Source organism: Mesoplodon mirus (assembly GCF_964341445.2).
Source record: "Mesoplodon mirus genome assembly, chromosome: 11".
Taxonomy (NCBI): Eukaryota; Metazoa; Chordata; class Mammalia; order Artiodactyla; family Ziphiidae; genus Mesoplodon; species Mesoplodon mirus.
This window is the reverse complement of record NC_138987.1, coordinates 85,577,117-85,865,474: the sequence shown is the minus strand read 5'-3', so window position 1 is coordinate 85,865,474 and position 288,358 is coordinate 85,577,117. Positions and strand designations below refer to the sequence as shown.

The 288,358-nt window shown below is 37.7% G+C and overlaps 2 protein-coding genes across 2 annotated transcripts; both read right to left on the bottom strand.

Annotated features, from left to right (window-relative positions):
- Positions 1 to 78,990: 78,990 nt before the first annotated feature.
- Positions 78,991 to 87,254, bottom strand: KCNJ8 (potassium inwardly rectifying channel subfamily J member 8). Its single transcript, XM_082635834.1, has 3 exons — positions 86,315 to 87,254; positions 85,047 to 85,487; positions 78,991 to 80,061 (listed from the first exon to the last, which is right to left on the bottom strand). The coding sequence occupies exons 2-3, from the start codon at positions 85,418 to 85,420 to the stop codon at positions 79,161 to 79,163; spliced, it is 1,275 nt and encodes a 424-aa protein (XP_082491960.1). The 5' UTR covers positions 85,421 to 85,487; positions 86,315 to 87,254; the 3' UTR covers positions 78,991 to 79,160.
- A 17,194-nt stretch (positions 87,255 to 104,448) lies between these two features.
- Positions 104,449 to 249,860, bottom strand: ABCC9 (ATP binding cassette subfamily C member 9). Its single transcript, XM_082635944.1, has 40 exons — positions 249,772 to 249,860; positions 246,939 to 246,999; positions 245,446 to 245,607; positions 242,510 to 242,651; positions 237,562 to 237,683; positions 229,608 to 229,774; positions 228,312 to 228,554; positions 226,022 to 226,216; positions 223,876 to 224,028; positions 223,203 to 223,358; positions 221,901 to 222,035; positions 219,494 to 219,656; positions 215,198 to 215,238; positions 214,119 to 214,261; positions 205,754 to 205,862; positions 201,372 to 201,479; positions 187,006 to 187,078; positions 186,017 to 186,122; positions 176,281 to 176,319; positions 174,720 to 174,821; positions 172,468 to 172,552; positions 171,048 to 171,128; positions 162,819 to 162,956; positions 162,565 to 162,690; positions 158,044 to 158,140; positions 150,624 to 150,853; positions 149,628 to 149,776; positions 149,342 to 149,411; positions 146,744 to 146,901; positions 142,762 to 142,854; positions 131,799 to 131,901; positions 121,157 to 121,258; positions 120,451 to 120,571; positions 119,132 to 119,262; positions 118,308 to 118,386; positions 116,330 to 116,438; positions 114,874 to 114,977; positions 112,622 to 112,755; positions 110,540 to 110,602; positions 104,449 to 105,907 (listed from the first exon to the last, which is right to left on the bottom strand). Exons 3-40 carry the CDS (start codon positions 245,585 to 245,587, stop codon positions 105,770 to 105,772), a joined length of 4,650 nt encoding a protein of 1,549 aa, XP_082492070.1. The 5' UTR covers positions 245,588 to 245,607; positions 246,939 to 246,999; positions 249,772 to 249,860; the 3' UTR covers positions 104,449 to 105,769.
- Between the last annotated feature and the right edge of the window lie 38,498 nt (positions 249,861 to 288,358).

Genomic DNA, 288,358 nt, shown 5'->3' with positions numbered 1-288,358 from the left:
GCGGAGCACAGGCTCCAGACACGCAGGCTCAACGGCCATGGCTCACGGGCCCAGCCACTCTGCGGCATGTGGGATCTTCCCAGACCAGGGCACGAACCCTCATCCCCTGCATCGGCAGGCGGACTCTCAACCACTGCGCCACCAGGGAAACCCCCACAAAGTGTTTTTTTAAAGGTATTTTTTTTTTGTCCTTAGACTATATGCCATTAAGCATGTGCAGAAAGATGACTGTTTGAGAGTTACTTGTACATAACTAATATGGAAACTTTTTTGTGTGTGTGGTATGCGGGCCTCTCACTGTTGTGGCCTCTCCCGTTGTGGAGCACAGGCTCCGGACGCGCAGGCTCCGGACGCACAGGCTCAGCGGCCATGGCTCACGGGCCCAGCCGCTCCGCGGCATGTGGGATCTTCCCGGACAGGGGCACGAACCCGTGTTCCCTCCATCGGCAGGCGGACTCTCAACCACTGTGCCACCAGGGAAGCCCTGGAAACTTCTTACGTATGATAACATATTCAAATTTAAAAATTCACATGGTTTCCAACTCAAATTTATAAAACAAGCTATATTTAAAGAAGACTAGCTTCTATCTCTTTTCTTCCACTCTATATTCCCTCTTAGGCTTATTGGTAAGTATTTAAAATTTTCTGTGATTTGTCCTATTGATATTTTATATGTGTATATATAGATGTGTGTAATATATATGCACTACTATATATAAAATAGCTAACCAACAAGGGCCTACTGTACAGCACAGGGAACTATACTCAATATTTTGTACTAACCTATAAGGAAAAGAATCTGAAGAAGAATACATACATATATATGTATAACTGAATCACTTTACTGTACACCTGAAACTAACACAACATTGTAAATCAACTATACGTCAATAAAAAAATTTAAAAGTACGTATGTGTGTAAATAAACACAATAGCTCCTGTTTTTTGATAAATAACAGCATACTATAAAAGTTTTTCTCTACTTTGATTGTTCTTACTTAATAAAATATCCCTCATAACCCACAGAAAGGCATGGAGCATGGAGGTAGTTCTCATCCCTTTTTAAACTCTGAAGAGTACTTGACTGCATAAAGATGTATTATTTAAGTAGTCCCATTTTGATGGGCATCTGAGTTGTTTTTAGTCTTTTGATATGGTAAATAATGCTGCAATGAATAATCTTTTTTCTTTCTTTCTTTCTATTTATTTATTTATTTTTGTATTTATATTTTTGGCTGTGTTGGGTCGGGTCTTAGTTGCAGCACGAGGGCTCTTCCTTGTGGCGCACCAGCTTCTCTCTCTAGTTGTGGCTGACGAGCTCAGTAGTTGCAGCTTGAGGGCTTAGTTGCCCCATGGCGCGTGGGATCTTAGTTCCCTCACCAGGGATCGAACCCGAGTCCCCTGCGTTGGAAGGCAGGTTCTTCACCACTGGGCCACCAAGGAAGTCCCCTTCTTTCTTTTTTTGTTTGTTCTCTTTGTTTTTTGTTTTTGCAATGAATAATCTTGAGCAAATGTATTTTTTGATCTTGCTAGTGTATGGTTGGGACTGATTCTTAGAAGTAGGTTTGCTGGTTAAAGGCTAAAGGATTTTGTACTTTTTTTCTAATCTTAATGGATAGTCCCTGAGGTGTGTAACACTTGCCATGATCATGGCAGAAATGGAGATTCTTAAGGCATTAGTGCCCATGGCAGTGGGACAGTGGTTTAAGAAATCATATCAACTTAGAATATAAATACATGATATATACATGTTCACACACACACACACGCCACTACATACAACTTTTATAAAACTCCACCCTTTAAACAGTAATTTGAAAAAATTCTTCTCATTTTCTAGGATGAGAGATGATTGCTCTTTTCCTTAAAAATAACACTTTAAATTATTTTCCCAGGAATATAAAAATTCTTTCCCAGTGATTGCTATTTCACTTCCCTTACAAAACTAGAAAGCAGAAAGTATAAAGTTTATTTCAAATATAATTTCTGGGATTTATGTAGTTTAACAGTTTTTGTGAAGCAATTCCTTTTTGTGTTTGTATGTTAGGGAAAAGTCCTAGAAAAAGGCAAAATTTAGAGGAGTTGTATTAGTTACTATGTTTTACTGGAGATGAACAGGGAGGATGACAGTCTTTGGAATGCCTCTAGGAGAAAACTCACAAAGCTACTATTTTCACATTTAGAACTTTCAGGAGTCTGGTACCCTTGCTTTTTCCAATATCTAAAGATGCTCTATCCAGACCTTACAGTATTTCCAGCCCATACAAGGAGCCTTGTCTTGTTATTCTAGCATTACCATTTGAGTCATCCAATATTGTATAAGAGCTCTTTTCTTTTTCTGTTGTGAAAGCCTGGCTGTATCACTAAAAACAGTTAATCAACCATATGAATGGAATAGCCAGTGTGTAGAAGGGGCAAAAATAAAAACTCACCCTTCATACATGAGAGTTATGTAACAAGCATGATGTTAGTTAAACTCTTTTCCTGGATTATCTCATCTAATTTTCAAAAAGTCTTATGAATATTTCAAAGTTACCAAACCAAGTGTTTGATGTCAAGCAACTTTTTCTTTTTTTAAAATAAATTTTATTGGAGTATAGTTGATTTACAATGTTGTGTTAGTTTCTGCTGTACAGTGAAGTGAATCTGTTACACATATACATATATCCACTCTTTTTCAGATTCTTTCCCCATATAGGCCATTACAGAGTATTGAGTAGAGTTCCCTGAAAGCACGTTTTTCAATCCCATCCAGATGGTACAGATGGTGGTAGAATGTAGTCTGACTTCAGAATCCACGCTCTGAATCAAAAGACCATATGACTTGCTAATGTGGTCTCTCTGGAGCTGCTAAAAGGAAATGCCAGGTATTATTTCTAATTTCAAATCATTCAGACTCTGTTGAGGTAAATGGATGCAATTGCACAGGCAAGTGATAAAGAGAATATATATGTACTGTTAGTATTATATGCAAATGTATATTGTAGCAGTGTATACCAAACTCTGTGTGCGTATTTACATTTGTGTGTGTGTGTGTGTGCATGTGTATGCATGCTGAAGAGCTGATAGTGTGATTATGAGGGAAGGAATGAGTTTAGTCTCTAAACTAGACTGAGCTTTGCTTCCAAACCTGGTTTCTCTACTCTTTCTCCAACCCACTCCCTATGTAGGCGTGGGTCAGTTCTTGACTGCTCTGAGCCAAGATTTGTCAACTCTTAAATAGGGATAATAATTCCTCAAGTTTTTCTGACAATTTGTAAATAATATATTTGTAACGTGTTTAAAAGAGTGCCTAACACATAGCAAGCAACCTCCCCGGTGATAATTGTAGTGATCAGAACTATGTGCACATAATCCTTGAAGAATTTTTTTTTTTTTTTTTTGCGGTACGCGGGCCTCTCACTGTTGTGGCCTCTCCCGTTGCGGCGGAGCACAGGCTCCGGATGCGCAGGCTCAGCGGCCATGGCTCATGGGCCCAGCCGCTCCGCGGCATGTTGGATCTTCCCGCACCAGGGCACGAACCCGTGTCCTCCGCATCAGCAGGCGGACTCTCAACCACTGCACCACCAGGGAAGCCCCTCCTTGAAGCATTTTTGATCTTTGGTCCATTTTGAAGTTTGGCCAAGACCCAGGTAGTTGTCTAGGAGAGTGTGGAAGGAAATAGAGGTGGAAAGAAAAGAAAGTGTGAAGACTTGAAGGCAAAACAAACAAGTTGTGCAAGTGTGCAGTGAAAGAAGGCTTGGTTTCCTGTACAGAAATTATATGATGTGTAGTTGTGGATGATATTGCTTAGTGTATGATAGAGGCTTTGGCATAAAAGGACGTCTAGATATCATAGGAGTGGAATTCCCCTGCACAGTCATAATCAGACACTTTACAAGTCTGCCCTGTTGAAGCAATGGTATCCTGAATTTTACCTGATTTTATCATGTTGACAACTGCCTAGGAAACATACCATAAGATCCTGATAGATGCAAACAAATGATGAGGTGTCCCCCTTTGAAAGCTTCACCCCCTTAATAGAATGTCTATCAACTTTCGGTTTTAGATTAAAAGCTTTGGAGGCTGAGTTCCACAGGTAGGTGAAATGGATGCAACGATCACTAAATCTTTTCTGTGGTCTTTAGGCCCGAAAACTCACAACACCTTTATGTTCCTGGATATTGAGAAAAAAAGTGAGTTAGAACAGTTGAAATTCCAACTGATCTGGATCAAGTAAGTGAAACAAAACATCTGGTAATCATCTTGGAATTAAACATTTTCTTAACACTTTGTAAAACAATGCATTTCCCAAATGAAGGAGTCATTCTGAACTCGCCAATGTATTGCCTGTAGTTTTGCATCCTTGCCACCAGATGGCAGTAATAACCCATCCATCCATTTCGACCCACCTCCTCCCCCCCAACCCCGGCCCCCCGGGGAACTTTGTTACTGTTCTCCTGCTTGATATTATTCTACAAAGGAATCAATAGCTCTCAGTTAAAACTGATGGCGAAAAATTCCCACTGGGTTTCCTATGACAAGTCAGCATGCTAGAGTCAGTTTCCCGGTGCAAAAAAAAAAAGTGTGGAAAAACTGTGCATTGAGGCAAGCGCAGGAAATAAAGTGACCTTATATGGGAGTTGGAATGCCCTTAAGTAAGCAATGCCTTTAATAAACAATAAAAGATTATCTTGGATTCTATGCATAAAAGTGTATGTAAAACCACGTATTGGACGTGGGGGAAGTCTCTTTTGGGTTTGTGGTTGCATATATGTGACTTCAAGAATCACCTGTCGAGTGAAGTAAGTCAGAAAGAGAAAAACAAATACCGCATGCTAAGTCACATATATGGAATCTAAAAAAAAAACGGTACTGATGAACCTAGTGGCAGGGTAGAAATAAAGACGCAGACGTAAAGAACGGACTTGAGGATACAGCAGGGGAAGGGTAAGCTGGGATGTAGTAAGAGAGTAACATTGACATATATACACTACCAAATGTAAAACAGATAGCTAGTGGGAAGCAGCTGCATAGCACAGGGAGATCAGCTTGGTGCTTTGTGACCACCTAGAGGGGTGGGATAGGGAGGGTGGGAGGGAGACGCGGGATGGAGGAGATATGGGGATATATGTATGTGTATAGCTGATTCACTTTGTTATACAGCAGAAACTAACACAATATTGTAAAGCAATTATACTCCAATAAAGATGTGAAGGAAAAAAGAAAAGAATTACCTTTCATAAACAATCCTTGTCACATCCTAGGCGCGACTCCCTTAAGAATGAAGGAGTGAAGTTATCCAAAGGTGAAGTGGGACCTGACATGACCCTGGTCTCTATTGCAGTTAATCACCACCTTCCTACTCAGTTTGCCTTAATACGGCATATTTTCTTTCCCAGATATTTTCTCCAAGAATAATTTTCTTGTTCAACTATCCTGGATTCACAAGTCAATGTTTCAGCTTGGGAAGCAAACTTTTTGTGTGTAACTTGTTTTTTTTTCCTATTTCTTAAAAATATCTGTGAAAACCTTCTAAAGATTGAACAAAAACACCCTATAATTGTGCTGAACCAAAAGGCTGCTTGGACATTCTTCTTTAAACTTGGCTTGATGAGGTATTTTTAAACCAAACATTCACACTCAAAATTCAAGAGACATGGAAAAAGAGCTAGAAATCGGTGGGGTTTTTTGTCCGTTGTATTTTTATTTTTTTTATTTTTTATTTTTTTTCAATGCCAGAATTGTTTTATCTTCAAGTCAAAAGAACAACTATTTGGAGTAACACCAAAACAAGCATTTAACAATTACAAGCAGCAAGCTATTCATAAGCATCACATTGTTAATGCTACTCTAATTATAAATAACCTTATTTTATCAAATAAAATATCTGTCAGCAAATTTTTAAGTCCCAGACACCCCTTTATTTGACTGCTTTATTCCTTAACTTTAAGAAAAAAAAATCTTTATTGTTTCAATTTAAAGAACCTCACTTTATTTTAAAGACTTCCTACAGAAAAGTGAGACAGAGAATCCTTAAATTTTTAATTCATGGGTAGGTAATCTCAAAGAAAACTTACACATCATAAACAAAGGGCTTAAACAGAATATGGTGCTTACAATAATCTTCAGTGATAGTGAACTGGGAATATCTGAAGAAAGACTGCTCCCATTTTACTAATGTCCTATCTAAACTTTTTCCAAGAAAGTAGTGTTTCCTTCCTGATTTAAGAAACACTCTACTGACTCAATGAAATGTCCCCTTTGCCTTTTTTTCTCCATTTCTGTTTTGTTCTAAAAGCCAAGTACGACTTCCTAGGTTCCTTTTAGTGTCATTATCCATATGGTCCTTGCTCTTATTTAAAGCCTTTCCTTATACTTTACTCATTGACCCATGAAGGACCTACAAAATAAATTACTGGGCCAAATAAAGCAAATCTACAGTGTCCCTAGATTAACTGTGCTTTTTGAACTTCACATAAATGGAATTATACAGTTATATTCTCTTTTGTGTCTGCTTATTTTGCCCAACAGAATGTGAAATTCATATTTGCTGTCACATACGGTTATCATTTTTTACTGCTATGTAGTACTACATTGTACAACTACACCACAATGTACCCATTTTCCTGTTGACAGACATGTGGGTCATCTTTTAGTTTTAGGATATTATGATTACAGCTGTTATGAGGTTTCTTGCACATGTCTTTTGGTGACATAAGCCTCACTCCTCTTGGGTATATACCCAGAAGTAATCATATAGTAGACACGTTCCCAGCTAGATACTGCCGCCAAAGTTTTTTTAAATGGTACAGGCAGTATTTATGATTTAGTCCTGCTGGTGAGTGAATGGTACCTCACTGTGGTTTCACTTTACATTACTCTAGTGAATAATGATGCTGAGCACCGTTTAGTGAATATTCACAGTCATCTGAATATTCACATTTTTAAGGCCCCTATTCACCTTTTTTGGTCCTTTGTTTTTTATAATAAATTTATTTATTTTGGGCTGCACTGGGTCTTCATTGCTGCACGTGGGCTTTCTCTAGTTGTGGCGAGTGGGAGCTACTCTTTGTTGTAGTGCATGGGCTTCTCACTGCGGTGGCTTCTCTTGTTGCAGAGCACGGGCTCTAGGCACATGGGCTTCAGTAGTTGTTGATCCGATTTTCCTTTAGCAGTTAATGCTTTTTTGTGTCATTAAAAAAAAAAATCTTGGGCTTCCCTGGTGGCGCAGTGGTTGAGATATGGCCTACCGATGCAGGGGATGCGGGTTCGTGCCCCAGTCCAGGAAGATCCCACATGCCACGGAGCGGCTGGGCCCGTGAGCCATGGCCGCCGAGCCTGCGCGTCCGGAGCCTGTGCTCTGAAACGGGAGAGGCCACAACAGTGAGAGGCCCGCGTACCGCAAAAAAAAAAAAAAAAAAAAATCTTTCCTACCACAAGGTCACGAAGATACTCTCGTATGTTTTCTTCTAGAGGCTTGTTCCAGCGTTCACTTCACCCTTTTTTCTCCCATTATCTCTGATCCTCTCTCCCAACCCTGCCAAATCTGTCACATGCAAGGCTGTGCTTGCATGTGGCAACATAAACTGAATTCATGAAATCTTTTTTATTATATGTGCTATTATTTTGAAAATCAAATAAATCCCTGATAGTAAATAATAAATGATGAGGATGGGAACGTACCCCCTTTCAGAATATACTATAATGACTCCTCATGGAAATGTGTTATCACTTTAGTTTATAATAACACGCCTCCAGCTTTAACTGATACACGCAGGCACCTTCTCTTACTAATATCAAGACGTTTCAACAACCACAGGTCGACATTTCTGTAGTAATGGCTCTGTGGAACTGATGCATGTCTTCTCCTGAGAGCTCTTGGGCTACCTGCAATATCTTTTGTCTGACACCATCCAATTTAATTTCTGATTCAGTCAGTATTTCTTCCATATCAGGAGCACTTGTAATCCTGTGGAGGAGAAAAATTGTCCTTTTACTTTCAACAGTTATATCCCGACTAAGTTTCACAAGTCTCTCGTATTTGTCATGTCTTGCATCAAGTTCCTGTTGAAATGATTTGAAGGCCAACATCACAGGTGAAGAGGAATTAACATCCTTCCCTTCTCTTCTCTGGTTATGTGGGAAATTGTCATGCTTCCTTTTCCTGAACCCTCCTGATCCTTCTTTGCTGCTCATGTCGTCACGGCCTACGGCGAGAAGAAACGACAATCAGCGCCTCGGGGCGTGCACGATGCGTACAGCGGCGGCCGAAGAGCCCGAAGCGGTACCCTGCGCAGCCGGCCGACGTCGACGCCCCGGCCGGAAGCGCACGCCCGCAGCCACTCAAGCTTCTCCCTTTTTGTCCGTTGTATTTTTAGATTATGAAGTTTACCTGGACCATTTTCAGTAGCTTGGAGTGATGAGTTGATCTGATTTTAGCTGCAGCAGAGAAGGGTAATTTTCAGGGCTTCTTCTGCTACCGAGGATGTGGCTACAGACCAGGGAACACAAGTTTTATCAGTCAGATACAATTATCTCTACAATTACAATCCATAGGTCTGGGTGTGCTTTGTGTGTTTTTGCATGCCAGATACACAGATGTGAGCATGTTTCTATCCTCGTATATAAAATTGGGATAATGATGCCCACATGGGGATTCACTGAGACACAGCCTAGGAAGTGCAGCCATGCAGGCGATATTCAAACAAAGGGGAGTTCACTTTCTTTCTCAACCTGCGCCCAGGAGAAAAGTAGGCTGATTCTAACTCAATTTACAAAGGAGCAAAGCTCTATCATCCACACTGGTTGCACCCTATAAACATTCACTTCCCTGTCTCCCTTTGGGTTGGAATTTTCCTAATGGCATCTACTGGGGAAAATAATTTTTAGTTATTTTTTTAATATACATCTTCATTGGAGTATAATTGCTTTACAGTGTTGTGTTAGTTTCTGCTGTATAACAAAGTGAATCAGCTATACATATACATGTATCCCCATATCCCCTCCCTCTTGTGTGTCCCTCCCACCCTCCCTATCCCACCCCTCTAGGTGGTCACAAAGCACCGGTCTGATCTCCCTGTGCTATGCAGCTGCTTCCCACTAGCTATCTGTTTCACGTTTGGTGGTGTATATATGTCAGTGCTACTCTCTCACTTCGTCCCAGCTTCCCCTCTCCCCTTCCCAACCTCCCGTGTCCTCAAGTCCGTTCTGTACATCTGCCTCTTTTTTCCTGCCCCACCACTAGGTTCAACAGTATCAGTTTCCTAGATTCCATATATATGTGTTAGCATACGGTATTTGTTTCTCTCTTTTTGACTTACTTCACTCTGTATGACAGACTCTAGGTCCATCCACCTCACTACAAAAAACTCAAGTTTGTTTCTTTTTATGGCTGAGTAATATTCCATTGTATATATGTGCCACGTCTTCTTTATCCATTCATCTGTCGATGGACACTTAGGTTGCTTCCATGTCCTGGCTATTGTAAATAGAGCTGCAGTGAACACTGTGGTACATGCCTCTTTTTGAATTATGGTTTTCTCAGGGTATATGCCCAGTAGTGGGATTGCTGGGTCGTATGGTACATCTATTTTTAATCTTTTAAGGAACCTCCATTCTGTTCTCCATAGTGGCTGTACCAATTTACATTTCCACCAGCAGTGCAAGAGGGTTCCCTTTTCTCCACACCCTCTGCAGCATTTATTGTTCGTAGATTTTTTGATGATGGTCATTCTCACCCATGTGAGGTGATACCTCATTGTAGTTTTGATTTGCATTTCTCTAATGATTAGTGATGTTGAGCATCCTTTCATGTGTTTGTTGGCAATCTGTATATCTTCTTTGGATAAATGTCTATTTAGGTCTTCTGCCCATTTTTGGATTCGGTTTTTTGTTTTTTGATATTGAGCTGCATGAGCTGCTTGTAAATTTTGGAGAATAATTCTTTGTCAGTTGCTTCACTTGCAAATATTTTCTCCCATCCTGAGGGCTGTCTTTTCATGTTTTTTATGGTTTCCTTTGCTGTGCAAAAGGTTTTAAGTTTCATTAGGTCCCATTTGTTTATTTTTGTTTTTATTTCCATTTCTCTAGGTGGTGGGTCAAAAAGGATCTTGCTGTGATTTATGTCATAGAGTGTTCTGCCTATGTTTTCCTCTAAGAGTTTGATAGTTTCTGGCCTTACATTTAGGTCTTTAATCCATTTTGAGCTTATTTTTGTGTATGGTGTTAAGGAGTGATCTAATCTCATACTTTTATATGTCCCTGTCCAGTTTTCCCAGCACCACTTATTGAAGAGGCTGTCTTTTCTCTGTTGTATATTCTTGCCTCCTTTATCAAAAATAACGTGGCCATATGTGTGTGGATTTATCTCTGGGCTTTCTATCCTGTTCCATTGATCTATATTTCTGTTTTTGTGCCAATGCCATAGTGTCTTGATTACTGTAGCTTCGTATTATAGTCTGAAGTCTGGGAACCTGATTCCTCCAGCTCCACTTTTCTTTCTTAAGACTGCTTTGGCTATTTGGGACCTTTTGTGTTTCCATACAAATTGTGAATTTTTTTGTTCTAGTTCTGTGAAAAATGCCATTGGTAGTTTGATAGGGATTGCATTAAATCTGTAGATTGTTTTGGGTAGTATAGTCATTTTCAGTGTTGATTCTTCCAATCCAAGGACATGGTATATCTCTCCATCTGTTTGTATCATCTTTAATTTCTTTCATCAGTGTCTTATAGTTTTCTGCATACAGGTCTTTTGTCTCCCTAGGTAGGTTTATTCCTTGGTATTTTATTCTTTTTGTTGCAATGGTAAATGGGAGTGTTTCCTTAATTTCTCTTTCAGATTTTTCATCATTAGTGTATAGGAATGCAAGAGATTTCTGTGCATTAGTTTTGTATCTAGCTACTTTACCTAATTCATTGATTAGCTCTAGTAGTTTTCTGGTAGCATCTTTAGGATTCTCTATGTATAGTATAATGTCATTTGCAAACAGTGACAGCTTTACTTCTTCTTTTCCAATTTGGATTCCTTTTATTTCTTTTTCTTCTTTGATTGCTGTGGCTAAAACTTCCAAAACTATGTTGAATAATAGTGGTGAGAGTGGACAACCTTGTGTTGTTCCTGATCTTATGGAAATGGTTTCAGTTTTTCACCATTGAGCATGATGTTTGCTGTGGGTCTGTCATATATGGCCTTTATTATATTGAGGTAAGTTCCCTCTATGCCTCCTTTCTGGAGAGTTTTTATCATAAATGGGTGTTGAATTTTGTCGAAAGCTTTTTCTGCATGTATTGAGATTATAATATGGTTTTTATCCCTCAGTTTGTTAATATGGTGTATCCCATTGGTTGATTTACGTCTATTGAAGAATCCTTGCATTCCTGGGATAAACCCCACTTGATCATGGTGTATGATCCTTTTAATGTGCTGTTGGATTCTGTTTGCTGGTATTTTGTTGAGGATTTTTGCATCTATATTCATCAGTGATATTGGCCTGTAGTTTTCTTTCATTGTGACATCTTTGCCTGGTTTTGGTATCAGGGTGATGGTGGCCTCGTAGAATGAGTTTGGGAGTGCTCCTCCCTCTGCTATGTTTTTTTTTTTTTTTTTTGCCGTATGCGGGCCTCTCACTGTTGTGGCCTCTCCCGTTGCGGAGCACAGGCTCCGGACACGCAGGCTCAGCGGCCACGGCTCACGGGCCCAGCCGCTCCGCGGCACGTGGGATCTTCCCAGACTGGGGCACGAACCCGTGTCCCCTGCATCAGCAGGCGGACTCTCAACCACTGCGCCACCAGGGAAGCCCCCTCTGCTATGTTTTGGAAGAGTTTGAGAAGGATAGGTGTTAGCTCTTCTCTAAATGTTTGATAGAATTCGCCTGTGAAGCCATCTGCTCCTGGGCTTTTGTTTGTTGGAAGATTTTTAATCATAGTCTCAATTTCAGTGCTTGTGATTTTTCTGTTTATATTTTCTATTTCTTCCTGGTTCAGTCTCTGAAGGTTATACTTTTCTAAGCATTTGTCCATTTCTTCCAGGTTGTCCATTTTATTGGCATAGAGTTGCTTGTAGTAATGTCTCATGATCCTTTGTATTTCTGCAGTGTCAGTTGTTACCTCTCCTTTTTCAATTCTAATTCTATTAATTTGAGTCTTTTCTCTTTTTTTCTTGATGAGTCTGGCTAATGTTTTATCAATTTTGTTTATCTTCTCAAAGAACCAGCTTTTAGTTTTATTAATCTTTGCTACTGTTTCCTTCATTTCTTTTTAATTTATTTCTGATCTTATGTTTATGATTTCTTTCCTTCTGCTAACTTTGGGGTTTTTTTGTTCTTCTTTCTCGAATTGCTTTAGGTGTAAGGTTAGGTTGTTTACTTGAGATATTTCTTGTTTCTTGAGGTAGGATTATATGCTATAAAGTTCCCTCTTAGAACTGCTTTTGCTGCATCCCATAGGGTTTGGGTCATCGTGTTTTCATTGTCATTTATTTCTAGGTAATATTTGGTTTCCTCTTTGATTTCTTCAGTGATCACTTGGTTATTAAGTAGTGTATTGTTTAGCCTCTATGTGTTTTTATTTTTTACAGATTTTTTCCTGTAATTGATATCTAGTCTCATAGCATTGTGGTTGGAAAAGATACTTGATATGATTTCAATTTTCTTAAATTTACTAAGGCTTGTTTTGTGACACAAGATATGATCTATCCTGGAGAATGGTCCATGAGCACTTGAGAAGAATGTGTATTCTGTTGTTTTTGGATGGAATGTCCTATAAATATCAATTAAGTCCATCTTGTATAATGTATCATTTAAAGCTTGTGTTTATTTATTTTCATTTTGGATGATCCATCCATTGGTGAAAGTGGGGTGTTAACGTCCCCTACTATGATTGTGTTACTGTCGATTTCCCCTTTTATGGCTGTTAGCATTTGCCTTATGTATTGAGGTGCTCCTATGTTGGGTGCATAAATAATTACAATTGTTATATCTTCTTCTTGGATCGATCCCTTGATCATTATGTAGTGTCCTTCTTTGTCTCTTGTAATAGTCTTTATTTAAAGTCTATTTTGTCTGATATGAGAATTGCTACTCCAGCTTTCTTTTGATTTCCATTTGCATGGAATATCATTTTCCATCCTCTTACTTTCAGTCTGTATGTGTCCCTAGGTCTGAAGTGGGTCTCTCATAGACAGCATATATGCAGGTCTTGTTTTTGCATCCATTCAGCCAATCTATGTCTTTTGGTGGGAGGTAAGGTAATTATCTATATGTATGTTCCTATTACCATTTTCTTAATTGTTTTGGGTTTGTTATTGTAGGCCTTTTCCTCCTCTTCTTTTTCCTGCCTAGAGAAGTTCCTTTAGCATTTGTTGTAAAGCTGGTTTGGTGGAGCTGAATTCTCTTAGATTTTGCTTGTCTGTAAAGTTTTAAATTTCTCCATCTAATCTGAATGAGACCCTTGCTGGGTAGAGTAATTTTGGTTGTAGGTTTTTCCCTTTCATCACTTTAAATATGTCCTGCCACTCCTTTCTGCCTTGCAGAGTTTCTGCTGAAAGATCAGCTGTTAAACTTATGGGGATTCCCTTGTATGTTATTTGTTGTTTTTCCCTTGCTGCTTTGAATATTTATTCTTTGTATTTAATTATTTTTTTAATTAATTAATTAATTTTTGGCTTGTTGGGTCTTTGTTGCTGCGCATGAGCTTTCTCTAGTTGCTATGAGTGGGGGCTACTCTTTGTTTTGGTGCATGGGCTTCTCATTTTTGTGTCTTCTCTTGTTGTAGAGCATGGGCTCTAGGTGCAAAGGCTCCAGTTGTTGTGGCACACAGGCTCTAGAGCACAGGCTCAGTAGTTGTGGCACATGGGCTTAGTTGCTCCTCGGCATGTGAGATCTTCCAGGGCCAGGGCACGAACCCGTGTCCCCTGCATTGGCAGGTGGATTCTCAACCACTGCGCCACCAGGGAAGCCCCCATGACTCTTTCTGAATTATGTTTTTTTCTGGGTATATGCCCAGTAGTGAGATTGCTGGGTCATATGGTAGTTTTATTTTTAGTTTTTAAGGACTCTCCATACTGTTCTCCATAGTGGCTCTATCAATTTACATTCCCACCAACAGCACAGGAAGGTTCCCTTTTCTCCACACCCTCTCCAGCATTTATGTTTTCTAGATTTTTTAATGATGGCCATTCTGACCAGTGTGAGGTGATACCTTATTGTGGTTTTGATTTGCAGTTCTCTAATGATTAGCAAAGTTGAGCATCTTTTCATGTGTTTGTTGGCCATCTGTATGTTTTCTTTGGAGAAATGTCTATTTAAGTCTTCTGCCCATTTTTGGATTGGGTTTTTTTCTTTTTGATATTAAGCTCATGATCTGCTTGTATATTTTGCAGATTAATCCTTGTCAGTTGCTTCATTTGCAAATATTTTCTCTCATTCTGAGGGTTGTCTTTTCGTCTTGTTTATGGTTTCCTCTGCTGTGCAAAAGATTTTAAGTTTCATTAGGTCTCATTTGTTCATTTTTGGTTTTCTCCATTACTCTAGGAGGTGGGTCAAAAAGGATCTTGCTGTGATTTATGTCATAGAGTGTTCTGCCTATGTTTTCCTCTAAGAGTTTTACAGTGTCTGGCCTTACATTTGGGTCTTTAATCCATTTTGAGTTTATTTTTGTGTATCATGCTAGGAAGTGTTTTAATTTCATTCTTTTACATGTAGCTGGAGGAATCAGACTCCCTGTCTTCAGACTATACTACAAAGCTACAGTAATCAAGACAGTATGGTACTGGCACAAAAACAGAAATATAGTTCAATGGAACAGGATAGAAAGCTCAGAAATAAACCCATGCACATATGGTCTCCTTATCTTTGACAAGGGAGGCAAGAATATACAATGGAGAAAAGACAGCCTCTTCAATAAGTGGTGCTGGGAAAACTGGACAGCTGCATGTAGTTCTTATGTCTATCATAGCATTTTGAAATACCTCCATGAGTGCCAGAAATGGCCTGAATTTGTGAAGCAGGAGGAGGGAAAAGGAGAAGCAGACAGGACTAAAGAAATTATATTTTTTTCCTTTGAACAAAAAACAATGCTACTCAATGGAATAATTTAGTCATTACCCAAGCAAACTTGGGTCCACAGGCTGGAAGCAGTAAAGCCAATCTACTGACATCAGTTTGTGGTGAAAGAAAGGTGCCATACAAGGAGTAAGGGGCAGCTAATGCTCATAAAGCCTGAAGTCTCTCTGATAGGTTTCAAGGTAGCCTTTTTAAAGGCAAGGTGAGGGAGGGGAGTTGCAGGGTATGTGATCAGCTCATGCACAATTCTTTGACTGATTGATGGTGAGGTAACTGGACAGAGTCACAAGGGTTAACATTATTAATTCTCAGACTCCAGTAGGTCTGGGGGCTACATGTCCATGGTCATCATGTAGTCAACTTCTTCCATTTGGTGGAGGCTTTAGTATCTGGAAAACAACTCAGGAATGTGCACTAGATACTGTTATCTATGTATTTCAGGGAGGAACTAAAGATTCTGTGACTGCCATATGGCTGATTTACTGTTTAAATTCTTACTAGTTCTCCTGGCCCAACTCCTTTTTTTGTCATTACATGTTCACCTCCTTTTAATCATTAATTCTTGAGACAGGCTTTTGTGACTCAGGGGAAGGCTGAGAGACTACAGCTTTTCTACAAACAAGAGGCAGGCAGAGGATATGGGGGGAGGGGTCTGCCCATGAATGCCCCATAGTATCCTGCTTGGTTACAATTGGAACAATTTAGTGATGATTAAGTAAGGTAATTCAGTGCTTTGAAATGTTCTGTTCTGTTAAAAGGACAAAGAGACTTAAGAGCATGCTTTAATATAGAAGGTTTTCTAAAAGCCTATGTCTTCAAGGGGTCTCTAATATCTGTCTCCACTGAAGAGCTTCAAACCATATCACATATTTCTGTGTGCTGTGAATCTGGCTACTCAGCATTGACTGATTAATACTTTATTTTCAAATAGCCTTAAACTTTATTTTTAAAACAGAGTATAATGTTCCCATGGAATCTTGGCATTTTGAAGGAATAACTTGTTTTAAAACTTTTTAAACTTGTGTTTAAAAATTTGCTTGGGGACATTTGAGGTATTAGGAAATAAAAAACCACATGGCATTTTGTCAAACCTATGTGACCAAACTGTATTTGTTCGATAGAAGACTTTGTTGCCTTATTCTAAAATGTTGAGTGCTCGATAGCTTCTGGACCTCAACGTGGTGGTGGGAAAACTTTCCATTTGGGGAGCAGTGATTCTTGTTCATCTCCCAGTGGTGATGCAGGAATTTGCCTTTGTGGTAGCTCTTCTCCATGCAGATAAAGGATGATCGATCACCTACCTTTACTCTTAGAGAAGCTCTGAAATCCAGTGAGGGAGCCAAAATGCAGTACCTTTCAGATGGAGGCGTTAAGCATTTTCTTTAGTAATAAAAATTGTATGTATTGGCTGAATTCTGTCTTTGCAAAGTTAGAATTCTATTGTGTCTAAATTTAGATTTAGACTGCCTCAAGCTTAAAAAATACTGTTTTAAGGAGGTGTATAGATGCTTTTGTCCCCAAGAATTTCCTTACAGGAGATGTGAAGCCAAGACTGTGTGATCACTGAGGGATGTAGAGCCTAATTGTCACTTCATATGAGGCGATAACTGAGCTTAGCGGAAAGGGACCTGAATATCTGTCCTTCACAAGGAATTATGTACAATTGACTCTTGTGATTGTCTTGACAGGACCATGTAGCCAGAAGACCCCTTGTGGAAAGGAGTGGAAAAGGGACCAAATCTTTGTATATGAGTGTATATACACATATGCATATACACAGATATATGCATATACACATGTGTGCATGCACACACACATATAATAGTTTGTAAGATCATATCAATATATTTCCAATTAAAATTCTAGTGTTGGGGGGTGTGAGGGTGTGCTGTTTCTGTTTTTGTTTCGTTTTTGTTCCTGGAGGCTCAAAGAGAAGCCAGGCCAGCTTTGCTGGAGTTGGATTTTTTACAAATTCTTGTACGAAAGTGATCTAATTCTTCACTCCAAGGGTTGGGCTATTGGTGGGAAACTGGGATTTTCCCCTCTTCCTAGATTCCCTCAGATCTGTAACCAGCTTTCTCTTTTTTCTTTCCTCTGTTTTAAACCATACATTATATATATTCTTTGAGTTCTTGTCAAGGACCCTAGAAGTTCCTCCTGTTGACCACCTTTGTTCCCTCCCCTCCACAGCCAGCCTCATTGTGTATTCTGGGCAGGTATCTCAGACTTGAGGTGGAACTTCAGAAATTTGGCAGTCCACATGCCTGAAATGGATGCAAAGACTACTAGTCATCCCCAAACATTCATTTTCTCTCTCTCCCTCTTTTTTAAATAATAGAACTCCCAAGTTTTAAATGGGTATGGCTGCTCAGCTCGTTATGACCATATAGCTAAGTTCTAGGCAATAGAAAAACATCAGAAGTAATGTGTGCTTTTTCTAGATCAGTGACTCTTCAATGGGAGTGATTTTTGCCTCTCCCCTCCCTTTAGAAATTTCTGGTTGTCAGAACTTGGGGGTACTACTGGCATCTAGTGGGTAGAGGCCAGGGATGCTGCTAAATATACTACAATGCATGCAACAGCCCCTTGCCCCCAACAAAGAATTATCTGGTCCCAAATGTCAACAGTGTCAAGGTTGAGAAATTCTATTCCAGACCATGCCTTTAAAAAATGTACATGCCTTCCTCTGGTCCTTTCCTTTCCTCCAGGCTATAAGTTTAGGAAAATTGGAGCAATGTCCTTAGACCTAGAAAGAGAAACCAGATGCTTGGGGATGGCAGAACCACTGCAACAGCCCTTGACTCCCTACCTCCACTATTACATGAAAAAAAAATAACCTTCTCTCTTGTTTAGGACTTTGCATTTGGAGGTCTTCTTGTTATAGCAGCTTAGCCCATACACTAATGGACACAATGGATTTATTTATATTTACCTTTTAAATGTATTTTTATTGAGATATAATTGACATAATATTATATGAGTTTCAGGTATAAAATGTAATGATTCAATATTTGTATGTACTGTGAAATGATCACTGTAATAAGTCTAGGGAGCATCTTTTTTAGTAAATAGTCACCAAAATTCTTTTTCTTGTGATGAAGATTTTTAAGATTTACTATCTTATCAACTTTCAAATATACACTACAGTATTATTAACTATAGTCACCATGCTGTATATTACATTCCCAGGACTTATTTATTTTATAACTGGAAGTTTGTACCTTTTGACCATCTTCACCCATTTCACACACCCACCACACCCCTTCTCTGGCAACCATCAATCTGTTTTCAGTATCTGAGTTGAGTTTTTTTTTTCTTTGTTTATTTGGTTTTGTTTTTTAAATTCCAATGTAACTGACATCATACAGTGTTTGTCTTTCTCTGATTTATTTCACTTAGCATAATGTCCTCAAGTTCAAATCATGTTGTTGCAAATGGCAGGATTTCCTTCTTTTTATAGGGCTGAGTAACATTCCATTGTATGTATACACCATACTTTAAAAAAAAATCCATTCATTCAAAGATAGACACTTAGGTTGTCTCCATGTCTTGGCTATTGTAAATTATGCTGCAGTGAACATGGGAATGCAGATATCTTTTCAAGTTAGTGTTTCCATTTCCTTCCAATACATACCCAAAAGTGTAATTGCTGGATCATATGTAGTTTTTATTTTTAATTTTTTGAGGAAACTCCATACTGTTTTCCATAGTGGCTGTACCTTACATTCCCACCAACAGTGTGCAAGGATTTTCTCCCTTTTCTCTACATCTTTGCCAACACTGGTTATTTCTTGTCTTTTTTAATAACAGGTGTGAGGTGATTTATCATTGCTTTTTGCATTTCCCTGACAAGTAGTGATTTTGAGCATACTTTCATGTACTTTTGTCCACCTGTATGTCTTCTTTGGGAAAATGTCTATTCAGATCCTCTGCTCATTTTTGAATTAGTTTTTAAATTTTTCTATAGAGTTGTATGAGTTCTTTTGATGTTTTAGATATTAACCCCTTGTCAGATATGGGATTTGCAAATATTTTCTCTCGTTCTGTAGGTTCACTTTCATGTTGATGGTATTTTTTTTTTTTTTGCTGTGCAGAAGCTTTTTAGCTTGATGTAGTCCCATTTGTCTATTTGTTCTTTTGTTACCTTTGTTTTTGGTATCAAAATCAGATTGAAAAAATTATTGCCAAGACCCATGTCAAAGAGCTTACCCACTACATTTTCTTCTAGGAGTCTTATGATTACAGGTCTTATGTTCAAGTCTTTAATCCATTTTGAGTTGATTTTTGTGTATGGTGTAAAATAGTGATCTACTTTCATTGTTTTTCATGTGGATGTCCAGTTTTCCCAACACCATTTAATGAAGAGAGTATTTTTCCCCATTACATATTCTTGGCCCCTTTATCATAAATTGATTGACCATATAAGTGCGGGTTATGTTTGTTTTTACTTAACTGTAACCACTTTCTTCCACATCAAGAATCCCAGTTCTCATGAATACAGGAGAGAGTATAATTAGAATATCCCATAATCGCTCTATTACTTTATCCCACGTTAGAAACAGGATAGTCTTAAAATAATCGTGCTAAAACCACCACAATTAAAAATTTCTGAGGACTTTAAAACTATTTTTTGAATATGTTCTGTACATTAAACCCAACTTTTATAACTTCACTACTTTGCTTAAAAATAAGGACATTATATATTTTACTGTCTTCCTTTATTCCTCATTTAGTGTCAGTTCTACAAGTAACTATATGTTTAATATTCATCCTCTGTTCTCATGCTGATAATTCTCTATTCATTTTGGTTGTCTAAAGTACATTCTGTAGTAGATTCCTAATGAAGAAAATAGAAACATTTCCTGAATTTTCCTGTGCCCTTTATATTTAAAAATGAGTTTTATTGGATATAAAATCAATGGCTCACATAATCTTTCTTTCAGTATCTAAAATATTACTCTATTTTTTTAACATAAAAAATTACTTCAAAAAGTCTGACAATAATCTAATTTCTTTCCCTTTTATCATTTCTTCTTTTTTTTATGTTGATGTTTTGTGTTAACATAAAATAAACTGCACGTGTTTAAAGTATAAGTGGTAGGCAGCCCTCTCTGATGGCATTCAAGATTTCCACCTCTTGTTGTACACACCCTATATAATCGCCTCCATTATGGCCTGAACACGTCCCCACAAAATTCATATGTTGAAGTTCTAATGCCTGAATTGGAGATAGGGCCTTTGGGAGTAATTAAGATTCAATTAGGTCATAAGGATGGAGCACTCATGATGGGATTAGTGGCCTTATAAGAAAAGGAAGAGAGACAGAGAGAGATGAAGGCTAAGTGAGGACATAGTGAAAAAGCTATCAGCAAGCCAGGAAGAAAGCTCACCAGGAATCAAATCAGCCTTGATCTTGGACTTCCCAGCCTCTGGAGCTATGAGAAGCTAAATTTCTGTGGTTTAAGCCATCCCATCCATGGCATTTAGTTATGGCAGCCCAGCTGACTAGGATACCCTCCCTTGAGTTTGGGTGGGACCTGTGAAAACCATGAGATCATAACTCTGTGATTAGGTTATGTTATGGAAGAAAACATCAGGACAGACTGGAGGGAGATTCTCCTGATTTCTGTGAAGAAGTAAGCTTCTATGTTGTGAAAGGGCCATATGACTAGAACCCTCAGCTTCTAGGAGCTAAGAGAATCCCTGGTTGACATCTAGTAAGAAAACAGGGATCTTAATCCTGCAACCACAAGGCACTGAATTCTGAGACCTCGATTTTCCAATGAGATAACAGCTATGGCTGACAACTTGATTTCAGCCTGGTGAGGTCCTGACCCAGGTAACCCATAATTTGACTAGGACTCCTGACCCATGGAAATAGTGGTATAATAAATTTATGTTGTTTTAAGCCACTAAGTTTGTGATAATTTGTTATGCAACAATAGAAAACTAACACAAAGTACAATTTGATAAGTTTTAACATATGCACAAGTGGGAAATCATAAACAAAATCAAGATAATAAACATACTTAGAACCCCCTTAAATTCCCTTATGCCCTTTTTTTTTGTTTTTTTTGTTTTGTTTTGTTTTGTTTTTGCGGTATGTGGGCCTCGCGCTGTTGTGGCCTCTCCCGTTGCGGAGCACAGGCTCTGGACACGCAGGCTCAATGGCCATGGCTCACGGGCCCAGCCGCTCCGCGGCATGTGGGATCTTCCCGGACCGGGGCACGAACCCATGTCCCCTGCATCGGCAGGCGGGCTCTCAACCACTGCGCCACCAGGGAAGCCCTGCCCTTTTTTATTCTACCCCTCCCATCCCATCCCAACCTCCCCTATTCCTAGGAAGCACCGAACTGCTTTCTGTCAGTGTAGATTAATTTGTATTTTCTAGGCTTTTATAAAGATGGAACCATACACCATATACTCTTTCATGTTTAGCTTGTTTCATTTAGCATAATTATTTTGAGATTTATCTATGTTATGGTGTATAACAAGTTCATTCCTTTCTTTGGCAGAGTAATATTCAATTGTATGTATTTACTACAATTTATTCATTCATTCAACGGTTGATGCACTTTTGAGTTGTTTCTAGTTTTTAGCTATTACATATAAAGATGCTATGAACATTTGTGTATACATTTTTGTTTGGATATATGCTTTTATTTCTCTTGGATAAATACCTAGGAGTGGAATGCCTTGATCATATGATAGATATGTGTTTAATTTTTTCTAAAAAAAAATGCTAAACTCTTTCCTAAGTGGTTATGTCACTTTACATTCACAGCAGTAGTATATGAGAGTTCCAGTTGCCCCACAACTTTGCCAACACTTGACATAGTCAGTTTTAAGATTTTTTAAATATTTTAATAGATGTGTATTGGTATTGCTGCATGTCTCTAATCTCCACATCCCTAATGGACAGTAATGTTGAGCATCCTTTAATGTGTCATTTGTATATATTATTTCATAAAGTGTCTGTTCAAATTTCTGTTCACATTTTTAATTGGGATATTTATATTCTTATTATCGAGTTTTGAGAATTGTAAATGTCTGTATACAAGTATTTTATGTGATTTGCAAATATTTTCTCTTAGTTCATGGCTTGTCTTTTCATTCTGTTAAGAGACTCTTTCAAAGAATAGGCATTTTTAATTTTGATGAAGTCCAATGTGTCATTTTGTCCTATGTACTGTGCATTTGGTGTCATAGCTAATAAATTATAGCCTAATCCTAGGTCACAAATGTTCTCTGCTACCATTTTTTTTCTAGAAGATTTATAGTTTTAAGTAGGTTTTAAATTTAGGTCTATTATCCATTTTGAGTTAATTTTTGTTTCTGATGCAAAATTATGGATGGAAGTTCATCCTTTTTTTACATATGGAAATCTTATTGTTCCTGCACCCTTTGTTGAAAAGACCCTTTGTCCTTTCTCCATTAAATGCCTTTGCAGCTTTGTTATAAATCAATTGACCATAGATGTGTGTGTATCTATTTCTGAACTCCATTTTGTTCCATTGATTTATTTGTCTATCTCGACACCAATACAACACTCTCTTGATTATTGTAGCTTTAAGTAAGTCTTGAAGTCAGGTGGTTTAGTCCTCTAACTTTGTTCTTCTTTTTTTTTTTTTTAAAGCTATTTATTCTTTTTTTTTTTAAGACCATACTTCATTCAGATTTCTTTTTGCTTTTTTTTTTTTAATTTTATTTATTTATTTATGGCTGTGTTGGGTCTTCGTTTCTGTGCGAGGGCTTTCTCTACTTGCGGCAAGTGGGGGCCACTCCTCATCGCAGTGCGCGGGCCTCTCATTATCGCGGCCTCTCTTGTTGCGGAGCACAGGCTCCAGACGCGCAGGCTCAGTAATTGTGGCTCACGGGGCCGGCTGCTCCGCGGCATGTGGGATCTTCCCAGACCAGGGCTCGAACCCATGTCCCCTGCATTGGTAGGCAGATTCTCAACCACTGCGCCACCAGGGAAGCCCTGTTCTTCTTTTACAAAGTAATTTTGTCTATCCTTTGGTTATCTGACTAGTAATGATACAAATTTATTGTTCTTACATCATTTATTGAAAGTCTACACTTTCTCCTCTGATATGCAATCACATTCTCTCATAATTCGTTTGTATATGTGAGATCTTACTGTACCGTTCTACTGACCTATTTATTTAGGACTGCACCAATATTCAGTATGAGTTACCATGTCTTTATATTAAGTTTTATTCCCAAATAGAATGAGTTTATTAACATTGTAAGTTCAACATATATTTTTGACTTAGTCTTAATTAGACCTTATGAACCTGCCTTAGTAAGTACATACAAGTTTGCCAACATACATATATACCTAAAATCTTACTTATCTATTTTTCCTTTAGGACTTGCTAATAATAGGCTGTAACTTTAGCTGACTTCTGCTATCTTTAGTAATTCATATTTATGAACATGCCCATGTACACAATCATACAACACTTACAGGCATACCCAAGTTACTGTTTGCACAGTTTTTCTCCTTCATCTATTCCATATTTTATAATGGCCTTGGCCAGAACAAATAGCAATTACATTTTGAGAAACCTAATACTCATATTTTCAAATGCATCTCCTAAAGGTGTCTTTATAGTATTGAGGTAGTTATGTGACGCTCATTTCTACACGTCTTGACACAACAAATTATTGTTATCTCAGCATTACTTTTCAATCCCAGCAATCAGACTATGTAATTTAAAAACTAGAGAAAAAATATTTAAAAGGTAGGAGGGGCTAGAGATATGTACATAACTCTCTGGGGGAAAAATCAACCTTAACCTTCAAACTACTTTTCTCTACCGAGAACAACGTTTCTCAGAAGACATGATATTCTGCATTAATGGAATCCTTACCAACTGCTGGGATGGCCAGGTGTGGGGTCTTTCCCCCCCGGATCAGGATGAGTGTTTTGAAATTTGCTCTAGCAGAATTGCAGAGTGCTTCAACACATGGGGTCTGAGCCTGATGGCCTGGGTTTGAATCCCAGCTACATTGCCTGACCACTAGCATTGTGATCACTATGCTTTTCTTTTTTCGTTTATAAAATTGGGATAATAACAGTGCTTATCTCATGGGGATGCTGGAAGGATTAAAAGTGTTTATACACATGAAGTGTTAGAAAAGTGCTTGGCTCAATACATATTGACCGTCATTATTGAATAAACAAATTAAAACATTGAATGAGTATTTATAACACAGTTCATCTTCTAGATCTCATTTTTGTCATTAGCCTGAAAACTCAGTGTTTTAGAACTAAAAAGGCCTTTAGGAATTTTCTATTCCAACTGCCTTAGTTAAATATGAAGAAAGTAAGGTTGAGACAGGTCAAATTATTTGTGCTAAATTGTTCAGCTTGTTAGTAATAAAGTGAGGATAGAAGCAAAGTCTCTTAGTCTTATTGTCTAAGGGGAATTGATGAGTCTAATTACAGTTGGAATTACAATAAAAAGAAAATGCAAACTTAAATAAGCAGTCAAAAGACTTAAGGGTAATGTATGTTCCACTAGAAAGTTCCAAATAGAACTTTCCACTTTGTTCTCCATTTCCTGTCTTCCATACCACTAGGGCATTATATTAGTTATTGATTTTGGTGGTTATGGATGCTTTGAAATATTTAGTTTCTTTGTATTATTTAAAAATTTTTATTGATTGCTGCAAGTTCTCAGAGGAGAAATATCAGAGCTTGGCTAAGGGACTGTGAGTTTCTTAGGTAGTCTGAGATGTCATCCAAGTAGTCCCTCAACTTCTTTTGCTTTTTTTCAGAAGAATAAATGTTAGTTAAAGACCTTTTAATCAGACAGGAGTGAAATATGTGTTTCATTTAATGTGATCAAAGTAGACAAAGCAGCTACTTTAGACTTCAGAATATGAATTTCTCATTTGTGCCCATTGAATCTATGGTTAAAATATTCACAACATAGTTTTAATGCTGTTCTACAAATACCACTGTTCCAGGAGAAGCGGTTACTCTCAAAAATGACCAAGAAAGAGAAAGAAAAGAACAGAAATGGTATGCTGCACTATACTTAAAAGAAAGTCTTGATTGTGTGTGTGTGTGTGAGAGAGAGAGAGAGAGACCAAGTTCCCATTTTCTGTAAAAAATGAATTAAATGCTAAAAATTCAATAAATCTTTATTACCAGTTTATTAGGTGTCAGCCCCTTTTCTAGGCATTCAGGATACAGTAATGACTAAGATAACTTGTAATAGACAGTAAGTCTTGGGACCAAGATTCAACTCAGCCCAGCTCCCTGCAGAGTATGCTCTCAATCACCACCTCTTAAAATCTTCCTGTATGCAAAACATTTTTTAAATTGTTTTTTCATTAACAGGGAGTGAAGAAAATTGTGGCATTGTTTCCACACCAACATTTAGCATAAAAGGTACAAACATTGATATCTTGAGGTTGTATCTTCAATTACACAAAACATCTCCATGGAATTCTAAAGTAATTTCAAAATGTGGATTTTTCTAATAAGTTGTTACTTGGTTATGTCTCACTTCCCATACTTTCTGAGGGGCCATTCAGTGTACTTATTCTTTATTTTTATGACATTGGATAGATCTTTCCAGCACTTATTTGGAAGGTGCTTACCTGTTCTTTGCCCCAACTGGGTCCCAGCTCTTTCTGATAGGAGGAGGCAGGGCACAGCCTCCTAAGAGCAAGGCTCCGGCTCGGGACAAGGCTTCCAGCTCTGACACATAGATGTCTCATCTCTGACAAGCGACTTTTAGTTTCTCTTATGTCTCAAGTTTTTTCATCTGTAAAATATTATATATCTCATAGAGATATCATTTACCTCAAATTATTATTTACCTTATAAATAAACTACTCTTTACCTCAAGCCTAACCTTAGATTGCATTCGATCCAAGGCTGGTATTGTTATTATAAAATAAAGGGGGCAGGCCAGGAGGTTTCTATGACCCCAGAGACCATTAGGCTTTTCCTGGTGGTCTTTAGGGAATTTCCCACTATCCAGATTTTTATGAATTCAACTGGAATCTCCTACTTTTGAACATTCTGACTTATACTACTGAACAAGATCTTCACAGCCTGCTTAGGACTGGTTGTGTTATTCTAGTTTCAAACACTGTCTTCAAACTGCAGGTTCTGAAAGTGAAAACCCTGTGAGGTCAAGTATTCGACGGCATTTCCCTATGATAAATATCAGGACAGCTAGAGTTCTGGTCACCCACCATTTACTCAGCACTCTTCCTGGCATAATGCATCTCTTCTTTATAAAAAGGTCTAGTGAGAACGAGTCATTTCTTTACCACAGTCAAAACATTTATGGAAGAGGCTCCCATAAATCTCCCTAGTGTGTAACAATGGGATAATAAAACTCAGGGATTTGGAACTCACTTTGGTTCTCATCTCTCCAGACCTTTGTGATTTAGAAAGTCCATATGTTAAAATCTCAGAGAGGCGGATTCAGAGGGACCTCCTTTAATTTGGAGGTTGCTGGTGACCTCTTATTTATTTGTTCCCTCTTATTTTTTTCCAAGCTAAGATTTTTCACAGGACTTCATATAATTTTTCCAACTTTTCTGGTATAAACCATCTGTGGTCACTTTGCAGAGTCTCTTTAGGTCATGGGAAAGTTCTCTCTTTCCTACACAGCACATATACGAGTCTTGCTCACCACAGCCACTTGTTAGTAATGGATAGTTCCATGTGTCTCTAAGGAATTTAGATGGAGTCACAATGCCTGACTTGTTGCCTATCTGTAATTGTGAAAAAATGTTTAGAATGCTCGTACATTTAAATATTTCATTTGTTTTTTTTAATTCTTTTTTATATTCTTTTCCATTATGGTTTATCACAGGATATTGAATATAGTTCCCTGTGCTATACAGTAAGACCTTGCTGTTTATCCATTCTATATACACCAGTTTGCATCTGCTAACCCCAAACTCCTAATCTATCCCTTCCCACTCCCCACTTGGTAACCACAAGTCTATTCTCTATGTCTGTGAGTCTGTCTTCTGTCTCTGTAGATAAGTTCATTTGTGCCATATTTTAGATTCCACATATAGGTGATATCATACGGTATTTGTCTTCCTCTTTCTGTTATTGTCAATTTTTAACGTGAGTTTTTCCTCTTTCTCAAAGAAGACAGGCTGTTCTAGAATCTCTGTTAAAAAATGAAAGTTTTCAAATGCTGTATTTGATATGTTAGTAGTATATTTACATTAGTTTTCCAGATACCTTACAACTTTTAAATGACTGTGGAAAAGATAGAGAATATGAAATACAGTATATTGTCAGGCATGTCCTGACATCGTCCCTTAGGAAAGTCACATCCTGTCCTGACTGTCCCTTCTCAAGTCTTTATCACCAATCTTTTCTCATTTGACAAATTATTATCTTCCTTCAAGACCCAACCCTGACACCCTTCCATGCCCACTGAAATCCACAAAGCCTCTGAATTTCTCCTATTTTGATATTTGAACATACCCTATCATATATACTTGAATTTTCTTTTATGAATGAGCTTGTGTGGAGTGAAACTGTAAGCACCTTAAGGACAGGGGCCATCTCATATAATTCAACTAAATTTCAGACAGATACCCGGTGGCTGCAAACACATGTTACTTTACATAATAATTTCTAAAAATAACAATACATACCCCTTTGGGGTATTCTGGGAAATATCAAGATAATAAGGCAAATCTGAAATGATCAAAAAATTGTAAGTAATATATTTATCTATTTTTCTGCTTTTTTTTCTGTGAAAATGTGTGTTAACAAATTGGGATCATATTATATATGATTTTGATACTTGTTTTTTAATAACCCATCATGAATATTCTGTTATGAAAAATTATTCAAATGCACAATCTTGCTAGCCATTGTTTATTTAACCATTTACCTTTTGCTGGACATTTATTTCAGTTTTGATTCTATTTTAAAAAATATTTTATCTGTGTATCCCTCTTTCAGAAAATATTTACCAACTTATAATTCCAACAACTTACCAGTGCTCTTTCACTCCATTTTTGCAGCTCTGAGTATTGTCACTGAGTATACATACATATTTAAAAATTTTTATAGGAAAAGGTTTTCTTATTATTTTTAATTACATTCTTTGCTTATTAGAGAGAATATCGATTTCCTATGTTTAATAGACATTTAAATTCTTTCTTTTGTAAACTGCCCATTTGTGATTCTTCTCCAATTTAATTTGGTGTATGATGTGTTGCTGTCAGGTTCATAAGAACTCATTATATATTAAGGTCATTGCCTGAATCCATACTTGTAAACTTTTGATAGTATTGATACTTGTAAATAACTGAATTTAATAATTTTTTCTTTGTGAGCTTTTCCATATAAAACATTAAAAACATTTATTTACATTTTCTCCTAACTTTGATTTTCATGCTTTGGATTTTTATTATTTAACTTTATAATGCACTTAGAATTATTTGTTTTGTTCTCTCAAATCATTGATCAATTTTCCAGAATCATTTATTGAATAATGTTTTTCCTACTTGTCCTACATTTTCTTATTTATTGTATTTTTGTTTTACTGATCACATATTTTCTTACTCATCACACATATATCATACACCAATTTTTTATATAATTATGTGTATTCTTGGGCCCTCTATTGTATTTCAGTGATCTGTCCATCCTTGTTCTAGCTCCACAGTTTTGATTGTATAGCTTTATAGTAAATTTTAACACTTGTTAAGATAAATTCCTCATGTTACTCTTTTGTTCTTTACAAAAAGTCATTGGTTTTTTGTTTGTTTGTTTGTTTGTTTTTTGCCCATTTCAGCTTTACAGAAGTTTAGAATTATTTGCCAAGTTAAAAATATTTGTTTAGAATTTTGCATAGAATTGTACCAAGCTTTAGGTTTATTTGAGATGCACCAACAAAATGTTTATAGCATTCGGCATGTTCTTTCTTTCAAGCTAGACTAACACTCCTCGCCTGCTGGACTGCCAGGCTGTACCCTAGTCCAAGGTTGCAAGAAGTTGGTTGTCCAACTGGTGGTAACTTACTTACATTTACAAAGAACACTTTAACAAGAGACTTTACAAAGTAGCTCTCCCAGCCCCTATTTTATTCATCTGCTATCTTTCCTTAGAATACTTACATGAGTTTTTTCTCATCAATAAATCTCAAGCAAAAAAACCCCACAAAAAACAAACAAAAAAAAACCTCAAGCAAATATTTTAATCCTGAGACTTTCTAACACATTGGTGGCCCCCATTAAGCCAACATTTACTAAAATATTAAAGTAAATATCTTAAACAACTTTCATATTTGAATAAGGTTTAAAAATTTATCACTGTAAAATTACCCCAGGATCTAGTTGTAACACTGTAATATAAACAACAAAAAATAGTTTTCATTCATCTAAACCTCCTTATCTGTCTATTGTTTTTGGGTTCCATTCAGCTTTTCGTTGTCTCAAATACATGTGTACTTGTTTCTGGTGGGAATTTTTGCTAAGTGATATGTGTCTTTCTCTTCCTTTGGGATTTGAATGATCCCAGGACCATCTTTTCTCTTTTTTTTTCCCATAAATTCTGCTCTTTGGATGACAGTGTCTGTGTTTGGTTTCACAAACATCTGAGTGAAATGTGTTTATTTTCCTTTAGAAATATGAATTATAAACTGAGTGAGTGGACTTCTGTTTTTAGAAAAGTATAAGGTGATAATTCAAGGCCTAGATAGACAGAAAATTTTAATGCTCAGAGTCAGTGCAAGAGGATTTGCCTTATCTTCCAAAACTGACTGTAGGGGACAGCATCTTGAGATGAGAAAGCAATTCAATTAGTTTGGATACTTCTATGTATTTATTTATTTCACTTTTGAGCAACAATTTTGAAGCAAAGACAGCTTATTATCAAAAAGGCTACTTTTCTTAATTCTTATTTTATGTTCTTATCAGAATAATGATCTAGTAACAAATCAAAAATATCTAACTGATAGCTGCGGATACTTGGAAAGTATTAAGTGCAGAAGCATTTTGTGTTTTGGGAACTCATAGCCTGAAAATTTCTTGCATTTTCTATGACAATTAGGAAAATAAGAAATCTTGACATTTTCTCATAACAGCTTCTGTCAGGAACACCAGGAGGATGCTTTTAAGACATAATTTAGGAACACATAGGAGATAAGATTAAATAACTTGAGGAAGAAAACATTTTGCTTTAGTTTCAGGACAAGGTGCAAAATTGAAAATGTTTATGTTAGTGAAAAATTCAACTTGAGTAAATTATAGACACTGATACTTTAGTCTGAACATATCTTTGGAAGCAATCCTGACCATCAAACCATTATCACAGAAATAAACCAGTAGGATAGATTGCTGAGAATCATAAGCTTTTACTGTTTTTGAATTAACAGCTTGGCATTTCATGGCAGTGGGATTCTGATGGTATTTGGAGAAATCTTCCATTGGAAACATCTATATAAGGATTGATGTGGATTTCCAGGCACAATGTATATTTGACAGTCTGAGCTTGTATGTCTTCTGTGGTTTGTGAAACTGAAAATAATGACCATTTTCCTTAGAGGGAAAACTTTTCTCAGAAAAAAAAGATTCTATTGCAAATATTTAATTATAATTTTACATTATTTTAAAACATTAAACATAGATTAGGCCTTTATCCAATTTGATTCAGATTCAATTCAATTTTTGTTTTTTAAGAAAATGCAGTTCAAAGATGTCAAACAATAATAGTGTGCCTAACCACAGAACATGCAAAGAATTGATTTTATATTTTCATTAAAAAATCTACCAATTGCTTTGCAACCACCTAGAGGGGTGGGATAGGGAGGGTGGGAGGGAGGCACAAGAGGGAGGGGATATGGGGATATATGTATACATATAGCTGATTCACCTTGTTACACAGCAGACACTAACACAACATTGTAAAGCAATTTTACTCCAATGAAGATGTTAAAAAAAAAATCTACCAATGAACACTAACTGGATTTTTCTTTTTTTAACAGTACATTTCCATGGTAGAAACTGTCAAAATTTCTGCCCAAACATACACAGTTACTTCTTGAATGATGAAAATATTGTCCTTTGGTACTGATCAACCCATGGCAGAATATCACAGAAAGAGATGCAACAATTACACAAAAAAAGTAGATTTATGCAACATTCAATATTTATTTAAAAATGTTAATTGACCATCTACTATTAAATGGAGAAGTCTTTGCCAACAAAGAGTTTACATTCTAAAAGGTGAGTGTAGGTAAGAAACAGGTACTATATAAGGCAGGTGTTGACAAATTATGGCTCATAGACCAAATTTGGCCCACCACCTATTTGTGTAATTATCGTTTCATTAGAATACAGCAATACCCATTCCTTTGCATATTATCTATGGCTGCTTTTGCACTACAATAGCAAAGTTAAGTAGTTATGGAAGATGTGAGAACTTTGGTTCCCAAAGCCTAAAATATTTACAAGCTGTCTCTTACAGAAAAATTGGTTGACTTCTGGTGTAATGTGCTGGTGGCCATAAGTGATTTTAAAAAGTCAGGGTAAATTTTCATGTAGAATAATCAGGGAAGTGTTTTCCAAGGAGGTAACATCTGAGTAGACCTGAAAACAGTGAGGAAGAAAGCCCTGCAGGTTTGAGAGAAAAGAATCCAGACAAAGAGAAGAGGAAGTGAAACGAAGTGGGAGAGTACTTGTCACATCTAAGGAACAGCAAGGAGGCCAGGGAGGCTGGAGTGTATTGGGAGAGGGGGAGAGTGATAAGAGGGGTGTCAGATATCACAAAGGGGCAGATAATAGAGGACCTGTCCATCCCTATAGTGACCTTGCTTTTTTATTTTTTCATTTTGAAAAATTTTATTGAAGTATAGTTGATTCACAATGTTGTATCAATTTCTGCTGTACAGCAAAGTGAATCAGCCATACACACACACATATATATATTCTTCTTCATATTCTTTTCCAACATGGCCCATCACAGGAAAATGAATATAGTTCCCTGTGCTATACAGCAGGACATTGTTGTCCATCCATCCTATATATCACGTTTGCATCTGCTAATCCCAAACTCCCAATCCATCCATCCTCCAACCCTTACTCCCCCCTGGTAACCACAAGTCCTCTCTCCATATCTGCAAGTCTGCCTCTGTTTCATAGATAAGTTCATTTGTGCCATATCTTAGCTCACCCAGCATGATTCTAAGTGAGATTGAATCACTAGGTGATGCAGCGCTGAGGAGTGACATGATGTGTCTTTTATTTTTAAAGGAGACCTCCATACACAGGAGGAGACTCAACTGGAAGGGAAAAGTGGTGGGAGGAGTAAGCTCAGTTAGGAGGCTAAGGCAGCACTCCATGGCAGCTTAGACCAGGCTGGGGGTGATAGAGGAAGGAATAAGTATTTGGATTTAAAATACATATTAAAAGAGTAGCCAACAGAACTTGCTGATGGACTGTATGTGATGCGTGGGAGGAAAAGATAGCCAAGAATGACTCTAAGGTTTTGGTTCCAAGCAACCAAAAGAAATAAGATGCAAGTTACTGAGATGGGACTAGAGGAAGAGTAGGTGGTGTTGGAAGGAATCAAGATTGATTGATTGATTGATTATCTTTTCATAGCTTTTATTTTTAGTTTAATAAATCAAGAATAGAGATTTACCAGAAAAAAAAAAAGAGGGGAAAAAACACTTTGAATAGGTGAAGACATCAGAAGCAATTCCTAGAGCAGAGGCTGACAATTAACTCATATCTCACTCCATGGTTTCTAGTCAGTTTTGAGACACTTTACTTGCATCTCTAGCTCATCCCTTTTCTCTTTCATTTTAGCCCAGTGCATCCACTTCTTCTGTCCCTTTCCCTCCTGAGTCCAGGTGCAGCAAGGTGGGCCTCATGGACATACACCCACAGCTGCCAAGAGTTTGCTTTTGAACACACAAATTCTGAGATGACTATTAGCATCCAACGGTGAGCATCCAAGTGATTGTGTTGAATCAGCAGTAAGATATCTGAGATGAGTTCAGGGAAGTAGCCCAAGCTGGAGATAAAAAATTTGCAAATCATTTTGCCACAGAGATTATAAACCATGAGACTGATTGAGATGACCTGGGAATAAGTGTATGAAGAGAAAGAAAAATAGTGTCGAAATCCAAATATTCCAAAATTTCATATGTAAGATGGTGATGAGGAAGCAATAATGATACTGAGAAGGTGCAACTGGAAAGGTAAGAAGGGAACCAAAAGAATGGGGAGTTCTGGAAGCCAAGTGGAGAAGATGGTTGAAGATGGAAGGACTGATGTATTGTCTCAAACGCTGAAAGGTAGAGTGTGGTGCTTTGAAATTGAGCTTGGGGAATGATGCAATCATCGGTAAAGCATAGGAGGGTATGATTGTGCCAGAGGTGACTTAGGCAGTGTTAAGGACAACCCCAATTCAAGGAAGGAGGCAAGAATCTGAAAGGACAAGATAGTGGAAGGATGGCTTACCTGCGTATGGGAAACCACTAAAAATTATGGCAGTAATTGTTTTGGAATGACCACGGCTAATATCTTCAAGGAATAAAGGGAGGGTCCTGGAGATCCACAGATGACTGGAATACACAGGGAGAGCAAGTAATATAGCTCAATGGCATTAGCTGGGAGTTTTGGCGATTCAGCCTGAGAAGACTAAAATAACTCAAAGAACAAGGTTCTCAAATTTTGCTGCACATTATAATCGCCTGGAGAGCTTTATTTTTTATGATTAAGCTGAACATTTTTAATATATTATTTTGTAAACTTTGTTTGCTTTACAATATATGGTGAAAATTCCCTATGCCATTTTTTTTTCTTTTCCGTTACGGTTTACTACAGGATATTGAATGTAATTCCCTGTGCTATACAGTAAGACCTTGTTGTTTACCCATTCTAAATATAATAGTTTGCATCTGCTAGTCCCAAACTCCCAATCCATCCCTCCTCCACCTTCCTCCCTCGTGGCAACCACGAATCTGTTCTCTATGTCTTGAGTCTGCTCCTGTTTCATAGATATGTTCATTTTTGTCGTAGTTTAGATTCCACATATAAGTGATATCTTATGATATTTGTCTTTCTCTTTTTGACTTACTTCACTTAGTATGGTAAACGCTAGGTCCATTCATGTTGCTGCAAATGGCATTATTTCATTTCATTCTTTTTTATGGCCGAGGAATATCCCATTGTATATATGTAATACATCTTCTTTATCCATTCATCTTTTGATAGAGATTTAAGTTGCTTCCATGTCTTAAACTATCGTAAACAGTGCTGCTATGAGCATTGGGGTGCATGTATCTTTTTGAATTATAGTTTTGTCTGAATATATGCCCAAGAGTGGGGTTGCTGGATCATATGGCAACTCTATTTTTAGTTATTTGAGGAAACTCCATACAGTTTTCCATAGTGGTTGCACCAATTACACTGGGGAGCTTTAAAACAGGGGTGCCCAACCCCCGGGCCATGGACTGGTACCAGTCTACAGCCTGTTAGGAACCGGGCCGCAAAGCAGGAAGTGAGAGGCAGGAAAGCAAATGAAGCTTCATCTGCCGTTCCCCACCGCTCCCCATCACTCCCCATCACTTGCATTACTGCCTGAACCATCTCCCCACCCCCACCCCTGTCCGTGGAAAAATTATCTTCCACGAAACCAGTCCCTGGTGACAAAAATGTTGGGGACCACTGATTTAAAACACCCAGATCCCCCAATGACAAACCATACTAGTTAAATCAGAATGTCTGCAGATAGGCATACAATATGAGTGTGACTTTCCAGATTCCTAGATGATTTCAATGTCAGCAAAATTTGGCAACTACTACAATAGAGTCAACCTTATATTACATCATTTGGTGAGAATTAAAGTAGGACAAATTGATCTTGGCTGAAAGGTGGATTTATTCTGAAAATATCTCTATGAAAATGGGGAGCAGGAAATGAAAACAACATCGAGAACAATAACAAAAACAGATGTTGGAAATCAGCCAGAAATGGTGAGGTTATTACAATAAGAAAGTTGACAATTTGAGAATTTGAGAGGGTGCTTTAGTTTAGATGATTAGCTTTAATATCCATGTGACCTTGTGCCACAAACTTTATCCTCAGGCGGCTCATTTATAAAATGGAATCAAAATATATACCTTTCAACTATTGATAGAACATGAACGTCCTTGGCAGTGTTCCCTTAATAAATATAATTTCCTCCATTGAAAACATTTCTGTATCTTCTCTATAAATGTTTATGTAATGTTCATTATAGAATTTTTTGGTATATTTTTTCATATATACTTTATATGTTATACATAATTTGTAATATATGTGTGTATTTATCTATCCATCTAACTATCTATCAAATAAGATAAAAAGACAACAAGCAACATGCTTGGTATGAGCAAGAATTTTGCCAGCGGCTGAAGTAAGATTCATTACTCTTCACTCAAAGTCACTGTATGATAAAATATGACTGTATCAAGCTCCTATCTTCTCTTGCCTTGTGAGAGGATTGTAAATAGTATTTCTGGAGAAGGGAAGGAGGAAAGAGGTCACCCTTTGTTTTCTAGCTTCACTTTGGAGACGCTGCACAGTTCAGTGGTTTAGAATCACAATCTGGAGTGAGTCATATATGGGACTGAGTTTTATTGTATTGCTTTTTATCTAACCTCTTTAACTCTTCTTTGAGGTCTGTTGAGATTATGCATGTGCCAATTGCATAATTAGTACCTGGCCCATAGTGAGGATTATTATGTGTTTAGTAAATCGTCACTATCAATATTCATCATTTATAGCCAGTTTAACCAGGACCCTTTACTGTTTTAGAAGTCAATATTACTATTAGAAGAATTAAAAGTAATGTGTGACATAGAGAATAGACTTGTGGTTGCCAAGGGGGAGAGAGGGTGGGAGAGGGATGGAGTGGGAGTTTGGGGTTAACAGAGGCAAACTGTTACATATAGACTGGATAAACAACAAGGTCCTATTGTATAGCACAGGGAACTATATTCAATATCCTGTGACAAACCATAATGGAAAAGAATATGAAAAAGAGTATAGGGCTTCCCTGGTGGTGCAGTGGTTAAGAATCTGCCTGACAATGAAGGAGACAAGGGTTCAAGCCCTGGTCCGGGAAGATCCCACATTCTGCAGAACAACAAAGCCTGTGCACCACAACTACTGAGTCTGCTCTCTAGAGCCCATGAGCCACAACTACTGAGCCCACGTGTTGCAACTACTGAAGCCCACGTGCCTAAAGCCCGTGCTCCACAACAAGAGAAGCCACCACAATGAGAAGCCCGAGCACCGCAATGAAGAGTAACCCTCGCTCGCTGCAACTGGAGAAAGCCTGAGCACAACAATGAAGACCCAACACAGCCAAAAATAAATAAATAAATAAATAAATAAATAAATAAGCATATATATATATATATATATATATATATATATCTGAGTCACTTTGCTGTATAGCAGAAATTAACACAACGTTGTAAAACAAAAATACTTCAATTAAAAAAACCCTGAAATGCAAAAATAGTCATGTGTGAAAAAGTATAAAAATTCCTAATATTAGAAAAATTGGTATTTCAGACAATTTTCTTGACACTGTTTACTCAGGACATAAAGATTGCAAGGACAGGTATTTAATTTCTTCTGATAAAGAGCCTGGCAGGGAGTTGAAGAAAACTGACAAGATGGATTTTTCCTTAAGGGCTCAAAGTTATCTAAGACATGAACACCACTAGGTTAGAGACCTATCTAGGGAAATGGTAGTGTTTTTTTTTTTTTCAAGAGCCAGTGACCTATTGTCCCTTCTTACGATTTGCTGAATGTGATCTTTGCTCAAGAAGAATCACAGAGAGCCAGTTTTGGAGTATTCCAAGAGCAGCCTTCCAGCAGTGAGGAGCCAATGGCAACATTCTGCAATGCTCACAGGAAATCCACTGCTTTATGGGTGAGACTGGCCCTCCCAAAGTATCTTTAACAGCATGCTGTTATTTCACACGCAGCTATTAACTGTCTACATAAGAAAGAGACCTACACTCCAGATGTCTCTTTGGTCCCTTTCACTTTGATTTTTCTGGCTATTCTAAACATGCATAAATTCAGTTTGAAATTTTCAAGTCTTGTAAAAGGCCCAGAAAATTTCAGGTCAGTTAACAAAAACCCCCCTTAAGCACTCTCTCAGCATAATTCTCTAATACTTAACACGTTTTTCTGGGCTGTAAAATAAACAGGCCCTCCCAGGAGTTTAAATGGCTCATTTGGGGGATGGTCTTTGACAAAAAAAACCAGAGAAGGGAGATGTTGATCTGGGGGAAAGTATAATTTAATGCCTTTGATTTTCTTCTTAAATTCCCCAAACCTTGTATTTCACAAAAGTACTTAATATGTACCAATGCTAGCATATTCTTGGTAGATTAATGTATTGCCATAATCAGAAAGTGATAATGCTTGATTGTAAAGCTCTTGTTCCGTATAGTATATAGATGACAAAGAACAAGAAGGGTTCCTTTTCCTCTACATCTAACCAAGAGTTGGCGGAAGTTTCCAACGTGGCTTTGAAAGGCAAACTCAGCAACGTGGTCTCCGCTTTAATCAAAGTATAAATCTTTTTAAAACCATGTATTAAAGAGCCAGGCAGAAATGAGACATCTAAGTTAGTGCCTCTTTTTTTAAGAGCTGAAAACTTACGTCCATTTATCTTTTGCAGTGTTCAAAGTTCTATTGTTTTTAACTAACTTATTAATGGTGTGATATCTGGCAAATTACCTTAACTCTTTGAGCATGTTAGCCTTTTTGGAGTAACCATAAAGACTGAATGAACTAATGTAGATAAAATGCCTAGAACTTAATAGTTTCTTACTGAAATGCAAATCACAACTACAGTGAGGTACACTACACATTGGTCAGAATGGCCATCATTAAAACGTCTACAAATAACAAATGCTGGAGAGGGCGTGGAGAAAAGGGAACCTTCTTACACTGTTTGTGGGAATATAAGTTGGTGCAGCCACTGTGGAAAACAGTGTGGAGGTTCCTCAGAAAACTAAAAATAGAATTACCGTATGATCCAGCAATCATATATCATGGGCATATATCCAGACGAAACTATAATTCAAAAAGATACATGCACCCCTGTGTTCATAGTAGCACTATTTACAATAGCCAAGACATGGAAACAACCTAAATGTCCATCGACAGATGAATGAATAAAGAAGATGTGGTGTATATACACAATGCAATACTACTCAGCCATAATAAAGAATGAAATAATGCCACTTGCAGCAACATGGATGCAACTAGAGATTATCATACTAAGTGAAGTAAGTCAGAAAGAGAAAGACAAATACAATATGATATCACTTATATGAGGAATCTAAAATATGACATAAATGAACCTATGTATGAAACAGAAACAGGATCACGGACATAGAGAACAGACTTGTGGTTGCCAAGGGGGAGGGTGTTAGGGGAGGGATGGAGTAGCAGATGTAGCTTTTATATAGGGAATGGATAAACAACAAGGTCCTACTGTATAGCACACAGAACTATATTCAATATCCTATGATAAACCATAATGGAATAGAATATAAAATATTATATGTATAGGTATAGCTGAATCACTTTGTTGTACAGCAGAAATTAACACAACATTGTAAATCAACTAAACTTCAATTAAAAATATTGATTAAAAACATCACAGAAAAACAATCATACAATTCTAGAATATGGGTACAATTCTATAAAGGATTAATAATCTGATTTCTCCAGCAAATTCAATAGCATGAGAAGGGAGCAGAACACATAGACTAAAGTAGTTAAGAGATCTTCTGCCCATTTTTGGATTGGGTTGTTTGTTTTCTTGACACTGAGCTACATGAGCTGCTTGTAAATTTTGTAGATTAATCCTTTGTCAGTTGCTTCATTTGCAAATATTTTCTCCCATTCTGAGGGCTGTCTTTTCATCTCGTTTATGGTTTCCTTTGCTGTGCAAAAGCTTTTAAGTTTCATTAGGTCCCATTTGTTTATTCTTGTTTTTATTACCATTTCTCTGGGAGGTGGGTCAAAAAGGATTTTGCTGTGATTTATGTCATAGAGTGTTCTGCCTATATTTTCCTCTAAGACTTTTATAGTGTCCAGTCTTACATTTAGGTCTCTAATCCATTTTGAGTTTATTTTTGTGTATAGTGTAAGGGAGTGCTCTAATTTCATTCTTTTACATGTAGCTGTCCAGTTTTCCCAGCACCACTTATTGAAGAGACTGTCTTTTCTCCACTGCATATTCTTGCCTCCTTTATCAAACATAAGGTGACCATATGTGCATGGGTTTATCCCTGGGCTTTCTATCTTGCTCCATTGACCTATATTTCTGTTTTTGTGCCAGTACCATACTGTCTTGATTACTGTTGCTTTGTAGTATAGTCTGAAGTCCGGGAGCATGACTCCTCCAGCTCCACTTTTCTTTCTCAAGATTGCTTTGGCTATTCAGGGTCTTTTGTGTTTCCATACAAATTGTGAAATTTTTTGTTCTAGTTCTGTGAAAAATGCCATTGGTAGTTTGATAGGGATTGCATTGAATCTGTAGATTGCTTTGGGTAGTATAGTCATTTTTACACTGTTGATTCTTCCAATCCAGTAACATGGTATATCTCTCCATCTATTTGTATCATCTTTAATTTCTTTCATCAGTGTCTTATAATTTTCTTCATACAAGTCTTTTGTCTCCTTAGGTAGGTTTATTCCTAGATATTTTATTCTTTTTGTTGCAATGGTAAATGGGAGTGTTTTCTTAATTTCACTTCCAGATTTTTCATCATTAGTGTATAGGAATGCAAGAGATTTCTGTGCATTAATTTTGTATCCTGCTACTTTACCAAATTCATTGATTAGCTCTAGTAGACATTTCTCCAAAGAAGATATACAGATTGCCAACAAACACATGAAAGAATGCTCAACATCATTAATCATTAGAGAAATGCAAATCAAAATGAGATATCATCTCACACTGGTCAGAATGGTCATCATCAAAAAATCTACAAAAAATAAATGCTGGAGAGGGTGTGGAGAAAAGGGAACCCTTTCGCACTGTTGGTGGGAATGTAAATTGATACAGCCACTGTGGAGAACAGTATGGAGGTTCCTTAAAAAACTAAAAATAGAAGTACCATATGACTCAGCAATCCCACTACTGGGCATATACCCTGAGAAAACCATAGTTCAAAAAGAGTCAGGTACCAAAATGTTCATTGCAGCTCTATTTACAATAGTCAGGACATGGAAGCAACCTAAGTGTCCATCAACAGATGAATGGATAAAGAAGATGTGGCACATACATACAACAGAATATTACTCAGCCATAAAATGAAATGAAATTGAGTTATCTGTAGTGAGGTGAATGGACCTAGAGTCTGTCATACAGAGTGAAGTAAGTCAGAAAGAGAAAAAGAAATACCATATGCTAACACACATATATGGAATAAACAAAAAAAAAGTTCTGAAGAACCTAGGGGCAAGAAGGGAATAAAGATGCAGACCTACTAGAGAATGGACTTGAGGACACGGGGAGGTGGAAGGGTAAGCTGGGACGAAGTGAGAGAGCGTCATGGACATATATACACTACCAAATGTAAAACAGATTGCTAGTGGGAAGCAGCCGCATAGCACAGGGAGATCAGCTCGGTGCTTTGTGACCACATAGAGCGGTGGGATAGGGAGGGTGGGAGGGAGGGAGACGCAAGAGGGAGGAGATATGGGTATATATGTATATGTATAGCTGATTTACTTTGTTATACAGCAGAAACTAACACACCATTGTAAAGCAATTATACTCAAATAAAGATTTTTTTTAAAGCAATAAATAAATAAATAAATAAATAAATAAAGTAGTTAAGAGATATTGCAGCCATGCAGTTAATGAACTTTATTGGTTCTTATTATCTGAACAGATCAACTGCAAAAGAAAAATTTGAGACAAGTGGGGACATTTGAATATAGATTGGGTATTAGATTATTTAAGATATTGTTATTTTGGGGGTAGAACAATGTTCAGGTGGTTATATATTTTTAAGTCTTATTACTACTTAAATGCATATAAAATACTTTATGAGGAAAAAAATAGTTTCTCACTAAATGTTTATTTGTACTCACTAAACGTTAATTTCTACTCAGTAAATTTAGGACTTATGATTTGAAAAGTACAGGCATTTTGCTGAATCAGTTTATTTAACATATGGTCTCCACATCTCATTCTTTTTTAAAAAAGCTAAAATGAAGGTGGGAAACTGAGTCCTTATCTGCTGTAGGTGGGCTCTCCCTCTAAATTCCTATTCCTCTAGGGGTGGGAAATTTTTCTCATCTATTATGTGTGTTGCAGGTTGAGGTCCCTGAGAAATAAACTCTAAGATGGAGATCAGGATGCAGGAGGGACTTTACAGAGGACCTTAGGATCAATGCTTGTGAAAGAGAAGGTAAGGTAGCAGAACGGGGTGGAGGAAAAAGTCAAACTTCAAGGCAGTTTCAGCAGAAGCCTCAGCCAGCCCTATGGGAAGTTCTAAAGGACACTTCACAGCCACCCTGAGTTGAGAGGAGAGAGATGGACTTTTTTGTCCCAGGCCAAACAGTTTTTAGATATAGGCCATCTTCAATGAAAAACTGACTTGGACAAAAATTGGACAGTTGAGGCAATATTGGAAGGGGGCTGACCCTAGGGGCTGTCTGCAGGCAGCATTCCTGGGGTAGTAAGTTCTTCATTGCAGCTAGAGGATCTGAGCAGCATACCTGGGTGTCCACTAGTTCCTGGGCCCGGATGGTTCCCAAAGCCTGGAATGCTTTCAGCAGTGTGACCCTGACCACTGGTGCCATGACTGTACTGCAGTGAGCAGATGTGGTTCCTTATTCACACAGCTTTATGCTGATGCAAGCTAGCACAAGCAGATACTTATCCATTTGAGCAATGAATGGCAGTGAAATAGACAAGATTTCATATTCATGTGTGAAAGGACATCAAGCATTTGTGGGTGATGTACGGAGTACTCCCACTGAATAGGTGCTCGACACGATTGTTGGATGAGGAAGAGGGCGGAGTTGCTGAGGTCCTGCTGTCATTGAAGGTGACACTGATGAGTGAATTGGTCTTCCAGCCCAGGGAGGCTTCATGGAGGAAGCAACAATCACAGGAACATGTGCTAACCTTGGGTATGTTTTCGGATACAGAAGTTCAGAATAAGAAACATAAAGGTTTTCAGGAGGAGGACTAGATTGAATAGATCAAGGAAGGTCTTCTGTAAATTTAAATCACAAAAGAAGGGGAGACGTGGGGAGAGACCTGGTGGAGTGATCACAAGATTTTAAGGAACATATCTTGGTATCATAGACCAACTAAGGCACACAGAGTTGGTATGGGCCGTTGTGTTCATTCTCCAAAAAGACGGTATGAGGTCGGGAGTGCTGGAGTGTGAGATTTGGGGAAGGTGTTGTTTCAATAGTTATATGAAACGATTAAATTAGCTGTGGTAGGAACAGTGAATGAAGCAGAAGTTATGGGCAGGAAGAATTTCAAGAATTTGTTGAGCAGCATAGTTGAATTTTTCTTAATTGGAAAATAATGGATATAGGGCTTCAAGTCATTTGGGGTTCTATCCAGCTAGGACACAGCTATGAAGACTGAGTTTTGAAAAGAAACATATTCTCTTTTTTTCTGAAGACATCAGGATAAAAATCTACAGATTTGGAAATGACGCTAGAGATCATTTACTGCAACTCTTCTATTTTATAAGTGAGAGCAGCAAAGTGCAGAGAAATTAATGCCGTGCTCATAGCAGCCATGTAGTAGTACAAGTGAGGACCTCTGATTCCCCAGATATTTCCTCCGTCATTTCTCTTGGATGCAAACACAAGAATGTGGGTCATCTACAATCCCATACTGTGGCACTACATTTACAAAAGGATATTAAAAAATCAGAGGAAGGGCTTCTCTGGTGGCGCAGTGGTTGAGAGTCCGCCTGCCGATGCAGGGGACGCGGGTTCGTGCCCCGGTCCAGGAAGATCCCACATGCCGTGGAGTGGCTGGGCCTGTGAGCCATGGCCGCTGAGCCTGCGCGTCTGGAGCCTGTGCTCCGCAACGGGAGAGGCCACAACAGTGAGAGGCCCGCGTACCGCAAAAAAAAAAAAAAAAAAAACAAATCAGAGGTAAAAACATTTAATACCAACCCTGTACCACTATAATATATACTGGGGTTCCACGTTGGGTTCCAATCAGAGCCAGCTGATGGGCTTTTAGAAGTTTTAAAAATTTTGAAATATAGATTTCAAAGTACATTCTTTCAAGTTTCGTAAGTGATTTTGTTGCTGCAAAGGTTTAAGATGTAAATATCCTAACAAATCAAAAAGTAAAAGTAATAAATCAAAGATATTATACTCACAGGAAAACTTGTATTCTGCACGTGAAAACCAAATGGAATATCTTTTGCATGTATATTTATGCATTCTCTGAAATCCTTTGCTTGCGTGAAGTTATTTGCAGGAATCCTGGCTCTGCTAGAGTATTTTACAGACAGACCCAGCTTGGCTCAGGGCCCCTCTCCCTGCCTCTACAGGAGACTAGAGGGGGCATAAGTTTTCTAACTCCCCCAGTATAAAATACTATACTTATGAAATATCTAAAATAGCATATTTATGCAGAAACAACATGTATTGAGAACAACCCAGTTGTTGGTGAATATTTAAAGATATGGAAGGTTTTCCAATAATTTTATATTTGACAGTTATATGAGTCAGTGTTCCAACAGTAAACAGATGGCTCATTCAGAACAGGATAATTTGAGGATGGTTTAATAATGGGTCTATTTACAGGGATGTGGGCAGTGTATAGAGGAACCACAAAAGCTAGTCAACCTGGTTAGGGTCAGGAGAGCTATTACCATTCTTTACCCCAAAGGAGTGACAGGAAGAAGTTACTAGAATGGGAAGAAGAGCATGGAGAAGGCTACCTTGAAAGGAGCAGTGACCTTAGGTCAAGGGACAGAACCCGTTCAAGGTGGCTCCACAGGGAAGAAGACAGCAGGGGAATATATACCATAACCTCACTCTCCTCTCTCCCTCCAATCTCCTGTCATGGCTCTCCACTGGCCAAAACCATCAAGGCATCAGAGTACAAGAGAGTGGAGCGGGTAGAGGGCAGGTATCCAGCACAGGAGTCCAGTGGGAAAAGCTGAGGCCTTGGAAAGTTTAGCATCTATTGATAACATCATTCATTTATTCAACAAACATTTACTGAGTATTCACTCTGTGTCAGGCACTGTTACTAGTCTTTGGGAACACAAAGATGAATAACACCAAGTCCCAGAAATAAAGGAGTTCACAGGCTAGATGCAGGGGATCACAAATCAATGGAAGAGTGAAAACTACGTGTAAGTGGAAGGTTAAAATTCCAAATAAATGACAAAACTTTCAAAGAAAGATTTCTGCAACTGTTTTTAAGAGGATACTTTCCTCCAAAGATTCCCTAAAGATAACAGGAAATCCACTTCCAGGAAGAACCTTGAATCCAATGAGGGAGCAGGGAGGAAAAACAATAACAGGATGTTACATCAAGACCTGATAGCAAGGAGTTGATAAAAGTTGATAAAAGTATCCAATTAAAAAATGCTGAAGCAATATGGATATTTTCCTAGATCTAGGAAGGTCTGTGTGTTTATGTGTGTAGGGTGGTGGAGCACGTATGCAGGGGTGCCAGGATGGAAGAAGGACAGGAAGGGAAGGCTTTGCAACAAATGTAGATTCTGTGTCAAATGTCATCAGGAGAACTTCTTTAGGGGAATTCCATGTGTAATTCAGATGCCAGTGGGGCCTTCCCTGTCCCTTCTGTTTGACTGTGCAATTTCTCTTTCCCCCCACCATGTCAACCTATACCCGGAACTCAGGCTCCACCCTAACCAGTTTCTACATGTATGAACAGATTCAATCACATCAGTTTCCCAAGAAAGCCACTGTCATATGTTTTATAGATTTTACCAAAAAATTTTGTTAAGGTAGTATGGAGGATAATTATGAAAACATGTCCCACAGCAATCAGCTATCATGTTAACCTTTTTCTCTCTTCTTCCTCACTTCTTTTTCTCCTTCCAAATTCTTCCCAGGCACTTCAATTATTTCCTTCTCTTATTATTAATCTAGAAAAAAAAAGTAGTGGTTTTCAAACTTTAGCATTACCACAATCACCTAGAGGGCTTATTAAAACACAGATTTCTGGAGTTTGAGAATTTTAACTTCTAACAAGTTCCTAGATCATGCTGATGTTGCTGGTCTGGGGACCCCACTTTGAGTACCACGGTTTTAAGTTATAACACAACTCACCTCTGAAGACCATTTTCATTTTCAGGAGATTTTATTTCTCTATTGATGTCACAGAGCAGATGTAGATGAGTTTCAGAAAGACAGTTCTAGTAACTTTGGGAAAGAATGTCTCTTTCACTAGATTGGATTTGTCCTCTACCCTGGCCATCCTGAAAATACTGCATCAGGGCATGGTCCTTCTTTGAGTTAAACCAAATAAATTCAAATAAAGCGAAATCACAACATATTCCTCAGTTCAGTTCATTACACAAAAATCAAAGGAAGACAGAGACTAGAGATCATTACATGCTTTTTAATGTTAGTCTGCCACTTGATAACACTGACTAGCATTTTACATAACTCTTATGTGTACTTATTTTTTCACAGAGAACAGAAGAGAGTGAACAAAAAAAGATGATAGAAAGGAAAAACATTACATCTATGTGGAATAAGGAAATAGCTGACCTCAAAGTACATAGCTCAACTTGATTCTATAGCTTGTGCAACATTTAAATCTTTGGTTGGGAGCTTCCCTGGTGGCGCAGTGGTTGAGAGTCTGCCTGCCAATGCAGGGGACATGGGTTTGTGCCCCGGTCCGGGAAGATCCCACATGCCGCGAAGCGGCTGGGCCCGTAAGCCATGGCCGCTGAGCCTGCGCGTCCGGAGTCTGTGCTCCACAATGGGAGAGGCCACAACAGTGAGAGGCCTGCGTACCACAAAAAAAAAAAAAAAAAAAAAAAAAAATCTTTGGTTGGTGGTATGTGTTTGGGATGGAAGAGTAACACAGAGAAGCACTGACCCAGGGTTACTCTGGTCTCTAACGGCCTGTGTCGGCTACCAGTGTCTACCTACAAGTAACAGAACACCCAGCCAATGATAGAGGAAATGAAGAATACCTTTTCCTTTTATAACAAGTTGTCTGGGAGGAGGTAGTCTGATGTAGGTTCCAAACTTGCAATTTCATTGCTAAGATCTCCATGAGTTTTTTGTCTTTGTTTTGTTTTGTTTTGTTTTAGATTTTCCCTTATAGTTTTGAGATGGCAACTGCCGGAAGAAAGGAGGAGGGAAGATTCTGGTAAAGCTTGTTCTTTGTTTCCTTCTGGGAAAGGTTGGAAACACAATCTTTCCCAGAACTGCCTAGCAGAATTTAATTTACATATTATTGGCCGTGTGTCATGCCGCCAGCTCTAGTTGCAAGGAAAGATGAAAAATTATTTAGCTACTTTTTTGCTTACTATTTCCCACCCCAGACAAAATCAGGCTTCCATGACCAAGGGGAAAAAGAGACAAGTAACAATGTCGGCCTCAGGGAGGTATTTTGGGAAGCCGTTTATTACTGTCAGGAAGATACCATCTTCTTTCTGCCTGATCCTGCTCTCCTATCAGGATGAACACTTGGGAGTGTAGAGAATATAGTTAAAATCTCAAGCTCTAGCATCCTCCAGCTCTCTGATTTAATCCAGGTTTAGGCTCTCATAAACTGTGTGACCTTGATCAAGTTACTTGCCTGATCTGAGCTTAAATTTTTTATACCTTCTTCCCCAGGGTACTGGTGATTTTAAAAGAGGCACTGTATGTGGCCCCCTTTTGTCAGGGCCTGGCCCAGAGTGAGCACTCAATAAATCAGATACTTGGAGTTTTAGTTGCTGAGATCTGTCCCAGGGAAGCAAACGAATGAATCTCTCCAGAATGGCTGCAGGAAAGGGTTATGGTGGGATGCAGGAACAAATGAGAGGCTAAGACATAGCTCACTACGGTTTCTCAAATTATTATAGTTGGGTATATAAGCAAATTCTTTCCACTCTACTTTTAGCCTGGCACTGGTCACACTGCTAACTTTTACAGACTTGAGTGTTTATATGAGCTAATGAAAATGAACTGTATAAGTCGGGAAATGTAAGTAGAAGAGATTTAGTGCATTATTGTAATGTGCATTGGATTTTTCCCTGAATTCTGTTCTATTCCTTGTGAGATGCAGAAGGTGATTTTTAGATGATTATAAACAACTTTCTCCTCCTGATTCAATTCACGTAACTGACGGTAGAGTCTACATTATGATTTTGCTTGGCATTATGAAAAAATAAATGCTGTGTTTGTCCTGGTAGTAGACTGGTAATGTAGATTGATCTGTGCCAATAGCCACAATAAGATAGCAGTGCCATTACTGTGGACTCTCCAACTAGTCATGTGAAGTGATGTAAGTTGAGGTACCTGCAACAGATCGAAACAAAGTGGCTGGCAGGAGAGATGCTAAGAGTCAGGGAAGTAATGGAGTGCATTGCTGAGGACAAAATCAAAGCCATGCTAAGTGGGCAGGACAGGACTAAGGGGAGCCGTCCCAAGTAAATGCTACAGTGGTCTTGAGTGGCCATGGTGACACCAGGTGCCACGGAACCACGTAACCTCCACAGCAGAGGCATCTGCTCTTCTGTCCTTTGTTGAGGGTCCCTGTTGCCAAAAGGAAAAAAAAATGGCTCTCCTTCCTGCATCACCGCCCCAAACTCATCTTGATGAGCCTAACCCACTTTTCCTTTTTATGGAATACATGTTGTTGAACCCCTGCTGTGTGCCAGGCACTGTTCTAGGCAATGTGGACTTGCTGTTCCCTTGTCCTGGAAGGCCTGTTCCTCAGATAACCACACGGCTTGCTGCTTTTAGACTTTCCTCCTTCAAGTCTTTTACTCAAATATCACTTTCACAGGGAGCCTTTCCTGGCTTAGATCTTTTCAATCGTACCTCTTCCCTCCCCAGCCCTCCTCCCCCTTCTCTACTTCATATTCCACAGCACACACCGCCTTCAAAGACCCTATGAGATTTACTTTTTTTGTGTTGTTTATCTTCTGTACTCTCTGAATAGAAGGTAGGCATGGAAATGGATTTTTTTGTCCTATTTAAAAAAAATCGGTTTTCTTACTGTTGCATCCCTGCTGCCCAGGAGAGTGCCTGGCACATAGTAAATCCCCCAAAAGGATTTGCTGAATGAAAGAATATACTCCAAACAAATCCCTTGGTCATCCACACAAACTTCAATGTTTAACAGCCTGCGTAGGGATTATTCTGTGTATCTGGACTAAGTACCTCCTACTTTGACCGTAGTTCTGACACTGGGTCCTTTGGTGGGTGGAACCAGGTGAATAGCACTTTTGACAGAATATGAGCTTAGCAAGACCTTATTCTAACCATGTGAGTATCCACATTACACTCTCTGGATAAAAAGATGGACCTTCTTGGTTCCTGCACTGACCTAGGTAAATAAGATTTCATGTTCATTGGTTTCTACAAATTTTAAAGCACTAACCTTAATCCTATTTCTCATTTCTACCCTCTGGTATTGGAAGGATCTGAAGTTCACCTTATCTCACCCTGAGGGGCAGATCCACCAGGAAGCTAATAAAATTTAAGTTTCTGTGATCCTTATGTACATGGATCCCATCAAAACCACAATACTTAATTTTGTATTAAATATGTATATGACCTTAAAAAGGATCTCAATTGTATAAACTTCAAGACTCACAAAACCTGCATCCACCCCTACACAACATCTAGGCCCTTCTTTTTGAATGGCTCCTAAATGGAATAATTACCTGCCATGGAGTTCCCCCAATTCTCATGCTTTATCTCTCCAAAAATATACAAAAAGCAAATACGTTCCTTTCCTTGGGGTTTCAGTGTAGATAATTCTAAAACATGTCATCTGTTAGCTCTTTTTTAAATTATATTTTTCTACCATGATAAACTTGGACGATGTAGAAACTATAATTATTTAAATAAATATGGTGTTAAATAATAATAATACTCACTGTTACTGAGTGTTACTAAGGGCTTCTGGTTTTTGCATGTTACCCCCATTTTACAGGTGAGGAAACAGAGGTCCATAGATGTTCTGTGTTAGTCAAAACCTAAATACCACCTAATTTCTACAGCAGGGTAAAGACAGAAAATTTGTGAATTGTACCGAGTATAGGTTTCTAACCTCAAAGCTGACTATTTATCAAGACCTTTGGCACTCTTTGGAAAGGTGACAACAGGAAAACTATTTGAGATTCTTGCTTTTCTGATGTCCTGAGCCAGAGTGACATTTATATACATATGACTGCATATAAAAATATACCCTAAGAGGAAAAAAAGCAGGGAAAAATTACTCTTATTGGCTTACTATTCCTATTCATCATTAAATAAGACCAGGGATCACAAAGGCAAGAAAGATTGCAAAGTGGAAATTAGCAAATGTACACACAAGAAGTTAAGGACGTGAAGTATAACTTGCTTTTCATAACATCATACAATAAAATGTTTTATAAGTGCTGCTGCTAAAAATGTGCATTCCGGGCTTCCCTGGTGGCGCAGTGGTTGAGAGTCCGCCTGCCGATGCAGGGGACACGGGTTCATGCCCCAGTCTGGGAAGATCCCACATGCCGCAGAGTGGCTGGGCCCATGAGCCATGGCCGCTGAGCCTGCGCGTCCGGAGCCTGTGCTCTGCAACGGGAGAGGCCACAGCAGTGAGAGGCTCGCGTACCATGAAAAAAATAAAAATATGCATTCCCATGTTTGCTAAATGTCAAAAATCTGCTTTTAAAATTCAGTCAGATAGCTAATTAGGGGACTGGATTAATAACATTCATTGACAATCTTTATGACAATTATTTCTGGTATCTCTTAATTTATTATTGCCAAGAAAGTAAATCAACACCAAAATTCATGCCTGTGAAATTTACACCATATTTTTTTTAGCTATTGTGATTTATGATTTGGTTGTTTGTGTGTCTGGCTTAAACTGTGAGTCCAAAGGCTGGGGTCCTGCTCTCTGGCTGTCTTGCTTAATGCCAAGCATACTGTTGGCTCTCAGCAAATAATAATTTATTTCAGTTATAACCCCCAACGTTCTTGTCTAGACAGTCTGCCATGTGGTGTAGCTGTTCTTGTTTCCATATTTTCATCAATAATAGCAGAATGAATTTTGAGATTTATATACAGATTTTTAAACAAATCACAGCTTCTCAAAATAACCAAGTGAGAACCATTCTGGGAACCATACTTTATAACAGAGAACATTTTGGAAATACTCTATTAGGTTTGAAGGGTTTCAAGAGTCAATTTCATACCAGCTACATTTTACCAACTACTGCTTATCTGGGGATAAGCATTTGCTATCTCTCCCTATTGATTCTGTTTAATGATTGATTAATGCCTGGGATACCCCCAAGTAATGGAGCTTCTGTTGTTTAAATGAGAATCCAGTGTCGTTAAAGGTCATGCCGATCAGTTTTACACGATCTTTGGAATTCAGAATTATTGTATCCTATTCCCAAAGGTAGGACGCTCTGCTGTTAATAACTTCTTTATTCTTCCTATATGTTGAAGGATATTGAAGAACTGTGAGATGTAAAGATATCATCATTAAACAGAACTATCATTTGTATCTGTGATTGTCAAACAAGACATGGCAACTTTCAATGGAACAGATGATGCACGCCATATCAAGTATGCTGACAATCACTTAAAAATGATCTAGGGCTTCCCTGGTGGCGCAGTGGTTGAGAGTCCACCTGTCGATGCCTGCGTCAACATGGGTTCGTGCCCCGGTCCGGGAAGATCCCGCATGCCGCAGAGCGGCTGGGCCTGCGAGCCATGGCCACTGAGCCTGCACGTCCGGAGCCTGTGCTCTGCAACGGGAGAGGCCAGAGCAGTGAGAGGCCCGTATACCACAAAAAAAAAAAAAAAAAAAAAAAAAAAAAAATCTAACACAGCAAAATACAGTTATTAGACTTCAGCTGCTGCCCTCAGTCATCTTCTGGGTCCCTGTCTCTGTTTCTTGTCATTTTTTCTTGTCTTTTTAAAATGGATGATGTGGCTTTCAAAATAGGAATATATTTAAACTAATTTTGTGAAATATATTCTGATTAATTCAGCTCTCGAGAAAACCTGAATAACATTCCTTTGTAGAGCCCATTACTTTCAGCAGTGACTTTCAATCAAAATGTTGCTTGAATCCACTGTATATCAAATGGCACCATTTTACTCCAAGAGGCCTGGCCTGCAGCCCCATCTACTCGGTCTCCCCTTGGACCCCATCAGGGGAGTTTGGGGATCCACTGGCTTCTTTTAAAAACAACTGGCCTGTTGGTGGAAGTCTCAACTCCTTATTACCTAGTCCCTGTCTAAATAATCTCATTCCCTACTTCTCTCTTGTTGTTTTATGCTTCAGCATTTAATGTAATTCACTTGCACAGACTATTCGTACAGACTAGAATGCTGACCCCTTTTCCTCTCTCTCAACTTTTTGGCAGACCTCTCTGAAACCTCTTTGGATTTCCCCAAGAATACTTAGAAATATCTGTATCTATGGTTCCATAATATCTCACACAAACATTTTTTGCATCTAAGTTATTGAACAGTTCTGCAATTGTGGATCGCATGGGTGCCCACCTTTAGAGTACAACCTCCTTCAAGTTAGCTCTATATCTTCTCATCTTTTTGCCTATGGTCCTTGTCTCTCTATCGCTGATCACTGAATATATATTTAGTAAACAAATTAATTCAAAATTTATTTGACTCCAGTTAAAGTTCATTAATTTTCTCTAGTTATAGTTGTATGCTTTCCTGGTTGTTGTACTTCTTCTTTGAAAATCTGGCCCCAACTGAAAACATTGTCATGAAATCTGATGTGGAAAGAAAAGTGTATCTTACTGTATTGAATGGAAGCTGTTATGACGGTGAAACTCTGGGCAGACTATTTTCTACTGGTTAAATAATTCCTTATTAAAGTACATACATTTATGATTTTGAAAGTAAACATCCCAGAAAAAAACAAATGTTTGTGAAGCTTCCTTGTTCATTTGGCTCTGGAAGTCAGTTCCTTTAATTCACTCAGTAAATTATCCTTCTGTTATAACATGAAAGTCTTGATTTGAACCTCAAGAGAGGACAAAAAAGATAAACAGCCAAGATAGGTCATATGAGGAGAGTAAACTTGGCTAAATGATTTCTCTTCTTCTGGAGTTTGATCAATATCAGTAGGTGAAAATAACTCTTATTAGGTCATTGAAATGTTTATGAGCTAGTCTCAAGTTTTCTGCTTTCCCAACTTCCTGGCATTATCAATGTTCAGTAATTATCTAATAGTGGCTTTTAAGAATTGGATAAGGATTTTTTTAAAAAAACGTACTTGGGCATCACATAAACCCTGGAATTTTCATGATCTTTATCTTCACAAGCATATAAATAAATATTGATCCCATACCACAGTCATTGGAGGACTATTTAATTTCAGTTGTTGGTTTACTTTGCTGGTTTTCTTCCACATTCCTTCCTTAATGCCAGAAAAACCCCACTTGGCTCTAGTACTTCCAAATCATTCCAGCAGCTTTTTAAGACTGATAAATATTACACTTAAAAATTATAAAGGCTAAGAGGGAGAATACAGTAAGTCCCCTACATATGAACCAGTTCCTTTCTGAGAGTGCTTTCGTAAGTCCAATTTGTTCATAAGTCCAACAAAGTTAGCCTAGGTACCCAACTAACACAATCAGCTATATAATACTGTACTGTAACAGGTTCATAATACTTTTCACCCAAATAATACATAAAAAAATAAACAAATACCAAAAGTAAAGAAAACTTTTTTTTTTTTTTTTTTTTTTTTTTTTTTTGCAGTACGCGGGTCTCTCACTGTTGTGGCCTCTCCCATTGCGGAGCAAGGCTCCGGACACGCAGGCTCAGCGACCATGGCTCACAGGCCCAGCTGCTCTGTGGCATGTGGGATCCTCCCGGACCGGGGCATGAACCCGTGTCCTCTGCATCGGCAGGCGGACTCTCAACCACTGCGCCACCAGGGAAGCCCAAGAAAACATTTTTAATCTTACAGTACGGTACCTTGAAAAGTACAGCAGTACAGTACAACAGCTGGCATACAGGGGTTGGCATCGAGTGAACAGGCAAGAAGAGTTACTGACTGGAGGAGGGAGAGGAGGTGGGAGATGGTAGAGCTGAAGGATCGTCAGCAACAGGAGACGGAGGGCAAGCTGCAATTTCACTCACACCTGAAGTTGATGGAACACACGTTTGCACCTTTGAAAGTTCGCAGCTTGAAGTTTCGTATGTAGGGGACTTACTGTAGTTAACATTATAACTCACATATTGTAACAAGTGTTGTTACATGAGTCAAATCTATAAATTATGTGCATTTTTAACCTAATGTTTTCATGACTTGTATAAAATAAAAGTTTTTAGAGGATTTTAGCTCAGTAAATGAAAGAATTTAGAATTATCATTAAGATAAAATCGTTGAAATAACTATATATGTTACCACATTTGATCCTACAATAATCCTATGAAGTGATATTACTTTAGTTCTACAGATAATATTTCCAAAAATATGTTTACATTTCACAAATTTATCCTTGGAAAGTTGATATATTACTTCTCTTGTTGAATAGGTAAGGGATTCTAGAATCTGTGGTTTTATTAATTTTGAGATGCTCTCAGCCATTATCTCTTCAAACATCGCTTTTGACCATTTTCTTTTCTCTCTCCCTCTCTCTCTGGGACTCCAAACACAAGTGTTGTTAATTGTTTTACTTTCTCTTTTAGGTTTTCCACCCATTTGTCTCTTCATGCTTCATTATGGATTTATGGATTTTTATCTTTCAGTTTAGTAATTATCTCCTCACTCTTTTTCACCTGCTGCTATACTCTTTGAGTTCTAATCTATTATATATATATATTTATTTATTTATTTATTTCCAATTCCCTGCTAAAATTTTTAATCTTGTCATTTCCTTGAACCTAATGAGTATTGTTGGTTTAAAACACCTCTGAGATAACTCCAATATCTGGAGTTTTTGTGGGTCTATTTCCACTGTATGTTGTTTCTGCTGGTTTATTCATGTTATCTTATCTCCTGGTGTGTCATCACTTTATCTTCACCTGAATAGAATTTGCAAATTCCTGCAGGGGAAAAGTGGTCCTAAATTCTAGATCACCTTCTTAAGCCTTTATCTTTCCATGGATTTTTCTCATCATTCTTTACTACCTTATTAACTCTATGTTGCTTTCAAACAAAATTTTAAAAATAGTTTCCAAATTTTCTTTTCTTCTCAGCAAGAAGGTAGTTCTGAACTATTTACTCTGTGATTACCCAGAAGCAGAAGGTAGTTATTTCTCTACATATCTGTTTACCTGGTTTTGTTTATAAAACAATCTGAAAAAAAATACCTGTATTTTAATATATATTTAGGCTTAGGTGCATAATGGGCTTATTTCAAAAAATATGCATGAGTGACTTTATTTGAATTTGAAATGCATTTTCTATAAAAACCTATGTTCTAATTAGGTTCTCAGGTCTATTTATAAAAAATCTATTTTCCCTATGTCTTGGGTTTTGTTCCCTAGAAACAGAGCCATATCCTGAAATTCTTTTGAAGGTTGTATATTAAGGGTGTGTTCTCAGAAGAAAAACCTGTGAAAAACTGAGGGAAGCAGGAGAGGACAAGAGAAAAAGCCAAGCGAAAATGGGTTTCAGCTAAAGTCTGGATTCACCTATCCCTTGGAGAACTCTAGAGTTAAGAATGTGCCACACTATTGTCCCAAACTTAGGTAAGGGGGCTGGGCTTTTCTACCCATGAATTAGTCAACCAGTGGCCACAAGCTACCCCTAAAGAGGGAGGTTATAACTTTCCAGGCATTTCCATACAAGGTAGCTCCTGTTTGGCAATTCTGAGAGAAAGGTGTAGTTGTGAGCTCTTACCAGTCAGTTCACAGTACTTGCGGGATGGGTGCCCTCTCACATGGACCTGGGCAGGGCATCAGCAACAACTTTATACATCCCATAAGCTCCCTGAAGTGCAAGGGGTATTTTCAATATTATGAAATTTAATTGCTAAGAATAATAGTGTTTATTCAAGAATATGCATTTAGACTTCATACTTTGAATACCTGCCACAGTTATCTCTCTCCTGAGGCTGGAGCAACTTTCTCCACACTTCCCAAACTGCTAGAGAGAGAAATAGGGACTGTTTAAGCTACAAGTCATGATGGTAGCTCCAGTATCTTGGCACAGAATGTCCGAGAAGGAAGATAACAGTAAGGTGGAAATCTTTGGGGAGCCAGATAATGGTGACTTTTGGGTGCTAGTGAGGAGCTAGAGAATGACTTTCTGATTCCCTGGTTGCCTTCTGTTATTTTTCCCCTCCTTGCTTGTCTTTCCTGCTTTTCTAACCATGTGTTGCTTCCTCACAGGACTTCTCCCTGGCTTTCTATGGAACAGAAGAGTGACATACTTTCTTCCTTTTCCTTCTCCTTAAATAAAAATACAAACCTTTTCAGGATTCTCTCAGACTTACATTCTCTGAACCAAGCACCTTTTTTTCATTTGGACTGTGTATTAAGAAATCAAAACAAACTAAAAGCAAAGAAAAAATTATTTTCACATAGTAAAGTGTACAAATATGTGAAGTTATGCAAATCTAGTTTCTACTCTATCTTGGCTGTATTAATTGTTAATTGTATCACAAATAATGATTAGAACTATTATTATTACAGTATGTAGATACAGGGATAAAGTTCTGGGAGGGGCTACAAAGAGAAATATACAAATCAAATATTTTTTTAATCCCACTTAGTTAATTTTATGGTTTTGTGTTTTACTATGGTAAAAAACACATAACATAAAATTTACCATCTTAACCATTTTAAATTGTACAGCTCAATAGAGTTATGTATATAGACATTTTTGTGAAACAGATCCCCAGAACTTTTTCTTGCAAAACTGAAAGTCTGTACCCATTGAAGAACAACTCTTTTTTCCCCTCCCCCTACTGCTGGTAACCACCATTGTACTTTCTGTTTCTTATGAATTTGACTACTTTAGCTACCTCGTATAAAAGGAATCATATGGTATTTGTCTTTTTGTGATTGGTTTATTTCATTTAGCATAATGTCCTCAGTGTTCATCCATGTTGTAGCATGTGACAGGATTTCTTTTTTTTTAAGGCTGAACAATATTCCATTGTATGTATATACCACATTTTCTTTATCCATCTATCTGTCGATGGACATTTGTATTACTTCCACCTCTTGGCTATTGTGAATCGTGCTGCTATAAACATGCATGTGGAAATATCTCTTCAGCTTTTTCAGTTCTTTTAGATATATAGCCAGAGTGGGATTGCTGGATCATATGGTAGTTTTATTTTTAATTTTCTTAGGAACTTCCATACTGTTTTCCATAACAGTTGCACAATTTTACAATTGCAGCAACAGTGCACAATGGTTCCAATTCCTCCATAGTCTTACCAACACTTTTTACTTTGTTAATTTATTTTTTTATATAGTAGCCATCCTAATGGGTGTGAGGTGGCATCTAATTATGGTTTGGATTTGCATTTCTTTAGTGATTAGAGACATTGAGCAACTTTTAATGTATTTATTGGCCATTTGTATATCATCTTTGGATAAATTTCTATTCAAGTCCTTTGTCCATTTTTTAATCAGGTTATTTTATTTTATTGTTGATGACTTGTAACAGTTCCTTATATATTCTGGATAGTCACCCCATATCCAGACATGATTTGCAAATATTTTCTACCGTTCCTTAGGTTGCCTTTTCACTCTGATTGTGTCCTTTGATGTACAAATGTTTCATGTTTGATGTAATCTCATTAATCTGTTTTTGCTTTTGTTGCTGTGCTTTTGGTATCATACCTAAGAAAACATTACAAAATCCAAGATTATAAAGATTTTCCCCCATGTTTTCTTCTAGGAGCTCTATAGTCTTGGGTCTTCCACCTAGATTTTTCAACCATTTTGAGTTAATTTGTGTATATGGTGCAAGATAAGTTTCTAGCTTCATTTTTTTTTTTTTTTTTTTTGCATGTGGATATCCAGTTTCCCAGCACAATTTGTTGAAAAGACTCTCTTTTCCTCCATTGAGTGGACTTGGCACCCTTGTTGAAGATCATTTGACTATATACATGAAGGTTTATTTCTGGGCTTGCTATTCTATTATATTGGTCTATATGTTTGTCTTTATGCCAGTACCATACTATTTTGGTTATGGAAGCTTTGTAATATAGTTTGACATCAGGAAGTGTAATGCCTCCAGCTTTGTTCTCCTTGCTCAAGATTGCTTTGGCTACTCAGGGTCTTTTGTAGTTTCATATGAATTTTAGGATTATTTTTTTCTATTTCTGTAAAAAAATACACCATTGGGATTTTAATAGGGGTTGCATTGAATCATTGCTGTGGATAGTATGCACATTTTAACAATATTAATTCTTCCAGCCCACGAATACAAGATGAATGTCTATTTTTGTCTTCTTTAATTTCTTTCAGCAATGTTTTATAGTTTTCAGTGTACAAGTTTTTCAACTCCTTGGTTAGTTAAGTTTATTACTAAGTATTTTATTCTTTTGATGTTATTGTAAATGAAATTATTTTATTAATTTCCTTTTTGAATTGTTCATGTATGGAAATGCAACTGAGTTTTGTGTTGTCGATTTTGTATTCTGCAACTTTGCTGAATTTATTAGTTCCAACAGTCTTTTTTTGTAGAATCTTTAGGATTTTCTACATACAAGAATATGTCATCTGAGAACAGAAGTAATTTTGCTTCTTCCTTCCAGTTTGAATGCTTTTTTTTTTCTTTTTATTGCCTAATTCCTCTGTCTGGGACTTTCAATACTCTATTTAATAGAAGTAGTGAGAGCCAGCATCCTTACCTTGCTCCTGATCTTAGAGGAAAAGATTTCAGTCTTTCACTATTGAGTATAATGTTAACTGTGGGATTTTCATACACAGCCTTTATGTTGGGGTAGTTTCTTTTTCCATTCCTAGTTGTTGAGTGTTTTTATCCTGACAGGGTGTTGAATCTTGTCAAATGTATTTTCAGCTTCAATTGAGATGATCACTTGGTTTCGTCTTCCATTCTGTTAATATTGTGTATTCCACTGACTGATTTTCGTTAGTTGAAACATCCTTGAATTCCAAAAATAAATTCCACTTAAACATGGTTTATAATACTTTTAATGTGCTGTCAAATTCAGTTTTCTAGTATTTTGTTGAGGATTTTTACATCAGTATTCATCAGGGATATTGGTCTGTAGTTTTCTCTTTTCTGTCTTTGTTATCAAGGTAATGCTGGCCTCATAGATGAATTTGAAAGTGTTCCCTCTTCTTCAGTTTTTGGAAAGAGTTTGAAAAGGATTGGTGCTAATTCTTTAAATATTTGGTAGAATTTTCCAGTGACGCCATCTTGCCCAGAGATTTTTCTCTGTTGGAAGGTTTTTGATTATTGATTCAATCTTACCAGTTGTTGGTCTGTTTAGATTTTCTATTGCTTCATGATTCAGTCTTGGTAAGGTGTGTGCTTCTAGGGACCTATCCATTTCTTCTAGGCAATCTAATTAATTGGCATAGAATTGTTCATAGTATTCTCTTATAATCCTTTTTATTTCTATGGCATTGGTTGTAATGTCCCCTCTTTTGTTCCTGATTTTAATTGTTTAGTCTTTTTTTTTAATTGTTTAGTCTTTTCTCTCTCTCTCTCTCTCATTAATCTGAGGGTTTGTCATTTTAATAGACAGAAATTTTAATTAACTTCATTGATTTTTTTCTATTGTTTTTCTATTCTCTACTTCATTTATCTCTGCTCTAATCTTTATTATTTCTATCCATCTTCTAGTTTGGGGTTTAGTATGTTTTTATTTCTCTTGCTTCTTGAGGTTTAGAGTTAGGTTTTGATTTTAGATCTTTCTTGTTTTTTAATGTACCCATTTATAGCTATAGACTTCCCTCTTAGTACTTCTTTTCCTGCATATCATAAGTTTTGGTGTACTTTTTTTATTTTTATTTGTCTCAAGGTATTTCTAATTTCTCTTCTTTTTTGACCTATTTGTTGTTTAAGATTGTGTTGTTCAATTTCCACCTATCTATGAGTTTTCCAGATTTCCTTCTGCTGTTGGGTTTCATTCCATGTGACCAGAAAAAAATAAAATCATACTTTGTATGATTTCAATCTTGAATTTGTTAAGACTTATTATTTGGTCTCGCACATCTATCCTGGAGAAAGTTCCATGTTCACTTGAGAAAAATATATATTCTGCTGTTGTTGGAGGGAGTCTTTTGTATATATCTGTTAGGTCCAATTGATCTATAGTATTGTTCAAGTCCTTCATTTTCTTATTGATCTTCTGCCTGGTTTTTCTGTCCATTATTGAAAGTGGGACATTTACATCTCCTGCAATTCTTTTTTTTTTTCCTTTTTTTTTCCCACCACTCACACACACACACTGTATTTTATTTTTACAAGATATATATAAACTGACACCAAGCATTGTAAATGGATGACCACAGCAAAAGCAACAATGATTGCAATTACCAAACATGAAACACACTCATACTATGTCATAATATTGACATTCAGTCCAGTAATCCTCCTTTACTTTGCAGTGAAAATTGATTTGTATATTTTTTCCCTCTGAGTCCTTGTGGGATTTTTTTTTTATTCAAACAGAAAGTCACAAAAATTATAATCATCCTCATCAGTTCACTCAGTTCCATGTAATTAATTTTTTTATCTTGATTTTTGTTAGCACTTTTATGAATTCATCAGTTTTCCATTAGAGTTCTGAAAATGCTTATTCATTCAGGTCAGCAGTATAGTCAGTTACCAGAAAGCTGTACTTGTCAGAGTCTTTTCCATGAATTCCTTGAAGATTCCTGCAATTCTTATGTTGTTGTCTATTTCTCCCTTTAGTTCTGTCAGAGTTTGCTTCACATACTTAGGAGCTCTGAGGTTTGGGCATAAATATTTATAATTATTATATCTTTTTGGTGAATTGACTCTTTGTTATTATATAATGTCCTTCTTTATCTCTGGTAACAGTTGTACATGAAGTCTATTTTGTCTGATATTAATATGGCCACCCTTTTTCTTTCTTGTTTATCATTTGTATGCAATATCTTTTTTCATCTTTTTACTTTCAGTCTATGTGTGTCCTTAGATCTAAAGTGGGTCTCTTGTAGACAGCATGTAATTGGATCATGTTTTTTTATCCATTCAGCCAATTTATGTCTTCTGATTTATATTTAAATATATTACCTTATAACATTAAAATATATTTACTTTATATTTAAAATAATTTATATTTAAATTAATTATGGATAGCAAAGAACTTACTATTGCCATTTTGTTGTCTGTATGCCTTGTAGCTTTTTTGTCCTTCCTTTCTTCTCTTACTGTCTTCCTTTGTGTTTTATTATTCTTTTGTAGTGACATGCCTTGGTTTCCTCTCATATTCTGTTTTGTATATTCTATAGATATTTTCTTTGTTACCACTGCAATTACATAAAATGTCTTAAAGTTTTAGAATTCTATTTTAACTTAATGAAAAATTAACTTCCATTGCATACAAAAACTCTTCTCCTTTACAGCTCCACACCCTGACTTGATGTTATTGGTGTCACAAATAACATCTTTATATATTGTATACCAATTAACAGTTAATTTTTTGTAGTTATAGTTACTTTTTGTGCTTTTGTCATTTAAATTCTATACACCAAAATTGCTGAAATACAGATTCATGCATTTGCTTTTACTAGAGAACTTTATATTTTCATGTGGCTTTAAGTTGCTGTCTACCAATCTTTTGTTTCAACTTGAAGGACTCCCTTTAGCTTTTATTGTAGAGCAGGTCTAGTAGTAAGGAACTCCTTCAGCTTTTGTTTACCTGGAAAACTCTTAGCTTCTCCTTTATTTTTGAAGTATAGTTTTTTCTGGTTACACTATTCTTGGTTGACAGATTCTTGTTGTTATTATTCAACACTTTGAATATATTATCTTACTACCTCTGGCCTGCAAAGTTTCTTCTAACAAATCCCCTGATAAATATATGGACATTCCCTTTTCTGTGACAAGTTGCTTATGTCTGCTGCTTTCAAGATCCTTTCTTTGTTTTTGATGTTAGGCAGTTTGATTATGTGCCTCGTTGTAGTTCTCTTTGGGTTTATCCTCATTGGAGATTTTTTGTTTGTTTTTTTTTAATATTTCCATTGGATACTTTTTAATAGTTTCTGTCTCTTTATTGATATTCTAATTTTGTTCATACATAATTTTCCTGATTTCTTTTTGTTGTCTATCTATATTCTCTTTTAGCTCATTGAACATCATTTTGACAATTATTTTAAATTCACTGTCATCTCAAAGATCTGCATTTTTTTAGAGTTGGTTTCTGGAGTTTTATTTTGTTCCTTTGATGGAGCCATGTTTCCCTGTTTCCTTTGTGCTCCTCAATCTTTTGCTGAGATTTGGGCATTTGAAGAAAACAACTACCTCTCCTAGTTTTTGCATACTGGCTTCCTACAGGAGAAGACTTTCAGCAATCAGCCTGGCTAGAGGTTCCAGGACCTTTCAAACATTTTCTGATCTTACTCTCCTTGGCGTTTGCATGTGGAACTGTAGCCCTAATGTGCCTGGTTGCTAGCCTATTTTCAGCAGCTTCCAAATTATGCCATAAGTCCAGTCAGTACTTGTAGTCAGGAGAGACAGAAACCAGTCTCTCAGGCAGCCCCCAGACAAGCTAGAACCTTGACTGCATGGTCCACTCTTTTGTTTCTGTCCAGAGAGAGAAGTACCATTATGGGAGACTTCCTCTCTGTTGCACCACACCAGCATTATGCTACATTGGGGGAGGGGCATGGACTGACATGCAAAATTCACAAGATTTCCTACCTACCCATTTTCCTGAATCCCCTCTTGGCTTTACATTGGCCTGGATGATGTAGCTTCTCAGCTGGTCTCTAGAGTTCTCACTGAAGTATTCTGGTCTGTATATCACTGTTAACTCAATGTCTCTGTGAAGGAAGGAGGGCCTGGAGCTTCTTTGTTTCCCATCTTGCTTATGTCATTGTATGGGATTGTCTTTTGTATAGTGAATGAAGACCCCAAATTGATTTGTTTTTTTAAATCCCTGTTGTTATAAGTTTATTTTTCTTAACACTGAATACGTTTTCATGGAAGTTCCATTGCCTCCTGCTCTTTGTGTCTCTCTGAGGAGCCTAAGCCTGTATTAATATTAGTGTCTTAGCATAGTGCCTTCCCAGCACATTTATCTGTTCGCTTTACATATTGGAAGCTACAAGTGAAGTAGCTAGCCAGTAACTTCTATGTCAAGCTATACTTTCCACCCATTTGGGAAAACCTCTCTTGCATTCAATTTACAACTACAAAATATGTTTTTAAACAATTGCTTAAATGCAAAAGTTTTTATTGAGCTATTTTTCAAGCATTATTACAGTCTGTCTCATTACTTTATAAATAGATACAGTTATGGGTGAGGTGATAGATTCCTGGTTAAGTCCTTGCCAAAACTTATCTGGTATCTCAGCTACCAGTTGGTAAATCATTAAGTGGTTTGCCCAGACCCTGAAAAAATGTGGGTAGCTTACAGAAGAAGCTATTTTTACAACATACTGTTTTTTCTTAATGCCTTGAAATTAATAAATCCTGAATTCTGTGAATATAGATCATAAAGTAAGACAAACCTTGCTTTTGAAAATCTTTTCTGTTAAGAAAACACCACCTCCCTTTCAGCCCATCCCAGTGTAGTTGAAGCGGTGCTGCAATTTTTACATGGGAACTACTTTATTTTTCTTTTTGCTCATGAGAAGAACGGACTTATACTTGTTTTTCCCTTTGATTATTATTCCAACCAAGATGCCTTGAGTAAATTTTCCAAGAGAATGGAGCACTAGAGGATTTTTTCCTATATAGATCTGGGGGTCTGTTTATTTGTTTAGAGTTTGTGTCTAGGGTGTCTGGAGAGTGATTAGGAAGGTTAGACTATGACTCTGGACACAGAGCTTTATGGGGTCCCCTCTCATTCTCCATTCTCCTCTTCTGCTTCCGCCCTGTAACTGACACCAGCAGAAGCAGCAGGGCTGGCCTGGCGTTCCCGACAGATTCCGTCTTGCACAGGTTGTCATTCTCCAGCCTAGGCTGCTTCACCTGACACATTGAGTCACCTTGAAATTGTCACTGGGGAGCCTGTTCTCACCATGTTTCCAGACAAGGTGTCCAATCTCAATGTAAATATCTTTGGTAAGCATCCTGGTCAAAATGATTTTTTCATGACCTCAGATGGAGAACAAGACTGTATTTGTAGAGACTAGTGGAAGTCTGGCTCCAGAAATGGAGTGATTATTTACGAGGTGTAAACTCAATGGTCTGGTGAGTGTGTCCTAAGTGAGATAGTGACCTAGTCTAATTTTCTCCACTATTTTCTTATTTACTCTGTTCCTTTTTTCTTTTCACACCTTGTCTTTCCCCTCCCCTCCCCCACTCTCCAGATGCAGGGATTTCTGAGGATGGTGAGATTATGGCTTACATCCATGTTTTTATAACCTTCCTCTTCGGCTTTTTAAGAAGGTGAAGCCAGATGCTTCAAAGTTGTGCTTATGGTGTTTTCCTTCCAGTTACAAAGCTCCTTTTCTGCAGTTTTATTTCCTTAGCTGGGTGTCTAAGAAAAGTAAAAAAACTAACTAATGCAGAGAATTGTGTTAGTGACTGAGATAACATAAGGTGTTATCACTCAAAGGGTATTTACAACTTAGTTGTGTGTGCAAGAGAGACCTGGTTCCTAACCAAAGGCAAGCACTGCAAATTCCTGCTGAGCTGCTAGTGTTTTGAAGAAGGAGATGAAGAAGAAGAAGAAAGAGAAGGAGAAGAAGAGGGGGAGGGGAAGGGGGAGGGAGAGGGAAAGGAGGATGAGGAGTTCTAGAGTGACAACAGGTCCCACATTTACATAACTCCAAACTCGTTTTCTGCCCATTCCAGTTGTTTGCAGTAAGTTTACCTATCACACTGCTTCACACCCACCCACAGTCCATAGAGCCACCTGAGTTTCTTTTCACTTTACAGGTGTTGTTACCTCTGTCACCGGTGGGGTACTGAAAGTAAAGGTTTCCTTTAACTTTACCCATAAGAGGACTCTTAGAGCTGATCCAAGTCCCTCTGGGGCACTGAAAGTAAAGAGAATGCAGTAGTGTAGGTGGCATTGAGCAGTTCTCAACTCTGATTTCAACTAGTGGGGGGGCAGGAGGTAAGAAGGGTTACAATGTATCAGTCTTCCTACTTTTATTTTTAAAAATAAAAAAAATCTTTGTTAATTATGTGAATCATTTGATGCTAGCTGAGTGTAAGCTGTAACTTTCATCTTTCCAGACACGTTCTAGAATAAGATTCCACAGTGTAAGAAGCTTCCCTTGAGCCTGAGATGAAAATAAGGTCATTTTCCCAGGGGAGTAACCCATGGAGCAAGCGTTTTAAATAAACAAACTGCCTGATTCTGACTTGAAATGAGCAGTAGTTATTGAGATTTACTGCAACTGACTTTGGACCTCATACAAATGTTGAATTAAAACAGACTTCTTATTAACTAAAATGGAGTCTCCCTTTTGGCAGATGCAATAGAAAAACTCCTTTTCCCAGATTCTGGGAGATTCAATTGACCTCTCACCCCCCAAGATGGGTCACTAAGCATTGTAACAGGAGAAGCAAGTACTTTCTGTAAGCATTGTATAAGTGGTCTGATTTCAAAACTCATAAAACAAAGTAGCACAATTCATTTATAATGTGCAAAATTGGGACAGCCTTTCAAGCCAGTTTAAAAATATAACAACTCACAGTTAAAATCACTCCATATATATGACATGATTTAAATCATGTAATATATATGATGTATGTAATTGTGATAAATATAGTGTGATTTTAATATTTCTGCCCATTTTTCCCCCCAACAATTATATTGTACAGTGGAAGGATATTGGGAGCCAGGTGAGTTAATATGACCCTCTTTTAAACAACTTCACCTTTAGGATGTTCACCCACAAAATAAAGAGAGTTGCTTTACATAACCTCAGAGTTTCCTTTTAATGTTAACATTCTAAGGATCTATAACTCTTCATTCTTCTATGGCAGATGAGAAATAGCTTAACATTTTTAAGGAGGCTCAGCTCTCTTATGCCTGCCCTGCTAGAAATATTTAAATATAAGGATGTGAAAATGATGTGATCCAGGCTCAAATTCCAGTCATAAAATAATTGAGGATTTGGAAGTGGGTGAAGATTGTCTTGCTTTAGAGAAATGAACAGACACAGAATAGAGAGGGAATGACCAAGAGTGTGAGCCTATATCTCACTAGAACCATAGCAAAGTGACCACTTTTTTAAAAAATGTGAGCTAAAGATGGAATATGGTAGGATGCAAATGAAGTGGAACCAGTACTTGGATCAACTACAGGAGTCCTGAATTATCAACCTAAGTTGATGGTGAGGGGAAGGCTTTAGAAAAACACCCATCTCACACTCTTCTCAGTCTTAGATGTGTAAGAGGATGCATAGAGGGACTTTCTCCTCACCCAGAATTGGCAACTGGGGCTAACACTGGGGTCAAAGAGTGCTACTTACCCCATGTATCCTGTTGATTGATGGGAAACCTATAGCCTCTTCACCCACCCTATCCCTAGCATTTATAAGGGATGACAGAACTTGCCTCCCGCGGTTAGCTACAGCCTCAAATCTTCCTGCATTTTCTGTGCCTGTATAAGAAGACTCTGGGAAGAAGGGTAATGGTTAAAGTCAGGTGTCATCATTTGAATGGGGAGTTCTGTGGCTTTTCCTCTCATTCCCTATGAGACAAGGCTCCAAGAGATTCACTTATAAAGTTGATGCCTGAAAGATATAAGGACGGATGCCTGAAAAATATAAGGACGGCTCTTTCACTCTCTGGATGGATGTTTACTAAATTGTAGTTCTTACAGGTCCTCTCAGTATAGAGAGGGTAGCCAACTTTTTGATAAAGCTTTACTTGTGTTCCCTGGAGTTTGCAAGCCCTATATGAATATGAAGGCTAGTGTCTGTTTGTCATTTGGACAATTCTGTAAGTATGAGCCTTGCTAGAATTGATGGTGATGACAGAGTGAAGAAATTGTGGTATAATATCCCTGGGAAAATGAGGGAAACACCTCACCCCAGACAAGATGCTGAAGAGGATCTCAGTTCTTTCTGAACCTCCAAGTGAAGGATCAGGGATAAAAGGTAGGGCAGGAAGAAGGGGGTGTTCCAGTCTTACCCAAGGGGAACTAGGGCATGTCAACCTTAAGATGCCATCCAATGATCTCAGCATCCTAGTATTCACAACCTTGACTCTCTTTTAACCAATAGAATAAGGCAAAGGTGATGGAATGTCACTTCCAGGATTTTGTTACTAAGATTGTAATTTACATCTTGCTAGCTGACTCTCTTTATTGCCTTCTTGGCCTGCATGCTTTGATGAAGCATGCACCCATGTTGGGAGGCCCATGTGGCAAGGAACTGAGGGTGGCCATGGGCCGACCATCAGCTAGGAACTGAGGCCCTCAATCCAACAGGTCACAAGGATCTGAATGCTGCCCACAGCCATGTGAGCTCGGAAGCAGATTCTTTCCCAGTTAAGTGTTTAGATGAGATTTCTTTGAGCCTCATGAGAGACCTTGAAGTGGAGGACCTAGCTTAGACACTGTGAGATAATAAATGTATGTTGTGTTTTAAGCCATTAAGTTTGTGGTAATTGTTACACAGCAATAGATATCCAATACAGAGACAGTGAAGGCATGGCCACTGGCAAAGGATGAATGGAGGGTGGGAAGACCCTCACTGAGGGAAGCTAAAATCACCCCAAGAAAAATACATACACATAGTCATGGAGACGATAACATTGGGAGAGGCTACTAGCAATGCATGGAAACATACTGGGTACCAGTTACATAAGGTATTTTCTACCATCTCTCTTACTCCCACTTGTCTCCCTGATACTCATGATGTCAAAAAGGAAGAGGGAAGAGAAGTCCCAAAGATAGGCCATTCCTTGAAGGTGAGGGAGGGGGAGGAGAATGAAAAGAAGGGGCCACATCCCCCCATTCACTTCAAATCCCCTGGTTCACAGCCTTGCCAGTGGTAGGAGAGTAGAAGTTTTCCCTCTGATACGTGATTAAAATTTTAAATGAACAAAGTTTTTGGAAGTTGCTAAAAAATTCACTAAGAGATTTTCTACCCAACCAGAAAGGGAAATCGGACAGAATCTACATAGGACAGTGCTTGGAAGATAATTAATCTGTTTCATGTATATACTATATACCTTCACCAAGTTTAGACTCTTCATTAAATGGGTAATGCATGACCACAGCCAAGGAGTCTGAGGCTGTGGAAATTGGAGGATGCCTTGGGAAAGGAGTTTTAGTCTCTGAACTGTAACAAGATGCATCAATACCTGAGAAGCACCAAGAACTATCTTTGTCCACTGATATGCAACCAATTGATATAACATGGAAAATCCTAAATGTTTCACAGCAGTTTGTCAATACCTGTATGTAACCTCTGATGAAAACTGGGATATTTCTTGAGTCATATATACCTGAATCAAGTCAGGATGTTAAATCGTCCTAAAATATGATTTGAAAAGGACCATAATGACTCAAAGAGACTTGTTTTTCTTTCTCTGTCACTTCAATACTATTGATCATTCTTATCCTTTGGAGAGTTCTCTTATTTTAGGGTTTCTGTGATAAATTTTCCAGGTTTTTCCCTTGCCTTTCTTACACTTCTTTTCTTTTTTTTTTTTTTAACAGACTTTTCCCTCTTCCTGTCTCTCTAAAGTTTAGCAAATTTTCTTCCTGGCTCTACTTAGTATTCTCTCTTCTCTCCTCTGGCAGGACTGGTCAAATTTGAGTTGTCTATGCAGATGTCACCCACACATACACACACACATTTATTCCTCATCTTCCATTTTTGAATGACGAAAAAACCCAACACAAATGATAGTTATTTTTCTTTGATCCCCTACTGCCCCTGGCTTTCTTCTCAGTAAATTTCAAAATATCAGAGATTTTCTATCTCACAATGTCCTGTGCGTCTCTCTCTCTCTTTTTTTTTTTTGCGGTACATGGGCCTCTCACTGTTGTGGCCTCTCCCGTTGCAGGGCACAGGCTCCGGCCGCGCAGGTTCAGTGGCCATGGCTCACGGGCCCAGCCGCTCCGCGGCATGTGGGATCTTCGTGGACTGGGGCACGAACCCATGTCCCCTGCTTCGGCAGGCAGACTCTCAACCACTGCGTCACCAGGGAAGCCCACGTCTGTCTTTTTTTACACTCTTCTTACTCTAATCCTAGTAGAAGCCCTCATTACCTGTTGCCTAGGCTGGTACAATTACCTCCAATCTGACCTTCATGCCTCTCTGTCCTCAGAACAGTCCAACATATTGTTAATAAAATAGTTTTCATAAAGTGAAACCATGATCACATCCCTTGTTTAAACTTTCTCTTTCCTTCTAAATTAAATCCATACTCCTCACCCCAAAACTCAAAGCCTAATATGACCCAATAGGGTCATATTAATTGGGTCATATTAGGGTCATAATATGACCCTAATCTACTTTCTGAATTCATCTCTGTCCTCTTACTCATTTATTTCCTCCATAGACTTCAACTTATCCCTTCTTGCTGTTTTCTAGCAAGACACTTTCTTTTTTTTCTTCCTTTTTTTTTTAAATTTTATTTTTGGCTGCATTGGGTCTTTTGCTGCACGTGGGGTTTCTCTAGTTGCGGCAAGTGGGGGCTACTCTTCGTTGCAATGCACGGGCTTCTCACTGCGGTGGCTTCTCTTGTTGCAGAGCACGGGCTCTAGGAGTGCGGGCTTCAGTGGTTGTGGCACGTGGACTCAGTAGTTGCGGCGCTTGGGCTCTAGAGCGCAGGCTCAGTAGTTGTGGCACACGGGCTTAGTTGCTCCACGGCATGTGGAATCTTCCCAGACCAGGGCTGGAACCCGTGTCCCCTGCTTTGGCAGGCAGATTCTTAACCATTGTGATGCTAGGGAAGTCCGCAAGCCCCATTCTTTTCCACTTTGCTCACAGCTACCAGAATAAGCTCTAAATATATATAAATTAGATGGTGACAATCCCTGCCCAAGTCCTTTCAGTGTCTCCCCATTCCTTCTAGAGTAAAAGTGGAGGCCTTTTGTGCTCTGACTCTTCAATCCCTCTTCCCCCCAGGCATATGGCCTTTGTCTTATTACTCGGAACATGCCCTGTCTCAAGCTTTTGTCCTTCTCATTGCCTTTCCTCTGGCAACTTCTTGTCCTGCAGGTCTCAATTGAAATTGGAGCTTGGGATTGACATATACACACTACTATATATAAAATAGATAACCAACAAGGACCTACTATATAGCACAGGGAACTATACTCAATGTCCTGTAAGACTGAGTAATAACCTATATGGGTAAAGAATCTCCTAACACAACACTGTAAATCAACTATACTCCAATAATTTTTTTTTTCTTTTGCGGTACGCAGGTTTCTCACTGTTGTGGCCTCTCCCGTTGTGGAGCATGGGCTCCGGACGCACAGGCTCAGCGGCCATGGCTCACAGGCCCAGCCGCTCCGCGGTATGTGGGATCTTCCCGGACTGGGGCATGAACCCGCGTCCCCTGCATCGGCAGGCGTACTCTCAACCACTGCGCCACCAGCGAAGCCCTCCAATAAAATTTTTAAAAATAAAATAAATAAATAAAAATAAAGATTTCACCTTTTCAGAGAGGGTTTCCTACCTCATCCCACCTAAAGAATTGCCCATGGCCTACCCAGTCATTCACATCACTTTGTTTATTTTCTTCATTACTTTTCACCTCTAGCTGAAATTATCTTGTGGTTAAAAAAACCTTTTTTGGTTACTTTTTTGTTGCTTGTTCTCCTTCACAACATTATAAAAGCCACGAAGCCAGGGACCTTGTCTATCTTGCTCACAGCTGTGTTCCCAGCATGTAACAGTGTCATACCGCCTTGCTTAATAAATATATGTTGAATGAGTTAATGCCACTTATTCTGCATTGATTGTACTCCCTGCCATCTCTGCCTGTTGAAATAGTGCCCATCATTTAAGCCCATCTCGAAGTCTTCCCTCTCTTTTGCCTTGATATCTGAATGTTATTCCCACCCTCAAGTTTTTACATAGTCTTTTGTTTGCACACCTCTATGGCCCTGCCAGGTTCTGCCTTGTTATTTTAAACCTTCTACCATCTCTTCATTGGACTACAATTTTCTTTAGCAATGAGGTTTTGTTATGTTCATGCTTACATCTAATTACTATGCCAAAACAATGGTAGTTATATACATAGTTGACATGTTGAATTAAAAGGCAAGAAATACTGCAAGAAATAATGCTAAAGTTTCACAAATGATTTCCTAATTCTGTTGGTTTTAGGGCTTAGAGGATGTCAGTGTCTCTGGAGCTAATTATTCATAGAGGATTTTTTTTTTATACTCATCAGTGGTACCAATTAATAGCTGTAAAGGCAGATAATGTAAGCCACGTCATTTTAAGGAAAAATCAACTCTAACATTTTTTCTCTTTTTGTTTTTGTAGTAAAATAATTGGTTCCATGGATATGGACATCTAATAGGTCTAAAGGAACCATAATGGGAAGTTGACTTGAATTTAAAAAGTAGGAGTGAGTAAATAGCATTTGCCTACCCTACCAAAAATTAAAATATCAAAACTATATTCAAGTATAATTTGTTAGAATTCCATTAGTGCCTGTTTCTAGCAGTGCCTCTCTTAGGCTGATATAATTCATTCTATTTCTGCCATTTTTCACTCTCTGTTTTATTTTTTGTACTCTTGACTTTAACTGGATTCACTTTCTAGTCTTTACCTCTTGGTGGTCTGGACATTCTTCACACTGTTTTTATTCTAATCTCCTTGTTATTACATTATAGTTTTAGCAAATATATATAAAATTTTCTATTCTATAAGTATTTCTAATTACCACTAAGGATGAGCATTACCATGGCTGTGGTAATAATAATTTTTGGAGCATACTTATGACATTAAGAGGTTGGTGGTGGTTTTGTTCTAGGTGTGATAATTTATTTTAAAGGTTCCTTATCTTTTAGATATGTAATAAAATATTTATAGATAAAAGCATATTATGCTGGGAGTAATTCAAAACAATCAGAGAAAGAGAAAGGGAATTATAGGAGGGCAAAAGAGGAAAAATGATTGGTCATGAGTTGGTCATTGTTGAGGTGGGTGATAAATATATGGAGTTTATTATATTATTCTCTCCACTTCTGAATGTTTGAAATTTTCTCTAATAAAAGATTAAAAAGAAAAAAGAGTCACATTTCCCCCCAATAAAATACAATTTGTTTTGATGGTGGTTTGCAGAAGGAAGTGAGGGACAGAACCATTTTATTTGGAATAAACCAGAAAATCTTTTATTCAAAGGCCAGAAATGTTATTTAAATTTGATAAATTCTGCATGTTTGCTGAACACTTGTTTTTTGTTATATTTGCCATAGTTGCCACTCCAAGCATTCCAGATTAAGCTCTCTGTATGTCTTCTTCTGTACGTGGCCTCCACGATGATGCACATTTCCACAGCCACTGCACATCCTGGACAACCAGATTGCTCTTCCTCCCAAATCCAGGATAATACCATTCAAGTTCAAAGACTAAAGTTGTGCCAGGAATCCTTTCTGCCTAATGGTAGTTCCACCTAAAATGGGAATATCATAAGTTGAATTATGTTCCTGGGTGACTTTTTTTTTTTGAAGATTTAATGTCAATGTCAAATTTAGGCCCTTTAGAGAATGCCAAAATTGTGATCTGTTAAAAAGTGTATCAACATGCATAATCTTTAAACATAAATTGTGACCCAATGTTAGGAAACTTCAAAGGCATTGAATAAAACTTTAATTCAAATGCTACCCTCAACTGAGATCCTCTTCTTTTTCTCTCTATCACTTTGGTGGCCAAAGTCAACTACAGGCCCAGAGCCCCCTTGGTCTTGTGAGAGACCTGAGGTAGTAGATCCCCACGTCCTCACAGTGCCAGGCATTGTCTGCAGAGCAGGCCCACGTCTCTATAGTCCTGCACTATCCCCATATCACTGTCTGCTCCTGCTTCTGTTTCCAGATCGTACTGTCTCTGAACTTTGGGTATTTTCTGACCTCTGCTGCAGAGCCTCTTGTCCAGCCACTCTGTTCCTTCTTTAGAGTGAATCTGGGTCATATGTCTCAGCTCTGGTAAGTTTTCCCAGAAAATCCATTCCATCTTCTTTATATTTTCCAGAAATTCCTCAGGGTTTCTTTCCCATTGATGAAAAGTTATCTTATTAATGGGACTGCACTAGATTAATTCTGATTTACAGTTTTTGTGTTTTGTTATTTTAGTGATAAGGGGATGAGCTAAAGGAAAAGCTTATCATTTTGAGTTAAAAATCCTACTCACACTCATTCAGTTTTCTAATGATTCTAATAATTTGATTTACAGTGTTATATTAGTTTCATGTGTACAGCATAGTGATTCGGTATTTTTATAAATTATACTCCATTAAAAGTTATTACAAGATAATAGCTATAATTCTCTGTGCTATACAATATATCCTTGTTGCTTATCTATGTTATACTTAGTAGTTTGTATTTCTTTTCTTTTTGGCCAAGATGCATGGCATGTGGCATCTTAGTTCCCTGACCACGGATTGAACCCAGGCCCTGGCAGTGAAAGCACCAAATTCTAACCACTGGACCACCAGGGAATTCCAGTGTAGTTTGTATTTCTTAATCCCATACCCCTAACTTACCCTCCCCTCTTCCTCTCCACACTGGTAATCACTAGTTTATTTTCTATATCTGCGAGCCTGTTTCTGTTTTGCATATACATTTATTTGTATTGTTTTTTTAGATCCACATATAAGTGATATCATACAGTATTTGTCTTTCTCTATCTAATTTATTTCACTAAGCAGCATAATATTCTCTAGGTCCATCCACTTTGCTCATTCTTTTCATTCTTTTTTTGGCTGAGTAATATTCCATTTTATACACACACACAAACACACACACACACACACATGTACCACATCTTCTTATGTCATCAGCCTGGTCAAAGCTGGTCTCCACCACATATGTGTCTGGTGCATGGGAAGGGAAAGAAGGTACAGAAACATAAGCTCAGAGTTTTTTTGTTTGTTCTTTTTTGCGGTACGTGGGCCTCTCACTGCTGTGGTCTTTCCCATTGCAGAGCACAGGCTCAGGACACGCAGGCTCAGTGGCCATGGCTCACGGGCCCAGCCGCTCCATGGCATGTGGGATCTTCCCGGACCGGGGCATGAACCCGTGTCCCCTGCATCAGCAGGCGGACTCTCAACCACTGCGTCACCAGGGAAGCCCAGCTCAGAGTTTTTAAAATCAAGAATGGGAAGTGGTCCATTGACTTCTGTTCATGGGCCATTGGCCCCAAATCAGGCACATGGCCACAGCTAACAGAGACAGGGGAATGTGTTAGCACTAGCTGAACAACTCGGTTGCTATGAAAGAAAGGACGAATGGATTTGGGGCAGATAACTGTCCGGCTGCTTCACCATCTATTTTAGGCAAACACTGCGATAAGCCGTCTGGGGGAAAGACTTACAGTCTGAGGAGACATGCATATGATATCCGAAAGTTATATAGTGCCAGATATTATGAAATAATATCCACACTGTGGTCCACACTGTGGAGATAAAGAAGTAATTTAGATGGAGGATTTGAGAAGGCTTTGTAAAAGCAGTAATTTTGTTAGGTAGAGAAAGCACAGAGTTTCAAGCTCAGAGACTTGCAGACTTGTATGGGAGACTGAATATGAGTGAAGCAGTCAGTGAACTTGAAGCACTATGTTATACATTGTAGTATTTTACACATTGCCCTATTCGAAGGGGTTAGGAAGCAAAGCTGTAAAAGGTGCGTTGGAATCAAACCGCAAAGAGCCTTGACTAGCATGCTTAAAGAGTGTAGACTTTTTTCACCGGTCAATGGCGAGTAAGTGAAGACTCCTGAAAAGTCTGTTAATATATCTGTTAATAAGTGAAAAGTATATTTTAACTTCAGTTTTACAGGTAACTATTTTATCCTCCAATTTTCACTATTTATTCAATACAAGCTGAAGTAGTCCAATAGCATGTGGAAATCCAGCCTTAATATTTTTGTTTTCTCAAGTGATTAAAATAAACACTGTGAAAAATAAGAGTTTCATTTAAATTATGCCAGAGAGTGTTGGAGTTGGGGGAGGGGTGTCATATAGTACTGCCAAGAAAATCTCCATGAGAACCGGAACAATGATTGAAAATGAGTGCTAATGAAGATATAAATACTCTAAAATGAAATTGGGCTCTGATGTGGTATTTTGATCTGAAGTTAAAAGCTGATTAAGATTTTCATGAACTTAAACTTGAATCTGTGCAGTGAATTATCAAGGGGGGTGTAATTAGGGTCACTTCCTTCCTAGATCTCTGGGGAATTCCCATCACCATTGATGAGAATTGTGCATAAAGATCATGGGAAGAGCATGGCCCTTGGGTTTCCTCTTAAACAGCCTGTAGGGTTTGTTATGGTTATTTTAATGCACTGGTCCTTGGAGACACTAATTTCATTCTGCCTCTACTTTGGACATGGTGAAAATGACAAAAGTTGTGGGTGGGAACCCCAAGAGATGCAGATAGCTTTTCATTCTTTTCCAAAAATGCCAAATCTGTAAACAACAGTAAAAAATAAATGATTCCAACCAATGGAGGGGGAAAAAGTGCTGCCCCATGTTTACTAAGCAGCTAATAAATTCTCTGGGAGTTAGACTTTCTTTGGGAACTGAGGTCATCTCTTTAAGACTCTGCTCGTTCTGAGACACCTGAGAGTTAAAACACTTGACCAGATAGTTAGAAATATCTGAGTCCAGGGGACCAGGATTTTTACTCAGAGAAAGTCTTGAGCCAAGTGGCAAATGATAAGGAATTGTAGAATAAAACCGTGGGACTGGGATAATGTAAAGCAGGAAACAAATGATAGTTCTAAAGATGATCAGTGTTCTATTTTCTCACCCAGTTCTCCGCAAAACTATCTTGTGTCACAGCTCTGGATCTTCCTTTGCCTTCCCACGCCTGCCCAGTAACCAAGGGTAGGTCTCGATTTTGATCATGCAATTCTGACACCTAAGCCAGTTTTCCTCTCCTGATAGTTTCCATCTCAAAGTATTTGGGTGCAGAATCAGCACCTAACCTGCTTATAAATTTCCGCTCCTCCATAAAGAGAAGAAACACACCTAGTTTTTTTTTGCCAGATGGTGAATGTCAGACATGGCAGAAGTTCAATATATATTACTGGATAAATAAATTAATGACAGATACATGAAACCAGAAATATCCTCTGTAGGTAAAATGTTTCCCTTTACACTTTGCAGTATTCTACACATTATACTATTTGACAACAGGCAGGTGGCATGTATCAAATAATCAGGAAAAGCAACTGGGTATGGGTATAAGGTCTCTGCTGCAGAATTTTTAAGAGATCAGATTCATGTTGCAAAGATCTTTTTTTCTCTCTTCTAGAGAACAAATATAATGCACTGAATGTCATTTACTAAGAATCCAATTAATTTCAAGGCAGTCCCTCATTTCTAGCTTTTGTCCTTTGTGAATGAATCAAACTATTTTAAGCCCTTTATATACATTAGTTACCTTAGTTCTTACAGCAACTTATGAGGTAGATACTATAATCATTTTGATTTTATGTATGAGGAAAATGAGGCACAAATATTAATTTTGTCAAGACCTCACAGATGCTAAGTGTTAAAACTGAAATTTAAACCAAGAGAGTCTGACTGCAGAGTCTGTTTTCTTAACCACTATACTACACTGTCTCATGAGATGGCATTGGAGCAGAAATCCTAAATAATCACAGGAGGAGAACCAGGAGGCCTTCTGGGGAAATGTTCCTGGTAGAAGCAAATTCATGATATGAAAGTATGTATGGCTCTGTTTCAGAGAACAGCAAGGCCAGAGTTGTAGAGTGGAAATGATTCAGGGGAAAAGGTAGTAATAAGATGTAGTGGCTTGTGGGCCCTGGAAAAGGTTTTGATTTTCATTTTTAGAAAAATGGAAGGCCATAGGAGGGTGTTAAGTAGAGGCGTGTTGTAATGTGATCTAAAAGAATATTGTGGTTGCTGTATGATGACTAGGACGGAAGTGAAGAATCTAAGTATTTAATGTAAAATAATATTTAAATTCAATACATAGGTCAAAATTATATACACACACACATATAAAGAATCTTATTTTCTAAAACTAAACCAAATATTTCCAAAACTGCTTAGCCAGTTAAATATATTTTGGCAAAAATAGGTTCTGAAATCATTGTAATGTTCTAAAACACTTGTAGATTTTTAGAAATTGATGTGACCTTTTGTTTGGTGTGGCCATCACTAGCTAAATGATGGCCTTATCTGAGTCATGACTTGACATAGGGGTCCCATCAAACTCTTCCACTGACTTCCCCATGAAATCAATGGCCATCAGGTCCTTAGCACCCAGCCTTTGGTTGCAGCTGGAAGGTGGCTGGTGGAACTGCTCTGACTCCATTGCTAGATTTTCTCCTGGCTGCCACGGATCTCTGTATCACCTGGACTCAGAAATCCTGCATCTCAGCCCCACTATGCCCAGACATTACCTGCCCCACAGCCTGTGTCACCTTCACAGATGTTGAGCTGCCACTGCACAGAACAACAGGTAAGTACTGTGCATGTTCTTCTTGCTGGTGTGGCAGTTGCCTTCTGCATCTGTCTGGTTTCCCTGGGATGGGAGAGGGGGACCCACATCTATGCCAGAACTGCTAGGAGGTCTGAAATCCAACTCTGTAATCACTGGTGGGCTAAATCTGATTAAGGTAGATTTTTCTTTAGCAAACTGAAAACTGTACAGAAATGTTTCAATATACCAATGTCCATAGATGAAGTAAAATAAATAGAGACCCCAAAAATCTGTGTAAAAGGCTACAAAAGAGCTCAGCTTTCTGATGTTTAGCTATGTGAAATATGAGAATAAGCCTATAGCTTACTAGCTTTGTGCTTATAGCTTCCTAGCTTTGTGCTTCTCTCCCTGTGCCCTCATCCCTTCCTTGAAGAGGCAAGAGCTAAGGATGATTAAATCAAGGGTTGACAGAAAATCTCACTTTAGCAATTGAGATAATGCTAAATCTTTATATGCCAGGCGTGCATTCAGATATTACTGAGAAGGAGATGTAGTTTTAAGATGGGAGGTGGGAGACGCAAAGAAAAATGTTTACAGGATTTCCATGATACATCAAGCTCAAATAGAAAAACCAAGAGAACATTCTAAAACTTTGAATGAAATGAAATCAACATGGAATTTAAAATTTTTTTTAATTTAAAAAATTTAAAAAATGTAGTTCCCTTGGAACAACAGATCTCAAACAGAGGAACCCTCAGAGAGAGAGATCTCAGAGGTGAATATCATCACTGTGTGATCGCTGTTTCACATGCGATAATTTTGTGAAAGAGAAATTGCAAAACTACAGTGAATACAAAGAAAATATTTTAATAAAATATTCACTATAGTGGAGGCTCTCAACAAGAACTGAGAAGGCAAAAGAAGTAGCTGTCCCTTTTGGGAATCCAGTCCTAAATGACACAGGAATGTTCTTAGCTTTTCTCCAAAAGCTCCTTGCTTGGTTCTGCCAACAGGTGGCCATGAGGGGGACAAAGAAACCTCTGGGGGTCACTGTGAAGGACCAAGTGAATTAAGAGAATCCACTTAGAAGTAGATGAGAACTAGCAGCTTTTTTTTTTGTTTCTTTTTAATAAAACTATTTTTCCAACTCACAGGGAAATGGGTAAAACTTTTCAGGTTAAATGTTTCTTCTGTGAGTTGTTCTTAGTCAGTTGGTACCTCCTATGGCTTGTCTTTAAGCATCTGGGAGCCCCAGCAGGACTGCAGACACCTGGCTGAACATCGGGGAAAATGCAGAACTAAGCAGTTTTTCTGTGGGAAATCCAAAAATAGATTTGCAAGTGTCTATTCATGGTTTCAAGGCTCTGAATGAGAAGTTAACAGGAATTTTGCTTCATCAATCATATTGTGGGGTGATTTATAGCTTTGAAACTTTGAGCCTTATACTACAATAGTTGACTTAATGGAATAGGAGTTTTGATTTCTAGTTAGATTCAATTATGTTCATGTGGAAACATGCTAGAATTGAACTCAGTTGTTGTTGTTTTCCAATTTCACAGATGTCCCTGCTTAAAATTTTAGCGTAATTTTCCTAATACTAGTTATGCTTACACTATACAATTTGAGAAAAATAAAATTCAATATTTAAAAATAAACAACAGAACGAAACAAAACTAAGCAGTTTTTGTCTCAGGCTTCTTACCTGGTGCAGTTAAAAAAAAAATCAAAGAGAGAGAGAGAGAGAGAGAGAGAAAGAGAGAGAGAGAGAGAAAGAGAGAAAGGAAAAACACAATTTTGGGGCCCCCTGCCCATTCTATCACATTTCAAGAGTGAACAATAGAAACAGAGACAACTGTGGTGTCACCCGCTAAGTATTTCATAAAGCATCGTTCCTTGGTCCACTTTCATATTCAAGGTCTATTACTATTAACGTAATTCTTGGGTTCCAAATTGAGAGAAATGAGAGCATTTCCCCTACATAACTTAAGCCTATCTCTGCGAATACTGCATGGATGAAACAAGTGAGCCAAGAACCCTCCACCTTGTGTGTTACTGTTTATTGACACAGAAAGTGCTGCTGTTGGAATAGGCATATCATTTAGTGCATTAAGATAAAGAAGGACAAATTATTGTGTTCCAGCTCTGTTTCAGTCTGTGCCCTGTAGAAACTCTTCAACATCTTATCAAAGACTTTCTGGGGGTTGTGTTGTTGTCAGGATTCCGACGTGTTCTGATTTCCTTCTGGAGTCATAAATTGCACCTTGGGCACCATGAGGGATGAATTGTTCCGGCGGATGGAATTATTCCTCCTCATGGAATTGTTTCTTCTCATGGAATTGCGCTTCCTCAGAGAATTCTGGTGGGACAGTTCACTCTTCTGGAGGGTCTGGATAAGAATGGAAGGCTTTTCGTCCAGCTCTCGGGCGCTGCACCTCGGAGCCGCTACTTTCACGGTGTTGCCAAATTTGGAGTAATCCACGGAATACACGCCTTCCTCCTCGGTTACGATGGACACGAAGCGATGGCCCCATTGGATCTCCTCAGCGATGTAGGAGGTTCTCGCTTGGGTGGTAATGCCAGTAGTTTCGACCACTCCTTCCAGAATCACGATGACCTCCAGGTCTTGGTTGGCAAGGTCGGTGGCGGAGATATCATACAAGGGGCTGCGCTTGTCAATCACGTGGCAGATGATCAAAGGGGCCACCAGAAAAATGTTATTACTCTCAAGGGGGTTATCAACGGGAATGTCTAGTTGGTGAATAGGCACCACCTCCCCTTCGGGTGTCGTGGTTTTCTTGACCACCTGGATGCGCACTGATGCACTAATGATCATGCTTTTCCTTAGGTCGCCCACGCGGAACATGAAACACAGTTTGCCATTTCGGACTGCGATCACCGCATGGCGGCTGAAAATCAAGGTTTCTGCCCTTCTGTGAGCCTGGGCTGTTTTCATGAATATGCAGCCCAACATGACTGCATTGATGATCAAACCCACAATGTTCTGGAGAATCAGGACTGTGATGGCCAGAGGGCATTCCTCTGTCATCATTCTCCCGCCAAACCCAATTGTCACTTGAACTTCAATGGAGAAGAGGAAAGCAGAGGTGAAAGACCTGTAAGAAATGAGACCAGAAAACAATGCCATTGGATCAGATTTTGAATCACGAAATAACAGGCTAAGTTGAATTTTGCGTTTTCTTCCTCCAAAGGCTATTTAAAAAAAAAATTTATTAAAGTATAGTTGCTTTACAATGTCGTGTTAGTTGTTTCAGGTGTACAGCAAAGTGAAGTATATATATATGTGTATACACACACACACACACACACACATATTCTTTTTCAGATTCTTTCCATTACAGGTTATTATAAGATATTGAGTAGATTTCCCTGGGCTATACAGTAGGTCCTTTTTGGTTATCCATTTTATATATAGTAGTGTGTATACGTTAATCCCAAACTCCTTATTTATCCCTCCCTCACCCTTTCCCCTTTGGTAACCATAAGTTTGTTTCCTATGTCTGTGACTCTATTTCTGTTTTGTAAATAAGTTCATTTCTATCATTTTTTAAGATTCCACATATAAGGGATATCACATGATATTTGTCTTTCTCTGTCTGATTTACTTCATTTAGTATGATAATCTGTAGGTCCATCCATGTTGCTGCAAATGCCATTATTTCATTCTTTTTATGGCCGAGTAATATTCCATTGTGTGTATATATCTATCTAGATATAGATAAAGATATAGATATATATACACACCACATCTTCTTTATCCATTCACTTGTTGATGTCCAAAGGCTATTTTTTAAAAAATATTTATTTATTATCTTTGGCTGCGTTGGGTCTTCATTGCTGCACGCGGGCTTTCTCTAGCTGCGGCGAGCGGGGGCTACTCTTTGTTGCAGTGTGTGGGTTTCTCATCATGGTGGCTTCTCGTTGCAGAGCATGGGCTTTAGAGCGCAGGCTCAGTAGTTGTGGTGCATGGGCTCAGTTGCTCCATGGCATGTGGCATCTTTTCGGACCAGGGGTCAAACCCATGTCCCCTGCATTGGCAGGCAGATTCTTAACCACTGCGCCACCAGGGAAGTCCCAGGTCCAAAGGTTGTTAAAGGCTTTTAGAAAGGCTCTCCAACTTAATGTATCAAATGTCCAGTTCTAAACACAAGCACTTGTTCATTCTCTCCCTCTCTCTCTCTCTCTGCATGCATCTACCTCCAGGTTTCTGGGATACACTTCTATTAATGTTTTCAAATCATGTAATGATCGGCCTGTTTATGTGAAAACATTAAAATAATACCTAGACATATTTATATTTATAGGCTTATTTTACTTTGAGAAATTTTCTTCCAGGTTGATGTCTATTATTTATTGCCTGTCTGTGTTTAAGTGACTTGAGTCATATGGGAAGTACTGAGTAATAAGTGAACTTTTTATTATTTACAACCTTTAAAGTTGTACTCCCTAACAAACACTGATTGTGTACCTTATATAGAGAAAGCACAGTGCTAAAGAGTGGTACAAAGCACATCATTCAAGAATACTAGTATTTTTAATTGAAAAAAACCACGTTGTGCCATTTGGAATGAAACATGTTTTCTTACTGATTGTCTCATTTTGTCCTCTAAGAGATCTAGATAATACTGAAGTTATTAAAGGAAGGATTTGAGGTAGAGATAGATAAGTGACTGTGTCAAGATTACATAATTAATAAGAACATGAATTCTCTTAATTCTGGCCTAGTCTCTGAAAGAAGCACAGGGAAGGGGCCAACAAGTGTCAGGGTTTTCTTGGGGAGCTTTTTCAAACTGCACTCTCTTCCTTATCTCAGTGTAAACCCTGATTTGGTAGTTTAGGGTGGACCTGGATAAAACTTTTGAAAAGTTTGTAGATAATTCTGTTTTATCTCCCCTGATTGAGAAGCACCACATTTGGTTATTCTTATCACTAAAATTATTCATTTAACTACATATCCTACACTGCTGTGGTTTCTTAATAGAAACAGTCATAGTCTTGTGTTTGCCCTATACCCCAACTTCAAACTTTTCTAATTTTATAGACAAGAGACCATCTGTCAAAGTATTAGCTGTGTATTAATGCCACACACAATGAGAGACCAAATATTAAATATTTGAATACTAAGTTAAGTACTGCTCTTTGTCAGGACACCGTGAATGGTAGGCAAGCACAAGCAGGTGATTTTTTTCTATTCAGGTTCATAATCAGGGATTTTTATTTTTTATTTTTTTAATTGAAACATAGTTGATTCTTTTAATTAACTTTTAAATGGAGTGTGAAAATTGCCTTTCTTACCCCTTTTGTTGCTAAAACGATTCATGAAAAGCAATGATTGCTTTTTGCACTAGCTACACATGAGCTAATACTGAATGATCCAAAAACATGGCAAAGAATAAGAAAAGACTGCAGTGAAGGGGCACAGATACAGCACTGATTTCTAATTATACATGCTTCAGGGAGCAGCGTAATGATGAATATGCTCAGATGTTTCATTTTAACGGCTTAAGATATCATTCATGTGCCATATTGTGTATGTTGTTTATTTTATGAAAGATCTTACTTCCAAACATTATATTGTGCAGGACCCAGGCTTTTATGAACACCTGTCATGCTAAACAACCTCAAGAGATGAAAGTGTTTAACTGCTCATTTGTTCTTCTACAGAGGGAGTGAGGCTGAATTAGAAGAGGAAATATGTTGGTTTATTTTCTGACTCATGTTAGAAAGTCATCCACGTGAAAGGGAAAGTGAGCCAGCCTGGAAGGAGAATGTTAAATGTTATTTGGATACACTGGAGAATATTCATTATAATCAGTTGTTTTCGGTTCTGATGACAAGGTGAGACACTGAACTTAGGAAAGGAAAGGAAAGGAAATGCAAAGAATTAGACATATTATTAATCATCTTTTAAATCCCCTTTGGGAGAGAATAGAGATTTTTCTGTTTCTATTTTTTTTTTTTTTTTTTTTTTTGGTGAAAAAGTATTATGTACGGTTGGTTAAGATTAAATTGTATGTTGCATTGAAGTATAAATAGTACCACAATGTTAACATAAAACCAGTAAGATTTTAACCTTACAAGATGTCCAATAATATTTTTTTAGGTAAGAGGTGCAATTTAAAATGCTAAGATTAAATCAACTATATTTTAATAAAAAAATTTTAAAAAAGAAATATGCTTTAGAGAATCACCTAATGAAAAATAAATAAATAAAATGCTAAAACTGTCATACTGATAAATTCAAGTGTGTCTCCTTGTATCTGCGATGCCATTTCTCATAGTGAATTGAATGTTCAAACCAGCAGGAATCCATCAGGGGGATAAACATGCCTCAGAACACCTCTTGTTGAACAATAACAGCTAGCAGTAAAACAGCTTTTAATAACCAATGCACTCTGTCAAGTTCTGTTACAAAATCATTGAAAATATCTCACTTTTGATGACATATCTTTAATAAATTGCTTAATGACTTTTTTCCCACAGGAAAAGCCAATATATTTGTCTTGTGAATAAAATCTGTCCTTTATTTTTCTGAGGTTTATCATTTCTGTTTCTTTTATCTCTTTTTATGTGTATCTACTTCATGTTTATTAAAAATGTACCTTGATAGGAAAATGATTCACCAACATCAGTGCCAATAAATTTCTTAAAGAGAAATATTATAGATAATGATATCTGACCTACATATACCTGTTAAACACAGTATTTTGTTCCTTTATATTTGGTGTACTGATGATCACCTACATTCTTCACCTATATTTTCCTTGAGACAAAAGTTTGTGGCAAGTTTAAGACAAGAAAACAATATTTAACTCTATGGTAAAGGCAATGGATCTATTCAATTTGTTTTTCTCCTCAGAATCTGAGCTGAAATCTGTGGCATGTGATCTCTACAACAAATACCGCAACCTCCCTTGATAATCTGGCATTGCAACTATTCAGGGAATGGAAGGATGGACAAGTTTACAGTCTGAGTTTCTGCTTCTTTTCAGGGTTATCAAAGGTCTTATTCTTTACAGTTTCCTGGAAGAATCGTGCTTGCTCAGTTGCTTTGCTTTATGAATTATGTGAATTTGGAATATTATTGAGAAAAGGTCCTGGAAAAGTTGCTAGTGTGACTACTAATGTTTCGCTGCAGAGTGCGTATTTTTGCAATTGATATTACCTATTTCCATCTTCCAACAAAACAAGAGACAAATCACTCCAAGTAAATGTTCTTAGGCCATGTGAAACTATGAGAGGAGAATCACTGAAATCAAATTCACTTTACTTATCTTTGAAATATTTACGATATAAGAGAAAAAAGCAAAATTAGGGCAATCTAAGAACTGTCTTCCTATCCTACTAAAACTTTTAGAGAAAACAACACTAAGTCACTTCTACATAATCTCTTCCATTAAAAATTTGGACCAATCTCCATTAAAAATATTTTTTTTCTAGTTCTGAATCTTAGCATAACTTCTAATTTTGGAATTCAATGCAAGCAATCAGTTATTTAAGATAATCTTGATAAAGAAGGGCTTATGTTTACTTCATTTCTGGTGGATTAAAAAATTTTTTTTTTATCTAGAACACCTCTTACCAGTGTTTGCCCATTTTTCTAATTATTTCTGAAAATGTCACTGGTAAGAGAAGTTGTGGAAAAACATTACTAGCATTTGCACAATATTTTTTTTGATCAGAGATATTGCCTTGTGGATACTGGAACTATGGACAGCAGCTTTTTCAGACTGAAAACTCAGTATGTGGTTTTTTTTGAGGAAGGCGCTCTGTGGAATCCTTTGAACCACAACCATTTTTAAATAACTGGTATAATATTTTCAAGGCCAGCTCAAAGGATTGAAGTGCTACATTTTCAAAGACTCGTCATCCGTAAAGCTGCCTCTGAAAAGATTTTTAATACATTGGATTGGTTTTGTTGTTGTTGCTTTTGTTATGTTTTTACTGTTTTTGCTTCTGAAGGTACTGAAACAAACTCCTTAGTTCACTTGCAACAAAATAACAGTGAAGAGAGAAAGGACAGTTGCATCTTTTTTTCTGTACTGTTTTCCACCCCTGCCTCATCCCGCTGCATTCTTACCTGACATTAGTCACACACACGGTGGACTCCAAGCCACTTTTCTCCATCCCACTTTTCTCCATGTAAGCATAGATGTCCCCGTGGGCAAAGGCCACCAGCCACCACATGATGGCGAAGAGCAGCCAGCTGCAGAGGAACGACATGGTAAAGATGACCAGGGTGTGGCGCCATTTCAGGTCCACCAAGGTAGTGAAGATGTCCTGGAGGAAGCGTCCTTGCTCCCGAATGTTCTTGTGCGCCAGGTTGCAGGCCCCGCTCTTGGCGATGAAGCGGGCCTTGGGCAGGCGGTCCCTGATGCGCGGTTTGCGCAAGTTTTCCGCGGCGATGCGCGCCAGCACATACTCCTCGGGGATGATGCTCTTTCTGGCCAACATCGTCCCGTCACCATAGCCAGCCTATGCACCTGTCTCCGACCTGCCTCTCCTCCCCTCGAGACCCGTCCTGCAGGAGGGAAACGAAGATTAAAAACGTTTCCCCCTATTTTCCTCACCTCTTCAGTCCTTGCATGTAGGGGTGTGTCTATACATTCCAGGTGACGTGCAAAGCTAAAGGTATGACCTTATTAATCTAAACACGAGCCTAGTTAGTGCTTGAGTCCTTGGATCCCGGAAAAATTACTTGATCTGAACCAGAACTGTTTTAATATTCCTTATCGTTTTGAACACATAAGAGCACAGCCTTAGTTAAACAAAACCAAGAGCCTTCCTGTAAACAGCAGCCTCAGTGATAATTCTGAAATTACCCACGTCTGTAGATTAGTGCAAGGATACCAGCACGCGACGTCTATGAGGAAAATTAAGGATGTATTTACTAAACTATTCACATGATGTAGCAATATTAAAAGTAAAGAGGGGAAATTCTCTTTCTGTTATTTTAAGAAATAGGCAAAGGCCGTGAGCTCCTGCGCAGTATAAATGTGTCTTGTAATTCGACAAACTAATAATAAGCAATGTGCTATGTAACCTGAAAATTACGTAGAGGTATTTTAAATTTGAAAGAAGTGTGAGTTGCATTTTTTTTTTTTAATCCCACTGGAACTCATAATGTAATAGCTTGAAAACTTCTTGACGACGAAGGGATCAAACATACAAGCTGCAGGAAAAACCCCGGATAATAGCCTGCGGGCTACGGATAGAGTCAGTTAAAAGTGTGTGCCCCGAAATTCCATCCGACGCTGTCAACCTCGCCCGTGTTCTGCATTTTCAATCGTTTGCGGGGACGCATTCAGCCTCCCCCTCCCCTCCGTTTAGAGGAGCGTTGAAACTTACAGACTCTGGCGAGCGAGAGCCGCGGCCGCACCTCCCCGCACACGCCGGCCGACCGCGGGCGGGTCCCTCGCTGTCCCATCTCCGGGCGAGGGAGCGGGGACCGCGACTGCCGAAGGGACAGATCCGGGGGCCGCGCGTCCTAGGGAGAAGAGTTAAAATAATAAAAGGTGCAGTTGAATCTGAACGCGGGGAGGGCTGGAGGAAGGGGGATGGGTGTCGCTCTTCCCCTCCCCCTGCTCGGCTCTATCCCTTGGCCGCTGCCGACGGCGGAGGAGAGGCTTGGGGAGAGGAGCTGGGGCGTGATGCTCCACAAATCAGCCTCCCACTTAGGGGTTTGACGCGCGCCAGACCTCTGAGGCCGAAATTGCAGAGATGAGGGAGGGAGGGGGTGGGGGAGAGGCGAGTCCCGGGGAGGTAGGGAGCCCGCAAGAGGGAGGGGCGACGGGGGGTGGAGGGCGGGGCCTGTAGAACCAGCCCTTTTCCCAGTAGCTGCGACCCCCTGCAGCCAGCGTGACACGCATGTCTTTAAAAGGCTCCCAGCTCCGGGGAGTTCACTGACGTAAAGAGATTTTTTTTTTTTTAAACCTGGGTAGATAACTGTGCTACTTCAGGTTATATAAAACCAGATATAGAGATCAGAAAATAGTCTTCTGACGCATCCAGGCTGCGTGCACACATACTGATTTACATTAAATTTCCATCTAGTAGGGGTGATAAGTGGAAGAAGTGTTCTGAAACCCACTTCGTATTGACATATTTCTTCACCAGCCAAAACTGGTTCTCAGGGAATTAAATACACACACAAACACACAACTACGACCAAAAAAAAAAAAAAAAAGTGGAAGAAGAAAACCGCTCGAAGTCTCTTCCAATAAAAAAATTTTACCCCGAACAGGGACTGCAGTCAACACTTCAGAACTCAAACCGTCATTCTTCGGTAATTGGTGGCTTTCTGAAATGTGGCAGCTTCTCGGTCTTGTCTAGATGGCCTCAATGATAAAACAGAGCAATTGCGCACAAGAAAGTTATACAGTAAATATCTTTCTGTAGCTTTTTGAAAAGGAGCCAGCAAAGACAAATGTGCTTTCTCCCACAGGTCAGGCCTCCTGATTTGGCACTTGTGTTAATGGAAACTTTAATTCTTGGAAATTTCATGTATTTTCCAAGACTTAGGACAGAAAGCATATGGAGCATAAACAATGTGTTCATTTAATTACCAAGAGACCTAAAATTAGCCTTTGATGAAGGCAAATGAAGAATCATTTTTCCCCCTTGCAGATAGAGCTGCTTAACCCCTTCAATTTGAGCCTGGGGATCCTCGTCTGTTAGTGGTAGCTCTCTCCTCTACTGTTGTGAATTTTTACAGTAATTTATGTGGCAGTATTACTACAAGTGTGTGGGGATCACATTGTACAGTTAATCCCCTCATCATTCCATTTTAGAATTGTTTGGTGTACGATTTATTCCCTATTATTTTAGCTGGGGGAATATTCATCGAACACCTATTTGAGGAAGGGATATATATATATATATATATATATATATATATATATATATATCATAGTTGCTGTTCTTAAGAGGTAGACAGTTGTAGTAAGAGACATGGATTTGATAATAAACTCTAATAGAAGCAAGGATGTGATTAGAATGAGAATGGAAATAGAACTAAACAAGACATATTAAGACTAGAAGACTAAGGAAAGAAATCTACATGGATTATTGGGCATCTGATCTAGTCTTTGAAAGACCAGATGTATTTGGGTTTAGAGAAGAGCAGAGAAAAGACCTTCTTCCTACTGAGAAGGAAGATCATGAGGGGATTGACAAGAGCGGGCCATGTTTTAGTAACAAACTAATTTCATCAGCACTGATGAAACAAGGTCAGCAAAAGAGCAGGATTGGATGCTTGAGTCCAGTGCTCCCTAAGCAGCCTTTGTCACCACCTCTCTGAACACATAATGGGTTATTCATGTACTTGTCCCATCCCCTTCCTCCTTCCCCACAACCCATGAAACTGAGGGCTCTAGAGGGCAGAACTGTGACTGTATCTTAAGCCTCTAGCACAGCTTCAATTACAGAGTGGCTTGAAGAATACTTTTGAGTCAATGAATGGGAAGGGTAAGGTTGACAGCCATGTTGGTGCCTCAGGAAAAAAAAAAAAAAAACATAGACAGCCTTAAATGCTCAAAAAAGGGAGTCTGGACTGTCTTTAGGAGGTAGTGGTAAGCCATGGAAGGATGTTGATTAGAGAACACCGCAAGTGCCTGCTTTAAGAGGATTGACCAGGAAAAAGAGGTCAAGATGGCTTTGAAGGTGCATTGCTAAGTCGAGTCCCCTCAGGCTCCAAACTTCTGTGATTGGCAGAAGGGGACCCTGGAAACTATTGTGTGTATCAGAGAAGGAATGAGGTCTGGGGCTAATAAGCAATGTCAGTGGACAGTATACAAATGTATGCAAAAGGAATGCTACAAAGTCAGTATTGGGAGAGGGTAAAGTCACAGGCGACTGTGACATTTACTGTGATGACAGAGAAATAGTAGGAAAATTGAATAAGAAGAGGTGAAGCGTTGAGGAGAATTATGAGAAGGTTGGCAACAAATAAATCCATGTCGGAATCCTATGAAAATTCTGGTCTCTTGCTATAACACATATTTAGGATTCAGTTTTTTTCTAGTGAGATATATTCTTCCACATATGCAGTTTCAAGTCAAGTTTTGAATTGTTTTGAAGTGCCGAACTCTATACCCTACTTTTTAGTAGTTAATGCTTTAAACTGATTAATTCAAAGTAAGGGCACTAAGAATGCACATAACGAAAGTTAATTTTAAGAAGTTAATAAGTAAATTTTTGGCAATAATATGCCTAGAAAACAAAAAGCAGCCATTTGGAAAAAAGATGGAGAATGTGTACGGTAAAAATATTACAGACTGGGGCTTCCCTGGTGGCGCAGTGGTTGGGAGTCCGCCTGCCGATGCAGGGGACACGGGTTCGTGCCCCGGTCCGGGAGGATCCCATATGCCGCGGAGCGGCTGGGCCCGTGAGCCATGGCTGCTGAGCTTGTGCGTCCGGAGCCTGTGCTCCGCAACGGGAGAGGCCACAACAGTGAAAGGCCCGCGTGCCACAAAGAAAAAAAAAGGAAAAAAAATAATTACAGACTTTCTTTTTCTTTTCTCTTTTCATTCCCTTCCTGACATTTTTAAAAACCAACTCTTTATGTCTTTTTCCTTTACCTAGTTTTTCTGCACTGAATGGAAGCTGCATGAGGGCACATAGCTTGTTGTTAATACTGTCTGGAATTGTTCCTAGCTCCTAGAAGTGGGTACTCAACAAATACTTGTCAAATGAAAGAAAGAAGGAATAGTGCTCTCAACATGGTGTTTCTCTCTTTCTTGCACTTACTCTACCTCTTGTCTTTCCTCCCTTTATGTGTTTGCAGCCATTTCTCACAGCCCACGCAGGTAATCTGAAGCTTGGAGATCTCCTTGAAGTCTAGGGCCATATCTGTCTTCAAAGATTTCGTTACTCATCACCTCTCCCTTCTCTCTTGACCTTTCCTTTCTCCTCCCTTCAAACTATCCACTCCTTCCTTCCTCAGCAACTCTCCTAACCACTCCAGGTCCCCAGTACTTAAACTTGTTTAAATATTAAACTTGTCTAAACTTGACATTTGCTAGTTATGTTTCTCTTGACAACTTTTGAGCCTAATGGAGACATATCTGTATCCTCAGACCTCTTTCTGGACACACAGTAGCTGCTCAATATATATTATTAATTGATCTTTAGTTCTTCCCCCTTTGATCGTCCTCTTTTCATATTATGGGCCAAATAATAAACATTTAAATTTACCTCTGAGAAATTTGTGAAGGAAATCCATTTTTCAAGAACGCATTTACTGCTTCAGGCTTATTTTATTGGTCTACTTATTTAATCACTATTTTGTTGTCATCCACTTAAGGTTTTCTTAACTGTTCTATAATCTCCTAACTGCTCTTTCAAGAGTGAAGACTAATTTGTGCATTACTCCTAGAGAAGACCTATAATGAGTTTAGAACAGAACTAGCCTTAAATTTTATGATTTTCTTGACTCTTCAGGAATCCTGTAAGAATCTGTCTGCTCATGTTACATCCTGGAGAAATTTATGCAGTAATTGGAAAGCAATTCAAGGATATCTATTCACTTATAAGTAAATATCTGTTAGATTCCTTTTAGACCCTATGTGCATTTCATTTGCAGATAAAGAAGTTTCTGCATTTCTCACTTTCCTAAGAAAAGAAGTTTGTCAGGTGCCTTCAAAGAAGTGGAGAAAGACTGATGATTTTCCTGTCTGTCTGCTGCTTTGATTACCAAATACAAATCAGTGAAATCCTTGAAAGTACTCTTGAGACTAAAGGGTGAAGTCCTAGCATTTGATGACCTTGCCTTTGACATGACTTGTGAATTTAGAGCTCTTGGTTTTCCTGAGCTGTATTAGACTTAAGAATTTGGAGAGTCTTCAAAATGACAATGGAAACGATTCATGTTAGCAGCCCAAATAACAGTTGGTCTATTTGCTTGGTATGCTGCTTTATTAGTGTCCTCATATAAACCACTTTGGAACATATTGCTTTGGAATCAGCTTAATAAAACTGTTACATAAACTAGTAATCAAAACAGCATGTTATAAACTCACTTTTTTGGAGTTATCATGAAATGGGAATGACAATATAACTCTTCGTACTTATCGGTTCCAGTGAGTTCAGAGAACATTTCTTTTTGAGATATGTATCTATTTATGTGCAAAAGAGCCTCTCTCTCCTTTAAATTAGGTACCCCCTTTCCTTAAGGATATCCATTAGAACCTTCAATGAAAAAGATCTCCATCCAGTTTGCATGCTCAAGGCCTCAAACTTTTGCCAGCTCACAGGTGTGAATCTGCGAGTCAGGAAGGGGGCATTCATAACAGTCACTACCTTTTAATATACAACCAGGTGAACAAAACAAAGTCCCTGCTCCAATGCATTCTTAGGGAGGAAGATGTTAGTGAACAAGTAGACAAATAATATATTCTATAATTATCTATGGTTTTGAAACTTATAAAGAGAGTAAAGCAGGATAAGGATTGAGAGTAACTAGGGCCAGCAATTGGCAATTTTACATAGAGTTCAGAAAAGCCCTCTTTAAGAAGGTGAAATTTGAAAAAAGAATCAGCCAGGGGCTCAGGCAACCTAAGAGCAAGTATAAAGGCTCTGAGGTGGGAAGAAGCTTGGTGTGTTTGAAGAATAGTAACAAGATCCATATATCAGATGGAAATGAGGAAAAGGAGATGAGATGGGAAAACTGGGAAGTGAATTCACTGATCTATCCATCTCTCCATTCACCCAATGAATAAAGATTCAGAGTCTGCATATTCTAGGTGATGAAAAATATTGAACTAATTTGGGGGCAGCTGTGTGAGAATTAGGTTATTTTCCTTATCTTACACAAAATCGATTAGAGTATAGCGCGATGATGTGTAAAATCAAATACCTAGGGGCTTCCCTGGTGACGCAGTGGTTGAGAGTCCGCCTGATGATGCAGGGGACACGAGTTCGTGCCCCGGTCTGGGAAGATCCCACATGCCTCAGAGCAGCTGGGCCCGTGAGCCATGGCCGCTGAGCCTGTGCGTCCAGAGCCTGTTCTCCGTGACGGGAGAGGCCACAACAGTGAGAGGCCCGCGTACTGAAAAAAAAAAATCAAATACCTAGCAGGTGGAAAGCTACAACAAACTCAAAATATCTGACCTCTAATCCTAAACTCTTTTCACTGAATAATATCTCAAAGGGATGATTGTTAATCCACGATCCAGCTATGTGGAAAACACCTGGTTACATTATGTTATGCTCCTCCAGGCTTTTATGGAGGAAGGATAGAATAAGACATAATATCTTTGGCCCCCAAATTAAAATATCTTTCATGAGAAGGTATAAACACTTCTAATAAAGCACATTTAAGAGTTCCCCTGGAGATTCTTTTGTTCACTTAGGTTTAAGAAACTCATAGAATTATTATGAGAACAAGAGGACACAATCCATATAAAGTGGTGAGGATAGTGACTGGTCTAAGTACTTAAAAATGTCAGTTCTTATTAATAAATTAGGCTTGTTTTGGTTTAGTGATGGTCAAAAAGACCCCAGAGCTGTATGGCAGTGGGAATGGGGGAAGGATAGACCCCCAGATTCCTTTAACTATTATTTAACTATCTTTCCTAATCTAAGACTAAGAAAAGAAAATACATGATAATATCATTTTATAGACTTGAGTATTATTTTTGAGACCTCACCAACCTTCAGAATCCTAACTATCCAGTACTTGTACTGGCATCTCCTCAACTCCTGAATTTAATCAAGACAGGGGACTGAAAGGGAGCCAGCCAAGATACTGGTAATAAAATAGCGACCCAGGAAATCAACATGTCTGGTTTACTGTAATAGTGTCTCCAAGAGAAAAGTGGTTCCTTCAGTCAAGTAGAGAGTACCCATGGTAATTATTTTCTGCTGTTAGTGTACAAAATGCTAGTACTAAATAAAGCTGGTAGGGTCTCTTCCAAGAGGAGATGAAGAAGAGTGGCTGTCACTATTCGTTTTTCCAGGCCTTGAAATTATGCCTTGATATTCTTGTGCAAAAGAAAGGCAAGTTTGCAGGATCCTGGGATCTCTCTTGCTATAGGCTTCTCTGAAGCTCTTGGGGAAACAGCAATTCCCAGCAATGTCTTGATCCATTGTTAAGCTTTCATATCACTATGTTTTGAAAAATCAGTGACTCATGCAGTGCTTGGAAAGAGAAACCTGACCTTTTCCAGAACTTTCTCGGTAAGGTGATTCCTTATTGCCACCCTTCAAAAATGCCTGCTGCAGCGGGATTATAGAGGTTGAAAATTTTAAAGTGATATTTAGACTCATTGGCCCCAATGATCATTTGCCAGGATTTTTTTTTTTTTCTGCTGTTAAATGACCTGAATTTTCCTTTAGGTAAAAATTACCTGTGCCAGGGGCTTCCCTGGTGGTGCAGTGGTTGGGAGTCTGCCTGCCAATGCAGGGGATATGGGTTCGAGCCCTGGTCCGGGAAGATCCCACATGCCGCAGAGCAACTAAGCCTGAGTGCAACTAAGCCCGTGAGCCACAATTATTGAGCCTACGCTCTAGAGCCCAACAGCCACAACTACTGAGCCTGCATGCCACAACTACTGAAATCCACACACCTAGAGCCCATGCTCTGTAACAAAAGAAGCCACTGCAGTGAGAAGCCCGCGCACCACAACGAAGAGTAGCCCTGGCTTGCTGTAACTAGAGAAAGCCCGCGTGCAGCAACAAAGACCCAATGCAGCCAAAAATATATAAATAAAATAAATAAATTTATTTTAAAAAAATTACCTGTGCCAGAAAAGTTTTTACAAGACCGTTTTTCTAAACAGGTTCAAATTAGAATTAAATATTTGATATTTGTTGCTAATCTAAAATGTCAAATTACCTCATTTATTGTCAGAATAAATGGGGTCATAAAATGATCTCCTCTCTGTAAATCTACAGAAATTTATTATGCAATTGAAATTGAGGAATTGTGGAAGATGCATGAAATATACCTTTTGTTTAAGTTCACATAGTTTTAGAGTCAGAAGGATGTGGGATCAATGACCAGTTCTGCCATTTCCTTGGTTGGTGGCTTTGAACAACACACTAAATTGCTCCGAGCCTCAATTGTCTTTTCTGTACAGTGGAGACTCTAACATCTACCTCTTCCAGTTGTATAGATTAAATGAGCTAAGTGTGTAAAGGATTTAGCATAAGCCAATGAAACTTAAAACATAATATTTTCTAAAATAATTATAACTTTAATGTAACTTCTTTAATTAGTATTTCATTAATTTATAATTTGTGTATATTTTTCTTAACCTGCATTTGTTTGTACTTTCAGATCAATAGTAAATAATCATGATGATATCAGACATGCTTTTCTTTTTAGTGATTTTGAGAAAATGCTTCCAGAATATATAGTTTACATGGTTATCATTTTGAGGTAGTGTGCTTTTTCTACTTTTCAAAATCAATAATGGATGATGAATTACATAAAAGACCTTTTTAGCATATACCAAAGTGACTTTTTTTCCCTTCCTTGGCCAGTTAATAGGGTGAATTATGTTACTAGGTTAAAAAAAAGTCAAATTGTTTTTACATTCCTGTGATAAACTCCACTTGGTCATGATAAATTATTATTTTAATATAATGCTGGATTATCTTTCCCACTATTTATTTAGGATTTTTGCATAGATATGTATAAGTGAGTTAGTCTGTATTATTCTTTCTGTCTTATTTTTGCCTGATTTTGGGTAAATGTTATGAGTCTTCATAAAAAAAATTGATGCATATTCCTTCTCTATGGACTGCAATAGTTTAAACAGAATAGGGATTAGCCACTTTTTGAAATCATCTGAGTCCAAATTTTTTAGGAATAGTTCCTGCCTCTTTGAATCCTCTTCATTCTCTTTTTTCTCCCTGGGATCCCTCTTTCAGACCTTCTAAATCTATCCTCCATAACTTTTTTTTTAGAATAAATTTATTTATTTATTTTTGGCTGCATTGGGTCTTCGTTGCTGCACACAGGCTTTCTCTAGTTGCGGTGAGCGGGGGCTTCTCTTCATTGCGGTGCGTGGGCTTCTCATTGTGGTGGCTTTTCTTGTTGCAGAGTATGGGCTCTAGGCATGTAGGCTTCAGTACTTGTGGCACGCAGGCTCAGTAGTTGTGGCTCGCAGGCTCTAGAGTGCAGGCTCAGTAGTTGTTGTGCACGGGCTTATTTGCTCTGCAGCATGTGGGATCTTCCCGGACCAGGGCTCGAACTAATGTCCCCTGCATTGGCAGACGGATTCTTTTTTTTTTTTTCCAGTTGCATTTTTGTCTTATTAATAAACAAAATATGCTGTTTTCATGTACTATCTTATATGAAAAACAGCATATATTCACACTGATCAAATATTAGAACATATAAAAAATTATTCAGTGAGAAGTCTACCTCCCTTCCATGATGATGATCTGTCCAGTTCCCACTATCACCTATTTCTGGCAACCACTACTGTGAGTGTCTATATATCCTTTGAGGGTTTCTTCATGCATCTATGATTTTAGATTGTTTTTTTTTTTTCTCTTGGTACGCGGGCCTCTCACTGTTGTGTCCTCTCCCGTTGCGGAGCACAGGCTCTGGACGCGCAGGCTCAGCGGCCATGGCTCATGGGCCCAGCCATTCTGCGGCATGTGGGATCTTCCCGGATCGGGGCACGAAACTGTGTCCCCTGCATCGGCAGGCGGACTCTCAACCACTGCACCACCAGGGAAGCCCTGATTTTAGATTTTGATCCCTGCTTTCTTTTTTTTTTAATTTTTAAATTTTATTTATTTTTTTATACAGCAGGTTCTTATTAGTCATCACTTTTATACACATCAGTGTATACATGTCAGTCCCAATCTCTCAATTCATCACACCACCACCCCCATTCCCCCACTGCTTTCCCTGCTTGGGGTCCATACGTTTGTTCTCTAATCTGTGTCTCAATTTCTGCCCTGCAAACTGGTTCATCTGTACCATTTTTCTAGGTTCCACATATATGCCGTAATATATGATATTTGTTTTTCTCTTTCTGATTTATCACTCTGTATGACAGTCTCTAGATCCATCCACGTCTCAACAAATGACACAGTTTCGTTCCTTTTTATGGCTGAGTGATATTCCATTGTATATATGGACAACATCTTCTTTATTCATTCATCTGTCAATGGGCATTTAGGTTGCTTCCATGACCTGGCTATTGTAAATAGTGCTGCAATGAACATTGGGGTGCATGTGTCTTCTTGAATTATGGTTTTCTCTGGGTATATGCACAGTAGTGGGATTGCTGGATCATATGGTAATTCTATTTTTAGTTTTTTAAGGAACCTCCATACTGTTCTCCATAGTGGCTGTATCAATTTACATTCTCACCAACAGTGCAAGAGGGTTCCCTTTTCTCCACACCCTCTCCAGCATTTGTTGTTTGTAGATGTTGTGATGATGCCCATTCTAACTGTTGTGAGGTGATACCTCATTGTAGTTTTGATTTGCATTTCTCTAATAATTAGTGATGTTGAGCAGCTTTTCATGTGCTTCTTGGCCATCTGTATGTCTTCTTTGGAGAAATGTCTATTTAGGTCTTCTGCCCATTTTTAGATTGGGTTGTTTTTTTAATATTGGGCTGCATGAGCTGTTTATATATTTGGGAGATTAATCCTTTGTCCTCTGATTCATTTGCAAATATTTTCTCCCATTCTGAGGGTTGGGCAGACGGATTCTTAATCACTGCACCACCAAAGAAGTCCATATCCTCCATATCTTTTCAGTGTTCTTTTTCTTTTTTGAAACATACTCACTGTACAATATTATATGTTACAGGTGTATAATATAGTGATTCACAATTTTTAAAGATTATACTTCATTTATAGTTATTATAAAATATTTGAGATATTCCCTGTGTGGTACGATATATCCTTGTAGCTTATTTTATACATAATATTTTGTACCTCTTCATCCCCTACCCCTGTGTTGCCCCTCTCCCCTTCCCTCTTCCTACTGGTAACCGGTTTGTTTTCTACATTTCAGTGTCCTTCTTATTTTCTATCAGCTTATTCTGTGTTGCATTCCAGGTGTGTTCTAGATCTGTTTCCAATGGAAGAAGTCTCTTATCATTTAAGCTTAATTGCTGTTTAATCTGTTCAGTGAATTTTTAATTTTAATGGCTTTTTTCTTTTCTAGACATTCTATTTGGTTATTTTTAATTAATTTGTTCTTTTTCCTACCTTTTAAAAAACCCATGTAAACAACTATGTAACTGCCATACAGATTACAGATCAAGACATAAAACATGTCTATCACCCTAGAAAATTTCCTTCTGCCTTTTTCCAGACTGTAATTTCTCCCCACCAGAGCTCAGTCTGTTATGACTTATTTTATCATTGGCATGTTTTGCTTGTTGCTTAGCTTCGTATACATGGAATCATGTATATTCTTTGGTATCTGCCTTCTTTCACTCAGTATAATATTTGTGAGCTTTGGCTATGTTGTTTCATATACCAGGAATAGTATTTCCTTGTGTGCATAAGCCACCATTATTTATCCATCTTCCCATTTGGGCTGTTGGGTATTTTTTTGGTTTTTTCACTCTTATGAATTAAGCTGCTCTTAACATTTCTGTACAAGTATTTTTGTGGATGTAAGCACTCATTTCTCTTGGATAGGTGCCCAGGAGTGGAAATGTTGAGTCCTGGTAAAGGCACATATTTAGCCTTAGTAGAAACAGCCAGTTTTCGACACTGGTTGTTCCATTTACACTCTCTCCAACAATGTGTGAGAGTCCCACCGTCACCAACACTTGGTGTTGTTAGTCTTTGTGGTTTTAGTCATTTCAGTGGGTAGGTAGCTGTTTGGTTTTTTTTAAAATTTTAATTTTGTATTTGCATTCCTGATGAAGAATGATATTGAGCACGTTTTCACATCATTTTTGGCAAACATACATATTTTTAAATCTCTTATAGATTGTTTAACTATTTCTCATTCTTGTGCTAATATCCCTATTTATTGTCTCTCTTGATTCCCATCCTGGTGGTTTTAATTTTGAGTGTGAGTTCACTTAATTTTTTATGTCCTCCCCAGGACATCTAGGTTGTACCCCAGAAGACTGATTTTACATTTGCCCTTTCCAGAACCCCAACGATATCAATATTCTGGAGCCATTTTTATATAATATTTCAGCTTGAATATATCATCTCACCATTGTAAAGTTAGAATCATATCAAGTTTTTTAAAAAGGGAAAAGCTTATTTTCTGACTTAAAAAATCCCTATAGTAGGGGCTTCCCTGGTGGTGCAGTGGTGGCGCCTGCCAATGCAGGGTACACGGGTTCATGCCCTGGTCCAGGAAGATCCCACATGCCGTGGAGCAGCTAGGCCCGTGAGCCATGGCCACTGAGCCTGCGCGTCTGGAGCCTGTGTTCTGCAACGGGATAGGCCACAACAGTGAGAGGCCCGTGTACCGCAAAAAAAAAAAAAAAAAAAAAAAAAATCCCTATAGGACCATTAAGATGTGGTATATGTAGTGGGTTCTCAATGCTGATATTTCATACCAGAATGTGCTTTTCAAATCATAAAATTCTTTCACCATCATTTAAGTTAAGATTCCCAAAACTTGATGAGGCCAGCAGGCGGCTGTTATCATGCCATCTTGTTTTCCTTTCGCAAATGAGGAGATGGAAACTTAAGCTTTCAATGATAAGTCCAAGACCATACATTCAATATGTGATAGAATCGAAACTAGAATTCAGGTCTTCTAATTCCTGGTCCAGTTCCTTTTTCAATATATTCTACATAGACTGACATAATTCTTTGTTATTATAGATCATATATCATATAAATAATTTATTCCCAAGAAAAGTTAAATGATTAACTAATTTAATCATTAGTCTAGTATAGCACATGGCTATAACTATGAGCCTGGAAATCAGGTTGCCTGAGTTTGCATCTTATTTCCACTAAACCTTTGGCAAATTAGTCAATCTGTACCTCAATTCTAAAATGAGGATAATAATGATTACCTTATAGAGCTTTTGTCAAGATTAAATGAGAGTATACTTATAAGGTTCATATCATATCTTCTCAAGATATGTTAGCTATTATTATCCTTTCATCAAATTTTTAATGAGATGGTTTATGCAATGTGCACTCTACTGATATCTGCATTGATTTCACATTGCTCCTTTCTTCTTTGCCCCCGGGAATTTGCTTCTCTTATGTTGTTTGATATAAGATGGTACTAGACACTTCAGCGATTATATGATATTTAAATCATAAATCATTCTGTCATCTCTATGTTTTATTGGCACATGTAGCTAAGCTTTATTAAAATATTATTTAAGCCAAGAAGTTCCCATGAAATACTAGGCTTGCTAATTTTTTCCCTACGTGTTTGGCCAAAAGCCTAGATGCCTTGCGTTTCCAATATAATATTTTACTGCATTTAATATATGCTGCAAGTTGTCAGGTGGGAACAAAGAAGCTCCTATTTTCAGGTGAAATTGTGTCACCCCCAAATCTGCCTTCTGCCACTTTCTCTTTCCTGTTTGCCAAGGACACAGTGAATTCAGTGTCTAGGTCAAGTGCTTGGCACTTAGAAATGGAAGTGAGAGATCACTGGGAGAAATGGGTGCCTCTATCTAAAGTATGCTTGTGATTGTCATATGTGTTGGGGATCCTGAAATGAGGAGGATGGTGCAGTTCTAGGTGAGTGTTACTGCTCATTTTGAATGGGTGGCTGTGAGGAAATGTCTCACAGGCTGTGTGTTATGCAGTCATTGCCACAGGGAAATAAAACTTGGCCTTAAAAAGTCAATATTTGGAAGTTACTTATGGCAGGAGATTTTGTTTTGCTTTCTTATTTTAAAAGAAAATTATATCCTTCTTTGGACTTTCCTTCTCTCTGGAACAAAGGTAGGGTATGCGAACATGTGAAGAATGCTCAAGAGTTTAGTCAACTACCTCACTTGAGTGCTCATGTGATTGAAGAATGGTTCTCCCTCCTTCCAATTTTCCTTTTTCTTCTGAAAATAATCAGTAGCCAGCCCAGTTTCATCGCTCTTTTCCTGGAACTACTGGTTGTGATTGGGGTTTGTACTCTTGCTTTCATGTCACTCTCCAGACTGTGAAATTCACCTCAGCTGAAGACATTACTTCCAATTGGCTCAGACCTTCTGGCCACAGCTTTTTAGGCCAGAGATTGATTCTTGACCCAAAGTGAAGTGATGCAAATTTGTCCAGTCACACATAAGATCAAAAGATTAGCTGGACAAAGTAGATTCCTTGCTTGGCACTTGGAAATAGACAATCTTAGAAGTGAAGATAGTGAGTTGTGGGCCCAGGGGCTCCAAGATTTCATCTAAGATAGGAATGGTCAGAAAGGCCACACACAAGATGAGGAAGCAGTGGACAGAGGGATGGATATGGCAGCTCAGAAGGGAAGAGGAAGCTGAGAAGCTTGAGACAGAGAGACAGTATCAGAGAGTGGACGGTCTTTAGAACTGGCCCAGTCCTCACTCTTCCTGACACCCAATAATTCTGCATTTTCTAGATTCCAATGCACCAATCTCCCTTCAATACCACCCCCATCGTTCTACTTCCATTCTCTGGTGTTTAAAAGTGCCATCTCTGGAGTCGGACAGAGATAGATGATTAAATCAATGATTTGGGGGTAATTCATTTAAATCCTAGCCTCTGTTTTCTCATCTGTAAAATAAATACAATAAACATAGTTATTTCAGAAGATTTTATACTAATTTTAATATAGTAGAAAGTTTTGTACTACCCTGGCAAATAATCTCCCTGAATCACACTCTGTTAATCAAAGGGAACACTTAGCAGATACTCAACAAATTATCAATCAAGACGAAGTAACCAAAGTTTATTTTCATGCAACCTTCCTTAGTAGGGAGACAGCCATCTTTCAAAAATGCCTGGTTTACTAGCTTTCATGACAATTATTATTAGTATTGTTAATTAATTTATTTATTTTAAAAAACTTTTGACTGTACAACGTGGCATTCAGGATCTTAGTTCCCTGACCAGGGATTGAACCCATGCCCCCTGCAGTGGAAGTCTTAACCACTGGACCACCAGGGAAGTCCCCATAGCAATTATTATTATCCCTTTGTTGAACTAAAAAGAACCTGCCCACCATAACCCAGCAATGTGTTGCTACTGTTATCTTAAAAACTGGTAGAAAAGGTGGGCTGAACTTACTATCACTGGAAATACATTTTATTAGTGCTTCTCAGCCTTCTGGCTAAGACCAAGTGTGATTTATCAAGAAGTGAAATTTCTTCCTAAGGTGATTTTTTCTGTCTGGAAGAAACACTTAAATAATATTATGATTGTAAGCATCTCTTTCAGCCATCCATTCTAAGCACTTGTATTTGACTTATCTATGCATTGTGTTAATGTGTGTCATAAAAATTCATAGCAACTATACACTTCTTTAGGGCAGCAAGTTAAGAGAGAAGTGAATCTATCTATGATATGTGTGTGGAGGGGGCATGCATATGGAGAGGTTGGGAGATAGATTGTAACCTGTGAAAGAGGCTTAAGAGTAAACTTCCCTGGAGGATTCTGTTTATGCCTACTTTCAAAGGATTGATGAACATTTTGGTTCTCTGAAAGAAAGAGATTAGGAATTTTTAGAATTGCTCTTTACTTAACTAGTGTTGGAACAAAGCTCCAACTACTATGAGTCAAAGTGCAAATACTTAGATATGGAAGAGTTGGCCTAAACCCACTTAGCCCTGATAATATTAAAGGTCAACAGTCTTTCACTTAATAAAAACTGATAACGTGTATAAATAGCACATACCGTAGCCCTAAGAGAAAAATGGAAATGAAGCAGCATTAGCCAGTGTTGCACTGTTGCTGTTATATGAACAAGTTACTTATGCAAAGTGCAGCTTAAGTGATAAAAAAATAATTGTCTGAAAACAAAGCTCTTTGCCATTAACATGCCGTATACATTTGGAGATGGTCTCTGATGGTTGGTGGCACGAAAATAACAGAAGGCTTTCTTCTTTGAGCCAATTAAGTTATTTAGCCAGGTATGGCTCCCTTGATCTTTGTCAATTTAGAAATAGGGCACTGGTGACCATAGTGTGAATGACAAGGGAAATTAGCTATAGTCTCTAGAAAAAGAAATACTTTAAATACCATGTAGTAGATATGTAGAATGACTATATCAACTTTCATATGTCAGCAATGATGACACCTACGGGAAAAATGTGAAGGTGGCAGGGAAGTAATCATCACAGGTAATTTGTCTTCCTTCCATATTGTGAAATATAGTTAGTGAAACCTACCCACAATGATCACATTTACACACTATAAACATTTTAGAAATATGAATTCAAACTCAGCAGAATAACGTGCAAATGATTCAACAGGGAATTCAGATGTGGGTAAAAAAAGCTTTACATCTTTTTAAAACCCCTTAGATCACATATTGCTGATTAAACCACAAAAGAAAATCATGTTCAGAGTCCTTGTTTATATATTCTAAGATTCAGTTCATTTCACTATGTTTCGTTTATGACAGAACTAAGGCAGTTCATTCAATGACACCGAGATGTTTGTTTTGGCAATCCAGGATAGGCTAATGTCAGCAAAGACAGGAAGCATGTGGAAATCACCTCCAGCATGTTATGGCTCCATGTTATGCACAATAAAAAGAAATGAGAGTGGTGACTGAGGTAGATCAGCGATTCCCAAACTTGGCTAATTATGAATCTCATCTGAAAGCATTTGCTAGAAATACAGCTATAAGCCCTTTCACTGGAGAGTTTGGGCTAGGTGAATCTTACTTATGCTTGAGCAAATCTTGTAAATGATGTATAGTTACTAAAGAAAAAATTAAACAAGTTACAGGATACAGCCTCTTGGCTACTGTTTCTTGTTCTAAAAGGCTAAGATTAGAAGATTGCATTTAACTTTGGATAATGGATTAATAAGGGAATTATTATAGTAGTACAAGTCACAGAACTCCAAAGAATGTAGTACAAAATGTCATAAAAGATATATTGGAAGGCAATCATAAGAACTAATCAATAAACCTTGGGGAAAAGTCCAGACATCCAGCTATTTAATTAGAGATGTAATAAAACTTATTGATATAGTTGTTCCACTTGATGGAAACTTCCCTAGAGCCTATATATAAAACTAATAAAGTGCATGACTGTGGCAGATGTGAAACAAAATTGTCAAAGCATGATCAGGTACTGTCTTGTCAACTTGTGTTAATTTACATCTATTGATCAGTTGTGGTTGATCCCCAATGGTATTATAAGTGAAAGAATAATCATCCTTTTTAATTAAGCAAACAAAAAGAGTAATTTATTATATAATACCAAAGCAATATATTTTCACAGTAAACACAACACAGAAAGTGAAGAGTTATGGGCACATGGTGAAATTAATCAGTGGATCAATCAACTATACTTATTAGGACCTGCTGTGGTCCAGGCACTTGTATTATATGCCAAGGGTACAAAGACAAACAAGACTTGGTCCCAGACCTCAAGTATCAGTTACTTAGGAGGGTCTTCTCTTCTCTAGTCTAGAGCGAAGTTGACTTTTATATTGATCGTGGGGAGTAGCATAGAAGTAGAGGATGCACAATCCTTTAAGAGAAGTATTTTTTTCTCTCAACAATATCAATAATCTATTTTCATATAAAGATTAATGTATTTACTGCTTTTAACAAATATTAAGGAATTAAAATTGGTAAAATCGATTTGGTTAATTAAATGTAACATTTGTGAATGTGAAATTTGATTAGGTAAAGGCTGGTCTTCTTCTATAAATATGTACTTATTTAGTAAAATATTATTTCAGGATGAGTCATTTCTATATTCAATAGATCATACATATAACACAATAAATGATTAAACAATTTAAAAGATCATCCTTGACTTTTCAATTGAGTTTTGTAAACAATTAAACACTCAAGTGACTAAAAGTTATGAGGAAACCAGTGACCACTTAGGTGTAAAAATGGTAAACATGACTTTCTGTTTAGTGTAATTAGATATGCTTCTGCTGACGTTGCCTGGATAGCAGTAGAATTTACAAATATTGTGAGGGATTATGTCAGTGGATAAATCCCAGTTTCTCTGTGAGATTGAGGTATAACTTGGTAACAAGCATCATGTAAATTCAGCCTTACAAAGTATTTGAATGCCAGAAATACTTAGAGGAGATTGGTGGAATGTTTAGAAAATATTTTCAAGATCAAATCAATAGTTACTGATTCTGTTCTGTTTAGCTTTTAGGAAACAAATAAGAGGATTTTTCTCCCAATGAAGTTTTATATATACAACAAAAGGTGACAATTTGAGCTAAATAACATAGAACATTTTTGTCCATCCTCGTGAAACTTATTTTAGGTAAACATCAGGCAAGCATGCATACACAGTCCAATAAATTGAACACAGAACTATAGGGACGGAGCATATATTCTCTTTTTTCATCAATCATAATTCTTCACAATCTTACAATGCCCATGGATTCTCACATGAAAATCAATGATATTTATACAAACAGGTACAGAATTGCAGTAGAAAGCTTTGGCTGCTAGCATGACAGTGAAGGTAACTTTTAATATTTTTTGAATCTATTAATTTACATTTAAGCAAGCATAACACTAATATGTCATAAATTTTAATGCACTGTGAACATGCACATTAAAATTAGAATAACATTTTTGATACACTTTTTACATGTACATTAAAATTAGAGCAGGAGCAAATGTATACATGTGTGACACCATTGGGCATAAATGTCTAAAAGAAGTACACTCTTCCACCTAGAAATAGATACTTGTTTTACATATATATGTACACCTACAGATGTATATGCATGTATGTATGTATACATATATCCTGTGAAAATAAGGCCACTTGCCTATGCTCCCTAATCTTGAATAATGTGGAATTTTAGGGCTTGAGGATCATAACCACATCTAATGATTAAATAAACCATAAAAACCTGTAACTGACCTGCCACTGAAAGGTTGAGCCTAATTACTCTTTGAACTTCAGTCTGGAAAGGGCACAATATGCCTGATATCTTAAGAACTCTCCTCTTACTAGACAGGGAAAAATGGAACCTTGGGTATAATTTGTCAAATTTTCAAACTCTTTTCATGATCTTTCTAGTGAAGGTTTTGGCTTTACAGCATTATTATAAATGTGATGACTTCTTGGTGACAGGAAACAATTTAGATGAAAAAAAGAGACTGCTAAATTCATATTACTAACGTTAATGAATACAGAAAATATTCTCAGACCCCAGATAATGAATTTGAGTGTTTCACTTTCTAACTGAGTAGAAAAGCTGTCTACCTTTTATTTTCTTCCAATAACGTCTGGAGACACCAACAAAAAGGAAAATATATTCTTATAAATCAGAGTACGATAATACTGAACACTCATTGTAACTTCTATGCCTGAGAGATATTTACCAGACTTAAACGTAGCAGTTGATTTACCACTTAAAGTAGCTTACATGTTTTAATACAACCTGTTATTCTTAAAGGTGATGTGGCTTCATCTTTAGGAAAAAGCATCAGTAATAAACATATTAAGCAGTAATAGCTTGGAAAGCAAAACAAAACAAAAAACCAGGAAGAATAAATGTCAACATAGAAAACACAATATTCACTGGTAAAGTGATATTGTTGCTAACTACAAAATTTCACAACATAACAAGTAAACTTCACAAAAGCATATAAAAGTTTAAGATTCCAAACTAAGATTCCAAAGGCCAAGCTGATGATCCTTTAAGTAGGTTATGACAGCATTATTTTAAATACACGTATGGTTTTAAGACATTCCTTCACATGTCTGCGCGAACAAAAGAAGCAAATACTCCATCTTCCTGGGCCAAGAGGCTTTCTGGAGTGTCATATTCTAAAATATTTCCTCGCTTCATCACAATAACTAGGTCTGCTGTCAGAATAGTGTGAACCCGATGCTGTGAGTGAAAAAAGAATAAATGTATTTGTTAGAAATTTCAGGACACCAGCCAATGCAAGGGAAAATGCATATTTCACTGATTATTCAAGGACATTCCTTTATCTTGGGAAGCGAGGAGGTGCAAGAAGCACAGCCCTCTTTTTCTTTCTTATTTAAAGTATGATTGATTTACATACTTTTAAACACCAGCCAGTATGGTCTTATATAGGCTGTATTAAATTGGGTGTAGCTAATATAGTAGTTTCATCATTTTCATGGAAATGTGAGTAGGCTAACAAATGTTTGTTAAGTAGTTAAATGATAAGAAGAGTCATCGTGAACCAGTTGGGTTATAGTTTAATCTAGACTAAAATTATCTCTTGAGTAGAGTCAATAATTCCGTGGGCTAACACACAATTTGAAGAACTCTGGAAGGTGGTTCAATTCTAAGAAGACCATGTGGGGAAGTCCATTCTGGCATGCAGCGTTAAAATGAATTATCCAGGACTTTAGGTAGGCATGCTGTCTCTTTGCCTTTAGAGATCACTGCCACTCATTCATTCTCTCTTCCCACATGGTACCCTCTGGAGAGGTGTTAGTAATTCATCATTATAAAAGCTACCACCTACTGAGCATATATTATACATTAGGTACTCCACACACATACTTGTTAATCATCAGAACATTCCTCGAATGTGGGTGTTATCTCTCCCCACTTTATAGGGGAGAACGTTGGGGTTCATAGAGATAAAGCAAAAGCGTATCACACAGATAATAAGTAGCAGAACCAGCAACCACACCAGACTTATTAACTTCAAAGTGTGAGCTATTTCCACTCTGCCATCAGACCATTTTGTTGGGAGGATCTGGTACTTAGAGGATTGTTCACCTGTCATTCTTAGCATCATGGTTAAGAATGCAGGCTCTGGGGCTTCCCTGGTGGCGCAGTGGTTGAGAGTCCGCCTGCCGATGTAGGGGACACAGGTTCGTGCCCCGGTCTGGGAAGATCCCACATGCCGCGGAGTGGCTGGGCCTGTGAGCCATGGCCGCTGAGCCTGCTCGTCTGGAGCCTGTGCTCCACAACGGGAGAGGCCACAACAGTGAGAGGTCCATGTACCGCAAAAAAAAAAAAAAAAAAAAAAAAAAAAAAAAAAAAAAAAAAGAATGCAGGCTCTGAAATTAGAATGGACTCATGTTTTGGTTGTGCAATCTCAAGCAACAAACAACTTTTGTATGCTTCACCTTTTACATCAGTGAAATGACAGTAGTCATAGTACCTGCCCTGGAGAATGGTAGTAAGGATCAAATGAGATAATCCATGTAAAAAAAAAATTCAGGACTTTGTCTGATACATATGAGCAAATAATAAATGTCAGCTACTACAATTTTTTTATCATTAGGATTTATAAGGGAAAAGTCTTTGCAGTGGACCTTTTCACTACTCTTGCTAAAATAAGTGCTGTCCAATAGAAATAGAATGTGAGTGATAAATGTGAGGCACATGTAATTTTAAATCTCTTAGGAGCCACCTTTTACAAGCACAAATAAACAGGTGGAGTTTATTTTAGTAATGTATTTTACCAATATACCCCAAATGTTATTTCAACATGTAACCAATATAAAAATTATTAATGAGATCTTTTACTTTCTTTTATTAGTATTAAGTCTTTGAAATCCAGTATGTATTTCACACTTACAACACCTCTCAATAGGACCAGCCACATTTCAAGTGCTCAGTAGCCACAGGTGGCCAGGGCCTGCCATATTGGACCTGGACTGAACAGGTCAAAACATCAACATGAAGATGGGATTGCCAAACCTAGAAATATCATTTGTTTAGCTGATACACAGTCTTCCAAAGTGTCTTCTCCTAACAACCCAAAGTCCAACCTAAAGCCATCCCCAGAAGCAAAGGCTTGTCACTTGCCCTGGGCCATGCAGATGGGGTAGTCTCAATGCTCATGCTTTCAGAAAAGCAAGCAATCCTGGCTGGCACTCACAACTAGAGGGGAAAAGCAACATGACTATGGAATGTGATAAAGATGACAGCTTAGAACATTCACCACTATTTTCAACTTCCATAGACAAACCTAAATCATTCACTAAATACAGGTAATGAATGGTATATATTTAGGAATTATCACACATTGAAGGATAATGTTTACCTATCTTTGAGAATGGACCAGAGCCACTTGCATCCCCATGCATTTAGAAAAAAAATAAACATAATGAGCTATTTAATAGCTGCTATGCATTTCCTTCAAAAAAATTAGTTCTTCAATAACCATATCATAGATATTAAAAAAACCTGGCTTCTAAATCCATAAACAGAATATTATAAACATTGCTTTGATATTCTAAAATAATGTTTACTTTTAAAAATATTGAAAAACTTGGCCTATAGAAATAAATATATCAAGTGTTTATTCTATTACTCCAAAGTATTTTTCACTTGACGAAGTGTGGTATCAATTGTCATAGCAATGATGAAATTTTCAAAATGCTGCAGAGAAATTAATTTCATCAAGAGTGAAGAATAGATCACCTTCCTTAAAAAAATGCCATGCACTATTTTGGGGTATGAGCGCTGCTTTTTAGAAGCCTGAGAAAGTTATCTTTAAAGTTATTCCGCAATTTTCAGCGGCAGTTACCAAAAGTAACAGAACAACTTTTATCAGGGGAGGAAAAATAATTACTCTTAATAGAGCTGAGGATTGTTGTACAAAGGGTCTACCACAAATTGGTGGAGTTCTCCTTCCTATAAGCCTGGTAAAAAGAGTTGATCCCACAGTAATCTGTTCTCCTCCACAGCTTTCTGTGTGTCCAGGGGAGAGAACTCTAGGTATCCTGGTGGTCACCTCCACACTGGTGGTCTTGAAATGAAGAATGGGTAAAAGATATACAAGTACACAGAAAAGTATCAGTGAATGTAGGAGAACAGAAATCAGGTAAGAGAACATAATTTTTTGATGAAAAAATACAAATTATGTTCAAGTATTTTTCAGGTGTTGACTAAATGGGAGCACCCAACAATACCATGCTTCATGCAGAGTAAAGAAAACTAGTTGTTTGAGTAAACAAAGGTCTGTTTTTCCCCTTTTAACCTGCCTTTTTCAGGGGAGCAGGAAGGTCTTCCTCCCCATCTCTTCAGTGAGAAAATTCTGGAAAATATTATAGAAATATTTTTCAAGTTAGCCAATTCTCTCACCCATTAAGTCATTCACACTTTAGTGTGAATGAGTTAATCAAGTGACTCCAGGGTAGAAAGAATCACAGAGTTCACTGGGAAAGTGAGAGAAAATGGATTTCTTTTTACTTAGGCCCAGTTTACAGAAGGTGGGCCCTGATGGGGAATCATTTCCAGCCACCTTGAAAAAGCTGCGCTTCAAAGGGTACCCTTTCTCCCATGCATCATTCACAAAACTGGAAGCGCAAGCAAGCACTCCATACATAACTCCTATGACTCAACTGTTAAACTTAAGTAATTATTAAGTTAAACAATGCATTCTTCAGGACAGGTAAGGAATCACGTGTACGGTACTTTAAGGACGCTTACAGAACATCCTCAAGGAAGAGCGAAATTGTTCCTTAAGATAGAGGTAGATCTGGGTCCAGGTTTTCCGACTCTCTCTCTCGTGCATGTGTACATTTGAAAACATATTCAAGTGCCTCATTTGTATTGAGCACGATGGCACCCCAGTTGAACCGATTTGTATAATAATACCCTGTAGTTGGTTCCCTCAACATCTCCCTCCCCTCTAATCTCTGCCTTTGCTCGGCCTTACTGGGGGGAGGTTGCTAAGATAACTACCAGAGAATGGGCTACTTGGCAGAGTAGCTCAGGATGTCTACTTGTTGGTCATCACCAAAGTGGAAAAGAGGCCATTCTTGAGAGCGAGCAAGTTTGGAACAGTATCACACTCCACTAATATACCCTCAGATAAGACTAAAACAATGCCTGCATCCAAGATTGAAGAGACACGGTGCTGGAGAGAAAAGAAAAATGGAAAGAAGAGAAAAGAATCAGCAAGAGGGAAAATGTCTAAGCAATTCATTTAAAAAGTAGTTCTGTTAAATTTAAGCCTAAATGTCAGTAAGAATCCATCCATCTGCAAAGAGGAAGAGACAAAACCATGGCCTCTTTGAAGTAAGCTATAATAGGCATTACAAAGGCCCTGGCAAGGCAGAACAGCTGTCTCATTGTTTTTTTTTGCAAACAGCAAAGTAAATAGGAACATAGAAATTAAGTGCAAATAGTAGCAGACAAGGGAGTCAAACCAATGAATTTTCCTTCTGAAACTGATCATCAGACAATTCGATTATTAAAAAAAATAATAATCCCATATAAACTGCCATCTGTTTCTGGTGAAAAAGTACAGGCCATGACCTGCTGGAATCCCGAGACTGAGAACGTTCTTTCATTGTAACCTAGCAGAGGAAGGTAGAGCAGACAGCTTGGAAAAAAACAGTGTAAAGGCTTTCAAAGCATAGCTGTTCTTTTTTTTTTTTTTTTTTTTTTTTTTGTACAGATACAGAAATATTAGCAGAGAAATACATGATTCAACACATTTTAATTGCTCAAAAATAAAGAATATTGAATCTTGGAAGAAAAACCAAAGAGCAATAAATCAACTCTGTCGCCCATACTTACAGCTATTGTAACAACGGTGCGGTCTGCAAAAGCTGTCATTACCACTTTCTGCAAAATGTTTTCCTGCCAAAAAATAAATAGAGTCGGAATTTTCTCTGGACTACTTTCTCTTGCCATAATATTGATATTGTGTCCCCAAGAACAATGCTTCAACATGCCCAATCTCTTCTGAGAACTCTCACTGCTAAGTCTTCTGCAGAAGGCCTAACAGGGAGCAGTGCCCAGCAGCAAGCTCCGGCTGGCTTCTGTAGTGTCTTCAAAATGCAAATAAAACTCAGTTTATCAACTAGGAATGACTGATAGATTTATTGCCAGGAAACTGAATGAGGAAAATGAAACCAAATGGGTGTGGAAATGCTCACTTGAGTTATGCCATAAAAAGGATGTATTCAAACCTAATAAAACCCTAAAATAGTGTTAAGTTTTGTGTCAGAAAAGGAAAAAATAAAGTACATGCTAAAAATTTGGATTTTGACCCATAGAAGTACATTTCAGGCAGGAACTATTTTTATTCCCACCACAAACCGTTGCTATCATTATATTTTAAAAGATGTCCTGGGTAAAGATTCTACCTCTCTCCTAGAAAAAAAGCTCGATTACCTAAGTCTTAAAGTGAAGGAGCTATTTCTTCCAATCACAAGGTTTATTGCCAATTAATTCATTCTTATTCTCCCTCTTTCTCTCTCTCTCATCTTTCCTGAGGCAATACTATCTTTACAATAAGCCACAATATTGTAAGAACTTAGCAATTAATACTAATTTTGATGTAGTTATGTTTACTTAGTGAAATGGCTTCATTAGAAACTACTTCATTGCTTTCAATTATCTTAACTCCGAGAAGGATATATAAACTTTGAATAGGTACTTTAACTGATTAGTCTTACTTAATACAAATAAATGATGTCAAATTAGCACCTCCATATATATGGTTCTTAATAATCTTGAAACTGTTTCACCTTTTTGGGTAGTTTTATTCAATCTAAAGTGTACAGTAAGAAAAGAAATAAGATTTTTATTTTTGTCCTTTCTGATACCAAACTTTTAATATCAAGTTAACTTTTATAAGAACAACATTAATTGATAGCAGTTCAATGTGATATTTTCCCCACTCAATCACAGCCTTCCAGACAGATCCTTCTTGGACATATTTGACACTTTTTTAAATTTAATTTTTATTTTATATTGGAGTATAGTTGATTTATAATGTTGTGTTAGTTTCAGGTATACAGCTAAGTGATTCAGTTATACATATACCTATATCTATTCTTTTTCAGATTCTTTTCCCATATAGGTTATTATAGAATATTGAATAGAGTTCCCTGTGCTATACAGTAAGTCCTTGTTGATTATCTGTTTTATATACAGTAGTGTGTATATGTTAATCCCAAACTCCTAATTTATCCCTCCCCCTATTTGACACTTTTAAATGATTTCTTTCAAAAGGCAAAGTTTCTGCCTCATTACCATGAATACATTGAGAAGGCCATTATTAATTCTAGCCAACATTAATTATAATGACTCCATCTTCAAATTGTGTTAGAAAATGATTGGTTTCAACTATCAATAGATTCCATTAAATAGAGATTTGCATACTTCATCTTAGAACTTCCATGACACAACACTTGAATACAGTACAGTACTCTCATCAACTGAGACCTGGAATTTTACTGTTTTGAGGATTTATCAAAAAGTGATGACACTGAAAAAAATAGATAAATGTGTATGTATAACTGAATCACTTTAATGTACACCTGAAACTAACACACATTGTAAATCAACTATAATTCAATAAAAAGAGGTAGAATGGAGAAAAATAAAGTAAAATAAAATAAAACTAGAAAAAAAAGTGATGACAAATTTATATGATGTTTATTGACAATAGGAGGTCCTTTAAAAGAAGAGTCAATTCTCCTTTACTGAAATTCTGTTGTGCTGTATTATTGGTTGATCAAGGACGTGGCTGAGAAGATACTCAAAACAATAGTACTGAGCATTCAGAATCCAGTCAGGAAAAATAAGTTGTAATTTTCACATGCATTTCTTCACCTCTTCAATTTAAAGAAGCTTAGATAATGCACTCACTGTGGCCATGTCGATGGAAGCTGTCGCCTCGTCCATGATGAGAATACTGCTCTTGCGAACAAAGGCCCTGGCGAGGCAGAACAACTGTCTCTGTCCAACGCTAAAATTCTCCCCACCTTCAGTGACAACTGCATCTAAATCAAAAAAAGAAGCAAAGACTTCATTAAAGAAATGATACTAACATTTTCCTTGGGCAAAGTAGTGGAAAACACATTATGTCCGACAAGAACATGCTTCATATCACTTTGTACTGGTGCAAGGATTTCATATTGGAAAAGCAAAGAGGAACTTTAACTGGGGAAAATGAAGATGATCCTGGGTCACCCTGTGTTTGAAAACAGGTGGTAAATTCCCTCCTTATAGTAGGATATAAAATACTGTTAAACATTTTAAAGACTGGAAGACCTTGGAGATTATTCAATTATTTAATATAATTATCCAAGGCCCAGGGAGATGATGTGGCTTGCCCATGATCACCTAGTTAACTGGTAGTAGAGCTTGATAAGAAACAGAATATTTTCAACTCCAATACCTGTTCTCCTTCCATTATATCATCCCCCTGGACTTTAAGCTCCTAGTGGGTAAGGACTGGGTTTGTTTTTGTTTATCAATGTATCCCCAGTACTTATCACTTGGCATCTGACATAGTAGCTGAATGAAACTTTATTGCATGTATAAGTGAGTTATGTCCTCATTATAGTTTTTTGTTTGTTTGTTTCAACCACATTTTATAAAGTACTACTGTGAGTTTAGCTTAAGTTCTATTTCCAAAATAATCTATATTATTAGGATTCAAACACTTTTTAGTTGGGCTCTGAGAGGAAATTTCTATTGATTATTGCCTCACTGCATCAAATTCTTATAATTTCTCATGCTTGGAGGTTATGCATCTATTCTCCAAATTTTAATGTATATAATAAATAAAAAGGAAGCGGGGCATGATGAATGTTCTTCACTAGAGTTGGCATGAACCAGATCATTATCAAACCACTGATGTAATCTTTATTAAGACAATGAGCATAAACAATATTCAATTACATAGTGTAAATGCAATTCCCTGTTGCTTACACTGTACCATAACCCCCAAATACTATGCTCATGATTCAAAACAGGTACATGTAGGTCTCATGTTAGTGAAGAGAACTATAAAGATGTAATTGTCTGCCTTTCCAATTATTAGTGGGAGGAGGTCAGAGTCTCTAAATACCAAGGAAAAAAGGTCTGTAAGCATTATCACAAGTAGACTTTTCAATTTTTCAGTACATTTGCTGGGCTTTCCAGAGCAGACATCAAAAATTATTATGGAAAATTTCACCCAGACCTCTGCAATTACTCCCACGGTGACACAGGCAAAGTCAGTAAAACTATCCTTAAAGACACGCTGCCCCAATTTCATTTGTGGGATGCCTTTTCCTTGGGACTAAATTATAATCATAAAAGGTATTGTTTTTGAGTCTCCTTTCCCAAATAAACTAACAAATAAATATTATGTATTAAATTTAGAATATCAACCAACTACTATCTTTCTGATGCTTTCTTAAATGTGTTCAGGTTTTAAGGAAACAGAAGGCCAAAACTACAGATGTTCGCTTTTATGAATAAAGACTATATAGTGAACTCTCTCTTGTTTCATTAATCATGTTGTTCTTTCATTATTCACATTGCTCCTTTGTTTTTACCATCGGTTATTTGCCAGAAATTATACTACATCTGGGACTGAATTTAACTCAGGGATCGTTTGAGTACATGTTTCATATCTTACACAAGTATCCAAACTGATCCTGCAGCTAGGTAATAGAAAATAATGTCTTCCAAAAAATTATGTTATGTAAGTAAAAGGAATATGCCCTCCTGGCAGCAAAGAAAATGGCTGCTACTGTGGAGAAAATACCTGCTTCTAAATGGCACCAAGTACTCTTGCACTCCGGATCATGTAAATCATGTGAGCAGAATGACCACAAGGAAACATTCTAATTAAAGTGATCTATATCCATCAATGGTGGAAAGACTAAAGAGATAAATGTATTAATTGGAATATTTTGGCCTGCTCACATAGAACAGAAGGTTATAAGGTTTCATCCTCTTGCACCCCCTGCAAAAACACTAGATTTTGAAGTGTCCTAATGACCTTTAGGAGATTATTTTAAATATATGGAGATTTAACACTAGAATTATGTGATTCCAGCAAAAAATGTAGATATGTAGAATTCATTGCATATGTAAAAAATAAATGTATCATTTAGAAAATATACCTAGACCTCCTGGTAGGGATTTGACCATATTCTTCAATTGAGCAATTTCTAGAGCTTCCCAAAGTCTGTCATCCGTGCATTTGCACTCCGGATCTAAATTAAATCTGTAGGAAAAAAATCAGTTAGTTAGTGAATAAATTTTAAAAATGATTTTTAATGTACATTTGCTTACTGCTGTTCTTTCCTTAAAATGTAAATCCTATTTGTTTTGGTTACTGCTGTATGCCCAGGATCTACAACAGTGCTTAGGATAGAACAGGCATTCAATTCATGCTTGATGGGTGAATGAATGACCTGAATGTATGGGCAATGGTTTTCGATGATATCATTAGTAAGTTTAAATCCATGATAAGATTTGATAAAATTCATTAAATTGGATACATCCACTTTCATATTATGTTTAATATAACTTGAATAGTGACTAGCAAATTATTCCTACAGAACTGACATTAAATACATAAATCTATATGGGAACATGCAATGTTATTTCAGATGAGCTATGCTGCACCAACCATAATAACACTATTCATAATAAATATATTCAGAGATATAGATTTACTATAATATTACTAAATAATCTGATACGCCCAGAACTTTTAAAGTAATTTTACAATTGAATATGGAACAATCTTACATACATCTTCTCTTCAAGACAAGGAATATTTAGTGAAAGGTGGCAGATAATTTGAAGTTAAGTAGATAGAGGAGGGGAGCAAGAGAGAACACAGGGTGGATGGAATGAGAGTCATGATCTGGTGGATGATGACACAGTGGACTTTGGAGTTGGACAAACTTTATTTGGAATAGCAGTGTTACCACTTACTAAGTATATGAACTTGGCCAAGCTACAGCTTCTCTGAGGTTCAAAATCCTCATCTGTAAAATGGGGACAATAATATGAACACTAGAGCAGTGCTCTGAGGATTTGATGAGATGATATATCAATATTTAAAGGACCTAGCAAAGAGGAGATACCTCCATTTTTTTTTTTTTTCATGAGAAACCACAAACCAGGCATGGAGAAGGCTGCAGCAGCTTCTTCAGAGCAAGTTCAGCAGAAGGAGAAGTTGTGGGTGATGGGAGGGAATCAAGGTATTAACCAAACTCAATATCTGCTGAGGCCAGACCAGACACACAAGAGATAGGCAAGGTGTCTGTAGGGTGGACACCTCAGAAATGTCTGCCAAGAATCACTGTCCCCAAGTACAGAGGAAAAAGTGATGTTTGTAGGGTCGGATGGAAGAGATGACCTTCTGGAAGCACAAAGGATGGGCTTCTATAGGTTAAGTTAGCCACTCTAGATGCCCCAATCCAAACTGTGGGACACAACATTTGACCTCATCATCTTGGTGACAAACTTTCACACCTACCTGAAAAGCAATTCTGAGTAAAACCCTCCTATGAGCCAAAGGGTAAGTCCTGAGGCACATGAGTTTCTGCTGAATATGTCACCTACCGAATAGAACCGCTGAATAGGATCGGATCCTGCAGAATGATTGAAAGTCTAGAACGTAGTGTGTGCAGCGGCAGTTTTGAAATGTCTATCCCATCAATGACAATCTTTCCTGTTAAAGAAAAACAAAAATGGCAGCATGTAGTAAAATCATGAGTAAAGTAATATTTGTTTACAAATTGGAAGTACTTTTCCTAGCTCAGAACTGAAATTCAGAAGAGGAAGCTTTCCACTTAAGTATTAAAAACATCATGATATGTCTCTATGAAAAATATACATTTCGGTGATATTTGCTCTTATGTATTTTCTCCTAAAGGGATTTCCACTTTTTATACAGTTTATGTGGTTCATACAAACCAAAAGTACTTTTTTCCCTCAGTGGTCCTCTTCCTTCCAATATTTCTTTATCCTATTCTTGGCTTTATTTTCCTTCATAGGACATTCTATATACATTTACTGATCTTTTTTATTGTCTCTCTCCCCCAACTAGAATACAAGATAGTTGAAGATGGGCATTTTTGTCTGTCTTATTCACTCATTTATTGATTGAACAGCACAATGCGTTACAAGTAAGAAAGTAAATTCTCTGACATAGGTAGCACATTTTAGTGATTTTTTCCACACTGTACATAGACTTGCACAATCTTGATGTCCTTGCCTTTCCCTGATAGATTTATTTTATCATATTGCTTTGTGCAAAGACAATATTGCTCTATGAGATGAGAATGCCCAGAGAAGAATGGCAACTGGAGTCCCTTTTCCAGCTGGATTTAGACCCAAAAGCAGGCAAGATGTCAGCTTAAACTTTCTTTCAAGAATAATATATTATCTATTAAAATCTCAGTCGCCTCACGGTATTAAAAAGACAGTCATCATAGTCCTCATGGGGCCTGAAATGATGTTTCTGGACTCATGAGAATATGGCTAATCTGTTTCATCATAGCCACAGTTTTTTAATGAAAAGTTTCAATCAATTGTCTTTGGATCATGTAATTGGCTTATAATGCAAATCCCACAGAGAATCCTTAAAGTATCTATGTCTTATTACCAGCCATAGAAAGAGCAAGCTGCTCACCTAGAGGCAGATACTTACCCTGTCACTGAATCTAAGCCCCAAAGAACCTGCAATGACCACAGTTCAACTTTGTTGTTCATAAACTGACCTCTTTATCTCACAGAGCTGTTGTGTAGATTAAATTAAATAATATAAACTGTCAAAGATGATAAAAATGTGGGGTACTATCACCATTATCACAATCATTACAGATAATAATAGTTAAGTACTTCTTGAGCTGATGGTTCTCCTTTCATTCAAGATGGCGTTATGTGTTGGCCTATTATTTATAGGCCACTTGACAGACTAAATAATGACATATTTTTTCTAAAGCAAAGATTAGATTACTTCCATGTTCGATATTATTAATAATTTTGTGGATGAATAAATATTTTTGTATATTGTCAACATGTGCTTGTCACATTACAGCAATGGTTACCTTCTAACAAAGTGTTCAACATAATTAAACCATGTTATTAAGAAGATGATGGCAGAAGTCATGCACCAAAATTAAAATGCAGATTACTTATCTTCTTTTTATTCATTTGATGGAAAGATATATATATATATAGTTTTCAGGAAGCAAGACAGTCTTTTTCTCTCTTCCTTCCTCTTGAAATGCCACCTCCATCTGTTGCTATTCAAAATGGATGGCCTTGTTTTCATTTTACCAATTTAATAGAATGGTCTAATAATAATATCTAGAGCTGAGTTTAGGGCTAATAATTTTATTTTCCCAATTCTATGATTTTTCTTTACTCCTAGACTGTTTATATGGGATACCTGTCTCAAATCATGGGTTTCAGGACACAGAGTACTTATAAATATTTACTTTTTATTTCTGCAGGATTAGGTAAGTCGATGTTGCATTTTTCTTTTAAGGAAGAGCATCACACAGCTAATGAAAAAGTTTAGTTAGTAACTCACCATCAAATATATCAACCATTCTGAAGAAAGCCAGAGATAACGATGACTTTCCACTGCCAGTGCGACCACATATGCCCACCTAAGAAATCAACTGTCACTCAGAGAGAAGAGGACTCAGACAAAAGATAGAAAATAGGCAGAAGTATTTTTACCTTAGGTAAGACACCATGATGAAACTGCAACTCTATGTAAACAGTTACATTAAAATAATCATTTTCTTCTCAGATCTCCCTTAGGAATTATCATTATTAAGCTAAAAACATGGGGTCTTCAACAAATCTTCAATGATTCCACTCTAACTCTTTTGATTTCTATGTGGGTGTGTTGTTTTACCTTTGTGGCTTCATTTTTGCATTTAGTATATTGCTGACCTAGCAAACAAGTGTTCCACTTTATCTTAGAAGTGATGTTTTTATAACAAAATATAAAATGAGCCCATTTTTCTGCACACTTGCTCTTTTTATAATAACTAAAATAAATCATTTTGGGACTACAGCTAGTACAAACACAAAGGTTCTTAAGGGGATATCTGGAATGGTCATGAGCCAAAAGCTAGAAATTTTGAAAAACATGCCTATTGTTCACTTTCTTGATATTCATGGGAGATGAATGAATGGCAATACAACTTAGAGAATGTATGTTATCTGGATCCACTCTCTCCCTTTTCTCTTTTGTGTGATGATCTGACCTATAAAGTGTAGGGAATATAATGGGAGCCCAGTGAGGCTGTGGTTGGCTGGGATGTCTAAAGAGCTCAGGTGGTAATGGAGTGGTTCCATCTGAGGGTTTGTATGAAATAAATCAAATGGCAGTGAATTCCATACCTTTTGCCCAGGTTTGATGTAAGCCTTGACGTGTTTAAGAACAGGCTTCAGATTATTTTCATATCTGACACACAGATCATGAATCTTGATCTCCCCTTCCTGAGGCCAGTGTTCTGGAACTTGAGAAGGATCTGGGGGGTGGAGATGGGGTAAGGGAAGAGAGACAGAGACAGAGACAGAGACAGAGAGAGAGAGGTAGAAAGAAACACACACATACTTATATACATTTATACATACACACATAATTTTTTTCTAAATTGAAAGTAGTACTGAACCAAGTTCTGAGTTTTTTGAATTAAAATTTCATTTAGAGTAAAAGTCTCTTCATTAAGAACTTTAAAAATAGCTTTTGTGTGTCCATTTTGGAGCATTAATGGGCATCATGTCTCCCAGCATTCCATCACTCAATTCTATTCATGGTGGTTCATCTGTGAATGGATTCATTTGTTCACTCAGTTGGTCATCAAATATTTGAGTGCTTCAAATGTGAAAGGTGTTGTGCAGGATGCTGGGAATATGGAGATGGAAGACATGCCTCAAGGTGCTCATTGTGCCCGGGGGACGCATGCAAGTGAGTTAGCCCCTACAGGACATGGAGAGTCACGTGATGGAGGCCAATCCGAGGAGTTCTGGGACCAGAGATGGTGGTAACCCAAGAGTTCCAGGAGGGTTTCAAGTGGAGACGGTGACTGAGATGAATCTTAAAGGATAAGAGGTAGGGAAATTTGTTTCAAATATATAGAGGGAGAAGAACAAAGATATAAAGAAAGCATAGCATGTTGGTATGGCCCGAGCAAAAGGTGTATAGGTGGATGATGAGATATGAGAGTAGGTAGGTGGGTAAGGGTTGACTAACAAAGGGTCTAGCAGGCTGAGCTAAGTTACCTGGAGTTTGTCCTTGAAGACCTGGAGAGCTATTGAAGGATTTAGGCAAAAGAGTGCATTTGAAGCATGAGATTTACATTTAAGGAAGATTAGTCTGTCCTCAGCATTGAATTTTCTGCCAGTTTTATTCTAGCAAGGCTAAGAATCTCAGTTAGTATATTAAGATCCAAGTTTCTTGCCATCTAAGTTAACTCTTTAAGTATTACTAAATAATATCAATTTGGACTCTGGTTGTATCCAAGACTTTTCAGGCCTAAATAATCACATCTTTTTCAGGTTCAGGTGTACCTTATCAAGCAAAGTCAAGATGAGAGGGGATTCTCTGGCTATTGAAGTGGAAAACAAAAGCAAAAATGGCAGTGTGCCTAACACACAACTAATCTTTTTTTTTAAATAATTATTTAAGTGAAACAAAATGATATTCAGAACAATACCGATGGTGCCTTCATAGTTCTCAGACTCCATAGTCAAGAAACTGTTCACTTTCTTCACTGCCCCCATCTGGACCTCCACATCGGCCAAGTTCCTCACAACCCAATTCAAATAATTGGTTATCTGTGTCAGGTGACAAAAACAATGAACACATATAAAATGAAGTCATGATGTTTCTAAGCACTGGACATTAGGGGATAGGATGACTTGGACAGTTCATATAGGTACAATTCATAAATGCTGCAGGATATCAGAGACCAGAGAGGATGTCATGGGATAAAGTTGGCAAAGAAAGTGTCTGCTCTTCTTCAAGGGTCCTCAAATGTCCTTGTTCTGTGAACTGTCCTGACTTCCCTGCACAGCGGATAGTTGTATGGACCTCTGTTTCCATTTACCTCATTTATAGTCATATTCAAGTTAATGTCCCTAAATGTGTGGTGAGCAACTCAGGACAAGAATTCCAAACAGCCTTGAGAGAACTCTGACCATAGGGTTTGAGGACTTTCTAAAAATTGGTCCACAATACCAGAAATGAATCCATGCCATCCTAAAATGCTGGGTTTGGGCCCAAATCTACTATTATTTGCAGGCTGTCATCTTGTTATGAATTTCTAACCCCTCTCTAACATCCACGAATAAGAGTAATAATAACCACATACAGAAAGTACCTCCAGCACTGCGCAAAGAGAGATTTTCATCCATACGTACCGTAAGTGCATACAGAAGACCTAAGCCCACCAATCCAGAATTGGAAGACCCACTAATGGATGCAATTGATGCAGTGAGAACAATGCAAGCTCCCAGATAATCCTAAAAAGGAGTGAGAAAAAAATATTAAAAGATTTTCCCCAAGTTCTTAAACCAAAGATCTCAATCAACCCAGGTGATCACTAAGAGAATAAACGCTACTCCTTGTGTATCCTGTTAAGTTTCAGAAGAATGTTACAGAAGGTAGGGAAGAATAACAACTCACACAATTAGGACTGGAAGGGAAACGATGCAAGGCTCTGATTATATTCATGCAGATATGCATTCAGAGACGTTAAACACCTGGTCAGAAATTAAGCTGCAATTTTTGGCACGACCAGGATCAGACACAGGGTTTTCTTTCTTTCTTTCTTTCTTTTTCTTATCTACTGTATTATGTTGCCAGACAAGCAATTATTTTTGAACTTAACTTTCTACCTTAAATTTCATGTGTGCTTATACCAGGGTTGGGATTAGCTCTCTTGTATGCTAAGTCAAGGCCTTTGCAGAAGTTTGCCTCTGGTTAGCTTATTGGGATTTGTATCTGAACTATTTTCGACCATCTGGTCTCAGAGTCTGGGATATTAAATCTATAGATTTCATGGAAATAGGAATAAGTGTAATTTTTCTTCCTAAATTAGAAATATGGGCATGTCTTAGAGTATCTGAATTGTCGATGACTCAATGATAAACTCTTCCGAGAAATTTAAAAAATTCATTAAGGCCAGCCTTAAACTCAAAGGAGAGATAAGGGACATCTGTCCATTTTCTAACACTCTTTCTTCCCCATTTCCCAGCATTCTTAGGCACTATTACGTCTTATCTTTTGAAAAAGAAATCTTTAAAACTTGTCATGCTGATGTGTCACACATGACAGAAGCAGAGAGAAGTTCAGGCATGAACACTTTCTAGAATTATCTCAAGTCTCATCTCACTGGTGATGACCATCTCTAGAAAGATAACCTCTGCTACCTCAAAAAAATAACTAGTAACTAGGTGATAAGACCATAATGACAGTAATAGAGTGTTTAACATGCTGAAGTCAAGAATGCAATTTCTCAGGGCTTCTCTGGTGGCGCAGTGGTTGAAAATCCACCTGCCAAGGCAGGGAACATGGGTTTTGAGCCCTGGTCCGCGAAGATCTCACATGCTGCTGAGCAACTAAGCCCATGCGCCACAGCTGCCGAGCCTGCGCTCTAGAGCCCGTGAGTCACAACTACTGAGCCCGTGAGCCACAACTACTGAGCCCGTGAGCCACAACTACTGAGTCCGCGTGCCACAGCTACTGAAGTCTGCGTGCCTAGAGCCCGTGCTCCACAACAAGAGAAGCCACTGCAATGAGAAGCCCGCACACCGCAATGAAGAGTAGACCCGCTCAACGCAAGAGAGCCAGCGCACAGCAACTAAGACCCAACGCAGCCAAAAATAAATAAATAAATAAAACAAAATAAAACTTCTAATATATATATATATATATATATATATATATATATATACACACACACACACACACATAAAGAATGCAGTTTCTCAAATCAGCTCGCATGTGCGCATCCTTGCCTCTTTTTAAATAGCACCAAAGATCAAATTTTGGGGGAGCAATCAATGATCCCAGGCTTGGAATCAGAAATCTGGGTTCAAATAATGCTTTTGTCAATTACCAGCTAGTAAGCTTAGATGAGTCATTTAAACCCCTTTGAGACTCAGTTTCTTCTTTGGAAAATAGAAATGATACCTAATTTACAGGGATTTTGAAAGGAATAAAAAAGATTAAATATCAGTTAGATTTACCCCCCTCCATGTAACAGGATGTCTTTTTCTGGATGATTTTCAAAGGTTTGAAGCAAGCTTAAAAGTTTGTGTGCATCATAAAACATCAAAGGTTAAAACAGGCACTAAAATTTAATTCTGTAATGACTCCCATTATCTGTACAAAAAATAAAGAAAGAAATCATGAAAGTTAATCCCTTGAGGGAGTAAATTCCATAGAGGTAGTAAATACTCCTTTGATCGCTTCTTCCCGTGTATCCATTTGTTAACAACTTGTCACATCCCAATCAGACAGTTCTTCCTTTTCCCCCTTTATTTGAAGCAACAACTACATGAATGCCGAATGTAACCAGCCTGGGCTGCTCTTTTTTATTTTATAAATGCCAACGTGTTCCCCAAATACTTCCAAAATATTTACAACAATATGAATTTTTCCTTCCCACTCTCTTGTGAAAGGTAATACCTTTAATGTTATGTTATAAATTTGTTATTTACATATTATCTTTTCTAAAAAGACTCATAAAGCGACTGTGTGATAAGTTTCAGAAAGTAAGTTAGCACCAGGAGATATTTCCAGCAAGATGCTCCCAGCTTGATATAAAGAAATATGCCAGTCGGCGTCTGAGAAATTTCTGTGGGCAACATACATTTTAAGGGTTTGAAGCAGGGTATGTTTTTACTAATTTCTGTTCTCCGCTACCTCTCAGCTGACCTCATTGGAAAGAAGAGCCTCATTCATCCATCCATCTATCCATTCATTCATTCATATATTCCTTTAAAAGTATATATAACTTCCTTGTTTAGAATTATCAATGCCTTCCTATTGCACTTATAATAAATTCAAACTCCGATGAATTACAAAGCCTTATATGATGTAAAGTCTGGAGTCTAGACTCTGCCTCCTCTGACCTTATTTGAGATTCATTTCCTGCTCCTTCACCCTGCTCCAACTATGTTGGTCTTCCCGTCCTTGGTGAGATAAGCTGGGACCTGGTACCTAGGACCCTTTACTGCAGTGCTCGCACCTGAACAAATGAATCCCCCAAGCAAGAGAGTACAAAGAAACAATAAGGGACTAAAAATAACTGCACACATGCGCAGCTCGGGTGATTATAATAAGATACAAAAAGGCCACAAACCAATTGCCATGTCTGAGGTGCCGGGAGAAAAGCAGGATACTGCGCATGACCCCTGCGCACAGCACCACCAAGGGGGTGGGCAGACCACGTAAGCCACGCCTTCTCCCCAGCCCACTGATCCTTCCTCACCCTCATCCCATTTAAGGAATCAGCTTGTCACTTCCTCAGGAAGTGAACAAGCGCACCTGTTACTTAATTTCACTCCCTTATGCTGTAGCATGAGTCCCAGTAAAACCTTGCCTAAATTTCTCCTCTGGCTTCTTATCAATTTCTTTTTTTCTTTTTTTTTTTTTTCGGTACGCAGGCCTCTCACTGTTGTGGCCTCTCCCGTTGTGGAGCACAGGCTCCGGACGCGCAGGCTCAGCGGCCATGGCTCACGGGCCCAGCCGCTCCATGTGGGATCTTCCCAGACCGGGGCACAAACCCGTGTCCCCTGCATCGGCAGGCGGACTCTCAACCACTGCGCCACCAGGGAAGCCCTCAATTTCTATTAATTAAAGATTCCAAGGACCTGGGTCAGTAACATTGGGAACATACCAACTTTGTTTCTGCCACTGACTCTGCCTGAAATGCTTCCCAGAGGTCTCAGACACCAGGCTACTGCTCACCATCTAGGAGTCAGTTCTTAAATACACCTCTTTGGAGAGACCTTCCCTTCCTGATCCCACCCCCAGCCCTGGAGCTGTTCTCTAGCCCATTGTCTTGCTTTGTTTTCCTCCTCACGGGTTCGAGCTATCTGAAATGATCTCATTTGCTTATTTGTTCTCATGTTCATAGTCCATTTACTCTCACTAGAATCTAAGTCCATGAAAAAAGAGTCTGTCTAAAATTTCCAGCAATAGGAATACAGTAATGCTAAGTACATGGTAAAGGCCCAATGATTCCTTATGGAATTCATGATTGGATACATTGACCCCCTTCATAAAACATTCACTGAGTTCTTCTATGAGCCAAATATCTTCTAAATCCAGGCTTCTGACTTCTTTTTCTAAAGGACTCCTATGAGTCATTTAAGTCTCCACCAATCCCTTTTCCAGACTTAAGAGTTGAACATGTACAAATATTATAAGGATGCATATTTGACAAGGTGGGAAGCCCAACACGAAGTTTTATGATTTTTTATCCCCTGCTTAGAACTGTGATATGACTATCTTAGAAAGCTGTGCTATGGTCAAGTGTTAGGAGTTCTTTGCCTTTCTAAAGTGAAAAGCACTCTTAAGTCAAGAACTTCATCATTCAGTTCCCAATAATTATTCATTGTTTTGCTATTTCAATTGTACAGGAAAAACTTATAAAATGCCATGTTCTGTGTTACAAAGAGCAATCTGAATAGGACTGGAAGAGAAGAAGGCTGCAACTGACATACCGAAACAACAGATTAATCAGAGTCTCAATAAATGGAAATTAGACGTATGCCTAATATAAATATTATAAAGGAAACGGAAAACATTACACACTCAGTCTCTCTTCCTCCCACCTCATTCCCTGTTAAGTTAATTTATTATAGATCTTTATATTCTATATTGGGCCTTGGATTCCACCATTGTATAGAACTCAATGTTAGATTCAATCAGCTAATACTTTAAACTATTTTCTATTGAATTGAAATGGTAATCTGATAATAGGTGGGTTAGCCTCATCCTGGCAATGAAACCAGTAAAAGAAGTGAAAACAAATGAAGAGAGAAAAGGGAGCGAAGAGATCAATAAGTTAAAGTCAGTATATATTTTCCGTGTCTCTCTCATTGAGCTAATGTTTTCAAAACTACTTGTAAGGTTTTCAGTATGATCATTAGACATTATTTTAATTCTTAGTCCAGTAAATAAAATATGCCAACATTTATATGTAAAGATAATGTAAAGAGATGTTTTTGACACCTCAGCAAAAAGGCATAGCTTTTTTTTTTTTTAATTCATAGGAGCTTTTATTCATAAGAGGTCAATAAGTATTCCACATACCCTCTACTCTCTCTTCTGGTTGTGTAACCTTAAATAGCCCCTTGTGTAACATGTATTTAATGATACAAATCTCATAGGGCTTTTAAGGGGCTAAGAGAAGGCTCTGTGGGTGGAAGAGCTTTGTGCAACATAAATGTGCCAGGCAGCCTCCCCAAACACTATTCCTATCCCTGGAATGTATATGACCTAACGATTGTTACACCTTGTTCTGCTACATTTATATTATATTGACAGACTTTTGGGGCCACTTTTCCTCTCTGTAAATAAGATACAATATGAAAAAGCTAGAAGTTATAAAATGTCACCTGCTTTACTCCACTCTCTCTTTTTTTTTTTTAGTTAATAATAAAATAATAACTAACATTTATTGGTCATTTGTCACATGGCAGGCACTGTGCCAACAGCTTTCCCTGCCTTGTCTCATTTTTTTTTCTTCTTCTTTTTTCTTTCTTTTTTTGTAACATCTTTATTGGAGTATAATTGCTTTACAATGGTGTGTAAGTTTCTGCTGTATAACAAAGTGAATCAGCTATACATATACATATACCCCATATCTCCTCCCTCTTGCATCTCCCTCCCACCCTCCCTATCCCACCCCCCTAGTGGTCACAAAGCTCCGAACTGATCTCCCTCTGCCATGTAGCTGCTTCCCACTGCTATCTATTTTAATTTGGTAGTGTATATATGTCCAAGGCATAGCTTTTTGAAGCACCTTTAGAGCAAATTTTTCAGGAGATGAACCCACTTCCCAATTCCACAATCTAGTAAATTCAAATAGATACAAGAGCTTAAAAGCCAAAATGTCTGCAGTTTAGCATCTAAAGCAGTTATTATAAAAATATTCTTCATGATTTTCTTTTTTTAAAAAGTGCTATTCGTGCTGTCTTTTAGTTACATCAATGAGATACTTTTCAGCTCACTTCAGGATTACTACCCCTGCTCAATAATGTTTTTTTTTTTTTAAGTAACTGGGGAGTTTTTGGAAGCATTTGATCAGAATTTTACCTCAATCTGCATAAGAGAGGAAGCTCCTTTGCGCATAACATTTATCAAGAAATCTCATAGCAAAACCACTAAATTCCAATCACTTCCTTTCAAATACAACAAGAGTAATAGATGTGTGAAATTGATAGAGCTTATGTTAGCTCCCAGTTTTCCACTTCCTTTACCATTAAACAAGTTTATTGAATTATAAAGTGACTCTACCTTTCCACACCGTCTTTCCTTTCCATTGCAAACATTTGAACAACAAAATGGCTTAAAGGCAAAAAAGTTAAGAAAGGAGAAGCAGATGGTCTGAATAACTCACACACAGGAGAGTAAACACTTAGGGATCACTAGAAGCACAAATTCTTCTGCTAAGGCCTTCTACATCCTACCCAACCAATTCAATGAAAAACGCCTTCAGTCAAAACGATACAATGGAATGAGAGATTCTACTTAGGAAATAGAAGCTACTACATATGTGAATGACTATTCTCAGAGAGGGCCCAACAGCAGGACATTTTTATAAGTATAGTGATGTTATAATTTCCATTGAGTTTGTGAGTTCAACACTCCCCTCCAGAAGGGAAGGCTTTGATTCCTATGTCAAAAGAGAAGCCTCTTGTCAGATTTCTAGTGATTCAACAATTTCTCTATCTATATGTGGGATTATAGTAAAAACTGTAATTTTCCATACGACATCCTTGTAAATAGTTACCAGCAACACTATCTTTCTCCTTCACATGGCCCTCAGAAGTCCACGTCTATGGTTCCACTGAGTGCCTGGGTCTTCACATTACAAGATCAACGCACACCTGTCTATAATGGAGTTATGAACATACAAAAAAGCTCTGTGCTGTTTCACAAAATAGACTCTCACGCAAGCTCACCCTGAAGACTATTTTCACTTTAGCCTGTTGATTCTAAAGACTTTTTTTTGGCTTCTTGATGTGATTTTTCTTTTATCCTTTCACCATACAGAGCAAGACAAAGCCTTGGAAAGACACCCTTTAGATAGAGTTACACAATTTTCGCAAATGGAAACACCGATGCCAAAGAACTGGAATTGTTTAGTTCAGAGGGATGAAGAGAAAACGCTGTGCTGAACAAAAGAACGTACGCAGCATTCAAAGGTTAGGCTGTCGTGACACGCTGCACATGACTGTGGCCCACTTCACTTGGCACCCAGAGGAGAAACACTGCCCTCCACTGCCAAAGTAACCTGGGTGGTCACGGTCTGGCTACTTTCTACCAGCCAAACGATTTTATTCTTTTAGATTCTTGTCCTTTTTAATTGGAGTGTGTTGTGAACTTTATTTTTTTCCCAATTCAGAATAAGTATGAAATGAACATGGTGGGCAGGGCTACATCTTCCATAGGGAACATTGTTCAGCCAGAGAAAGGGAATAACTTGTAATTGTCTTAACACTTACCTAACATGACCAGGAAAAGAAACAAGAGCCATATGTAAATATATATATATATATATATATATATATATATATATATATATATATATATATATATATATATATAAAATGATGGGGCTCAGGGATTTTCCTGAATTTAAAAAAGGTGCTTTTACTCTAGTTTCCCTTCCTTCTCTTGGAGATTGTCCACAGAATTCAGTGGCATTGCTCTGGAAAGCTAAAATTGAGAACGAAGAGAAAGGGAAGAGAAAAACAGCCACAGAAAACTAGGATAAGTTTTCTCCTCTTTCTGTCCACTTGGGTCATGAGTCCATGAATTAGAGTTGGTGAAATCCCCAGATCTGCACCAGGAAATCTGCTGGCATCTTCTGAGTTATGTCCAATGCTGCCCCCCTCCTGGTACGGTTTAACTGTGCTTCTGCTATGGGAGCTCCAAGAATATTTGCTAGAGCAGATATTTTTGTTAATTTGCTGAGTAATATATCAGACAATAGGGAATGGAGGGGGCTGTGTTGATACTGTAGATAAGGTCCATGCAGACAGAGTCACTGGGCCAAATAGAAATTTTCATTACATATTTTTTGTAAATGACTTACAAGGCAGAGTATGTCCAGCTGTGGGGTTCGGAGAACATTTCACGCCCCAGTCTCCAAGGTACTGTTTCTCAATGTTCATATTTCTCATATTTTTGACACAAGATCCATTTCTTTCAAATGGAAATTGTATCTCCAGTGATGCCGACACATCCACAGAAGCATAGTAGTAATGAGGTCATTTACATGTATATGATTGGGAGAAAGGTTATTTCCTTATTGGAGTTTACTCATTTTTAATATTTTTTATTCATTATTTTTATTCATTTTATTTACTTTATTCATTCAACACCCTTACTGTGGCATATGATCTTGGATTATAGCATTTATATTCAAATAAATATTCTAATATTCTAAATATTCTGATTCTAATAAAAACTTTCTGTACACCCAAAGAACAGAAAGAGAATAAATCTGACTGGTTTTAAGTTGGATCTCTGGGATTGTCTAGAAGCATGTGTGTATGTGTGTGTGTGTGTGTGTGTGTGTGTGTTGTGTGTATACCCACATAAACTTACTGATACATAAATACAATAGATGAAAGAGACAAATCATCCACAAAGGACTTTGGACCTTGACTTCTATCAGCAGATATGCCTGGAATGTTGCAGTAAATCAACAAGTTTCTTACCATATTTTATATTTACTAATCAGAAATAGAAGCAAAGGATTCTTTAAATTTTTTGTGTTGGTTTTAAGGGAGAGATCTGGTAAGGCTAGAGAGCAAATTGTGGAAAGAGTATAATACACAGAAAACAAAGACACAAAAATAAATGTGTTATAAGGTAACAGAATGAATGGCAGATTTCGCCCTTCCTTTTTCACATATCAGTATTTTTTTTAGACTTCTGCAGGTAGAACTAGAATTCTTTTATATTCAAGTAGGTCCAGCTGCCTTTAATGGGGGGGGCGTTTAAGTAGCAGAGTGTGAGTCAAGCTAAACTAACCCATTCTGAATCTGGCTGTTGTTCCTCTCTGAATTTTTCCTGACCTTCCCTTTCTTGGCAGTCTGAAGACTCTAATATCTTGTCTTCTGGCTATGAGAGCAGAACATATGGTTTGCTTGAAGATTCTTGTTAAACATTTGTCCATTAACCTGACAGTAGGAAGTGCTAAAGAGTAGAGGCAGGAGTCAGGTCAGACACTCACCTCAAGTCCAAAGTAAACACACTTGCCCCTAAAAAACATACTTGATCTTCAACTTCAGGAAAATCAAATACAAAGGTAACTACTGATATTTTCTCCCTGTGATTTTAGGACATTCTTTGATGAAGCTATTTCATCATTAGTTCTGTTATCAGATATGATTTCTTTTCCTTGGAGAAAACAGATTTAAACAAACAAACAGAAGCTTAAAGCAAGGAATTAGGGTCTGGGTAAGATCTAGGAATAATATTTTGGTTCTAAGTCCTAAACACTTCACCTGCCTTTATGCTAGTTATAGATAATTCAGGAGAATCTGCCCTGCCCCCTCTCAATCCCCACAGCAACCCCTAAGAAATTTCCTACCTAAAATTTGTGAAATATAATTGTGTTATGTTGCTGGATAATTTCTACACAATAACTAATAGAGTGGTAGAGAATCTCTGTAAACTAGTGAGAAATCATGGCAACTACAGCTCACAGGGGGATCCCAGATTCCCTACCAATCTGTATCCATCCGTCAACAACTCAGATTTTAATTTGTGCTCCTTCATTTCAACTTTATCAAATTCCCATTACCATCTGCCCTCTCTGGTCCATTGAGTTTTGAAAGAAAGTGTGCATGTGGTAGGGGTGATTAATCAGCAGAAGTGAGGTTCTTACAATAGCATGAGTAAACCTCCTTTTCCTTTTCACAAACTGATAGATAATTATTTTTTTAAAAAAGATGACGGTCAACTCATCATTACTGCCGAAGTGTCTTATTCATACTGCAGATTATGCAGACCAGTCTGCAAACAACATCCCCTTCCCTCTGGAACTTGGGTCTCACCTGTCTCCTACTTCATTCATACCCCAACTGGTTGGCTTATTAACCACTTACCAGGGCAGGTACTGTTTCAATTCATTTATTCATCCATCCATCCATCCATTCAAAAGACATTTGTTGAGTGCACTTGCCAATCAGTGAGCTAGGGGATTTATATTATTATTTTTAATCCTAACACCCCCATGAGGTAACATTCTTACTCCTATTTTACAAATAACAAACTGGGACTTGGATAAATTCATTAACTTGCTAGACCAAGTCTGTACGATGTCAAAGCTTGTGCCCATTCTTCTACTTTATATAAGGCAGAAGAAGGCAACAGATGATTAATCACAATGTTTTACATTTGGGGCTAACATGATCTTCCACGGGCTTAAAAGAGAGAAGTTGCCATTTCTTCCAGGTTGGTCCAGCTCAGTGGAGTAAATGAGTACATCTGTTCACTTGTCAAATGTGCTCTTTTGAAAAAAAAAACTGAAGTTATACAAATATTTGCCATTCCATTAACTTATATAATCTAGCGACTAGTGAACACAAAATGAATTTTTGCATTTGGGGCTATTTGTCTTGCCATTAGCTAAAAACATTATGACAAATTTCATCCGTAATGTAAACAAACCTGAGCTATTTTAAAGTTCAGAAAATGCAAAGCGACTGCTGAATCTCAGTGGAAGTCTAATTTTTACAACTGTCTTCCTCTTTGCATCAGGCCTCTTTTCTGTGTGGTTTCCATTTCAAACTCATGAAATGAACATACCGTTCTGACCTCTAGCCATCTGTTGGCAGCTGAGAGAAATAAGTAGGCAATGTTGTTCGTGTCTGTCAGTTCCAGCATTCGTTGCTTAAATCTGGTTTCATGCCTGCAGAAAACAAAAATATTATGATGTTAGCTACACAACAGGAGAAATAATAAAAAACAGTCACACTTCCTACTACACTATTTACTCAACACGGTGACAAACTGATGGGATGGAATGACTAGTAAATGGACTCCTACTTGCAAATAAAGGCCAGCTGCTACTGCTCTCCTGCACCCTTACTGAGAGATGGCGTGGTGCAGTGTTTCCTTTCTTTCTCAACCCCTGCTATGGAAAGGAATCTTTCCAATGACAAAGTCCTATTAAAGATTGTTTCATAAATTTCCACATAATGATGGTAGCCATGAAAACAAGGCATGGTCTATGTCACAAGTGCCCTACAAAAACCAGAAGAAGTTGTACAGATATGCAACATACTCCACCTACTTTTTATTGCATGTATTTTACTTTTCCACATGGCATGGTTGGAGTTGGGTGGAAGGTACTAGAAGAGACTCAGGGAAGACAGGAAAATATGCATTTGTAACAGGCAAATATATACTTAAAAATTTTTCTTTTGCTCAGTGTTTCTGGGACTCAAAGAAGGAAAATGAAGTGGCAAGAAGTGGAGGATGGGGGTCCTTGGAAATGGCAGATGTCCTTGTTAAGCAAGATATCATATAATCTCAAAGTTCCAAACTATTTGTAAGAATGGTCATTACATGAAAGAAACTCTTGGTGTGCGGTGCTTACAAGGATCTATAACACATACAGTTTAGATACTGATTCTTGGCCAAATTAAGTTCATTCTAGGGGATTAACATAATCAGACCAAATTCTGTGTAACCTGTGTTATAAAGGAAACTTCTAATAAAAACCTCATCCATTCGAACATGTGAGCTACTTCTCCAAGAAACTCATCTTACATGGTGATAAATCTTTTCTACATCGCAAAAATAGCCTCTTTTTATTTTTCAATTATTTTCCCTCAGTAACAGAAACAATGGAAAGCTGGATCAGATAACCAAAATAACTAGTTTGAAGGCTGGAGGAAATGCCAAAGGTTTGTTCAATTTTCTGTGGCCATGGCTTATCTTACACAGACCTCCTGTCTATGTATTATGTTTGCAAGAAGCAGCCAAATTTCATCTGACAGCCCGGTGGTAATTCCTATTTGATAAGAGACTGCTCCAAGTCCCCCCCAGATCTTCAAATCAATTTGCAAACGTTTATAATAAACAATCACTATGTCAAAAATGAAGAAGTCCAGGGTGGGGTGTTCACTTGGCCCATGAAGTCATCCATACAGGCCAACATAAAGCAGATACTTGATATTTATCCAATCAATCTGATCATTCCAATATGCCAAACCAGAAAAATCAGATAATTGAGTCAGACAGCAACATCTGAGCTACACTAATCAAAGGATACAGCAATCGGAGCCAAATAATTACCTCACTTTGAGTTATGTAGCCTTGACCTAAATGCCATGCACAGGAGGACCTGTGCTGAATAGAAATACACTAGGGCGGGACTAAGCAGACAGAGAAACAGGACTACCCTGGTGATGACCCTTTTAGATATGGACAGAGTGAATAAGTAAGGTAGGATGACTCATAGGGTTATAGGATTTACTGAGATAGTGGATTTCAACTGTAAACAGATATATCCAATTCTGTATTTGCATTGTTAGGTGGATTTTCACCCACTCATTCAGAAACATTCATCAAGCACGAGCACTGAGACATTAGAATATATATGTCTGAATAAGACATGACCTCTGCCCTAGAGGAGCCCATTGTTTAGTGAAGGAAGGAAGCATGGTATGAACAAGTAAGGAAGGCACAACACAGAAGCCAATCATAACGGCCCTATGCGCAAAATGCTACATGAACATAAAGGAAGGCGACGATTTGGACTGATCAGAGGATCAGAATGGTAGGGAATGAGGTGGAGGGTGGGGAAAGATGGATTAAGTAAGTTTCACAAAGGACTAGGAAGATGGTCTGAGTGAGGTTTTAAGAAATGGGCTGAATTTTTCAGGTAAACAAGGTGGGACAAAGCACTGGAGGTATCAGGAACAACATAATCAAAGGAACAGAAGTGAGAAAACTCAACATGTTCAGGGGCTGGAAGAGACAGCCATCTCCCTAGAGGGCTGTGGTGATGGAGAGATTGGGAGTGGGGGTGGGGGGCGTTTGGACCAAAGCCTGTGGACTCCACTTGAGATGAACATCAAACACTTCACTGTGACAAAGTGTTTTGTCTGGGGCTCTTCTTACTCTTCCTTCAGTTTGGGGATATTGTTGCAGATATACTCTTAAAGAGTTTGTAAATGGAGTTGGCAACAATCTAAAGCAGCAGTGAAAGGGGAGGGGTGGAAATGCAGTGAACATTCTTTCTGTGTGTTTCTATTTGGCAAGAACCCTTCTGTTTTCCTAATGGAAACTTTGACACACTCAGTCTGTATCTTTTCATCCACATCCAGCTCATCTTTTGAACATTCTTAGACCTTTATTCTGTCAGGCCAAAAAAAAAAGCAGGAAAGGTCACTGAAATCTCAGTCTAATTTAACTGTGATCCTTTGGTGGTAAACTACTTGAGGGAGTTCAAGACTGCCTGTGAGTACACCACGAACCCTGAACGCAGGGGAGGAAAGCAGCCTAATCAGTAAATACGAACTTTCCAAAGTGCTGAGGACTCTGGGGACTCTTACTAGCCTGAAAGAAAGGAAGAAATAGATGGAAAAGAATGTGTTTGATTCTTAACCACAAGTTACCAAATGTAAAGATTCTAGAATTTTTTTAATGGTAGCAAAACTATCCCCACATTGTAAAACTTCCTTTGGTTTAAAAGTGCTGATATTGGTGGTACGTTATATTTACTTTAAAAATGAACCCTAGGGGGCTTCCCTGGTGGCACAGTGGTTGAGAGTCCGCCTGACTATGCAGGGGACACGGGTTCGTGCCCCGGTCCAGGAGTATCCCGCATGCTGCGGAGCGGCTGGGCCCGTGAGCCATGGCCACTGAGCCTGCACTTCACAGTGGGAGAGGCTGCAGCAGTGAGAGGCCCGTGTACCACAAAAAAAAAAAAAAAAAAAAATGAACCCTAGAAGATCTAAATCTGGATGAGTCTGATGCATGTACTGCTACATAAAAGTTGGGCTGTCTTTCGTGTCTTCCAATCATCATTCACGTCTTAGATGTCATGTAATAGTTTGTCTTTCTTACAGCTCTCTAGAATTTTCCTGTTGTAAAATTAGAAATAGTCAAGCCAAATTCTGCTCATGTGTTTGGTGAAGAAGGTAAGTGAAAAAACTAAACGTTGACTTTTGATCAAGTTTCTCTTTCATGCTAAATCATCATTTCCTTCAAGGTGCTTTGTGTGATTCCAGTCCTCAGCACTCTCGGAAAATGACCTGACCTGTTCTTCACGAAGAAAATAGAGGCTGTTTTCTGTTGAACCCATCAACTCTTCCACCTACCAGCTTGCCTGAATCTGGACACTGATTGTCCCCCACCTGCCATGTTATCTCATCCATTTTCTCTGTGGTATTTATCTCGGTTAGAAACAAAAGGCCATGTCTTTGGAGTCTTTCTATATCTGCAGCAAGAGTAGCACCTAGCATGTGTTCAAAACTCAAATAAATTAACTTGGAAGGACTTGTTTGGTGAAAAATGTAATTTTTAATATGGTATACTTATGAGTACCACTGGGCATTGCTGGCTACTATTAGAACATAAATCTTATCTTAATACCTACATTCAAAGTCAATAAATGGTTTTACCATCTCCAATAAGAGGCACTGCACACTCTGATGGGAAAACACACCACTGTGGAAAGTATAAATGCTTCACAATGAAACCTAGGTAGATTTATGTAGAAATTCTGTGATGCATGTTGTAGATGGTGGCTGTATCTTTATATTCTACTTTTTGACTCAGTTATATGTATATATATACATATGTGTAATACAAATATTTCTTAGGTTAGAAAAATCTCTAATTGAAATCAATACAGATCACAACTAACTGCTGAACAATCATCTACAGAAAGACACTGGAACTCACTGAAAGAGATACCTCATATCCAAAGACAAAGGAGAAGCTGCAATGAGACAGTAGGAGGGGCACAATCACAATAAAATCAAGTGCCATAACCGCTGGGTGGGTGACTCACAAACTGGAGAACACTTATACCACAGAAGTCCACCCACCGGAGTGAAGGTTCTGAGCCCCACATCAGGCCTCCCAACTTGGGGTCCAACAGGAGGAAGGATTCCCAGAGAATCAGACTTTGAAGCCTAGTGGGATTTGATTGCAGGACTTTGACAGGACTGGGGGAAACAGTCTTGGAGGGCACACACAAAGTAGGGTGTGCATCAGGACCCAGGGGAAGGAGCAGTGACCCCATAGGAGACTGAACCAGACCTACCAGTTAGTGTTGGAGGGTCTCCTGCAGAGGCGGGGGGTGGCTGTGGCTCACCATAGGGACAAGGACAATGGCAGCAGAAGATCTGGGAAGTACTCCTTGGCTTGAGCCCTCCCGGAGTCCACCATTAGTCCCACCAGAGAGCCTGTAGCCTCCATTGCTGGGTTGCCTCAGGCCAAACAACGAACAGGGGGGTAACTCAGCTCCACCCATCAGCAGACAAGCAGATTAAAGTTTTACTGAGCTCCGCCCACCAGAGCAACACCCAGCTCTACCCACCACCAGTCCCTTCCATCAGGAAGCTTGAACAAGCCTCTCAGATAGTCTCATCGACCAGAGGGCAGACAGTAGAAGCAAGAAGAACTATAATCCTGCAGCCTGTGGAATGAAAACCACATTCACAGAAAGACAGACAAAATGAAAAGGCAGAGGACTATGTACCAGATGAAGGAACAAGATAAAAACCCAGAGAAACAACTAAATGAAGTGGAGATAGGCAACCTTCCAGAAAAAGAATTCAGAATAATGATAGTGAAGGTGATCCAGGACCTCAGAAAAGAATGGAGTCAAAGATTGAGAAGATGCAAGAAATGTTTAACAAAGACCTAGAAGAATTCAAGAAGAAACAAACAGAGATGAACAATACAATAACTGAAATGAAAAATACACTAGAAGGAATCAGTAGCAGAATAACTGAGGCAGAAGAACGGATAAGTGACCTGAAAGACAGACTGGTGGAATTCACTGCTGTGGAACAAACAATGAAAAGAAATGAAGACAGCCTAAGAGACCACTGGGACAACATTAAATGCACCAACGTTTGCATTATAGAGGTCCCAGAAGGAGAAGAGAGAGAGAAAGGACCCAAGAAAATATTTGAAGAGATTATAGTCAAAAACTCCCCTAACATGGGAAAGGAAATAGCCACTCAAGCTCAGGAAGCACAGAGAGTCCCAGGAGGATAAACCCAAGGAGAAACATGCTGAGACACACAGTAAGCAAACTGACAAAAATTAAAGACAAAGAAAATTGTTAAAAGCAACAAAGGAAAAATGACAAATAACATACAAGGGAACTCCCATAAGGTTAACAGCTGATTTCTCTGCAGCAACTCTACAAGCCAGAAGGGAGTGGCATGATATATTTAAAGTGATGAAAGGGAAGCACCTACAACCAAGATTACTCTACCCAGCAAGGATCTCATTCAGATGCGACAGAGAAATCAAAAGCTTTACAGACAAGCAAAAGCTAAGAGAATTCAGCACCACCAAACCAGCTCTACAACAAATGCTAAAGGAACTTCTCTAAGTGGGAAACACAATAGAAGAAAAGCACCTACAAAAACAAACACAAAACAATTAAGAAAATGGTACTAGGAACATACATATCGATAATTACCTTAAATGTGAATGGATTAAATGCTCCAACCAAAAGACACAGGCTTGCTGAATGGATACAAAAACAAGACCCATCTATATGCTGTCTACAAGAGACCCACTTCAGGGCCTCCCTGGTGGCGCAGTGGTTGAGAGTCCGCCTGCGGATGCAGGGGATACGGGTTCGTGCCCCGGTCTGGGAGGATCCCATATGCCGCGGAGCGGCTGGGCCCGTGAGCCATGGCCGCTGGGCCTGCGCATCTGGAGCCTGTGCTCCGCAACGGGAGAGGCCACAACAGTGAGAGGCCCGCATACCGCAAAAAAAAAAAAAAAAAGAAGAGACCCACTTCAGACCTAGGGACACATACAGACTGAAAGTGAGGGGATGGAAAAAGATATTCCATGCAAGTGGAAATCGAAAGAAAGTTGGAATAGCAATAATCATATCAGATAAAATTGACTTTAAAATAAAGAATGTTACAAGAGACAAGAAAAGACACTGCATAATGATCAAGGGATCAATCCAAGGAGAAGATATAACAATTGTAAATATATATGCACCTAACAGAGGAGCACCTCAATACATAAGGCAAATGCTAACTGCTATAAAAGAGGAAATCAGGAGTAACACAATAACAGTGGGGGACTTTAACACCTCATTTACACCAATGGACAGATCATCCCGACAGAAAATTAATCAAGAAACACAAGCTTTAAATGACACAACAGACCAGATAGATTTAACTGATAATTATAGGACATTCCATCCAAAAACAGCAGATTACACTTCCTTCTCAAGTGCACATGGAACATTCTCCAGGGTAGATCACATGTTGGGTCACAAATTAACCCTTGGTAAATTTAAGAAAATTGAAAACATATCAAGCATCTTTTCCAACCACAATGCTATGAGATTAGAAATAAATTACAGGGAAAAAATATAAAAATCACAAACACATGGAGGCTAAACAATGCACTACTAAGTGACCAAGAGATCACTGAAGAAATCAGAGAAAATCAAAAAAATACCTAGAGACAAATGACAATGAAAACATGATGATCCAAAACCTATGGGATACAGCAAAAGCAGTTCTAAGCGGGAAGTTTATAGCAATACAATCCTACCTTAAGAAACAAGAAAAATCTCAAATAAACAATCTAACCTTACACCTAAAGGAATTGAAGAAAGAAGAACAAACAAAACCCAAAGTTAGCAGAAGGAAAGATATCATAAAGATCAGACCAGAAATAAATGAAAAACAAATGAAGGAAACAATAACAAAGATCAATAAAACAAAAAGCTGGTTCTTTGAGAAGATAAACAAAATTGATAAACCTTTAGCCAGACTCATCAAGAAAAAGAGTGAGAGGACTCAAATCAAAAACATTACAAAAGGGCTTCCCTGGTGGCACAGTGGTTGAGAGTCCACCTGCCGATGCAGGGGACACGGGTTCGTGCCCCAGTCCGGGAAGATCCCACATGCCACGGAGCAGCTGGGCCCGTGAGCCATGGCCGCTGAGCCTGCACGTCCGGAGCCTGTGCTCCACAACGGGAGAAGCCACAAGAGTGAGAGGCCCGTGTACCGAAAAAAAAAATATATATATATGTATATATTACAAAAGAAAAAGGAGACGTTACAATGGACACTGCAGAAATACAAAGCATTATAAGATACTACTACAAGTAACTCTCTCTATGCCAATAAAATGACCAACCTGGAAGAAATGGACAAATTCTTAGAAAGGTATAACCTTCCAAGACTGAACCAGGAAGAACTAGAAAATATGAACAGACCGATCACAAGTAGTGAAATTGAAACTGTGATTAAAAATCATCCAACAAACAAGTCCAGGACCAGATGGCTTCACAGGTGAATTCTATCAAACATTTAGAGAAGAGCTAACACCCATCCCTCTCAAGCTCTTCCAAAAAATTGCAGAGGAAGGAACACTACCAAACTCATTCTACGAGGCCACCATCAACCAGATACCAAAACCAGACAAAGATACTACAAAAAAACAAAATTATAGACCAATATCACTGATGAATATAGATGCAAAAATCCTCAACAAAATACTAGCAAACAGAATCCAACAACACATTAAAAGGATCATACACAATGATCAAGTGGGATCTATCCCAGGGATGCAAGGTTTCTTCAATATATGCAAATCAGTCAATGTGATACACCATATTAACACCTGAAGAAGAAAAACTATATGATCATCTCAATAGATGCAGAAAAAGCTTTTGACAAAATTCAACACCGATTTATGACAAAAACTCTCCAGAAAGTGGAGATAGGTTCCCATAGAGGGAACCTATCTCAACGTAATAAAGGCCATATACCACAAACGCACAGCAAACAGCATCCTCAATGGTGAAAAAGTGAAAGCATTTCCTCTAAGATCAGGAACAAGACAAGGATGTCCACTCTTGCCACTATTATTCAACATAGTTTTGGAAGTCCTAGCCATGGCAATATGAGAAGAAAAAGAAATAAAAGGAATACAAATTGGAAGAGAAGAAGAAAAACTGTCACTGTTTGCAGATGGCATGATACTGTACATAGAGAATTCTAAAGATACCACGAGAAAACTACTAGAGTTAATCAGTGAAACTGGTAAAGTTGCAGGATACAATATTAATGCACAGAAATCTCTTTCATTCTTATACACCAACAATGAAAGATGAGAAAGAGAAATTAAGGAAACATTCTCATTCACCACTGCAACAAAAAGAATAAAATACCTAGTAATAAATCTACCCAAGGAGGTAAAAGACCTGTACTCAGAAAACTATAAGACACTGATGAGAGAAATCAAAGATGACACAAACAGATGGAGAGATACACCATGTTCTTGATGAAAATGACTATACTACCCAAAGTAATCTACAGATTCAATGCAATCCCTATCAAATTACCAATGGCATTTTTTACAGAACTAGAACAAAAAAATCTTTAAATTTGTATGGAGACACAGAAGACCCTGAAGAGCCAAAGCTACCTTGAGGGAAAAAAATGAAGCTGGAGGAATCAGACTGCCTGACTTCAGACTATACTACAAAGCTACAATAATCAAGACAATATGGTGCTGGCACAAAAACAGAAATATGGATCAATGGAACAGGATAGAAAACCCAGAGATAAACCCATGCACCTATGGTCAACTAATCTATGACAAAGGAGGCAAGGATATAGAATGGAGAAAAGACAGTCTCTTCAATAAGTGGTGCTGAGAAAACTGGACAGCTACATTGTAGAAGAATGAAATTAGAACTCTCCGTAACACTATACACAAAAATAAACTCAAAATGGTTTATGGACCTAAATGTAAGATCAGACACTATAAAACCATTAGAGGAAAACATAGGAAGAACACTCTGATATAAATCACAGTAATATCTTTTTTGACCCACCTCCTAGAGTAATGGAAATAAAAACAAAAATAAACAAATGGGACCTAATGGAACTTAAAAGCTTTTGCACAGCAAAGGAAACCATAAACAAGACAAAAAGACAAGCCTCAGAATAGGAGAAAATATTTGCAAATGAATCAATGGACAAAGGATTAATCTGAAAATATATAAACAACTCATGTAGCTCAACATTAAAAAAACAAACAACCCAATCAAAAAATGGGCAGAAGACCTTTATAGACATTTCTCTAAAGAAGACATACAGATGGCCAAGAGGCACATGAAAGGATGCTCAACATCACTTATCATTAGAGAAATGCAAATCAAAACTACAATGAGGTATCACCTCACACCAGTTAGAATGGGCATCATCAGAAAATCTACAAACAACAAATGCTGGAGAGGGTGTGGAGAAAAGGGGACCCTCTCGCACTGTTGGTGGGAATGTGAATTGGTACAGCCACCATGGAGAACAGTATGGAGGTTCCTTAAAAAACTAAAAATAGAACTACCATACGACCCAGCAATCCCACTACTGGGAATATACCCAGAGAAAACCATAATTCAAAAAGACACATGCACCCCAATGTTCACTGCAGCACTATTTACAATAGCCAGGTCATGGAAGTAACCTAAATGCCCATTGACAGATGAATGGATAAAGGAGATGAGGTACATATATACAATGGAATACTACTCAGACATAAAAAAGAATGAAATTGGGTCATTTGTAGATACGTAGATGGATCTAGAGACTATCATACAGAGTGAAGTAAGTCAGAAAGAGAAAAACAAATATCGTATATTAATGCATATATGTGGAATCTAGAAAAATGATACAGATGAACTGGTTTGTAAGGCAGAAATAGAGACACAGATGTAGAGAACAAATGTATGGACACCAAGGGGTAAAGTGGGGTGGGGGGTGGTGGTGGATGAACTGGGAGATTGGGGTTGACATACATACACTAATATGTATAAAATGGATAACTAATAAGAACCTGCTGTATAAAAAAATTAATTAATTTAAAAAAAGAAATCAATACATGTTTGCATTTAGCACTGCAGAAAGATATAATACTTTAAGATGTTGATTTTCTAGAGTAAATGAAACATTCAATGATGCCACCTTCTTTTCTGATTTTACCTGAACAGGCAAAACAGGGTCAGGTAATTCTTTGTGTATTAAGCAGACACTCTTGATGAAAAGCTTGGGATATTACTCTGTTTACCAACTTCAAGAAAACTGATTAAATCCTAAAATAACTTTGGTGTAATAATATTTCTTTTATTACTATTATTAATACATTTATTTTAACTTCTATGTTGGGTGTTTTTCTGCTAACCACTGTGGTTAATGCTTTACATGCATTATATCAATTAGTCCAACAAGTCTAAGAAGCGAAACTGATTTCCCCATTTCACAGATGAGGCTAGGGAATTTCAAAGCCTGGTCTAAATCCCACAGCTAGTATCCTTCCAACATCATGCTTAATTCTTTCTTTATTCTCATTAAAATTTCAAAAGATTAAACTCTGTGATCATTTACTGCCACATTTTTCTTACTACTAGTTTAGAACACAGCCACGCACACAGTGAGCATCCAAAAATGGGAGCAATGATCAGTTATATGTAGGTAAATATTTGTTGATGATGTAACTGCCTAATCAACAAAAGGAAAACATCTTTACTCACCTAAATGCCCGAATAGTGGTGAGTCCTTCAGCGGTTTCTGAGAAGTGGCAAAGCAGAGGGAGCTGGGTAGTATCATCAAGTTCCTGGAGATCCCTAGGACAGAGACAAGTGCAAAAATAAACCTCACACTTCTTCAGACTCAAAGATGGAAGAGAATCAGTGAGTAAAGATAGACTACGTAAGAAATTTTTTTAAAAGTTCTTAATTATTGTGATGTGGGTGAGAGTTAAAATAAGGGGAGATTGTGAGATAGCCTACTAGAAGTAGCTTTCTAAACTGCTATAATCAACTCGTAGCAGAATGAATAAGAGAGGAGAGCCACACAGATATAGAAAACAAACTTACGGTTTCCAAAGGGGATGGGGGGAGAGATAAATTAGGAGTTTGGGATTAACATATACACACTACCATATATAAAGTAGGTAAACAACAAGAACCTACTGTATAGCACAGGGAACTATACTTAATATCTGGTAATAACCTATAATGGAAAAGAATCTGAAAAAGAATATAAATATATGTGTGTGTATAACTGAATCACTTTGCTGTACACCTGAAACTAATACAACATTGCAAATTAACTATCCTTCAATTAAAAAATAAACTAAAATGAAAAAAAAGGGGAGAGTCAAATATGACTTGGTAATTACTCAGCAGCCTTGGAAAATGACAGTACTATTTACCAGGATGGGGGACAGAGAATAAAGATATTTGAAGAAACAGGTAACGAGTTTGGCTTCTGCCACAATGAAACTGAATCCCTGCCTAAATGGAACTTATATTCACTGGTCCTTTGAGTGTAAATATATATTTACAGGTATATAAAGCACTCAATGAATGTCTGGTGGACAAATGCCTGAATAGGACCCTTTCCATAAAGATGCACACTCATATCAACTTTTTATTTAATTAATTAATTTATTATTATTATTATTATTATTTGTCGTACACGGGCCTCTCACTGTTGTGGCCTCTCCCGTTGCGGAGCACAGGCTCCGGACGTGCAGGCTCAGCGGCCATGGCTCACGGGCCCAGCCGCTCTGCGGCATGTGGGATCTTCCCGGACCGGGGCACAAACCCGTGTCCCCTGCATCAGCGGGCGGACTCTCAACCACTGCGCCACTAGGGAAGCCCCATGACAACTTTTTAAATCACATAAGCTAGGCTTTCTAGAAAATAGGCTAAGATTTATATCACACATTTCAAAACATGCCTGTTTTTTCTTTTCAGCCTTTTTTCTGTCTTTCTCGGGGTCTTTGGGGTCGAAGGAATGAGAGTAGCAGTGCTAACATTCACCTGCCAGAGTCAAGGGAACTGAGTTCACTGTTAACGTAATCTTCAACTGTTCCATAATCTTAGGCCATTCTGGGTTGCCTGGGTCATCCCACAACCAAACTCAAAGTCTTTTTTTGTTAAGTTTCTAAAATGGATTTACTCACTTCAGAAACTGCAATGAGGGGAGGGAAAGAGAGAGGGGAGGAGGAGGATGAATATGAAGGAATGTAAAGAGTCTGCTATTTTTAAACAGAAAAGTGGCTATTTATAAATTTGACACAAGTAACACATAGTCACTACATTGAGGTTTGTCATGAAAGGGAAAAAATGAGGAAGGAGGAAACTCTGCTTATAGGACTGTATTTTATGGAAGCAAAAAGGTGAGGGTACAGCTTGATCTTGTATTCTTGTAAGCAGGAAATGCTTACTTACAGAGCTAACCACACATGAGGTCTTTGACTTTAGATATTCAAAATTTCATGGCATGTCCTGTAGCTAGTGCCCCACCTTCATTCCCTTTGGTGTTTACAAATTAGTCTGTTAGGGCTTCCCTGGTGGCACAGTGGTTGAGAGTCCGCCTGCCGATGCAGGGGACACGGGTTTGTGCCCCGGTCCGGGAGGATCCCACATGCTGTGGAGCGGCTGGGCCTGTGAGCCATGGCCACTGAGCCTGTGCATCCGGAGCCTGTGCTCCGCAACGGGAGAGGCCACTGCCGTGAGAGGCCCGTGTAACACATACACACACACACACACACACACACACACAGTCTGTTAAACTGCCTGAGCTTTCCAGCATGGGTGAGTTCTGCAGAACCTCAACATCTAGAAGGGTCCTTTTGTCTGTGAGATTTAGTATCATGTGGTCCTATTTGCGAACTTTCAGAGAATTTCAAATAAGAATGGCTTATAATCCATTATCAATGTTCATCCTTTAAAAATAATTCATCCTGGGCTTCCCTGGTGGCGCAGTGGTTGAGAGTCCGCTTGCCGATGCAGGGGACGCGGGTTCGTGCCCCGGTCTGGGAGGATCCCACATGCCGCGGAGCGGCTGGGTCCGTGCGCCATGGCCGCTGAGCCTGCACATCCGGAGCCTGTGCTCCGCAAGGGGAGAGGCCACAGCAGTGAGAAGCCCGTGTAACGCAAAAAAAATAAAAAATAAAAAAAATAAAAAATAAAAATAATTCATCCTCTGCATATTTTAACTATCAGTGTTAACAGATTATTCTTACTTATAATGAACAGAATTCACAATTCAAATTTGTAATGAACCAAGAATATTTGCCTGGCTTTTGCACTCAATTTGTATTGCCCAGGAGTGAAAACAGGCCCAAATGAGTATGAGATTGAAGTAAAACATGATTGTTGAATATCAGTGGTGAGAAGGCAAAGTGAGATTTGGAAACAGCCAGCAGAAATGAAGTATCTGAACTTTTCTGCCCCTCCAGCAAGCAGCATCAACAGTAATACCAGAAAACAAAACAAAACAATAATACCAGAAGAAATGAAAGAGCGAATTTAATGGCTAGCCTCTTCCTTTTGGTCTGAATTTGCTACAAGCAAAGGGAAGAGGCTAGGGATGAAAACGCATCCCTAGATTTAACATAGCATTTGATTTAACATAACATTTGAAGGATCCTAATTCATAGCCCTGAGGGAGAAACAACTATATATATATTTTTTAATTAAGAAATGTTGCAGATATATCCAGAGGTTCCCAACTATAATCTTGCCTTTTCTTGTTACCTGATTTTTTCATTTTCCCTGCACTCAAGTCCTATTAACTCTTTTCATTTTACTGAATAAACTCAATATCTGCCTATTCCAGCTCTTGATCCACATATAAGGGTTACCTTATTTATTTTTTTATCTTCCCAAGAGACTGTAAGTTTCTTGAGAATCGTTCCCTGCCATGTTGATCTCTTCCTCTGCCACATGGCTTACACAGTTATTTACAACACACAATGCTTGATAAGTGTTTGCTGAAATAAAGTGATTACTGCGATAATATAAAATTTACTGTATTATTTAAAGCATGGACTTCAAAGTTAAATTGGAAAGTTCAAAACAACTGGTACTATATTTCACTTAATTATTCAACATCTCAGCAAATGACAAATCTTATATTAACAGAAGAATTTACAATCCATGGCTATCTTTTATTTATTTGGCTGGATATTCAAGGGCGTGTTAAATGATCCAATCTAAAAATTTCCAACCTCTTAAAGTTACAGCACTCCTACCAGACATTCAAGATTCTCTGCTTTTATAGTTATCACTCTGATTTATCTCTTTAACCTCTTTTTATTTCTACTAATCTTTTATGGAGTGCATTTTACTCATTTGAAAATATTTTACTTTTTTTCCCCCCACTTGTGGAATATAACAATATTAAATCACTTATCCTTTGGGACTATATTTGATTTCATAAGTTTCCTGTCAATGCCATGTTCAGAAAAAGGACCATGGAATGAAAAATTGAGCTCAATCCACTTGTTAATATAAATCCAGAACTATGTAAGGCTTAGATAACCAATTACAGAAACAAAATATCTCTTCAAATGAAACATAATATCAGGATAGGTTTCATCAAGTTAAATTAGATTTCATTTCCAAATTCCACACCTTATCTTGAAAAATGTTACAGCCAATCTGGATCACAATCAAATACATGGGCTTTTGAAGATGAATAGTGCATTGTTTTACTTACTTAGAGGCCACTCGGAAGTATTTCTGGATAAAATAAAAGGCGACCCCAAGAGGCACAAGTGCAACCAGGAACACAGGGGTAGCATAAGAAATCATGCCAATGGCAGACACGCAGAGCAGCGTTGAGCGAGTTAGAGATTCCAAAGTTGGAGGGATATGCTGTTAAAAAGGTGGTTTGAAAGGAAAATGTTTTAGCTCAAATAAAACATTGGTTATAAGGCAACTAATCATTAATTTATTTTTATTTTTTATAAATTTATTTATTTAATTTATTTATTTTTGGCTGCGTTGGGTCTTCGCTGCCGCACTCGGGCCCTCTCTTGTTGTGGGAAGCAGGGGCCACCCTTTGTTGTGGTGCGCGGGCTTGCAGTGGCTTCTCTTGCTGCGGAGCACGGGCTCCAGGCGCACGGGCTCAGTGACTGTGGCTCGCGGGCTCTAGGGCGCAGGCTCAGCAGTTTGGCACACGGGTCTAGTTGCTCTGCAGCATGTGGGATCCTCCCGGACCAGGGTTCAAACCCGTGTCCCCTGCATTGGCAGGCGGATTCCTAACCACTGCGCCACCAGGGAAGCCCCCAAATCATGAATTTTATATTAACATAGTTATATAATTAGTTCCAAAAGTAGTATACAAACATTTTCATTATAAGCAATTCATCACTCCTTCAACTTCACTCACTTCCCATTGTTTATCCATCAACCTATCTACTTATCTTTGGTCAGTTATTTACCTATCTACCTATTTATCTTGTGGGATTTTATACAAATAGCACTACACTCTAAACCTTATTTGTCCATTTGCTTGTTTTGTTTTATTGAACAAGATGGATTGTAAACCTTCCCATGCCACTATATACAAATCTATTTCTTTTTAACAGCTGCATAGCATTAAAAAACGTATTTAGCTATTCCTCTATTAAGTTAATTTAATTGCTTGCTCATATTCTTTGCACATTTTTCATTGGATTGTTTATCTTCCTTATTGATTTTTAGATGTCCTTTATGTATCATGGACGTTTATCCTCTCTCTTTACATATGTTGCCAGTTTTTCTCCCAATGAATCTATTACCTTTTAAATATGTCTCTGATGCTTTTGGCTCAATAGAAGTTTAAAATTTTAGAGTCATTTCTGTTGGCCTTTTCTCTTATTGTCTCTGAGTCTTGTGTCTTACTTATAAAGACCTTTCCCACCCAAAATTCTAAAACTACTCTCCTACATTTTATTTTATAGTTTTACGTTTTTAGACGGCCCTCTTTATTACATGTGAATTTGCTTTGTATTTTATAGGTAGTTAATTGTCCCAACACCCTTTACTGAAAAAAATATTCCTTTTCTTACTGATTCAAGATATGCTGGTGTTTTTGAGTTCTCCACTTTGTTCTTTTGATCTGCTTGTTTTCTGTGATCATCAGAGTGTTTTAATTTTATAGTATTTTTTAGGTATCTGATAGGGAAAATTTTATATATATGTATGTATATATATATATATATATATATATATATATATATATATATATATATATATATTTATGACTTTTATGATTTCCAGGATTGTTGGATCACTTTTCTTCATATTATGTTTATTTTTCTTTTCATAGTTTTTGTTGTTATTATAAGTGAAATTTATTTTTCACATAATTTTTAATTGGTGTAGAGAAAGTTACTGACTTTTATATCGTATGTCTTATGTAGATATTCTGCTTAACTTTCTAGTTGGTTCTTTATTGTACTGACTGTTTTGGACTCTCTAGGTAGCAATAGCATCATCTTCCAAATAAGGAGTGTTCTGTCTCTTCTTTTCCAATATGTATTTCTTAGGAAGTGTTTTAGGTGTAGCATGACCTGACACCAATGTTGTGAAAACATCAAAATTTTTCAGCATACATTTTAGTCAGCTGCATGCACCATTCTTTTACTAAATTGATGGTAATTTAGGTGTTCTTAAGGCCACTCTGGAAAATCAGAAAAGGAAAGGGCTGGATTTGCCAAGTCTTTGCTCAATCACCCTAAGGAGTCCGTTCATGGAGTGATCCAATTTCAGAGTTTGAGGTCTTTAACTTCAGGACAAACTTCTAGAGGCCTAAGGACCTAAGACTAAACTGGGCATCCTTGAAATATTCCCTAAGATATCACACCATCTAAAGTTTCTCTCATTCAAGAGCCAATCTAACAAAAGTAAAGGACATCTAAGACAGCTTGGTATTCCATTCTTTACTTCTGGGAGACACTCTGCGTTAATACTAAGCTTTAAGGACTTTATAACACCTCCATTGTGAATGGAGATACAACATTGATCAAAATCACCTTTTTTTACATAAAAAATTTTAATGTTCATTCTTTGCTATTTCTCTTTATTTCATGCTGATTCTCTAAGTATCCTCTTCCACATGCATAAATTTTTTTGAATTAAGCTTTTCCTTTAAGATTTTATTCCAGAAATCATTTATGCATATATGTAATATTAATATGAATGCAAACAGCCTTTCATTTAAGTTTTAGAAATCCTCTATTGTTAACAGGAATCATGATTTATCTTAAAATGTTATTTAGCTTACACTGAGAAATTTATTTTTGAACTTGGAAGTAACTCGGGCACTCACCTGATCAATGATATTTGTATCAGCTGAAAAGCGATTGAGAATCAGTCCCAGTGGTGTGGTATCAAAGAATCTAGGGAATGAACAGATTGGAATGTATGATAATACTAAATTATCTGGAACCTAAACACTGCTAACAGTCATTTTGGGGTCATAAAAGTGAGAAGATCCCTATTGATCTGCTGAAAGACTGAATAAATTCTTTAAAATTTCACATGTCACTTCAATTTAAAAATGCATATTTTTATAATTTTCTGTGTGGGAGTAAAGTAGCTAACTACTTTTTTACCTTATTGGTCCAAGAATGATCTTATTGAGGAGATTGTGGTGAAGATTTTTGGCAGCTGTGACACCCATCCATTCCACAGTGAGAGATGTAACAAGGCAGAGGAAAATACCTGCTCCACAAAGTATGCTAAATCCAGCCACATAGTAGGTCTAAAAAGCAGCCAACACAAGAAAGCACATAAGAAATTATCAGCTGAGTTTTTTCTTACTAGAACACCCAACATCAAAGTCTGGCAATATCAACTTCATTATCTTGCATCAATTTAGACAGTGGAAGGAGTGTAGTTCTTGGAGACTCCTTCACCTTCCTTTAAGGTTTGCCTAAGGGCAGATGAAGCCTTAGAGTCTGTTTTCTGGTTTGAAATATTCTTGACTTTTTACATCACAAAGCTCATTCTTGCTATCCCTAATCTCAGAATGACCAGCTAATTCACTGGTTAAAATCAAATACCATCAGAACAACAACAGAAGTCCAGTGTGTATATTATGCATAAACACGTATATCATGTGTATAACTCCCTTGAATCCAAATCCAAGCATTATCTTTAAATGCTTCTTATGATATATTTCAGGTCCTGCTCTAATTAACTTACTGAATCATTACAAAAGTCCTGCGACAGACATAGAGAACAGACCTGTGGTTGCCAAGGGGAGGGAGGGTGGGGTAGGTATGGATTGGGATTTGGGGATTAGCAGCTGCAAACTATTATATTTAGAATGGATAAACAACAAGGTACTACTGTATAGCACAGGGAACTATATTTATTATCCTGTGATAAACCAAAATGGAAAAGAAAATGAAAAAGAATATACATATATATATACAACTGAATCACTTTGCTGTACAGCAGAAATGAACACATTGTAAATCAACTATACTTCAATAAAATAAGTTAAAAACAAACAAAAAAAACCCACAAAATTCCTGTGACATATAGAGTATTCATATCTAACTAGATAAAAGGGTATCACTGTTAATCTCAACATTTCACTGTACCTGATCAGCTTTTCCAGTATTGTTTATACTGTACTCTGAGGTCCATGTGGCCAGCCAGTAGTCTATAGCTACAATGACAGAATGCTTCAAAAGCTTAGAGAAAACCATCAGGAAGAGCAAGAAGAATCCTCCAGAAGTGAGGTACCGCCAACAGGTCTTCCATGGCATTTTAGTCCTCAGCCTCATTACAGTGGACATGTTATCATCCTCCTCTTCCTCCTCTTCTTCCTCTGCATACAAAACACTCTTTAAATCTTCTGACAGGCAATGGGAAGATAGAATTTGTATTATCCACCCTCTACACACAAACCTCCATCAAATTTATAGAAATACAAATATTAGTCTTAGAAATTTAAAATGCTTTTAGCAGGGAAAAACTTCATTTAAAAAATAGATGAGTGCCCATCAACAGGTGATGGATAAAGAAGATGTGGTATATATACAATGGAATAATTCTCAGCCATGAAAAAATGAAATGTTGCCATATGTGACCACATGGATGGATCTTGATGAGGGTATTATGCTAAGTGAAACAAGTCAGACAGATAAAGACAAATACTGTACAATTTCACTCATATGTATAATTTAAAAAACAACCAAAAAAACCCAAAATAAATGAACAACTCAAACCACACAAAAACACACATGGATACAGACAACAGAGTAGTGGTTACCAGAAGAGAAAGGGGCAGGGGAGGGGGATGAAATGGGTAAAGGGGATCAACTGTTTTGGTGGTGAGCATGCTGTAGGGTCTACAGAAGTAGAAACACAATGTTGTACACTTGAAACTTACATAATGTTATAAACCAATATTACCTCAATAAAAAATAAGTTAAAAAATACGTGAAAATGAATAAATAAAAGAAAGAATGAGCGAATGAGAAAATAAACATAAAATCTATGTCTGGATGAGTCAATTTGCTGAGTTATTACACATCAAACTAACTAGAAATATAGACTAGAAGTTCACTAAGTTATTGAAGGAATGGTGTTGCCAATAACACTACATGACAGGCCTGCAAACATTTATAATTTTTTGAACTCTACATTTCTGAATTTGTAAAACTGCACCAGGAGGAGACAGTCTCTGAAATTTGTGCATAGTTCAAGATGGAATAATCCATAATCTCTATGGCTAGTTTTAAATGTGGTCATGGAGGAGCATGGGCAAAAAGAAACCTTCCAGAAGGCAAAGCCAGGGGACAGAAGACAATGTGCAGGGATGTCCTCCCAGCTCTTTAAGCCACTTGGAAACTTCTAGATGGGTATCTTAAGAACATACTCCATTACAAGGACAGGGAATTTTGGTATTTCCTGAGCAGCAAAATTTGATCATTCGTATGGTCTAGTGACTGTTGTGGATTTCCCATTCTTTCTTTTCCCAAAGGCAGTTTTCATTGCAGTCATCCTGTATGCACTCCACTACTGTATAATGAGCAGGTTGTGGGTAGGAAAGATAGATAATTTGGTTTACAGGTTATCAGACAACAGAGATCTAAGTGTGGCTATGATGGGAAGACTGAGCATCACCAAGGATCCTAATATTTAAGCTGGATACAAAAATGAACAGGTCTCAGATAATTTACCTTTTGGTAAGGGTGGGTCCAATGTGTGAGAACAGGATTTGAAATTTGCATGATCAAAGGGGTAGACACTTGCAGACTGTGTTTCCTCAAAATCTATTCTCTGTTTCCATAGTAATTGAAATTTCAGCTTGCCTATAGCTGCCCAGTTAAGACAGCATTTCTTCACTTCCCCAGAACCTAATCTGTCCAGATGATGAACTGGCCAATGGTTAGCAGTAAAAAAAACATATGGGCAGCTACTTTCTTTTTTCCCTTCCTGGTGGCTTGAACAGACATACTGACAGCACCAGGAGGAGCAATCTACTAGGTAATATGCACCATACTGGACCCTTTGGTGTAAATTATTTCCTTCTACTCTGTAAGAAAAGTATTATTATCTTATTTTATACCTGACAAAATGGATGAACACAGCAAGCCCAGGGCAGAGTCAGCCTCTCAAATGCAATATTCACTACTGAAATACTGGAGAGAGTAACTGCAATTCTAGAGGCTGTCTGTTTACAGCACCAGACATTCTTTTTGTTTGTTTGTTTGTTTTTGCTTTGCTTTTGTGGCCATGGCATGTGGCTTACTGGATCTTAGCTCCCTGACCAGGGATTGAATTCCAGGGCCATGGCAGTGAAAGCGTTGAGTCCTAACCACTGGACCACCAGAGAAGTCCCCAAACATTCTTTTAAAACTTTCTTAGGGGAGACCTTCAAGATGGAGGAGGAGTAAGACGTGGAGATCACCTTCCTCCCCACAAATACATCAGAAATACATCTACATGTGGAACAACTCCTACAGAACACCCACTGCACGCTGGCAGACTTCCCAAAAGGCAAGAAACTCCCCAGGTACCTGGGTAGGGCAAAAGAAAAAATAAAAAACAGAGACAAAAGAATAGGGACGGGACCTGCAACAGTGGGAGGGAGCTGTGAAGGAGGAAAGGTTTCCACACACTAGGAAGCCCCTTCCCGGGCAGAGACAGGGTGTGGGGAGGAGAAGCTTCGGAGCCACGGAGGAGAGCACAGCAACAGGGGGGCAGAGGGCAAAGAGGAGAGATTCCCACACAGAGGATCGGTGCCGACCAGCACTCACCAGCCCGAGAGGCTTGTCTGCTCACCCACCAGGGCGGGTGGGGGCTGGGAGCTGAGGCTCGGGCTTTGGAGGTCGGATCTCAGGGAGAGGACTGGGGTTGGCTGCATGAACAGAGCGTGAAAGGGGCTAGTGCGCCACAGCTAGCCGGGAGGAAGTCCAGGAAAAAACCTGGACCTGCCAAAGAGGCAAGAGACCATTGTTTCGGGGTGCACGAGGAGAGGGGATTCAGAGCACCGCCTAAATGAGCTCCAGAGACAGGCGCGAGCCATGGCTATCAGCTCGGACCCCAGAGATGGGCATGAAATGCTAACGCTGCTGCTGCAGCCACCAAGAATCCTGTGTGCAAGCACATGTCACTATCCACACACCCCTCCCACCGGAAGCCTGTGCAGCCCACCACTGCAAGGGTCCCTTGATCCAGGGACAACTTCCCTGGGAGAACACACGGTGCACCTCAGGCTGTTACAAAGTCACGCTGGCCTCTGCCGCTGCTGGCTCAGCCCCGCATTCCAATTATAACTACTGTACCCTTCCCTCCCCCCAGCCTGAGTGAGCCAGAGCTCCCCAATCAGCCACCGGCTTAACCCTGTCCTGTCTGGGTGGGGAACAGATGCCTGAGGCTGACCTACATGCAGAGGTGGGGCCAAAACCAAAGCTGAACCCCGGGAGCTGTGCAAACAAAGAAGAGAAAGGGAGCAGCAGCCTCAGGAGCAGCGGATTAAATCTCCACAATCAACTTGATGTACCCTGCATCTGTGGAATACCTGAATACACAACAAATCATCCCAAAATTGAGGTGGTGGACATCGGAGCAACTGTAGACTTGGGGTTTGCTGTCTGCAACTGACTAGTTGTTGATCTTTATGCTTATCTTAGTACAGTTTTTAGCGCTTATTATCATTAGTGGATTTGTTTATTGGTTTGGTTGCTCTCTTCTTTTTTTAAATTACTTTTTTATTTTAATAAATTTTTATTCTTTTTTTTTTTTTTTTTTTTTTGCGGTATGCAGGCCTCTCACTGTTGTGGCCTCTCCTGTTGCGGAGCACAGGCTCCAGACGCGCAGGCTCAGTGGGCATGGCTCACGAGCCTAGGCTCTCGGCGGCATGTGGGATCTTCCCGGACCAGGGCACAAACCCGTGTCCCCTGCATCAGGAGGCAGGCTCTCAACCACTGTGCCACCAGGGAAGCCCAAAACATTTAGAGAAGAGCTAACACCTATCCTTCTCAAACTCTTCCAAAATATAGCAGAAGGAGGAACACTCCCAAACTCATTCTACCTGGTCACCATCACCCTGATACCAAAACCAGACAAAGATGTCAAAACAAAGAAAACTACAGACCAATATCACTGGTGAACATAGATGCTAAAATCCTCAACAAAATGCTAGCAAACAGAATCCAACAGCACACTGAAAGGATCATACACCATGATCAAGTGGGGTTTATCCCAGGAATGAAAGGATTCTTCAATATATGCAAATCAATCAATGTGATACACCATATTAACAAACTGAAGGATAAAAACCATATGATAATCTCAATAGATGCAGAAAAAGCTTTCGACAAAATTCAACACCCAACTATGGTAAAAACTCTCCAGAAAGTACGCATTGAGGAAACTTACGTCAACATAATAAAGGCCATATATGACAAACCCACAGCCAACATCATTCTCAGTGGTGAAAAACTGAAACCATTTCCACTAAGATCAGGACCAAGACAAGGTTGTCCACTCTCACCACTATTATTCAACATAGTGTTGGAAGTTTTAGCTACAGCAATCAGAGAAGAAAAAGAAATAAAAGGAATCCAAATCAGAAAAGAAAAAGTAAAATTATCATTGTTTGTAGATGACATGATACTATACATACAGAATCCTAAAGATGCTACCATAAAACTACTAGAGCTAATCAATGAATTTGGTAAAGTGGCAGGATACAAAATTAATGCACAGAAATCTCTTGCATTTCTATACACTAATGATGAAAAATCTGAAAGAGAAATTAAGGAAACACTTCCATTTACGCCTGCAACAAAAAGAATAAAATACCTAGGAATAAACTACCTAGGGAGACAAAAGACCTGTATGCAGAAAACTATAAGACACTGATGAAAGAAATCAAAGATGATACAAACAGATAGAGAGACATACCATGTTCTTGGATTGAAAGAATGAACATTGTGAAAATGACTGTACTTCCTAAAGCAATCCCTATCAAACTACCTATCAAATTCAATGCAATCCCTATCAAACTACCAATGTAATTTTTCACAGAACTAGAACAAAAACTTTACAATTTGTATGGAAAAACAAAAGACCCCAAGCAGCCAAAGCAATCTAGAGAAAGAAAAATGGAGCTGGAAGAATCATGCTCCTGGACTTCAGATTATACGACAAAGCTACAGTAATCAAGACAGTATGGTACTGGCACAAAAACAGAAATATAGATCAATGGAACAGGATAGAAAGCCCAGAGATAAATCCACACACGTATGGTCACCTTATCTATGATAAAGGCGGCAAGAATATACAATGGAGAAAAGACAGCCTCTTCAATAAGCAGTGCTGGGAAAACTGGACAGCTACATTTAAAAGAATGAAATTAGAACACTCCCTAACACCATACACAAAAATAAACTCAAAATGGATTAAAGACCTAAATATAAGGCCAGACACTATAAAACTCTCAGAGGGAAACATAGGCAGAACACTCTATGACAAAAATCACAGCAAAATCCTTTTTGACCCACCTCCCAGAGAAATGGAAATAAAAACAAAAATAAACAAATGGGACCTAATGAAACTTGAAACCTTTTGTGCAGCAAAGGAAACCATAAACACGATGAAAAGACTACCCTTAGAATGGGAGAAAGTATTTGTAAATGAAGCAACTGACAAAGGATTAATCTCCAAAATATACAAGCAGCTCATGCAGCTCAATATCAAAAAAACAAAAAACTCAATCCAAAAATGGGCAGAAGACCTAAATAGACATTTCTCCAAAGAAGATATACAGTTTGCCAACAAACACATGAAAGGATGCTCAACATCACTAATCATTAGAGAAATGCAAATCAAAACTACAATGAGGTATCACCTCACACTGGTCAGAATGGCCATCATCAAAAAATCTACAAACAATAAATGCTGGAGAGGGTGTGGAGAAAAGGGAACACTCTTGCACTGTTGGTGGGAATGTAAATTGATACAGCCACTATGGAGAACAGTATGGAGGGGGCTTAAAAAACTAAAAATAGAACTACCATATGACCCAGCAATCCCACTACTGGGCATATACCCTGAGAAAACCATAATTCAAAAAGAGTCATGTACCACAATATTTATTGCAGCACTATTTACAATAGCCAGGACATGGAACCAACCTAAGTGTCCATCAATAGATGAATAGATTAAGAAGATGTGGCACAAATATACAATGGAATATTACTCAGCCATAAAAAGAAATGAAATTGAGTTATTTGTAGTGAGATGGATGGACCTAGAGTCTGTCATACAGAGTGAATTAAGTCAGAAAGAGAAAAACAAATACCATATGCTAACACATATATATGGAATCTAAAGTAAAAAAAAAGAAAAAATGGTTCTGATGCACCATTCTCTAGGCAGACTTAGAGAATGGACTTGAGGACGGGGGAGGGGGAAGGGTAAGCTGGGATGAATTGGGAGAGTATCACTGAAATATATACACTACCAAATATAAAATAGATAGCTAGTGGGAAGCAGCTGCATCGCATGGGGAGATCAGCTCAGTGCTTTGTGACCACCTAGATGGATAGGGAGGGTGGGAGGGAGATGCAAGAGGGAGGGGATATGGGGATATATGTACACATATAGCTGATTCACTTTGTTATACATCAGAAACAAACACAACATTGTAAAGCAATTATACTCCAATAAAGATGTTAAAAGAAATTCTTAAATCTAAGAAACTGGAGTACAAAATTCATTTATTCATTCATTTATTTACTTAATGAGAATTTATTGAAACACAGTAATTATCATATGATGAGTAAAGATAACATATTTTGGTGTCCTTCAGTTTGAAATTATAATTTCTCTTTCTTAACTGGCTTGTAGAAATGTGGTCTTAAGCAAAAAACATGTAGGAAAAATGAAGTATAGTGCATTTACTCTACGGACTTAAGTGTGGTTTATCTTACAAACTTCTCGGCAACAAATGTCAAAGTCATGTAACTATTTCCGCTTATTCCTCAAATTTCCCATAAACCTTTTTTCCCTGCTATACCTTACTAGATCCAGAAAACTGAAACATAACAAACAGCTTTCTCATCCTCTTAGTCTTCATTGCTGTGTTATCATGAAAACCCCATAAGAACCTACTGACTCAAGTATGTCTTTCAAAGCAGTATTTTCTCCATATTCCCCATTTATTGTTTATTTCCAAAGGACAGACATTTTATTATACTATACCTTTCCAATTTATCTGAGCAATGATGTAGACCTGTTGTCCTGTCAGCTCTCTGTCACACACAACACAAAAATACTAAGACACACTGTGGGAAGTCCCTCAAGATGCTTGTTGGTTGATCGCACACACCTTTCCTTCACTCTTTTTCTTTCCATTTCAGTTTTATGTATTTGATTTGGCCTTTCCACCTGCTGCAAAGTGGCTAGTCATTCCTCACTGACATATGCGCACATCATTTGCTAAAGAACGACCTTCACATCCTATTACCCATTTGAATGTGTCAGACATAAAAAAAGGTCTACCTTCATCTTCATCCTCCAGTTGGGCTTTTGCCTCTCTTGAATACATGGCTCTTCGGAGTGTTTTCCTCTCTAAAGTTGTTTGGTCAGCTTCCATATCCTACAGGAAACACTGTGCTATCATTCAAGGAGCTCACAGCCACAGTCAAGTTCTACTTATCAATCAGTGACCCACACGTACCAAGAACCAATCCTTAGTTACCTTTCTGGGTCTTGGGCTCTGTTCACACTACAGATGGATGGGCAACTCCTGTCATAGGAGTAATGCCTGAGGTTTGTGGAAAATGTCTCAGAGCTCAGAGGTGTAGGGCAGTAAGAAGCCAGGAAAAGTAGTAAAAACTTGATGGAGCTGACCCCAGGGGCAGGGGGACACCTCCCCTAGCCTTAAAGCCTGGATCCACCATTGCTCTTTTATGTCACTTTCATGTACTCCTGTAATTTTTCTAACTAAAGTCATCTATGTTAACAAATATCTTCCTTGAAAAATGCATGTTTCTGGATTGGTTAAAGCACTATCAGTCATCCACTAATATTATGAATTATTAAATCGAGATGAAATTCTGACTGAGCATCTCACTAAGGGAACGGCACAAAAGAAAAGGACTTCAATAGAAATTGAAGGAAGGTGGGTAATTTTGTGGTACGCGGGCCTCTTACTGTTGTGGCTTCTCCCATTGCGGAGCACAGGCTCCGGCCGCGCAGGCTCAGCGGCCATGGCTCACAGGCCTAGCCGCTCCGCGGCATGTGGGATCTTCCTGGACCCGGGCACGAACCCGTGTCCCCTGCATCAGCAGGCGGACTCTCTACCACTGCACCACCAGGGAAGCCCAGAAGGTGGGTAATTTTGAAGCAAATGGGAAAGGAGGGTATTCAGCTGCCTAGCAGTTTAGGAGAAAGCCCTGGGAAGGGAAGATAAGCAGAAAGAAGAGAAAAATGGTGAAAACAAACTTTGCAAATTTTTAAGGGTTGCTCCTGACTTGTCTTGTGCTGAGAAAGGGAAAAGCATTTTGTTTTCTCCAGTTCTCTGCTTCCAACACTCCGCCCCCTTGGCTTCGTAACTGGACTAGTAGCATCAGTTCAGTTACACTGTGGGTTAAATCAGCTTCTGCAGGACAGTCTGGGAAACTAACCATCTCCCTGTTTCTGTGGGGAAATGCATTCTGAGTTCCAAATAACAGCCACAGACTTTTCGAATCTATGGTAATTTGAGAGCTTCCTGTACATGCTGACATAAAAAAAAGAATCACAGTTGCGACACTGATAAACCACTAATTCTTTGGTGATCAGTCTCTACATAGTGGTCCTGTTTTGTTTTTGTTTGTTTGGCCTTATACAACATGTGTGATTTAGGAGACTTGATATTCTAGAAGGCTCTGTCGCTTCCAAGTTCTTGAATTTAAAAAAAAGTAAAAGTGAAAGCGTCTCTTGAATAGTATTTTTTCAGAGACAATTTTACATTAGCTTTTTAAAAAAATTGTATTTTATTTATTTTTTTATACATCAGGTTCTTATTAGTTATCTATTTTATACATATTAGTGTATATATGTCAACCCCAATCTCCCAATTCATCACATTTACATTAGGTTTTAATTGTGCCTAACGATATGAAAACCAACACTTGTACATGAGAGTAAATAAAACCCCAAATTAGAAAGGACCTAATCCTTTGTGTATAGTGTAACGAAATGAAATAAACCTGTACATGGAAAAACAGAGGATCTGGTTCTTGTTCAACTCGCCAATCTGTGTGAACAAAAGATTTAACATCTTGGGGATTTTAATTTTAGTCATTTTTCTTATAAGTAAATGCTCATATTAAGCTCATTTGAGGTTGAATATTTTAAATTGTGTTGATATCTGGATTAAGTAAATACAAATTTAGTTTCATTCATCCAATAAATATTTACTGAATGCCTGTGAAGGGTCAGGTCAAGGTGTGGGTTGGAGGCTGGGGGAAGAAATGTCCAAAGATGCTACTTTATTTTGCTTAATAACATTATGAAAACAATGGGTGATGCCATCCAAGATAGAATTTTTAATAACATTTAAATCAGCTTAAAGTGTTATACACTTCTCCTTTTCATAGCTGCCATTTCTATCCTTTTAACATATTCTTTCCCCCTTATTCCTTAACCCTTAAACTGACAGATCTGTCTAAAGCCCTGAGATGGGATGTTTTGTGAGTTCTTTAGTTTCACTCCCTTGTCCACTTGCTTGATCTGCTCTGGCTCTAAGCCAGGCTTTCTCAACCTACTGACATTTTGGGTCAGAAAACTCTTTGTCATGGGGGCTGCCCTGTGCACTGTAGAATGTTTAACAGCATCCCTGTCCTCTACCCACTAGATTCCAGTAGCACCTGCTCCACAACTGTGACAACTAAATATGTCTCTAGATGTTGCCAAATGTCCCCAAGAAGACAAAAGTGACCCTGGTTGAGAACCAGTGTTCTAGGCAAATACCCCATCCTGCCACAGAACATATTCAGAAGCTATTTCTATGAAAACTTCCCCAAGGTGGGCTTCCCTGGTGGCGCAGTGGTTGGGAGTCCACCTGCCGATGCAGGGGACATGGGTTCGTGCCCCGGTCTGGGAAGATCACACATGCCACGGAGCAGCTGGGCCCGTGAGCCATGGCCGCTGAGCCTGTGCGTCTGGAGCCTGTGCTCCGCAACGGGAGAGGCCACAACAGTGAGAGGCCCGCGTACCACAAAAAACAAAAAACAAAAAACTTCCCCAAGGTGTTGCAGTCTTATTCCCCACAGTGTGGCTCTTCCTGGCTTCAGATGAATTTCAGGTGCCTGTCCTTCTCTGGATGGCAGTAACCTCCCTCCAGCCCCAGGTGAGGATTCTGGGCAGGTGCATGGTTCATGCTGGCTTCTACTGGCCACTGGTTAACCCCGCAACTGGATTTGCCCTTTCCACACCTTAACTTGCTCCATATCTCCCTCAGCTGATTTATAACCCTGTGATGTGTCTTTAATTACAGAGTTAGGCTATCTTGAGTGATCACTTCATTTCTAAACACAATGTAATGGACTTTCTTCCTGGCTTGCTCAATAATCAGTATTACTAAAAAATCAAGCCAAGAGCGTCCTCTCTCTCTCTGTCTGTGTTTTTCCAGATCTTCTTTCCAAAGTAAACCATAAATGGTCCACTCCTTAAGCTTACATCATTTTCTTTTGTCCCTGGCATCTAGACCACTGAAAAAATGTCATTTGGAGCCATCCCAGTAAGTTTACAATCAAGCACTCCACCACATAATTCTTTAGTGGGCTCTTGCCAATTGTACATTGTCATATTTTGATGAATATCCTCATTTCGAAGGTTCTGTGATTTGTCCTAGTCTACTTCAAGACTTTTACATATATCTTTTCTTCCATATTTTGAGAAGTTTGTAGTTTACTTTTGAGATCTTTGGCAAAGCTGCAGAAGACAGAGCAATCCCATGGTTTGTCTGACTTTTTATCTTCCTTTTGCTATTGAAACATAGATCATTTTTCCTTTATGAAATAATATATTTTAATTTCTTGATTTTTTCAGAAATTTGCTGATATAAACATTTTCATTTTATAATGCTCATTCCTAGCCAGGACTACTGAATTCTAGACACTTCCTAGTCCCAACTCAAGAGAAAACATTTTGAAAATTAACTAATTCAATTTATAATTCACCTCTCAACCATGAGTTCTTCTTTTATCATACTCAATCTGGTTTCCAACTCTGCTATCATTTCATTCAATGTTATACTTACATTATACTGGAATTACATTGGGTAGAGACCTGGGTTCAAATTCAATTGGTACCACTTATTATATGTACTGTACAACTTTAGGCAAATCACTTAGCCTCTCTGAGCCTCAGTTTTCTCATTTGTAAGAGTGAGATCATATTTTCTTTACTTTTTTCTGATATTTTTTGCTTATGTTGTGAGAATTAACAGAGATCATGTAAAAAGGCTTTGTGGACTTTAAAAACTATCCAAATATAAAGCTTTATTGTTATTTCCTTCTGATTACCTTCCTTCACCCCCCAAATCTATCCCAGACATGTTTTACCACTATACCCACAGCTCATAGCTCTTCCTTCTTTCAAAACCATCTCAGATTTTGTTTTGCCCACAACCCTCCACTTGTAAATGGTGAATGAAAATACTCTCATATTACAGGTGAGGAAAATAAGACATACATAAGGAAAAATAAGTTAAAATGAGGAAATAGCATGCTTGAGCAAGTAGTTTAAGTTTTAAACACACATATGATTGTAATATGCCTCCAATTCAAATAAAATTCCTCTCAAAGGCTGACAACACGTCATCTGAAAGATATCACAGAATTTTTTAGTTTCAAAGTAGTCTATCAATTAATGATATATAAATATACAATTATTTCAGATTTCAGGTAAGGACTGTTATATCATCAAACATTAAATGGTAATATTTCTCTAAAAGTTTTTTTAGTAATTATGCACTATATTTCTGACTCTTCTGAACTCAACTCTGAACTTTTCTGAACTCTGAGCAATTACCTTTTCTAGTTCTTGATCTTGCCGATTCATAAGTGTTTTCCAGTGTTCATAAAGCTCAACATCTTTGGTTTGAATGTCCTTCAAAGTTCCTTCTCTTAGAACACTTCCATCTTTCATGGCTATGATCTAAGGAAAGCACATATTAGAAGAATTGTGACCAAAATCCTTAATTGGCCAAGAGAATTATCTTTATCTCAGAAAGCATTTATATAATTGTAATATAAAAATTAATGAAATTTCTTTTAAACTCTTACCCAGTCAGCATGTGTTAGATATTGTAATTTGTGAGTCACAAGAACAAGTGTCCTCTTGTCATCTTGGAGAAATTTCAAAATCCCTTCCTGCATTAAGTGATCACTCAAGTGAATGTCCAAGGCAGAAAATGGATCATCCTACAACAAGTAAAATGGAGAGATGATGAAACATTTTTATATTCTCTTTGTAACTAAATCCTCCAGAAAGCAGAAATACAAATAACTAAAGGCAGATTATCTCACAAATCCTATTTATAATAAACAGACTCTGAATAACTTTAAATTACAAAAAAGGTACTAAATTAAAAATGAAGCTTTTATTTTCTCTTTCACTTAAAAACTAATTTAAAAAGTAAATAACAGTATTCGAAGTAGTTTGAATTCTTATGTATAGAATATCCAAGTTCAAAAACCAACATTACTTGACAACCTATAACAAAACACGAAAACAAAGAATGAAATGATAATTGGAGTTTATCAATTGAATGAAATGATAATTGGAGTTTATCAATAAACTTTATCAATAAAGTTTAAATAATAAAAATAGGTGTAGACTCTAGACCAAGATGGCAACATAGGAGGCTCCTGAATTTCTCTCCTACCATGGACACACTGAATATACAGCTACACATGGAGCAATTCCCTCTGAAAGAAATCCAGAAACTAGTTGAGTGATTCTGACACATTAAGCAACTGAGGAAATATATCAAAATAAGTAGGAAAGGCTGAGACACACTCTCGCCATAAACTCCATCCCTGGAAAATTCACAAATATGTGGAGATGAAACAACATGCTCCTGAACAACTAATGGGTCAAAGAAGAAATCAAAAGAGGAAATCAAAAACTATCTTGAGATGAATGAAAATGAAACACAACATATCAAAACTTATGGGATGCACCAAAAGCAGTTCTAAAAGAATTTTATAGCAATAAATGCCTATATTAAGAAAAAAGAAAGACCTCAAATAAACAACTTAACTTTACACCTCAAAAAAACTAGAAAAAAAGAACAAACTAAGCCCAAAGTTAGTAGAAGGAAGGAAATAACAAAGATCAGAGTGGAAATATATAAAATCCAGACTAACAAGACAACAGAAAAGATCAATGAAACTAGGAGCTGATTTTTTGCAAAGGTAAACAAAATGGATAAACCTTTAGCTAGGTTCACCAAGAAAAAATGAGAGGATTCAGATAAAATTATAAATGAAAAAGGCAACGTTACAATTCATACCACACAAATACAAGGGATCATAAGACTACTATGAAAAATGATATACCTACAGACTGGACACCTAAATGACATGGATAAATTCCTAGAAACAAACACCTACAGAAACTGAATCATGAAGAATTAGAAAATCTGAACAGACCAATTACTGGCAAGTGAGTTGAATCAGTAATCAAAAAACACGGCCCAACAAACAGAAGTCCAGGAACAGATGGCTTCAGTGGTGAATTCAACCAAACATTTAAAGAAGAATTAATACCAATCCTTCTCAAACTTTCCCAAAAAACAGAAGAGGAAAGAACACTTCCAAACTCATTTTACAAAGCTAGCATAAAGACACCACAAGAAAAGAAAATTACAGATCAATGTCTCTGATGAACATAGATGCAAAAGTTCTCAACAAAATATTAACAAACTGAATTCAACAGTCAGTAAAATATTCAAACACCATGACCAAGTTGGATTTATTCCAGGGATGCAAGGATGGTTCAACATTTGCAAATCAATGTGATACACCACAATAATAAAATGAAGGATAAAAATCATATGATAAACTCAATAGATGCAGAAAAAGCATTTGACAAAGTTCAACATTCAATCATGATAAAAATTCTGAATGAAGTAGGTATTGAGGGAACATACCTCAACATAATAAAGGTCATATATGACAAGCCCACAGCTAACATCATACTTAATGGTAAAAAGCTGAAAACTGTCCCTCTAAGATCAAGAACAATGCCAACTCTCACTACTTTTATTGAACATAGTACTGGAAGTCCTAGCCAGAGCAATTAGTCAAGAAAAAGAAATAAAAGACATCCAAATGGGAAAGGAAGAAGTAAAACCATCTCTATTTGCAGATGACATTTTTCTATAGAAGACCCTAAAGATTTCATCAAAAAACTAACAGAACTAATGAACGAGGTCAATAAAGTTGCAGGATACAAAATCAATATACCAAAATCAGTTGCACTTCTATACACTAATAACAAACTATCCGAAAGAGAAATTAGGAAAACAACCCCATTTGTAATTGCATCAAAAATAATAAAATGTTTAAGGAATAAACTTAATAAACTTAAGAATAAAATGTCTAAGGAATAAACTTAACCAAGGAGGTAAAAGACCTGTGCACTGAAAACTCTAAGACACTGATGAAAGAAACTGAAGAAAATACAAATAAATGGAAAGATGTCTTGTGCTCATGGATTGGAAAAATTAATATTGTTAAAATGTCCATACTACCAAAAATGATCTAGAGGTTCAATGCAATCCCTATCAAAATTCCAATGACATTTTTCACAGAAATGAATCAAACAATTCCAAACTTTGTATAGAACCACAAAAAACCCCTAATAACCAAAGCAGTCTTGAGAAAGAATAACAAAGCTGGAGGTATCATACTTCCTGATTTCAAACTGTATTACAAAGCTATCATGAACAAAACAGTATCTTACTGGCATAAAAACAGACACATAGATCAATGGAAAAAACACAGAGAGCCCAGAAATAAACTCATGCACATATGGTCAATTAATTTACAACAAAGGGGCCAAGAATATACAATGGGGGAAGGATAGTCTCTTTGATAAATGGTGCTGGGAAAATCGGACAGCCACATGTAAAAAAAAATGAACCTGGACTACTATCTTACATCACACATAAAAATCAGCTCAAAATGAATCAAAGACATGAACATAAGACCTGAAACCATAAAACTCCTAGGAGAAAACATAGTGGATAAGCTCCCTGACATTGGTCTTGGCAATGCTTTTTTAAGATTCTGATACCAAAAACAAAAGGAACAAATGCAAAAATAAACAAGTGAGACTGCATCAAACTAAAAAGATTTTGTACAGTAAAGGAAACCATCAACGAATGAAAAGGCAACTTATGAAATGGGATAAAATATTTGCAAATCATATATATGATAAGTGGTTAATATCCAAAATATATACAGAACTCATACAACTCAATAGCAAAAAGACTCCAACAATCCAATTTAAAAATGGTCAGAGGATCTGAATAGATATTTTTCCAAAGAAGACATACAAATGGCCAACAAGAACATGAAAAGATGCTCAATATCTTTAATTATCTGGGAAATACAAATCAAACTATGAGATATCACCTCTCATCTGTTAGATAGGTTATTATCAAAAAGACAAGAAATAACCAATGTTGGTGAGGATGTGGAGAAAAGAGCACTCTTGTGCACTGTTGGAAATGTAAATTCGTGCAGCCACCATGGAAAAAAAGTACGGACGTTCCTCAAATTTTTAAAAATAGAACTACCATATGATCCAGCAATTCCACTTCTGGGTATTTATTTAAAGGAAATGAAATTATTATCTCAATGTTCATTAAGAACATCCATGTTCATTATAACATTATGTACAATAGCCAAGATATGGAAACAACCTAAATGTCCATCAATGGATGAATGGGTAAAGACAATGTGAAAAATTATTCATCCATAAAAAGGTAGGAAATTCTGCCATTTGTGATGGCATTGTGCCAAGTAAAATAAGTCAAACAGAGAAAAACAGATATTATATGCTCTCACTTATACGTGGAATTCAAAATTTAAAAAAAAGTGAACTCATAAATTCAGAAAACAAATTGGTGTTTGCCAGAGGTGGGGGTGCGGGGTTGGGGAAAATGGGTGAAAGTGGTCAAAAGGTACAAACTTCCAGTTGTAAGATAAACATGTCCTCGGGATAGAATATATAGCACTACGACTATAGTTAATAATACTGTATTGCATATTTGAAAGTAGTTAACAGAGTAGATCTCTGACACTGGGCAATTTTTCAAACTCAGTCACTTCATCTGTAAAATGGGTATAATAAAGAGACCTGTCAGAGAGCACACAGGTTTGCTGCAAAGATCAAATAATGTTGTAAAAGTCTCTGTAAAATATTTTAAAAGCATTATTTTATTATTATTTTCTTATAAATAAAGCTGTGGTGATTAACTGTGCTAAACCCTTTAAAGCACCACAGTGAGAATTTAGTGACTTCCAGGAATCTCTTAACGAGGAAGAGTGCAGTGGTTAAGGACACAGGCTATGGAATTAGATCACCTGGGTTTGTATCCTTGCTTCACTATACTATCTGTGTGACCTTGGATAAATTATCCCTCAAAGCCTCAACATTATCACTGCATAAATAAAGGTAACATTAATAATAACAATATCAAACCTAATAGGGTTATTGTGAGGATGAAGTGAGTTCATGTACATAAAGTATTTAGAATCATGAGTAGGTTATAAAAAGCCCTTAATAATGATTGCTATCATGTATATGGCTTCATTATGTGGCATCATGGCTTCATTATGTGGCACCTTGGTGTTGCAGTAAAATGTAACCTTTTATATAACTTAATAATAATCTAGAGTTGATGGATTGCTGATCATTTCTCACGATTCAGTTTGTGTATTAACATTCTGGGGAGATACTTTCTTTAAAGAGTGCAAGACAATTTGACAAATGGCCAAATCAGTGAATGGTCAGTTCTTCATTTTCAGTAATATATTATTTATTTTTATATACATATATATGGTTCTCACTAATATAGTCTTTCCTGTATTCAATGAATATGTTTTAGTAGTATACTATTTATGGACACATTTTTGGAAATAACCTCTTAAAAATATATTCACTGATACAGCACATTTATAGATGCTACAAAGCTTTAAAAATAACTAATATGTTTGATATATAATCAAGATGTTTCACATGACTTTGATACAGTGTAAAGGCTAATTTGATAAAGGTTAACTAGAGATCAGAGCAAAATGTAAAACCTTAACTGATTATTTGTACAAGTAAGATCCTTAAAGATAGGAATAACAAAGGAGAAAACTTTGTTTCCTTTACCCAGCACATAAGATGGCACTGATGACATTCACTAACCATTGATGGATGGAAAGGAAGAAGGATGGAAGGAAGGAGAGAGGGAGGGAGGGAGAGAGGGAAAGGAAAGAAAAAGACAACACAGGTAGTAACTTGAGAGTAAAACTTTAAAAAAAATACCAGAGAATCTTAGCTGATCAGAAAAACAGTACTCAAAAGACATAGAGTTCTAGCCCAGACTGTATCACTCACTAGTCATTAGTCCTTGAGTAAGGCACTTGACCTTTCTATGTATAAGTTTCCTCACTTCACATGAGGATACCATCTACCCTAGCAGTACAGTCATAAGAATCAAATGAGATAATACTGAGATTCAAAGTGCTTTGTGAATTTTTAAACAATAGAAGTGTAAGATATTTTCATTTGGGGGAAATTGTTAAAACACATCAACAGTATTCTGTTGCTGTTAAAACGTTATTCAATTTTAGGCTACAATTAAGAAACTATAATATTTAGATCATAAGATCTATTAGTTTTAAGATTATGTGATTTGATCAGAGTGCATCTAGAACACGCTTTTTCAAAGGGACCCTGACAAACACTATTACATCCAGAATTAAGAAAAGGTAAAAAAAAAGTTATTAAAATTATATTATTGTCAAAGAATTAAAAATATTAAGCTTGCTTAGCCTAGAAAAAAAGTAAATTAAGGCAAGTAATGACAATAATATTAAAATATTGAACTTTGGCTATATAAAAGAAATATATTTGCTGCTGCAGAAGCAGAATGGGAATCAATTAATGGAAAATACACAGAAGCAGATTTCAATCACATAATAACTTTCCAATAATGAAAGCTATCTGCAGCAGGCAGAATAATGGTCCCCAAAGATGTCCACGTTCTAATTCTCAGAACTTGTGACTATGTTACCTTAATAGCAAATGGGACTTTGCAGATACACGCATACCTCGTTTGATTGCACTTCACTTTACTGTGCTTTACAGAGTTGCGTATTTTTACAAATTGAAGAGTTGTGGCAACCCTGCGTCTAGCAAGTCTATCGGCACTATTTCTCCAACAGCATTTGCTCACCTCGTGTCTTTGTGTCACATTTTGGTAATTCTCACAATACTTTCAAACTTTTTCATTATTATTATGTTACAATGATCTATGGTCAAGGATCTTTGATGTTACTATTGCAAGAAGATTATCACTTACTGAAGGCTCAGATGATGGGTAGCATGTTTTATCAATGATGTATTTTTTAATTAAGGTATGTACATTGTTTTTTTAGACATAATGCTATTGCACACTTACGAGATTACAGTATAGTAAACAAAATTTTGTATGCACTTGGAAACCCAAAAATCACGTGACTCACACTTTACTGTGATGCTCGCTTTATTATGATGATCTGGAACCAAACCTGCAATATCTCCAAGGTATGTCTATATGATTTAGATTAAAGACCTTGAGATGGGAAGATTATCCTGATGGGTCTAAACTAATTACATGAATCCTTGAAAGCAGAGAACTTCCCCAGATGTGAAGAGAGGGAGAAGTGAGTAGTAAAAATGGTCAGAGATGCTGGCTTTGAAGATGAAGGAAGGCCGCTGTGAGCCAAGGAATGTGGGCAACCTCTAGAGCTGGCAAAGGCAAGGAAGCCTTTTCTACCCGGTAGCCTCCAGAAGGGAACACAGCCCTGCAGACACTCTGATCTCAGCTGTGTGAGACCCATGTCGGATATCTAACCTACAGAACTATAGGATAATAAATTTGTATTGTGTAAACCACCAATTATGGCAATTTGTTATAGCAACCCACACACGGACCAACAAGGAAAGGATGCCTCAAAGATAAGCAATCTGTCTTCAGAGAGAGTCATCAAGAAGCTGTTAGAGATGATACAAAAAGCAATTCTATAATGAATGGCTGGGAATCCACAGTGTTAGCACTATGACTTCTTTGAATCCCATGATTCTACAACTGAAGTAAGGGTCATTAAATTGAAGGCAGTGAAATGAAATGGAGTAGAATACTACATTCAGAGAACCTCTGTCTCTTTCAGATTTCCAAGTCACTTGGTCCTCAGGTGGTTCAATCATTACTTGATCTCAAAGTTCAAGAAGTCATTCCTAGTTGCGGGTCCACCCATTATGAAAAGGATTTATAATTACGTAGGTTACTGCTAGATACTGGTATAGCTTTTATGGTGGTGTTTTCTGGAACATTTGGGGGACAGGTATTCTTAGGGACATTAACCTGAAGTGCACTTCCACCACTATGTCCAAATTCTACTCCCATCCCCAGTAATGGATCCAAATTTAGTGGAAAACTCCACGAAATTTGAAGATATTCGATTTTAGATGGAGTGAAAACTCTAAAGGAGGTTGGAGAACCAGATTTATAAATGGTTAATAACTGCACAGAAGGAGAAAGCAGGGGAAGGATGTATTTACATAGGCTGCTGGTCTCTAATATACACTGTCTATTTGTAAGCTAAGTTATTTTGGCTACATCCTTCTGGAGAAACCAAACTAGAGCAAATTCATAATCAACATAATCATCGAATTTTATTTGTGGATCCATAGGTAGAAGCAAGTTATCAACCCAGGATATAAATACAAGACAATCATCTATGGAGCTTTTTTAAGATACAGATTCTAAACTCTGCCTTTATAGATTATGATTCAGTAGGTCTAGGCTAGTACCAAGATTTCTAAGAATAATTTCAGGAAGCTTCACAGATATATCTTATCCACAGCCTGAGTTGCATACTTACTAACCCCTATGTCCACCAAGAGTATATTTTCCAGCCCCTCTTTTTTTGCTAGCAAATATAAATGAGAAGACCTATGATCCTGTCCAGTTCATCCAGCACCATCCATACTCTTTCACTAATGATCCTCATGATTTAAAAACTCATATAAGTAACCATTTCGGCACCTCAGTCCCTCTGGATCCCCCAACTCTCATCTTGATGTTGATTTGATTTGTACTCGGAGGATCTGTCTCCCCTTAATTCTCTGTAATTTCACAAGTTAAACTGTCTTTCCTTGAGTTACTTGACTTGTCTCTTTAAAGACTCATTTGTCCAGAGGGAAAAATGAAATAGAAAGAAACGAAAAGGCCATATTCTTACCAAGAAGACAATGTTGGTATTTTGATAGAGAGCTCGGGCCACACAGATTCTTTGCCTCTGACCCCCACTCAAGTTGATGCCCTAGAGAAGAAATATCCATAAACATCCACCTTTTATATTAGTAGATGATCTGTTGATAAAAAAATTCCCTTTAAAATACAAACTTCTCTAAAAGAATCTTCAATTAATGGTAATTTATTAATTAAATTGTGATAACATTAGTAAGATAAAATGCAAGCTGTTTAGTGGTCAATACTTGAATTATATTAAGGTAATTTCTGACTGATAACATTAATCCTCTTTTCACTCTGATAGAGAACTCTGCTGCACCAAATCATTAATAACCATAAACCAAGGTGAGTGCTGAAGATGCAAGTAATCCCCAAATTGTTTCTAGTTTCATGAATTGTGTCTGTAATATACTGAACACATGCCTCTTAAATTCAATATTACAAGTTTTGTTCAACAGAACTACACAGCAATATGCTTTTATAATCAAGTACTGATTATAAAAATTTGAAAAACTAGTATTTATTGAGCATTTAGTATGCGCCAGGCTGGTGTGAATGGCTTTCCATTCCTTATTTCTATTATTCATCAGAGCAATTTCAACGTGTAGGCATTATTCCCCACATGGAAATGAAGACTCAGAGAAGTCCAGGTCATGTCTTAAGCACTCTACTAGGTTACAATAAAGAACAGCCATGAATAACACAGACTACAGAGTTGGACCAATCCCACCTGCACCAATGACTCTGACTGGGCAAGTTCCTTAACTTTTCTCAGCCTTGGTCTTCTTGGCTGCAATACACTGATAACAAAACACCCATATAACAGATTTGCTGTAAAAGTAAATAATGCTCATAAAGCCTTTTGCCCAGTACTTGCTGCCTATAAGAGTCAAAAATTTTAGCCAACATTGCTATAAATGATTACATACAGGTATAAATACTTTTTCAGCTAGTCACAGAACAGTATGATGCCAATGTAAAACCTGTTTACACAAAGGAAAAAGAACCTTTTAACAGGAATAAATGGATGTTGACAAGAGTGGAAGAAGTTGTCAGAAGCAATCTCAGTTTCCAAACCAATTTAAAGTAAACTCCAAATAAGTAAAAATACATTTGATCAAAGTCAGGGACTGATTCCCTTCCCTTGAGAACTCTCAAGCAGCTAGCAAAATGTGAAGTGTATGCTAGCACAGGAGTACGTAAGCACAGGAGTCCTTAGGTTAGTCAACAAATACCTAAGAGGCGTGGCATCAAGAACTCCTGTGCTCCTGTTCCCAGAACTTGTCACTCAGAAAACACATAATTCCAGAGCTCTCAGATTTTTCCTGCTCCATGAAAGGTTAAAGACAACCAGAAGACTTTCTAGATTTGTGTTAATTGTTTAATTAAACTACATACACATAGCTTACCCTCTCTCCAATTTCAGTTTGGTCTCCAAATGGTAGTAAGTCAATATCCGGCTGAAGAGAACAGGCATCTGTGACAGCTTTGTACCTTTGGGAGAAAACATTTTGAGTTTTTAGATCACTATTAATATACTGCCCATAAACTAAGTCCCAGGTCCAATGTCTTGGAAGTTGAAATAAAACACTTACTGAACAATTTAGTATATACTAGCCTCTACACTAGGCTTGTAGACACAAAGATAAATAGATATTTGTTCCCACTTTTATAAAACTATTAACAAGGATCTACTGTATAGCAGAGGGAACTATATTCAATGTCTTGTAATAATGTATAATGGAAAAGAATTTGAAAAAGAATAGATATAAATAAGTACAACTAAATCACTTTGCTGTATACCTGAAACTAACACAACATTGTAAATTATACTTCAGTGAAAAAAGTGGTTAAAATTTCTTTTAAAAAACTATTAAATGGAGCAGAAGATTGACATAGAACCATATAATAAAAATGTACCTTGTTAGGTACTGAACATTATAGATGGGTAGGTATAAAGTGCTCCTAGAATACACAGGAAGAAATGACCGACTGCTCTGAGAAATTAGTGACGTCTTTGAGAGGGGGCGAGTTGTAAGGTGTATCCAGAAAGGTGAGCTGTAATTTTCCAGGAATGAAAATGAGGGAAGGGTGGCTTAAGGAACTGCAGGAAGGTGAACAAGTTCACGGTGCATGTGAGGGATAAGAGGAGGCTCACTGGGGCTAAAGCATGGGTTATAGGTGGGGAATCTGTGTCCACAATCATGATGCTGAAAGGGAGGAGAAAACGGAAGATGATGAGGACTGATGTACTCAAGTTGACCTAAGGCTGGATCTGGAAATTGGACGGACTGGAAATACAGGGAAGCATGGGTACTGGGAGTGCTAGGGAAAATATCCATGGTTTCATTTTCTCAATCACCTGGTCTTAAAATATTCAAGTCATTCTTGATTCTTCCCTTTTCTTCCCCCTGCTCTTATTTTGTCCATTCTTATTCTAGAATACTTTTCTGTCAACCATCTCTTCTTCTTCCATTTCTACAGTCACTGCCAAGTGCAGGCAACAAACACAGCATGCCTGGATCATTATCTCAACAAACTTCTAAGTGTCTTTTTGTTCCTAATACAGATTCATCCCACATAAATCTCTTATGACACTGCCAGATCACATTTACTTTGTTAGTCCCCTTTCTAACACTTGCTGTGCCTCCTGCGAATGTCAGATTTATATCCGGCTGGCTTTTAAGGCACTTGACTGTCTCATCTCAGCCTTCCTTTACAATCTAGTTTGCTGCCATCAATACACACAGATCCTTTTCTGTCTGGTTTGTTCCCAGGCCCCAAACAATCCCATGTAATTTGAGTTTTTCCTCCCCCACTTTCCTCTCCCTTCCCCCTTCCTCATGCTTCTCCCCAGACCTAATTTTCCTTAACATTCAGAACCCAGCTCAGGGTCTTAGGACACTCCCTACCCCTCATGCAGGTGGCTTAAGGAAAGGGTCTTGCCTTTGTACACTCCAGCAGGTGTTTAAAAGATGACTGAAAGAGGACGTATTCTGGCTGCTCCGAGTAACCAGACCCCTCAGATCCCGTATTCCTTTTCTTCTGTCCACGGTTAACCCTTCTTCTGCTCCTTACTGAGATTTTTCTTCTGTTTACCAACAACCTCAGCACCATGCCCACCCCCTCCGCACACATACACACACACTTCGGTTTCGGCTGTTTATTTTTGGTGCACAAATTCTTCTCAATAATTGTATAGGATGGGCTGAAACTTCCAACAAGGCTTCTCTTACAAGAGTTGACTTAATAGACCAGGTGATGAGGACAGATGCAGGGCAAACAGAGAAGAAAGGAAGTCCCGATACAAAGACTCCAGAACCAGGGGATAAGGGTGGGGGGATAAATTGGGAGACTGGGATTGACATATACACTCTACTATATGTAAAATAGATAACTAATAAGAACCTGCTCTATAGCACAGGGAACTCTACTCAATAATCTGTAATGGCCTATGTGGGAAAATAATCTAAAAAAGAGCGGATATATGTATATGTATAACTGGTTCACTTTTCTGTACACCTGAAACTAACACAACATTGTAAATCAACTATAATCCCATAAAAATTTAAAACAAAAAGACTCCAGAAACCGTGAACCAAAGATAGGAATTAGAAATAGTTGCTCATTTGAGTTCTAAATTTTATACATTCAAAATTACCTCTGTTTGTTGAAAGGACTTCCAAAGGTAATATTTTCTTCCACTGTAGCATTTAATAGCCAAGGCTTTTGAGCTGCGTAAGCCACAGAATACCTGTTCCTACTGGAAAATGGAAAAGAAAAACAAAACACAGCAAGGGTGCTGTGCTGAATCTGTATTTTAGGATAACAAAGAAAAATGAAAGTTGATAAAATATCTCAAAGACAGAAATGGGGAACTTCTAAAAGAGAACATTTTAACCATCATCAACCTTATTAATTAATGGTTAAATATTCCACTAAATTAAAGGGATGAGAACTTAATTAAAACAACACACAAGGTGCAAATTTTATTTTGGTATGCTAAAGAAGTATTTTATGGTATGAACGATTAATTAAAATGTTATTTTTTTAAATGACTATAATTTAAAAAATAATTTAAAGAGAAATAGCAATTAACTCTCTAATAGCCACGGATATTTTATTTTATATTACAAGCATTTTACATAACTCTGAATTTTATACGAATATCTTTAAAAAGATGTGAATTAATACTGTAATTATAGTATGTGTTTGTGGCTTAATTGCATGAACATATTTTAAAGTAATAGATAATATTAATAGATAATATAAATATTTCAAAACAAAGAGTGATCATGAGGAGTCCATTTCAATAATGAAACTAACTACACATTTAAAAACCACATATTTCAATACATATTGAAATAGTTTATTTTTAAAAAATGATAGCCTTCTCCCTGTCCCCCATTTTTTTGGCTTGCAAATTCTACCAGATGTCTATACATCAGATTTTAATTTGCAATAATTAGGAAAATGCATGTGAGTTGAAGATACAGAAGATGATGAGATTGGGGTAGGGAAGGGGTCAACTTAAAATTCACACTTCCACAGTTAGTTTATGGTCTGTAAGTATTAATTAAGGAATTAAGGTTAAAAGAGAATAAAGTTAAGAGAAAAAAGTAAGAAATGCTCAGAGATCATCCTGAAACATTATGTTTTAGGAGTTTAGAAGGCATGATAATATATAGTATGCTAGCAGTCTCTTACAAAACCATCTGTGTGGTAAAACAGTGGTTCCCAACCTCTGGCATGTCTGTTTCCCCCCTCCCTGCCCCGGGTCCTTTAAGGTTTTTTTGTTTTGTTTTGTTTTTTGTTTTTAATGGATGAAGCACTTGGCTCTCCAGCTCCAGCTTAGAAGCAGATCCCATCACATTTTAACTCATACACATTATACATATTAATTCTTATGCAATTTTATTTTATGAAATCCCAAATCCAATTCGCTAAGAACATTTGAGTTTCAGCCAAAGTTGAGACCCATGTGACTCACGGAGAAGATAACAGTTGACACAATGGGCCATTTTGTTTGGCAAATTAATTCTTTTAGCAACCTCCAAATGTTGGGAACTACTGCTACTGGAAATATTGCTAGCGCATTTTAATAAATGACTTTGTGCATTATCAGAATGAATAAAATGACTAGGAGTAAGAGATGGAGGATCAGGTAAAGTCTGATGAAGGAAGTTACTCTTATTAAATGCAGATTAAAATAGAAATAATACCTTCTGGTTGCTTCAAAAGAAGGTTCAGATTCATTTACACTGCAAGTGTGGCAAACAATGTTCATTAATTATGAAATATAAATATAGAATGAATGAGTGTACATATCAGGTAAAAGATAAACATTGAACATATAAAATAGCTACATTTCCCAAATAGTTTTTGATATGAGTCCTAAAGACAAACCAGATAAATGACTGTCTTCTTTTACATCTTCATCAGTGAGGAAATAATTACTTAGTAAGCTTCCAAAAGAAGGACAGCACTGTTCTCCTTCATATATAATTTGGGTTCATGCAATGGACATGTTCTAGCCCCATCTCTGCTCCAACTACCTGTGTAGATTTAGGTAAACTTTGCAGAACAGTTTCCTAGTTTATACAAGAATTTGATGTTTCCAAGCGCTCCTTACCTTTAATATTTGAATTTAATCTATCTAAATTCCTAATCAGTTACCCTAAGGCATAACAAGAAATACTTTTTGCTCTCTAAACTTGAAGGGTTTAGACACAGCCTGGCCCTTAAGGAACTGGTAAGAAAGACGGACACGCACAATGCATGGTCACACTACAACATTTGGGTATAATTAATTACTGATTGATATTATATATGTAAAACAAGGTGTTTGGTTAATTAAATTTAGTTATATCTATTTCATTGGGGAAAAAAACACCCAAGGACCTATTTTTTTATTATTTGAAATTTTAATATTTTAGTTGAACTCCATCATTCTGAATTCAAAAACCACACACATAATTAAAGTCTACAAGAACTCCAAGAATAGATCCTATTTCACTTTGGAAAGCATCATATGCTTTTGTGGAGAAAATGTACCTAAGTACATTACTTGGTGATGTTTGGCTTAGTGTTTCTAATGATAAGATTTTCACAACTGCCCATTTCTGATGACATCATGGGGTGGTTAATAGAGGTATGGAAAAACAATCTCAGACTAAAACTTCCCGCTCAATAATGATTATTCTCTGATTTAAGTTGCTTATAAAAATAATGAAATGCACAATTTCCCAAGTGATATTTTCCACACAATATGCTTTAGATGGCAAAAATTTTGGATTTTATTTTATTATTTTTAGTGGTAAAAAAACAATAAATGAACTCAATGGTTTTATTTAATCTGAGGAAGAGAAAAAACAGATGAGGAAGAGCAGGTGTATGACAGAAATTAATGAATTGATTTTCCTATTGGCCATCCAAGTGGAAATGCCCATCAGACACTTGAAAATGTCAGCCCGAACTGGAGATATGAATTTGGAAGTCACCAATTTTTTCAATTACTATTAATTAACTCCAACTATATGTATTTAATATCAATTGAAAAATATTTATTGATCACCCCCTAGTGCCAAAATACTAGAGATACAGTAAACAAAGAAAAGTCATTCCTTCTTTCATGTTGCTTTCTGTTTGGTGGGAGCGTGACAAGGGAATAAACACCATGACAGGTGAAGCAAAAGGTGATATTAGAGCACAGATGAAGGACACCCAATCCACCTTTGGCAAACCAGGGTAAATAGAGGAGTTGATGCCAGAGGGATAAGAGGGGGCTAGATGGAGAAAAGGTGAAGAATATTTCAGACCAAATAAAATACATATTGGATGACCTTAAAGTATCCTGGTCATACAAGGAGCTGATATAAATTTACCATTTCTGAAATGTGGGTGTCAATGGTGAGAGAAGAAAAGTATGAATTTTGAAAACAAGTGGTGAACAGCCATAGCAAAGGAGCTCATAAACCGTTTTACAGAGTTTGAACTTTTCCACAGAGCCACAGAAAACACTAAAAGAATTTAAACAAGAAAGAGATAACACGTTCAGTTTATAAATATCACTCCAGTTGCAGAAAGTAACAAATAAATTGGAGGAAGATGGGAGGTAATACAGAGAGCCTTGAAGGCTGTCAGATACTGGAGATGAGAAGGCAGTGCCCTGACTTTGGGTGATGGTGAATGAATGAAGAGAAGTGGACACATTCAAAGATACCTAGGATTATGTGATTGACAAGATGGGAAGGGATGGAAGGGAGGAAGGAGTGACAGACAGGGGACACAGATGAGGAAATGCATATGGTGGGGGAAGATATAAAATTCAGAATCAGACACATTCTGTTTGAGATACCTAAGGGATGTCAGAATGACCATGGCCAGAAAGCAGAATTTGAAGCTCAGGAGAGAGATCTGGTAAACAAATGAAGCCTTCGGGATGATTTTCCTTCATAATATATGCCTTAGATCCCAAGGACTTTGGATTCCTTCCTTTACTAGTGAAAAGCCAATAAATGACTTCAACAATGCTAGCTTACCACAACGAAGTGAACAAAACAGCAGGAGTAGATAGAGGAAACTAAAATCATGGGAAGCTATGTGATGGCCCAGCAAATATATAGAGAGGCAGAAAAGAAGGGGACAAAGACGGAACCTTGAAAAACATCACTATTTAACAAATGGCCAAGGAAGAGACATCTGCAGAAGGGATTGAGAGGAGCAGGCAAAAGTTCTAAGAGGAAAACTTGACTGTGAGTTTCACTGGAAACTAAGCAAGGAAACCTTCTGAAGAAGAAAGGTATGGGCAACAACGTCAAGTGGACAGGAGGTCAAAGGGGGAAGGGGAGGGTGGGACAAATTGGGAGATTAGGAATGACACACATACACTACCATGCATAAACTAGATAGCTAGCAGGAACCTGCTGTATAGCACAGGGAGCTCAGCTTGGTGCTCTGTGATGACATAGATGGGTGGGATGGGGGGGCTGGGAGGGAGGTCCAAGAGGGAGGGGATATAGGTGTACATATAGCTGATTCACTTTGTTGTACAGCAGAAACTAACACAACATTGTAAAGCAATTATACTCCAATAAAAAATAAATAAATTTTTTTTAAAGTGCACAGTGAATTTAATAACTAGGATGGCACTGATGGACTGGATAAGAATAGTTTCAGTGGAGTGGCAGAGGTAGACATGAGACTGCAGTAGACTGAGGTGAGAGGAGAATAAAAGGAACTGGAGGGAAAGAGGAAAGACCTTTATTAATTTATTTAAAATATTTATTTATTTTGGCTGCACCAGGTCTTAGTTGGGGCATGCAGATTCTTAGTTGCGGCATGCGTGCAGGATCTAGTTCCCCAACCAGGGATCAAACCTGGGTCCACTGCATTGGGAGCATGAAGTCTTACCCACTGGACCACCAGGGAAGTCCCAGGAAAGGCCTTTTTATCTACAAAAAGAAGGTGAGAGAGTGGTAGTTGAAAGGGGCTGTGGGCTGAGATTAGGAAGATAATAGGGATGGAGATGGAAAGAGAGAGAGATAGAGAAAGAGAGAGAGAGAGAGAGAGAGAGAGAGAGAGAGAGAGAGGACAGTCCTGTGTGTCTACAAAAAGAAATGGAAAGAGCCCAGGTCTGGGTTAGATGTGAAGTAGATGAAAAGCAAAAGACAACATGCTTGGCTTGAGGGTGTCTCAGTCTAGGAAGGAGACCAGCCCACATTATTTATTTGAACAAAGTGCAGAAGGGCCAGAAGAGAAGGTACATTTCAGTCCACCTGGGAAAATTAGAGAAGATTTTGTCAAAGATACAACATCAGAGTTGACACCAGAAAAAAGAGTGAGGCCACCAACCTGGGAGAGGGCATTACAGAGGAGGTATGTGTATTTGAAAGCTACCTGCAGTCCAGTGTTACTGGAACACAATGGAAAGGGTGGGTGGAATGGCAGGATAAGAATTTAGGAAGTTAGATAGGGACCACATCGGGAAAGGCCCTTTTATGCAAAGGTGTCTAGAATATTTCTTCTACGCTTTGGCCAGTCAAGAAAATAATTATAAGCAAGAAGAAAGTAATTAGATTTTCATGTCAAAAGGTAAATCTCACAACAGTGTAAAGAAAGGTGAGGGAGTGATCACAAATGTGATTAAGTACCTGAACCAGGAAAATTAAAATAGATACAAAAATGCAAGAACAGACATAAGAAAAATGATTGGTTGGATTTTGCAGGCGATAGAGAAAGAAGAATCTAGGTTGAATCCTTGAGCTCTGACTTGGGCTCCTACCAATTGATTTCAGGGGGTGAGAACACAACCCTTCCAGGATACAGGTGGAGAAGCAGGTTTTGGAAACATGAGCTCAGTTTGGATGTGTTCAATTTGCAGCTTGTATAAGACTTTTTGGAAGAGCTATTAGGTTTTCAGAAGAAGGTTCTTGGCCAGAAATGTACACTGGTGCGTCATTAGTACTTAGAGAGAAAACTGAAGTCAAAGATATAAATAAAGGAAGGGGATCCTACATTAGACTGTATATTCTTCTATTCTTCCTCGCCTTCCATCTCCACTTGTATTGCAGCTCCTTACTGTTTAACTAATTAATTTTGGCTTATTCTTTTTTTTTTTTTTTTTTTTTTTTTTTTTGCGGTACGCAGGCCTCTCGCTGTTGTGGCCTCTCCTGTTGTGGAGCACAGGCTCCGGACACGCAGGCTCAGCAGCCATGACTCACGGGCCCAGCCGCTCCGCGGCATGTGGGATCTTCCCGGACCGGGGCACGAACCCGTGTCCCCTGCATCGGCAGGCGTACTCTCAACCACTGTGCCACCAGGGAAGCCCAATTTTGGCTTATTCTTAAAATGTAAGTTCAAGGATCATTCATGTATGCCTCCCCCCTAAATAAACCTTGTTGATCCCACAAACTCAACTCAGGTCACCTATGATTTGTTTTTATAAAACCCTGTACTTTTTCTTCCTGATATTTAAAAAATTTAACCAAATAATTTTGAAACTACTTTCTTACTTTCTCATGGCCTTTCCTGCTGAACACTACGCTTCATGAGAATAGGGGGCTGGTTTCCCTTGTTCAAGTATCTACCCTCAACAATGAATACAATGATATGCATGTTACAGGTGTCCAATACACATATTAAACAAATGAATAAGTAAAAGTATCATGGAAACCAAGAAAGGAGTTGGTTTCAAGGAGTCATCCGTGGTGAACAGTTTCAAAAGCTATGGAGAAGTTAAGCACGATTGAGAACAAATTATGACAATTGAGCATTTAGGCAGTCATGACGAGAACAAGGAGGTTAAATGTGGGTAGATTCTTCTTTTCAAAGGAGAAACACTCCCGTTGTTTATGAGATAGGAAAGACCTTTTTTTAAAAATAGAGGATCATGGGAATTCCCTGGTGGTCCAGTAGTTAAGACTTCACCTTCCAATGCAGTGGGTGAGAGTTCGATCCCTGGTCGGGGAGCTAAGATTCCACATGCCTTGTGGCCAAAACACCAAAACATAAAACAGAAGCAATACTGTAACAAATTCAATAAAGACTTTAAAAATGGTCCACATCAAAAAAATCTTTAAAAATAAAATAAAATAAAATTAAATTAAATGGAGGATCATGGAATGAGGAGGGCAAGAAATTAAAGACTTCTATCAGAAAGACGGGTTAATTCATGTAGTAATGTCATGCAAAAGGCAAAACAGCATATGGAAGATCTTCACTTCTGAAGTCCTCCTCTTGCAGGATTTAGATATATTTTCCTTTAAGAGTGAAAGTTAAATCACATATACTAGTTTCAGAGGAAGAAAGAAAAGGTAGATATAGATCCATTTGTAGCTAGTCATTTCCCATGAACAAATTAAAATATTATTCTCTTTCATTTTCCATGAGTAATGTAGCCCTTAACTTCTAGAGGCCACCTCTCCAAACTTTTCACTTAACAATATGTTTAATCAAATTCAATTGAGGAAGGCTATTTTCTTCTCTTCCTAAATAAATAAATAAATAAATAAATAAATAAATAAATAAATAGAGTTAGCTCCGAATTCCAACATCAGATCTTATTTGATTACATGAAAATCACCGGTTCCATGTCTGTAGACCCACTGTCCACCATTTGATGTGGCAGTGAACAGTGATGAAGGCAAGCGAGAAAGCGAGGAGGTCAAATGGAAAATCCCCTTCTGGAAAATGGCATCCAATTTCACTTCCACATGCAGGATTTTGTGTGTATTTTCCTTCAAGAGTAAAAGTTAAACTTGGTATTCTAGCAACTTCCAAGTTCATGGTTGGTACCTTACGGAATGGGAAAGAGTGACTTTTGCAAGCTTAAATCAGGAACAATATTTGGAAGAAGGGGAGCTAGACGTGGGCGCAAATATGCTATATCATGTCTGATCCGGGAAAGCTGACTCATGTTATCACCATTTCATGCCAGGCAACATCACATGAAAAGGAGTAACTCCTTAATTCGCCAGTCCTAGAGTAACTCAGCCACTGTTATAAAGCCAATTAGCAAATTGGCACCAAGACATTAGCAAATAGAACATCATGACAGATGGGGTCTGACAGAATGGCTGATGGCATGGGCAAGGTGGAAGAAAAAGAAAGGGAAACCAAAGATAAATGATGGCTATGTCTCACATGATTACCACAATTATTACACATTCTGGACTCCCTCATTGGAACCATCCATCAGGTAAAGAGTTTTATTTAGTCCTAGTTCCTAAGATGTCAGTAGGAATTATTATTTATCATGACAACTAGGAAAGGACAACTTCAGTCAGGCAGGACATTTGCTTTTCAACAAATACAGAGCACACCCTGATGCAGGGGCAAGAACCCTGGCATTCTGACAAGTTTGGAGACTTTTTCAGTGCCTCCTTCATCTCTCTCTCCTTTCACTTCTGGGGCTACTGCATGTCAGACTAGGTCAAACGTAGCAATTGCCAAGGAGGCATCTATGTATAAGTGTCTTTGTGTACCAAGTTCTACCCATGTAGGTCTATCCTGGATGAGCAACAGTGCCTTCTCTCCTGCCCAAAGTAAATATTTCTTGCTGCAACAGGACAGAGTACTTTATAGGACTTTGGTCCTGCCATCTATGAGGACACATTTAAAAATAAAATTCACACAACCAGAGATATGTGCAATGATGAAATAATGACAGCAAGGCACTTGGTGCTTTACCATAACATTCAGTTTATTGTTTTGCTTTATTTTGTTTTGAGCTTTAAAAATTCGGCAAACAATTCAGTCTGCTGCGGTAAAGTACTTCTTCGCATTTACACACCATCAACTTATCAATATTGATAATTTCTAAATTAGCTTTATTCTAATAATGTTTATATGCCTTTCCTTATTGGACTAGGCACAATTTTTTTTTCCAGGATGAAAAGTCATTGCAAATAACTCTTTTAAAATGGTCAGTATTCGCTGAACATTCCTGATTTGAAAATACTTTTTATCAGATATTAAGGATACCATGGAAAAAAATTAAGTAGTTCTTGTAAATAAAGAAAAATAAAACTTGTGTTAATTTATCTAATCTCTTAGGGGGTTAGTTTTTAATTTGTGTGTGTGTCAGACAAACACAAATATTTTTTGAAGAAAATTTCAGTCCTTTCTGCCATGAAGAGATGGGATTATTGTCTATTAAGGCAAGTATTCATAAAGAGATGCTTTTTAAATGATAGTTATTCTATAAATACTTAGAATTTTCTTAAATTCTTTCTCACATCTTCATTCTATTGGCTCTGACTTTAAGATATAACCTTTTCTTAGCTTTTTTAAAATTAGGATCCATGGAAGATATTTCTTTCTTATTTCTTTAAAAAAAAACCTTAAACTTTATTAAGTATATGTGTGTTTTTTATCTCTTGTTTCCCTCTTTGACTAGCTTTCATGAAGCTCAGAGTGGAATTTGGGACCCATGTGTTATAAACATGCAAGACTCTAATGCATGCATTTCTACCTATTAATTGCTCAGATTATTATTTAAACCTTATTTTCCTTCTTGATATCTTTATTTTTCAAGCTTTATTATAGTATGTTATATAAAATAATTCACAACTTTTATGAAATGAGATAGGATGTAAATGGTATAAATTTGCTTAAGATATATATATATATGTACCCATATATATATATATATGTGTGTATATATATATATATATATATATATATATATATATATACACATATATATATAGGTATCTTGCTTAGAAACTCAATAAATAAGTAGACAGTGTAAAATACTTTCCTAATTCCCATATCATTTATTTATCCACTAACAAAATGGTAATGATTATTAGTGATAATATTGGGAGTCAATTTGGCCCAAGTGGAGCTAATCTTAAGTAATATTAGAGAAGACTAGATTATAAGAACATTCTAGAGATATGAAAATAAAATCTCATGCTTTTTCTGTCACAGTTTCTCATTCTTTCTCTCTGTTTTAATGCTAGTGAAACAAGGTAAAAACAAAACCCAAATAACTTCATTATGGCCGTATATGTCATACAATATAAGTTAATCCAGTAAAATCTGCTTCTCAAAACCTGCATCCATCCAAGATGGCAGGTGATGGTGGCAGGGTACACACCACCTAGCATCTGACCTTAGGGATCAACAGGGACCCGTCATGAAGCAAACTGCAGGGAACAGCTATTACCGAGCTCTCTACTGGGTAAGCACTAAACAGTTTCAGGTCTACCACTCCAACAGGAATAAACTGTACCCTCAACATTTCTCAGCCTCCTTCTTTCACCAAGGATACCAAAAATAGGATTTATAGTTCTGCTGTTTCCAGCTCAAATTTCACATCCAAGCATCTCCATCTCTTAATTGGAGTTTAAAATAGAGTCTATTCTAAAAATGCCTGTAAATAGTTTTTACTCATTCTTAAGAGATGCCTGTGTACGTAAACAGTAGATTAAGCCACAATGGAACTTACAATGATAAGAACTAAATGATATTAAAGGACATGGGTAGGTCTAGGGCAAGTTTTCCTCAGCACAACTGACATTTGGAGCCAGATAATTCTTTGTTGTGCGGAGGCGGTCCTGTGCGTTGTAGGATGTCTAGTAGCATTTCTGGCCTCCACTAACTAGATCAGTGGCAGCCCAATTCCCCTAGAACGACAACCAAAAATGTCTCCAGACATTGCCCAATGTCCACTAGGGACAAAATCTCACCTGGTTGGGAACCACTGGTCTACAATCCAATATCTTAGATAAACTGTAAACAATTTCTCCATAAACTGCTAATGGGGAAGGGGGGTCTGCCAGGTAGATCAAACTAAAGAAATATGATTCATTCTTTATTACACAATTATATAATATTATGGTTCTGAGTCACTTTATTACTACAATGTGCTCTGAAGAACCCAAAACAACCATTCAAATATACAGAAGAAGCACCATGTCTTTGAGGTTGCACAACACGCTAGTCTGACCCAGTCATGTCCCTAACTAGACACTTCTAGTGTCTAGTTTAAGTTGGATGTGAAGAGAAAAGGCTGATTTCTCAGCCCCTTATGAAGAGTTTGGAAAAGATTATTCGATATTTCTTCTCTGAACATTGGACCACTAAAGCTCTGTGTGCACATATGCTTTATAAATAATGCAAGTTTTCCATAACTTCTTTGATTATGGGATGAATTTTTATGTTGTATTTCTTTGAGTGTTACCCATATAACTTTAAAAATCTATCTTTACAATCCCAATCTTACTTAAAAGCAACATACAAGTTTCTCTCTGATAAACCTCTGTAATAGATTGTTTTATAATTTTTAATTTAAAACATTTAAAGTTTCCACTAATTTGATTTTTTAAAGCTATGCTTATTTCTGAGGGGTCGTCAGACTCCTAACACGGAAATCTATTGCTCTAATTTCTTCCCTTGAGAGATCATCAGATGTATGACAGAGCAACAGAAACCAATTAAAAATACACATACTTGCTCCAGTGAACTTTTCCTTCCACTGTCTGCATCTCACCAAGGATGGCAAGGAGAAGAGAGGACTTCCCACATCCCACCTGGCCCACAATCATGGTTAACTGACCTACAGAAAAGAAACAAAGGATAATAACAGGATGAGATGGAATTCACTTAGTGAAATAAAATCAAAACACATTTAGAAAAGGCTGATGTTTCACAGTCAATGGGCCAGTTTTGGTCTCCAGCAATAAAGTATTCTAAACAGCTCCCTTCCCTGATACTAAGTTTTTTGGAAAATAGAAGAAAAATAAAAATCTATAGGTCTTGATGTATTATTTTTAAAACTATCAGAATAACTGTCACTAGTAAAGAAAGCAGTGAAATACTTGCCTAAATCATCTAGATTAGTGTTACCTTTATTATTCAATTCATTCAGCAGAAAAAGGCAATTTTGACTAAAATAGGTAATTGGGCTTAAAATGAGTTGGGGGCTGTTCTTAAAATACTTTGATGTGCATGTATAATAGAAAAATCCCAACTACTGACCATGAGGTCAAGTCAAAAAATAATTCTATTCAATTATCTAGACATTTTAAATAAAAATATTGGGTATTTATGTCTTAAATATCTTGAAAACTTCATCAGGTTTCCTCAGAGATAGAAAACTATTTTCTCATACATCCTTTCTTTAAATTCTTTCTTCAAAAAAATGAGAAATGAACTACTCCATTATTTAAATGCCACAAATCAGCAAATAAACGGAAAGCAATTCATTTGGATGGTAAATAACTTGTCCAAAGGTCCACACTCTGTAGTGTAAGGCAGGTCTTATAACTCCCAGTCATCCTCACAGTGATACAGGGGTTCATGAGCTTCATGGTGCAAATAAATATTAGTAATGTTTGTCTTGAAAAAGTCTTTCTCTCCTTTTGTTAGGCTCAGTTATGTTGGAAAACCATGGTCATGATTGTTAACAATTACAAACCCGAGTAACAAATGATTCTTACCTGTTGGAATTCGAATATTTATATTAGATAAGGTAGCTAAACCACTGCCCCATGAAAAGTACCCATTTGTGACCTAGAAAATAAGAATACAGAAATTAAATTATAAAATTATGTAAATATGTGGTGTTAGAGAATTATTCCAATTAAAATAGATTTCTTTATAAAGCACTGTAAGACTTTCAACACAGTAGAACACACAGTGCTGAAACTCTAATTTAGAGTTATAACTGCTTAGAGGTATAAATGAAACACAGAAAGAATGGAAGTGAGAGGAGGGTCTTTGAATTAATGATATTATGAAGAATGCTAAAAATTCCAACAATTTTCCCTGAAAATTTGGGATCATTTATATGTGAACATTCTTAAAAATCAATCACCCAAATATTTTCCAATGTAACTGCTACACTGATGATTTTCTCACTGCTGCAATTCCCAGAATCCTGTGATGCAAAGTAAAGAACAGAAATAACTACAAATTATTCCAACAAAATGACTCCACTAGCTAAGAAGGAAGGTTTTATAATGAATAAGTTTCCTGAACTATGTGGATTTATCACTCTTCATTGATCTTAAAAGAAAAAGTAAAGGGGAGGAAGAAACAGCACAAAAATGAGGCAACATTTCTTGGTGGTATAAACCTCAACAACCAGCAAACAAACAAAAAGACCTTAGAGTCATCCAAAGCAATCTATGGTTTTAATATGTGTCAAGAAAACTTGATAGTTTTAACAGTTACAAAAATGGGAAACGAAAGAGGTATAACAGAACCCAAGGGTTGGAAGGGTGAACAGAGACAGATGAGGGGAGAGAAAGTGTCTGAAAAATTAGAGGAAACTAAAGTAAGGCTACACTTTGCTCATAAATTAATATTTTGTTTCCAAACCCCAAGTGATGAAATTTCTAAGCACATTTTTGTTCAGGAATTTTGCAGAAAAGATTAGTAATGTCTAAATTATAACTAAAAATATCCTTTAAAAGCTCTTAAAATGAACAACTAAAGAGCGCAAAAGTTACCTGAAAAGGCTAGATTATGTTTTTCCACGTAAGTTTTCTCTAGCGTGGAAAATGTATGGCATTTAATAATATCCATCACATAGATATGCATGAAATTAGTCCTGGAAGGAGGGTGGCCTGGAAGGGCTCAATAACTAATCACTTTACAAATACCTGCTGAGCACCCAGTCTATGTGAAGTCCTGCGTTAGGACTGATGTGGGCTACAAAGAAGGTGTAATGCATCCTCCCTGCTTCCCTGCTCAGTTGAGCTTACAGTCAATTGAGTAGTAAACCAAGGCAAGAGAGTATGGGCTAAGTAACAAATAGAGGGGCAGACAGACGAAAGTGCAACAGCAGTTCATAAGGAAAATCATCTACATCTGAGATGAGTCAAAAAAAGAAAATAGTTTGAAAAAGGAGGGCCTTTTAGCTACTTTTGGAAAATATGCTGAATTTCAGCAAAGATATTTCTGAGTAAAGAGTTACAGTGAGAACAGGTTCAGGATCAGAAAACCATGAAACTTGTTATGAGAAATAATGAATAAAGCTGGCTGGGGCAGAGGTTTAAGATAGTGACTAAGTGACAAAGGATGCTCAAAGAAAATCTACAGTCTTCAAGGCTGAGAATCCCTTTCTCGGAGAAAGTGGAGAGCAGGCTAAACGAGGTGCAGATACAGATGGGCTGGGGAGAGGGTCAGCATGGAACTAAGAGGCCCTCCATAACAACCTTTACGTTTTCAATGAATTGAAAGGGAAGGTTATCTGTAGAAACAGGAGGTGGCCAAAGGAGAGAGAGAACGAGGTGGGAGGAGATTGGTGACAGATGAAGAGCTACTGTAGGTGATGGAAAATCATGCTGAAGGGAGGCATGGGAAAGGATTGCCAAGACCATGGAGAGTCAGCCAAGGGTGGAGGTAATGAGGCTCTGGCCATGTCAACTTGTATCATTAAGTCATTTTCTCCACAGAACTTAGCACCCTGGGTACAGGAGCGCAGAAGGCATGGGGTTGAATGGCTACAGAAGGATGTGAGAGGGCTGGGAGAAAGAAGGGGCTCAAGTTACCGCATGTTGCAATGAGGTTAAAAGCCAATGGTGGTGTGATGAATTGGGATATTGGGATTGACATATATACACTAATATGTATAAAATGGATAACTAATAAGAGCCTCCTTATAAAAAAATAAAAAATAATGCAGGGGAAAAAAAAAGCCAATGCCAGTGAAGATGAAGCCCTGAGGGAGCTGGAGGGTAGGGTTGTGATGTCGGTGACTGGCTGGTATAACAGAGGCTAAGATCTCAGAGGGGCCATGTGTCTAAGTGGTGGCCAAGTGTGAATGCAGGTGAGTTTGTGGGAATGGAAGGGTGGTCGATTAAGGGGCTTGGGGGCTGGGATACTAGATGGGCTGTGAACCTGGAAGTTTAAATCACATCCAGGTGTGGCACTTACTAAGGTAGAAAGCTGGACTCGGAAACAGGCACCTAAATCTTCAGTGAAGGTGGGTGAGTGATTATGAGGTCCTCTGATCACAGACGTGAGAAAGGTACAACATGCTATAGCTTCACAAGCGTGTGAGAGAGGAAAGATGTGGTTGGAAAGCAGCAGGGAAGAACCAGAAGAATACAGTGTCACCTCCTGATTTGGTCCTACACAGAAGTAAAAGAGGGAACAGAGTTCATTTGAGAGGGATGGAGGAGAGTCAAAGTGAATTCCTCCTGCTGTGATTTGCCCTTCCATTCCCTCCTCCCTTTTACAAAATCGTCTCACTTCTCCACCATAAGGGTTAAAATCCTGGCTTCCCAAACTAGCTGTTTGACCTTGGAAAATCAGCTAATATATAAATCTCCGCAAAGGTACATAAAAGGATAGGTACAAAGATGGTTATCACAGCATGGTTTGTGATGGAGGAAGGATGGAGGCCAACCCAGCAGCCATCACTAGGGGACAAGTAAAAGGCAAGGATGCATACTACAGAATGCAGTGGTGCAGCTAGAAGGAGCAAACAATTTCAGGAAATTGAAAATATAAGTACTCATGACAATACTACATATTTCACAGGGATATGAGTGTATTTAAGTGCATATATTGAGCATATTATTGCTGGCACCATAATGTTGGGAGGATGAGGGGATATAGGCATTGAAAGGATGAATTAAAATGTAAAGGCAGGAAAGAGACAATGCAAAAAGCCACCTACTGTATGATTCCACTCATATGAAATATCCAGCATAGGTAAATCCGTAGAGACAGAAAGAAGATTGGTGTTGGCAGGGACAAGAGAAAGGGGGAAATGGGGAGTGACAGCTTAATGGGTACGGGGTTTCCTTTTGGGGTGATAAAAATATTTTGTGACTAGTAGATGAGATAGTTGTACAACTTTGGGAATCTAAATGCCACTGAAATGTTGACTTGAAAATGGTTAATTTTATGCTATGTGAATTTCACCTCAGCTGAAATAATTTTTTGAAAATCTAAAGGCAGGACCTTCCACACACCATTGTCCATTCTCTCCTGCCAAAAATAAATAAAAATACTGGGTAAAATATAGTTTTTAAAAAACCTCATTAAAGCAAGGAGTAAGGAAATGTCTAGTGAAAGTATAAGGAAAAGTACAAAAAGGTATATACACTCCGGAGCACCCAAGCTTCTTTCCTTCCAAAAGGGCCAAGAATAGCTAAGGTATTTTAGAAGAAAAAAAATAAGGTGTAAGAACTTGTCCTAAAAAATGTCAGTGTTTATTAGAAAGCTATAATAATCACAACAGTGGAATACTGGACAGACAAATCAGAGAAAAATAAAGAAAGAAATCTGTGTGACAAGACGGCACTAAAAGTCAGTGGGTACGGTGACTGATATACAGTGTCTGGACAACCCGACATCATATAAAAAATTAAATCCGACCTTACCGACTTACTACTAAATGCAGTAAAATGACTATCACTAAATTTACTACTGCTAAACTTACAGCTAAAATTAGTTATTACTGATTTCCCTACTAAATCACAACCTTACTTCATACCAAACACAAAAATAGATTTTAGGTCAATTAAAGTACTAAAAGCAAAAGGTGTAGCTCCAGGGATTTTAAGAACTAATATAGAATATCTTTATGCCTTTTGGTAGAAGAAGATTTCTTTCTTTTTTTTTTTTCTTTAAATTTTTGGCCATTCCACGTGGCAAGTGGGGTCTTAGCTCCCCAACCAGGGATCAAACATGCTCCCAACATTGGAAGTGAGGTCTTAACCAATGGACCACCAGGAAAGTCCCCAAAAACGTTTTCATAAAGGAGGCAAAAAGCAAAGCATTAGCCATAAAGGAAAAGTTCTATAAACTAGATCACATTAAAATTAAGAATTTCTGATACCATAAAGAGAGTGAAAAGCCAAGCTATGGAGTGGGAAAAGAATTCTGTTATATATATAACTGCCAAAGTAGTACCCAGAATTTTTTTAAACAAGGGGAACAAATAACCTGGCAATTCACAAGAGGAGCTCCAAACCCAAATGGTCAATATATATAGGAAAAGGTGCTCAACCTCATTAGAAATCAGAAAATTACAAATAAAAACCACAGCAAGATACAATTGCACCTCCTCCCAACACACAACACATTTTGGCAAAATATTGGAAGCACTGGTGAAGAGGGAGACCAACTGGAATTCTCGATCACTGTTTTTCTTTTTTATAAATTTATGAAAAACTAAAGCACATTTTTAGGGAGGCATACATAGCAAGGATGATCAAGGAAATGATGACCACAAAAGTCAGGGTGGCGATTATATGTCGGGGGAGAGATAGAGAGAGTGCAGGTAAAGTGTGTGCTGGGGGGACCTTCAGAGGAAGTTGATGATGTTCTTCACTTGGTAGTGGTTGCACAGGTATTTACTTTTTCATTTAACAGGGCATACATGTTGTATGTACTTTTCTGTAGATATGTTGTATTTCACAATAAAAAAGATTTCAAAAATACAAATGAGTAATAACCAATTTGGGAATTTCCACCATGAACAAATGGTGAATTTGAGCTTGAAGGGGTACTTGAAACTGCAGTGGCCATTCAGTGGAATAGCAGACTCCAGTTGATGAGCAGGGGTTTGTTGTTTTTTTGTAGGTGTTTTGGTGCATGAAGGGTCAATTCTGGGGAAAAAATCATGATAACCTCCATTTTTTCCATGAAAAATAAAAATAAGTTGAACACGGCACACGGAAAAGATGTATTTTTAGGTTCCCACTACACTGAATAGAAAATGTCAATTAAAAAACACTTTTTTTAGTCACTAATATATTGTTATTTTCTGGGCATATTTGAGAATTGGCAGCATAGAGGACCCTTTCTAGTCTCTCATTACTTACTTTTTCATAGCTTAGTTCACACCCTACTTGTACATTATAATTGTCTAGAGAACTACTAGAGATGTTTGCAAAAATGATGGCCAGGTTTATATATATATATATATATATATATATATACACACACACACACACACACACACACACACACACACACACACACACATATGCATATACATATATATATAAATATGTGATTCTAATGTACAGCCAAGATTAAGAATCACTACAGGACTTGCCTGGAGGCACAGTGGTTAAGAATCCACCTGCCATTGCAGGGGGCATGGGTTTGATTTCTGGTCCGGGAAGATCCCACATGCCATGGAACAACTAATAAGCACACGAGCCACAACTACTGAGCCTGTGCTCTAGAGCTCGAGAGCCACAATTACTGAGCACACATGCTGCAACTACTGAAGGCTGCATGCCTACAGCCTGTGCTCCGCCACAAGAAAAGCCACCACAATGAGAAGCCTGTGCACCGCAACAAAGAGTAGCCCCCACTCACCGCTACTAGAGAAAGCCCGCGTGCAGCAACGAAGACCCAACACAGACATAAATAAATAAATAAATAAATAAATAAATAGAGTCACTACAGCTCTTTGAAATGCACAGGTGTTATACCTTATCCTCAAAACAACCATACTAAAATGGCATCCCCACCTCAAGAGGAGCAGACCATGGCTTAGAGAAGCAGTTTGCCCAAATCACACATCAAATTAATGACAAAGGGAAGGCTAGCATTAGCTTATTCCATCCAGTAATGCATTTGCTCCAGTTGCTAAAAGCTTCTTGTGGGACAGGTATGGTGTCAGGCAATAAGGAGAGAGAGAGGAGAATTCAATGTGGTTCTTGGCCTTACTGTACCGCTCACTGAGCATCCCTCACTCTGACTGGACAGGGCAGGGAGTGGCACAACACCAGCAGCCAATGCAGCTAGTCTTCTAAACAGCTAATTTCCAGGACTCCATTGGCTCTGATGTCCAGAGGCCCTTGACTGCTGCAGGCATCTGTTCTGGTTCCTGCATAACCCTGACCCCTTCCTGGGGCTGATCCCAACTCTCAGTCCTCAGCCTGTGTTCCTGTGGTGGCTTGTTCTATGAAGCACTCATGCTTGGGAACAGTACAAACGGCTGAGTTTCAATAACAAAACCCAAACAACCCTTTTGCATGTAGCTATCCAGTTTTCCCAGCACCACTTACTGAAGAGCCTGCCTTCTCTCCATCGTATTCTGTTGCTTCCTTTGTCAAAGATAAGGTGACCAAATGTGTGTGGGTTTATCTCTGGGCTTTCTATCCTGTTCCATTGATCTATTATTTCTGTTTTTGTGCCAGTACCATACTGTCTTGATTACTGTCGCTTTGTAGTATAGTCTGAAGTCCGGGAGCCTGATTCCTCCAGCTTTGTTTTTCTTTCTCAAGATTGATTTGGCTATTCAGGGTCTTTTGTGTCTCCATATAAATTGTGAAATTTTTTGTTCTAATTCTGCGAAAAATGCCATTGGTAGTTTGATAGGGATTGCATTGAATCTGTAGATTGCTTTGGGTAGTATAGTCATTTTCACAATGTTGATTCTTCCAATCCAAGAACATAGTATATCTCTCCATCTGTTTATATGATCTTTAATTTCTTTCATCAGTGTCGTATAGTTTTCTGCATACAGGTCTTTTGTCTCCTTAGGTAGGTTTATTCCCAGGAATTTAATTCTTTTTGTTGCAGTGGTAAATGGGAGTGTTTCCTTAATTTCTCTTTCAGATCTTTCATCATTAGTGTAAAGGAAGTCAGGAGATTTCTGGGCATTTATTTTATATCCTGCTGCTCTACCAATTCGTTGATTAGCTCTAGTAGTTTTCTGGTAGCATCTTTAGGATTCTCTATGCATAGTATCATGTCATCTGCAAACAGTGACAGTTTTACTTTTTTTCCGATTTGGATTTTTTTTTTTTTTTTTTTTTTGGCTAAAACTTCCAAAACTATGTTGAATAATAGTGGTGAGACTGGGCAACATAGTCTTTTTTCCTGATTTTAGTGGAAATGGTTTCAGTTTTTCACCATTGAGAACAATGTTGGCTACGGGTTTGTCGTATATGGCCTTTATCATGTTGACATAGGTTCCCTCTATGCCTACTTTCTGGAGAGTTTTTATCATAAATGGGTGTTGAATATTGTCAAAAGCTTTTTCTGCATCTATTGAGATTATCATATGGTTTTTATCCTTCAATTTGTTAAGGTGGTGTATCACATTGATTGATTTGCATATATTGAAAAATCCTTGCATTCCTGGAATAAACCCCACTTGATCATGGTGCATGATCCTTTGAATGTGCTGTTGGATTCTGTTTGCTAGTATTTTGCTGAGGATTTTTGCATCTATGCTCATCAGTGATATTGCTATGTAGTTTTCTTTTTTTGTGACATCTTTGCCTAGTTTTGGTATCAGGGTGATGGTGGCCTCATAGAATGAGTTTGGGAGTGTTCCTCCCTCTGCTATGTTTTGGAAGAGTTTGAGAAGGACAGGTGTTAGCTCTTCTATAAATGTTTGATAGAATTCGCCTGTGAAGCCATCTGGTCCTGGGATTTTGTTTGTTGGAAGATTTTTAATCACAGTTTCAATTTCAGTGCTTGTGATTGGTCTGTTTATATTTTCTATTTCTTCCTGGTTCAGTCTCAGAAGGTTGTGCTTTTCTCAGAATTTGTCCGTTTCTTCCAGGTTGTCCATTGTACTGGCATATAGTTGCTTGTAGTGATCTCTCAAGATCCTTTGTATTTCTGCAGTGTCAGTTGTTACTTCTTTTTCATTTCTAATTCTATTGATTTAAGTCTTCTCCCTTTTTTTCTTCATGAGTCTGGCTAATGGTTTATCAATTTTTTTTATCTTCTCAAAGAACCAGCTTTTAGTTTTATTGACCTTTGCTATTGTTTCTTTCATTTCTTTTTCATTTATTTCTGCTCTGATCTTTATGATTTCTTTCCTTCTGCTAACTTTGGGGTCTTTTTGCTCTTCTTTCCCTAATTGTTTTAGGTGTAAGGTTAGGTTGCTTATTTGAGTTTTTCTTGTTCCTTGAGCTAGGATTGTATTGCTATAAACTTCCCTCTTAGAACTGCTTTTGCTGCATCCCTTAGGTGTTTTCATTGTCATTTGTTCCTAGGTATTTTTTGTTGATATCCTCAGGAAGACCTAAATAGACATTTCTCCAAAGACATGCAAATGGCCAATAGGCACACAAAACAATGTTCAACATCACTAATTATTAGAGAAATACAAATCAAAGCTATGATGTATCACCACACACCAGTCAGAATGGCCATCATTAAAAAGTCTACAAATAACAAATGTTGGAGAGGGTGTGGAGAAAAGTGAACACTCCTACAGTATTGGTGGGAATGTAAATTGGTGCAGTCACTGTGGAAAACAGTAGGGAGGTTCCTCTAAAAACTACAACTAGAGTTGCCATATGCTCCTGCAATCCCATTCCTCAGCATATATCCAGACAAAACTATAATTCGAAAAGATACCTTCACCCACTGTTCACTGTGGCACGATTCACAATAGCCAAGACATGGAAACAACCTAAATGTCCATCAACAGATGAATGGATAAAGAAGATATGGTACATATATACATATATACTCAGCCATAAAAAGAAGAATGAAATAATACCATTTGCAGGAACATGGATGGACCTAGAGATTATCATACTAAGTAAAGTAAGTCAGAAAGAGAAAGACAAATACCATATGATATCATTTATATGTAGAATCTAAAATATGACACAAGTGAAGTTATCTATGAGACAGAAACAGACTCACACACATAGAGAAGAGACTTGTAATTTCCAAGGGGGAGAGGGGTGGGGGAGGGATCGATTGGGAGTTTTGGATTAGCAGATGCAAACTATTATATATAGAATGGATAAACAAGGTCCTACTGTATAGAACAGGGAACTATATTCAATATTTGCTGATAAACCATAATGGAAAAGAATATAAAAAAGAATGTATATATATATGTATAACTGAGTCACTTTGTTATACAGCAAACATTAACACAGCATTTTAAATCAATTATACTTCAATAATATAACTTTTTTTTTAAAAAAGTCTATTTGACAATGCAATCCAAAAATGGGCAGAAGACCTAAATAGAAATTTCTCCAAAGAAGATATACAGATGGCCAACAGACACATGAAAGGATGCTCAACATCACTAATCATTAGAGAAATGCAAATCAAAACTACAATGAAGTATCATCTCACACCATTCAGAACGGCCATCATCAAAAAATCTACAAACAATAAATGCTGGAGAGGGTGTGGAGAAAAGGGTACCCTCTTGCACTGTTGGTGGGAATGTAAATTGATACAGCCACCATGGAGAACAGTATGGAGGTTCCTTAAAAAACTAAAAATAGAACTACCATATGACCCAGCAATCCCACTACTGGGCATACACCCTGAAAAAACCATAATTCAAAAAGAGTCACGTACCACAATGCTCATTGTAGCAATATTTACAAGAGCCAGGACATGGAATCAACCTAAGTGTACATCAACAGATGAATAGATTAAGATGATGTGGCACATATGTACAATGGAATATTATTCAGCCATAAAAGGAAACGAAATTGAGTTATTTGTAGTGAGGTGGATCGATCTAGAGACTGTCATACAGAGTGAAGTCAGAAAGAGAAAAACAAAAACCATATGCTGAGAAGGACGTGCGCTCACTCCCTCTTGGGAGAGCACCAGAATCACAACTAACTGCTAAACAATCATCGACAGGAAGACACTGGAACTCACCAAAAAAGATACCCCACATCCAAAGACAAAGCAGAAGCCACAGTGAGATGGTATGAGGGGTGCAATCACAATAAAATCAAATCCCATAACTGCTGGGTGGGTGACTCACAAACTGGAGAACACTTATACCACAGATTCCACCCACTGGAGTGAAGGTTCTGAGCCCCATGTCAGGCTTCCCAACCTGGGGGTCTGGCAACGGAAGGAGGAATTCCCAGAGAATCAGGTTTTGAAGGCAAGCGGGATTTGATTGCAGGACTTTGACAGGACTGGGAGAAACAAAGACTCCACTCTTGGAGGGCACACACAAAGTAGTGTGTGCATCAGGACCCGGGGGAAGGAGCAGTGACCCCATAGGAGACTGAAGCAGACCTATCTGCTAGTGTTGGAGGGTCTCCTGCAGAGGCAGGGGGTGGCTGTGTCTCAGTGTGAAGACAATGACACTGGCAGCAGAAGTTCTGGGAGGTACTCCTTGGCGTGAGTCCCCTCAGAGTCTGCCATTAGCCCCACCAAAAAGCCGGGTAGGCTCCAGTGTTGGGTTGCCTCAGGCAAACCACCAACAGGGAGGGAACCCAGCCCCACCCATAAGCAGAAAAGCAGACTACAGTTTTACTGAGTTCTGCCCAGCAGAGCAACACCCAGCCCTACCCACCACCAGTCCCTCCCATTAGAAAACTTGCACAAGCCTCTTAGATAGCCTCATCCACCATAGGGCAGACAGCAGAAGCAAGAACTACAATCCTGCAGACTGTGGAACAAAAACCTGTTTCACAGAAAGACAAGATGAAAAGGCAGAGGGCTATGTACCAGATGAAGGAATAAGATAAAACCCCAGAAAAACAACTAAATGAAGTGGAGATAGGCAACCTTCCAAAACAAGAATTCAGAATAATGATAGTGAAGAAGATCCAGGACTTCAGAAAAAGAATGGAGGCAAAGATCGAGAAGACACAAGAAATGTTTAACAAAGACCTAGAAGAATTAAAGAACAAACACGTAGAAGAATTAAAGAAGAAACAAACAGAGATGAACAATACAATAACTGAAATGGAAAATACACTAGAAGGAACCAATAGCAGAATATCTGAGGCAGAAGAACAGTTAAGTGACCTGGAACAGAATGGTGGAATTCACTGCCATGGAACATAATAAAGAAAAAAGAATGAAAAGAAATGAAGACAGCCTTAGAAACCTGTGGGACAACATTAAGCACACCAACATTCGCATTATAGGGGTCCCAGAGGAGAAGAGAGAGAAAGGACCAGAGAAAATATTTGAAGAGATTATAGTCGAAAACTTCCCTGACATGGGAAAGAAAATAGCCACCCAAGTCCAGGGAGCCCAGGAAGTCCCAGGCAGGATAAACCCAAGGAGAAAGACGCCGAGACACATAGTCATGAAATTGACAAAAATTAAAGACTAAGAAAAATTATTGAAAGCAACAAGGGAAAAATGACAAATAACATACAAGGGAATTCCCATAAGGTTAACAGCTGATTTCTCAGCAGAAACTGAAAAAGCCAGAAGGGAGTGGCATGATATATTTAAAGTGATGAAAGAGAAGCACCTACAACCAAGATTACTCTACCCAGCAAGGACCTCATTTAGATTCGACAGAGAAATCAAAAGCTTTACAGACAAGCAAAAGCTAAGAGAATTCAGCACCACCAAACCAGCTCTACAACAAATGTTAAAGGAACTTCTCTAAGTGGGAAACACAATAGAAGAAAAAGACCTACAAAAACAAACCCATAACAATTAAGAAAATAGTAATAGGAACATACATATTGATAATTACCTTAAACGTGAATGAATTAAATTATCCAACCAAAAGACACAGGCTCGCTGAATGGATACATAAACAAGACCCATTTATATGCTGTTTACAAGAGACCCACTTCAGACCTAGGGACACATACAGACTGAAAGTGAGGGGATGGAAAAAGATAGTCCATGCAAATGGAAATCAAAAGAAAGCTGGAGTAGCAATATCATATCAGATAAAATTGACTTTAAAATAAAGAATGTTACAAGAGACAAGGATGGACACTACATAATGATCAAGGGAGCAATCCAAGAAGAAGATATAACAATTACAAATATATATACACCTGAGAGTGGCAGGGGGTGTGGTGGTGGTGTGATGAATTGGGAGATTGGGATTGACATATATACACTTATATGTATAAAATGGATAACTAATAAGAACCTGCTATATAAAAAATAAATTAAATAAAATTCCAAAAAAAATATGCACCCAACATAGGAGCACCTGAATACATAGCGCAACTGCTAACAGCTATAAAAGAGGAAATCAACAGTAACACAATAATAGTGGGGGACATTAACACCTCACTTACACCAATGGACAGATCATCCAAACATTAATAAGGAAACACAAGCTTTAAATGACACAATAGACCAGATAGATTTAATTGATATTTATAGGACATTCCATCCAAAAACAGCAGATTACACTTTCTCCTCAAGTGTGCATGGAGCATTCTCCAGGATAGATCACATCTTGGGTCACAAATCAAGACTCAGTAAATTTAAGATAATTGAAATCATATCAAGCATCTTTTCTGACCACAACCCTATGAGATTAGAAATCAATTACAGGGGAAAAAACATATGAAAAAGAAACACATGGAGGCTAAGTAATACATTATTAAATAACCAAGAGATCACTGAAGAAATCAAAGAGGAAATCAAAAAATACCTAGAGACAAATGACAATGAAAACACAACCATCGAAAACCTATGGGATGCAGCAAAAGCAGCTCTACGAGGGAAGTTTATAGCAATACAAGCCTACCTCAAGAAACAAGAAAAATCTCAAATAAACAATCTAAACTTACACCTAAAGGGACTAGAGAAAGAAGAACAAACAAAACCCAAAGTTAGTAGAAGTAAAGAAATCATAAGACACAGGCACTCCAATGTTCATTGCGATGCTATTTACAATAGCCAGGTCATGGAAGCAACCTAAATGCCCATCGACAGACAAATGGATAAAGAAGGTGTGGTACATATATACAATGGAATATTACTCAGCCATAAAAAGGAATGAAATTGGGTCATTTGTAGAGATGTGGATGGATCTAGAGACTGTCATATGGAATGAAGTAAGTCAGAAAAACAAATATCATATATTAACACATATATGTGGAACCTAGAAACATGGTACAGATGAACCAGTTTGCAGGACAGAAATAGAGACACAGATGTAGAGAACAAATGTATGGATACCAAGGGGGGAAATTGGTGGGGGGTGGTGGTGTGATAAATGGGGAGATGGGGATTGACATACGTTCACTAATATGTATAAAATGGATAAGTAATAAGAACCTGCTGTATTAAAAAAAAAGCATATGCTAACACATATATATGGAATCTAAAAAAAAAAAAGGTTCTGATGAACCTATGGGCAGGACAGGAATAAAGACACAGATGTAGAGAATGGACTTGAAGACACGGGGAGGGGGAAGTGTAAACTGGGACGAAGTGAGAAAGTAACATTGACATATATACACTACCAAATGATATAAAATAGATAGCCAGTGGGAAGCAGCTGCATGACACAGGAAGATCAGCTCAGTGCTTTGTGACCACCTAGAGGGGTGGGATAGGGAGCGGGGTAGGGAGATGCAAAAGGGAGGGGATATGGGGATATATGTATACATATAGCTGATTGTTAAACAGCAGAAACTAACACAGCATTGTAAAGCAATTATACCCCAATAAAAATGTTAAGAAAAAATAAAAAGGCTGTTTGAGATGAGTCAAAGGCAATATTGGGAAGCTGGGTGGAAGCACACAACCCAGGTCTAAGCCTTTCCTGGTTGTAGATAATTGTTATCTAATCTACTTCCTTAGATATTGGGCCTGTAATATTGGCGTTCTCTAGAAATTAATCTACTTGGTAGATAAACATAAGAGTACGAGTGGGAATACGTTGGATACTAGCTTCTAACACAGATTCAGAAGAAAGATTCATCCTCCAGTTATTTAAACAACTGCTGGAGCAAAGCTGTGGTTGGGAGGCAAGGCAGCACTGAGAATTATAAACTTATCAGAATATTTTTGAAAATGTTATGAGAATGAGTGACCATGCTAAAGAGACTTTAAAGACACAATGTAGGACACTTTTGCAGAACTTCATCATAAAATAGTAACAGCAATGTTTCTATTCATGTAAGAATTCAGGAAATAAAATAACCTTTATTGCAATATCCTCGGTCTCCATGGGACGCAGACGTCGTGTTGATTGCTCGTAGCTGTCCAGGTGATACCTTCCAGGCTGCTTCCTGTTTATAGTTTTTGGCTGCTGCATTCCACATGGAAAAGAACACAAGTTGAAGGTCTATGGAAAAAACTGAGTTTTTACTGAACATTAACTCACTTTGCTACTTCTCCACTTAAATTCTAAGAAAAAGAAATGAGTAAAGTGAATGTCATATTTTAATTATTTCTATGGTGTCCCCCTGCCGCCAAAAAAAGCAAATGATAATGAAAAAGTGTTACACAATAATTTTAAACCTAATTCTCAAACTTTTTAAGAAAAATAAAAATATGAAGATGTGATACTTGCAAACGATAGAAGTTAAAGTGCTGAGCACCAAACTAGGCTTTGGATATTCTTTTTCCAGCTTTCTGGATGAACAGGCCCAGGCGGTAAAAAGCTGTGTGTCATGGCCAAAGGCAAGCAGGCTAACTCAGGGTAAACTAGAATCTAATTCTTAGGCCACTGGGCTTGTAAATGTTCCAACAGTGCATTTTTGGTCACCCTCTGAATCACGAGGATTTTGAATCCGATACACTCACATAAATCAGACTGGGCTATATGTCACCCGAAGATCCATGGTGGAATGAGAAAAAGCATAAAGATCTAGGACTCTTTTGCCTATAATATGTATATTATTTCATAAGGAGATCCATAAGCACTGTAGAATGATCTAGTTTTTCTCAAATGTTATAGCATTGCTCTGAGCCAAAGGACTAAAGAAAGTCTACATAAAACGGAGGATGCCAGCTAAAGCTAGGCAATCTTCACATACTTAAAATGAGCTCAAATTAGGTCATAACTAGAAACTTGTCATTCTCTAATTTTGAGTTTAATTTCACATAGAGACAAATGACTGAAGAGAAGGTAGAAAATTCAGTTCTGTAAACCTCTAATTTAGAAAAATATATAAGCTCAAAATTTGTCCCAGGGATCTAGTAAGCAAGTATTTGGACATAAATGATTATCTGTCTTATTTAAATACCTTATAGAGATTATGAAAGCTAAATAGTAAAACACTTTAAAACTGTTAAATTACCTATAAAAGCAAGGGATTCTAGAATTGTGAAACTTTTTTTTTCCTTTGGCTTGGAACGGCAGGTTTAGCTTTTTGATAAATCCGTTGAGTTCTATTATGGGAATCAGGAATGTCCTCGAATAATCAGTAATTTAATCTGAATGAGATATCGCCCTCCAATTTATATCCATCAGCGTATCAACAGAATATCAAACTACCAAATAGCACATTGCTAAGCTACACGCCATTCAATACTGAGATTAAAAAGTCACTGAGAAGGACTACCAGTGTTCTGTTGCACAGAAACTACTGAATGCATTTTAAATTTTAAAAAGAGAGAGAGAAAGAGAGTGCTCATGACATTTTTAGTTTTGTTTTTCTTCCCACAGTCCTCACAGATAACCTTACATGAGAGATGTAGAAAGTCACTACCCTTTAAGCTGAGTATATTTCCCACACAAGACAGGTCTATATCTGTACCTATATTCTCTGTCTTCTAGAGTCATAACTTCTGTAGTAGTATTGCACCCAGAGTTCCAAAAGGAATGACTTCATGTTCTTCACAAAACTAAGGAGAGGTTGGGAGGAGGAGACGTGTTGACAGAGATTTGAGTCAGAGTCTCACAGATGTAATTTGAAGAAACTCTGGCTCTAGACTGTCACTAATTCTCCGTGGAGATTCTGCAGCCAAAACCACTTAACTTTAAGCTTTTACAGAATACATAGCATCTTCAGCGCTCTCAAGTAGGAGTTTCCATTAGTGTTCTTTTCAAAGACACAGCTTTTTTCTCTTCATTTTTAAAAGTTTGTCATTTGTGGTTTGGCCCATCAGCAGTGATGAATGGCCCCGAAAGACATCAGAAGTCCAGTCTGGTTTCAATAACTCTGAAGATACTGGAGGCAACTGAAGGGGATTCTTTTTTCCTTCCAACCTTTGCTCAGTTCAATATTTCTTCTATCCCTCATCTCATACAAACCACTGTTCAGATTTCCCTCACTCCACTCCCTCAAGCTTGACCTCCTCTGTTCCCTTTCCTGAGGTCACCTCACTCTGCTCATCCCTACACCTCGGAAAGATGATCTAATAAGTTCTTTGGGAATCTCCCATCATCCAAAGTGAGACAAGGCAGGTTCTAATCAAATGCTTGACTTTCCTGCTGCCTCAAAGTGTGCACAGTCTATGGTGTGTTCCTGTCTTGGTGTCCGTGTCCACACAAGAGCACACAAGCATGTTCAGGCTTTGTTATGGCAGCGTCTACAAGCATGGGTGGTGGTTCCTACTCAGACAAAATCACACCTGCTCAACAAAATAACTCAACAGAGAGGAAAAAAATAACTCCCGAAAAGCAGAAGAAATCAGCAAGGCTAAAGACAGCCAAGTGCTTGTCTTAACTATTTTTAGCACGATGTGAATAAAAATTTAATATAGACTGACTTCCTGGTGAAGGTTTTCCAAGCCTCAGTCAATTCCTGTCAGGAGACTGCACATGCATTTTTGTTTGGTTACATAAATGGTAAATATATTAACATTTTTCTCTAATAGTAAATGAATAACTAATTATTAACTTATAACTTATTTTAGAAGAATTTCTTTCTACTTTACTGTTATGAAATAGACATATTAATTTTAAAGACTTTCTTCAGAATTTTTCAGACACAGCTTTCAAGAAAGTGGTTTAATCCAGTCCCGTTAAATATCATCTAATGGCCAGTGGCTCTTAAATTTACATCTCCAAGGGGGATTTCTCTTCTTAGATGTCAATAAATATCTCAAAATTATCATGTGCAAAATATACCTCTTGATTCCACCTCAACAGCAACCTCCTCATTTCTCAGCTTCCCTATTTCAGTTATTGGCTCCACCGTTTACCCAGTAGTCAAGCCAATAACCTAGGATTCATCCTTGAGTCTTCTTTCTCCCTCACCCCCTCCATTCAACCTATCAGCCAGTATTTATCAGCTCAGCCTAAAAAGTGTGCGCTGAACTTGATAGCTTCTTCTCAAGGTCCACTGCAACTGCAACAAAAACAAATTCTAACCATCATCATTTCTTGTCTATGTTATTATAATGACCTCTTTACTGATCTATCTGTTCTACTCTTGTCCCCAGTGACAACTCTTCACCCAGCAGCCAGAGTGATCCTTTAAAAATATACGTGAAATTATATGAGTCCCTTCTTTAAAACCCTCCAAGCTCTTTCCCTGGTTTACAGGACTCTCAGTCCTTGTTCTTACCTCGTCTTATCCTCCCTTCTTTACTAGGCTTCAGGCATAGTGTCCCTCTGTTCCTTGAACACACCAAATTAATTCCCACCTCAGGGTCTTTGCATCTGCTAGTTCTCTGCCTGAAATGATCTGGCCTCTTTTCTAGGTCTTTGCAGAAGAAGTACCTACTCTTCATTCGGGTCTCAGCTCAAATGCCAGCTCTTCAGAGGCACCTCCTGGGAAATAACCACCCTGCTTAGAGGATCCCAGTCACTCTCTAATATCTTCTTTTATTTTCTTCCCACAGGGAATTGATCTCACTTGTTTATCATCTGACTCCTGCCTCAAGAAAGCAAGCTCTGTGACAAGAAAGATCTTGCTTGCCTTGTTCAGAGCTACATCGCTAGGTCTTGGCACAAAGCACAGGGTAGCTGATAAGTCTGGAAATACAGGCAAATATATAATACATGTTATAGTCCAGGTAAAACATGACAAAATAACATTGACTGTGTTTCCAGGCTTTATGTAGATATGAGTAAATATTTGTGCAATGGATGAATAAACCAGTTCAGGAGTTATAAGACCCAGGTTTTAATTCTGGCTCTCCCACTAAAATCTTGTGACTCTGTTCAAACCATACAACATGCAAATAAATATATGCATCTAGAAAACAAAATAGGTAATGTAGTGTACTATATTAAATGAGTCAAAAGACATAATGTATCAAAAAAGCACTTTTTAAACCAAAAAGTATAATATAGTTAAAGGTATTATAAGCATATGGTACAAGAGTTGTAAGCTTATTTTGTATGATTTTTATATAAAGCTTGGGGTAGACAACCTCTCTATTTCCTTTTGAATTGAACATGAGGTATCCCTCTTGGGGTAATCCTTTGATGACTTATAAAGACGAGCCTTATACTTTTTTTTTATTGATTTTAGACTTGTAAGGTTTTTTGCAGAAGCAGGTGGCAATTTTTTCTTCATATAGGTTAAAAGTAAAGCGTGCAATTTCTTCTAATTGCACCCATTTTCAATCATCCATCCTCAGGACTGTCCCTTATTCACAGCTCCCGTAACAAAGAAAAGCACTTACGGCTCCAGTGTGCTTCTTACAGGATTCAAATGGAAGAGAACCTTCCCCAGTCAGCCAGCTGTCCTCACCAATCTCATCACTCAAGAGAAACTCATTCAGCTTTTGAACACTGCAAAAGGCAAACAAGCAAGCACACAATAAGGGATAAAAATAAAACCACCACCAATGAAGTTCTACCTAAATAAACAAACTTTTCCCCCACTGTTACCATGGTAAGCAAGCCAGCTCTGAGAGTCATTTCTCAGGACCAACTGGGAATTCAGCTAGGATGCTGGGGACTGACGGGATCCCAGGACCTGGGGCTTTCAGCGCTTAAAATGAAAAATCTCAGAAAAACCAGAACCAACTGGTCACCCTAAATTCAACCAACTCTACTTTGCACTTTTTTTTTTTTTTTTTGCAATTGTATTTCTTGTCAAAGACAATAGAATTAGAGAGGGACTTGAAACAGAGTGGTTAAAAAAAAATAACGAGGTGGTTAAAAAAAAATAACACCAACGAAGGAAGTATCATTCTCATTTTACAAATGAAGGGAAATAAGGTACAGGGCAGTTAAGTAAAAGCATACAGCATATAGCACACAGATCATGGGTCCCTGCACACTATGCTATTTTGCTTAAGCACTACTGTATATATTGGACATATTTTCACAACCTGGCAAGGAGAGGGCCCTCTAGAATATTACTACGCAAAATGTTGGCCAAGATCAGTGGCATCAACATCACCTGGGAGCTTACTCGAAACTTAGAATCTCAGGCCCCACCCAAGACCTCCTGAGTCAAAATCTACATTTTAAGAAGATCCAGAGATGCTTCATAAGCACAGTACAGTTGGAGAAACCCTGTTCTAGAAGAGTAATTTGCAAACATTCTTTACTGTGGTCTCCAGAGGCTGGACACAAGACCCCTTGGCCCCCTTACCCCACCCATTCTAATTTTCTCAAACCAGTGTCATAGGATCAAGAGTAAAACGAATCAAAGAAAACAAGAACACAATTTGAAAACATCCTCCCATAAATAAAATGATACACTACAGAAAAGTCTGTGAAGTTGAAAAGACAAGAAATGCTCCTTCTAGCACACTAAGATGCTAACAGTGGGCAAACTGGCCCGGCACCTACAGCATCACTTACAGGGGAAAGATTGCCATTAGTAGGAAACTAGAAAATACACATTTGAAACAAAAGATTTTTTTATTTTTCATTTCAGCTTGTAGTCAAGTTAAGTGCCTCCAGACAAGTCTGCATAGTTTGTTTTTGTGACAGACTAAAAAATGAAGAAAAGTAAATTCAATACAGTCTGTTGCCCATGAACTTTAAGCTCTTTAGCTTTGCATGTCATAGGAACTGCTTCCTTTCTTTGGAAACATAAAGGTAGATAAAATCCACTAGGGCAGTCTAACTATTAACTTCTAAATTTCATTGACAGGAAACTAAAAGAAATAATTTTTTCATTCTCTTTTTTATTGAAGTATAGTTGACTTACAATGTCATGTTAGTTTCAAGTGTACAGAACAGCGATTCAGATATATATATCTACATATATATATATATATATATATATCTACATATATACATTCCTTTACAGATTCTTTTCCCTTATAGGTTATTAAAAAATATTGAGTATAGTTCCCTGTGCTATACAGTAGGTCCTTGTTGATTATCTATTTTATATATAGTAGTGTGTATATCTTAATCCATAAAAGTAATTTTTTAATTGAAGTATAGTTGATACAATATTATATAAGTTACAGGTGTACAATATAGTGAGTCACAGTTTTTAAAGGTTATACCCCATTTATATTAATAGTTATAAAACACTGGCCATATTCCCTATGTTGTACAATACATCTTTGTAGCTTATTTTATACATAATAATTTGTACCTCTTAATGCCCTACTCCCTATGTTGCCCCTTTCCCCTTCCCTCTCCCCACTGGTAACTACTAAAGTGAACCACTAGTTCTCTATATCTGTGAACCTGTTTCTTTTTTGTTATATTCATGAGTTTGTTGTATTTTTTAGATTCCACTAAAAAAAATAATTGTTTAAGGAAAGGTTTGGCTGAATAATACTCCATTTAATATGTATGCTGCATTTTGTTTATTCATCAGTTGAGGGACATTTGGGTTGTTTCACTTTTTGGCTATTGTGAATAATGCTGCTATGAAGATGAATGTACAAATATCTATTCAAGTCCCTGCTTTCAATTCTTTTGGATATACACCCAAAAGTAGAATTGCTGAATCATATGGTAATTCTATGTTTAATTTTTTGAGCATCTGCCATACTTTTTTTCATGGTTCTGGAATTCCTGACTTACTTAAATATATTCAAGTTATGACAACATGGCTGAACCTTGAAAACATTATGCTAAATAAGATAAGCCAGGCCCACAAAAAACAAAAATTGCATAATTCCACTTATATAAGGTAGATAGAATGGTCAAATTCATACAGACAGAAAGTCAGTGGTGGTCACCAGGGTCTGGGAGGAGAGGTAGGTACAAGGGGAGTTATCATTTAGCGAGTATAGAATTTAATTTGAGAAACTGAAAAAGTTCTAGAGATGGATTGTGGTGATGTTTGCACAACAATATGAATGTACTTAATGCCACTAAACTGTACACTTAAAGTGATTTAAATAAGTTTTATGTTATGTATATTTTACTGCAATTTTAAAAAGAATTTCAGAACCAAAAAAAGAAAGAAGAGCTTTGGGTTTTGTACTCTCTTTGAGTCTTTGACAGCAAAGCCTGATCACATAGATTTGAAAGACGGTGTTAGAAATGCCTTAGGAATGGCATTTTATTCATCTTAAATGGCAGTATCCTTTCTTTACTTCTACAGACTTTAATTGTTATTCTGTTCCAATGTTTAGAAGAGACTGGATTTTAAGGAGCACAACTTTGTCAATCAAAGGAATACCTTTTAGAAAACCTCACACTGTGCCTCTGCACACAAAGGACAGTATGGGGCCAGGTTCGTGTGCCTTTGTAACTAAGTCCAGCAGCTCCTGGTACACATTACTCAATGAATGTTTGCTGAATCAATCAAAGAAGGAATAAACCAATGTTTATTTCAGACATTTAAGTAAGGTCAGTTGATTCAATTCTCCATTTCACTTTCTAGCACACACAAATCTTACTGAAGCTTTTATGAAATTAATGAGACCCATTCTTGCTGAATATCAGGAAGCAATGGTCCCTGAGCATGACTGGAGCATGGGGAGAACTTCTTTCCTCTTCATAAGATCCCACTATGGGACTCCAATTACAATAAACATCGGAGGACCCAATACTATCACTTTTCTGAATCTCACCCTCCATTTCCCCTCCCCGTCCCCATCATTCCAGGCTCTCTGGCTTAGGGTCCCTTGCACTATTTTTTTTGTTTTGTTACTGTCTATCTCTCCCACTAGACTCTGAACTCTTTAAAAGTGAAAATTTTCATCTTCAGAATCTAGCCCAGTGCCAAAAATATAACATAGCAATTCCTCAAGAAATGTCTGGTGAGTGAATAGGTAATACAAAAAACATTTCCTGTTCATATGAGGGCCTTTCAGAACTCATAGAGGCAAAACAACTATGGAAAATGCATGAATCCTGACCAAGGGTGAAGTAATTTCTACCATGCTGCCAGGGTTATATTTTTAAAATGCAAATATGCTCATACAAGAGTCCTCTCCTTAAAATAACAAATGGCCACCCTGCGCCTTTCAGCATCCTTGGCATCATCTACAGGCTGATTGGGATTTTACTCTCCAGCTTCATCTCCCAGTGCTTTCCTCATCAGGACCTTTCTGCAACTACATGCAATTACCTTTAGCCCCCAGAAGGTACCAAGATCTCTCACCTCTCTGCTCACCCCTTCCCCTTGCATACATTGCTCCCTCACACAGAATGTGTTTTCCCTTTTTACTCAACTGGCCAAGTCCTACCTATTCTTTAAGATCCCATGAAGGAGCTATCACCGCCTTTAAACCTTTACTGACCGGACTGTCTCCCTCCTCCCTTGATAAGCTTCAATGAGCCTCATATATGGCCAATGGTATTCTGTGTAGTGCTCTATCACAGCATAACATGCGTGTTGTAATTACCTTCCCTTCCCAGTCTCTCCAGCTAGACTGTGGACTCCTGTGGATTTCACTCCATCTTTCATCTTTGCCATCCCCAATGCCTAGCAAGGTACCTGAACTGCTTAATAAATGAATGTGGATCCACAGAAAGATATATCTCTGAAGCACAAAATGGAGTTCAATAAAATGGTGTTAAATTAGTAAAATGGAGATTTGTTAAATATCTAAAATATATAGGCAATGTGCTGGGCATTTTTCACGTATTATCTCATTTAATTCTCCCAACCACCATAAGCAGGAACCATTATGATGCTCATCTGATAAGTGAGGAAGCTGAGCCATAGAGGCACCAAATAATATGCTTGTGGTTGAACAGTGAGTAGTCCATGGCTGTGCAGGTATTGAAAGCAGGTAAACTTGATACCAAACAATTCCCTATCCTGCCTCCATCACCTTTTAGTTTAGTGTTTTACTAATTTCTCATTTGTTTGGGTAATTCATCAAAGTATTTAAGGTTTTGTTAGCAATGATATTTTTTCCCTTTTCAAGTTTGGGTGTTTATATACAGCTTGAGTACCTTGGACAGGTGCTATGTTTTGGGGGAATAACTGATTTTGTTGCTGGCAGTTATGTGTTTTCTTGTGTAAACCATGAAAGTTTTGTATATGTGGACCAGGTCAACCTGTGAGCATGTTCTATGATAAATATAGTAACAATTTATTTGATTGAAGGTAATCACAGTAGACTAGCCAAGCGTACTTTCCTTTGGGAGGTAAATGAGAGAAAGGACACAGAGTTATCTTCCACCAAAGCAAGGGATTAGTTTTACACATTTTTTTCCTTGGTAAATAACATCTCTGGATATAGGTACTGCATTGTACATCAAGTACCAGAAACCTAAACTCAAATTATTTATAAAGGCTATAATATAGCAACTTAACCTTTTCCTCCAGAAAAGCAAAACACATAAAGTATTTTCTTACAAATAAAGCAAAGAGGACAAGTAAAGCAAGCATCATGAAAAAAATCACTAATTCAAATATTTTAATATTTTAGAAACTAGTGATTTTTCTACTTTTCTTCATTTCTTCCCTCCGTTTTGCAAATGTAGACTGGAACACATCACCGTAAAAGGTCCAGAAAACTCAAATGATGTGGGGTGCTGGGGTTACTAGGAGATAACCTGAATCTTAACTGCCTCTTTCTTGCATTTTATTATGTATACATAAGATCCCACCCAGTGAGCACCACAAAGACAATTTTGTCTAACAAGCTAAACATTTTTAAAAGAAAGCATAAAATTTTCTCGAAGCAATGAATTTTACATGACATGGAATTTTCCTCCAGCAGAGCAGTTTACACATCTCTTACAGGCACACGTAACACAAGTTGCAGAGAATGCTGCACCCTATTCTAACCCACCAAATTTCTGAATGCATCTCAGAGCGTAGCAAAGAACTTATGACTTCCACAGTCCTGAGAGGAGGTTTCAAAATCAGCTAACCAAAGTCTCCGATCATAAACAGGCTGCTCAACTCGCTGTGGGCCAACTGGCATTAAAGCCTGGTCACGGGTTCCCAGGCAGAGAAGGAAATGCCAAGCCCAGTCCACACTGGGAAAGACGCTCATTTGGGTTCCGAGAACCGGCACACAGTGGGAAAAAGGACTGGCCTCCTCTGTTGACTGGTCATCTCCCTAGGACCCACAAATCAACCACTGAAAATCATTTTAGAGAAGCAAGTTTTTATAAGCTGATTCTATTTGGCCGATGGCTTGGGAAGTCTGGAGCTGAGCCCTGAAAACAGACTGGTCTTTATCAAACTGGCAAATGCCTTTTCCCTGGAATGTACAGAAGAAAGAGTGCTACGCAGAAATATAGAGTGATTATGATCCACCCTCCAGCTTTACTAGGATTTACTACAACAGGATTGTATACTATGGACTTGGGGAAGCCCACACTCCTAGATTTATTAATTTTTTTTCACAGCAACTCTTAAAAGTCCTTTTGGTGCGTGGTAACCTCCTGATTTCAGAGGACTGAACTATTATTAGTCATCAACTGCTTTCTATTTGACTTGTAGCACAAAGTCAAATTCAATTAAAAAGGCAATCATGAGAGGGACAGCTATTAAGTGGAGAAAATGAAAATAAGAACCAAAATAGCAGATTCTGGCCATTTATCAGTTTTATTGTTTGAAGTCGCTTCCCTTCCAGAGCACTGCCTAATTTGGAAGTGGTGCTACAGAAATCAGTCAGTGATCCGTACAAGTGTTTCAGAAGTCAGAACAATAAGAAAATGAGGGCAGATGAGGTCAGAGGGCCTGAGCTTTAAACTCTTAACAGCTCCAGAATCTGTTACTAACAGCATATCTTACAGAATAGGATTGAAATCTTGTTAAGGTATTAGTGTAAAAAATCAAAACTTGGTTTATAGTAAGATAAGGTAGATGAATTTTCATGATATTTGGTATTAAGTCGTTGTTAAGCCAATATGAACTATTGCCTAAAACTAGAGGTTCTGGTATCTTGAATATTAAAAAATAGTTTGCTTAACAATACATAGACATTGGGAAAGTATTTCATTTTAAAGGACCTTACAATAGATGCTCTACATTCCTGCTAATGACAACACCATGCTTAGTATATTTAAGGCCCCAATTTTCCAATTTTCCTTCTGTATTGAAACATCCTGGCATTTCTTTCAAAGGCCAGATATAAATATGATAATGACTGTTTATGAAACATGCTGAGGTTTTATAAGGTTTATAAGACCTTATAGCAAAAAGCAAAGTACCACTTTAAGACTACCTTGTTTAGGGTTTCCCTAGTGGCACAGTGGTTGAGAATCTGCCTGCCAGTGCAGGGGATACGGGTTCGAGCCCTGGTCTGGGAAGTTCCCACATGCCGCAGAGCAACTGGGCCCGTGAGCCATGGCCACTGGGCCTGCGCGTCCGGAGCCTGTGCTCCGTAACAAGAGAGGCCGCGACAGTGAGAGGCCCACGCACCGCGATGAAGAGTGGCTCCCGCTTGCCACAACTAGAGAAAGCCCTCGCACAGAAACAAAGACCCAATACAGCCAAAAATAAATAAATTAATTAAAAAAAGACTACCTTGTTTATAATATAGACTGAAACATAGCTATGGCACTATGGCACATACAGGGTAGTATAATATAGTATGGTAACATATTTATTATATAATACAAGTAAAAATGGTGGGGAAATGGTCATTATCAGACCACATCTATTTTTATGGGAAATTGTGAGTCTGAGATAAAGTCTACACTGCTTAGACACCTATAGAAGTATACTTAAAATTAACAAAACACTGCACTCAGTTTTGCAAAGTTTTTCCATTTTCAGAGACTGTGAGCCTGGATTTTTTTTTTTTTTGGCCAAATTAAACTAAAATTTAAACAAAAATATGTATTGATATGAACATTCTCCATCACTGCTGGTAAAAACATAAACTAGCCCAGCTTTGCTGGAAAACATTATGGCCATATTCATTAAAAAAAAAACTTTAAAATCTGTACACATTTTGACCTACGTCTCCTTCAATGGAAAACAACATGGCCATACTCATCAAGGGCATTAAGAAGATGCATACTATTAGAACAAGTATCACCACTTCTAGAAATCTGACTTTAGAAAATAATCAGAGAAAAGTTTAAAGATAAAAAGATGCTTCTCGGGCTTCCCTGGTGGCGCAGTGGTTGAGAGTCCACCTGCCGATGCAGGGGACATGGGTTCGTGCCCCGGTCCGGGAAGATCCCACATGCCGCGGAGCGGCTGGGCCCGTGAGCCATGGCCGCTGAGCCTGCGCGTCTGGAGCCTGTGCCCCGCAGCGGGAGAGGCCACAACAGTGAGAGGCCCGCGTACCACAAAAAAAAAAAAAAAAAAAAAAAAAAAAAAGATGCTTCTCTCAAATGTAATTTACATTATTTATGTTACATGGGTGAAAATAGAAACATTCCAAATGTCTAAGAAAGAGGTAACCATTAAATAAATTAGAATACTTCCCAACAATGGAATACCATGTAGCCAATAGACGTCATGTATTATGGTCTTAATGAGGGGAAAAATAACCCCCCAAAGTTCAAAAGTTTTATTTTAGAATAATTATTTTTATATGAAATAGATAAAAGACTGAAAGGTAGCATACCAAAATTTTAACAAGTTATCTCTGGGCAGTGATTTGGGTGTTCTTTTTATACTTTTTCTAACTTACTACCATGAACAGATAGCATTTCTATAATCAAGCAAAGAACTCCAGACATTCTGGCACATACCTGATGATGGCTTTGACGGCAAACCTGACCACAGTGGAGAGCAGGAAGAGAGGGGTGACCAGGATGTGGAAGAGAGACAGTGAAGCAAAGGCCTCTGCAGGTTTGAGATTGTTCCCGCTGGCATACGCATGTGTCACAAATGTCTGTGCAAAGAAAGGATTTTAGAGAAAGCTGGAGAAAGGTTCACAAATACTTGCGTTCAATTTTACAAGCCTAACAAATTCTACTATGCCTATATGTCCATTGCAACTCTGAAAAATATAATACAATTACTTCATCCAAATCACTCCCTAAGAAAAATAACACTTGCTATTGGTAGAGTACTTAATGGTTTACATTCATTCTAGCAGTAAACGTGTGAAAGGGGCAAAACAGATTCTATTGACAGGTTAGAAAATTAACTTCTGTCAAATTACTGAGATGGGGGAATAACCATGAGAGAATCCAGAGTTCTTAACACCTACTCAGGCTCTTTCCAACCAATACTAAATTTTCCGAGAGAAAAAAGGAAACATTCCATTGTTTTAAGGTCCCTATTGTGGATCTTTCCTAAAATCGCCAACAATGGTATCCAAGGCAGACTTATTTACAAATATTCCTAAGTATAATATGAGTTCCTGGGTTTGTCCTTTTTGTTTGAAATATAATGTAATCATTTAACATTTTCCAGTTGTTGATCTAGCACTATCTTGTAAGAATGTCCAGGAATTTCCATGACCTGCATGGAAATTAGGACAGTAAGTTTTCAACCTCTGCTAATTTTGCTCCCCAGGACACATTTGGCAGTGTCTGGGGATAATTTTGATGGTATGAATGGCATCTAATAAGTAGAAGCCAGGGATGCTGCTAGACATCCTAATGCAGAGGACAGGTTCTCACAACAAAGAATTAATTATCGGGCCCAAAAAGGTCCACAGTGTCACGGATGAGAAACCCCGGATTAGAACTATCACAATGGAGACAGTAAAGAGAAAGCTGAAGGTGAGGTAATATATGTTACCACCCACCCATTCTTGTTCCTAAGTCATTTCTGAACACTGACTTAAGTCCATTTCTTAAGGTAAGAAAAAGTGTCTTACAGCAAGAACAGCTGCTATGGGAATTGCTGCATTCATGAAGACTGTGGAAAGAAACCAAATACATTAGTTTCAGTGAACTGTGAGACATTTCATAACTTTAATTAATCATCAATTATTACTCTAACTTTCCTTGAAGACAGGAAGGACCAAGTACATTAAGTAACATTTTTGTCTTGAGTCCACAAACATTTCCCAGTTTGTATTTCCTGGTTCACAGTTGTGAACTCCCATAGGTGAGGCTTAACCAGAAAATGTGAAAAATTATTTTTTTTCTGAAATGTTACAAAGAGCAAAATTTAGATAAAGTTATTAGAATTTAACACATATGCATTCTTCAGAGTATTCATGGTCTGTATTTTGTTTGGTCCACTAAACTAACTTAAAAACATAAAAATTGGGATATTACACAGATAAAAAGAATTTGACATCACGTGAAAAATCTCCTTCCAGCAGTGATATTAATTTTCACTTATAGACCTTTTGTTTAATAAAATAGCTCCATATCTTGGGCCCTCTGCTTGTTTAAATATCTCTCCAGGAATATATTACACTATCATTTGATAAACATAATATGTAGAACTGAAATAAGAAAAACTCATATTTAGGCTAAAATACTAGCATTTGGAAGTAATAGGAAAAATAAAAAGCCAAGTGGATGATTTGTAGTTATTTTGTCATAAACCATAGAGTTTTAGGAACGGAGGACCAAAAAGTAACTGCATTGTTGGTAACAGGGCCAGGCAATGGCAGAGCAAGAACTATAATCTAGTTTTCTTGACACTCAGAAGACAGTCCATCTAAAAACTATCACCAGCTCTCATGATCCGCTCTCATGAACTGTCCTTACCACCATGTACAGACTCAGCCTGTGCTTCTGAAGGTCCAGAGGTGGCTGAGCTATCAAATCCGAATTCTTGTACGGTACCAGCGATCCAAACACGGCTCTGAGACTCCTAACAGTACAGATGAAGAATCATGTTTCTGTCTTCATCTTTCTCTGGCTATTATTACCTTTTTTTTTCTAAGTGTATTTCATTCTTTTCCTCCACATCACTATTTATAACTCATTCTAAATATCTTTGAATAAGTAATCTCCTCTTGATGAGGAAGAGTGAGAGCAGCTGCTATTTTACTAAAAACTATTTATTTGGCACTCTGCACCCAGTGCAGGTTATCAGGGACCCTTCCTACGTCATCATAAAGATGAGGATGAGATGCACGAGGTCACACAGCTGGGCTCCTCAGACTGTACTCACCACTTCACTCTGTCACTACTCAACAACTCACAATTATTGAGGTATAATGGGAGTACCTTCTCCTATTTAATGATTACAACTACCCTGCGCAATAATGAGGAAACAACTTAGGAAAGATGAGTAACAGGCAAGATTCCAAACTAGGGGATGACAGAGCTTGGATAAAACCCAGACAATTCTGGTCAAAAGCTTCATGTTCTTCCCACTTCTCCATATATAACTCTATCAAAGTGAAGAGAGAAAAAATAAAATTGTGTCTTTGTCTTTCACCAAAAAAATGAAATCCATAAACAGCACATGACCATTTGGCAGTGGAGATTAGGAAATGATTTAACAGAATCTCTTTTGCCCTCAGATATGATCTCCAGTGGCAAGAACATTGATTCATAGAGATGGATCTTCAGTTTTATTAGTATTTATCCTGTTTAACTTTGTTTTTCAATATTTTCCGATACCACAGATTGAGCGCTTTTATGTTTCAGGTGCTTTTCTCAACACATTACATACATTATCTTATTTAATTCCCCCAGGTATGCTTAATACAGCCCAACTTCCTGATGAGGAAACCAAGACGCCACCAAATGCTGACCAAGGATGTAGAGCGGACAAGTTGCTGAGGCAGGATTTCATTTCAGATCAGCCTGCACTCTAAGACCCAACAGTAACCACTATGTTATACAGTTGACATTTTTCTTTCTTTCTTTCTTTCTTTTTTTTTTTGGTCTAAACTTATGGTACTCTGCAAATACTATTTACAAAATATTTTTAACAGTTACAGAACAGTGCCATGCCCACTGTCTCATTTGACTCTCACAATATACCTGTGAGAAAGGTATTATTCTTTTTTTTTTTACAACTTTATTGGAGTATAATTGCTTCACAATGGTGTGTTAGTTTCTGCTTTATAACAAAGTGAATGGTATTATTCTTATTACACCAATTTTTAGAGGAGGAAACTGAGGGAGGTTACTGAACACTAGCCCACTTGCCAGGTGCATTATACAAAACAATGAGTAGGAAGCCCTTGATGTAGTGCCTGGAATAGAGTCAATCAAAAAGTCAATCAACATTTGCAGCATTCCTTAATCTATTCTAATCCTTACTACAATCCTACATGGTAGAGATTGTTATTTTCCACTGTCACACATAAAAAATTGAGGCTTGGAGGATAGAAATAGTAACTTGGTCAAAGCCATACTGCTATGAAGTGGTAGAATTGAGATTTAGAGCCAGGTCCATTCAACTCAGATAATGGAAGCTCTTCACCACCACCACCACCATATGTAACCAAATCGGGAAACTTGGAAGTGGTGTAAGTGGAACTTTACACCACTGATATAAGAATTCCTGCTGCCTATAGTCATAAAAACATGATTATGCATTTCCACCATCATGATTTCTTGTTTTTCTTTTCAGTATGGTCTACTCTGTCCTCTTCTCTTTCGTCTCTGGCTTTCAAAAACCAACCCAAATCTTACATAACTGGATTAAGGTGAGTTAACAACCCACCTCTGCCATTTAGTAGCTGGATGATTTGGGGGAAATTCAAGTTACTTAAGCTCTCTCCACCTTCATCTTTTATTTTGCCAAATGAAGGTAATAACAGAATCAAAATCTTTGGGGAATTCCCTGCCAGTCCAGTGGTTAAGACTCTGCATTTTCAATGCTGGGGCCTGAGATCGATCCTGGTCGAACTGGTCAGGGAACTAAGATCCTGCAAGTCACGTGGCGTGGCCAAAAAAAAAAAAAAGAAAAAAAAAAGAATCAAAATCATTGGGCTGTTGTGGGGATTAAATAGGATGATATATGTAAAGCTACTTATGGCAATAATTGGCTGAGTATCTCAATATATTTTTGTTATTATTATGATTATCATCATTATTTCTGGCTGTATCCATCCTCGCCATGAGAACTTCAGTCCACTGCAGAGAGAAATATATTGTAGAAGCCAGCAGCTTAGAGTACTATCATATAAGCAAGTGGATATCGATCATTCCATCTTCTAGCGTTTTGACACCATATTAGCAGTGGTGCAGAGCTGGAAGATAAATCTCCTCCCCATTTCATTTCTAATGTATCCAGCATTAGGGCTAGAATAAATGAGCTATATTAACCAAATATTTTCCTTAAATCCATTTCACAAAAGTAGTGTTTACAGTCTCTAAGGACTCAAGTAGTTTAGAATTCAAAGGAAACAATCTATAAACCTCCAAAACTTTAAGTTGTTGAAGGTCTGGGGAACAATAGAAATGAGCAAAACTGACACACAAACTAAATCAAATATTAGTGAGAGTAGTTTGGCTAAGTTCAGAAGAATTGTACTAACACGAACTCATTATTCTTGAGAGTACTCAGTGTCACTCTTTGAGAAAAAAAACAATAATATTTTTGTAGCAATTGCTTTTTAAAAATTAGAGTTGTGGAGAAAATGCTTTGTATTTAAAAAGTCTCGAAAGTGTATTGGAAAAGAGGGTTTTATGTGAATGCAGTTTGGCCTCTTTCATCTGGAAATGCTGACACTGTTTTCTCCTCAATTTTCAAAACTGGCATTTCACATGCAATCTTCGAGGAAATATAATAACATAAGCTCCCAAAGAGACAGGGAAGACAACCTCACATAATTTTTAGGGATGTTTGGGGACAAGAAGATCAACAGTATTACTGTCAAATCAATTTAAATAAATTTTTACTGAAAACCCATGATGCATCCCAACTGTAACTGATATGAGGGTTTCAATGACGAGTACTACTAATCATCACCATCCCCATTTTACAGATGAAGAAACCAAGGATTTCGGATGTCAAGTAACATGGCAAAGACACACATTTGCAAAGACCTGAATTCAGGTCTACTTGACTCTTAGCTTGTCCTAACTCTGCTCTTTAAATGTAAATAACCTCGCGTGGCTAGCGGCTATTGGACCACACAAATGGAGAAAATAAATGGGCTTCCTCTGATGCCTAGAATGCCTCAATGGTCACAAGTTAAAGTGAACAGACCACATGTTTTTTGGTGGTCCTCGGAGCAACAGCAACTTACTGGAGAGTGATGTATAAAGAGCAAAGGTTTTGAGACTGGATAGTTCTTTCATTCTTGTTTCTTCCACACTCTTGCAAAAGATGTGCTCCCAGGCGTACAACTTTAGAAGTTTGATGCCTTTCAGTATTTCATTTGTTTTCTTCAGTCTCTCAGTGGAATAATCCTATGAAAGAAAGGAATAAAAAACAATGCAAGCTGCATCCAAGTGAATCAGAGAGGCAAGACCACGTGCTAGATACAGATTAAGGAGAGCGTGATTTCTGCCTGGCTCTGAGTCTGAGATTCCCGGAAGAGGCAGTGAAACCCTCTGTACTGCTGCCTCCAGTGTGAAAATGAAGAGTCGAAGGAGACGGCCTCAAATTTCTTTCCACCTAAAAACTGTTTATGCCTCTGTTGCTTTGGTTTAAATAAAAGCAGCTTCTTGAGTTTCACATGATTTCCTTGAATAATGTCTGCAGATAACACACACAGACATGTAGGGAAATGATAAAGAGGCTTCCAATGGCTCCTTCTAATATCTAAATCATTTCTTTCTCCCCTCAGAACTATCACTCATACTTAGGAAAAGAGAAACAATGAATATAAGAAAAGTCAGTTTGCTTCTGATTTGGGAATGTGAGGGTACAGTATTGTGTGTGTTCACATTGAGTCTTCCTAAGACACTTATTGAAACCAAGCCTATTATTCTTAACTTCAAGAAATCTCCACCTCCTTCTTCATAAGCTCTTGTGTAAGGCCTAAATGAGAGGTACTGATTGCTAACCACTTGGATTAACTGTAAGGGGATGTGTAGCAGATCCAAGAGCCTCTCTTTAGTCAACTGCTTCATTTTCCTCCAAATATTACATTAGAATTACTAGGAAAGTACAATATCACCTGTGAACTCTCAAAAGGATCTGCAGAGTGGCAAAAGGCAGATAGGAGGAAGCAAAAGCAGCAAATGATCTGATTTTTTTGGAAGTATAGTTGATTTACACTGTTGTGTTAATTACTGTTGTACAGAAAAGTGGTTCAGTTATACATATATTATACACATTCTTTTTTCATATTCTTTTCCATTATGGTTTCTCATAGGATATTGAATATAGCTCCCTATGCTATACAGTAGGACATTGTTATTTATCCATTCTATGTATAAATGCTACATCTGCTAACCCCAACCTACCACTCCATCCCTCCCCCAACCCCTCCCCCTTGGCAACCATCAGTCTGTTCTCTATGTCCCTGATTCTGTTTCATAGATAGGTTCATTTGTGTCATCTTTTAGATTCCACATATAAGTGATATCATATGATATCTGTCTTTCTCTTGCTGACTTACTTCACTTAGTATGATAATCTCTAGTTGCATCCATGTTGCTGCAAATGGCATTAGCAAATGATCTGATTTTATTCACCTTTTTGTCTCTTGAGGGTCTTAAGGACCTGTCAATGACTGCTTTGGTGAGTGAACGAATCAGTATGAATGGCTAAATGAAAGTCAGATGTTGGTTTGTCATGTCCCCTCTTTGTGTCCCCCTTCCACACCTTTCTGTATTCGTGTCCTGGAGTAAAGAGGGTAGATGGCTCAGACAGAAATAATAAGTAACCTCGTCAGAAGCGGCAGAAAAACAAGTGATAAAAACCACTTGTGTGACATGAGACTTGCTTGTCACGGTAGAAACACCACCTTGGGAAACAGTCCACCAGTGGCAGCATCCCTACATTTCACGCCTGATTTACAGACAGCCTTGCTCATATTTAATCAAACTTTATTTCTAAACATGCTGTCAACAATTTTATTATTTGCAAATATTTCTTTAAAAGAAGCCAATTCTTGCTCAAATAAAATGATTTCATGGCAAATTGAAGCCAGAAAGGGTCAATAATCAAGCTTTTTCTTGCTTGCCAAGTTGACCACAAACATACTCAGGCAGAGCAGCTGCCACTGAAACATTTCAGTGTAACTCCATAGCTCATCACATGGTCTGATTCAATCCTAGGGACATTTAATTTCAGAAGCACCAAATCTGACCCTTTATTTGTTCCTCAGTCCATTTCTCCCATGTCAGTAATTGACATCCAATGTACGTGTAATCAAAAGTACCCATAAGTGGGTTCTCTAGTACCCATAAGTATAGGTAAGTGATCTACAAGAAGATCCAAAGCCTCTTCACATCATGACTCGTGAAAACATCAGGCATTGGGATTCTTGTATTTACAGTCTAAGATCGTTCCGTCTTAGATGTCAAATCCACTTTTAAAAATTGTTGAGCAACCCAGAAATTTCCCATTTGCTGCCTAAGAAATGAAATGAAATATAATGATTTCCAAATAATCCTGAGTGGTATGTATTAATTTCCTATATTTTAAAAATAAAACCGCATGACTAGATTTTACTAATAAAGTTTCCAAAAGATGTTACTTACAAGAGTGCTCTTCTGAGCCTCTGCCAACTTTGTAGCAATGAAGTACTGAATTGGCGCAAGGAGCACAATGACAGCAGCACCAACCAACGCGCTGGACCCAAGCAAATTGTAGAGCAGAATCACGCCCATTATGATCTAGCAGGGAAAACACAAGGCAAGGGGAAAAAGAATAGGGCTGTGGGGACCACTGCATGAAAGGAAGGATTTTTTAGTGAAATGACTGTGTTTCTTAATTGTTATATTAAGTGTATTTGGAAGTCAACTCAACTGTGACAGTTGAGTTTTGCTATGATTTCTTTGGCAAAGGCTAAATAGCTGGAATTTATTTTTAGTGTCATGATGTGTGCAACTGGTGCCGAACCAATTTACTGCATGAAGTTGCAGAGTGGTCCCAAGGATGATTTCAACCTGAAATGGGCTTCAAATTTTTAAAACACAAAATTTTTCTAGAAAATGTTGTCACCTGCCATAAATTTAACATCCCATATTCTCTTGGAATTGTATTAGCTTTTCAAGGCAAGGGGGATAGAAAGTAAGAACCAGCATCATCATGTAAGAGAACAAGATAGTTGTTTGTGGACTAAATGATCTGAGCTCGTCAGCTCCTCAATGACCCCAGACGTCACTTAATGACAAAAAGGGTAGGTCTAACTAAAACCGTGGAGAAGCTAATGTTGGTGCCCCATCTTACCTTACTTCCCTTTTTAAATTTATTTCCCAAACCGAAGACTGAACCACTTAGGCCTAGCCTCTCCGGTTTGTCACCTTCTTCTTTTTTTAAAACTCAGGTTTTAACCCTGTTATCGTCTCTTGCTGTTGTTTTTTTCGATTTCCCAATAGCTCAGTTTATCGTAGCTCAAGATGTCAACAAATGAATTGTATCCGTACAGTTAAAGCCTTTAACCATGCCTATATGCCAATGATAACAGCTTATTAGTGACCATCTGGGGGCAACGGCACATGTTTAGTGCCTAATCAATTAGGCTCTTTGGGAATTCCAATGAAAATGAAAATTTCCTTCAGGTCACCTCTGATGCAGTCATTTAGAGGCAGCCTGGAATTTTTGATGCACTTTAAATTACACCATGTAGGCAGCTACCTAGTTGACCTGTGTATAAACACATTTTGATAAAATAAAACAAAGCATGTTCTAAATCTTTACTTTGTGCCAAGCACTGTGAATGATATACACATGGATTTGGATTTCCATTACAAATGAAAAAACAAACAATAAATTTTAAAACTGATATCTTCTTGTTCTTATTTCCTCTGTAAATAAGAATCTTACTTATATTGATCTACCTGAACAGGCATAGCCCATAGATTGGGACACAGGAACAAGAACCACATGAGTTGATTGGTTTCAATGGCAACCAAGTTATTGATCTGACCCAGGGTCATCTCACCCATGGATAAATTAGATGTAGAAAGCCGCAGGATTTTATTGTATATCATGGCCTGAAAAAAAAAGAAAGAAAAGAAATGTACTTGGAGCTCTAAACTTAATAATCAACATTATGCTTATTTATTTTCATTGGAAAAAATAACTTTTTAAAAAATTTTGAAAAAAAGGAGAAAAACCTTATAATGCCATCTTCTTAAGTCAACCATTATTTTCATTTCAGTATTATTACTTTCAGTCCTCAACCAAATAGAAACTTATTTTTTCTGGTGATATAATCTAAACATATATTCAAATTTAAACATAATCTCTGGAACAAATAGTAACAGAAATAAATAAATGCAAGATTTCAAAATATTTTAATATATTATTATAAGTATTATTTTTAATTCTCAGTGGGTTTATTAATTAGTTCTGTGGTTCTTTTTTATTAAGTAGATCCTAGAAGTGTTGATGTCATAATATCACAGTGAAAATGGAAGGAAAAAACTAAACTGAAGCCTCTACCATTCCTATCACTAGATGGTATGTGGCATTTTCAAGAGGCCAAGATCATTCAAAGCTTGTACGTACCAGCAGGGCTCCACGGAGATTAATGCCAGTCTCTATGGTTACATAGTAGGAAGCCTGCAAAAATGTCCTTTGCAGAATAAGAGCCAAGAACAGAAGAACTGCTAGAACATAGGCATTTTCAAGAAATTCCTTCGATGAGAGGGTTTCTGAAGTCTTATCCCAAAAGAAAAAAAGATATAAATTAAAACTGTTCATATACTGGTATACAGTTTGCACGTATTAAACAATACATGGTTGTTAAATATAAAAACTCAATGACTTTATAGTACAGCAATGGAATGAGCCACGGCAAGGCAATTTTGGTTTTTCCTCATAATATCCACAGATACAAATACAAACCAGTTCAATGTAAAAAATCCCAAATTGATCATTAAGATGGCTGGAAATGCCTGAAGGCATTTGTAGGGAGAAAGGTACATTAAAAATTTTTTAAGTTGAAAACATTTTCTACAAAGATAAAGTCTACCTTACTTAACTGGAAAATAGTAAACCAAGATAGAAGTTAGTTAGACTGTAATTTAGAAGTAGAAGCTACAAAGCTGATAGTCGGTCAGCAAGACCAATGGGACAAAAATAAAATTTCCAAGACCAATGAAACAAAAATACAATTTCCATAGCCTTATTAATTTAAAATAATTCTACAGAGTTGACTTCTTCTGATCTTCATCTATCTGAATTCATATAATGAAATAAATTATAAATTATAAAATACATAATTTGGCTATTTATTTCACCCACATGACACTTTCAGTGACAAAACACAACTTATGAAAAACTGTTTTAGTCAGATTATGACTTAAATCATAAGAATATACAGATTGATTGCTTTTTGTTTGTAACTAGCATATGGTAACTTGTTTGTTAGAAGTAAGGGAAAAGCAACACATGTCAATTTGGGCACTCTTCAGTTTTTATGGTTTAGATCCATTAAATTCTACTTCTGGTCCCTTCCTCTTCTTTCCTGGGGATACATACAAATGTGTAAGTGTCTTCCTTCTCAGAAAACTACGTGGTTAATACGTGTAAGGGAGAGGGATGATGGAATTCTATGTGGAATTCCGATATCTGTATGTAAATCAGGCTACTAGGGACAAAACATCACAAACGTTTATTCAATGGTAAAATATCTGGTTCACCTCTATTACAATTGAGCACTAATATATGCAAGGAACTGGGCTAAGCGTTGTGGGCACAAATGGGAACTGTTCCTAGTTGCTCTGTTTAAAAGAGCTCACAACCTAGAAAGGTAAGTATATCCATAAATAACCTGCTTCATTATAAATAGCATTTATGGTAAGTGTCAATGTAAAGTGAACAACGTGTTAGAAGGGTACCAAGGAGAGCCAAATTCCAACGAGGACAAGCAGAAAAAGTTTCACCAAAGATGCAGCATTTACTGCAGGCTTTGAAAATGTGTACAATTTTAATAGGTAAAGAAAAGAGGACAGGAAATTAGATTGAGAGAATAGAAAAGGAAAACTGATTCATCGGGACTAGAGTTTCTATATGTGAAACTAGGGAAATCAACTCTTATTTTAGAAAGAAACTAGGTAGGAAGTTCATGATGCAGACTTTCTTAAGAACAGGAAATATAAGATATAAATGTATAACAGCAAATAATGTATACTATATAGTCCCCAACAGTAACATCATATCTAATAAAAGTATAATGTGACTTGCCCTGATAATTGTGAAACAGGGTGATGGCTTTTACTATATAGGAAAAGATAAAAGTACATACTACAAATCACATTGCCGATATCATTGGTCATAGGCCTCTAAAAAAGTGACTCAGCCACCCTCATGTACTCATGAATGAAAATTCTTTACAGAATTGCTATAAAGATCTAATAAAATAATCAATATGAAATTTCTGAGCATCGTTTCTGGCACACAGTAAATGCTTATTAAATGTTTATAGCCTCTGAATCTGAAAAATAATTTTGTTGGCCACATCCATTCATTGAATACATACACTCATGTTTTTCTCTACAAGGAAAGTTATTGTTTTCTTTCTTTTAAAAAGCATTCAATTTTCTGTAAATAAGCCTGTTTGAACTGCTCATAAAACTGCACTTCAAAAAAGTAACAATTATACAGAAATTTGCCAAAAATATGTTTCCTTTCAAAAGCACCACAAACTTACCCCTGTTGTGTTATTTGTCCCATTCTGGGTTTCATTCACACGTTGAACTATTCCAGAAATACAGAGAGGTCCAGCAAAACCCAGTAAGTCAGCAAGATAACGAAATGTGCTACTAAGTAGAATTGGTCTCCCAAAAGCTGTGTACATTGCTAGCCATATAGATGGAGTCCGATTTGGACAATCGGCCACTTTTTTCTGAAAGAAAAAAAAAAAAAAACTTGATGAACCATAATAAAATAATAGAGCGGCAATTAATCTTAGGAACTATGGGAATCTCTTCCAATATTTCTGACATTTTAAAAGATTAAAAATAAATGTTACTGAATCCCTTTCAATATAGTACATATAGTCTGGTATCCTTGCATCCTTTGTAAAAAATAACTACTGAATGTGTTTTAATGAAATAGAGAGAATGAAGAGTAACCAGGCCAGTTTTTCAAACATTTTGTATTATTTTTAGTTGTCAAAGGATGACCCCAAATTCTTAAGACCAAACTAATTTTAATTCCCTTTGATTTAGAAAATGAATAAATCTGTCATGAATATTACCAAATAACACTGTATGGAAAAGAAAATAGTAAAATACAAAGGTCCAGGTTATTGACAGTCTAGTTAAGATTTCTGAAGTCACCAGATCACAAGAGATTCACCTATCAAGTTACAAGCTAAACAAAAGAGATCATCCAACTTCAAATTGTTTCTTCTCCAGGTATTTCACATCTCCATAAATGGGGGTCAATAATTTTTTAAAAGTTACATTAGACTTGTGTTTGCTAGTTATTCCTCAAAGAAATGCAGAATGAAGAATGGCATATTTGCTTAAGCCAACTCATGGCTTCACACTTCTATAATCATGTGTTGAAAAGATTTTAAGACCTGAACAATTATAATTACATCTTGGAGAGGAAGTAGATAGAGTTTCTTCATTGTGGCAAAGAAGCTAACTCAATGCATTATAGTTCAATCATGTTTCATATTCAACTCCCTGTGAGATGAATAATTCAGTTATTTTTTAAAGTTTATTGATAAAAGACATTAACACACCGAGTTCAAGTGACTGTATTATAAAGAGCACTCAGAAAATTTAAGCTATGCTTAGGCTATAGCATTCATCTTTACTTTAGAAAAGAAGTTTTTAAAATATTATGCAGGGCTTCCCTGGTGGCGCAGTGGTTGAGAGTCCGCCTGCCGATGCAGGGGACACGGGTTTGTGCCCCAGTCCGGGAGGATCCCACATGCTGCGGAGCGGCTGGGCCCGTGAGCCATGGCCGCTGAGCCTGCGCATCCAGAGCCTGTGCTCCGCAACGGGAGAGGCCACAACAGTGAGAGGCCCGCGTACCGCAAAAGCAAAAAAAAAAAATTATGCAATACTTTTCCCAGAGGTGAAACCAGAGAGATGACTCAGGTTCGTTTGTAGTAACCATTTCCTGCAATATTAATTTCATAACACACATTTTTGACACAAAACAGAGGTCATTTTCATCATTTACCATAAATGCTTTGTTGATCTTGATTTAGAACAGCCAAAAACTCTTTAACTGATCCATCATACCCAATTCCCTTCCAATGCTGGTGTAAATACTGCTATTTTTAATTACACTAATATCTGTAGGTGATAGCAATATAAAACACATCTTCCACAGTGGCTATCACACAGAACTACTCAGAATGATAACAAGACAAATTGAAAATATCCAAAGATTCTGATATTTAAATTTTTAAAAGCAATTATAAATACCCAAAGAAAGTACAAGAAGAAACCAATTTTGACAGATATGTAGGATGATACATGGAGTAGGTAGATGATGCCCCTTTATTTAATTTAGTTCCCCAATTTTGAAATACAGAATCCAAATTTTAATTAATAATTAATTTAAGCGTTTTCATTTCTCAAAAGTTATTCATGGATACTTTCCCTTTAAATAACAACATTATTGACAAGATACCTGAAAAAAGACAATAAAAATTCCATGAATTATTAATATATGGTGACAAGGATTAGACATACACAATTATTGAACTTAATGCTTACTTTCTATTTGGTCCTAGAGAAAAGACAGTGTTCTCTCTGTCTCTCCTCATGTAGTGACTGGGCAACTAACACACCATATTTCATAGGCTCTTCTGGTATATTCTCAGCAGCCCAGTTATCCTGACTCAAAACTACTGGGAAAGACAGATTGAGAAAATCTGCTCTTCCTTAACTGTACGTGTTATTTAAGCTTAGTGCCTTTATATTAATAGGCCCATTCTCTACAATCACGGACATGAAAAACAGATACTAACTTACCTTTTGTTCTTCATATGCATCTTTCAAACAAACATAATTTGTCACCGCCCTCATTGCTATTGGTAATTTTCCAATCGCCTTCAGATCAATAGGCTTTTTATGAGCGGATATGATGAGCGTGTTCATCCACCAGTATGTTGCTTTTGACAGTAAATTCACAAACGGTTGAAGAAATCTCACACCCAGATCCTGGAGGTCTTCAGGAGGCTTTACTTTCTGAGGATTCATGAAGAACACATATCTCTGTGGCAAGAAAAATTCCACAGGATAACAACCTAATTCTTTTTCCACATATTAAAAATAAAATTTAACCTTTCCTACAGTTTCATTTCATGAGGCCAAAATTCATATTTTCATACTTCTTTCCATCCCTTTCTGAAATATCCTTTTGAGGAAAAAAAAAATCCCTTTTGTTGTGACTACATTCTAATTAAATTCCAGAATTTCACACTTAATACACTTGGGCCAATGCTAAAAATCAATTACCCCTTTAAAAGAGAGTTATCACTAAAAATCAATCTTTCGTGATATCCTTTCACGATATTTCATGATACTTAGTGGTAGATTCAACTAAATGAATATTTTTACATCATGCAGGTTGCTTAAACGTGTTAGCAACACCACTGTTGAGTCACTCTGTTAATTTGTGGTCTGGCTGCTGTTCGCTGTTTCCACTATCCATTGCAACATGTATCTTGTCATTCACAGCAAATTCAGAGTGCTCTGACGGAAAATGAACATTGAAAAATCAGTCACTATTATTTCACACTATATAACGGGCAGCGTTATGTGGCGGAAAGTAAGTACAAGAGGTTTGTAATCACAGACCAGGTATGAGATTGACCATATTACTTTGGCTCTAAAGCTAGAGTTATGTCTATGGAAGTTTCTTCATCAATGAAATGAGCAAACTGGATTAGGTTATCTTCTTTTCCATTCAAAATTTCTGCGAATACACGAGTTTGATTAAGCCAGGTTTGCTTTGGACCAATCATGGATGATGGAACTACCTGATGAAAACAGTTTCATCTATAATATAGACTAAGCATAATGATTGGCACATCATAGGCACTTGATCAATATTTATGAATGAATACAGTAAATAGATTCCAGGGTCATATTGAGATTTCGGGAACATTAATGGTCTGAAACTTAGTAATTAGTTCAATTTTATATTTATACACATAGATGATATTCCACTGTTTATCCTCTTAAATACTGATTCTTAACTGACAATGATCTTTAATATTCAGGTCTTGAACTCCAGTAACTACACAAAAATCACTAGATACCTACTCTGACACGAATGACATTGATCTCCACAGCCATCAGGAGTCCATTCAAGATGACCATTATGCCTGTGATGCAGAAACGCAGGTCTGATACTCCCCAACCAGACTGCCAGTATTTGACCAACTTTATGGTTTTCGTGATAAAGGCCATTACCCAATACAGGAATAAGGCTGGAAAAATAAAAAGTAAAAAGAAAAGATACAATCTTTCACTGCTATTTTTTAAAGCTTCACTGAAATTTCAATATAAATACAGTGTTGACAAAGACAATTTAAGATTTTCTATTTCCAGATAATTTTATTTGTTAACGAAATAACAGATATGCTTTAGTGCACTTTTGGAGTTTTGAATTGGAAGTATGATAATGACTTTAAAATATTAGTGCTTCCACTCTGATTATGTGGGATAGATGTGCATATATAAGGAGACATGTAAATAAGGACAGACTATACTCTTCAGAAATTAACGTGTAATTAATTCTATAGACTTTAAAGTTGACTTTATCTTTTGGTCTTGTTTTTTAAGAAGCCCTGATTATATGAAGAGTTAACAAGCTGTTATCTGTGTAGCCTATCCCTTAGTAAGTATCTTGCAATTTCCAGGGGTGTTATCCTGGAATTATTGTGGAATCTATGTAGCAGTGTAATAGAGTTTCTGCTTTACTGATCAGAATTCAGGTAAGTAAGTGACTCTTCTCACCCAAATGGGTTAAAACACCACAGGCATCCACAGTACACAGAGAAGAACACTGATCCTACAGAGCAAACTAGACCACAAGTAGGTCAGAAAAGTAGGGATCTATATCATCTCATAACCACAGCCAGCATTTTGCAGAAATATGAGATGAAAGTACAAACTTTCCTAGAAATCTGTTGTCAAGGATCCAGCATACTTTGAACTTTGAACACAGCTCAGTACAAATGAATATGAGATGAGCAAGAAGAAATCTAAAATACACATAAGACAATCCCGCTTGGACAACACTTATCAAAACCAGAAAGTTTAAGGGTGATCACAACTTCCTTAGAGAAAAATAACTGAACATTGGCATAGAAACTTATATCTTGTTTTTTAGCTTAAAATACAGGGATTGTCAGAATGGATTTAGAACAAATAAGTGGACCAAATTATGCGCTATCTAAAGAGATTCACCTTAATATAAAGAAACAGTAGATTGAAAATAAGTGGGTGGAAAAAGCTATACAATGAAAACAAGAAGCATTAGAAACCTGGAGTGGTTATATTAGTATCAGATAAAATAGACTTCAAGACAGAGTATTAGCAGAAAATTTTTAAACTTTTAATAATGATAAATGTGTCATTTTTCATAAAGACAATAAAAAATACACATATGCCTAATGAAGATTTAGAAAGTCTGAACATTATCAAACATCTTGAACTACTTTATATGTATAAGATTGATATTTAATATTATAAAAATACACCACCTCTTCAAAATCTACATTACTGTTAAATTCACATGGTACTAGTACACACTATATACTCACTCAGAAAACAAGAAGCAATAAATTGAAAATAATGGAAATCATATAAAGAATGTTCTCTGATCATGATGAAGTTAAATTAAAAATCAAGAACAATAAGCATATTGACTTTTCTATTGCTGTTTAGCAAATTATGATAGGTTTAGAAATTTAAAACAACACATATTTATTATCTCACAGTTTCTGTGAATCAAGGCTGCAATCCAGGTGTGGACTAGGGCTACAGTCTCAACAGATTTGGTATCTTCATCTTTGCCAAACCTTATTGGCTGGAAGCAAGTCACAGGTCCACTCATACTCAAGTCACTCAAGGTCCACTCACACTCAAGTCTCAGGTCCACTCACACTCAAAGTATACAGAGTGTGAGCACCAGGCAGAGATAATGGAGGTAATCTTTGGGTTTTTCCACACACTAAGATATCTAGACATCTCCAAATATTTGGAAATTAAACAATATGCAAGAGGGAGGAGATATGGGGATATATGTATATGTATAGCCAATTCACTTTGTTATAAAGCAGAAAGTAACACACCATTGTAAAGCAATTATACTCCAATAAAGATGTTTAAAAAATACATTTCTCATTAACCACATGTTGAAAAAGAAATCACTAGGGAAATTAGAAAACATTTCAACTAAGTTATAAGGAAAATACTACAGATTAAAAAATTAAGAATTGCAAATAATACTTAGAGGAAAATTTATGGCTTTAGATATTTATTTTAGAAAAAATTAGGTCCAAAATCAATGACCTAAGTTTCTACCTTAAAAGCTAAGGAAATAACAATGAACAAAATAAAAAGATGAGAGATAACAGTAAAAGGCAATAAAATAGAAAATGAATAACTGAGAAAATGAACAAATCCAACAAGGTTGATTTTTTTGAAAAGATCAAGAAAATTGATAAGTCCCCAGCTAGACCGATCAGGAAAACAACACAGATTTACCAATATTAGGAATAAAAGAAGAGTTATCCTTATGTATCCTATGTACTTAAAAAATATGATCAGGGAATATCTTGAACAACTTTTATGACAATAAATAAAAAAACTTAGATGAAATATAAATTTTCTCTATATGTGGAATCTAAAAGGAAAAGATACAAATGAACTTATTTACAAAACAGAAACAGACTCATAGACTTAGAGAATCAACTTATGGTCACCAGGGGATAAGGATGAGGGGGAAGGATAGTTAGGGAGTTTGGGATTGACATGTACACAGTGCTATATTTAAAATGGATAACCAAAAAGGACCTACTGTAAAGCACAGGGAACTCTGCTTAATATTATCTAACAACCTAAATGGGAAAAGAACTTGAAAAAGAATAGATACATGTATATGTATAACTAAATCACTTTGCTGTACACCTGAAACTAACACAACATTGTTAATCAACTATACTCCAATATAAAATAAAAAGGTAAGAAAATAAAGATAACTTCCCTTGAATCTAAAATAAAAAATAAAATAGGGGGCCTCCCTGGTGGCGCAGTGGTTGAGAGTCCGCCTGCCGATGCAGGGGATACGGGTTCGTGCCCCGGTCTGGGAGGATCCCATATGCCGCGGAGCGGCTGGGCCCGTGAGCCATGGCCGCTGAGCCTGTGCGTCCGGAGCCTGTGCTCCGCAACGGGAGAGGCCACAACAGTGAGAGGCCCGCGTACAGCAAAAAAAAAAAATAAATAAATAAATAAATAAATAAATAAATAAAATAAAATAAAAAAAAAATAAGCTTGTGTAATTTCAAGAAACAAAGGAAATTTTCTCAAAAACTATAACTGCCAAAACTGCCATAAGAAGAAACAGATACTCTGAAGAGTCGATAATAAAGAAATAAATTTATAATTTAAAATCCCTCCTTAGTTAAAACTCCAGGCCCAGATGACTTCACTGGTGAATTCTACTGAACATTTAAGGAAGAAATGAAATTAATCTCACACAATGTTCTTCAGAAAACAGAGAAATAGAGAACATTTTCCAATTCATCTGTGTATCCCAGCGTATAAAAGCCTGACAAAGCTATTGTGAGGAAAAAAAAAAAAAAAAACCCAGACCAATATCCCTCACAATAAATGTAAAAAACCCTAACAAACTCTAGCAATATGTAGCATGGATAACAAATCATGACAATGTATGGCTTAGCCCAGTATGTTCGGTTACTTTATCATTTGAAAAACTGATCAGTGTACATCAGCAGAAACAACAGAAATATAGTGCTACAACTGATGCAGAAAAAAAGTCTTTCAACAAAATTCAACATTTATCATGACTAAAAAAGAGAAACCCTTGAGAAAGCAAAGCTTTGCATAGAAAAAAACTTACTTGATAAGGTCTTATATAAAAAGCTTATAATCAATTTTATAATTAAGTATGAAAGATTATATTTCCCTAAAATCAGGAGCTAGGTAAGGATTTCACTCTCACCATGTCTATTCTGCATCTTACTGGAGGTTCTACGTAGTGCAATACAGCAAGAAAAAGAAAAAAAAGCATAAAGTTTGAAAAGAAACAAGTATAACTGTCTCTACTTTCAGATGGTATGTTTGTTTATATAGAAAATCCCAAAAAACTTACAGAGCAATAATTAAAAGTGATGAGTGAATTTCCAAGGTAGCAAGATACAAGGTCAATATAAAAAACCCGTTGTATTTTACACACTGGCAGAAACAATTGGAAAATAAAATTTTAAATACACTTCCATTTATAACAGCAATGGTAAAACAAAAAAGCTAATAATAATTTTAACAAGACATGAAAGATCTCTACATCTCTATAAAATATTGCTACAGGAAATGAAAGGAGACTTAAAAAAGTAAAGAATGGATTGTGAGACTCAACATTTTTAAGATGTCAGTTCTCCCCCAAATTTTTCTGTACATTCAGTGCGATCCCTATCATAAGCCCCTCAAGGAATTTTTTTTTAAGTAGGAACTGATGACCTGATTCTAACCCGTATATGGTAATAAAAAAGAACTAAAATATCCAAAACAGTCTTGGGAGTAAAACAAAGAAAACAAGCTGTATGATTGTAATACATGACTTCAAGACCTCCAAAGCTACAGTAATCAAGACAGAATAGTGATGGCATGAAAATCCATGAATGTATCAAAGGAATGGAAAATATAGAGCCAAGAAATAGATCATACTTAAAGTCATTTGCTTTAATTTTTTCAAAGGTCCCAAAGCAATCCAATGAGAAATGGAAAGTTTCTATACATTTGGAAAAAAAAGAACCTTGACACCAACCTCATATACCATACACACAACCAATTTTAAATGGATCACAGTCCTAAAAATAAAAACTGAAAGTATAAAGCTTCTTAAAAAACCCAGGAGAATATGAGGGAAACATATTTTGAGGGAAGGCAAAGATTTAAGACACAGAGAGCAATAACCATACATGAAAAAATAATAAATTATACTACATTAAAATTAAAATCTGTTCATCAAAAGACCCTGTTAAGTAAATGAGTTTGCAAGCCACAGACTGGGAGGGAAATATTCTCAAAACATGTGTCTGATGACAAGCTAGTGTCTAGTATATACAAAATACTCCTACAACTCAATAATAAAAATGCAGTCCAATAAAAAGTGGGCAGGAGATATGAATATGCACTTCACAAAAATAACAAATGGCCAATAAACTCATCAAAAGTGTTCAACATCATTAGTCATCAGGGAAATGCAAATTAAAACCACAATGTGTTATTAGTACACACCCACCAGCATGGCTAAATTAGAAAATCAAGATCATCAAACGGATGTGAAACAACTGGAATTCCCACATGCTGTTAGTGAGCATGTAAAATAAACCACTTTGAGAAAAAAACTGGTGGTTTCTTACAAATATAAACATTTAGGCACCTACCCTATGATCCAGCAATTTCATTCCTAGGTATTTACCCAAGAGAAATAAAAACATACATTCACAAAAAACTTGTACATGCATGTTTATAGCAGTTTTTTTTCATGACAGCCAAAATCTGGAGACAGTCCAGGGGTCTACTGACAAGAGAATGGAAAAACTGTGGTATAGGGGCTTCCCTGGTGGTGCAGTGGTTGAGAATCTGCCTGCTAATGCAGGGGACACGGGTTCGAGCCCTGGTCTGGGAAGATCTCACATGCCACGGAGCAACTGGGCCTGTGAGCCACAACTACTGAGCCTGCACATCTGGAGCCTGTGCTCCGCAACAAGAGAGGCCGCGATGGTGAGAGGCCCGCGCACCGCGATGAAGAGTGGCCCCCACTTGCCACAACTGGAGAAAGCCCTTGCACAGAGGCAAAGACCCAATACAGCAAAAATAAATAAATTAATTAATAAACTCCTACCCCCAACATCTAAAAAAAAAAAAAAAAAAAAGAAGAAGAAGAACTGTTGTGTTAGATAACACACACACACAAAAAAAAACAAACTGTGGTATATTTACACAGTGGAATACAACCCGACAATCACAAGAACAAAATACTGATTGATACTACATTATGGATAACCCTCCAAAAATCATGCTGAGAGAAAGAAGTCTTACACAGAAGAGTTTACACTGTATGATTCAATTTATGTGAAGTTCTAGAACAGGCAACTCTAATCCATGGTGAGAAAAAAATCGGTTAGATGTGCCTCTACAGAGATGAAAATGAGGATTGATTAGTAAGGGGCACAAGAAAATTTTCACGGATGATGACAGTGTTCTAAATCATGATAGGGTTGGTTATACAGGTGGATGCATTTAACAAATTAAGATTTCTGTACTTTGGTATGTAAATTTTATCTCACTAAAAGAACTGCAAACAAATGTTTAACTTTAGCTAATAATATGCATGCTGAAATAATCAGGGAGTGATGAATAGCAATGCCTGCGGCTTACTTTAAAATGCATCAAAAAATTAAGATGAATTGATGGATGAATAGGGGAGCGGAAAGATGTAGATATTTGATAAAATAAATAGAAGAAAATGTACACTGAAGAATCTAGGTGGTAGAAAAATAAGTATTCATCTAATGCTTTCAACTTTCTCTCTGTTTGGTGATGTTCATAATATAATGTTGGGACAAAATTACTAGTTCTGGGTTCTTAAAATGTGTGATTCTTCTAGGTCCAAATATTTCTCTCCTAAAATAAGGAGAAAGTTAGACTAGCTTTTAACTCTATAAGTCCTTCCAGAAATATGATCAAATTGTGCCCTCTGTCTTGTATCTACATAAAAATTTAGATCCGGATTCTGACTGCATTTCCTTCAAAATATCATTAAGGTGCACATTTCCTTTCTAATTACATCTTATAACTCTTATATCCGCAACAGTTTTTCAGAAACTTAATGTCAAGAGTATTGAATTCCCAATGTTATATATATTTTTGCTGTTGCCTTTTTTGCGCATCTACATAAGAAGATTTCCGTAATAATATCTGCCTACAATTTTGTACCAAACAGCTTTCTGTTAAGATAATTCTGACTTGGACAAGCCTTTTAAATTAATATTGAACCCTGACAACTTGTTTTTATTTGATTACCTTTGCTGAATCATATAATGTGACGCAACACAGAATTAAATAATCAGCACTTATCACTTATTCATTTCAAATTTTAATGTCCTCTGGATAAGCAAATAAAATAATATTCGTGTGGTTTAATCATTCCTTTTCCTAACTGCTATATTCAGTAGTCAATGTCATTTTCATCAAATAACAAACAAAAATCCATGAACCTTAGAAAACTGTAAACATTTACTCACACAAAAACATACAACTCTGCCTACCATTTTAGAGGACACACAGGCCCCTGCAGCCCATGCATAATCCACATTCTGTATCTTCACCTCAGCTTTCTATATGAAAGTGTACACCAAGGAATGCAAGGATGGATCACAGTATTACATGTAACTATTTGGGATGAGTTCTTTATTTGAGCATAAAGCAAAAAATAAAATTAGGAAAATTTTAGACAGTCTCTGATTTCCACCGGACAAGAAGGCAAGAGACGCTTATAAAAAGTAATGTTAGGCAGGATGTAGATGTGAGGGGCTATGATTTGGGGGCAGCTGCTTCTCAGGAGAGTATAGTTTTCAGCATGCAATGAACCACACTCCACTGCAGAGAGGCCCCCGATGCCTCAACAGCAATTCTAGGAAGAGTGTGACATGCCACAGCATCCATGAAAGACTTGGATCTTCGGAAAATGCCTCAGGCCTCCAAACCAGAAGCAGAAACATGAAGGACTAGCTGGGGTGACTTGCTCATGAGATGTCCTGAGGGGATAGAGTTTTCACAGCCTATAATAACTCAACTTACTTCATCTCCACATTTAATGGGAGACTAAAGAAGAATTAATTATTATGGTTTTCTCATGCCTTCCAATCCCTACCCTTGCTGAGAGCATTTACCATGAGGAGAAAGAAAAACAAATAGCTCTTTGGGGAAAAAACAACAATTACAACACTTGGATCATACTTACCTAAAAGTAATTTAGGAAAATTTGATGTTTCAATATTATGATAATATACTATTGATGTTGTAGTGGCAACAAATCCCATCACGGCCGGCATGAAGAGGTGGAGATGCCGCGACTCGCGCCGTCTACAGAGAGCGGGACAGTATCAGTGTCTACAGCTGATGGTTCCAGACAGCGTCACATTTTGTTTCCAACTTTTTCATTAAAACGTTCTCTTAGCAATATTTAAAATACAGAATGAGGTATTTTATATACAGAATGCTACGAGAACATACAAGGAAGATTACATTGGGAGACATAATTCTGCTGAAAAGACTTGCCCTCACACGGAGGGTTGGGTAAATACAGCTAAACAAGATGTTACAATGCTTACAACAAAAGCAAATGTGTAACAATTCCTATACTGAAGGGCAGAACTGCTGAAATAATTTAACACCTGAAGCAAATAAAAACAATCAGCTGAATATGAACTCTACCGTATGTTAAAGTACATTTATTCTTTTGATAGTTTTCCCAAACTTTATGGCCTTCAGTGGCTTCTCCATTTTCATTAATTCATTCAACACATATGTGTTTGCTGGTCCAGACACTATTAGATTGTGGGATGCAACAGTGAACAAGACAAGATATAGTGTCTGTGGTCACAAAGTCTAGAGTCTATTGAGAAGAACAATAGGAAATAGGGAATTATAACACAGGTGAAGGGAATGGGAATGCATGTAAGGCTAGTGCCTGAGACAGAGAAAGCCTTGAGAAAGGAGTGACTTCTAAACTGAGACCTTAAGAAGAGGAATTGCTCCTCAGAGGAAGTAGAAGAAGACTATTCCAGACAGAGGGTCTAGATACGTCCGAGGATACTACTACAAGAAATTCAGTGTGACTGCAAGGACATGAGACTTCGTTCTGAGGGCAATAAAGAGCTTCAGGTGGATTGGAAATATGCCAGGACAGATGTGCATGGTAGACAGCCCTCAAGTCCATTTGTATTAATAATGCCATACAGTTAAACATTTACATTTTCTCAAATTATTGAAATATATTGGTACACCAACGGTATAGAGAAGGAAGTAAATAGTTCAAGAGTGAAGGAAAGAGGAAGATTTGGGAAGGTCATTTCAGAAAAGGTATAGTTGACAATGAGAATTGAAATATAAAAAGGAAGCCACTACTCAGGAAAGCGGTGGAAGAGCACTTAAAAAACAGGGAACAGAATGTGTAAAATTCCAAGTAGTTTAATGTTCCTTAAGTAGTAAGTTTGAGATCAGTTGTATTATGAAAGGCATTGTATGCCATGGTAAGGAGCTAAAATCTAATCTTGCAGAAAACAGAAATACTTTAACAGGAAAGTGGTAGAATAAGATTAGGATTTTAGAGTTAGATCAGTCTGGTAGTAGTGTGGATGATGGAGTTGGTAGGTACTGTGCGTGTCTGAGGTGAGGGGAGAGACACAGAAGAAGGAAAGTAGTTAGTAAACTATGGGGAGAGGCCAGGTGAGAGATGATGAAAGCCTGAGTTGAGCTTTGGCAGCAGTAACATGAAGGAGATAATACAGTCTTTTGACAGTCTTTTTCTTCCTTCTCTTTGGACCACAGTAAGCCTTAGAGAAGTCACTTCTGGAGCAGGGTAACTTAGAGGTTAGAGTGATGAGACCTTTACATGGAGAAGTAATTTGCATGTATGAGTTAGGAAGGTGTTTTGCAGGTATGTTACAGGCTTACTTTAAACCATTTAACTTATGCTCCAAAGTAACTGTAATTTAATGTTGGTAGAATACCAAATTATGAGTAGCTTTAATTGTATGTTTAAAGTCATATGTTCACTTGGAAAAGACTGTCAAAATGAACAGGACTTAGCGTTAGGGTATAAGTGTGATGGTGATGGAGATGTAGAGAACAGTTCCCAGGGTGCTTGGGCAGATGGTGATAAGATTTTAAGAGGAAGAGCCCATTGGAGAGAGGAATGTATGGAATGTGAAGGTGTCTAATAAACATGCAAAAGAAGATGCCTAAAAGGCAAGTGTACGTGGAGATCTGGAACATAATCAGGGACGTTTGGAGTTATTAATACAAAGAGGGTAATGAAATTGTGATAGTACTATGATAGCGTAAGAGCAGGCTTAAAAACCACCCACCTCCTCCCAGAAACAGTTCAAATAATCAAAGAGAAAAAGTAGGAAATAAATAGTTCATCGTTACAGAAATTAAGAAATGCTTCTAATACTCTTTAGTTATTGAAGCAAAGAAAGAATCAAAAGGCCACTTAATATTTAGAAAATTTAAAAATGAGCACACTACCCATAAAGGCCTATGAAAAGTGTCAAAACCATACCCAGAAGAAAATTATAATCTTAAACATATTCAATAAGAAATTATTATAATAATAAATTAAGTAGTCAATTCAAGAAGTTAGAAAAAGAATAACAAACAGTAAGGGAGGCAACAATAAAGGATTAATAAAGACAGCAGAAGCTACAGTAAGGGTTATATTTACTTTATTTCTTTATTAGGAATTTAATATGTTTCTTAACCATACTAGTATTTTTATTAAGATTTCTATCACATTGTAACTGCTCTACTTACAATGTAGTATATTTTTTGAGTGTCCCAAAACCCTATTGTTTCCTTTAACCTCTATTATTTTTAGAGAAAGATTTGCAGACTTAAGTGTTTTGGTAGAAGCATAAATATCCTATTATAGGAGAAAATATTTAGTCAGAAAGAGAGAAAACCAAAAACTATATAGCACAGAAAACAAAAGAACAATTTCAAAAAAAGAGAAAATGATAGAAATGAAAACCTAAGTGAAAACACAATAATAGTGAAGATTTTAATTTACACCTTTTGAATTTGATGGATTAAATAATATAAAAATAATGAACACACAGGACTGTAGCAATCCAATGAGTAAACTCAATAAAATTTTGTCTCCTATAAAGAATATATATTATTTCTTAATACTCATTAATTACCTATAAAATGATGAAATATTTGACTATAATGAAGATGTTAATGTCCCAGAAGGTATTCATTTAATAAATTATATGCTCTAATAATAAACCAATCAAATCATATTAAAGAGCAAACTGAAAATGATTCCTAGACCTAGGAGAGTATCTCCACCAGAATCACAAATTATTTAGATAGAAATAAAAAAGAGAATACTTCTTAGGAAAACCGGTGCAAAACAGGATGTTTCAAAAGAAAAATTAATAGCTTTAATATTTGTATTACTAAAAAAGACAATCAAATATTCAATCAGGAAAGCCTGCGCATTGTTTCACTGATTATAATGGGCATTTGTGATATTTTAGGTAAAAAACAGTTCTTAAAATTTTGTTAAAAAAAAAAAGAAAGAAGGAAAGAAGGCATGATCAGCAGTGCCAAATATAATAAGTATGTTAAAGAGGAAAAGATGTCCATGAAGGCATCATTAACGTTCTCTGGGATACTTGTAGAAGCAGTTTCCAGAATAGGCCAAGGCATGAGAGAAAGCAAACAAAATCTTTGGGTTCAGAAGTAACTGGAAGATGTCTTTTGGAGACTCCTGGATGAAAAGGGGAATGAGAAGAGTCTGCAGCAAAAGAATGGGAGAGGGTAGCACAAGATCAAAGGTGTATTTCTGCTTGTTTTTAGCATGGGTCTCTTATATCACTACGGCTATAAAAAAAGTTTCCGTCATTAGCACATGTCCTCATTATTAGCTCAGCCTCTGTCTTAAGTCTCTGACTGAATCTACACATCAACCATGAAGCTGGAAAGGAGGACTCATCCTTGCCCACACGATATCAAGCTTTTAGGACACATGGGACTTCCACTATATACAAGTACATAAAAACATGGAGAGTTAGCCTGTATGTTAAGGGAATAAAAAAATGAAGACTAGAATTGGATATGCTAATACAAAAATGCCAAAGAGTTGTAAGCAATTCTCAATAACAGCCAATAAGCTTCTAAATGCTTGGAGAGGCGACATATCTTAGGGTCTCTGATTTTCCTTTTAATCAGAAACTAAGATGTGCACATATATTCAAAGAACTGTCATAAAACATTACAAAATAGATGGCTCCACGATACAACTCTTGAAGTTTCATTCCTTGTTAACTGCAACAGAAAAACATAAACCTCAGGAGAGGTTCTTATTCGATAAGAGGAAAATGATTTTCAAAACTTTCTTTTTTAGACTTTAAAGACCTTTTCAAATCAATTCTTCAATGAAAGATATACCACTTAGTGTAATTTCATAATTGAAATTTTCCTATTACTTGAGTTTATTTTCTGTTACTGTGTGATAAAAATATTTCTCCCACATTATGTTCAAGTTCAATGGAATTTATTACATTCTAACTGCCTAATACAAACTTCTTCTTTTATAAGAATGACAAAATTCCTTCAAAAATAGGGGTTTCATGACAAATCCTGATTTTGAAATAGTTATGTGCTTTGCCTCAATTTGTAGCTGTATCCTCACTGGTTCTCAGACTCCTTTAATGTCTGCCTCATCTATCTTTGCTATTTTACAAAGTAAATTGAAATATCTGAGAACTGGGTATATATATTTATACATAAATATATAACCATTGGAGCTATACGTTAAAATAGACAATTCTTCTTGCTATTTATATCTAGTTTGAAAGATAAGGTAAACGTCAAAATGTTTAAAAAGAGAGAACTTTCTGCCAGGGCTTTGTAGACAAAGGAGCAAAGAAACAGAAAGCACAGCAATGAGCACAAGCCCCAGAGATCTGAACTTGTATTATCAGAGAAAGGATGCAGCACCACAAAAATACAGACAACATGCATGTTTATCGTATAAAATGGGTGACATCTGTGGCGCCTAATAAGTTATAACCAAACAGTTAAGGCTGACTTGGTACGTTACACTCTTAACTGCTATCCATAGCAACATACCCACTAGGATTGCATAACCCCATTAACTAAGTGGAGTCACTTACGAATCTGAAACGATGCCTTCTGCTATTTCACACACATGCACAAATAGGAGGGCAAACGTAAGAATCCATCTCAGGTTGTGTCCAGGAAAATGAAGCCACGTATTGTGATGAATTTGTACTTTTGAGCTTTGACTCCCCCACCCTGAAAAAGGTAAAGAGATAAACAAAGGATCAATTAGAATCATGGAAATAATTTACATTGTGATATGCTGGGTGGCATGGGGGTCCTGAAACCTTATTCCTTTCTAGGATAGCAATAGAAAGCCTGGGCTATTTTCATTATGTTAAAAAAAAAAAAAAAAAAGAACAACTTCAATTAATTTTTCCAAGACTGCCTAGGTTTACACGTTAACATTTGTTGCCTTGCTTAGGAATAACACAAACTCTGGATGACAGCCTGGTTATTTCATGCTCATTAAGCTCTTACTGACAGGTCTCTGATTCACTCAAAAGAAAAATAAATTAATGATGATATTAATAAAAGCAATTTGGAGTCTCAAATCTTTCAAAAGATGGGATCTGTGGGAGGATTGACCGAAAAAAACACCCATTCTTGGTGATGAAATATAGGACCCATTGGTTGAGTCAACTCTTAATCATATGCATATCATGCAAGAAAAATGATAACCTATGACCCGGCCAGCACTATTCAGCAGTGCTAGTGGTATTTTCTCAAAGAAAGCTAAAGCGTTGTTGATTGACAAGCTTTTAAGGAGGCTCGAGAGCATTATAGGTTCACCCTTAGTTCCTCACTGAAGAAAAGAATTAGTTCTCAGATTACGTTTTAGTAAAATTTTGATGGTTTCCCCTCAAAAACACAGAGTAATGTCAACTCATATATGAGGTGCTAAGAAAGGACCCCACTCTTGTCTCTTCTGTCACCGTTATTTTCTCAATTTTTTGACTATAGAGAAACCCCACATACTTCAAGAATGAATGGGGGTGTGCGCTAAAAGTACTGAAGGAAGAAATTTCTGTTATTTCTGGACAAAAGGGACCCCTAAAGCATTCTTTGAAAAGAATACTGATTCATATCTTAGTTGTTCATTATTTGAAAATTAGTTACATTTCACATATTCTACTAGAATTTATGCTGTAAATTCCTGCAGGCAAGCTCTGTATTTTATTTTTTTTGCAACATTGTCATTTTCCTTATACCTGATACTTCTTTGAGATTTATTTATGATTTCTCATTAACTCAAGTAGCCAATGTTATGGATCAGTAGTCTGCATTTTTCTCCACCATTTCCCTTTGACAATGTTAATTCCAATTCCACTTGATTCAAATACCCTTTTGCCAGCCTCTTTGTTCCCTGCTAGAGATGCAAACAGGACTGTAATAATAATTGCTCTCAATAAGTTAATTGGATGTCAAAAAGGAATTATTAACTGTAAAATTGCAATAAAAAACAATGTTCTACTTTTGGCCAAAGGGCATTCTTAATGTCCTACAAATGCCACCACACATACAAGAAGTCCTGGTCCCAATATATTTAACGTCTATGAATTTGTTTGACATGAATAACTATGTACCAAGAGTTATGTTGGTCTCTGCATAATATATGTCATATAACAGAAACCCTTTGGTCACTGTTAGAATGCTAGGCACATAGTAATCCCTCAATTAAGACTTGTTCAATGAAGAAGTAAAAGCATACAAATTATTTTTAAACCTTTTTAAAGCGGATCCTTAAATTATGCTTGCTTTTTTTTTTTTTTTTTTTTTGCGGTACGCGGGCCTCTCACTGTTGTGGCCTTTCCAGTTGCAGAGCACAGGCTCCGGACGTGCAGGCTCAGCGGCCATGGCTCACAGGCCCAGCCACTCCGCGGCATGTGGGATCCTCCCAGACCGGGGCACGAACCCGTGTCCCCTGCATCGTCAGGCGGACTCTCAACCACTGCGCCACCAGGGAAGCCCCTATGCTTGCTTTCTTAACAAAACAGTCTGATTGTTTTCTCATTTATTTTTATGAGCAAAATCATGCATGGGAATATTAAGCACCAAATTCAAAATAGTGGTTACCTCTTTTGAAAGGACAGGAACATAGGATGCAGGAAGAGGAAGAGGATCAGGAAACGGTATTCATACTTTTAGATTCCTTAAAGTGAGTGTGGTAAAGTCAATAAATGTTTATTACATTAACCTCTGTCATTTTTATATATGAAAAATATTTTATAATTTAAAAATGCTAAAAGGTCTATTTTGGTTGTTTTGGAAAAGTTATACAAATTATACATAATCGCTCTAAATAACTGTATTTTGTGTGGATATATATATATATGTAAACTGCAAAATAATAGGGAAAACTATATTTTTACCTTCTTCCTAAATAGTTTGCACATGTACTCTTTCTACCTGAAACACACCCTATTTTTTACTTGCACGCTCTGTATCTTTCAAGTCCCTAAACATGTCACTCTATGCATTGTCCCCACCAGCCCCAAAGAGGGTTAGTTGCTCTGGCAGGCAAACGCCCAGGATAATTTGTTCCTGTATCTGTAAATGTGCTTACAAGGTGGTGTTGGCATTTCTCTTCACTTTCTGACACACTTGTTTCACTGGAAAATTCCTGTGAATATTCCAGGCAAGTACTGTGTTTTACCGATTTTTCATTCTCTTCACCTAGCACAAAGCAAGCACTCACCAAATACTTTTGATCTATCTCATATAATTCTCTTTTCCTCTTTTTAAAAAACTGCTGCTACTTGAAGTCCATTTCTAAGAAGGCATGTGACTTCTACTTTATCTATAGAATATCAAATGCCAAAAACATAAGTAATTGGAAAACAAAATACTTGCTTGTTCTTTTCCCATAGACTTACATGCTAGTTCTCGTGCTGGAGAAATTACATCAACATTATACCAAATCTCAGCCATTAACAAGACTCTTCTTATAAACACTAGGTGATGAACTGTAGGACAGTAGGTTACTTACCAATAAACAATATTGGAAAAGTGATAAACAACAGGAAGACGTGAGGGACCAAGTTGAGGGCATCCACAAAACAGGGATTTTGCAACACACCATCGTAGATATTATATGAAGAAATATTGTTACCACAGAATGAAAGGCTCATGTCTTCTTATATAGTTTACTCTAAAAGGGAGAGAAGGGAGGAAAAGCCTCTTATTATGAAATTCTCCTTCATTAAATTATAGCCTTAAAGAGGTGTTATATCATAAAATTAACCCCCTTTATCTTTGCAGTTGAGGAAATAGAAAACTCTATGCCAAAGTTATTCAAGATTTACTTATAAAGGCCTTATACCTTCCATAAGGTCCACTTTTCAATAGGTTTTTTTTCCAGATTAAAATATTCCATTTTAATTTGGAAAATACATAATATTTGATATCTACCAATAGTGGTAGCTCAAAGTAGTGTTTGTCTAAATAAATAATCAAAAAACAAAAATGGTTGTTTATCAAGAAAAAGGGGGAAAAATGAAACTGACTGAAAAGTCAAAATGGTGTAATATCAAATCCTTTCCCATGGTCATTCATTGAAAATGCTTTCACAAACAACTTCAGCTGGACACAATTTACTGCAACATTTCATTCATTGCAGGAAATAGTAATACAAAGAGACCAACTCGGAGGCAACCGGCATACAGCCTTTTTCTGAACAATAGAAAAATCAAGTGTTTAAGACTACTTAAATATAATTCAAGTGACAAGTTAATGAAACTACTCAGGTCCCAGGGTCACAGCCTATTCTTACATGAAATGCACCCTACTCAAGTTTTGAAACAAAGGATGCCTTTTTATTGGAAAGCTCTATTCCATTAGAGGAGAAGTAGACAAGCTTAGAGAAGAAACAGAGGTCAGGATTACACACGGTTTTCTTAGCCATTGTTGGGATTCTGGCTTCTACTCTGAATGAAATGGAGCCACTGAGAGGGTGGAGATCAGAGGAGTGACAAGCTCTGACTTACAACATTTTCAATGAATTCTTACTGCTGTGCTGAAACATGGTGTAAGAGCGAGGGTCTATCTCATCAAATGTGAAATGCCAGCAAGAGTTTTAGCATTCGGAAAACTTCTTTTATAATGTCTACTATTTATTTAGCACCTACTAAATTCTGGGAACTTTGTAAACATTATTTAAGCCCTCAGAACAATGAAGTAATGTTTGTGGAGCTCTTCATATTTTACAGAGGATGCTATTGATGTTCAGAGAGGTTCAATAACTTGCCAACCAGTAGAGTAGCCAGAATCCACAGACATGTGTCTGACTATAAACTATGTTCATCCCACGCCATCACATCATTGCTTTTTTTTAAAGCAATCTCTTCTCTATTCATATTAAAATAAGCAGCAGTTTAAGCTTTCAACCTCACTGGACTTTGTTTCTTTTCCATACTTATGTCACCTTGGATTCTGAGTTAGGTTATTCAAGCTTGGCAAAGGTTTAGATAACTAAAATAGTACCTTTTCTCTCTTCCCTTTCATTGATAATTGATTTAGTAATGGTCACGAATCATATTTTTTCCTAGAAAAAAACAAAATGTGTTATACAGAAAAGACTGGCAACAGTAGGCAAACTATTGGAGAAATCAAATTTTAAACAAAAATTTTATAAAACATATGAATAGAACAACTAGTTAGAAAGTCTGTGTATTAACAGTCTGTAAGTGGTCATATGGAATTCCTCTCATATTATTTCTGGTAAGACTTTTTTTTCTTATGTCCTCTAGTCAAGACCTTTTTTCATGTTTTTAAAAAAATGTTATATTTTTTTAAAAACTCAAGATGAAGTTATATACTTGCCAAATCCTTACCAACTGTTAAGGTTCTAAACTAGATAAGGGAATTTTTAAAAGGACTTGAGATTTTTAAACTAGCAGTAAAATGGAAGTTCTGAGTTTATAATTGTATGTTAGATGTATTTCTGGTAAAAATGAAGAAAACAGAAACTGAAAAATAATAGCTTGTAATGGAATTTTTAAGACTACATCCTTTACTTAATAGAAGTGATAAAAGGAAACTTTAAGTTCACTCTTATTTGAAAGACATGTATAAACTGTTTCCTAGAACAAGACGGAAAATAATTTTTACTTTAGCTAGTTTTATAATTTTATCAAAAGTTATAGTATTCCAATTGGCTACATTTATAAACCTTGATATTTCATCATGATCACTGAGCCAGATGCTAAAATATAATCTGAATTTGCAAAACATATATATACTTCATTAACGATAAGCACTGCCTGCCTGGTATTTAATCAATCCTGAAACCTACCAATTAAGTAACCTTTGGATATGTAACTGTGGAAAGAAAATATCAGAAAAGTACAACAACCTGAAAAAGTCAAAGAATATTTTGAGCCATGCACTTGATGTCTGGGACTTTAGGCCATTAATTAATTAAGTGTAAAAATACTTCTTGATGCTGACCATGCACTGGGCATTAGGAGTTCAGCAGTGCACATAACAGAAACAATCCCTGTGGTCTTAGGCTATATAAATCAGACTAGATTAATCCCAAACATTCTTGGTATAATGTAAAGGTATCCCAAACATTCTTGGTATACTGCAAAGGTTATGATCCAAAAGACAGGGAAATATACAATGACATAATGGCAGTAAAGTGCATACTTTCATACTGGTAAAGTAAAAACTTTAGAATGATGTTTTTCTACCATACTCTTTTTTTTTTTATTTTTTGCTTTATAACAAATTTAATCAGTTATACATATACATATGTTCCCATATCCCCTCCCTCTTGCGTCTCCCTCCCACCCTCCCTATCCCACCCCTCCAGGCGGTCACAAAGCACCGAGCTGATCTCCCTGTGCTATGCGGCTGCTTCCCACTAGCTATCTACCTTACGTTTGGTAGTGTATATATGTCCATGCCGCTCTTTCACTTTGTCACAGCTTACCCTTCCCCCTCCCATACTCTTAACCTCACATTTCCCCTTGGCTCCCAGCCTGTTCACTGTCTCTCTCTGCATCCCTCCTTTTGCTTTTATTCTGCCTCTTCCTCTATCCTTTTCCCCTTACCCCTTAGCCTTCTCCTCCCCAACACCCAGCCTTATGCAGCACATTCTAATAACCAGCCCTTACTACAACCCAACACGGACAAAAAGAGGGAAAAAGTAAACTTATTGCAGATCTGTTGACATTGTTTGTGTTCACCTGAGGCGTTGTATTCAATCAGGATTTTTCAACTAATTCTTAAATCTCCAATTGTCATTCAGGGTTTCCCTCCCAGAACCCAAGTTAAGTTGGGAATGCTTTGGGAAGGGTATAAATTGCTGCTCTTGCTGGATAAATGCTGTCACATGACACCTACAGCCCCACCCCTTCTGGAGCTGTCTAATTCAGCCAACACTGACAGAGGCCCCAGCATCCAAGGGGAGGGAGAGGGAAGGAGGCCAGATAGGAAGATATGACATTTTTCTCCCCACAAGCATAAACCCACAGAAAGATGTTCCACTGTTTATGATAGCTGATAGGGCTGGAGAATTTGACTGAATGAACTTTAAAGACAAACACCAAAAGTGAAACTTCGATTCTAGGGATGATCTGTAGAGTAGAAAACGTAAAACAAAAATATTCCTTGATGACCAAACTTATGATTTCACGGCAAGAATACTACCCTCAGTATTCTTACGCCTTGAAATGTATTGGGTGAAGTTCCACACCCTCAGGACTTATAACATTTGGATTCAGTTGATGAATATAAAGTAAATAAGTGAAAACTAGCACTCTTTTCTGTTCACCCAGCAGACAGCATCAGTTCTGATGGAACAGCAATCCCAGAGAATTTAACATGCTGGAAACACCTGAAGAAAACATGCTAAATGCAATATAAAAAGCTTGCATTCTCACACACAAAATAACTCATTCTTCAGTTATTCAGAGACTAACCAAATTATGTTGTGAGACACAAACACAACATTTTAAAGAACTTACTCAAGGCTTTATCATCATCTAGGGTATGTTCAGGATCAGATCACTTAGGAAAACAAATGTAATTAAGTTATTTGAAGTTATTCAGTCCATGGTTCATAAAATACGAAGTAAAAGACATCTGTTTGTCTATCTATGTATGAATGACAGATCCAAGTAGGAAATCACAAGCAAAAAAGTCCCGACTTCTGATTTAGTGCCTGATCTGAAGCACCCATCGAAGTTCTACTGCATACCAAAGGAAATGTTGGAACAACTCAGCAGATAAGATTTCTTACACAGACACTCCAGTGATTCTTTTTTTTTTTTTAATCCCACACTGGACAAATAAAGTAACAAATAAATACCTTGGGCAATCGCTTGACGCTGCTTCAAACCCCTACTGGCGCACTTGCACTACCTTCGAAACACCGGCTTCCTACACTGTCTTAAGTGTAAATTTCAAAGCAGGACGCAGAACTCCTATAAATCAAAGAGGAACACAAATTAAGCAGATGGAAAGTTACCTCATGAACAAGACGGAAATGTCTGAGAGGGAAAAAAAAATGTAATAACTCCTTTCACTACATCCAGTTGGTTTAAGCAGGAGCCGACCAGAGTTTTCTAAGTAAAGCTGGAAACCTGATCTCCACGCCCTCTCTTCCCCGGCTGGGGCCCGGTCCCTTCATCCTAGAAATAGCGACGGCAAAGGCGAAGCGCCGCGAGAGTGCGCGGGAGCCTTCTAGTTGCCGAAAGATTAGATCAAAATCGACAGCTAGAGAGTTTTCTGTAAAATTCTGAAACGCTATTTATGTAGAAGACACGGACTCACTTACTCCGAAGGCAGCGTTTCCTCCCCTGGCCGAAGCACGCCGGGCGCCGAGCGGATTATTTTTAGGGTAGTGGGAGATCAGCTGCTGCCTCCTATCGAGTTTCTCAATTGCACAAACTGCTCTGGGCTGGGGCGGACGCGGCGACTCCGAGGCAGGAAACTGGGAAGAAGCACCGAGCGAACGCCGCGCCTGGGACTGGAGACCCTCCCCACCCCCGCTCGGCCCAGCTGCGGCAAACTTGGGGCGCGCGAGACAAGGATTTTACAAGTAATGTGCGTCTCCCCAATTCATTAGACGCCGAAACTTAACAATCTACGATTCCGTTATCCCCAGAGTCGAGTTTCCCAACGTTAAAACACGCAAGGTCACTTGCACTTGTAATTTTTTTTTTTTTTTACCCCAGGCTCTGTATGCGCCCTTGTATTAACCACATAAAGAAGCGGATTTGGGGGTTTCACCATTTTCCCCCTGAGCGGACCGGGGAAAGGAAGGGCTCATTCTACACGGAGGAAACGGCTGCCAGGCTGTATCCTTGCGTGGGAATGTCTCGCCTGAGCAACGCAAGCTCAAGCCGAATAATCGCCCCAGTGCCCCGGGGAAACCTGGTGACTCCTCTGGACCAGTCGCCGCGCTCCCGAAGGGCGACCTTTAACCCTTGCCCCCCGAAAGTGGGGCTTTGGCTTCCCACGGGTTTACAATCAGTTCCCCTCACGCTTGTTCCCGACCAAGAGATCACAAAGTCTCAAGGAGATAACGTGTTTAAAATACGCTCACGCCACAAGAACTCCTCAAGCCGTAAATTTTGTCCCGGGCAACCCTCTGTAATTAACACTCGTTTTTATCAGGGGTCAGTCAACATGAAAGAACCATTGTTTTCGTCAACTGTCCTGATCTGAGAAAGGATGGTCAGACCAGAGGGCTGGTGCCTCCTCCGAGGCTCTGTGCGCGACCCCCGAGGAGCACCACTCCAGGCCCGCGGGCAGCCGGAGCTGGTCCCCAGACCCCAACCCCAAACCCCAAACCCCGGCGGCCGCTCCGACTCGGGGTCGAGCCGCCCCTCGCCCTGCCAGCCCCGGGCTTTCCCCGCGGGCGCCTCCCTCTCGGAAGGTCGCTGCTTTCCCGGGTGAGGCCCGGCCTCCTCGGCCAGCGACTGAAGCCGGGAGTCGCGGCCGCTAGGGGTCTGCGGGGCCTCGTGGGGCGGCACCGGGAGGGTCCCGGAGACTCGGGGCCCGCATACTTTGAAAACGTGGCTACTGCACCCTGGAGCTGTTTGCCGCGACGCAGGCGCAGGTAGAAAGCGCGCTTCCAGGCTGGGGATCCCGGGACTGTGGCCTGAACCGTGGCGACCCCGTGAGCAAGCCAGAAGGGAGACCAGAGGTTCCCAGCGCGTCTAGGAAGAGAGAACTGGAAATAAGGGGTGCAGATAATCCCCAGATACAGACTCTGAGTGTGACCACACAAAATCAAGTTGACTTTGAGATTTCATATATATATATAGATAGATAGATAGATAGATAAGATATATATCTAACAAATATATATATTTATATTTGTTAGATATATATATCTAAAAAAGATATATATATATAACAAATAAGGTCATGTGTTACGATTAAAAGTCATGCTTTAAAAAAAATTTTTTTTTAAGTCAAACTTTGGGAAGTATGGAAAGGTATAAGGGTGACCAGTAAGCCCTCAAACTTATAAAACTACGGAAAACATTTAGTTATATTTTAACAAAAACAAAACAAATGTAGTGTTAAAAAGCATGGATCCAGGAGCCAGCCTGCTATCAAATCCCACTACCCTACTAGTTAGCTCAGAGACTTGGGACAAGTTGCTTAATCCCTCTATCAATTTCTTTACATATTCAATGGGACGAATAAAAAAATGCATGCTTCATAGGCTTTATGTGAGGATAAATGAGGTAATCCCTTTAAAGCTCTGAGAGAGTGCCTGACCCTTCAATAAAAGCTAAAACGTATGCTATTGTGATTAGGTTTTCTATCCATATTTTATATTGTTGGCAGCTGCAAAGTAATTTGTCTCCTCACAGTATCTTTTAAAACAATTATTTTCTGATGGCATTTTAAAATCTTTGTAGAAATACTTTTAAATGGCTGCATCATGTTTCATTTTGTGGCTATACCATAATTTTAAATCCATTTTCTTATTGTTGGTCAGAAAGTTGCCAGATTTTCACTACCATGGTTAATACTATGATGAACTTATTAATAAAAGTTTTTTTTTTGTAGTGGATAGTTTCTTTAAGATACATTCTCAGAAAAGTAATTACAGGATCAAAAGTAGTAAATATTTTTAAAGCTGTAGATACAGAATGCATAACTACCTTTAGTTTGTGTAAACTCTCTCCAAACTCTAGGAGATGACTTATTACACTTACACCCAAACCAGCAATGAATCTTCTTAACGTTTTAAAAAATCTTGTAATTTCACACATAACATGTTATTAACATCCAACGTTTTTCGAATGTTCATAAACTTTTGTATTCCCTCTATTAGGATCAGCTTGTTCACATACTTGTTCATCTAATGGGTTTTAATGAAGTTCCTATCATTTGCATGAACTTATAATAAGAGAGAGATATTAATCCTGTTTCATATATAGGACAAATATTTTTCCAATTTGTCATTGAAAAATGATGGTGGTTCTACCTTTACAAAAAATAAAAATAATTGTTTTTATACATTCTATACAGATTTATTAGAGCACACACCATGTGCTAGATCATGTGCACACGGAGGTCCATGATGAGTCCGACCTGCAGGGTCTTTGCCTTCCTGGTGCTTCTTCCTAAAGGAAAGTTTACTTTGGCAAATTTGGTGCTTTTTACCACTGCATTGTATTCCAGTGTTTTAGTTAATAAATATTGACCTTCATTTATATTTTTTCAAGGTTTTTTAAAATTTGATTCCAGAATTTTTTTTGGCATATGCCATGGGATAAGAACCTAAATTCATATTTTATTTGTTACACCAATACCATTTACTGAATAATCTTTTTCCTTTGCCCTGATGTGTTATGAGACCTTTGTCATACATATATAATTATTTTATAATAAGATCTGTTTCTGAGCTACTTGTTCTGTTCAATTAATCTGTTTTTCAGTTTTTTCTATTACTATGATCAGGTGGATATGATTATTATAGCTTTAAAGTATATTTTAACTGTGGTAGTGCCAGTCCTCTGTTTACTCTTTTCAAAATTTTCTTAGCTACTCTCTTTTGGAGATTTTATTAGAGTTTCATTAAATCTAGGAATTAATTTATAAAGAAATGTCATGTTTTTAGTGTTCTGTCTTTTCCATTTAACTCTTCTTTTTATCTTGATATTAAATTTATATAGTTCTGTACATTTCTTGTAATGATTGGTCACACAAATTCTGCATATTTGTTTTCATATTTTATACTGCTACTAAGAATACACTATTTTTTATGTTTTCAAGCTGATTATATATTTATCTTATATCCAGCCACTTTAAACTTTCTCAATAATCTCAGTAATGTTTTGCCATATCACCTTGACTTTCCAGAAAATACGACTTTTATCTACAGATAGTGGTATACTTATGTTATGCACTGCATGTTTGTGTCCCCCCCACTCCATCTTACATGTTGAAACTCTAACCCTCAATGGCATTAGGAGGTGGGGCCTTTGGGAAGTAATTTGATTTAGATGATGTCATGAAGGTAGAGCTCCCATGATGGGATTCAGATCCTTATAAGAAGAGAAAGAGATAGAGCTTGCTCTCTCTGCTCTCTACCATGTGAGGACACACCAAGAAGGTAGATAGCTGAAAACCAGAGAGTGAGCCCTCACCAAGAACCAAATCTGCTGGTGCCTCGATGTTGGACTTCTTAGCCTCCACAATGGTAAGAGATAAGTGTTTGTTGTTTAAGCCTCCCAATCCATGGTAATTTGTTACAGCAGCCCAAAGTGACTAAGCCAACTTGTTTCCCTCTCTCAAATACTTACAGCTTAATTGTATTTTGTCTCTAATTTTATCAATTCTTAATTCCAGAACAGTGTTAACATTAAAAGAAGACAAGACATTTTTGTTTTCATTAGAAATATATACAATATATTTTAAAATCAGCTTTGTTAAATATAATTTTCATAAAATAAAAACCATCCATTATACATGTAAAATCTAAAATGCTTTGACATAACCATGATCCTAAAAAGTTATAGAATATTTTCATTTCTCTGGGAAGTTCTCTTTTGCCTCTGTCTAGTCAGTCTCACCATCACCCACCTAGAGTAACCACTAATCTAAGGTCTATCACAAGAGATTAGTTTTGCCTATTTAGAAATGTCATATAAATGTAGTCATACAGTATAATTCTTTTGTGTCTGGCTTCTTTGGGTAAGCGTAATATTTCTGAGATTCATCCATGCTGTTGCATGCATCAGTAATTTATTCCTTTTTATTTCTGAGAACTCCAGTGTATGAATATACCACAATTTGTTTATCCATTCACCTATAGATATACATTTGGGTTATTTCTAGTTTTTGACAGTGAATAAAGCTTCAATGAAATTCTGTAAATATAGTTTTCATCTCTTTCAGGTAAATACCAAGCACTGGATTTGCTGGTTCATATAGTAATTGTACATTTAACTTTACAGAAATTGCCAAAATGTTCTCCAAAGTGATTAAAACATTCCTTCCAGAAAAGCATGAGAGTTCCAGTTGCTCCTCAGTCTTGGCAATATTTAGTATTGTTAGTGCTTTTTTATTGTTTTCATTTTTTTTTTTTTAAACCTCGTATGGGGTGTGGACAGTTTCCTGACTGTGGCTTTAATTCACATTTCCCTTATGACTAATGATTTTGAGCATATATTTTCATGAGTTTTTTGGTCATTTATATACCTTCTTGTGGTAAGCATAATTCTAAGATGACTTCCATGACCTTTGCTCCTGGTATTACTCCCATGATTACATTATGTTACATAGCAAAGGCATTTGGCAGATGTAATTAGAGTTACTAATTACTTGACTTTAAAAATAGGTAGATTATCCAGGTGGACTTCAATTAATCACATAAGCCCTTTAAGAGCAGAGAGTTTTCACAGGCTGATAGTAGAAGAAAAAGTCAGATCTGAAGAACAAGAAAGATTCGATGTGAAGAGATTTTCTATTGCTTATATGAAGATACCCCAGCACAAGGACTTGAGAGTAGCCTCTAGAAGCTGAACACAGTCCCCAGCCAACAACCAGCAAGGAAATGGGGACTTCATTCCTACAACCATGAGAAACTGAATTCTGCCAACAACTTGAATGAGTTTGGAAGTGGATTCTTCCCCAGAGCCTCCAAATAAGTCAGTCCAACATCTTAATTCTGTCTTGAAAGACCCTAAACAAAACATTCATTTGAGCCCACCTAGGCTGCTGACCTACAGATATGTGAGATAATAAATGAGTATTGTTATAACCTACCTAAATTCATGGCAATATGTTATGTCACAAAAGAAAATTAACATACTTCTCTTGTGAAGTGTCTTCAAACTTTTGCCCATTTTGTTTTAATTGGTTGCTTATCATATTATTAAATTGTAACTTTTCTTTATATGTTCAGATACATCATTTGTCAGCTATATAATAAACTGAGAATATTTTCTGCCAGTTGGTGGCTTGCTTTTTCATTTTCTCAATGGTAATTTTAAAAAATGCTTTCATTTTGATCAAGTCCAATGATTAATTTTTGTTTATTTACTAGTTAGTGCTTTGACTTTCCTCTCTAAGAAATCTTTATCTACCCTAAAATCATAAATATTTTCTCCTACATCTTTTCTAGAAATATGAAATACAGTCATAGATTTGTGTTTAGGTCTATGGTCAATTTTTGTGTATGCTATGAGATAGAGGTTGAGATTCCTTTTCTTCATGTGTAAATTTAGTTGCTGAAAACTGTTCTGTTCCCCACTGAACTATCTTGCCAATTTTGTCAAAAATCACTTGACCAAATATAGGTTTCCTCCTGAGCTTTCTGTTCTGTTCCATTGATCCATATGTCTTACCTTTTGCCATTATCACTCTTGGTACTGTAGCTTTATAGCAAGTCCTGAAATCAGGTTAAGTTCTCTTCTTCATTTTCAAGATTATTTGAGCAGTTCAAGGCACTTTTCATTTCTGTATAAATTTTCAAATTAGGTTGTCAATTTCTACAAAATTTTGCTGAGATTTTTATTGTGATTGTGTTGAATCTATAAATCAATTTGGGAAGAATTTGCATCTTAGCAACATTGAGTTGACCAGTCCAGGAACACAATACATCTCTCTACTTATTTAAGTCTTCTTTTACCTCTCAGACATGTTTTCAACTTTTCAGTGTAGAGGTCTTATACACAATTCACAGAATCTATCCCAAAATATTTGATTTTGATGCTACTATAAATAGTATTTTAAAATATCATTTTCCAGTGCTCATTACTAGAATATAGAAATGACTTTGTATCCTGCAATATTGCTAAATCCATTTATGAGTTCTAGTATTTTTACAGATCATTTAATGTTTTCTACATTCATGATAATGTCATCTATAAGTAAAGTTTTACTTCTTTCTTCCCTATCTGTATCCTGTTTCCTTTTTCTTGCCTATTGCCCTAGCTAGCACCTCCTATGTGATGTTGAATAGAAATAATGAAAGTTGATATCATTGGCTTGTTCTTTTTTTTTTTTTTTTGGTACGTGGACCTCTCACTGCTGTGGCCTCTCCCGCTGCAGAGCACAGGCTCCGGACTCGCAGGCCCAGCGGCCATGGCTCACGGGCCCAGCCACTCCGCGGCATGTGGGATCCTCCCGGACCAGGGCACGAACCCATGTCCCCTGCATCGGCAGGCGTACTCTCAACCACTGCGCCACCAGGGAAGCCCTGGCTTGTTTTTTTTGTTTTGTTTTGTTTTGTTTTGCTGTATGCGGGCCTCTCACTGTTGTGGCCACTCCCGTTGCGGAGCACAGGCTCCGGATGCGCAGGCTCAGCGGCCATGGCTCACGGGCCCAGCCGCTCCGTGGCATGTGGGCTCTTCCCGGACTGGGGCACGAACCCGTGTCCCCTGCATCCGCAGGCGGACTCTCGACCACTGCACCACCAGGGAAGCCCCTGGCTTGTTCTTAATATGAGTGGTAAAAGGATTCAGTCTTTCACTATTAAGATGTTATCTTCAGGTTATCTATAGATCTCTTTCATCAGGCTGGGGATATTTACTGCTCTTCATAGTTTGCTGAAAGAGTTTATCATAAATGGATGTGAATTCTGTCAAATTTTTTCTGGATCTATTATGCTGGTCATATGCTTTTCTCATTTATTCCATGAATAAGCCAAAATTAATTGTTTAATTTTTTTTTTTTTTGGTATTAAACCAACCTTACCTTCCAGGGATAAATTTCCCTTGGTGATGATATTATCTTATTTTTATATATTCCTAGATTCAATTTACTATTACCTTATTTAGAAATTTTACCTCTATCTTAATGAGGAACATTAGTCTATAGCTTTCTTTTCCTTTCTTTGTGTTTTGACTTTTGGTTTTGGGTTTGGTGAGGAGTTTTTGTTATTTGTTTGTTTTGGCAATGTTTTTACTCAGTTTTGACATCAGGATTTTGCTGGCCTCATAAAGTGAATTTGAAAGTGCTCCTTCCGCCTTTGCTTTCTGAAAGAATTTTGTAAGATTATTGTTTTTTCCTCAAGTTTTTTATAGAATTTTAAATTGAAGTCATGTGGGCCTGGAGTTTTCCTTGTACAATAGCTTTTATTTAAGAACTTAATTTCTTTACTAGATACGGTAGTATTCGGATCTTTTGCTTCTTTTTGTATCAGTTTATATCCTCTGTGCTTTTTAAGGAATTTGTACATTTAATCTAATTTCTAAATGTCTTGGCACACTGTCATTCATAATATTTCCTTAGTATCCCTTTGATGTCTGTAGGATATTTGTTGATATCCCTTTTTATTCCTGATATTGGTAGTTTTCATTTTCTCGCTTTTTATTGATCAGTTTAGTTAGAGATATTTATTTATTTATTTATTTAGCTTAAAAATAATTTTGGTGCTATTGACTTTATATTTTTAAATATTTTTTGAAATTTCTTCTTTGACTCATTGATTATTTAGAAATGTTTTAATTGCCAAATATTTAGGGACTCTCCAGATTCCTCTGAGTAGCGTTTATTTAGGTAATATTTACATATGGTCAAATCTAATCTTTTAGGTTTACAGTTCTATGAGTTTTGACTAATATATACTGCGATGTGACTAGCAGTACAACCAAGGTATAGAATCTTTCCATTACCAGCCTAATTTGGGAAAAAAGAAGGCTTAATGTCGCCTAAGCAATAAGAACAGCATGTGCAGATGCTCAGAAGCTCCTAAGACCTCGCATGCTTGAACTGTAAGTACCTTAAAGTAGCATAAATAAAAATAAAATACAGTGAGCTGGAGCTGCAAGGATTACTAGAGACTGGCTTATGATGGGATATATTTCAAACTAAACAATGTGGAGCTTCTTCCCAGGTTTTCTAAGCAAGCATGAGATGCTGTGGTCCCTGATTTTAAAAGATCTCTCTGAATGCAATGTAGAAGTTAGATTGGTGAGGATGAGAATGGAGACAGGGATGCAAAAGAGGAAGCTTTTACAGTAGTCCTGGGGAGAGATGGTGAGGGTCTAAACTATCAGTCACAGTGGGACAGGGAACAGAAGATTCTCATGAGGTGTAATTGCCAAATGCTGCAGCTTCTTTTAGCCTTAGTTCTGTTTGGCTTCTCTCTGCCACTTTGACACTCTTGACTTAGTCTTCCTTTTTGAAAACTTGCTTCCTTTAGTTTTAACACATCAAACTCTTCTTCTCTTTAATATCTTACCTTTCCTCAATCCCCTTCAGTGGATCCTCTTTGGCTGCTCACTCCCTAAAAATGGGTTCCACTGTACGCTCCCGTCCTTTATCACCTACTCCCTCTAGGAGAGATCTTATTCATCCTCATGGCTTTAGCTAATATGGTTGTGATAATCAAAAACATAGACTTTCCTGAAAGTTTTGTTACTACCTGCTGTATGACCTCAGGCAAAGTTATCTTACTTCTCTGAAACTCAATTTCTTCCATTGAAAATGGGTACGATAATGTTGTATTTACTACTGTGGACTGTTGGGATGACTTAATGAAATATGTACTGAGCAAAATGTTTGCCATGCAGAAGGCAGCCAATAAATTCCCTTAGTTATTATTTCAAGTTTGACTTCTCCAAATGGATGTCCCACAGGCATCTTTGGTAAATCCTACAATATTATCTGCCCAGCGTCTTTGTCCAAGGAATTCTCCCTTCTCTTGATCTACCTGGTTACTATAGGAGCTGCAATGCTAGTCTGTGACCCAGCCTCCTAACCACATCTCATTTGACATTTAATGGCTACATGGCCAAAGCTAGACCAATCAAGATCTTTCCCAAATATTTTGAAATTGGAACTGAAAAGAAAAGAGAGAAAAAAGAGGGTTCAGTCTCTCCCTCAGTGACTGACTCTGATAGAAATAGAGAAAGAAGGCATGAGGATCTGCAGGGAGCAAAGACTAGAGACAGGAGAGAGTCTGGATGGTATTTGTGTCCCTTAATCTAAGCCAACAGCCTACTTCTTCTCAGATTCCTTAAGGTGTCCCAGGATTCCTGTGAGTTCCTCATTTTGCTTAAGATAACCAGCGAAGGACTCCATTATCTGTGATGGGAGAAAAATGTCCCAATAGTGCACCTCAAGCTCACTATGTCAATAATTGAACTTACTGTTCCACAACCCCACACTCCTCTGATTCCCAATTTCTGTTCATGCTGCCACATCCCCTATACCATACAATTTTGACTGAATCAGCTCTCTAACACACACATTCAATTGATTATGAATGTCTCTCAGATTTACTTCATAAGTTACCTATCATATCTCTCTTCCACATCCCACTGCTGCTGCTTTAATTCATGCTCTTCTTGTCTCTCACTGAGACTATTTTGTTACCTGCCAACTGGTGTTTCCATGGCTGAATTGTCCTCTTCCCCCTTTTCTACCACAGTTTTCAGACTTATCTTTGTAAACATGGATCTAATCATGTCACTCCTCCCCAATCCCTCAAAGTATGGTTTGCCAATGACCTGCACCAGAATGGTTGTTTAAAATGCTAATTCCTGGGCCTAATTCTGGCAAGACCTACTGGATCAGGGGAAGGAGTCTTCCAACAAGAAATGAATATACTTTTACAAGCATCCTAGGTGATTCTCAACACTATTAAATTTGGGGAAAGAGTGATCTACTCAATAAAAGCCGAATGCTTTAGTTTGCACTCTAACTTTCCCAGTCATGTTTTTAAATATCATCCAAATACCTTATGCTCTAGACATATGGCACACCCACTATCCATAAAGAAATCATTTTTTTATGTCTTCTAGATCTTTGCCCTTGATTTTGCTCCACTTGTCTGAAATGCTGTTCTCCCCCTCATGCAGCTATTAAACATGGCTTCTTAATTACATTCTTTGCTCGTGGTTATATCTTTTATTGAACTATTCTGTATTCTACTTATTTATATGTCTCTCTTCCCATGAGGTTTTGAACTCAAAAAGTTCAAAGCTAGGACTGTGTCTTCAACTCTGTAGCTTCAATATCTATTGCATTATCTGGGAAACAATAGACAATCAATGAAAATGTGTTAAAGGAATCTGAGTTTTCCAGATAATTGTCCTTTTTTTTACTCTTTATTTTTCTGTTGTTACTATAGGCCAAGTGAGGCAGAAAAGAATAGAATGTAGAAGTAGGCTTCTGTGATATAACAAGGAACTACCTTGCATGGCTCTAAGTAGCCCTCTCTGAGCCTAAGGCACTTCCAAACTGAAGAGTTCCTCAGTCTAGGTGGGCCGTAGTGACCACCCAAGCTCAGTGCATGACTATGAACTATCAGGAAGCAATAGTATCCACTTGCTCATTAGGATTTATATTTGGAGCATATCGACAACACTGCCTTTACATTGGTTTGGTAGAAAATCTCAGTGATGTTAATTTCATGAGTATTGGTTTCTTTGAGCTGGGCCAGGCAAATCTAGATATGCTGTTTATTAATATTGGCTTGGTGAAACGGAAGAAAATTAAAAGAAAAAATTATATAAATAATATCAAGGATGAATTAAAAATAATGTAGACAGAGAATCGGAAAGAGACCTCAAATCTTTATTTGTACATTAAAAGTGTACTGGGGGGCTTCCCTGGTGGCGCAGTGGTTGAGAGTCTGCCTGCCGATGCAGGGGACATGGGTTCGTGCCCCGGTCCAGGAAGATCCCACATGCCGCGGAGCGGCTGGGCCCATGAGCCATGACTGCTAAGCGTCCAGAGCCTGTGCTCCACAACGGGAGAGGCCACAACAGTGAGAGGCCTGCGTACGGCAAAAAAAAAAAAAAAAAAAAAAAAAGTGTGCTGGGATGGCTCCAGCATTCTTCAGATTTAGTAAAGACATGATTGTTGGCAAATATAAATATCTCCACAATTAATAGAGAAGATTCATACTTTTGTCATTAGTTAAATGAACTACTTCAGGAAACTATACACTTTTATTTACAAGCTGAAAATAGTAAAACTATTTTTACTTCTAATATATAATAAAAATAAATGAATTTGCATGTTGCTAATTTGTGTATTGTAATAAATTTGATTAAATTATTTACATCTGGAGTATTTCTGACAATAGCTCATTAAATTAATATTGTAAATATTTCAAAGGTATTAATTATATGACTTGAAAAAGTAAACTGCTTGACATATTTTAAAAGAAACCTGTTAATACTTGATATGGTAGTTATAAGTATTTCCTATATAATCCTTTAAATAGACATCCAGAGATCTTTATTTTTTTTTTCAGAGATCTTATACTAAACTAATTAGCATTAGTTAAAGGTCATTGCTTTCCCTTTGTGAATTCTACAATTACTTATTTTTATTAAAACTCACTTTCTCTTAATATGTTTAAATTTTTAAGAATTTAGTAGGCAAAATTCTAGAAGCAATGTTATACAGTATGTTAGATCTGCCCAAATCTTAGAGAGTATATTTCAATATGTCTGATTATTATACTTTTCTGTATTCATGTAGGTATATATAAAACTCCAGATGTGTATTGTACATGTGTGCTTATCTACATCATACATGTTACTTGGAGTTTACAAAATTAAACACATGCTCTTTTAAAGCTATTATTATTTTGTGTATGTCTAACAAAGCACTCTTCTCAGGGTATAGGAGGGTAAAAATATATTTCTCCAGCCCCTTCCAAATTTTCACTTGAATAATAAGAGAGAGAGAAAGTCATGCTTGTTCTACCAGTGATCAGAAGCCCCAAGCAAAGTGGATTCTTTGGGCCAGGGATTAATGACTAGTTTCAATGAAGACAATATCTATTCCCTAAAGGCTGCCAACCTCTCACAGTTTTGGCAGTTTATAGGCAGAGTAGGGACCTTATACTACTGTGTCTGTTCCAGTAAAACACATTGGGGCTTGTTTCTCTCCTGCTTCTGCAGCTTTCCTTATTTACCTCCCAAGCTTTTCCTTAGTCACGCTCAGTATTTGAGGGGAGTGAATGTATACCTTCATGAACTTAGCAGTTTAATCCAAAGTCCCCCTCAAGACCAAAATTTCTTGTCATCTTAATTTTCAACTTAAAAATGCAAACAAATTTTATGTTATACCCTGTAACCCCAGCACCGCCACCAAAGAGCCATATCCATTTTCTAAATCAGTATTTCCCGGAATCCGACATTCTCCCAGAATGCAATAAATATTTGTTGAATGACTAAGTAATATATTCAAGTTGACGTTAATAGGGGAAAAAGTATATCTTTGAGTAAAATCCATGCCTTAGGAATATGCTCCATGGTTACTCTGTGGTATCAAGCGTCCAATGCACATATCCCAGCTTGAGAAACATGGTGATAAAATGGCCTCACAACTGATTGTTTACCAGGATAACTTCCAGAAAATACTTCTAAATACAGTTAATGTTGCTGAGTCATCGTGCCAAATACAACTCTTGGGCTACAGGAATTACAAGTTAACTTTAATCTTCATTTCCTTATTCAGTTAGCCATGAGATAATGAAATCACTATTCAAACAATCAAATCCAACCTTTCCATTGCCCAGCTGGTTAGTGCCTCTCTTTTTTCTGCAAATTGTGTCAGCTCTTTCTCTGACCAGTCTCTGCGAAGCAGAAAGCAGAAGCAATCAATCATCTTCATAACTTAGCTAAGAACAGAAAGTGTTGGGAAATAATAATGCAGATCATTTGGCCAGAGAAGGAGTCTGAAGGGGAGAATAGAAAATCTTTTCTTTACGAGCTTGCCTGGAAGTACAAAAATTCACTCCTTTTCTTCATGAAAAGTCACAACTGTGACAGGTAATTTGAGCAACTGCTCTGTGCCAGGCAGTACGCCAAGCATCTTATTCAACCTCACTATTGTATCAGCTGAGTATTTCACAATCTCTTTTTTTTTTAATTGGAGTATAGTTGCTTTACAATGCTGTGTTAGTTTCTGCTGTACAACAGAGTGAATCAGCTACATGTATACATTTATCCCCTCCCTCTTGGACCTCCCTCCCTGCCCCCATTGGTGAAGAAACTAGTGAAAAGATAATAAATGTATTTCTCCCCACGCCCACCAGACACCTATTGGTACTGGGAATATAACTGGGTTTGATGAGCATAGAGAACACTGCAAAGGAGCAATAAGTAAACAAGCAAACGCAATATGTTTGCTCCACAATTACATAAGGGTTAGATATAATTTTGGAGGGCAGTAGGGAAAACCCAGAATATCGTTATCGGATGGGAAATATTTCTCCATATATTTAGGACTTCAGTAAAAATCTAAACTTTTTTCTGAAACATATATCATTAGAGTGCACTGTAGGCATAATCAAAATGTAATCTATAGTATATTCCTTCTCTTCCCCTCTTTCTCATTCCTGCACTCCTGAACTATCCTCAGCTCCCAATTCTCTCTTTAATTGTTCAGATAACTCAGATTTAAAGTCTTGGGGGGATCTTGAACTCAATACTCACTTCTTCTTACTCTTCCTCCCTCCAGCCTCATACAGTTATTAAATCATCCATGTCATTCTTAGCAATGACTTCCCTCCACCTCTTTCCTTTCTTTCTGCCTCCCTTGTCTCTGAGGGTCTCATTGGTTACTATATCAACCACTTAAGACTTAATAATGGTCTCTCTCACCCTAAAGCATTTTACACGTACATATTATATTAATCCTCCTAAAGTGCATCTTCATCACACTCACAAATCTCTCATGGCTCACTCTGTCACTTAAGGTCCTCACAAAGCTTGCCTGATCCTGACCCCTTATATTCCAACCAAACTCTACTACTCACAGCTCCAGTACACCCCCCACTCTAACCGCCTCAATACCCTTGCTTTTGCTCATCCAACTGCAGAATGATTTTTTTTATGCTTTTCCCTCTCCGAATCCCAGAGTGTTTTCCAAATACCTCATTTTTTGTATCGTTCTACTGTGGATCTAGCACAGTGTCTACCACACAGTAGATGTGAAATTGATTGCTACAGCCCTTTCTTTCTGTAACTGTAGTCATGGCACCCCCTTCAAGTGGCTTTGCAGTGTTTCTCCCCCATAGCATGGGCTCCGGTTCCAGCCAACACACTCCTCCCCAGATCAAGCTGGCCTAAAAGGCAGCAGTCTTCATGTCCACAACTTTGTCTCTTCTCCCTTCAGGTGTAAAGCATAGATAACCCAGAAGACAAATGAGGAAAGGCCAAACAAGTAGTCTTCTATCATCTCTTTATTTATTTATTTTTTACAGGCAAACCTTGTTTTATTGTGCTTTGCCTTATCGCGCTTTACAGATGTATTTTTTTTACAAACTGATGGTTTGCATTGTCAGATGATGGTTAGCACTTTTTAGCAATAAAGTATCCATTTAATGTTATTGAAGTATAGTTGATTTACAATGTCATGTTAGTTTAAGGTATACAACACAGTGATTCAGATATATGTATATATATATATTCTTTCTCAGATTCTTTTCCCTTATAAGTTATTACAAAATATTGAGTATAGTTCCCTGCACTATACAGTAGGTCCTTGTTGGTTATCTATTTTATATATAGTAGTGTGTATATGTTAATTCCAACCTCCTAATTTATCCTTTCCCTTTCTTTTCCCCTTTGGTAACCATAAGTTTGTTTTCTATGTCTGTGGGTCTATTTCTGTTTTGTAAATAAGTTCATTTGTATATATATATATTTTTTTTTCTCCCTCTAGCCCATAGTGAGCTTCATGGAGATCTTGATATTCTCCTGTCCTTAAGTCTTTTTAAAATGAGAGCAGAGATTCAAGAGGGAAGAACTGCAGAGGTGAAGAGCAGAGAGCTGTGTTCTTGGAGAAATATCAGTGAGGACACTTGCAGGTATGAGCCCAATAGGATTTTGTACCCAGTGTGTTGTTTATAAAACAATGAGCTTTGTTCTGAATCATGCTATAGTTACATGAGTTGAGCAGTAGAAACCAGAGTGCAGTTTCCCCAAAGATGGTTTGTAGGAATGAAGGTCACTTATAACGTTTATACAAAAGTAAAAGCATGAGTAAGATCTATATCTCCATAACTATGTGTCTTATAAATCTGGAAATACAGACTCAGACACATGCATGTAATACTGAATATTTACAAGTTCCTGTTGAGGATGTGAATACAGATGAACTTCCTTAGGAAATACTATAAAAGGATATAAGGTTAGAGTCAAAAAAAAAAAAAAAAAAAAAGAACCCGATGTTGTTCCTGGAATAGCAGATCACAGAGGCTAATCTGGGAAACAGATCCTGAGGGCATTTAACAAAGTCAGATAAGCCCTAAGATTACATTGGTCCAGTCACGTAATAATGATTTTTTATTCTTTTGCAAATATAAACCATTTCAAGAGTTCATTTCCCTTTTTTCATGATTCATTTGGGGTGGGTGGGGGAAGGTATCTGTCTTAAGCAAGAGAAAGCCCAGTTCATTAGAACTTGAGAAAAATGAAGTCCTGAAAATCCACAGGTTGATGTTCTTGGTTCCACAAGCCTCACAGAGCATTTGTTTCTTGAAATGAAGAGAACTAAGACTTGGATTTATTTATTCTGTCAATAAATATTTATTGATGCTCTACTGTGTGTCTCACATTTGGTAGGAAAAAACAGCATTAAACAAGAGATATGTCTTTTGTTTTTCTAGAACTTTAAGTCTAGCAAGGAAGAAAGCCATTAAATAAATGAAAAGAAACACTGTTAAAAATAAAATTGTGGGGAGCTTCCCTGGTGGCGCAGTGGTTGAGAGTCTGCCTGCCGATGCAGGGGACACGGGTTCGTGCCCCGGTCCGGGAAGATCCCACATGCTGTGGAGCGGCTGGGCCTGTGAGCCATGGCCGCTGAGCCTGTGCGTCTGGAGCCTGTGCTCCACAATGGGAGAGGCCACAACAGTGAGAGGCCCGCGTACCACAAAAAGAAAAATTAAGAAAAAATTTTTAAAAATAAATAAATAAATAAAATTGTGGTAAGTGCTATAAAGGGAAAGAACAAAGTATGATGAGAGCACATTATCGCCAGATCAGATCTAGCCAGGGAAGTTTCCCCATGGAAATGACATTTCAGCTGTAGCCTGGAAGATGAAGAGTAAGTCAGGTGAAGGGTAAGAGAGGTCAGGGAAATTAATCATGGTGTAAGTCAAGAGAATATGTACAAAGGCCCTGTGGTAGAAGGGCCTTTGAGGCATTAATAGAAGGCCAGTGGCTGAAGTGTTTTTTTGTTTGTTTGTTTATTTTATTTATTTATTTATTTATTTATCACTGTGTTGTGTCTTCGTTTCTGCGTGAGGGCTTTCTCTAGTTGCGGCAAGTGGGGGCCACTCTTCATCACGGTGTGTGGGCCTCTCACTATCGCAGCCTCTCTTGTTGCGGAGCACAGGCTCCAGACACGCAGGCTCAGTGGTTGTGGCTCACAGGCCTAGGTGCTCCGTGGCATGCGGGATCCTCCCAGACTAGGACTCGAACCCGTGTCCCCTGCATTGGCAGGCAGATTCTCAACCACTGTGACACCAGGGAAGCCTCAAGCTGAAGTGTTTTAAGGGCAAAGGATGAGTATAGTTGGATGAGACAGGTTCACAAAGCCTGGGAAGTTCATAAGAAAGATCTTGAATTTTATTCTAATATCAATAGGAAATCAGCTAACAGGTGAACATTTAGGTGATTTCTTCTTCTTTTTTTCTATTTTATATAAACCTATATAGAGATCTTCTGTACTCACCTACTTTCCTGTGTTGAATTATTTTTTGTATACATTGCTAAGAATAGGCTTACTGATTTAGGTGGTAGAAATATCTTCATTTCCTACACTATATTTTAATGTATTTTGTATATGCATATTTCTTTGGGGGAGGACTGTCCCATGTGTGCCTGGAATCTCTGGGCTCTGTGGTCTTAAGATCTTAAGCAAAACTTTCATTTTAATGTTCTATTACACACTTTCAGTCTTCTTAGTTAGTGTTGTATAAAGAAGACTCTGGAAAGTCCAGAAGGAACAGTTCAGGCTTTTGGGTATTTTTTACACAAGATTAAAATAAGATAAAGTGAAAATCCTTGGCAAACTGTAAAACACATAAAATCGTAAGATGCTCTTATTTGCTTTTTATTTATTATAAATACTCATTACATCGAAAAGATCCCTTCTCAAAACATAATATAGGAATATGTAACCATACTTAAGCCAGGTTCAGTTTATTTGGGGCTTTTTTGTATATAGTGTCTAGTCAAGATTTCATGGTTTTAAACTTGGCAGGGAAAGTGAAAAGCAAAAAAAAAAAAAAAAAAAAAACTAATTTCACTTAAAATATTTTCCATAATTCTCCTCCTTCCATCTCTCTACCAATTTTTGTTTCTATGGAAAAACACCAGGGAAAATGTCTCAAGTAATTATTTTAAAAGACAGAGAGGAAGATAAATGGAGTGAAACCTCTCTTTTGAAATGCAGTAAATAACCAAATGGACATAATTCACATCCGAAATCCGACCTATTAATTATAAAGACCAAGAGCTAATACCTCTCCTCATTGGAAAACAAAACAATGACGATAACTTAGTCAACGGATATGAAAATATACAAAATTTTAAGGAAAAGATTTACTTAAGGAGAGGCAGGAGATGAGATATAAAAATAGGGATTCTGAAGGGAAAGGGAAAAAATGCACAAGAAAATTTTACAGAGAAGGGAATTTGTTTTCAATAGGAAGAAGGAGAAAAAAACAATGTTTCATTCATTTTACACATTAGTGGTAAATTCTTCTTATAAAGGAAAGGAAAAAACGTAAGAGTAAATATAACTACATCCATATAGCCCACAGTGAGCATAAAATGAGACCTCTGTCTTTGGAACTGTTAAGAGGATGTTTCATTGTTTTGCACAGCAATTATATGCATCCATGTTTCCATTCAGTGGGGGATCTCCTTCTAGCTCAGGCCTAGACTGGAAGGATAAGAAAATACAGGTCATGGAAGTTAACAACTTGGTCAAGTTCACATTGCTAAGTATAATAAGGCAGAGTTGAGATTCAAACCCAGAATAATCTGAATCCAAACTTGGTCTCTTTTAACAGCATCACCTTGACTTTCTGCATAAGAAAAAATTAATAATGGACGTCCTAGGGCAGAAGGATATTTTGTTGCGTAGAATATCATAACATAACCGTATGGATCGAGGACAGTGTGAGCTACCCTTCCTGCTGGACTCTCTAGAAAGCAGATACTGAGATGAGCTGTGTGTGCAGATGGTTTATTAATGAGTATAACACCTTAAAAGGAAACAGGAGGAGGTAGGATTGGACAGGGGGGCTGTCAGACCATGACACACACAGGGCAAAAGCTGTGCCAGCCCATCAGGGATCTCTAGAGCAACGATTGTCCAAAGCTAAGCCCTTGTACCACCTTGCAGCATCGTTTTGCTCCATCACTGGCTGGGGGGCACGCCGAGAACTTCACCTCTGTTCAAAAGCTGAGGTACATCCCAAGGGAGCCAAATGCTGGAGACTGTCAGGTCCTGCACTCCTCATGTCTGGGTGTCATACCATTTGGAAGGGAGATTTGAGCAGCACACCTCAGCGTCTACACAGATACTCAGAAGAGCAGCAGAGCTTGGAAGACTCGGGAAGAGAAAGCAGAGATCATTCTTCTGATCATCACTTACATTTCCTCAATCACAGCAGTTTGGATCCAAGAAAAAGATTACAAAAACAACCCCTTTTTTTTTCTTTTTTTAAAGCTATCTGCAATCCTACTTACTTCTCAAGAAACCTATCCCTGAGATCTTCCCCCCAAAATTTAAGAATATCCAGTGGGTGTCTTACATGGACCCAAATAACATTCTGTTGACTGCCATGGGGGAACCTACTGTTTGTTTGGGTTTCTTTAAACTCTCAGTCCAGATTCCAGAGAAAATGTGTCGAGTTACACCTAACAGGGGCAGCTATGCCATTGTTACCCATTGACAGTATCACTGTCCAGACACTGCCCCACAGGAAGTACTACTGATGATGCCAAGGTACCCAGGACCAAGGATTCTGATCTCTAGACAGGGGTTCTGATACCTTATATGCAGGAATAAAAGGCACTGAAACCAGCCCTTTACCATCATCCATATCACCATTGCAGCTGTTGTCAACACTGCTTCCATTCTGTCCCTGTGTCACCAGTGCCACCAGGACTCAATGTCTCATGGAGGCTGTAGAATGACAGCTTTTTGAGGTTTTGCTTCCTTTTTCATTGCAGCTCCCTGTTCTCAGGCTGAGGACGACTGAGCTGATTGAAATTAAGTGACAAATGCAGACACACTCTCTTCTGACAATAACATTGGATTTGACCAAACTCTGTACTCATATTCACTCTTACCTTAGGAAGCATATTTTCTTGGTAGGAAAACAGTTATGTTGTCCATGCCTAATGTTCCAGACTTACAAAGATATTCTTACATGTCAGGATGCAAGCTAAGATACCCGGTACATTTTCTTAAGAGTTTCCTCCAGTTCCTAAAGAATGAAAATTGCTATCAGAAAGGAACTGAATAGCTGATACTGGTTATAGCATAATCTCAGTAAGAAACTGAATACAACTATCACCTACAGTGTAAACAGAGTTATTCTCACTGAATCCTTTTTCTGTCTTTATAAAAAGTCAAAAAACTGTTCCAGACAGAATGGCAGGTTCCACACAGTCATGACTGTTACAAGTCTGTTGACCATACTGGGCAGAAGCGTGTATAACACTCCGCATAAATAGTCTTGAACTTCTATTTGACTTTTCTGTGTGTTACACTAATACCAACCTAGAATGCTTTCAGCCCAGCTACTTGCATTTGAGAAAATAAGAATAATGCTTAATACTTTGGAACCATAGCTGAAAGTTCAGGTGCATTTGAATCATTCGTGAAAATATTTTCTTGCTGGAGACCTAAATGCTTCTCACATGTCTTTATTTGGGCTGTTACTTTATAAGACAACGTCAGGAGGGGAAAGACTAGAAGGGGCAATATTGCATCAGTAATTTTAGGAAAGTACTAAAGAAAAAAAAATCAGAATTCAAGACTTCAGTCCCATTTCCTGTCACACAGTCAGCAAATGGGGATTTTTCATTTTCTTTGGGATAAAATGAAAACTAAGAAAAGTTGCATTTCAGTTGTTTGTCCAGCTAGCTCAGAAACATATTATTTTTTTAAGAAGAGTATAAAAAGGAGACTTTTTAAAAACAATTATTTTCATGCTACAGAAAAAAAAATACATCTGTAGGCATAGAGCACACAACTACATTCATCTCCTCTTCTGGTTATAATAGTGACGTCTTCTTCCTGTTTATCCTTCTCAAGGGTATCAACTTCTCAACATTTCAGTTCCTGGAACTCTTTGATCTCTATATCCTCCCTGCAGCTTTTCTCCATCACTGAACTTAACAGTAAGGACGCATTTAGGGTCCACTCAAGATGCCTAGGGTCCAAACCGAGACTAGCAGGGCAAGAATCTTACTGCCTGTTTGAATTTGAAGTTCTTTCCACATAAAACTCATCTCGAAAGAGAAGAGATAGAAGATCCAAAACTGAAGGATTAAATAAGCTGAAAACCAAAAGAGAAGTAATAAGAGCCCTTTCACAGACACAGCCAAAATCTCTATCCAGACTAGAGTGCAAACGTCTAAGACCATGGACACCTAATTCCTTGCACTCCACAGGGTGAAAGAGAGAAGTTCATTATTTTGGTGCTAATGGCATTTAACATTCTTTGGTTACAGTGACTCCTGCTGAATGTAGAAAAAGCCTTGAAGCTCCAGTGACATCCACTATCATTTAAATGCAGGGCCAATTGACCCAAGGATCATACGCAGTTCAGGACTTGCACTTAATTCAAAAAACAGTAATGCCACAAGTATTTATTCAATTCCCACCATTAAAAAGCTGAGTGTAACTGAAACTTTTAGTTAAGCCAAGCACAGTCAAGGTAAAAGGACTAAAATCAGCAAAGGGAAAGGATCATAATAGAATCAAAACAGTAACAGATTCAGTTGACCAGAGTGCCGGTGGGAGAGGAGAGGGGGCGGGGAGGAGAAAAAGGAGAAGTAGAAAAGATGAAAAGGAAATAAGTTAGATCCAAATCCAGGAGAATTTTCAATGGCGGATTAGAAAATTTATTATTTCATTAGGAAATAGGAAACAGAGATTCTTAAATGAGAAAAACATATGATTAAAACTGTGTTTTAGGTAAGTTAAACTGATAATATCTGCGGGTTGGACAATGGGAAAGAGACCTGCTAGAGGCAGAGACATCTACCAGCTGTCAGACTGGCCTGATTTTCCTGGACCAGAATGAAGAATAGAGATGTGAGGCTGAAGGTGGATGACTCAGGAAGGTAGAATTGACATACTTGGGAGCTAAGTGACATGAAAGACCAGGAGAAAGAAGTAAAAGCTGTCTCAGGTTTTAGACCTAAATTTCTGAGATGGAGGCTATTAACAGACAATGTATGTCTTGAAGAATCCAATTACTCCACGTGGCTATTTAGAAGACATGCTGCTGACGGAGGAGTTGGAGAGAAAGTGAAGCTATTTAGTAATAGATGTAGAGAGGAAGTACCAAGGCACTTTTATCTTCAAGTCATTTTTATTTTTTTTATTTTTTTATTTTTTTTTTTTTAAATTTATTTTATTTTTTTGCTTTATAACAAATTTAATCAGTTATACATATACATATGTTTCCATATCCCCTCCCTTTTGCGTCTCCCTCCCACCCTCCCTATCCCACCCCTCCAGGCGGTCACAAAGTACCGAGCTGATCTCCCTGTGCTATGCGGCTGCTTCCCACTAGCTATCTACCTCACGTTTGGTAGTGTATATATGTCCATGCCGCTCTTTCACTTTGTCACAGCTTACCCTTCCCCCTCCCCATATCCTCAAGTCCATTCTCTAGTAGGTCTGTGTCTTTATTCCTGTCTTACCCCTATGTTCTTCATGACATTTTTTTTTCTTAAATTCCATATATATGTGTTAGCATACAGTATTTGTCTTTCTCTTTCTGACTTACTTCACTCTGTATGACAGACTCTAGGTCTATCCACCTCATTACAAATAGCTCAATTTCATTTCTTTTTATGGCTGAGTAATATTCCATTGTATATATGTGCCACATCTTCTTTATCCATTCATCCGATGATGGACACTTAGGTTGTTTCCATCTCCGGGCTATTGTAAATAGGGCTGCTATGAACATTTTGGTACATGTCTCTTTTTGAATTATGGTTTTCTCAGGGTATATGCCCAGTAGTGGGATTGCTGGGTCATATGGTAGTTCTATTTGTAATTTTTTAAGGAACCTCCATACCGTTCTCCATAGGGGCTGTACCAATTCACATTCCCACCAGCAGTGCAAGAGTGTTCCCTTTTTTCCACACCCTCTCCAGCATTTATTGTTTCTAGATTTTTTGATGATGGCCATTCTGACTGGTGTGAGATGATATCTCATTGTAGTTTTGATTTGCATTTCTCTAATGAGTAAAGATGTTGAGCATCCTTTCATGTGTTTGTTGGCAGTCTGTATATCTTCTGTGGAGAAATGTCTATTTAGGTCTTCTGCCCATTTTTGGATTGGGTTGTTTGTTTTTTTGTTATTGAGCTGCATGAGCTGCTTATAAATTTTGGAGATTAATCCTTTGTCAGTTGCTTCATTTGCAAATATTTTCTCCCATTCTGAGGGTTGTCTTTTGGTCTTGTTTATGGTTTCCTTTGCTGTGCAAAAGCTTTTAAGTTTCATTAGGTCCCATGTGTTTATTTTTGTCTTTATTTCCATTTCTCTAGGAGGTGGGTCAAAAAGGATCTTGCTGTGATTTATGTCATAGAGTGTTCTGCCTATGTTTTCCTCTAAGAGTTTGATAGTGTCTGGCCTTACATTTAGGTCTTTAATCCATTTTGAGCTTATTTTTGTGTATGGTGTTAGGGAGTGATCTAATCTCATATTTTTACATGTCCCTATCCAGTTTTCCCAGCACCATTTATTGAAGAGACTGTCCTTTCTCCACTGTACATTCCTGCCTCCTTTATCAAAGATAAGGTGATCATATGTCCGTGCGTTTAACTCTGGGCTTTCTATCCTGTTCCATTGATCTATCTTTCTGTTTTTGTGCCAGTACCATACTGTCTTGATTACTGTAGCTTTGTAGTATAGTCTGAAGTCAGGGAGCCTGATTCCTCCAGCTCCATTTTTCGTTCTCAAGATTGCTTTGGCTATTCGGGGTCTTTTGTGTTTCCATACAAATTGTGAAATTTTTTGTTCTAGTTCTGTGAAAAATGCCAGTGGTAGTTTGATAGGGATTGCATTGAACCTGTAGATTGCTTTGGGTAGTAGAGTCATTTTCACAATGTTGATTCTTCCAATCCAAGAACATGGTACATCTCTCCATCTATTTGTATCATCTTTAATTTCTTTCATCAGTGTCTTATAATTTTCTGCATACAGGTCTTTTGTCTCCTTAGGTAGGTTTATTCCTAGATATTTTATTCTTTTTGTTGCAATGGTAAATGGGAGTGTTTCCTTGATTTCACTTTCAGATTTTTCATCATCAGTATATAGGAATGCCAGAGATTTCTGTGCATTAATTTTGTATCCTGCAACTTTACCAAATTCATTGATTAACTCTAGTAGTTTTCTGGTAGCATCTTTAGGATTCTCTATGTATAGTATCATGTCATCTGCAAAGAGTGACAGCTTTACTTCTTCTTTTCCAATTTGGATTCCTTTTATTTCCTTTTCTTCTCTGATTGCTGTGGCTAAAACTTCCAAAACTAGGTTGAATAAGAGTGGTGAAAGTGGGCAACCTTGTCTAGTTCCTGATCTTAGTGGAAATGGTTTCAGTTTTTCACCATTGAGGACGATGCTGGCTGTGGGTTTGTCATATATGGCCTTTATTATGTTGAGGAAAGTTCCCTCTATGCCTACTTTCTGAAGGGTTTTTATCATAAATGGGTGTTGAATTTTGTCGAAGGCTTTCTCTGCATCTATTGAGATGATCATATGGTTTTTCTCCTTCAGTTTGTTAATATGGTGTATCACGTTGATTGATTTGCGTATATTGAAGAATCCTTGCATTTCTGGAATAAACCCCACTTGATCATGGTGTATGATCCTTTTAATGTGCTGTTGGATTCTGTTTGCTAGTATTTTGTTGAGGATTTTTGCATCTGTGTTCATCAGTGATATTGGCCTGTAGTTTTCTTTCTTTGTGACATCCTTGCCTGGTTTTGGTATCAAGGTGATGGTGGCCTCGTAGAATGAGTTTGGGAGTGTTCCTCCCTCTGCTATATTTTGGAAGAGTTTCAGAAGGATAGGTGTTAGCTCTTCTCTAAATGCTTGATAGAATTCGCCTGTGAAGCCATCTGGTCCTGGGCTTTTGTTTGTTGGAAGATTTTTTATCACAGTTTCAATTTCAGTGCTTGTGATTGGTCTGTTCATATTTTCTATTTCTTCCTGATTCAGTCTTGGCAGGTTGTGCATTTCTAAGAATTTGTCCATTTCTTCCAGGTTGTCCATTTTATTGGCATAGAGTTGCTTATAGTAATCTCTCATGATCTTTTGTATTTCTGTAGTGTCAGTTGTTACTTCTCCTTTTTCATTTCTAATTCTATTGATTTGAGTCTTCTCCCTTTTTTTCTTGATGAGTCTGGCTAATGGTTTATCAATTTTGTTTATCTTCTCAAAGAACCAGCTTTTAGTTTTATTGATCTTTGCTATCGTTTCCTTCATTTCTTTTTCATTTATTTCTGATCTGATTTTTATGATTTCTTTCCTTCTGCTAACTTTGGGATGTTTTTGTTCTTCTTTCTCTAATTGCTTTAGGTGCAAGGTTAGGTTGTTTATTCGAGATGTTTCCTGTTTCTTAAGGTGGGATTGTATTGCTATAAACTTCCCTCTTAGAACTGCTTTTGCTGCATCCCATAGGTTTTGGGTCGTCGTGTCTCCATTGTCATTTGTTTCTAGGTATTTTTTAATTTCCTCTTTGATTTCTTCAGTGATCACTTCGTTATTAAGTAGTGTATTGTTTAGCCTCCATGTGTTTGTATTTTTTACAGCTCTTTTCCTGTAATTGATATCTAGTCTCATAGCATTGTGGTCGGAAAAGATACTTGATACAATTTCAATTTTCTTAGATTTACCAAGGCTTGATTTGTGACCCAAGATATGATCTATCCTGGAGAATGTTCCATGAGCACTTGAGAAAAATGTGTATTCTGTTGTTTTTGGATGGAATGTCCTATAAATGTCAATTAAGTCCATCTTGTTTAATGTATCATTTAAAGCTTGTGTTTCCTTATTTATTTTCATTTTGGATGATCTGTCCATTGGTGAAAGTGGGGTGTTAAAGTCCCCTACTATGAGTGTGTTACTGTCGATTTCTCCTTTTATGGCTGTTAGTATTTGCCTTATGTATTGAGGTGCTCCTATGTTTGGTGCATAAATATTTACAATTGTTATATCTTCTTCTTGGATCGATCCCTTGATCATTATGTAGTGTCCTTGTTTGTCTCTTCTAGTAGTCCTTATTTTAAAGTCTATTTTGTCTGATATGAGAATTGCTACTCCAGCTTTCTTTTGGTTTCCATTTGCATGGAATATCTTTTTCCATCCCCTTACTTTCAGTCTGTATGTGTCTCTAGGTCTGAAGTGGGTCTCTTGTAGACAGCATATAGATGGGTCTTGTTTTTGTATCCATTCAGCCACTCTGTGTCTTTTGGTGGGAGCATTTAGTCCATTTACATTTAAGGTAATTATCGATATGTATGTTCCTGTTCCCATTTTCTTAATTGTTTTGGGTTCATTATTGTAGGTCTTTTACTTCTGTTGTGTTTCTTGCCTAGAGAAGTTCCTTTAGCATTTGTTGTAAAGCTGGTTTGGTGGTGCTGAACTCTCTCAGCTTTTGCTTGTCTGTAAACGTTTTAATTTCTCCATCAAATCTGAATGAGATCCTTGCTGGGTAGAGTAATCTTGGTTGCAGGTTTTTCTCCTTCATCACTTTAAGTATGTCCTGCCACTCCCTTCTGGCTTGTAGAGTTTCTGCTGAGAGATCAGCTGTTATCCTGATGGGGATTCCCTTGTGTGTTATTTGTTGTTTTTGCCTTGCTGCTTTTAATAGGATTTCTTTGTGTTTAATTTTTGACAGTTTGATTAATATGTGTCTTGGCGTATTTCTCCTTGGATTTATTCTGTATGGGACTCTCTGTGCCTCCTGGACTTGATTAACTATTTCTTTTCCCATATTAGGGAAGTTTTCAACTATAATCTCTTCAAATATTTTCTCAGTCCCTTTCTTTTTCTCTTCTTCTTCTGGAACCCCTATAATTCGAATGTTGGTGCGTTTAATGTTGTCCCAGAGGTCTCTGAGACTGTCCTCTGTTCTTTTCATTCTTTTTTCTTTATTTTGCTCTGCAGCAGTTATTTCCACTATTTTATCTTCCACCTCACTTATCCGTTCTTCTGCCTCAGTTATTCTGCTATTGATCCCATCTAGAGTATTTTTTATTTCATGTATTGTGTTTTTAATCGATGTTTGATTCATCTTTAGTTCTTCTAGGTCCTTGTTAACTGTTTCTTGCATTTTGTCTATTCTATTTCCAAGATTTTGGATCTGGGAAATAGAATCTTGGATCATCTTTACCATCATTATTCTGAATTCTTTTTCAGGTAGAGTGCCTATTACCTCTTCATTTGTTAGGTCTGGTGGGTTTTTATCTTGCTCCTTCTCCTGCTGTGTGTTTTTCTGTCTTCTCATTTTGCTTATGTTACTGTGTTTGGGGTCTCCTTTTTGCAGGCTGCAGGTTCGTAGTTCCTGTTGTTTTTGGTGTCTGTCCCCAGTGGCTAAGGTTGGTTTAGTGGGTTGTGTAGGCTTCCTGGTGGAGGGGACTAGTGCCTGTGTTCTGGTGGATGAGGCTGGATCTTGTCTTTCTGGTGGGCAGGTCCACGTCTGGTGGTGTGTTTTGGGGTGTCTGTGGACTTTTTATGATTTTAGGCCACCTCTCTGCTAATGGGTGGCGTTGTGTTCCTGTCTTGCTAGTTGTTTGGCTCAGGGTGTCCAGCACTGTAGCCTGCTGGTCGTTGAGTGAAGCTGGGTGCTGGTGTTGAGATGGAGATCTCTGGAAGATTTTCGCCGTTTGATATTATGTGGAGCTGGGAGGTCTCTTGTGGACCAGTGTCCTGAAGTTGGCTCTCCCACCTCAGAGGCACAGCACTGACTCCGGGCTCCTCAATTTGGGATGATGTGTTGTCTATTCATGTATTCCGCAGATGCAGGGTACATCAAGTTGATTGTGGAGCTTTAATCCGCTGCTTCTGAGGCTGCTGGGAGAGGTTTCCCTTTCTCTTCTTTGTTCTCACAGCTCCTGGGTCTCAGCTTTGGATTTGGCCCCGCCTCTGCGTGTAGGTCGCTGGAGGGCGTCTGTTCTTCGCTCAGATAGGACAGGGTTAAAGGAGAAGCCTCTTCGGGGACTCTGGCTCACTCAGGCCGGGCGGGAGGGAGGGGCACGGAGTGCGGGGCAAGCCTGCAGCGGCAGAGGTCGGCGTGACGTTGCACCAGCCCGAGGCGCGCCGTGCGTTCTCCCAGGGAAGCCGCCCCTGGATCCCGGGACCCCGGCAGTGGCGGGCTGCACAGGCTCCCGGAAGGGCGGTGTGGGCAGTGACCTGCGCTCGCACACAGGCTTCTTGGTGGCGGCAGCAGCAGCCCCAGCGTCCCACGCCTGTCACTGGGCTCCGCGCTTTCAGTCGCGACTCGCGCCCGTCCGTGGAGCCCCTTTAAGCAGCGCTCTTAATCCCCTCTCCTAGCGCACCAGGAAACCAAGAGGGGAGAAAAAGTCTCTTGCCTCTTCGGCAGCTCCAGAGTTTTCCCGGACTCCCTCCCGGCTAGCTGTGGCACATTAGCCCCCTTCAGGCTGAGTTCTCGCCGCCAGCCCCAGTCCTCTCCCTGCGCTCTGACCGAAGCCCGAGCCTCAGCTTCCAGCGCTGCGCGCCCCGGCAGGCGAGCAGACAAGCCTTTCGGGCTGGTGAGTGCCGCTCGGCACCGATCCTCTGTGTGCGGATCTCTCCGCTTTGCCCTACCCAGGTATGTGGGGAGTTTCTTGCCTTTTGGGAGGTCTGGGGTCTTCTGCCAGCGTTCAGTAGGTGTTCTGTAGGAGTTGTTCCACGTGTAGCTGTATTTCTGGTGTGTTCAAGTCATTTTTAAACTAGTGACTGAAAAATAAAAGTTATCAATGAGTACTTTTTCTGTAAAAGGATCTATGCCATTACTACTAATATATACATGGGGCTATCCTTTCTCAGGTATATATTTAAACATTTTTTGTGGTCTTAAATATGGACTATTAACAAAATAGAGTCTGTTTCCTCAAGGTAGATATTTTCTGGGCCGCTTAGTCATTTTTTGGAAAAACATTTATCAGAGGCTTACAATTTACTTGGCCCAGGTTATAGAGAGCAAAAAATACAGTATCTACCCTCAGGGAGGGTATATTATATCCTTTTATTTGTTTTTTGTTTGTTTGTTTGTTTAAATTGAAGGATACTTGATGTGAGATGTTGTGTTCATTTCTGGTGTACAGCAAAGTGATTCAATTTTATATATATATATATATATATACATATACATATATATATTATATATATCTAATTTTTCAGATTCTTTTCCCTTATAGGTTTTTACAAAATATCAAGTATAGTTTCCTATATTATTTATATTTTTATAACGATAACAGGCAAAAGTTACATTGGGACCTCTTATTTCTGTAAGATGGTAGACAAACTTATGTGAAAAATCTTCTACACAGTCTCTTAGAAAATCTAGATTTAAAATAAGAAAAGATTGGGCTTCCCTGGTGGCGCAGTGGTTGAGAGTCCGCCTGCCGATGCAGGGGACATGGGTTCGTGCCCCGGTCTGGGAAGATTCCACATGCCGCGGAGCGGCTGGGCCCATGAGCCATGGCCGCTGAGCCCGTGGAAGAGGCCACAGCAGTGAGAGGTCCGTGTACCGCAAAAAAAAAAAAAAAAAAAAAAAAAAAGAAAGAAAAGAAAAGATTGATGCATAGCTAAGCTCTCCCAAAAGAAAAGGAAATATGTAAATGTCAGAGTCAAAAAGCTGTAAGTGCAGGACTTTACAGTTTATACTGAGCAGCCCTAACGAGTGGTATGAGAGGGAATGGTTAGACAAGCTAATACCTGGATTGAATTGTAATCCTTGCATAGCGCAGGAGATTAGCGTTTGGAACTGAAACCTTGCTTAAAAGCCTTCATGGAGATGTGCCCTCAATGTAAAGAGGAAGTAGGAAGGAAAAAAGTGGCTCAGCTGCCCAGGGAGCTGACATGCAAGCTCAACTTGGCTTATACTTTGGGTGAAAACAAGTCTTAAATGAGAAGTCAGCTCCCTGAGCCTTCACTTGCTCACGGGCCCAGCCGCTCTGCAGCAAGTGGGATCCTCCCGGACCGGGGCAGGAACCCGCGTCCCCTGCATCGGCAGGCGGACTCTCAACCACTGCACCACCAGGGAAGCCCGAGCCTTCACTTTTTAGAATAGAAGCCCACATGTTATCAGAGAATCCCCAAGCTAGAAGCAAACATAAAATATTGGTCCTCAGCTAGCTGTGCTCTTAAGTGCCTGGCAGAATCCAATGCAAAAGCACCCACGGAGACACTGTAGTGGGTAATGACTATGTCTATGTTTCACCCAGATCCCCTGGACCCACTTTTTACTGTTTCTTGGGTGGGGGTACTCCCTCTTTGGTGTGCTTTTCCATCCAGCACCTACTGAGTCTCCTTTTTCAGAGAATGCCCTCCAAGACACAGTCACCACTACATGTTTTTCTCAGCTCCTCGCCTCAGTTGGAACAACTCCGTGGCGTGACAAACTCCAGAGTCCCTTGCAGGATGAGGCTGAGATCACTTTCTGTGGGACTTTGCCTGAGATCATGCTTTTGTTCGGATTCCTCCTCTTCGCTGTCCTGTTTGTCCGCCACTCCCTTGCCTGTTTCCTGGAACACTTCCTTAATAAGCACGGCCACTGAATCCTCATCTCAAGCGTCTGGTTTGAAGGAACATGACCCAACACATTCCCATGGAATTCTGTCAAGAAACTAAACAAGCACCTCTAAGGACAAGCTCTCTAGAAAATAATAACAAAACATATGGGGAAAAATCCATCTGAGACAGTCTGCAAAGCAATAGCAGAAGTGTTAGCGCTACTAAGGACTAATAACAGAAAAACAACTTGACAGAATATATAAATTATCCAGGATACAGATGGCGAGAACTAAAAATGGAAAAGATGACAGAGTTTAAGAGATACAGGGGAATGATGAGAATGTTTGCCATAGAGCTAGAAGCAGTTCCTCAGAGGAGAAGAGAGAGTGGTGGAAAGGCAAGATATAAAAGAATATGGTCTGAGTGGTTTACAGAAGTCATGGAAGAGAGGAAACAGCACAGTTCCTATGTAGGATGAATTAAAAAGTAAATGCACCTTAAAGAGACATTACACAATGCAAAAGCAGAGAGAACATCTTAAAAGTAACCAGAGGGGAAAGACAGATTATCAATAAATAAACAATAATTAGACTACCAGGAGTGTGTAATCCACAGCAGCAAGAGAGGCCAGAAGACAGCAACAGAATGTCTTCAAAGTGGAAAATAACTGTCAACATAAACTAAGCTAAACTGAAATATCATTAAAGAAGGAGGAGAAGATAAAGACATTTCAGTGACTGTGAGATTTTATAAATAGTAAATTTTCACTAGAGAAAAAGATTAAACTCAGGAGGAAGTTCTGAGGTGCAAGAAACAGTGGAACAAAAAAAGAAAGAAAATAGGTAAACATTATGGACCCAACTAAACTAGCATTGAGTCTAAAAACTACCATCCATACAACAAAAATGCTTATTTGGGGAGATGCTGACTTAAAACCAAGATGAATTTTAACAAAGATGTGTGAACAGACAGCAGAAGAGATCAGAGTTAATGCATTCTGCCAATTTGATATTGTCTAAGAGGAAAGATACTGGTTATCTTTATACTTTCTATGTTAAATATGAACATTGCTAATTAATCTACTTAAACCATAGAAAGTGAATACATTCTTGCCACATAATAATAAAAAGAATAAAAGAAAATTTTGAAAAAATGTGATTTATCCAATAGGAAAAGAAAAGAAAAAAAGGACACAAGTGAAATATAGAAAGTAGAAAACCAGAATGATATGGTGGTTCCAGCTAATATGGCCATATCAGTATCAGACAAAATAGACATTTGGATGGGAGGGAGCATTGTTATATTTTAAAAGCATTATAATAAAAGGAGCAATTCAGCAGGAAGATACATCAATTCTGAACTTGTTCATGCACCTAACAATATATGTGAATTATGATAATATGAAAACAAAAACCAACATGATTACAAGAAGGCGACAAGACTACAATAGTGATCCTAAACTTTAGAACAAACAGAAGAAAAATTCCTAAAGACATGGGTGATTTGAACAGCACAGTTAACATACTTGATATAATATATATAAACAGAGACTTGCATCTAATAATTAGAAAAAAATCATTTTGTAGCACACGTGGAACATTTACAAAATTTGACTTCATATTAGGCTACAAAGCAAGTCTCAACAAATACCACAGAATTGACATCATACAGACTCATATTTTCTTACCATGACAAAATTAAAAACAAGATAACCAAGAGCCCATATATTTAGGGATTTAAAAATACTCATTTTAGTAATTAACTTGTCAAAGAAAACATCCAAATTGAGACAAAGCCATTTATGTGTTATGAAAACACTGCATATCAGAACTACTGAGATAGAGTTAAAGCAATACGTAGATAAATTTTATAGTGTTATGTTCATACATTAGTAAAATGAGTAAAAAAAGTGAGTAAACTAAGCATTAGAATCAAAAAGTGAAAAAAAAAGAGTAAACCCAAAGAAAGTAGAATAAAATAAATAATAAAGATAGGAATAGAAGGCAATGACAAAGGGAAAAAAAATCCAGTAGGGTGGATCACGAAATTATAAAGCATTATGATAATTTATGATGAAAATATGTCTTCCTCAAACATGCTAAGCTCATTCCTCCTGGAACACTTTGCTCTTGCATTCCAAAGAATCCATTACATTCATGTTTGCATCAAAAACAGATGTTTATGGAGGATCAGTTATGTTCTTGGCACTGTCCTAGGCACAGCAGTGGACAGAAAAGACAAAAAGTCTCTGCTACTATTGAGTTTATGTCCTAGCAGCTGGCATCTTTTATCACTCAGGAAGTCTTTTCTGATCACCGATCTAAATTTCAATGCTATTCATTTTTTTGTCTTCCTATTCTATCTCTTCCCACTAGTGTGCCATTTCTTTGAGATGAGGGACCTTTTCTGTTTTGTTCATCACTCTACTCCAAAGGCATGGAATGATACCTGAACAAATTATTTGTTCAGGAAATAGTTGTTGAAAGAATGAATGTTAAAATGAATGTTGATATAAATGAAAAATGAATGATGAAAGGATGAATTCATGGATAGTTACAATTATATTTGAAGAAGATAGAAGATGTTGTCTACAGCAAAGGTGTGTGTGTGTGTGTATGTCTGTGTGTGTGTCTATGTGAGTATCTCTGTGTGTGTGTGTCTATGATCAGGAAAAAAAAAAAAACTCGTGTAAAGGCAAGAGAATGGATATTATGACATAAGAGTAAGTGGTTAGATGGGCAGGCAGGGACCAGAACTAGTCTGTGTGCCACCCAAAGGAATTAACATCTCATCTTACAAAAAATAGTGTGTGTGATAACTATTTGTTTTCAAAACCAGATGGTAATTTTAAATCCATGCTTCGAGATTTGATTTTAAAAAGTAAAGAATGTTTCTATTTTGTTTAAATAAAACAACCTCTTTGGTTATAATTTATTTTTATGAACTCAACTTTAATTAACATGTAACATTTTATGACTGCATAAGCTATAAGAACTTTTCATTAACAACAAGTTTTAGAATTGCTAAAAGAACATTTTATTTACAACAACTTTAAATCATGCTTTATTTAAACATACACATTGAAAGAGGTGTACATCAAGCATTGGAACTCAGTTATATAAAAACTTAGAGTGTATTTTCTCCTGACTGGGGTCAAGTTTAAGAACCCACTTGTGTCTGAGTGGTGAACTTGTCATCACCATTGCTATTACATCTGACATGTATTGAGTGTTTCTTATGTTCAAGACACTGTTCTAACTCATTTAAGTTTCTCAAAAAACCTTGGTGCAGGGACAATTAATTGTTCTAGGTCACGTAGCTAGTAAATGGAGTAGCCAGGCTTCAAACATTGTAGTTTAGATTGGAGCCCACGAACCACTGCTCCACCCTGACTCAGTCCTTCCTGATGAATTCAATCCTGCCCATTGAGTTTTGTCCTCTGATCTGAAAACGTGTCCTGTATGTCATCTTCTCATGATGTTCTCCTCCACCTCCCTGATTTTCTCTCCAATCCTGTTTCTCCTTGCGGGCTTCTGCTGTTGATGTCATGCTCTGGTTTTGCCCCGGGAATTGGAGCTCCTGGCCAAAGACAAAGTCACAGCCAGGTGCTTTCAGAGGGAGGAGAAAGGGTCCCTGTGCTCAATCAGATTCTGCCAGATGTCAGTTGTCTTCACTGATGTGGGTGTCTCCATGTAAATGGCAGATGGGCGTTTTCTCAGCCAATGTGCATCTCTCCAAGACCCTCACCAGTGATGCACAAGCCCTCTGCTGAACAATGATATAAGTGGCTCCTGTCCCTCTGCTCAACTTTGGGCTCTCTCCTTGAGCACTGGCTTCCATTCCATCCAGGAACAGGGATATGGTGACCCTCATGCCTCCCCTTCAGGGTATCCTATGACACTCTCCTGCTCTGCTGGCCTCCTGCTTCAGTGAACCCCCTCATCAGTGTGTTTCCTTCCTTCAGAAATCTCCAGATAAAAAGTCAACAACATTCCCCAATTTTTAGAATCCCCCCCCAAATTTTAGAATATGCAAGTCTAGTGCCTCTTCCAATTTGGGGGTTGGGGACTGGTTAAATGCTTCAGGAACTATACTCTCCAGGGGGTGATCACTTTTCTCTTTCCTCCCAGGGTTCTATAGGAGCCCACCACTTTGTAAACCCAATGGTAGGGCATCCCATAATTTAGGATAAGGGAGCAGGGGACATTCTTTGTGCTCAAAATATGAGCTCATAGTGTCTTTTGATCTCTGCTATGAGTTAGCAAATCTGACATACCTGTCAGTAACACCATGGGATTACTGGAAAGGATCTGAGTCGGTACATCATACCTCCACATCCATGTCGACACATTCATAGTACGAAACCACCAAAAGAAAGTGGCATCAACACGACCTGAATCTGCATAAGGAATTACAGGGATTTTATAGGGTATTAGTGCCTTCTGATACTAAACACAGCCTATTACACGCTCAGCTCAAACGAGTTAATATTAAAACCACCACTTTTAAAAGTCAAGAACAATGTGAGTTGAGCTTTCTCTTTTGGTAATAAGATGTATAATTTACTTTTGAAGGATTAATATTTCCACTAAATGTCAAATGCCAAAAATTAGCTTTTCTTAGACAATATATATTTTCAGTGTTTGCATTAAATTTCAAAATAAAGTTAACCATGTTTTGTGTCGATTCTGATCATATTTATTATGTAAATATATTACAGTGTGATGATCAAGTAATTAAGTATTAGTATAACTGCTTGGTTCGGATGAAGCCTATTTTCTAATTTGAAAAATGTGGTTGGCACTGCCTACTTCATGAGGGTCATAGAGAAACTTAAAGGATAACTTATGTAAAGCACAAGGACAGACACTTAGGACATGTTAGTTATTTTTTTATCCTCAGCATTGCAACAGTTTTCCCCTAATTCTTTGTCTTTGATTCAAATTTTCTTGAATTTTTTTAAAAATGTTTTTAAGCAAGGACAACATAGTATGTTCTCTGTATAATATAATTATCATTCATTCTAAAGTCTTTTGTTTTCAGGGGTCTCCTTATTATGACAAGGTCATAACTGTATTGCTCTCAGCCAAAAACTCTTCTCTACTTAATTATTCTTACCTTATCCCAGTGAATTAGCAAAACTTGGCAGCAAAGTCCTTAAGAGTGATATGTCCTCGTTTCCTGGATACTGTTTAATGTATGGACTTTAAAAGTCCCAGTTTGGAAAAAAATTCCCTGGAAAAGATTTTAGCTATCCAAAGCAGCATCCTCAACTTCCACTTTCTAACCTCACTTAGAAGGTGCTTTCCTGTCTGGTTATAGAACTTGCTCACCATACAGATTGTTAGACATCCTATTACTTCTCAGCCATTCGTTTCTGAAATTTGGTAATTTTCAATAGTCCTATAGTGATTGGGAAGCTCAAAGGTTCACAGCTTTTCTTCTGCAGTGTTGCTCCCCCTGGTGCTGAGTTAAGGGACTGAATATTCGTAAAACAATGTAAGCATGTTGCTAATTTACTGTAGAAAAGGTAACTGCAGAAAGAATGATAGCATTGACACATTGAAAGCATTTCTGCAAGGCAGGGATAAGGTCCTACTCTTCACCGTATCTCCAGCAATGATTGTAACATGGACTCCTAACAAATATCCTTTGAACAAAACTGCCAAGAGAATATATTCACGGAATGGAAAAACATGAAGACTGTCTCTATCTTAAATGTTTATTTTTATTTTTTTCTATCTTTAATTTTTTAATGTAAGATGTGTCTTTTATGGTGGCTCTCAAATTTTTAGAAACACCTTATCATAAAATGGCATTATCTAACTAGCTATGAAAAAAAGAATAATTAATTCTTCCAAAATTGTTTTACATCTTTCAAAGGATGAGAAACATGATTCAAATACACTTGGAAAGAAGCAATGCAGCAGTTTCTAACTTAGAAGTGACCCTGACCATTGGAAATTGTGCCCACAGACTTTTGAGGAATCCGTTTGCCTGTCATAGGCTAGAGCCATGGAACAGCCAGGAATCCCATGATCTTTTAGGGTTGGTGGTAGCTTCTGGCAAAGCTTACTTAACCCAATGAGACCTGCCCTGTGAGAGTTCTCCTGCACTCTGTACTCAACAGTCTGCCATTTGCTGCCAAGTCTTTTTTTTTTTTTTTTTACTGTTAACTTCTCCTTCCCAGCTCCTCTACATCTATGTAGCTCCATCCTCCAGTTGACCATACTTTGCTTTTTGACTTTTGGGTTGTTGGCTGGGATCTATGCAACTTTCACTTCAGATCTGGAGCAAGGACTTTCCATTGAAGTAACAGTGATAGTAAGGGACATATCCAATTTTTGGCATGAAAGGTCATATACCACTCATATTATAAGATACCTATATTCTTGAAAAAGCATTCTATTGCTTTCATAAGTCAATATACAGAAAGGAAAGCTTGACAAGATTGCCTTGGTTGATGACCCAGTGACTTTCAACTATGCCCTAGAGGGCTATGTCAGCATCCCTGGAAGTAGGGTAGTCATGACAGTTTTATGTGTATCTAAAAAAACATGGTTTACAATAGCTGAGAAATATGGGTCTAGTTTAGGGTAGCCCTCTCTCAAGAGTTATGAGGGCTTAAGTCCATGAACTTATTAAAGTCTCAGAGCAATAGCTCAAAATTACACAATCCATATATAAAAATAGTAATCTCAAAATAACTCAGTGTTTTTGCTTTTTTTTTTCCCACAAACATCATGGAGATTATACATGGCCCCTCCCTTTTTTCCATTTTTGCTTAATTCTACAATCTTTCATAGTATTTGTCCTGCTCCTATCACTTTTGTCCTGATTTCTTAGGAGAGCCCAGCTGGGAAAGGTAGAACTGTCCTCTGAGGCTGGAGGAGGAGAGGACACGTGGCAGAGTTAGTAACACTTAAGTGGGCAAAAGTAAAAAGGAGGTTAAGAACATACATGTATTAAAGTGTTTTAACCCATTTCATAAATGTGTTTATTATGGTTGGAGAAGGAAAAATAGTAAAAAAAAAAAAAAAAAAGTGTTTTAGTCTCTTACAACCCTGAGGGAACAAAATATCTCTGGTAATTTCTATTCTGGTCATTCTCTGAATGTTTACATAGGTTTAAAACACTCTCGATGCCTCTTTAAATTACAGAAGCAAATAGCTAATTCTTAGCTTTCCCTTCAATATTTACAAAGTCTCTTTTGAGAGCAAGCCTCGGCATTGACAGCAGTTGGCTTGCATGGGTTACTGGTGTAAAGTCAGGGAATATCATATCAGGTTAGTCACAAGCGTATACAAAAAGGTAAAGCAAGATGGGAAGGCAATAAGGGTTTCTACCTTTCAGGTTAGTAGTCAATCTAAAAGAATTGGATAAGATTATTTCTTGTGTCAATGAACAAAAATTCAAAAATATCACAGAGGTGCAAACATACAGGAATGGCATACTTCTCTGTGCCTGGATATTATATAGACAATTTACACTTCATCAAACATGC

Bases quoted from the DNA above. Each gene is read 5' to 3' on its own strand.
- KCNJ8 (XM_082635834.1), bottom strand. From the start codon at position 85,420: ATGTTGGCCAGAAAGAGCATCATCCCCGAGGAGTATGTGCTGGCGCGC. The intron at 80,062-85,046 runs GTAAGAATGCAG...CATTTCTTACAG, and splicing joins GTGTGTGTGACTAATGTCAG to GTCTTTCACCTCTGCTTTCC.
- ABCC9 (XM_082635944.1), bottom strand. From the start codon at position 245,587: ATGAGCCTTTCATTCTGTGGTAACAATATTTCTTCATATAATATCTAC. The intron at 150,854-158,043 runs GTAGACCTTTTT...TTTTGTATGCAG, and splicing joins ACTGGAGGATGAAGATGAAG to AGGAAGAAGAGGAGGAAGAG. The intron at 114,978-116,329 runs GTAGGTGACATA...TTTTTCCTACAG, and splicing joins CTATTCAGCGGTTCTATTCG to ATTTAATTTAGATCCGGAGT.